At 41.4% G+C, this 263,102-nt stretch overlaps 14 protein-coding genes across 39 annotated transcripts; 8 read left to right on the forward strand and 6 right to left on the reverse strand.

Annotated features, from left to right (window-relative positions):
• Positions 1 to 3,700: 3,700 nt before the first annotated feature.
• On the reverse strand, positions 3,701 to 12,144 carry STRADB (STE20 related adaptor beta). Of its 5 annotated transcripts, none has more exons than XM_074911278.1 (12): positions 12,026 to 12,144; positions 9,943 to 9,991; positions 9,537 to 9,617; positions 9,043 to 9,142; positions 8,271 to 8,392; positions 7,701 to 7,809; positions 7,080 to 7,203; positions 6,358 to 6,529; positions 5,840 to 5,944; positions 5,403 to 5,632; positions 4,800 to 4,842; positions 3,701 to 4,332 (listed from the first exon to the last, which is right to left on the reverse strand). In XM_074911278.1, exons 2-12 carry the CDS (start codon positions 9,952 to 9,954, stop codon positions 4,180 to 4,182), a joined length of 1,251 nt encoding a protein of 416 aa, XP_074767379.1. In that variant the 5' UTR covers positions 9,955 to 9,991; positions 12,026 to 12,144; the 3' UTR covers positions 3,701 to 4,179. The 5 variants fall into 5 exon arrangements, with proteins under 5 accessions (XP_074767379.1, XP_074767378.1, XP_074767382.1 ...); XM_074911277.1 differs by lacking the exon at positions 12,026 to 12,144 and adding an exon at positions 11,084 to 11,983; XM_074911281.1 differs by lacking the exon at positions 12,026 to 12,144 and having other exon boundaries at positions 3,701 to 4,270; positions 9,943 to 11,988.
• Positions 12,145 to 12,236: 92 nt separating this feature from the next.
• On the forward strand, positions 12,237 to 40,287 carry TRAK2 (trafficking kinesin protein 2). Of its 4 annotated transcripts, none has more exons than XM_074911273.1 (17): positions 12,237 to 12,361; positions 19,226 to 19,547; positions 20,507 to 20,701; positions 24,389 to 24,442; positions 25,216 to 25,286; positions 25,941 to 26,057; positions 27,277 to 27,486; positions 29,296 to 29,374; positions 31,115 to 31,245; positions 31,446 to 31,520; positions 32,163 to 32,300; positions 33,247 to 33,326; positions 34,047 to 34,250; positions 34,381 to 34,679; positions 35,026 to 35,304; positions 35,516 to 35,615; positions 36,194 to 40,287. In XM_074911273.1, exons 2-17 carry the CDS (start codon positions 19,511 to 19,513, stop codon positions 36,870 to 36,872), a joined length of 2,748 nt encoding a protein of 915 aa, XP_074767374.1. In that variant the 5' UTR covers positions 12,237 to 12,361; positions 19,226 to 19,510; the 3' UTR covers positions 36,873 to 40,287. The 4 variants fall into 4 exon arrangements, with proteins under 4 accessions (XP_074767374.1, XP_074767376.1, XP_074767375.1 ...); XM_074911274.1 differs by lacking the exon at positions 12,237 to 12,361 and adding an exon at positions 12,534 to 12,648; XM_074911275.1 differs by lacking the exon at positions 24,389 to 24,442.
• A 4,527-nt stretch (positions 40,288 to 44,814) lies between these two features.
• Positions 44,815 to 66,683, reverse strand: CASP8 (caspase 8). 4 transcript variants are annotated; one of them, XM_074911285.1, is made up of 8 exons: positions 50,308 to 50,624; positions 49,627 to 49,732; positions 48,308 to 48,446; positions 48,157 to 48,213; positions 47,791 to 47,858; positions 47,111 to 47,246; positions 45,601 to 46,102; positions 44,815 to 45,304 (listed from the first exon to the last, which is right to left on the reverse strand). In XM_074911285.1, the coding sequence occupies exons 1-8, from the start codon at positions 50,613 to 50,615 to the stop codon at positions 45,169 to 45,171; spliced, it is 1,452 nt and encodes a 483-aa protein (XP_074767386.1). In that variant the 5' UTR covers positions 50,616 to 50,624; the 3' UTR covers positions 44,815 to 45,168. The 4 variants fall into 4 exon arrangements, with proteins under 4 accessions (XP_074767386.1, XP_074767389.1, XP_074767388.1 ...); XM_074911286.1 differs by lacking the exons at positions 44,815 to 45,304; positions 45,601 to 46,102; positions 47,111 to 47,246; ... (3 more) ...; positions 49,627 to 49,732; positions 50,308 to 50,624 and adding exons at positions 54,990 to 55,980; positions 56,755 to 57,244; positions 58,293 to 58,404; ... (3 more) ...; positions 62,134 to 62,463; positions 65,214 to 66,683; XM_074911288.1 differs by lacking the exons at positions 48,308 to 48,446; positions 50,308 to 50,624 and having other exon boundaries at positions 49,627 to 49,726.
• Positions 66,684 to 66,724: 41 nt separating this feature from the next.
• LOC141962763 (caspase-10-like) lies at positions 66,725 to 85,150 on the reverse strand. 2 transcript variants are annotated; one of them, XM_074911284.1, is made up of 11 exons: positions 84,940 to 85,149; positions 83,966 to 84,070; positions 81,607 to 81,946; positions 81,401 to 81,500; positions 80,719 to 80,854; positions 79,849 to 79,937; positions 78,508 to 78,544; positions 77,415 to 77,503; positions 72,957 to 73,068; positions 68,909 to 69,413; positions 66,725 to 68,399 (listed from the first exon to the last, which is right to left on the reverse strand). In XM_074911284.1, exons 3-11 carry the CDS (start codon positions 81,918 to 81,920, stop codon positions 68,228 to 68,230), a joined length of 1,554 nt encoding a protein of 517 aa, XP_074767385.1. In that variant the 5' UTR covers positions 81,921 to 81,946; positions 83,966 to 84,070; positions 84,940 to 85,149; the 3' UTR covers positions 66,725 to 68,227. The 2 variants fall into 2 exon arrangements, with proteins under 2 accessions (XP_074767385.1, XP_074767384.1); XM_074911283.1 differs by lacking the exon at positions 83,966 to 84,070 and having other exon boundaries at positions 84,940 to 85,150.
• Positions 85,151 to 86,010: 860 nt separating this feature from the next.
• On the reverse strand, positions 86,011 to 110,789 carry CFLAR (CASP8 and FADD like apoptosis regulator). Of its 7 annotated transcripts, XR_012633977.1 has the most exons (14): positions 110,494 to 110,789; positions 107,353 to 107,498; positions 105,134 to 105,227; positions 103,966 to 104,397; positions 103,065 to 103,170; positions 102,018 to 102,153; positions 101,755 to 101,852; positions 100,688 to 100,739; positions 97,779 to 97,828; positions 96,558 to 96,636; positions 91,898 to 92,411; positions 90,579 to 90,969; positions 87,644 to 87,877; positions 86,011 to 86,475 (listed from the first exon to the last, which is right to left on the reverse strand). XR_012633977.1 is itself a non-coding variant. In XM_074911292.1 (12 exons), exons 4-12 carry the CDS (start codon positions 104,259 to 104,261, stop codon positions 90,831 to 90,833), a joined length of 1,470 nt encoding a protein of 489 aa, XP_074767393.1. In that variant the 5' UTR covers positions 104,262 to 104,296; positions 105,134 to 105,227; positions 107,353 to 107,498; positions 110,494 to 110,789; the 3' UTR covers positions 87,898 to 90,830. The 7 variants fall into 7 exon arrangements, 6 of the variants coding, with proteins under 6 accessions (XP_074767393.1, XP_074767391.1, XP_074767396.1 ...); XM_074911292.1 differs by lacking the exons at positions 86,011 to 86,475; positions 87,644 to 87,877 and having other exon boundaries at positions 87,898 to 90,969; positions 103,966 to 104,296; XM_074911290.1 differs by lacking the exons at positions 86,011 to 86,475; positions 87,644 to 87,877 and having other exon boundaries at positions 87,898 to 90,969.
• Positions 110,790 to 115,434: 4,645 nt separating this feature from the next.
• NDUFB3 (NADH:ubiquinone oxidoreductase subunit B3) lies at positions 115,435 to 120,040 on the reverse strand. Of its 3 annotated transcripts, none has more exons than XM_074911302.1 (3): positions 119,863 to 120,040; positions 118,251 to 118,392; positions 115,435 to 115,704 (listed from the first exon to the last, which is right to left on the reverse strand). In XM_074911302.1, the coding sequence occupies exons 2-3, from the start codon at positions 118,388 to 118,390 to the stop codon at positions 115,548 to 115,550; spliced, it is 297 nt and encodes a 98-aa protein (XP_074767403.1). In that variant the 5' UTR covers positions 118,391 to 118,392; positions 119,863 to 120,040; the 3' UTR covers positions 115,435 to 115,547. The 3 variants fall into 3 exon arrangements, with proteins under 3 accessions (XP_074767403.1, XP_074767401.1, XP_074767402.1); XM_074911300.1 differs by having other exon boundaries at positions 119,859 to 120,014; XM_074911301.1 differs by lacking the exon at positions 119,863 to 120,040 and adding an exon at positions 119,451 to 119,845.
• Positions 120,041 to 120,178: 138 nt separating this feature from the next.
• On the forward strand, positions 120,179 to 179,531 carry HYCC2 (hyccin PI4KA lipid kinase complex subunit 2). 4 transcript variants are annotated; one of them, XM_074911297.1, is made up of 14 exons: positions 120,179 to 120,247; positions 120,830 to 120,873; positions 144,474 to 144,576; positions 146,653 to 146,729; positions 147,800 to 147,901; positions 153,526 to 153,705; positions 155,683 to 155,763; positions 156,395 to 156,510; positions 157,158 to 157,253; positions 159,022 to 159,138; positions 159,827 to 159,914; positions 165,358 to 165,517; positions 171,561 to 172,159; positions 172,455 to 179,531. In XM_074911297.1, the coding sequence occupies exons 4-14, from the start codon at positions 146,679 to 146,681 to the stop codon at positions 172,527 to 172,529; spliced, it is 1,665 nt and encodes a 554-aa protein (XP_074767398.1). In that variant the 5' UTR covers positions 120,179 to 120,247; positions 120,830 to 120,873; positions 144,474 to 144,576; positions 146,653 to 146,678; the 3' UTR covers positions 172,530 to 179,531. The 4 variants fall into 4 exon arrangements, with proteins under 4 accessions (XP_074767398.1, XP_074767400.1, XP_074767399.1 ...); XM_074911299.1 differs by having other exon boundaries at positions 120,180 to 120,247; positions 171,561 to 172,079; positions 172,455 to 172,532; XM_074911296.1 differs by adding an exon at positions 166,688 to 166,855 and having other exon boundaries at positions 120,182 to 120,247; positions 144,456 to 144,576; positions 171,561 to 179,531.
• A 518-nt stretch (positions 179,532 to 180,049) lies between these two features.
• ORC2 (origin recognition complex subunit 2) lies at positions 180,050 to 201,928 on the forward strand. Of its 4 annotated transcripts, XR_012633978.1 has the most exons (18): positions 180,050 to 180,380; positions 181,340 to 181,483; positions 181,769 to 181,855; positions 183,176 to 183,265; positions 184,040 to 184,071; positions 185,344 to 185,401; positions 186,297 to 186,475; positions 187,066 to 187,164; positions 188,785 to 188,894; positions 190,319 to 190,451; positions 190,864 to 190,960; positions 192,494 to 192,640; positions 193,237 to 193,408; positions 193,713 to 193,774; positions 195,091 to 195,209; positions 195,845 to 196,834; positions 200,467 to 200,609; positions 201,814 to 201,928. XR_012633978.1 is itself a non-coding variant. In XM_074911306.1 (16 exons), the coding sequence occupies exons 1-16, from the start codon at positions 180,290 to 180,292 to the stop codon at positions 195,929 to 195,931; spliced, it is 1,707 nt and encodes a 568-aa protein (XP_074767407.1). In that variant the 5' UTR covers positions 180,050 to 180,289; the 3' UTR covers positions 195,932 to 196,977. The 4 variants fall into 4 exon arrangements, 2 of the variants coding, with proteins under 2 accessions (XP_074767407.1, XP_074767408.1); XR_012633979.1 differs by lacking the exon at positions 195,845 to 196,834; XM_074911306.1 differs by lacking the exons at positions 200,467 to 200,609; positions 201,814 to 201,928 and having other exon boundaries at positions 195,845 to 196,977.
• Positions 199,160 to 204,426, reverse strand: NIF3L1 (NGG1 interacting factor 3 like 1). The gene is made up of 6 exons (XM_074911308.1): positions 203,721 to 204,426; positions 203,033 to 203,198; positions 202,466 to 202,592; positions 201,943 to 202,081; positions 200,512 to 200,595; positions 199,160 to 199,539 (listed from the first exon to the last, which is right to left on the reverse strand). Exons 1-6 carry the CDS (start codon positions 204,154 to 204,156, stop codon positions 199,355 to 199,357), a joined length of 1,137 nt encoding a protein of 378 aa, XP_074767409.1. The 5' UTR covers positions 204,157 to 204,426; the 3' UTR covers positions 199,160 to 199,354.
• Positions 204,427 to 206,329: 1,903 nt separating this feature from the next.
• LOC141962666 (peptidyl-prolyl cis-trans isomerase-like 3) lies at positions 206,330 to 211,290 on the forward strand. The gene is made up of 6 exons (XM_074911026.1): positions 206,330 to 206,431; positions 207,094 to 207,168; positions 207,948 to 208,041; positions 208,692 to 208,759; positions 209,213 to 209,331; positions 210,966 to 211,290. Exons 1-6 carry the CDS (start codon positions 206,330 to 206,332, stop codon positions 211,090 to 211,092), a joined length of 585 nt encoding a protein of 194 aa, XP_074767127.1. The 3' UTR covers positions 211,093 to 211,290.
• A 10,398-nt stretch (positions 211,291 to 221,688) lies between these two features.
• LOC141962423 (dual specificity protein kinase CLK4-like) lies at positions 221,689 to 224,005 on the forward strand. The gene is made up of 7 exons (XM_074910558.1): positions 221,689 to 221,842; positions 221,922 to 222,016; positions 222,103 to 222,232; positions 222,381 to 222,463; positions 223,019 to 223,098; positions 223,321 to 223,411; positions 223,507 to 224,005. Exons 1-7 carry the CDS (start codon positions 221,689 to 221,691, stop codon positions 223,714 to 223,716), a joined length of 843 nt encoding a protein of 280 aa, XP_074766659.1. The 3' UTR covers positions 223,717 to 224,005.
• A 3,233-nt stretch (positions 224,006 to 227,238) lies between these two features.
• Positions 227,239 to 233,190, forward strand: LOC141962667 (peptidyl-prolyl cis-trans isomerase-like 3). Its single transcript, XM_074911027.1, has 6 exons — positions 227,239 to 227,271; positions 227,934 to 228,008; positions 228,785 to 228,878; positions 229,529 to 229,596; positions 230,050 to 230,168; positions 231,817 to 233,190. The coding sequence occupies exons 1-6, from the start codon at positions 227,239 to 227,241 to the stop codon at positions 231,941 to 231,943; spliced, it is 516 nt and encodes a 171-aa protein (XP_074767128.1). The 3' UTR covers positions 231,944 to 233,190.
• A 9,577-nt stretch (positions 233,191 to 242,767) lies between these two features.
• Positions 242,768 to 245,236, forward strand: LOC141962368 (dual specificity protein kinase CLK4-like). The gene is made up of 7 exons (XM_074910450.1): positions 242,768 to 242,921; positions 243,001 to 243,095; positions 243,182 to 243,311; positions 243,460 to 243,542; positions 244,098 to 244,177; positions 244,400 to 244,490; positions 244,586 to 245,236. Exons 1-7 carry the CDS (start codon positions 242,768 to 242,770, stop codon positions 244,793 to 244,795), a joined length of 843 nt encoding a protein of 280 aa, XP_074766551.1. The 3' UTR covers positions 244,796 to 245,236.
• Positions 245,237 to 248,317: 3,081 nt separating this feature from the next.
• On the forward strand, positions 248,318 to 253,297 carry LOC141962668 (peptidyl-prolyl cis-trans isomerase-like 3). The gene is made up of 6 exons (XM_074911028.1): positions 248,318 to 248,350; positions 249,013 to 249,087; positions 249,867 to 249,960; positions 250,611 to 250,678; positions 251,132 to 251,250; positions 252,881 to 253,297. Exons 1-6 carry the CDS (start codon positions 248,318 to 248,320, stop codon positions 253,005 to 253,007), a joined length of 516 nt encoding a protein of 171 aa, XP_074767129.1. The 3' UTR covers positions 253,008 to 253,297.
• Positions 253,298 to 263,102: the final 9,805 nt, after the last annotated feature.

Consider the following 263,102-nt stretch of genomic DNA (forward strand, 5'->3'; position numbering starts at 1 on the left):
AGTCAGAAGACAAGTGATGTAGTAAGGCTCCTAAGAAATGTGCCTTGCCATGCCACCAACATCTGTGTCAAATATTAACAAGTACACAACTTAAGAAGGAAAAACAAACTGAGGAAATCTAGTGATGATGTACAGAAAAAACATGAGAACTATGCTGAACCAGCTTTTTCAACATCACATGCTGTGAGGTCCAAGGATTCAAAATCATCTGTTCTCCCATAATAAGGAAAACTTGAAGCAGAAAGCGGAGCAGGAAAATAACATGACAGCCAGCCAAATAAATCATTCAACAAGTCTGGCTCCATTGGCTACTGCAGAACAACAGCTAGCTCAAACCACAAAAGCATTTAAATAAGGGGCTTTCCAGATTTCACATGGGCAAAAGGCAATCTGCCCGTAAGAATATTTTTCTTTTAATTGACCACATCAAACATGTGAGAACTAGAAAGATAACTGATATCAGAATGTAGAATAACCAAACTGCTGAAATAAACTGTAGTAGATAAAACTCAGCATTTATATTCTTGTCATGTAAATTTTGAAAAAATGGAGGAAAACCTATGCATCCTGCCATCAAACCCCCTCTGTTTCTTGCTTTCTCATTACATTATTACATGTATCATGAAATTCCACTAGTAAAGATGAACTTGTCTGAAACCATGCCTGTTTTTTGGACTATACCATGTTACTTTAATTTTAAGTGCTTCTTCCAGTATCTTTGTTTCATTGACTGTTACTGCTGCTTAGGTGCTGCTGCTAACTATTGTTTGCAATTTTTCCTTGATTCAAATAAATACTGGTTCCCCATGGCTGGTGCAATTAGCCTTTTTTTCCCCCTTATCACTGTAAACACCATAGATTACACTTTTGAAGGGATATCAGTCTATTCAGGACAAGTTATTTAATTGATGCTCCTGTGGATTTTCTCTATAATTTTCATCCAATATGACACTGTTTCCTTTTGGCTTTAAACTATTGTGTTAAAATTTTTCTCTTCCCTCTACATTCCAGGGGTAGGTTGAATTGGATGGAAGAGTTGCTAAAATCGTGGGCAGTGATGACAGAGATCCTTGAATAAAATGTGCTAAATTATTCCTTTTCTTGGGAGCATGTAGCCATTGTAAATATTCTGAGGGCTTCATGGGAATTCTGTAAAATCTGTTAGTAATATATTTCCTATCCATATTGAGTGCTAGTACATTACATTTTATTACTACTACTACTGCAACAATAAACCTGATTAATAAATTATGAGATATGTCAAGAGGCGGACAGATAGAGGGCAATAAGTTCTAGATAAAGTATTTTAGAGTTGATACATTTGGCCATACATACATTGTCACTGAATGTGAAATCTGATTATTCTTTTTGATTGATAAAATTTAAGAAAAAAATACATGATTTAAGAGGCTCTCCAGGAGAACATGAGTTGGCCACTGTGTTCTGCAAGACCCTACACTGGTTCCCTGTATCTGCAGGACATCTAAAGAGACCTCCAGAGTACAGTCTGTACATTCTTAAACCGCATCACTGGATTCCTCTAATAGTGAAGTTACAGGAAATACTATCAGCTTTAAGTTTGAGAATCAAAGCATTCAAGCAGAGCGAATCCTAAGAAAAGGGTGAATTCTGTGAAATACTCCAAGATTTGTTACTGCAAACTGTGACACCCCAAAATAACAGAATGCCCTTCCAAAGGAAGGTGAGAGGGCAAGGAAAATCATCCTTGGAATCTCATGTGGGAAGATAATGTTCCCAAGGGTGTGATGAAAAAAAACTATAATGAAGTAGTAGTGATGATGGTGGCAATAATAATAAATGTTCTTGCAATATCTTTATTGCATCTTTCACTTTAATGTGTTAACTGATGTTAAATGTTTTTTCACATTTCAGTGGATCCTTGGATGGGTAACAGGTGTTATATAGCTTTTCTGGCATTGGTTATTTACAAAATAAGGTGTTGGACACTGTGCAACCTTAATCAGAATTGTACCTTATGGATGTGATAGGCTAGTGAACTAGGCAGAGACCAGGTCATTGTGTTCCACTAGACCAGGTCGCACATTGCTGGTTCACAGTCAGTTTTCCATCCATAATACCCCCAAGCCCCTCTCCGCAGGGCTGCTCTCAATCCACTCCTTGTCCAGCCTGTATTTGTGCTGGGGATTGCCCCGACCCATGTGCAGGACCTTGCCCTTGGCCTTGTTGAACTCCATGAGGTTTGCACGGTCCCACCTCTCCGGCCTGTCCAGGTCCCTCTGGGGACCACTCCCTTCCCCCCAGAGTGTCGACTGCACCACACAGCTTGGTGCTGTCAGCAAACTGCTGAGAGTTTAACTCAATCCCACTGTCCATGTCATCAACAAAGATGTTAAATAGCACCAGTCCCAGCACCGATTCCTGAGGCATGCCACTCATCACTGCTCTTCACTTGGACATTGAGCCATTGACCACAACTCGGAGTGTGACCATCCAGCCAATTCCTTATCCACAGAGTGGTCCATCCATCAAACCTATGTCTCTCCCATTCAGAGACAAAGATGTCATTCAGGACTAACATAAATATGAAACACCTTTCCTGCAGTAACAAGAAGCTGTTAGCATAACTGGACAACTGGACTGTGGTAAAAATAGAAGGGCAAGAATTACAGAAATTAAATAGAGACAGATAGGGTAAGTTTATTGAAAGGCTTTTAATCTTAAATTTCATGTGTTATTTTGAAATATAGAGCTCTCTTCACAGCATAATGTGTAGAATCAACTTTTTTATTAATATTTTAATGTGGTCATTTAGAATTTTATGTCTGTCTCAGGCTTGCATTTTAGTCATTTGGTCTTCAAGGCTTTGTAGTGAAGCTGCTGGCAAAAGAGTAGTATTCTCAAGGTTGACTGCAGATTGGCTCAGCTATGGAAGACTGAAGACAATGTGGAATGTTTTTTTATGTTGAAAATTTAAAATATATCAATTTGATACCTACTTATACATTTTTACTGCAGTCAGAACTTAGTGAAGTACTAGTGGCTTTGGGATACAACTTTTGTTAAAACACTACGAGAATATGCAGCTTTTTTAAAAAGAAACTGCTTTTGTTCAGTTTGCATTGCTTGATAGAGTATGAGAGATAAAGACTTACTGAATTGTAGGGAGTATAGAAAGGCAGTTTTTCATCTGACTTAAAACAGATAAATTCACTAAGATCCGAAGGGGTTTATCAGGTTCTTGTTATGGCTGAATCTATCCATGGGAATTCAACTGCGGCTTGCAGAAGAGGCTTGTTTGCCAGCAGCAGTGCCAGTGAAGCTTAATGCATGTTGACTATTCTTAAAAGAAAACAGTATTAGCTTCTGATACGTTCTGGTGGTGAATAGGAATACAGTATAAATAAAAATATGTACAGTAACTTTAGATTATTTAATATGATTCTTCAAAAGTAACCCGTACCTGTTATAACTTGAGACTTATTTTGCATAGTAAGAGGTCCTCAGATTAATTGCTAAAATGACACAACAATAAATGGAGATGCAAAAGCACAAATTTGTACTAAGAATGTAGAAAAATGCAAGAGCATGAGTCACATTTTCAAGTAGCTTAACATCTTTGGGAAACACCCAGTATTAAAACTGCATGAAAAATGAGGCATAGCTAACTTTTGGCAAGCATGACAGCATGCCAAGTGAGAAAAATCCCTTTTGGGATGCGTAAAGAGAGAAACGTTTATTTGCATAAGCAACTAATTTGTGCAGTTGCAAACTTGGAAGTGGAGGATTTCTCCTTACTAAAATGATCTGTGTGGTAACAAAAAGACAAACAGATTGCTTAAGTAAGGTCACAGACAAAACCCAAGTCTGAATTCAGAAAGGCACAGGGACTGCAGCGGTATGAGCTGAAAATACAGTACAGAGTAAGATGACAGCAGGAACTCTCTTGTTAAGAAATATTTTGAAAGAGGGAGATAAGCATTCAGCCATTTTCTATATACAATTTTCCTTATCGGTCAGAAAGTGAGGCACACTGCACAATGCCAGCAGAGGAAGTAGTTAATGAAATATGGCCACTTCAACGGCATTTTCAAGTACACCTTGTCTAATTGTATTTTAACCATACAAACTAGAGCAGCAAATACAAATCACATTTTCCTTCTTTGAAGCACAGGAGAGGTACAATTGTTTGGTATTTATTTAGAATTCCCAGTCTGTATCATCTTGATTTGCAGTAAGATTTCCAAGTTCAGTCCCAACTGCTGTTGAGGGTAGTGCCAAGAACTCTGATCTGTTATTTTGAATAGGAGGTGGTAATAGAGACAGTAGTGAATTCTGTGTTTGTTCTTTTATCTAGAAAGAAGAAAAGTTAAAACAGGGCTCCACATAAAAGTCTACATAACCTTGCATCTGACTACATTAAAAGCATGTGAAATCAGAGCCATCTTCTTGCATGTTTCAATATTGAAAATAACAGGATGAGGCGTTTAGCTTTCCTCAGAGTAAGTTAAATAGGTCTTTCAAGACTAATTACATTAGCTATGCAGTTCTGCTTTAAATTAAGAATATTAACAGCTATTCTTATTAGTTAGGCTGACTTTAGTTTAGTTAAACCAACTTTATCAAAGGGGAAATGGATTACTCTTATGCTTCCTATAGTCTACCAATACCATTTTGTTTTAAAAAAAAAAGTCTGAAGCAGATATGCTGTTACAGGATGGTTTTTGGCTCCTGCTACCTTAATTATTTTGCAATCCAACTAATATTTTGTGGCTTATTAGGTTATAGGTGTGTCATTTAACAAAATATAGGAAACTCACCTGTCTGAAGAACGTATGCGAAAGCAAACTGCTGGCGGATGGCCTGGATCATAAAATGAACAATATAATTATGTTCTGGAAAGTAAAATACTGCTTTTGGAAAATGGGCCAGACTGACAAATCAATTGAAGCCCTATGTTTTTTCATCCACAGGACAAATGTGAAGCATGAGAAAAGTAGCACAAAATTCCTACATTCTGTGCCTCAATTTGTAGTGAAGGTGCTACTAAAGAAATCTATTTTTAAAGGCTTTTTCGCTTTTCTGTTTAACAAGGAATTTAATGCCTCGTTCAGAAGAGACCTAGTACTGAAAAACATGTGTATCTGGTTTTTTTCTTGGACAAAGTGCATGTTTAAAAATTAATTTTACTTGTTACAAAGTACATTCATATTACAAGAAATTCAGGGGTCAAACGACTTTAAAAGCATGGTTCCTTTAGCAGGCAAGATAATTCTTAAATTACAAACCCAAAAGGTTAAGTGTAGTGTTTGCACAGTACTTCTGACTTTAACAGAATTCAGCTAATTACTGTATCCTACATTGTGGGCTATACTTGGTCTTAGATTGAAGTGACAGGAAATCAGTTTTCACTAAAAGGTTACCTTTTCTCAGGGTCCTGTTGCAAGCAAAGCTCTACCAAGTTGTGGAAAGCAGGTGAAAATGTTTTGGAAAAGGGAATTTGTAGTCTTTCACTGGTCATTGTGCGTGTCATGCTCTCACCAATTCCAGAATCAACACCTGATCGGGAATTCTTCATCCTGGATTCCCCACGGGGAAAGGTATTTATGTCCCAAGGACAATATGTGGGACCTTTCAGCTTTTGCAGAAGCATCTAGTAGAAAGGAATAGCAGTATGAGAGTTCAACAACTATGCAGACCTATTCAGGCTAAGCTGTAAAACTCCAGGAATGGAAGGATTATTTGATCTAAGAAAGAAGCATGCGTATTTGAAATAACAAAAAACAGCCACCATTTCAGCAGTAATAGCATTGGTTTCTCCGAGTAAAACAAAAAAAGCTTGGAGTGTTTTGAAGTATACCTGAGTGCGAGGCATATCTTGAAAAGGAACATGTCCATTGGCTAATTCACAGGCTGTAATTCCCACACTGTAAATGTCAGACTTCACGTTATACCCAGACAAATCCTGTGAGAGAAAGAAAACTCTACTGATCGCTGATGCCATTGAGCAGTGCCGACAAAAATACAAGTGTCTGTTTCAAGACAAGATTTTAATACCCTGTAATGTACATGGGATTGAGGTAATGAAGTTGTGAAACCTGAGGCTTTCTTCAGAACTCTGATGGTTGTACTGAAGACAAATTTTAGGATCTACAGTAGTTTCCAGGAAGGTCAGCTAAAGAGACTTAGTACAGCAGCACCTTACTGACAGCTTTAAAATCGGTTCTCTTTAGAATTACAAATTCAGTACATCTATGACTTTTATTTAAAAGTTGCAGTTCAGCAGCTTCCATTGCACTTCTACAAGCAGACTTTAGTTAGAAGTTGAGTACTTCTAGTAGCTTTGAATAGGAAAAATGAAGTGTAATTTATACTAACCTGTCTCAGTAGTTCAGGACTCAGCCAAGGAAGCACAGATGTACTAAACTGGGGGAAATCATATACCACCTTTGACTTTTGTCCATTGTTAACTAAACTGTAGAGGTTGTTTAAGCCAGAGAGAGAAACCAGCCCATCCCCTGAAATCAGAATGTGGCTAGCTTTAATATTCCTGTAACATAAAGTGGTAGATTTTAGTAATAAGAATTACTCAAAGTACTACTCGAGTAGAAAGGCTTTCATATTTAATTAACTGATAGTGCGATGTTAGTGTGCAGTTCTGTTTAGCAGATTATTTTCATGAAGTTGTTCACTCAATATGAGTTGTCTTGTTAATACAGCCCCAAGAGAGAGGAGAGATGATCAGCAAGAAAAAACTTCCAGAAATTGCATGATGGCCCTCCTTCCCTGCAAAGAGTGTAAAGTAAGGAAGCCCTTTCAGCAACTGTGATTCTTTTCTGCTTCAAGGAGACAAAACCAGACAGATGTATAATCCCTGTAACAAATGGCTTTAAATAATATATGAATACTGTTCTTGTTAAGCTTCTACAAACTTGTTTCTGCTGGATTACTGAAAAAAATTGCTTCTGCACTGTCTGACATAAGAAGGTATATAGAAAAAGAAAGGAGAAAACACTTAAACTGAAAATTAGTTTTGAAGCAAAACTGAATTATTAAACTGGATGCTGTAACCTGATTCTTACCTATTGACATTCTCCTACCTGTGAATGTAGCCATTCTGGTGCATGTAATTTAATCCTCTGATTGCACCAAACAGAATGTTCCCTATCAAAGCTTCACTCATTCCTTCAGGAAAGTAAGTCTTCAGCAGGTGTCTAGCCGAACCTGGTTGTGAAAAAAACCTAGCTAAGCCTAACAAGTCTTGTTAAATTACTTGTCTATGCTTGCTTCATTGTATACGTTCATCAGGAGCAGTATTCTCATCTTTATATTGACTATGGTACGTCAAGAACAGTTACATGAATGCAACTGATACATTCATCAGGCAAAGATCACACTCAAGTCATGCTTCTGTTAACTGAAAGTCTATGTCAAAACTTTATTCAACCTAGACAAGTTTTCTGTTGGCAAAAATCAAAGTTGTATAAAGTCAAATACATCTCCAAATTTCCATGCCTCACATAGCGGGTGTTAGGACTAAGTGCCATTTAAATACCAGTCTTCACTGGGGAGGAAGATTACGTACAGAAGACTTCTCTAAACAACTGGTTTGGGAAATTTGTTTTTCTACAAGATAGGAGATGCTTAAAGAAAAACCTCTCATGGACCACCAGATTGTGTCAACTCTGTCCTGTTCCAAAATTGCAGTTAACAGTTCTTACCATAGGCCATGAATGGGGAGATGACCCAAAGCCAACTACCAGCTGTAAACACTGTCCAAAGCGTCATTACATTGGGATGCTGGAAAAAGTGGGATAAAACCACCTCATTCTACAGATTTAAATAAAAGTGGATGTGTTAACCACAGGACAACAGTCTTACTAAGAGCATTAACTACATCAGTAATCAGTAGAAAGAACTGTTCTCTGTGTGCATTTATACAACGTTGCAGCCCTCAATAAAAATGTAAATAACTTGCCTATAATTGCATTTGTCTGAAGTAAATTTAATTTGCTCATAGTCCAAAGTTTTGGTGTTAAATACAGAGTACAGAACATGTTTAAAAGAAAAAGTTGTACAATTACAGAAGTATTTCCAAAACACTTGTCAACTGTTTTCTTCAGAAAGCAACTCTCAAATTTACACATGCCTTCTGTTTATATTCTGTTCCTTTGGAAGCAAAACTTGACTGAAATGACTCAGTACAAACACAAAGGCTAACTCTGTTTAATAACCTCATATGTATTCATCACCACCTTCATCAGACTTGTGTAGAAATGCTGTTGTTTTACCTGTAAGGCTTTCAAATGCTCTTCAGAGCAATTTTCTAGGTCTGTGATCCTTACAGCAACTTGCATGCCTGTAGGCGTATGCCGTGCAAGGTAGACTGAAGTTAAATCGTTGAACCTCCTTCCTGAAACCAAAGTGGCTACCTTAACATTGGAAAATACAATAATCCACCACGTAATTTCCTTTGTATTTAGAAATAATTTTACAGTTCTAAAATTGCAATTGATAGCAGCATGACATTTTCTTTAAGATTGTCAAGAACTTACGTAGTTGCAACAAAATATATCCAGCAATACTTAAAGCATGGCTCTGCTATTTTTAGAACTAAAAGTGTTGAAACATTGGTCAGTATCAATTATACATCTAAATAAACAACACTTTTAGCATGCATATTTACATAAACATATGGATGCACAATAGGATTCAGGGCAGTCATCCTTAGAACAATCAACTTGGATAGCCAAGTGACAAGACATGATGTTACTTAATGCGGTATTTATTGTCCACATACCACAGATTTAGAAAACTGACATGTACATGCACAAATATCAGGAGAAAAATTCAGGTAATTGTTGACTTGTCTTATATCTTAAAGTAAGTGATTACTGGAACATGAGCAATATTCTGCTCTCCTCTGAACTAAGGAGACAGAAGAATAGTTCTAGTCAGCTGATAATACATTATCCAAACTTAATATTTACTGCTGTTAGCAATAACCTATTGAGAGCACATATCTGCAGGAACAATAAATATTTTACGGTACACTTATGTTACCTATTTCCAGCTGGAGTTCATAGTGAGAGACATTAGAAGAGCAAAATACCATTTCATTCCTTCCTGTAGATGGGGGAATCCAGGCTAGATCAGAATCAGCCTAACAGTCAGGAAAAAACAGTTCTCAAAATGACTATGTGATTCTTAAGCATTTACATGTTTAAAATTAATGCAGAAATATCATTAATTACAATGCTAAGATCAGGTACTCCAGTCACAATATTCAAGCTGGTGCTTTTACCATTACACTGATAGTTTTATAAGCTACTGGGGTTTTGTGTGTGTGTGTGTGTGTTTGTGTGTGTTTTGTTTTTAAACTGGTACAAGACTAACAGTAATGCTTAGTTACCTATAGTCTTCTTCCAAAGTGGAAGCCCTCAGCGTACTCTGGTTATTTTTGCTGTTAATATGAAGTACCCCCTAATGAGATTATTTTTATTATGTACCAGCTTTGTATTTGACATTGCCAGTTAATGTTTCTATTTTCTTCTTACCAGGCATTCATGGACACTGCTCTGAGATAGCTCTTCTGGTCTGATTGATTCAACTGGTGTACGTAGAATACAGGAACAGTCCTCAAGAACAGAAACAAGTGAATGTTAACAGAGTTGCTGTAATTTATTAAACGTGGCAGTGGGAAAACATCAAAAGTAGCCCCTATAAGCCCGAGTTCAGAAAGTTTTCTGCTACAAGTTAGTCAAGTAAGAGGTTAAGAAACAGCACAGAGGTCATGCATGGCAGACCTATGATGAAGAGATACTAAACAGTTTCCTTCACCAAAAGTTGATACAACAAAGTTTAAACATCTCAGTGCTGTGGAAATCCCCTCAAGCAAGACATTTCACCAGAACTTTTTCACATTAACATATGACTGCCAAAGATTTTTAAATACAGACTTACCAAACAAGACATGGAACTGCTTTAGATCAGGGGAAAATTCATATTTATCCTAGAAAAATTAAAGTAGCAATGTAAGATCATACATAAACCTGTGATAAATGGAATTATCTTTAATCACAACTGTGAGGCATTCATCTCAGTTAACACACACAAAACTACATCCCTGGGAAAGCCTGCTTCTATTGAGCCGTTAAGCAGCATATGGATTTCAAACTCCATACTGAGGATAAACAACATGTATTCCAACTCAAATTTTCCTTTTTGATTCATGGGTTTAACAATCTTATTACCACTTTTGAATAAACAATTTAATTGCAAGTTAAAGACATAAGTAAAAAGGAACAGATTCATAAATCCCTGGCAGTTTGTAGGAAAAGAAATAATTGTCTGTTGTTTTAAAGGAGCACAGCTGTGCTAGTCAGATCTCGGCTCAGCTGTGTGCAGCTGAACTAGCTCACAAAAAAAAGAGCAATTGCACTTTATATTTCACAAGTGAGAGGGGAAATACTAGTATAAGGGATTTAAGTAAAAAAACCAAAGGTAACCAACTCCGATAATTTTTGCTTTACTTAGGCTGCAGAATCAGCATTCAGACTCCCTCACTAATCAGAGTAAGACACTCTGAAAGTCCTCCAGTAGATTTACTTTATGTCTGATTCTTTGAAAGTTTAGGCAGTGAGGAGAAAAAGATGACTATGTCTAATCAGCATATCAAATCTTCTGAAGCGTAGAGCTGGACCAGCTAATTCATTTTAGCTACAAACAAGTTTTCTACCATGATGAATCCTACTTGGTGGCTGACAAAGTCAGCTACAGGAGGTAGTTCCATGTTAGTATGGAATCACTGCTTGAAAGTTAATTAAAAAAAGGTAAAAAGAAGTACTATATCGGAAATTCATCGTTTTGTGTATCAAGGAGCTAAATTCGATTATATCCCACATTTAAATTATGTATGCTATTTAATCAAAGCAGCACTCCTGAAAAACTAACAAGCTCCTGCCACCCCATCCACTGCCAAATAGCCAAGCCACAACTAACCCTTAATACTTTTACCCTGAAAATAGGGGTAATAGAAATAAAGAAATAATGTAATTCCTTATTAAAGATGAAAAATTGACACAAAAGGAGAGGTATTGGGCACCTTCAGAGGATTAGGGCTGGACTTATCCAACTTCACTGAGGAAGTCTGTGACAGAGTAGGAAAAAAAAAATGCAGGTGCTTCAAGACACGCTGGCCGGCACTGTAATAGCTACAGCATTCTTCTCCTACCTGGAAAGACACCTCGTTCCATTATACAAGATAATTTATTCTGTTGCTTGGAATATAAAACCACAAAAGCTAAGCTGAAGATTATGATACACAGAAGTCAAATCGTAGAATTTGTTCAAAGGTAGGTGTACAGCCAGCCTACAAAAACGTCCACAATCCACAATTGTTCAGGTAACATTACAAATGCAAAATTTTAATTTTTGTTTTACTTATGTAGTTTAACATTGCTTCCATCTGCAGTATGGCTTTGGATCATGTCCCTACATAAACCTTTTCCCTGTTTCCACAGTTTTCTGTATCGCACACCTTTTTTTTTTGTACTGCGGGCAGTGACACTAAACCGAAACACTGGTCCTAGCCCGGCCGAAGCTTCGGACGCAGCGAGCAACGCGGGGCAGAAAGAAAAACGGGAAAACCTGCCAGTGCGCTGGGGAGCGCAGAGGCTCCGGAGCCCCGGTACCGCGCGTCGCTCCGGGCTGCAGCTCCTACCGCAGCGTTCGGAGCGCCCGAGGCCCCTCTCGGTGGCGCATCCCGAGTTAGACGATCCGTCCGCGACAAAAGTAACGGGACGCGAAGACGCGACGCGCCGCAGGCTCTGCCCAGCGGGCTCCTCGCCGGCGCCGTTAAACGCGTCCCCCGCCTTCCCCGCGGCGGCCGGGACACGGCTGCGGCCCTGCCAGCGCGGCGGCCCCCGCGCCGCTCCCCACAGCCGCCTCCCGCGCTCGGCCCGCCCGGCTCCCCCCGCAGCGGGGCTGAGGGCGCGGCAGGCCCCGAGCCCCGGAAGCCCCGCCGGGAGGCAGCGCCCGCTCCTACCCGCCGCCGCCGCCCGAGGTCAGGGCCAGGGCCAGGGGCCGGCGCGACCGCCGAGCCGAGCCGCCAGCCCGGAACCCCGCCCCGCTCCCAGCCCCTGCGGAGCGGCGGGGGGCGGCGGGGCCGCCCGCCCCAGGCGGCCCGGCGCATTGTGGGCCTCGTCGTGCGCCCGGCAGCCCCTCCGCGCCGCGCGGCCAGCCGGGGGCTGTAGTCCTGGGCGGGAGCCGGGCGGAAGCCATCGGGGTCCTTCCTCAGTCGCCGCCTCACGACACGCGGGGCTGTCCCCGTCGGCCTCGGGCGGCGGCGGGGAGGGGGGGCGCCGCAGGAAGCGCGGGGCGGGTAAGCGGCGCTGGGCGCTGATTCGGGGTGGCTCTGCCGCCTCAGGGGTGGCTTAGCGAGCTGCTCCCCCCGGAGGGCCGCGCCCTCCCTCCCCTCCCGCGGGGGGGCCGTGCCCCGCCGAGCCGCGGCGCCCCGCCGAGCCGGGTCCCCGCAGGCTGTCCTGGGGCACCGGCTGCGCCCGGCGCAGGCCGCGGGGGTCCGGCGGGCTGCGGCGGGCGCAGGAGCGCGGGGCCTGGGCGGGCGGGCGGCGCCGGCCCGTGTGGCGAACCGTCCCAGGAGCGGGGCAGGTAAGGGGTCCCCCTTCCTTTCTGGTGTTGCAGGTGGCAGAACTCTTTTCGCCGTGGTAATGTAGACGGCAGTTGTGTTCGATACCGGGCTTAGGGTGCAGCCAGGTGCTGGGCTCTGGCTGGGAGCGGTGCCGGCGGCTGCAGGCGCGGGGGCTGCCGTGACCTTCAGCGCGCTCGGGAGCTCCTGCCCGCCTCGAGTACCGCAACTGTGTGGGCTCTCCGTGGGCGTTTGTGTCACTGCTCCGGGGAGGCGAAGCGTGGTGACATTTCAGTAGTTGTCCAGCTTACGTATGGGTTTGAGGGCAAGGAGACTTTGGCTTCTGTCTTTTTAATCACATTGTTACGTCCCGATCAGCTGATTACACTGTAGTGTGAGTATCTGTCAGTAGATGTCTTTTCTTCTGTCAGCCATCCTAGTGAAAAAGGGCTATGTGGAGTTGCATCCTTGTGTTACTATTTTTTTAATGTAATCTTCGACTGTAGGCTGTTGCATACATGCTTAGTTTTTGGTTAGGTTTCAGAGCTGTTGACTGATTCTGAGAGGCTGATGCAAATAATTACTATACTAGTAAATAACTTCACACATTGCAAGGCAACAGTCAATTTTAGGTTTGCTTTCAGATACTCGTTACCTTTCAAAAGATGTATTTCTGAGTAAGGATAGGTAGACTTTTTAAATTACACTTGTAACACTGAAGATAAATTGAAAAAAAATTAATTTCCAATACTTGAAATTTGTCAACCCTCTGATGCGATGGTGTCGTCTGTTAGAACTGTATCAGTTTATCAAATTTCTGTTATCAGTGTCTGAAAATATGACTTAAAAAATAGATTGGTGGCAAATGACAGACCTTTCTGATGGTGGTTTGCCTCTATTAGAGGCCTTGCTGGGGTGAATACTCTGCAGTAGGAGGGCTGTCTTTCAGGAGTGATAAATGCGATTAATTGATTAGTTTTCCAAGAAGACACAAAAATAGCGTTTTCATGGAGATGGTTACAAAAGAGATGACGGATACTTCTATCTAGTTAGGTTGCTGGTGATACTCAGGTGACTGAGTCATAGATCTGGTCTGGTCTATAGATCTATAGGTCTGGTTTATTCTAATAAATACAGAATTATAACTGTTAAGATGCTGAGTACTGGCTGGGGTTCATATTAAGAAACTTAAACCACTTTTGGGGTTTAATTCAGCCACGCATGAACTGTAAGTATTAGTGATTTCAGTTAATTTAAATGTTATTTAAGTTCGCTTCAGGTATACTTTATAGAGAACAAGCTTCAATTTTAAAAGAAGCCTGTAACAACTTTTATAATGAAATATTAGCACAGTGCCTGCCTCAAGAACATATATCACATTTTTGTAGTCTCTAACCAACAGAAACTGGATTTCGTGACAGTTCTTTTTTTTTTCTCTGAAAAAAGAGATTGGTTCCCCTGTGATCATGACATTACTATGTGTATCCATTATTTCTTGCAGGTAGAAGTTTTTCTTCCGAAAGAAGAAAACCTGCGAGAAATAGTGGATACATGTAGCATAAAGCTACGATTGTGCATTTATGGAAAAGAATTGAGAATTAATAAAACTTGGTATGGGTATTTCTTGTAGGTAGCATTCATACTTTGAGATGAAGTTAGACTTCGGTTAAGTGTATGCTATTTTTAGACTGTGTCCTGAGGGTGATACAGACAACCTCCAAGCATGTAGGACTTAAAAAACCTTACTATCAAACTGTGGTATTTAATACTATACATAAAGCATATATACATGTACCTAACAAGTAGTTTTGGAGCTACTTATGGAGAATACGGATTATTACAAATGAGAAAAAGTGAGTCTGGCTTGGCATAGCTATGGATAAAAAGGATGAGGGGACCATTGTGGCCACCTTCATGACCCCGTTGATATTCATCATCTTCTAAGAGGCATTCTCCAGCTTCTGCTGTGAGCACTTATCCCCACCCCAAATTACATACAACCCAGAAGGTGAGGGGGAGTGTTTGTTTTTATTTGGTTTCCTTACAGTTCCTTTCTTATACCATACTATTTATGGTTGAAGGTCTGTTGCAGGTTTACTTATGATTATTATACTTGTTATTAGGATTGTGTTGGCATCCTCTTGTAAGTTTTTTTTCCCTTATATGAGAGAAACACAAGCACTAAGTAGGTTTCTGTAGGGTTAGTAATGATAATAATGATAATAATGGGTGGTAGGCACACAGTAAGTGTTAATTGTGATAGTCAAAGTTCATGTTCACATATATTTGTTTTTCAGTATATAGTCTTTGTCCTCCGTCTCATACTGTATAGTTGAAGGATTTGGCCTCTGACTCTGAGCGCTAGTCCCAGAAATGTTTTGGCAGCAGTTCAGTGTGTTCATGTTTGCTATAAGAATAGAACTATTTATTTAACCTTGAAATGCAAAATATGTTTATTGTTATTAGCTGGCTTGACACCATTCCAAATTTAGTAATGAAAAAAGGACTGTGTTAATGACAGTGCTTTTTTTTTTTTTTTTTAATTGCATATTTACATAGCAGTAAAATTTGTCATCTCGAAATAATTAACTTGTTCAGTTGGATTCCTTTTGGAAAATGGATGTTGCCTTCTCTCTTAACCAAGTGAGAATTTTCTTTGTTGTTGAAATTTTGTTTGTTTTAGTTGTGGCCAGAGGTCTTGCATCCTGGAATTGTGGAGGAGCAGACCTAGTTTAGTTTTTCCAAGTGCTTGTGAGGAGTCAACTGCTGTCAACAAATGGAACACAGCAGGAATTAACAGGATGTTTACATTTGAGTTTCAGTGTTGTCAAAATACACACCCATATTTTGGATATATTTTTAACTTTATGCACAAAGAAATTAACACATATGTTTGTCTATGGTCTCCAGTTGTAAAAGCCACTTCTCTTACCTTTCTGATAATTCAAATTTGAATTAGAGCTCTCTAGTGGTAGAATGTCTTCAGAATTACATTCTGAAATAAGATTGCACAACTGTCTTTTTGCATTTATCTTGAATTGTTCAAAGCAGTAGTTACAAAAAGAAGACAAGTTTTAATATTTTATAGCTATTTCAACTTCTCTATTGCTTTACTCAGTGTTGGTTTTGCAAGTTAATCTTGGCAGAGATCTTCTGACTCATTAAAGGAAAAATTAATAAAATCTGTCATGTGGTCAGGAGCACTCATTTTTGTCTCTTTGCTGCTAAGATCAAATCATGCACTGAAATATCAGTGTTTTAATGGAATATGTGGTTCCTATTCTTTTAGGTTTTCTTTTTTAACCTATACACTATGACATCTTACCATTTAGTAGACAACTGATGTGTATTTCTTGTCATGCTTTTAACATATTTTTCCAGCCTTTCTTATTTTTTTGTTGGTTATGCTTTAATTTTTGTCTAGCTTTCATTGGGCATTTTGTCAGGTCTTATAACATTGGTGAATAAGACGACTGTTACTTGTGTCATAAGTGATAAGCCCTCCATGCTGTTTAAAATACTTCTTGGTATGAATGGGCTCCAGCACTGCCTTTCTTTTGAAGTTTCTTTTCCATTTCCCATGCCAGATGATTTCACAAACCTCAGAGCAACTCGGATTCTCTGGGGCGGATGCAAAAGGCCTAGGACTAGTTCTCACTTCTACAAGATGTCTTTTTCTTAAGCATGCTGTGGGTACTCCTCGTTTTAGCTTACTGTTTCAAGCTGCATGATAACTGTAATGTGAAACACATATCATGGAGTAAAATTTAATTTAGAGAGCACAGAAATACACAGATTGTGATAGATATGTATGTATGTATGTATGTATGTATATAAAATGTTGTCTGGTATTTCCATTTCTCTTGAGTCTTCCTTGAAGAAAGCCTCCTGAGAGCACCACTCCTGCATATAGGCCGTTCTCCAGTACTTGAATTCTCCTTATTTTTTTCTGTGTTCAATTAACCTATTTGTAAAAGACTCAAACATCAATGGGAAATTGGCCTGTGAGGGAGTAGGGGGACAAAACTGATAAGAGGTACATCTGTGTGGAATGAATATAGTAAATTGACAGTGGAAATAATCTTTATAAATAAAGATTAAAAATAATACCTGAGAAAGTTTTCTGGCTTCTGTTTAGGACATGTCTTTCTGCATGATTTAACAATTTTAATTTCTAGATCATCTTTTATAGCACGGTCATGTATTTCAAAGCCATGTTGTATATTTTAAGGGTTTTATTCGAATTATTAAATTGCAATTATAACTTGCAGAAACCTACACTTAGGGAATAGTTTTATAGCTGCAGAATAAAAGGCTCATGGAGTCACTTTCGGGGTGGGGTGGTACTACACAGTGCGTTAGCTGGTTGAATTTCCAGAGAAGTTGCCCCGTGTTACACTAAACGAAAGCTATGAGAAGCATTGTAAATGTGAGCATTAACTTTTATGGTGTTTGCTTATCTAGCAGACTCTCATAGGTTTACAGTTGAGGTTGCCCTTTCAGTTCAATAGCTTGATGTTGGCCTGATGGTCTAGAAAACTTTGAGCCAAATGATTGTTTTCCTTTTCTTTTTTTGTCCCCCTCTGGTTGACTGACATTGACCCACAACAAGTAGTGTTTCTGCTTTGCACTGTTTAGAGATTAAATTCACTCTTAAGAGGAAGTAGCATTCATTTTTACATTATTAAAACTCAAAAGAGATTCAGAGCTGTGAAGAAACTGTCCTGTGCCACTGACTTTTGTCTTGCTCTACTGTGACTCTTTATTACAAGGTATAATCATCTTGGCTGTGTGGATCTACAGAGGTCTCAAGTGCCGCCTTCTGCTATATTGAGTTGTTTTATAGGGGGGAATCTCTGTGTGTGTGTGTGTAGTTAATGCTTTTCAGCAGTCCATTTAATAAACAGCCTCTTGAAAAAAATCACAAACTAGTGTTAGAAGCAGTGATACATTCAGACAGTCAATGTTTCTGAAATCTCAGTCTTACTGTTTTTAATAGGTGTCTAATATGTATAATAATTAAAACTGATAAAAAAAGTACCTGTATAAAGAAATCAATGACAAAGCAAGAAGATACTGCTCACAAATATGACCTGACTTTAATGGAAGAAAGTTTTTTGTTGGTCTCCTGCCAAGTCTACAAGCAGATGAACTGGCAGGCTCTAGGCTTTCTTTAAAAAGCTCCTGCACTGTCCATTTTGATCTTGTCAGATGAGAGATTGCTACAGACAGTGAGACAAACCTGATTGGTGATGGGAAATCTTAGGGAAGAGAAATTTGAAATTAATGTAAGATTTCAAGAGAATCTTGTGCTTACTGAATGTAGAAGGAGGGAAAATGAGACTTTTATTCTCTTTCATTTTGTATTTTTCTGTCATCTAGAACTACTCTTGTATTTTACATGGAAGATGATTGATCAGCCTTGGCAAGGGAACAGCAGAATTTTTACTTTATTAAACTGTTCTGATAGGTTATGTCATTTCAGAATCACAGAATCATCTAGGTTGGAAAAGACCTTGAAGATCATCTAGTCCAACCATTAATCTAACAATAACCATTCTCAACTACACCAGATCCCTCAGCGCTATGTCAACCTGACTCTTAAACACCTCGGGGATGGGGACTCCACCACTGCCCTGGGCAGCCCATTCCAACACCCAACAACCCCTTCTGGAAAGAAATGATTCCTAATATCCAGTCTAAACCTTCCCTGGCACAACTTGAGGCCATTCCCTCTTGTCCTATTGCTTACTACTTGGTTAAAGAGACTCATCCCCAACTCTCTGCACCCTCCTGTCAGGCAGCTGTAGAGGGCGATGAGGTCTCCCCTCAGCCTCCTCTTCTCCAGACTAAACCCCCCCAGTTCCCTCAGCCTCTCCTCGAATGACCTGTGCTCCAGACCCTGCACCAGCTCCGTTGCCCTTCTCTGGACACGCTCGAGTAACTCAATGTCCTTTTTGTAGTGAGGGGCCCAAAACTGATCACAGTAATTGAGGTGCAGCCTCACCAGTGCCAAGTACAGGGTGATTCTGTGATTCTGTTCTGATGGGTCATCTCATTTAGCCATGGTAGTTTCATTTCTCATTTAAATGAGTCCAGTAGTATTTTTAATTAACAGACTTCTAAAGAGGAAGAGATTAAAGCAAACAGTCCTATAAAACTTTTTTGTAGCAATCAAAATGTGAAGTGATGTTCCTGCCTTTAGAATCCATCGCTTTTAATGAGCGTAGTAGCCTGAAGAAAATTTCTGTTTAGTTGGAGCTGCTGATCTTTAGAGCAAAAGAGAAATGCCTCATTTTGGTGAATGAACCTGTCATACACTGAATATAGTATATGGAAGAGGAAGAATGTTATAGAGAAATTGACAAAGTCAGTACTGAAGGCGAGGTGTTATGTCTGCAGGGAAAAGACATTTTTAATGCTGCGTTTTACATGTAATGTGTAAGCTGGGGATTAAAATGTTAACTTTTTTTTTATTAGTTAAATGATAGTACAGTGAGGAAATTCAGACTGAAAGAGACAAAGTCATATTATTTTATCTGTCTCGTTTGAAAGAGTGACATCTGTTAAACTTTGACATTCTCTTTGTTTTATTTCTAGATGATGGCTGAGCTGAGAAGCTCATGAAGCTTCCATGAAATATCCTATAGATACTTCTACTGATCAGTAATAGCCCAGGTGAAATAAGCATGTCCTAAAATAGCAATAGATCTCAAGTATGAACCAGTCTACAGAAGTGAGTTGATGCCAAATTTATAGGTGTCTTGATGGCTCTCACTCTGTCTCTAAACCAAAGCCATCTTTCTACCAAAGCAATAAAGGGAGGATGCACCCTCTGACTACAGAACACTATTTCCAAAGAAGTGAACTGTGAAGAAGGGACTCATGAATTTTGATCACAGGGGCTTGGAGAGCATCTCTGGTAAGTTGAAGAATTAAGTTACAAATCCTGAATGTATCTAACATGTTACAGAACACTATCCTAGAGACAACTTTGTTTCACATTCATTGTATTGCTTATATGATATTGCAAATGAACAAAAATGGTGAGTCCTCTTCAGCAGCTTGTAAAATCAGCTTCCATTGTAAAATATTGTTTGTAAAATTCTGTGTCAACAATCAACATTGGGTTTTTTTCTACTGAAAGGTATTGAAAATAGTCTTAATCTTTAGTGAAAATGTTGCAAAGATAATCATTGTATACCTTTGATATGCACTATTTTAGCAACTTAGAATTAATGCTTCTTTTTTTTTGCAATAAATTGTGAAGATGCTGGGGGGGTGACACAACACAGGAAGAGCTAAACTTCCTTTCCAGGATTTTGAGTATCCTGTCTCAGAGCATGATTCCGTATGGATGATAATGGAACTTTATATTTGTTCCCTGATTTCAAGGCAGTATTCAGTTGATTTTTATAGTTACTTTAAGATTATTTAAATCTATATTCATTACCAAATAAAAGGATAAACAGAAGAACAAAGAAAAAGTGAATTTCCTTCAGAAAAGGGAAGTGTAAGTATGCTAAAGCCGGTGAAACCTTACAAAATCAATAGCTGCTATGTCTGTGTTTTAGTTCAGTGAACAGGAAAAGCCAGAAATTGAAACTCATGACTTACACTGTATTCAAGAAGTTGGAGGGAATCATGGCTAGACCAGCTTTCCAGGAAGTTGAGAAGTCAGCTGGGGATGAGAAACTTAGAAATATTACAACATAAATGAAGTGTTGATTCAAGAAGTATTCTAGTAGTAGAATAATTATTTTCAAATCTGCTGAAGCTTTATAAAGTATTTTATAGTATATAGAAGTATACTACTGTAGCAATATTAAGCATGTCGAATTTAGTAGTAACATATAGTTATTGGCATTTACTCACTCTCAGATGTCTGCTCCAGTGAGGACCTTCCTGAGGTAGAGTTGGTGAGCATGCTAGAAGAACAGTTGCCAGATTACAAGTTACGAGTTGACTCTCTGTATCTGTATGAAAATCAAGACTGGATTCAGTCCCCTGCCTGCCATAGCCATCTTCCTGAAATCAATTCTCCAGTTCATGATGAGGAGCCCTTCCATTACATGAGTGAGTATATCTGGGCCTAGGGTATTTTTTTTTCCTTTCTTGAAGAGAAAACTGTAAATATAAAATAAATAATATTATAAAGTGTTCAAATCTGAAAAACTTTGGACACGTGGAAGAAAAAGCTGAGTTCAGGGGAAGCTCTTGGTAGTCCAGCAAGGACTAAGGGCTGTCCTAGCACATCCTGTGGCTGATTTCACATAGAAATAAGAGTGGGATCATGTGACAGTGAAAAAGAGGCAGGAAACTAGAACTGCACTAGGTTTGATAAAAAAGGAAAGGTATGGCCTATGGAGCAGCTGTGTTTTCAGGAATGTTAATGATGCTGTGGTTCTTTTGATGATGTTTGCTCTGATGTTTTGTCAGTGTTGCTTTTGAAATGCTGTTAATGGTTTCTTTTGGAGATAGAAATGGTGCAAATGCCAGATAGGTGGGTACTAGATCAGTGTTGATCAATGCCTTCCAGTTTTGAAAATACTAAGTAACTTATCCTTAAACCTGTCAGATCATAAGAAAGAAAATAGACAGCTTCTGATCACATGAAGAAACCTTTAATATGTTAAAAATAAAATGTATAGAAGGTTGCCAAAAGAACTGAACAATTACTTGACTATAGTTTCAGGTGTTTTCATGTGGAAAGAGGAGAATGTGTTGTAATCACTTTAGAGAAATGAGAAAGTCCTGTTTCCTCCATATATTGGAACTATTGGAAGAAACTACTTGGAGAGTGAGCTTGGTATTTATTTACAACCTTGGTACTTATATACAATCTGTAATGTTTACCTCTTCCTTGTACATGCCGCCTCTGAAAGGCTTTTTCGTTGTTCATGCTTTAAGCCTCCACCCAGGGTGTATAGCAAATGGGTAAGTAAAAGTAACATATTACCTCCTAAGAATGCAGTACTTGACAATTTAAAGCAATCTTGTTATCAGTTAATTGCAGGCTTGGAACTCTTTAACTGTGGAAAGTATTTATAAAGCCGCTTAATGTTTATTGCTCGGTCTGTTTCTGATAATAATACTGCAAGCATAAATGATTTTTTTAGTTGAGTGAATACATTTGTAGTTCACTTGAGGTAGTTGTGTAGTCAGTGGGGTGTGTACTTGGCTTTAATTTTGAAGAGGTAGGATCAGAGTCTGTCAGTGCTGGAAGGAACTTTACATCAAATGTGGCGTGCTGAAGCTCTCCAGTCAACACCTGCGATTTCAGGGTGATGAAGCACAGAGCTGTGAGAGGAACTTCAGTCAGTGTGAGCCTGCATTTCCAAACTGCAGTGAGAGGGAGGAGTTTTTATCAACAATGTTTTAATGAAGTAATGTATTATTTGGCTGTCAAGGTACTACAGAAAGTGGTGTCTTCCTCTTTCATCCAGTGAGTTCTTTTTAACTGTGGACAGTGTCCTGTGAAAATAGTAAGTTGCTTGTGAGAGTTTTTGCACAGTTGGCATAGATGTTTTCTTGACATTCTCAAAAATTAGCTGTAACAATGTCTGACATGGTTAACAGATAACTGTTAGGCATAACATATAAAACTAATTTTATCATCTAAGAATGCTGTGGAAACTGCTGAGTCATATAAACTCAAGATAAACACGGTTTATGTTTCTCCTAGAAACTGTCCAAGGAGATTGAATGTAGTAATCATATTAGCTTTTTTGAGCCTAGTAACTTGCAGGGAGATACTGGGAAGATCCCAGACAAATACAGGTAAAAGTCAAGATCTACTTGTAATCATTGCTGAATAGCTTGTTGGGTGAAACTTGTATCTTTCTTTCTGTTCACTGAAATTGGGAATAAATGTAACAATCGCACTCTTGAAGCATAACTTGGGTTCTTTATGTGTTTATCTCCCCCTGCCTATATATGTATGGAAATATTTCTATCACTTTTTCCTAAAGAGAATGCTAAACTCATGGTTTGAGTGAATTTGTAGTTGACATCCAAGGTAAAAAACCATAATATTAACACAACAGTTATTGCACTTGAGCTCCTCCTCTTTTTATGGCTGCTGCTGCCTATTAGAGGGTTTATCCAATGACCAGTTGAGTTCCACCAGTTAGGCTCCCACTAGCAGTGTTTTCAGTGAGGTGGAAGAATATTTTCTGCTTCAACTATGGTAGCATAAGAAGCACTGAATTACAAAACATCTGTCTTTAGAACTACTCTGTATGTGTGAGTAAAGGGACATGGCACAATATAACAAGAATATTAGCCAAAATGAAGAGGTGCTTGCAGCTTTCACTTGGCAAGGTGAGTGAGGAGAGATTGCACATATGCGTCTTCGCAAGAGAGAATTATAACAAACTGTATAATTCTGATCCTGTACTGTGAGAAAAATGAAAAAATTTGTATAGACCTAAGTTTCAAAGCTGTTAGTTCTGTGATTTCATTTATCAGAGTAAACACATTTGCTTTTGATTTTAGGAATCTATCTACCTGAGTAACCTTGTATGTAGTCCGTGTAAATCTTTATTAATGTGACTTAGTACTGGATAGAAACCTTTAACTTGAAATCACGGGGTGGGAACAATTGCCACAGGAGATCTGGCTATAATATTCTGCCTGTAATGGCTGAAATTTACTTATGTATGTACAGTGAATTTGCTAAATACGAGTAAGCCAGACAAGTTTGGACTCCCCTCTCAGCAACAAATATCAGCAACCAAGCGGTAAATTGACCTCCCAAATGCATGTTATGGTCCTTTAAACATTCTCAAGAGTCTGGTTTTGCCCTATTTAGAAATACAATTAATAAATGGCACTGCTGTAAGTTCAGAGTTTCTAAATACTCGAACAGCATGCGTTGGATTTTTATACCTACTGATCTACTTGTTAAAAAGTGTTTGATTTGTTAGTTTGATTTATTTTTCTGTTAAGCTCTTAGAGAAACAGTTCAGTAAACCTTTTTCTTCTGTGTTGTTCTTTCTGATCTCCTGTCTTTCAAGAGTGCAAGAAAGTTTCTTTCTATACTAAAATGCAATTAACATAGCCTTAGTGTTATGTTTCAAACAGTTAATTGTGGACATTACGTATGTAAAGGACATATATAGTTTATATAACATGTGTAAATAAAGTTAGTGTGCGCTTCAGCTTGGCATTTCACTGTCCCATAGCTGAGTGTGTAGTCCTCAGCAAGAACAAACAAAGAAAAAAGCTGAGAGTCAACACCACTGTGTATTCAGAGTATGAATCAGATTTAAACAAGGTAGAAGAGTCAGGGAAATCTTCAGGAATAGATTTAGACCAAATCCATAGTAATCTCATTTTGCCGTGCAGTGATGATGGAATTGGTTTCAAAGCAGGTTAGCTTAGACCATCATTTGAAGCACATATTTCTATATTTACTAAATTTATATTGCTGCCTTCTTTACTTCCATGATCCTGATTCCATAAAGCAAAAATAGCAAATTTCTGTTGAACTTGAATAAGCAGAAGCATCCATCACCAGCAAGTGAAATGTATAATTCTGTCCCTGAAGGGAATCATATTTAAATGGTTCTTTAAAAGTTCCAAGAAGATTTTAATAGTGTAAATATTATGTTTACACATGCAGTTGTTTTTTTGGTGGTAATGGATCCATGCAAATAAATTGCCTATCTCCTTACATTTTAATTCTTTCTCCTCTTTGTTTTTTATGTTTTTTTGTTTTGTTTTGTTCCCCCCCCCATCTTTCATTTTCTGTCACTCTAGCTCTTATTGAACTTCCCTCCTCCTCCTTGGCTGGATCTCACAAATTTGCTCAAGGTAATGAAGATTTCTTCTTTCCTAGCATCTTCTGTTTCTCAGGACAAGAACTAGAGCAGACCAGTGCTTTGTGTTTTAGCACTGTGTTTTATTCAGAGTTGTCACAGATTCTTCATGCTTTGTTTATTCTTGACTCAGTCCTGTTTTTCAAATCCTACTCATTCTCAGTTCTTTAATAGTTTTACAAACACTTCAAACTTCACGTAATCAGTAAGAAGGATTTACCGCTACATCTAAATTGCAGGCATACATTATCCCATTTAACTGTTTCTAAGATCATCAAGCATTTAATAAATACATTTTCATGACTAGTCCCAGGTGTCCATACTTCCTGGGTATAGCTGTCACACACACTAATGGGAATTTTGTTTCAAAGGTAAAGTCTGCAGGTGTGTTCAGCAATCTTTGGATGTGCTCCAATATACTCTTCCCTCTCTCCCCAGCAGGCTGGATGATTTAATAGCTTAGCTGTATTCAAAAGTTTATCTTAAGAGATTTTTCTCCTTTTTCTAAATTTGAGGATGTGTGAGCACCTCAAGTTTTGGCTGATAGTGCTGAAAGCTGTAAATGTTAAATACCTCATTGTATCCCTCTCCCAAATGAGTATTGTTCGGTATTTCTGAAGTTAAGATGCATTTTCACAGCCTCCACTAGTTTTATCAGCTAAGTATTGTATTATATATAAACAACATCCTCTGAGTTTTAGCTCTCTCCCTTCCCAGCAGTCATCTTGTATGTAGGCTACTTCAGCAAGTATGTTTTTCTCTTCTCAGTTCTTGGCACAGATAATGTGGAACAGAAAACCTGCAGTGATGCTGACATGGTGAAACATCTGTTAGCTGAGGTATGTTCGTCTCCATAATGCTGTGTTAATGTATTTGAGAAAAGGTTTTATTCAGCTGCTGGAAATTTTGGTTCAGTTATCTTCAGGAGACGCTTATCCAACACGTAGGTAGTGAGAACTTGCCCATTGGGTTGCACCATCTCGGAAACAAAATTTAGCAAAACTGGGGGCACCCAAGGACACACTGAGGTGTAAAAAAGAAACAGTTTTCTTCTGCTCTCCTGTTGCTCCTTTTTTTCTATCTTCTCATCACTATTCAAGTTAAGAAGTCTGTTCTGGAGAAAGTGTCACTTGAAAGACCAGAGGCCTAAGTATATGTGGCTTCTTTATATGGTTCAACAAAGCCCATATAACCTCTCCAGTACTAAGCCCAAAACCCAAAACTGCCCCCAGGTCTGGTGCTTTCCCTCCCCCTGGTACTGCGGATAACTGTGGAAGAGAATGTGCTGTGTCAAGAAACACAGTTTTGGATACGTTCTGGGCCCAAATGATGAAGCATTAATGATTGTTCTAACAATGTTGATCCATTTGAGAGTGAAGGGGGATCTCAGAGTGGTGATGCATTAAAAAATAGCTACGAAAATCTGAAGAAATTACTCTGAATTTAAACCTTATCTGGTCAAAAGTAGACATTTGTTCTCATTTTGTGAGCAGAAAGATCGGGACCTGGAACTGGCAGCTCGAATTGGACAAGCCCTCCTTAAGCGAAACCACTTGTTGACAGAACAGAATGAAGCACTAGAAGAACAGTTAGGACAGACTCTAGATCGAGTGAGTGATCTTTTTTTTCCTTTTTTCCTTTTTTTTTTTCTTTTTATGATGGTGGGAAGAGGAATAATACAAATACATTCTTTCATTGTGAAAGCAGATGATGGCTGTTCTCAAACTACAGAAGTCATTCTCCTAATTGTCATAGTTCAGTCAGCTTTCTTGGTCCAAGAATTGACTATGAAGGCTGCATATTGTAATTACGGAGAAATTACAAGAACATTAGGTATTATTATGTTATATCTACAGCAGGATTGCATTTTCAAAGTGTTTATTTTGACCATCAGTTTGATATCCTACCATTAAACTAAGAATCTAATAATCTAAGTCAAAATAGTATTTGGTATCTGGTATGATTTACTACATAGCAACTTCACAGGTGAGGAAACAGCTAGAAAATGAGCTGTCTTAATGAGGTGCTTACACTAGCAGAAAAAAAATTAAAAGAAAAAGTAATGAAAACTGAATTCTGGTCAAGATCTTCATCTCTTCCTTTAATTACAGATTCTTGATCCAATATTTTCTTTGTTGTTCTTTCTTTAAAAAGAATTAAAAAGTTGACAACCTATAAAGTATTCCAAGTTTTTTAACCCTAAGGTCAACTGATGTAGTCTAAGTTATGATGAAATGGATTGAGCTGCTTATATAAATAGTACGCTGGTAATAAATACATACTCATAATTAACTGTAGGACAGCATAAACATATGTATTCATATAAAAGTGAAGATACGCAAAATAGAATTTATCTGAATGACATCTGTCTCTTCTCTCGTTTTTATTTGTCCTGTAATTCATTTAATGTATAGACTGGGGGGAGCAGTCTACAGACATGAGTGGATGTCTGTCAGTCCTTTTCTCCAGGAAGTAACAGTTTAGAAAAATGGTCATAACCCAAATGATAGTTAGCATGTTAAAATGTAAACATGTATCAAAGCAGCTGGAAAATTATTTTGAAGTAAACTATTCAAAGAGTAGTCCATTCTTATGTTATCTTGAATTTTCAGTCTCCCTTGCAGTGTTAAAATTATGATTTTGTGAACTTTCTATAAAATAAATAGAACCTGAATTTTATGTGCAAATATAAATTGATTGTGACCTGTGAGCTATTTTTCAATCTCATTTTAGACTGGATCAGTGATGTTCCAAGAGGCTACATAAGTAGTACACTGTAATATTGTATAGTTAAAGTGAAATTCACAAGCTGATCTTCTTTTGTCTTAGGTTAATCAGCTGCAGCACGAACTGTCAAAGAAAGATGACTTGCTTCGTATTGTTTCGATTGCTTCTGAGGAGAGTGAAACAGATTCCAGCTGTTCCACACCACTTCGTTTCAATGAGTCTTTCAATGTATCCCATGATCTGTTGCAGCTGGATGTCTTGCAAGATAAACTCAGGGAGCTGGAAGAAGAGAACCTTGCCCTCCGATCAAAGGTATATCCGACTTACAGTGTATAGCGCATATGCTGGATATGAAATACATCAGGATGGTTAAAAAAATCCAGCATTTGGGTTTCTCTTGAATCATATGACTCTTTTGTATCACTGTGTTCAAATCATACCCAAACACTTTCCCTTCACCCCTCACATCCTTCTGTTTCCTTCACTACTACTCATTATATTCAGAGCCCTCTAGTAGTCCTTCCTTAGTGCCTTTATGGCATGTGAAAGAATATGGGAACATATGTAAGCAACCAGCAAAAGTACTTGGACCCATCAGGCCCTCACATTTGTGCAACCTGTTTTGGTATAAATCTGACTGTGATTAGTAGTAGTATCCTGGGAATTCAGCTGCTTTGACATTACATTTTTGTCAGCCTATATTCAATATTAAGGGTTGATAAGCTTATACTCAAATTCTTTTAAAGACACACTCAATTTTGACTATGTGATTAGTCTCTGTATTTTAATTGGTCTGTCTTTAATGCATATAAAACAAGAATATGGGCACTGCACCATTACAAGGATAAAAACTAAATGACCACACAAAATAAATGGCTTTAAAAGCCATGGATCCAACAAAAAAGGTTACAAGGAATCTAAAGATGCAGTGTCTCTTCTTCAGAGGTGGAGAGTAGAACTTTTAAGGAAAATTCTTTAAGGAAAGAGGAGTGTTGTTTGCAAGAAAGGTGTTGGGGTTTTTATTTGGTGTGTGTGGTTTTCTTGGTTTTGTTGTTTTTTTTTTTTTTTTGTGAACCTTTCCCAATATAAGCTTGTTACAACAGAGACTTAGATTCCTTTGATGTGAACAAAACATACTTTTCCCCATATTGTCTCCAAGATATTCAGCCTGAGATGCACATCCTTCCTAAAACTCCCTAAGACCAAATGGATAGTTTACTAGTGCTGGAGGAGAAGATCAGACTGCTTTTATTATGCTCCTAACCTTGTATGTGATTACAGAACTTTATAGGCCAGGGATTAATTTAGTCCACCTCAAGGCGACAAAATGGAGTTGAAAGGAGACTGCTATCATTCTGTGATACAACATAGCCTTCACCGACTTGAAATAGCCTCAATCATATTTAGCCTATATTTGCTTTTTTAAAAATTTTCACGTGACAGCATTATGTAAAGACATGTGTTTGTCTGAACTTGTGTAGCTGTACTTCTGCTTGCTTGGATAATCTTTAAACACATTTACAAAGTATTATGATGAGTCTTTTACTGGCAAAGTGTCCTGAATATAGAAAACTTACATGTGTAATGTTTAATAGCCTCACCATTGAAGTAGAAGTGGGAATCTGGTATGCTTGATGTTTAAACCACTTGTGATACTTTGTCTCTGGCCCAGAAAATTTACAGTCTAAATAGACTAGTTGGGGAATATGGATAAAAGCTGTTATGCTGAGAGCTTTTCAGTGGCATAAAAGATTTGGTTATCATTCAGTTTTCAAGATATTTTTTGCCTTAAGGAGTTTTGAAGCAAATTCAATTGCTTACTTGTGATTACTGTGTTGGTTTACTTTCCCTACCAAATCACATGTTTTTGCAACAATTTTTTATTAGAGTCATGAGAGAGATCACGTTTTGTTCATGTGTCCGTGGTCTTTCACTCAAAAGACCTATACAGTTCAGGGACACAGGTTATGGTGGAAAAAATGGTTAAGAGGTTTTGGTCAGATGCATAGAAATTATAAAGATAGGAGATTCTTCAGTTGAAAGAATTTCAGAAATAAAAATTTATAACGTTAATTTATGTATAGATAAACTGAAATTGGAATACCAATAATTTTCTTGAAGGCTTGCCATCTGAAGACAGAAACCATTACATATGAAGAGAAGGAACAGCAGCTGGTCAATGACTGTGTCAAAGAGCTCCGTGAGTATTCAGGCTGTATCTTGCAGTGGCAAAATGGTATTGGAAATAGTGCCTACACCTTCTTAGTTATCCCTGAATCCAAAATGAGCTTCAGTAATTCATGCTGATTTTTCAAGTCTTGCTCTTTACTCAAGTGCAAAATTGTTTCTGTATTTTGTCAGGTTTCACTCTGGCATTCAATTTCAGGTATGTGTACTGTGCTGAGAGAGGGAAAATTGACAAAAGCTGATGTTCATAATCCTTCTAAACAAAAGCCTACAGACACTGGAAAATCAATAAAATACACTTCTTGTATATTCAGCACACATGACATTGAAACGTATCAGTGCCTAGAGTCTCAAATGCTCATTCTAAATTACAATATATTTTTTGAGCTCATTAGTTTTGTTTTTAAAATATGTATTATAAACCAAAGCATTTAAATTGGCAAGTGTTTTAATTTGTCTAGAACAGTTATCCGTATTTCCTTTGGGGACAACTTATTTGCAAAGAATTGCAGCTACTGTTACACAAATGCATGTAAATATTCTGAAACAGTAAGAGACAATCCTTGGTTTTGTGCAGTGACTCTGTAACCCAGTGGTACAATTTTTTATCTGGAGTCATTTAGTATGTGCTGCTTCCTTTGTGGATAATAACCTTAAACTTATGTTTTAAGACTACTAGGTTGCTGCTTGGTTTTTCTTGTTCCAGATGACTGTAAAATACTATGAATTGATACTTAGTTGGTTGTTAATTTACTCTGTTCCCTCTGAGAACATATATATCCTTTGCAAATAGAAGTTATTTCATATAAGCTCTCCTGTTTTCCTTCAGTGAGAATGTCTGTGAATTCTGTTTTGTCCAATTCTATAGCACAGGTAGGCATGCTAGGTAATTTAGACTCACAGAAAGAATCTTCTCCCAAAGGATGTCTAGTCTACAGCTTTAAAATTTGTGTCTTCAGGAAAAAGGTATCTGATTGTGAGCTTAAATATCTACAGGCCCATGGGCAGAACCTTGTTCTGCATTAAATCTGTGAGGTACAATAACTGCTAAATTTGTAGTGTAGCCTTTATGCAAGATTGATCAGACTTTATTATGACTTTGCAATGCTTTCAGGGCAAGCCTACAAGCAGTACTAACTGCATAAAAATATTTCTGCTTTTTGAGTTGTTTTGTCATTTCACTTGAAGTACTTGCTCAGAGAAAAAAAGAAACTGGAAATTGTATGCAGTGGGTCTTTGGGGAATAGATAGTGACCAGAATCAAGAGCTGAGTAAGTGGCCACTGTTCTCTCAGGCAAGGTCTGACAAAATACCTTTACTTACAGAGAATGGTAGTTAAAACCAAGATCAGTTCAGAGCATTTCTTCAGCATATTTCAAGTCTGGCCTTGGTCATGAGCCATTATGTCATTTGAAGTAATTTATAGCAGCTTACCTTGGACTTTGCTATGGTCCTTTCACATACCTGTGATAGGTATTTCAGGTTCTGCGTACTTAGCTCTTAGTATGTTGCGCCTACATTTGAAGTTAACTTTCTCCTCCTCCTCCCCACCGTTTCTCATTATCTTTTCCTTATGGATGTTATAAAGCACCTACTCTTATGTACTATGAAATGATTTCCTAAGAATATTAGTCATTTTGCAGATTGTTGTTGACTTTCACTGATCTTTTCTAGGTTTTGGGTTTGGTTTGTGTTTTTATCACGTGTTGGGAAAAGCTCTCCTCTGTACTAAAGTTCCTTTTATGTTTTGTAGGGCAAACAAATGCTCAAATTTCCAGAATAACGGAGGAGTTGTCGGAGAAGAGTGAGGAGCTGGTTCGCTACCAGGAAGAAATCTCATCCCTCTTGTCTCAGATTGTTGATCTTCAACAAAAACTCAAAGAAGTAAGGGAATTCTGATGTAGAGTGTACACATGTGTGCATGTGTGTGTGTACGTGTGTGCAGACCCGTGCCTACAGCAGGCAAAAATTGACTTGCAAGGGATTACACTGCAAGAGAGTGGCTGTTCCAGGAAAGTATGGCAGAGGATCAACTCTCAGGAGAATTGGCTGAGAAAATGATGAGCACCTTTTTGTGTTTTCAGCATGTGATTGAAAAGGAAGAGCTGAAACTTCACTTACAAGCTTCCAAAGATGCTCAGAGACAACTGACAGCAGAGGTACTTAAGGCTTCTACGTATATACATTTAGATAAATATTTGGAACAGAATACAAAAGAAATAAAACTAAGAGAGAATGGAAACTACTGTTTTTTAAATTTTGTAGGGCTTTTCATTTTTCATTGTGGTTAAAGTCATACAATTGAAGGAAAAGAATAATTATTTTTATTTAAGTCTGCACAAATAATTTTGTAGTTCACAGGAGTATGAAAGGCAAGGAAGGTGTTGTATGTAGGGAGGTCCTACTATTAGTAGTTACAAGAAAGAGTGTTTTAGTGTGAATATTACTGATTATGTCAAGAATACTGTAGCTCATCAGATTTTAAGGAAGTTCTGGTTTTTGCTTCTTTTGCATCAGCAGTTACTGTATTTGCAGAGTGCTTTGATGTATTTTTCCTTTGGATTTCATCATACTTTTTCCTTTTTCAAGTCTTAATTTGGACTTTACACTTCACACTAATATCATCATGGGTGCTATGCTGAGCATTGTCCGTTCCAGATATTGGCGTGTGCTGTGCAGTTGGAAAAACATTACAGTGTTGAATCAGTTGATACAGGTTTCTGTAGGAGTTAAATCAGTTTCGTTCTCTCTTTTCTTTGAAGCTTCCTGGTTATCACATGATGACCTTTTTTCTCTTTCAGCTACATGAATTGCAAGATCGGAATGCAGAGTGTCTAGGGATGTTGCACGAATCACAAGAAGAAGTGAAGTTGCTGCGCAGCAGGGCCAGCTCTGTTGCTTGTCTCTGCCACCACCAGTCATGTGGAGCATTTCCTGTGGTAATAAATACTGCTAGTGTGGGATACACCTACATCCTGTAGTAGCATACAACTATGAGTAAAACAGCCATTACAGGAGCTGCAGCAGGAACTAACTTGTAGTAGGCAAAGGAGCTGATCTAACAGTTTTTCAGATCTTTAATGTGTATACTTTTGCGAATATTATGTACTAGAAAACTAACCATTCACTTGACACATCTTGATATTAAAATTATTTTTCATTTTTATACACCTTTTCTGTTAAATAAGGGAATTGGAATGTTGCACAGCTAGTGCTCAGTGGTGCTAGTGTATTGTTCAACGCTGATGTGAATTTTATAACTTGACAATGTTTCTTTAAGAAACAAAGCATCTTTTTAAAGAGTTCAAAGAGTATATTTTTTCCTCTGTGTAGCATGTGATGTAATTTTAGGTCCTTATCTTGTGAGATTAAATGTTAAGCATCATCAGAAATGCACGACCTTAGACTAGTTGCCAGAGATTACTAAACCAGTGGAAAAGGGTTAAAGGCATTTATTTTCCTCCTCTTATTAATGTCAGGTAGGTTCTGATTACTGTACTCTCAAAAATTTCTGGGCTGTGCTAGGAATTTATCAGGTTTTGGTCAGTCGTTCTGTGTATACAGAATCTCTCACGTACGTGTTTGGTCTTGTAAGAAGTGCTCTTACAATTGTAGCTTAATTTAAGAAACCAGCACAAAACATACCAAGAAAAGGCAGATATTGCTAATGAAAACTGAACCCATGCTGGTTAGACATAGGAGTAGTTATGGTGGAAAACTTCCCCCCATGCCCTTCCTTCAGAGACCAAAGGGTTTGTCCAAAACATAGATACTGGGGAAACAAATGGAGATTTTTTGGAGTATTTTTAAAGAAACGTTTTCTGCTAAACTTGTTAAGAGGAAGACTTCAATCTGTCAACTCTTCTGGTTTCCATTTTTCTCTAGGATTCCCTTGCAGCAGAAATTGAAGGGACAATGCGGAAGGAATTGAGTCAGGGTGATGAATCTCTTCTCTCCAAGCAAAAGTATGTTTTCAGATTTCTATGTGCTATTTTGATATTTTTCCATATGCTTATATTAATTAATGTGAAACTGATCTCTGGAAATCTATAAATGTAAATGTTCCATCTATACTAAGTTTTCTACATAACCTAATAAAAAATGCTTTGTAGTATTTGGTAATCTTTTCAACTTTGAAACCTACTATTCTTATTTGATTCTATGAGGAAGTTGGGAATTTGCTAAAAGGGTGTTATTTCATTCTTTAATTTGTGAGATTTTTGATGCAAATTCTCGGATGCACAGCTCTAGTTTTATCCCTTTTAGTGCTTATGGAAGAATTCTCAGGTAAATGAAATTATAGCTGAAAGACTGCTAACAGTTTTCAAAGCCCTGAAGACCTGTTCTTGGATCTCTTACTTTTGAGCAAGAAGTAATAAATTAAATGTATCCTTCTGAAACCATATATAAATTAAATTAAAAAAATACATGCTCCTGAATATTCTCAAGTGGTTATCAGTAGAGATTCAGGTCTTTCAGGTCAAAGTAAGTGGCAATTCTGATATTTAATAGAAGAGTACTCCTGCAAACATGAGTGTCTTAGGCAATTCTGTTTTTCTGGCCTTAAATATTTTTATTCAGGTCTCTGCAGAGTTTTAAAAGTCTCTTGTTCAGAGCTTTTTCTTTATTATATCTTTTCCAAAATGCTTCTGGAAACCACATTTGTTTGCTTGTCTTTTCTGCAGGAGTCAACAAAAGCGAGTATTTGACACTGTCAAGGTTGCTAACGTCACTCGTGGCCGCTCTTCTTCCTTTCCTGCCCCATTGCCAATCCCTGGATCTAATCGGTCAAGTGTTGTTATGACAGCAAAGCCCTTCCAGTCTGGCATACACCAGTTGGAGAGCCATACACAGATGACCCAGAGGAGCAGCTCTGAGAAGAATTTGAAGTAGGAAACACAGCCTGTTATCTTTTTAAACCAACATTCAAAACAAAATCTGGACTGGACCTCTGCTGTGTAAGAGAGAAATAGTTAATTTAATGGCCTTAATATCTATTATTACTTGATGTTTCTACAGAGACATTCATAATCCTGGCCAGCTGGTAACCCCTGGAGACAGTGACTTGGTCACAGCTCTGCACAGGCTCTCCCTTCGTCGTCAGAACTACCTGAGTGAGAAGCAGTTCTTTGAGGAGGAATGGGAGCGAAAAATGCATTTGCTGGCTGACCAGAAAGAAAGGGCTAGTGGCTGTAGTACACCGACAGAAAGCTGTTTTTCCCTGGGTACAAACTCAGAATTCACTGACCTCTCTGCCAGCTCTAGTAATCTTCGTGTCCTCCTACCAGAAAAATTGCAAATTGTCAAACCCATTGAAGGTAAGAGGATGATCGTCCTTCTCTCATCAGCAGGAAAGGATTTTACATTAATTTGCCAACTAAATCATTGCTGGTCTGTGTTATAGCTAGGTACAATATGCCATAAGAGGAAGTAGTAGTATTTGGTAGGCTGTGTGCCCAACTAGCTCATCAGTATCCCTCTTTCTGCCTGGCTTTCTGATATGGTGCTGAGTGTTAGGCTTTTTCTTGGCATTGCCATCCAAGTACGTCATGTGTATCACAGTGTCAGTACCAGTTGGCTGGAGTTGTTTTGATCATGAATTCATCTAACTCAAGACAATAGTAGGTAATGGCTCTCTGAGACTCTTCTCTTTTGTCACACCAGGATCTCAGACCCTTTTTCACTGGCAGCAGCTTGCTCGACCCAACCTAGGCACCATTCTTGACCCAAGACCGGGTGTTGTTACAAAGGGGTTTACTCCTCTGTCTGATGATACTGTGTACCACATCTCTGACTTGGAGGAGGATGTTGAGGAAGAAGGTGAAGGAGGTATAACATTTCAAGTTCAGCAGTCCTTCCTGGAGGAAAAGAAATACGCTGTGGCAAAGCCAGTGGCAGGGATTTTCCTGCCACCTATTACTTCAGCAGCAGTGCCACTCACTGGTAAGATGCATGGCTTTTTCCCTTCTTTTTTTTCCACAGTGTCTTTTTCTCAATTTAAGGTATTTGACCTTGCAACAATGCTCTTTACTGTCTTTGTCCTTTACTTAAAAAAAAATAGCAGTGATAATAACATTATGTTAAACTTTTCTTTGATTAGTCTTTACCTGTCTTTATTTTTACCCTCAATGAATGTAAATTCTCCATATTGCAGCCTCAAATCCAGGGAAGTGTCTTTCTTCCACAAATTCCACATTTACCTTTACTACCTGTAGGATCCTTCACCCATCTGATGTCACTCAAGTTACTCCCAGGTATGATGACTGCTCACATCCTAAATGTTGCTGCATAGGAGTTGCTTTCTGGCTTCTGATATATGGATCAGTTTTTAAAAATACCAAGGCAGCTAGGCAACACATAGGATGTTATTCATACAAATAGTTGTAATTACAAAGAGGGGAAACTTGAGGTTCTCTAGAGTGAGAGTTAAAACAGGTTAGTGTAACTTAAAGGAAGTAAATATATACCCTTAAATAGCAGATGTCTTGTATACCTAATTGTAAAAAAAAATTATACTACTGCAATTTTTTTCCTATTGTGTTATAATTTTTTTAAACTGAGTTATTACTGGACATCTATGTTGATATTCTATCTAATATAGGTGTGGGTGACCACAGAAGGGAAATTCATTGGTACTTACACGAAAACCTCTCTGTCAACCCAGTATCTTCTAAATATTTCTCAGAACAGTAATTCTGAATCTACTAAAGCTGAAACTGTTACAGCTAATAGCAATAGTTTACTTTCTCTGGGGTGTTCTGTATACTAAAAGGCAAATGCAGAGCAGGTATAAATACGTCTAATTGTGCACATGTTCTCTCTTTTATTTCAGCTCCATGAGTGCCCCATTTTCACTTGGAAATACTGGCAGCAGTATGGGAAACCCAGTAGTGAGCACTCCAGCTGTGTCTTACAGGCTTAGTATTGGAGAATTTCTCACCAACAGAAGAGATTCAACTACTACCTTCAGCAGCACAAGCAGTCTAGCTAAACTTTTGCAGGAAAGAGGCATCTCTGCCAAGGTTTACGATAGCCCTGTATTAGAAAAACTGCCTTTGCTACAGCCCCCTCGAACTCTCCCCGTTCCTTCTACTCCCCCAAATTCTCCCTCGCGTTCACCTTGTCCTTCCCCTCCACCGTTCGAGCCTCGAGTGCATCACTCAGAAAATTTCCTGGCTTCTCGACCAGCAGAAACATTCTTGCAAGAAATGTATGGCCTAAAGCCCTCCCGTAACGCTCCAGATGTAGGCCAGCTGAAGATGAACCTGGTGGACAGACTGAAGAGGCTGGGTATTGCCAGGGTGATCAAGCCCCCTGAGACGCAGGACCACAGGAAGAGCCAGGGGCCAGAGGTCAGCTTGCGGAGGCAGGACTCTGCTCTGTTTTTAAATGCAGGTAGCAACTTAATGGCAGGACTGAGAAGAAACCAGAGTCTTCCAGCCATGATTGGAGCATTGGGAGCTCCAGTTTGCACACAGTCATCAAAAATGGATATCTTAAAGGAGGACTGACAGCTTTGAAAAATGATTGACTTCTAGCATAGTAAATAATACCTGAGGGATAAACATCCAGTACAGGCATTGTTAGATGTGTTACAGAAGAGTTGGAGAAGGCATGTGCATGTTAAAGATGTGGGAGAGAGAAGCGTTGGGATCAAGGAGAAAAGAACATTGCTTGGACTTGAGGAAGAGGGCTTTTGTGGAAGATAAGAAAGAAGAAACCAAAGCTTAGTTTTGAGATCTCCTTCAGCATCTGTCTTAACATAAGCAAAAATAAAATATTATTGTACACATTCTCAGTATTTTAACCTTTTACACTGTATGGGTAGAACTTGCAGGTGCTGTTCTATTTTTTCCACCATATGACCGTAGTATTTTAGTAGTTGTTAGCAGTCAGGCTGTATCATTTAAATACAACATTAAAATAACAGTCTGACCAGCATTATTGGTCCAAGTTCCTCTCTGTAGCAAGCAAATAGAAAACTGATATTATTTTTTTTTATTCTTGTATTTTCCATTTCAGAAACTACTCTTTTGAACTCCTCCCCACTTTGAGAAGCAGGGGAGAGAACCTTTAAATCTACATAAGAGAACGATACTTCTTGTTAGTGAACACAGAAACTAGTGGTCAGGATTTATATTTTGAAAGAGTGCAGTTGTGCTAGTGAGGTATTAACAAAGTAATTTCTTTCCAGAGTTTCTGAAGCACACAGAGGAAGGTGCAATGAATAGGAATTAAGAAGCAGGAAAGTATGTATTAGGATAAAAACTTCAAACTAAGAAATCTTTCTAAAGTGTGCTGTGCATCTTTTTTACATGATGGTATTTTTGCACATACAAAAGAACTCAGGCACATTTCAGTGTTGCAAAAGAAGATAAAACCTAGGTGCTTGATTCAGGGTTTCTTTTTATTTGGCATAAACAGAGAGCGTTTACTTTAAGACAAGTGTCAGAAATTAACTAAGCTGACTCTTCTCTTGACAGGTGGGCATTCTGTATATTTGAGATTTCTGCAGTAAACTTCATGCTTTTCATTCACTTATTTCTGCTTTTAGGGAGGATTTTGTTTAAAACGTTTCATTAAGAGCAAAGTTTACCAGTCTATATCCAGAAACAAGAAAATGAAAAGCTAGTGTTCTTTGTAGCATTTTAATGAACATAAATCAGTTTTGTCTACACTGAAATCCTGTGTTTTGCTAATGGAGAGTGGTTCTTACCCTGATTCTGAACAAAGCTGAGACTTTCTGTCTCAGAAGAGAAGTCAGTTTTAGTCATCTAAGTGGCGATTGGTGAAATATTACTGCCTATACTGCTTTTTGGATTTCTTCCTGTCCAGGGTTCTAGTCATAACTGAATAATCTACAGTAGATTTATAGGGTAACTTAAAGAAAAAAAATAATGTGCCAAAATTCCTTGGAGGAATGGGTCTTCATTAGTGACCTGAATGGAAACAGGTTCTTTATGTAATTTTTCACTGTACCTGTCAACATTTTAAAATTATTTTAAAGCTTAGTTTCCATACAATTGGATAAAACAGTCAAAGCTTACCTTGCTTGTTACAGTGTATGTGGGAGGTAGCTGGTGTCTGCCTGGGTGTGTGGTGTGAAGCATCAGTATAATTACACTGATTTGCAATTGCTGTAAGGCGCATCCACAATAATTGGCGCCCTTGTTGCTGCAGGGTTGAGTGAAGTAGGGTAGAAAAAGAAAGCCTTTTAGCCTGGTTTATAGGAAACTTGTAATGTGGCCTTTCTGCTTTTATCACCTATAGATGATAATTCTATAGAACTTGTGATGACTCTTTGATATAAGTCTTTTTTTGTAAAAGGAAAAGGAGTAACCACTTCAAACCTGCACAGGGGTTCTTAGCAGAAGCTTGTCTGTCAGCAGCGCACAGAAATACTTAGGAACTCCTGGAGTTGCCTTTTGCTCTCTAAGCAAAACCTTACACTTATAAATGGTGAGTTTTATTAAAATACTATATACGGGTTTTGGTTTTTTAATGAAAAATATTTAATTTCTTCATGTAAGTATTTATGTTTGTACGTACTTGGCTGTGCATAGGGTCTTGCCTAGCTAAATAAAGGAAGAGTGAAAGGAGTCGGGGAGGCAATTTTGGTCTACATTAAACAATAATGGTTATGTCTGCTGTGTTAACTTCTAGGGAAACAACAGGAATGAGTTAAGAAAAGATTAGGCAGTTTGGTATCATTAGAGAAGTGTATAGTCTGTCAAAAGTATGTCCATTTTATATGTGTTTGTTATAGAAATACGTGTAAGTTACAGATACACTTTTGAAGGTATTACACTGTGTTTCTAACTAGCTTTATTAGATAACTCCAGCCATTGGATCGTCCTGTGTGTTAGCAGCAGAAGCAATAAATGAATTAAATCAGAATTCCTTTGGCAGACCAGGTTTCAGTTAAAATTAATCTAAATGCACATTAAATGCATATTTATTTTTGGGATGCTTCCATATTCAATATAACAATATAAGCTGCTTCAGTTCAAACAATACTATGGATATGTCAAGAGGTTTTGTTTGTTTTCTGTAGGATAATGTAATCAGATACTTTACACAAGGCTGAAACCTGTACACCGTTGTGTGTTTATCCAGTTGGTTGATGCTGTGGTGTAGCATTGTGGAGAATCTGTCATGCGTTTATACCTTTGGATGGTCACACGCATTTTGTATATATGTGCCTAGCTTGAAGCAACAGGGAAAATTGGTACTTCTTCCAAGTTTACTGTTTTGTGCCAAAACCTAGAAGATAAACTTTTTTGAACAACGTACGTGTTTTGGAGAACATACTAAAAGTTGCCATTAATCTAGGAACTGATTTGGCTTCTGTTGCTTCCAGTAAGAGAGGAGAGAATTATATATATAAAAAAATATCTTACATGACTAAGATAGCTGAGATCCTGCACAAGATCTTTTGATCCTGCGTGGTGTGTTTTGGTTGAACAGGAGGTGGAACCAGAAGGAATGGAGAATTGCATTTTGGAAAGGTTCTGTTATCTTGCAGGTTTGAGACAAACACAGGTGCTAGAAAGAAAGGACTTAGCCATGCTTGTGAAAGTTTCAAGAGACAGAAGGAAATTCTTCAGTGTTTGCTTTTATTCAGGTTGGCTTAAACCAAGTACAAATTTATAGCTTTCTAGTTTCACTGGTTTTGATAAACTCAGTGATACCTGCATGCTCAAAATACCTGTGGTCAGTTAAAACTCTACTGGAGTTAAACAGCAGCAGAGAAGGAAGGAGAATACTGGTTTTGGGCCTCATTTGGCTGTTAGATGAGGGGATTACACACAAAGTTTCAGCACTCTGGGAACTTCATGGTATATTTTTCATCTGCTTTTTGCACTTTTGTTTCATAGTGGAATGTAAATTTGATAATAAACATGTATAACATGCCATTTTTCAGTATATTGGTGTATCTTGTGTGATTTGTTCCAGATGTTATCTTCTATACCACAGTGTTCTATAATAAACCTAAAATAGGCCTTTTTTGGCTAAAATTTACCCGTTATACTGTAGACAAGCTTGTTGAGTTGGTATCTGCACAAGTGGTGGCTGTGAAAGCTGAGAAATTGATTTAAAAACTTAATCAGGCTGAGCTGGGCTGTTTGCTGTTATGTTTATACTATGCGGTTAGAGGTGGGAGATGTGCAGTACAAGCTGCGATCTGACCGCACAGTAAATGTGCCATGCTTAAATCTAGAACGCCACGCTTACAGAGGACCTTCTTCAAAAGCCTTTTACTTGAGAAGAAAAAACTACACAAATGAAGAATAGCTCATCAACCTCTAAACAGAGTATTTGAATGTGAGCCTCACTTTAAATGTTTTCTGGTACTTTGGGGTTGTTTTGGGTTGTATTTGTGGTTAAATGAGAGTAGAGATTGAAACCAAGCTACTTACTCTTGAAGACAACTCCCTTTGTGTCGGTCTCACTGAAGTTCTCTTGGCCCAGAGGTGCCAAATTCTTGCCAGTCATGTCAGCCTGGGGCTGTGCATACCCCCTTCAGCCCAAGCCCCTGCACTCACATTGCAGGCTGAAGGTTCTGATCATTTTCTGATCACTTTCTTCACTGGTACAGAATGGGAACAATATTGATTTGCAGTTAACAGTTTCTTACTTGAATTAGTCAAACAATTACTGGCAGTGGTTCCTCTAGTAGTCTGTCTGCACATCTCAAAGAACCAGGAACCACCGTTATCCTACAGTAAGTATTCTGTATTTGGTTTTCTTATTTTTTCTGCCATGAGAAGGGGTTGCACTTTTGTCAGACTGAAGTTGACTTTTCAGCTCAACTTTTCATACGCTGAAGTTTGAGTTGCATGTTTTGAGGAGACATTTTCTTCCCGCCCGTTATCTGTAACTGTCACACCTATAAATGCTTAGGCAGGATGGAGCCATAAAGCTGGAACACCAGTATCTGGGTTTCAAGAGACACTGACCAAGTTCCCTTCACTAGTAAGTAGGTAACTTACACTGTTCCCTATTATTGATTGTATTTATGTGCACAAGTACTTAACATGTTTGTATGTCCTCAGAACAAAGGCCTGTGTTACCGACTTAATTAACTAATGACGTTACAGAGGATGTCCCACAGTGGAGAAGCATTACAGCCACAGGCAGCTAAACAGCACCAGAGGAACGTTGGCTACTGGTAGAGCTGGGATTTCCAGCTATGTGCTCTCTCCGCATCAAAGCTGTTCATGATGCGTATGAAAAGAAAATTAATGCAGTGTACAAGTTCCTGTTGAACTGAAGAGATTTCAGCTTTCCTGAAATGCCTGAGCTGGAGGTGTACAGCTGGCTGCTGCTTTCTAAGGATGTACATGCTATGTAAAAGTGTAAGAGTTTGGGGAGGTGGTTTTTTTTTCCACTTGTTCTCTAGCACTTTGGACGTAATAAGGGAAGAGAGTTGTAATGCCTTTAAAGCTGCAGAAAAAGCGCTAGAATTAAGCACAGACGCTCAGGCATGCCTGAGTAAGGTGAAAGGAAAAACTTCCTGGAGAAAATAGGGTTTTAAATCAATGGGACTTGGGCAATTCTGAGAATAAATTCTGGAGTGGTTCTGCATAGATGAGACTTGGAAGTGCCTTGAGCTCATTTTCCTTTTTGTTGGTCACACTGCTAAAAGAAAGACTTTTGACGCTCTCCCAAGAGCAAGAGCCTTTAAATAGCATTTTATACAATGGACAAGTGAATACAAATAAAGCCTTTTTTGTGGGTTGGAGTCTCCACTTTAAAGTACCTTTAACTCGGGCAGTTGAGTTCTTGGTGCGTACATTTGGATAGATAACCCAAGAGAAGCTTTTAGCAGAAATTTCCAAATGAATGGGAAAGGCGGAAAACCTGTGAACTGGTTTTGGCTGGGGTACAGTTCACTTTATAGCACCGTATCAGCTACTGTGTTTTGGGTTTGTGCTGAAAACAGTAACACAGGGATTTATTGCTGAGCAGTGCTTACACAGTCAAGGACTTTTCTGCGAGCAGGCTGGGGGTGCACAAGGCTTCTCGAGGGGACAGCCAACCCCAACTGACCAAAGAGATATCCCAGCCCGTGTGACATCATGCTCAGCAATAGAACTGGGGGAGAAAGAGGGAAGAAGATAGGGGGATATTTGGTGTGATGGTGTTTGTCTTCCCAAGCAACCGTTCTGTGATGGAGCCCTGCTTTCCTGGAGATGGCTGAACACCTGCCTACCGATGGGAAGTGGTGAGTGAGTTCCTTGCTTGTGCATGTGGCTTTTGCTTTACCTATTAGACTATCTCAACCCATTCATTTTCTCATTTATCCTTCCTACTCTCTCCCCCATCCAACTGGTGGGCAGGGTGGGGCTGAGCTATCTACCAGGGTTAAAGTACAACCTGTTTCCATTTCATTTTTCTGGTGGCTCAACTTACCCCACAAGTTCTCGTGCACTTGAAGCTAGCAAAGAAAACTCCTTCCTAGTTAAAGGATGGCTAAATGCTGTTCCTCCCATCTGAGTCATGAGGAACTGACAGAAAGGGAACACCGCCAGACTGACGAGAATTCCCTTCATGGCACTGTGTCATCAGAGCCATTAGTAGTGCTGTGAAGTGACATATGTACATGTGGTTTCCTTACATACTGCTTTCACAGTTTGCTTCAAGAAGCTCACATCAGAAATCACTGGTGTGCAAGAACATTTCCAGAAATTACTGAAGAGAGCAGCTGCTGAAGAAAGCTGGATACTGGCAAAACTTTGTGTAAAATTCCGTACAATTGTGTTTATAGTTAAGATTTTAGGCTGTCAGATTACCTGAGGATCTGTCCCTACAATCTTAACTCTGAACTGAGAACAAGACAGCACCAAAGGGAGGGACACAGTGATGGTACCCCAAGTCAGTGTGAGCCAGAATTGCCTGCCTCCTTTCTATGAACAAGTGATTGTGGAGCTGCCAGACTCTGAACTGGCTAGATGTCAGCTGCTTTGTAGGAGGAGACTAATGGTGGAGATTGATAACTGACAGATTTGATTCCTAACTGATGAATTCCTTATCAGATTCATAACTCATTATATGAGGATATTCTTGGTAAGACCTTGTTTATGGTATGTGTTCAATCTTGCTGGAACCCTAAATTATTTTACCATGAATGCCTGAGACAACTAGTTCCTTGAACGTAGCTAACTGTATTGGGTGTATCCTCTTCCCTTTGCTTGCTAAGGAAAAAGTCTGTGTGAGCATGCTGTCAGTCAGACATCTCTGACTTCAGAATCTCTTGGCTCACTTAGATTTTGTCAGCAATGCCGACCAAAGAAGATCCAGCTTTCCCCTCTAACGGAAAGGGAACTGTGAAAGTCCAGTACCTCTGATCTGCCTGATCCCTGGCTGGAGCCAGTGTGACAGGCAGGGAGCCCACGAGGTACGCACAGAACTGGAAGTTGCTGAAGAACAGAGGTGACTTGTAAGAGGTAAAGTGCTGAGCAGTAGGCGTGGGGAGAGAGAGGATCTAGGTTAGAAAATCCCCCATAAAACAGGTTGCAGTAATTATTTTGCCCATGAAGTAATATGCTTGTTTGCTGCAGTTTCTATTCAATATTTTAAAAAATAAATATGGGTTTCTTTCTCTTGGATTGCACATTTCTTGCCATGCCCAAGTAACAGACAAACTTCTGTATATAAGCTGTCCTTGCTTCAGCACAACTCTTAATGGTTTCGTGATGAATCCCTAAACAAGCATCAACAACTATCTTGGAAAATTATTCCTAAAATCTGGAAGCACAGATTTGCCTGTTTCTGTAACTGCTTGCTGCATGTGCCGCTTGTTAAGGTTCTAATTGTTCTCAGTCTATTAATCTCTTTGCTGTTATCTTCACAGACACAAACTGGTACCAAAGAGAGAAAAAATATTTAGCACAGGAGTCCAGGGAAGGATTTACTCTTAAAATAACTCCAGTGAGGATCTACCGGTGTAGTTAAATAATCACCTGCACTGATATCATTAATGCTGAAAGCTGAAACAAGGGTGTAACAGAATTAACATTTCAAAACAAAACAGAGAGACTAACGAAGCTTTAGCTTCTACTCAGAGCTTGTCAAACTCCCTGTCCTATGTGCACACTAATGACAGAAGGCAATACAAAAATGTTTCTAAGGAGCTGGGTACTTATCTACCGATTTCTTCTTTTGCTGTGCTTAGAACTGAGAGACTCAAAGATCAGAAACATAAGTGAACACAGGGTCACTGGACATCTTCAAACATGAAGCTCTACGTCAGCACCTGCTATTCACTATTAAGAGCACTCTGAAATGCAGGTCACAGCCACATCCTGCTGAGGATGCTGAAGGATAAGTGCTTGACTTTTCCTTGAGGTGTACCAAGACACTAGGAATGAATGATTTTAAGTGGTGGGGAGAAGTAACAAACCACAGTGATGTGAGCTGATTATATCCTATAAAATTCGCAGCACTCCCACCTTTATTTTGCAGAAGTTAGGCATAAAACACACAAGGCCTCATAGGAGTTATCTTTCCAATGCAAATTTTAAAAGAAAATTGCAACAGCAATGTGGTACAGCTGATAGAGGACACTAAGCATATTTTAGCTAGCAAACTACAAATTGGAGACCAGCTCAGAAATGCTCTCAGGTATGAAACGTCACACATACTAACACAAGTTTCTTAAGGCATTTGCTCCCCAGCTGTTTCTTCAATAAAAACATTTGCTCTTGTGGTAAGAGCAGACACTGAGAAGTCTGTTATGTTTTTAGCTGATACCAGCCGATTCCAGGGTGCTGCAGCTCCCTCTACCATGCAGTTCCCTCCCATTTAGTTGACAGGAAAGATGAGCTTTTTCCTCAGTGTGAAACTGGGCTGTGGCATCTGCTTCTCTGCATTCGGCTCGCAACTCTTTCTGCTCACCTCTTGATTCACTGCTGTCAGGATGGTAAGAATATCTTCTCCTCTGCAAAAACACAAGTACGTTTTGTATTAGGGAGGTAGTTAATATCAGAAAAATTACCACGTTCTTATATACCTTGAGCTATACCAGTGCTAACGGCTCCTGTTTTAAACAGGCTTCAAAACAGTTTTAGCTAAGCTGCTTTGAAAAGTCTGCATGGTGTTGCTCTGTCCTACGTTGCTGTTTTCACTCTGAGCAAGCACTCCCACTGCATATCCTCTACCTCTGCATCCAAACGCCTGTTATTCAAAAGGAAAATACAGGTGTTGCCAAAACCAAGCTTATGGAAACATAATTACCGAGGACAGCTGTACTCCAAGTGCTGGCACAATGCCTGTATATACCAGGTCCCCTGCCGTGGGCTTCTGTAGGAAACATAATCTTGAAGTGTAGCCATGCCCAAGAGGAAGTCTGCCTCTGCAGGGATGCAGTCGAGCTGAAATCCTGCATCTGTTTCTACAGAAGAATCTTGCTCTCCAGAATCTGTTTCAATGGTCACACCTTTCTGGCAAGCATCACCTTGGCAGGCCTGAACAAAAAAGACTTTTGGTTTTCCAGCAAGTGAGTGGCAATTCTGTCCAGTGAAAGAAGTGGTCAGTTCTTGGATAGGTACTTCCTGCCCATCAACACCATATACAATGCCTTTTTTCCCATGAGACAGAATACAGCAAACAAAACAGTCTTTGTCCTTGTGGTCTTCGCACCGGTAGATGTTCACAATCTTACGGATTTCCTCTGCAGTGAGGTCTTTATATTCTGCTATTGTAAAATGAAGTTTGCTAAAAACTCTTCTCAGAGCCGCTGGAAAGAGAAGGAGAATTGGAGCCGTTTCATTATATGATTGTTGGACTCTGCGATTGCAAATTGCATTTCTAGAGATAAACAATCTTTTTTTAAAAATCCTGCTACACTACCATCCTGGTAGTTACATTCCTGCTCTGAAAATAATCTAGTAGTCTAATGTCTAATCACATCTCTACTGAGTTCCCTAACTCTCATTAAAAGGCTTCCTTGAAGTCTTGCTGTTTACTATCACTCTGTCTGGAAAGCACGCAGAACTATTAAGAAAGCTGTATCTCCTTCACCCACCCACTTTACAGCTCGTCCCTTGATCTCTCGAAAGGTGCTGAACAGTGCAGTTGCTTTACCCAAGAGGAGAGGGCACTACCCATCTGGGTAGTATCTGTGTCACAGGAGGAGAAACCTTGCACTCTGACTCATGAATTAAGTTGGAGTTCAATTCAATCTGGGAAAGCCCATTGATGGATCTTCTCTCTTGGTACAGATAGTGCAAATACAGCCGTCTCACAGACCCTAGGGCCTGTAATGAGCTATGCTGCTGCAGGACAGCCTGCTAAAATCAGGAGCCCTGAATAGCAAGGTAATCAAGTCCCTAACTCCAACATCCTCCCTCTTTTTTTTTTTTTTTTTTTTAAATGTTGGATGTTAAACAACTAACACCCAGTTCTGGTTCAGCAGTTTCTGATTCTGCATATATTAGAAATAGTATGCATAAGGCTGATACAAAGCTAGCCTAGCTTGTAAAGTCCAGGCTGAGATGGTTGCTTAAGATTGCAGTAAACTCGGTGCAACATCAAAATGCTAGCGAATTGCTCTGAGTCAGCCAGTAAACACTTGATGAATTGATTAGGGTTTGTCAGCATAGGAAACTGAGCTGACTCAGCCCACTTTCTCGGATAAAAAAGTATCTGAGAAAGGGAAGACTGAAATTCAGACCTTTAGTACAGAAAAAGAAATGAGGTTTCTATTTTTGAAGATACGCAATCTCATCTTTAATGTTCGCTGTACCTGCATCTACAGCTGTCCCATTCCGATCCTTCAATTTTTTTGGTTCTGGCACTGCTTCCCTGGCTTTTGCAAAATTGTGATTATTCAGGATCAGGCACACTCCACGGGGTCTGCTAGTCATTTTGTAAGCTTCAAGCTGTTGAAAAGAAAGACTATTGGTGAAACTACTGTACTCTCCTCCAGGTGCTTCTCAGCCCTCACTAGTAGCACAGCAGGGTAAAGAGCCGGCCAGCTTTCTCTCCAGGCAGCTCTCCCTATACAGCTTTGCTCCCAGGGCCTGGCAGTACACTGCCCCACCGCCTCTGGGAGTCTGTGCACCGCACAACAGCACCCCCCTCCCCCAGACCCACACCATCATGCTCAACCCACACGGGGTGAACCCACACAGGGTGCTGCATTCACCCACTTCTCCATGCCCAGCCATCTGTCAGCTGCGTATTTCCCAGTATAATAAACTCGGCCTAACTTCCCACCCTTGCAAATGTTTCTGAAGTTTTAATGCTAAAAGAGCTGCTGCCTGTGATTTAGCTTCAGAATAAAGGCTGCTACAGAGTGGTGCATTTTTGTTTTTCTAGACAGTGCTTTTAACAGTTCAGCATAAACAGCTGTTCAACACCTCATGGAGGGATGATCGCTTCTAAGACAAAATTATGACATTTCTAAGAAACAATCTGACTTACCTGGGAAGATTCATTCCAACTGCCAGGAGAATCAGGCGCCACAGATGACGCCAGCCATCTGGCATGACCTGAATACAATCAAAAAAGTTTAAGTACAGAATGTAGCACTAGAGAAAGAAAAGAAGCTCTGTGCCTATTCTCATTCTCCACAAGTACCTCCTGGGGTAAAACTGTTCTCTGAAAACACTGAATTGTGGTTGAATGGCTGTTCCTGTTAGCTATAAACCACCAGATAGCCAATTAAAGGGGAGTAAAATGTATTGTGATCGGTAAGTAAGTAACTGGATACTTGATCACTTTTTCAAGTCCAAAAGCTGAAGAAGAGTAAAAAAATCTAAACATCAATTTTTCGAGAGTTTCAATTACCTTCAGGGCCTCTTGTGCTGCCCCTCTGTTCCTCTGGAATGAGCATCTCTTCTTCACCTGAAAAGCATTCAGTGTTAGTCCTGTATGACACCAATAAGTCACTTTAAGAATGACTATGGGAGAGAGGCCTTTTTGGTTTGTTTTGTTTTACCAAATAGGTTTAATTCATACTCTTCAATTCTCTTCAACAGGATGATGTTAATTTCTGCACAGAGACTCTTCAGCGTACTTAGGTTGTCTTCTCCCAAAATCCCCTTCTTCTCCATCTCAATGAAAACGTCGAGCATTGTCTGGGTAATCAGAAAGGTAGTCTGCTCTTAGCACACATCCATGCTGTCACTGGAAGGGAAGCTGCAGCATGTGCATGCGCACCCAAGCTTAAATGTACTGTACTGACAGCACATGCAACCCACAAAGTCAGTTCAGCTGACTGGTAGCTCAGTTGAGACCTCAGCTGAGCCAGTTAAACCTACTTCAACAAAACCTGTAAGTACAAACATCTTCTCAAAACATACTAATTTCCCTTCTGCAGTTCAGAGATGCTGAGATCTAACAAGATCTAATCCAGGAGATCTAATGGTGATCATGAAGGAATACCTAAAGTCATTTTTAATGACTGCTTTCATTCATTTGACTTCCAGTGGTTATCTTGTGCACTTAACTGAAACACAACAATCACTGTAGTGACCATCTCGAGCAATGGTGAAAATGGGTATAACCACAGAGTATGGTGTTGAGATTGCTCAGAAGCAAAAGGGGACCCAAGCAACAGGAGCTCCTGCCAAACAGTGAGTGTCAGAGCACAGTGGTCACGATGGTCTCTCCTCTCAGAAAAGAGGGAAAATGCTAAAAGTTTTCATTAGACAGAACCAAGTAACCAGCAGTCAGAAGTGCAGGCTGAGATAGCATAAGAGCAGCTGGAGCTCCCACAAGGTTATTTGTAAGCGCCTGGACCTTAGCCTTGGTAAGGATCTATTGCTTAGATCCATATTTTCTGAGTTTGGAAATAAAAAGAACAAAAGCATAAAGTAATAGCCACAGAGAGTGCTTTTCTGTGTTTGAAAATGGCTTAGAAAGCAGCTAAAAGAAAATCGGTTGGACAAGATGAATGAACGTGCTCATCAGCCTTCCACTGATCAAATCCACCGAGTCCCCTAAGTCCCGTACGGTGCATGGACATGAAGGACTGTGCCCCGCGCAGGGCTGGCCCGTGCTCTCTGGGCTGTGACGCTGTTGCCAAAGCTACGCATAACACTTGCACAGACAAGTCCCATATGCACTGGAAGGCCTATAATCCCAAGTGCACTCTTTTTCTTACGGTTTTCACCATAAAAAGGGTGACACCATCAAAAGAGTACCACCACAAAAAGAGTAACACCATAAAGAGAATGACACATATTCTCCTCATGGCAACCCAGCTGCCTCTGTAGATTATAATAAGCATAAAAAAAAAATAAAATAATTTCTTACAGTCTTAGGGTTTAGTCTGCATTTTGGTAATTCTTTCCCCAAAAGAAACTTGAAAGACTTCAGTTCATATTCGGTGATGTCTTCTGACAGCTGAAAGAGTAGGTATCTAGAAAAAGAAGTGGAGGACACATTTCATCGTGTTGCCAAGCACATCCCTTAGCACAATTTACCACTGTACTGTTGAACTGTTCCCTTCAGCTCCACCCCCAAGCACATGCCCCCTTTTTTTCCTTTTTAAATGGGGGGATGTCAGTCTCAGGACAGCCTGAAGTCAAACCATTTTCAGCTGCAATTAAAAAGATCTCAGCTTTTCCTAAAATCAAAACCACGCTGAAACTTTCTGGAGTTGGAAACAGACTCACACCAGTCACTTAATCACACTACGCAGCACACGGGCAGGGAGGCCGGAGGGGGGGCGCTGGTTAAGTATTTCGGAAAGGCGCAGCTTGAGTTTTCTCCCTTTTCCCGGACAGAAATTTCAACTTTCCGTACGGCTTGCGCCTGCCTTCTCTTGGAAGGCGCTTGTGTGCTCCCAGCCCTTAGCCTGGTGTTCAAATGCCGGTGAAAGCTTACACCGACCCCTCGAGAAGGGCAGCCGGTCCCAGAGAGCGAGCTGCTCCCGGCTGAGGCTCGGCTCGGCAGGGTCCGGCCGCCCCGCGCCCCGGGCCGCCGGCCGCTCACCTGTAGGGCGACACCTTCGCCCTGCCCGGGATCTGAAGCTCTCTCTCCATCTCCTCCCGGCTGGAGCCCAGCTGCGCTTCCAGGAGGTCGATCCGCCCGACCCGGTAGAGCAGCTCCTTCAGGAAGGCCAGGCTCCCCGCCTCAATCATATCTTTCTCCTGCAGCACTTCGAAGAAGGCCTTGGGCTCCTGGATGGCTTCCAGCCTCCTCATGGGGACGTGCTCCAGGCTGAGGAACTTGAGAGCCGCCAGCTCGGCCTCGTCCAGCTCCTCGCTGACCACCAGCAGCCGGCGCCTGGGGAGCTCCATGGCGGGGAAGCTGAGGGCGCCGCCCCGCCGCCCGCCGCGCTTCCGCCTGCCGCCGGGCCGGGGCGGGCAGGAGGCGGCGCCCGGGGCCCTGGGAGCTGCAGCTCCTCTGGGTTTCTGGCTTAAACCAAAAACCACCACAACTTAAAAACCGCGCGTCTGCCAGAGAGGACTCGTCTCAGACACATTTTAGGCCGCCTCCGTCCACAGTTATGAAGCGCTGACTATTCTCAAGTCCATTCCTGAGAAAACTGAACCTACTAGTGCAGGTCTAAGGCCTCCCTCCCTCTGCCCGGGCTTTTCCTGCAATCACCTCTCTCTAGTTTAAAGGCACTCACAATTCATTGCCATCTTAATATAAACAGAAAGAACTCATAACGCTCGATTTCCTCCTTGCCAGCCTTTTGGTGCTGCCGGCAGGCGATGCAGCACACTCTACTCAGGTGTTCGGCCCGGTACCCTTACAGCCGTGAAGCAGCTCCCTTCCCACCCCTCCCAGAGCTGCTGAAGACCCTTCTAGCAACAGGAGCAGGCTTGCAGGAGCACTGTGCGATGGTGCAAGACCCTGGGATGATGTACCGCCTCTGATACGCCTTCTGGTGCAGCACCCTCAATAGATGGCATTTCACAACCACGGGAGGAAGAAGAGATTTTACCAGCTGGCATTTCATCCTTCTGAAAATGAGTATTAACACCTTCATGCTCATCTTGAGCAGAACAACCCTCAGAGCACCCATACTCTCCGGATAAAGTGTTCTCACTAAGCACTGCTTTAAAACCAGAGTCCCTTCCCGCCCCCCCCCCCCCAAAAACAGGAAAAAACGGTTTGACAATATATTAAGCAGAAACTTTGACATTGTCATCCTGGAAGTGGCTTATCAATACTCAAAACCCTATGTAAGATATGCCCTTAAGTCATGTTAAAACAAGCTCTTCCTAGTAAATAGACTGAAGGAGGTACAGATCCTTCTCTTTTCGCTGGTAAATCTGGACAGATCAGGCCTAAGCACAAAGTGGTTATACAAATATAAAACTAACGCAAAAGACCCAGGCCCAGAAGACATGTCCAGAATAATGTTCCACCTAGCTAGAAATGTATTACAGTTGGCACCCACAAAAGCCAGTCATGTTTGAGGACTGGGGAATTCCTGTAGCTGTCAATAACAGAACATGTATGGTGACAAGCAAAGGACACAACACACAGATATTAGTATCTGGGAAATCCCACAGATCTGAACTGTATTTTTTAGTGCATAGAAGTAATTGCAGACTAAACATGCCATTCTCTGTTCATAATTTGACATATCTCTAGTTGAAAAGAGGCAGATCTGAGTAATTTCAGAAAGAATGCGCATGTTAGTTAAGGATCAGAATAAAAAGGGTAAACAGCAACAGCTGAACACCCAACATGTCCCGAGAAAAACCCAGCTCTGGAGGCCCTGTTCATAGCTTAATCTCCTAAATGATGTGTATTTTGTTTCCACTGCTCTCTGAGCTTCACAGATTCCTGCAGGAGATATTAGAGATCACAGACATAGTCAACAGCTTAACTAATCAAAACTCAACAGTACCTGAATTTTGCAGCACTTTGAGAACTAATAGTGAACCATTATATAGGTGGTGGGAAAACACATACGTACAGCAGCTTGTGCAATGGGAGAAGCTGGCAGCAATTTGAACATGGGCAGGCTCCTTACACGTACCACAAACCCATCCCAAGAACAGCACATGAGCAAGTCACCCTGAAACCATTACAGAGGAGAGGATGACAAACTTCCCACAGAAGGCAGGTGTAAACACTGCTCTGGGAAACTGGTGTTAAACTGAACAAATAAGTAAAAAGGTGCAAATGACTGGGCGGGGATTCATGCCACTGAATAACATTATTTCAGCCTCTGCAGCGAACAGTCCTCCCCAACTCTTCTAAGCATTTCCCTTTTCAAACAGCATCAGGACTTCAACTCACCAACTTCACTTTCCTACCAACCTTGTGACTCCACTTCATGGTGGCAGTGCTTCCGCTTGCTGAAAACAAAGCACAGAACTGAGAGCCAGGATTGTTTTGCTATAGCATTTGGCCTCCCAGCCAGGAGTTGAAAAAAAAGGGAGGACAGGCAAAGTAACTATAGCTGAGGGCCTTCAGAAAAGAAAGGTGATTGCCCCTCACCATTCTCTAAGTTGTGCTACAGAGGAAAACCAGAAAATTGCAGACCCGACTTCCTTCTTACCTCTCAGTTCTGTGGGAGGGCCACAAATAAATGCAAGAACATATCGGCCATCCTGCCGCAGGCCTGTGTGAGCATACTTTACTCAGAACCGTAAAACTGAAAGTGTTTTCTCTTTCCTTGATCACTGCAGGAGTCACGCATAAATTCACAGTATGGCTACTTCCTGCAGTACTTCCAGAGGATTTCTCTCCCTTTTAGCAGGTCTTCATCAGCAAGCAATAACGTTAGCTATGGAGGTGGCCTGATTTTAAAAGGTGGAACAAAGTATCATGCCAATTTAATGGCAGGGTGTGAGTGACCAGCACAACTTCCCCCCCACCCAGTGGAGGACTGCTCAGAGAAGGGAGAAAAACCCAATGATCTCAGGGAAGAATGTATCTTAAAGAAAGCTCAAATTACCTCAACATCAGAGAAACCGGACGGTAACTTTAGTACCCTCATCAGGTACTTCAAGACAGTTAATAAAGAATAATGTCTTCCTGAGCTAGTCAGAGCAGCATGGGGGATGTCAATACATGGCTCAGCCCAACATAAAAGTATAAAACCTTTACAACTGATAAAACATTTAAACTTTGAAAGAGCAATGGGCTTCAGATGGCTTCAACCCATGTTCCATCATGACTGTGGATGCTCAGTGTCATGATGGTGAGCATACAGAGAGAGTAATGAGAATCACGTCTGTATTGTGATTCAACTTTATCTTGTGATTGATAAATTATGCTTGTGTTGTGATTTCAGTATGTGGCTGTATCACTCCACTACATCAAAATCCCATGTAGCACCAAATACACTAAATAAGTGAATCTGATATCAAATTCCTCCTCATGTAGAATATCTGAAAGAACTTGGTCTGTGAGTATTGAACTCTGACACAGAAATATGAAAAAACAAATGCTGTAGATTCACAACTTCTCTACTGGAGCAGCTGCCACCTTCCAGCAAGTTTCTCCCAGAAGATGCAGTTATTTCACTTAATCATAGACTGGTTTGTGTTGGAAGGGACCTTAAATCGAGTTCCACATCCCCTGCAGTGGGCAGGGACCCCTTCCACTAGCCCAGGTTGCCCAAAGCCCCGTCCAGCCTGGCCTTGAACCCTGCCAGGGAGGGGGCAGCCACAGCTGCTCTGGGCAACCTGTGCCAGTGTCTCACCCCCCTCACAGGGAAGAATTTCTTCCTTACATTTAATCTAAATCTACCTTTTCAGTTTAAAACCGTTACCCCTCATCCTATCGCTACACCCCCTGATGCAGAGTCCCTCCCCAGCTTTCCTGTAGCCCTCTTTAAGTACCAGAAGACCACTATAAGGTCTCCCTGGAGCCTTTTCTCCTCCAGGCTGAACAACCCCAACTCTCTCAGCCTAAGCTGTATTTCCTTATCATAAAACAACATTCACAAATCTAATTACTCACTTCATATCAGGGTCTCATTTATGAAAAAGTATAAAAATGTAAATAAATTGTTGCCACATTGCCTAAATGGTTAACCAAATGTCAGCCACAGAGCAGTATACCTCGTTAACACCTTCTGGTAAATTTTGCCACAAACAGCACTCTCATTTGCATAGTGCTTGTAATGTCTGTTTATTATTTATGAAACCTGTGTGAAGAGAGCTGTGACTCTAAGAATGGGCACTCTCCCTTTTACTTGGAAAGTGAAAAAGGGTAAGGGGAGCAAAATGCAACTGCCAACACATTGTGTGGAATTAGAAAAAAAAAGTTTCACTTCACAAGCAGGATTGAATAAAGGCTTTATGGCTAGACATGGATTTCCAAAAAAACGCAAACTGAAACAAATAAAAGTTACAAAGTATCTCAAATTTGTTCTTTATCTGGTTATAAACTCAAAAGGAATGTAGCCGTTAGAACAGCAGACAGCTCCCACATACCACCTACACATTGCTGAGGATGCAAGGTAAGAACAGCCTCACTGTCACCAGCTGCCATTATCGTGAAAGTCCTGAACTTAAATTTACTCTTTCCTACCATCTCTCCAGCTGCTAATGAAGGGATATCAATATGCTACCCCTCAGGCTGACAGACACTGAATACTTCAACAAGAGGAAAATAACTTCTGCTGAAGTGAAAGCATTTGTCATGCTAACTGTCCCTTGGTCAGTTCATCCAAAAGAGGAACACACCAAAACCAATGGTGATGTGAAAACAAAGAGTATTTATTACAACAGAAACAAGAGTCCACAGGAGCTAGAGTCAGCTGCCAGGAGGAGAAGGCATCTCAGAACAGTTGATCTAATGGCATGAAACCCTCCTTCCAGCAGTTGATAATCATCCAAAACAGACTGTTTTCAATGTCCCCTAAGAGCTCAGAGAAAAAAACACAGCTAGAACCCTTACTATTAAAAAACCTAAACAGCAATGCTGTAAACATAACATAACATTTACTTTGCCAAGTAAATTAGTAACATAAAGCAAACCAAGTATTTGGAGGAAAAGAACCAAGCTTGTATTATCATAATCATCTTTTTTTGGTCCTTCTGGATAGGGATGTTATTTTCCGTGAAAAATTACAGAGTTTCCAGACACAGCCAGTGATTCACCTCTGGATAAATAAGTTACAAACTTACACATGCTCCCTGGGAAGGGATCTAGCATTCTCAATCTATCTGTTCTTTTCTTCAGATTTCAGGGACTTACAACAACTTGGACAGAAATAGAATTTTCATTAGCATTTCCAATAACTTAAAAATCATACTACTTGGCAGTGCTTCCTTACTTGAAACTCGGACTGAACAGACTCCAGTGCTTCTGCAGGACAGAAAGCCACATCTGCACTCCCCCATGGCCTTACCAGACTGCTACAGATCCAGGTGCCAGGAGACTGATTAAACATAGGAATTAGAAAATGTAGGTCCCATGGCCTCTTGAAGAACTGGGGCTAAACTACACAGATCCAGATAATTTATCCTGCAAAATCTCTTCCCTGTGGAAGCCCATTTCAGATGTGATTCCTAATTGAGTGTATTCTTATTTTCCTACTTTTCAATTGACTGACATTATGGAATTTGGAAGATCAATTGCTTCCGTAGGGTTGATGTTATCTTTGGCATCTGCTTCCATCCGTTTAATACTCTTCTTCCCACTTCCTTGTTCACTTCTGTCAGGATGGTTATGAGATCCTTGCGGCTTGAACAAAAATGAAGAAAAGTTACATTGAAATACATGGTACTTGCAGCTAGGCCAAGAAGTTGATCTATGTTTGCTCCAATAAAGTGGTATCTCCGGGAAGGCTATTATCTTCCCCTCACCTTGACTGTCACTGAAATTGCACACTCCATTGTGTAACCACAGAATCCAGTGTGTTTGGGAAATAAAAGCAACCTCTGTGTAGCATCACTTTACCAGCAGATGCAGTGCCTTGCTTTGGTTATAGTCAGAAGAGCACACTAATGTGAAACAGAAACAAACATATGGATTCTCCATGCCCTCTTCTATAGACCATGAGAAAGTGATGTCTGAAGAGAAATTCTATTTTCTAAATCAAGTTTATGATGGGGATTGGAGGGAGACAAAATGAAAATTATGACTAAAGAACCCTGATTTTTTAATGTGTAGTCACACAACAAATTCACCTCTCATCAGGTGTCACTGAAAGAAAAATAATTTAACAGTCAAAGAATGTTAAAAAACATGCACACACACTTGTTTATGTGTAATGTTCCAGCATTACAACCCTGGTTCTGTCACAGGCAAACTAGGGGAAGTCACTTGTGCTTTGTTTGATCTGTACAAGGAAAAAAATGCCCAATTCCAGAATAATTACTGTTCTGCACTGTCCTGCAAGTGAAAAGTACTATATAGCACAAATGCAAAACACTGATGTTTCAGCACAGCATGCTTAGGTTATTATATGTATGTCTGCAATACTCCAAATGTACATGGATTAAAAATAGTACTTACAGTGGGCAAAGTGACTCCATCTTGTCACAGAGGCATTGAATGTAAACACTGCCCATCTCTGTACAGCGGTAGCACTCATAGTCTTCCACTGTAGCCATGCCAACCAGGATATCAGCCTGATCAGGAATGGAAGTCAGAGGGGTAGCATCTGTCTCAAGATGTCCAGAAAAGTCTTCTTTTACTGTGACAGCTGGATGACCTACAGAGCCTTGGCAAGCCTGGATGAAAAACAGCTTGGGTTTGCCAGCAAGAGAAGGACAATTAGATCCACTGAAGCAGGAGAGTAAATCTTTAATATTTACAAACTCATGATCAACGCCTTTTATTTTGTCTTTTTCACCATGGGAAAAAATGAAGCAAACAAAACAGTCCATGTTACTATGATCTTTTTTGCTGTATTCTTCAACTTTTGCATGCATTTGCTTTGCTTCTAGATCCATGTGCTCAACTGTCTCAAACTGAAGCCACTTAAAGACCCTCTTCACAGCCTCTGGGGAAAAAAAGTCAGAAGGCACTTGTCAGAAAAGTCAGAAGGCACTTTTGTTAAACATAGTGACAAGGAAGATGCTGAAACATCAGTATCTGTGCAGTAGATCAGATATAAGCAGAAGTGTTCAGATTCCACCAATAAACTCACCTGACTGACTCTTAAGCCTGCCAAATCTAATTAGAAAACCAAATCTAATTAGAATTTTAAAACACAACTGGGTTAAGCATCACATTATCTAAACCAAAACCAGATTTCATTATCTGATTAATCAGTACAAATCAGTGAAGTTTACTGTATTAAAGCAAGCTTAACTGTTCATTGCACAGTAATCTCAGATGCTTAAGAACAACATTTAGCAAGTTAAAGAAGAGGTACCTCTTTAGAATGACAAATTCTGCCACTCTTAAATGAAGTAGGTCCCTCATTCTGTAAGAATGATCAGTACAGCAAGAAAGAAGACAGGGTAACAAATGCTATGCTGACTTCTCAGCAAATGTTGACTTAATTGGTGTGTGGGCAGTGAGAAAGTAGCTGGGAAGCAAGCAGTCTGCAGACAGCCTGAATGGAGTTAGTGCAGTGATGTGTGCTTTCATGAAACTGATTTTACTTTTTTTAAGATAAACTCTTGTTTATCTTAAAAGGGACTCTTGCAGGAAGACAGGCTTTAAGGAAAATTACAAAGCAGTAGCATTTATCTGAGCATTAAAGAGAATGTAAAGACTTAAAAATATTACTCCATGATGGCTAAGAATTAAAAACAATCAAAAAGTGAAAAGGTGGAATAGTAATCCCTCCTTCACTATTTGGTACATATGACCAGTTAAGATGATGCTTTTTACCTAGAACAGAAAGTGGTTCCTTCTTTAAGTCATCATATAAACTGCTGAAGTGGCATATTTCCAATTTTTACTGTGACTGTCATTCCAGTTACTCTGGAGACAAAGGAGCTCAGTGGACATGATTCTTCTTCACAGGAAAGATTAGATGATTCTTTCAGAGAATTATCAGAGGAAAAAAAAAAAGATTAGTTGGATTAAAAGAGTTTTACCTCCATCTTTCACTGTTCCTTCTCTGGCTTCATATGGATTTTTAAAAATGTAGTTGTTAAGAATCACACAGTAACCATGGGGGTTATTTTTCATCTTATATGATTCCACAACCTGTAGAAACAAAGAAAGCAGGTAAAAAAGCAGTGCCAAGCATACAAAAGAGAAATACGTTACACACAGACTGTTGGTCCTTCATGTCCAAGCGCAAAAAAATCATGAGGCCAAGACAGAAGAAAGGAAAAGCCTACGAATACAAGCTAGCTACAAGGGAGAGGAATCTTCTTGGTCTCCCTGAATGCTCCTCCTCTCTCTCTGTGGTTAGGATGTAATTTCAGCATGGGAGAAAATGAGTATCCAGAAACACAAATTTGCACGTGCAGAGGAAAAGTTCCCGCACCCTACCACTCCCTCTGAGAGTCCTTGTGGGTTTCTAGTGAGGTAGCAGATTCTGTTGTTCCCTCCCCATCTGTCCAGAAGTATCCTGGCCAGGACTTTAATGTCCCAGTCTCCATTACTGTTAAGATTGGTTTTCTTCATACAACATCTACTCCTTCATTTCTTACCTAAAAGGTTGCTGACATCCAGTTCCTTACAAAGGAACAAGGTTCAGTCTTGCTTTGAAATAGAATTTGTTCCAAGGCCAACATATAAAGCCAGAACCCCTCCCTTTTAGCTCTTCCACCTGCTTAGTCTTAAGAATTCATGCTCCCCCCTCCCAGGAGTTGGATAAATAAAGGTGATCTTGAGGTACTTCTCACCAGGTGTGGTGTCACCCCCTCTGCTCCTTGTCCTGCTGAATGCACAGACTCAGACACTAGACAGTGGAGTTTTTCCTTAGAATCATTTTCTAAGAGGGAGAAAATAAACAGAACATTTTAGGACCAAAAAGATAAATCTTCCACTGTGTATATTTCAACACTCAAAAAAAACCAGTACAAGGAGTGAGGTGGAGGATGGGTTCCACATCACTGAGACACCATCATTTTGTAGAGCTGGGCCAAGCAGGGTTCCATTCTCACAGACTGCTGGTTATTGAAGCTGTGCAGAGCTGTGCTCCATTTCTTCTCTGCTCTTTTACTGGTAGCAAGATCCAGATAATAAAAGGCTGAATGTGAGCAATCACCTCAGGTAAGCCACTCACTAGCATCTCTACTATTGGATACATAAGTTAAAGAGAAGACACGTTTTCATACAGTGGTACACTACAGCTAGTTCATTTACTGCTGAGGCTATTGTCTTCCCCAGAAAAATCTACTGTTTGGGTGGACACACCAAGGATGCAGAATACCAGCATAATGGAAGATCTCCTCAAAGCAACAAAACGCTTCTTCGGATATAACTGTCTGAAACTAGTGAAGAAATCATCAAACTCATGACTCTACCCAAGGAAAGAAATCACAGTATCCCTTTTACAAGTTACACAGATGTGTTTAAATGGAATTTAATTGTCAGGGCAACAAGATCTAACAGACACTCTCTTTTTCTACTTATCAAGGGGGACAAAATAATAACAATACTACTAAAAAGCCAGTCCCCTGATACAGGGCTTGCTTACACCAGCCACCCTTGTTAATTTTCTTGTGAGACACCCTTGGCAATTTTCTTTTAGAGACACAAGCATAGGTCAGCAGCACAAAGACATGCTGGGGAAACTAGCTGGTACCTCTGCAGGGAACTGCATGGGCTGTATAGATGTGTCTAAGGAAACACGTCCTGAGTCATCCAAAAGGATGTTCTGGGGAAAAATTTAATGGGTCTCAGCTGTTGGTTGACACATCCTGTTTCCCAAAGAGTAAGGCCTAGCTGTGTGGTGTAAGAAGTCACCACCTCAGCTCCAACAGCCCAGATGTATCAAAGTCCTTGAAATTTCACATCTGGTAAAGAAAACTAATGGTTACACTTTAGCCAAGTACCTGGTCTGCAGGGATTTTGACTAAGACCAAACAGCCTGTCTAACAGAAAATGTTGACAATCTCCCAATACAAGTTTGCCCAAAACAACTGCCACTTCCAGTCTCTTTCAGTGACTGAAAAGCTATGCTGGTCCCAAACCAGCACTACACTGTTTCCTGAAGAAAAAAGTTGCATTTAAGGCAAAGAGAAGGGAGAAGAAGACAGACAAGGCACAGAAGATCTCTCTTTCAAGGAGAGCTACAAGAAGGTATGATGGGATAATGATGTAGCAGAAAACTTCAGAAACCACAGGTACCACAAGACCCGCTCTGCCTATCCTAGGATACTGTAAGGTCTCTCTCTTATCTCTGGACTCCTAAGATGACAAGGATGGAGACACAAAAAAAAACCAAACCAACAAGCCAGGTCTACTCTTAAGCAGCAGATTAAATAATTTACCTTTCTTTTTTTCTTCATAGATATCGATTTTTTTCTTTATGTCAGCCCTAAATCCCTTTAATATATTTTTCAGCATTGCCAGGTCATCTTCTTTAATGATCCCATTTCTTTCCATTTCCAGTAAGACCTTCAACATTGACTGGTAAAACAAAAACATATAACCCAAACTCATAGAGTGACCTTCAATAACTGCAGTATCAGGCAGTTCTGGACAGAGCAGAAGACAACACCCTCATTCCCAAAGACTGACCAGTTAAAGACCAATTTCTTTTTCCTCCAAACCTCATTAAAACAAGGGTCAGGATGCAATACAACCGAAGAAACATATCACTAAGGTTAAGACAGGATCATTAGAAACTGCCTACGGCTAGGTTGTCCTGCATGTTTCAGAAGTGCAAAGCACTGATGTGGATAACAACATGGCATCCGTGTTCAGATGAAGTGCTGTTACATCATTTAGCTGTGCCATTTTACATTTTCTAATACAGAAAAGGTGTTCAAGGCTAATTTTGGTTTTTAAAGCTCAATAGTCCACCAAACTGAAGGTAAATCTGCTAATTTTCCTATAGATGCTACAATACAAATAAGACTTTTAAGGAAGCTTCTTAATAATACCAAGCATTTTTATAACTCTGTTCATTATTTGCAAGTATTAAACTAGCTCATCAAACCTCTTAATACTTTTGTGTGTGAGTTAACAAAATGCTGTTACCCCAAACGAAAATAAAGAAAAAAATGTACCCAATGACACACAAAAATTTGTGGTTGAACTCACATTAGAACTCGATTTGCTGTCTCCAAAACATTATTTTTCCTCCAGCAAAAAATCACTCTTCCTAGATACAGCATATGTGCAAATGCCTTATAAATGCCAAACAAAGATGAAAGGAAGAGCATGATGGGTTTTGCAAGAAGAAAAGATTAGGAAGACAGGTGGTGGAGAGAAAATAGGAAGAGGAGAGCAAAAAAGGACAGGGAAAAGATACAATGAGAAAAAAAGGTTCCATTCTTTCACACAGCAGCTATCAGATAGTATCACAATTCTTTCCATGACAGATTTTAGTGACAGCAGACTGCTTTCCCTTTCCTTCCTTTTAGAACTAGCAGACTCTGAACGAGCCTTGCAAGAAACTTATCAAGATCACTTTGCATACGGCATTATCCTGGAGCTTGTTCTTTGGTATTAGTTTTTGGAGCAGGAACTTCACACTCTTGACATCTTCTGGAGTCAAGTCCTCTGCAATTCCATATAGCAGCTGCCTGGCAATAAAGAACAGAGGTAACTGAGTAAGAAATCTATGAGAAGTAGACACCACAGTTGCACATTTGAACTGCAAAATGTAAAACACACAATGGCAGGTAGTCATGCTGTAATAAATACAGTTTTGCTGGGATATTCATAAGACAACAATGCAGACAGAAAACAAGACAGTACACAACAGAACTGTTGTACGTTTTGCATGCAAAGGTTTACTACTTCTGTGTATACCTGTAGGCTGACACCTTTGCCCTGCCTGGGATCTGAAGCTCTCTCTCCATCTCCTCCCGGCTGGAGCCCAGGTGGGCAGCCAGGAGGTCGATCCGATTGATCCGGTAGAGCAGCTCCTTCAGGAAGGCCAGGCTCCCTGCCTCAATCATATCTTTCTCCTGCAGCACTTCGAAGAAGGCCTTGGGCTCCTGGATGGCTTCCAGCCTCCTCATGGGGACATGCTCCAGGCTGAGGAACTTCAGAGCTGCCAGTTCATCTGTGATCAAAGCCTCAGAAATGTCAAAAAGGAGTTTGCGGAAGTCTGTACTCATTTCACATCAGGATTTGGATCTAAACACAAACAAAAGTTGATTTGTCAGTAACAGTAGTGCAACAACATGATTATAAAAGGTATCACATCATGTAGTAGAGCCCAAAATAAATACATGCAATCAAGAGTACTTCAGCAGAGAGAAGTTGTCTTGCTATCATAGCTTTGATGCTTAACTCTTTCAGTTCTCTCAACTTAACAAGGAATATAAAAAACTCTGTACTAAGTAAAACTGAGAGAAAGTCATGGCTTCTTATGGTGTGTCTAGACAGTGGGAAGTACCCATGCACAGGAGGTACAATCCTGGCAGGCTGCTGCTGGTTTGGTTTTGTTTTGTTGTTTTGGGTTTTACTGAGGTTTGATCCCATTTGGGAGCAAGACCCACTTGCCAGTCTGAAAAATGAGACTGCCAGGTTTTACACCGTAACAAAGACCATCATAACAAAGAGTCCACGTGAGTATAACTTGTCTAAGCTATCTGGCTTTTCCTTTCTTTATACACTGCTTCTGACCCTGGTCAGTCTAGCCAAAGCACCTCTTCCTGTTTTGGATTATCTGCATCAAGTAAAATTCAGATCCCAGCTCTCAATCAATTTGTAATATTCAAATCAAATACAGATCATATCAACCCTTTTAAAAAGGCCAGGAGAATTCTTGTCAAACTAATTCTGTTTCACTAAGCATCAAATACCACGTCCCTTCTCCACCACTTCCTCCAGCAGCTTCAGAAATACTGAATTTGGCTTATGGTTCCAACTTTTGAGCACAAGAGAAAGTTAGAAAATATCAAGTACAAGCCATCCAACTATCTTACCCCGACACTTAAAAGACCCACCTCCACTGCTTCACTGGTGGGAAAACCATTTGCCACTTAATTCTTTCTGCCTTAGATCTAAGACACCTAGGAATCTCTGAAGAGAAACTATAGAAGCACATTCAGTAGAGGCCTCTTGTCCCACTGAACTCACTGGGAGACAGAAAAGTTGACAACAGCAAATCAAAACTTCCTACTCCAACACTACCGGAATATTAGGCAATCCATTTTTATGTTACTGCTACTGTAAATGTTTCGATGCCATGGCTAATAACTACATGGTAGCCCAGCTGACTAACTGAACCAGTACTACTGTAAATTCTTTAAAAAAAAAAAAATCAGCAGACAATTTTACTCCCCTCTCTTCCAAGGACCACTCTACAGCAAAGCAGTTTTTTGTGGCATGTCCTTGGTCAGCATTCTGTTAGTTGGCAAGAGCAAATACACAACATCTGCCTATCAAAAAACCTGATAAAACAGCAAAACATGTGTTGTGATGCAGCATACACAATTCATGCTCTGCCCCCTAATACTGTTTTCTTTAAATACATTCAAATGAAACTTTTAAACAGACTAGAATCCATTCCATTCAGCCCCTATCACCACAAAGCCACTAGTATCTGAATGAATCATATGTGCTTAACCTCATGATTCAATGATCTCAGATCTGACCATATATTTTTCTATCCCCACAGGAAAGAGAATAATACTTTCTTGGTAGCTAGTTATGAAGTTTCTTTCTTGCATAAATCATGCCTCTTTTAAGATACAAGGCATGTGCTTATAAATCTTTCTGGTAAAGGGAATTTTCATTCTTATTTCTCAAATGCTGTAAGTTTCAAAGCCACAAAATTACTGCAATTACCACAGATGTGCCACCTACACACTGCATTTAAGCCTGTCTATAAATACAGGGAGCGCACTAAACAATGTTTAATGGCTTCTTTTTTTCCCACTTTACTAAATTAAAGACACAACTGATACAACCATTTAATAATAAACAATACTATTACTACTATTATTATTATTACTATTATTTTTACATCACTTACATGGGAGGACAGGCTGGAGAACTGCTGGAACAACTCTGAAAAAAGTGAGACAGCCATAGTGTCCAGGAGAAGTACTGCTTTTTGTACTATGGTCTATATAGCCACATGACTTACAGAAAGTAGTAAGGTGTGGCCACAATGCAGCAGTTCCCTACTCCAGCTATCACAGTTCCGGTTTCAGGAAATTATTTATTACAGTGCTTGTGAGAAGACCTGGCAAATGAGCCACAAAAGTAACCAGGTTTTGCTTTTGTTTTAAAGGGACAGACTAAGCAACATAGCCAGGACTTTCTAGCATACAGCACAGCTTGGTACATCTTCTCCCATATATGAATCCTAATTAAAAGACAGTGAGGGAATGTGAATCAATTATATCTCTTCCCATTTAAAAATATCTCAGTCCCACTGTCCTGCTGTGTCACCAGATCCTCCACGACTTACCTCCTTTCTCTGAAATCCCTCTCCAACTCACACTAGCCTATTTTTGACATGCACTTTCATGGAAGATTATTTCCTAAATTAAAAAAAAGTCAACTATCAGCACCACATTCAGTAGCAGTACTCAGTGAATACAGGGAACTGCAAAGCTAAACATTAATTTGAAATTATTACTTCCCCACTTACAAGAGAATTTAAGCAATAACTTTTAGCATTTTCACTCTCTTTGAAGTACAGAACTCTGCCTTCAATAGTAAGGTTCTCAGTATGATCTACTGGTTACCGGCATCTTCCCTGCAGCAGGAAATACATGGTCAGTAATCAGTACAGCTACCAGGCTCTCTGGAGTTTGTGAAGTCAGGATTATGAGGAGAGACAGTTAAGAGAGCCACAATCTGCTGAAATTTTGCAATGAAATCACTGATTTCAAGCTATCTACCTTTATAAACTCAAAATTATAACATACCCTTTGATAGAATGAGGCATACAAAGTCCTTCCAAAAGACATACGCTAGCAACAGTTCAGAAAACGTGTCTGACTTATTTCACTGGCACAAGTCGTTGTTTTATCCAAAGGCTTGGAGCAGCACAGGACACCACAAGTGCTATCTGATCTTCAGGTCCAAAATGGTTCTGTCTTCATGTCATCCCAATGCCTCAGCGTCTCTCTTCCTGCATCAGATCCTCTGCGCCTTAACTGAATAAAGACTCCAGTTGCAGTTTGAAAGAGGAAGCATGCCCTGATCAGCACTGTGTGAAAAGTATTTCCAGACAAGACCAAGCCCAGGTTGGCTCTTTCCAGACAGAGGCTTCTCCCATCATGCAGCGGTCTCAAGGACCAGCCCTCCTGGCACTGTTCTTCCTCTTTGTCTTTACTGTTTCACTTCTTATTTCTTCCTCTCTCGCCCTTCCCCAAAATGTTCCTATCCTTTTGCTAACTTTCAGTCCTTCCAATTTCCCTCAGCTCCTCTGCACCTTGGTTTTGTCCCTTCAGCTTTCCCTAGAACTCTCAGTGACCCAATCTATTCCTTGTACAGCAGCCTGTCAAAAATTCATCTCTTCCAGAAAGGCTGGTCTTGAGGAAGCAAAAACGCTGAGGCTACTTGACTACTCAGCAACTGTAGTGACTGTGGCCTCTACTGGCACAAGGCAGGATACACAGCTCCTGCAGGATAGACAGCTCCTGCACAAAAACTGACGGTTAGGAGGGATGACATACCAGAGACTTACGGATGTTACAAATCCCACTTTAAGATCATGATCTTCCCAAGATACCAACTTCCCAACAGAAAGACCCTTTTCACACTAGTTCCACTTAAATGTCTAAACAGACTCTGTAGGTGGAGAGCATGCACATGTGCATATGCTTCTGTATGCCATCAGTAAGCCTTAACAGAAACTTGTTTGTTTGTTTGTTCTAGGCTGATTTCTTTCCGGCACATGTCTGTATTGCTAGAGTTACACTGAAGGTGTACAGTGTGGAGAGCAAAGAGCAATGAATATCTAAGTTTTATAAAAACCACTCACTCTCCCCCAAGACTTTCAAACTACTATTGTACAATACACCGCAGGAGATCACGTAGAAATGTCAACCAACCTTGCTGACTGGCAGGTGTGGTCACAGTGCTAAACCTTTGGGCTTCTGCTGACAGAGCACCACTGCATGCACCCAAGTATTACAGTGTGCAGCCATATAAACACAACCCTCAACACATACAAGCAAAATACACTGAAGAGTACAAATGGTAGTGTAAAATGTGTCTGAACAAACCTTATTATGAATGAGGGAGACTTTACCAGACTTTTACACTTCACAGGGAACTCAAGGCAGAACTCAGCTTAGACTCTTCTGACTGCCTTTACCTACCTACGATTTAACTGGAGATGACCCAGGCAGAAGTCTCTACAGAGAAAGCAACAAAACACGATGATGTTCTCTGTCTACGAAACTTAAAAATGAAAACAAGATCCGGCAAACAAAGTCAAAATTGTTGTGTTTACTCTGTACTGCTAAAAATTTGACTGTTACCAAAACATACAAAAAGAGAATGCACCAAGTCTGAACAGTAATGGCGAGCCAGAAACTTCATGATTCTATTACAATATGTCATATATTCTACTAACAGACAAAACATTTTCTATCTGTGGCAAAAAAGAGACTTCAAGTGTGGTAGCCATACTAACTGAGAAGACTCAAAATGTGACGGGTCACACAACTATCAATTCATCATGATCAAAAGTGACCACTATGTTTTGGCAAACTGGATGCATTTCAATACTCCGTATAATGCAAAATTCCCCTCCTGAAAATCCTGGATAGTGCAAGCTAAAAATTGCATTCAACAGCACTGGACGGTACTCTTTCAAATCTTCACCCTAACTTATGGCTAGTAATCCCATACAGCAATCAGCGTTTTGCTGAAAAAAACTGTGTTTCACTTCAGCTTAAACCCTGAGGTAGTTAAAACCCCACTGATCCATGCAGCCCAACAAAATGAAGGGGTCAGTAAGAAACAAGGCTAAGCCTTACCACATTACATATTTTTTATCTCACCGAGCTCTTAAAAAGAAGTATGAATTTAACGCAGTAACAAACAGGAAGGACACAGCCATACGTAGTAATCACAACAAAACAACATGACATTATTTCAGTTAACTCAAAAAATTCTCTGTGAGAAGCTTCATCAACAAGAAGCCTTGTTTCTTGTATGGCTGCATTTTGGATCTTAAAACAAGAAACAATAATCAGAAAATGTACTGCTTAACAAAGTTAATCAATCTGAATAAACCTATACAGATACACTGCTGAATGCTGTATTTCACAGTGTGCAAACCTTCTACCCTAAACTGTCTTCCCAGAAATGATGGGGAAATGACAGTTTACAAGGTTTCACAGACAGAATACTACAGAGTATTTTGGCTTTACTCAGTTTTGGAAAGATCTCATTATACACGAGGTTTATGTTAGCCATTAGATGGTATCAGTATGCACTGTGGAACAAATTTCAAGAGTTAACAGGATCTCCATTAAGTTAAACATAGTTTAGAGATGGAAGAAACCCTTTTACACTTCCAATTTAAGCTTTCTCCTCTTCATTTCCACCTTTGTCTTTCTCGATGAACATAGCTAATGGATTTAGAGGCAGGATTTAAAATTGTTAGTCTGCAAAATAAAACACAAGGAGCCTAAATCAGATGATTAACAGTCCTGGTTTAGATATGTAAGGCTACATGCAACCCTTATGCTGTCCGAAAAACACTTATCTCTGCAGTTTATGCAGGTACAAAAACATTTAACATGACAGAAGCATGCCTCTCCCACATGGATTGTGTCTCCTCCAGTTTCACAGTTTGTTTGGCAAAAAATTTCTGAGGCCTTGTCTTGAACCTAACAATTCTTCAGGATTCTGGGTAACTGCCTTGAAATAGTTAGTGTGATGAATTGCATTTAAATGAGTTGTGCTGATAAAAGGATGTATTTTAAAAGCCTCGATGTTGCTGTGAAGGAGGAGGGTCTGTAGGTATTGGGAATATAAATTTTCTTCTTAAGGTATATGCTGGTTGGGGCATCTGCTTCTTTGTCCCTAAGCGGTCAACACGTCTTCCCACATCTTCATTAACTTCTGTAAGAATCGACAAAATATCTTCACCCCTATATGGCCAGGAGAGCAAAAATTAAAACATGACTTATTAATAAGCAGATGGCACTCCATTTAACACCTCCCAGATCATCCAGAAGATACAAACATTTAAAACACAAACCCCACATCCTTTTTTCCAGATTTATCCTCTTTTGTTCTCATTTAAGTCACACTAAAAACAAAAGACCTTTTCTTACTCTGTCTTGCTTGATTCAACCAGTAAATAAAAGTTACAGAATATTTTTATCTAAATCCACTAAAGAAAAAGATGGCTCTGCCTTAAAGAATATAGATGGGAGGTTTTCAGTTTTTTTACAATAAACTTCACGTTCTCCAGATTATCTCTATGGTACTATCAGTGTTAATGTAAATTTATCAGTGGCAAACAGATCATCAGGTTAACAAATATTGTTCACCTCAGAACGTGGGTCAGTTGTTCCTATGTGAAGCTGTCTTTGGAAAATTAAAAAAGGGGAAGATCCTCCTATTTCTTCATGGAAGAGCTAAGCAAAGTATTTACCTTGGTACCAACAACTGTAACTTGCTGCACAGGGCCTGAATATACCAAGCACCCTGTTGAACGTGCCGGAAAGAGACATATCCGTCAATTGTGGCCATGCCTAGGAGGAAATCAGCCTCTTCAGGAATACTTTCAGAAGCAGAAATGCTCTGCTGCATGGAAGGCAAGTCAGGAATTCGTGCATCAGCTTCAACATAGACTGGACACTGTATCTCTTTACCCTGGCATGCTTGGATAAAGAAGAGTTTGGGTTTTTCAGCCAGCTGTGGACATTGTTTGGCAGTGAAGTGGGACATGATCCTGCGAATTGATACAAGTTCCTCATCTTTCCCATAGATCGCTCCTGACTCTCCGTGAGATAGAATACAACATATAAAACAGTCCCTGTCTTTGTGATCTTGCAAACACTGCCAAGTTTTCATGAGTTCTATAATCTGATGAGATGTCAGATCTCTGTAAGTCCTCACATCCAGACCAAGCCATGTGAATACTCGCTCCAGTTCCCCTGTAATTAAAAGAAGAACAAAAGGAAAAATTGAGGCAGTAGAAAACCATTTTATGAAGTCATCATGCAAACTAATCTGAATGAGGAAAGACCTTAAACCCTGACACTTCTGTAGATTCATCCTTATGAATGCTCCACCTGGGGCCCAACTTAAATACCTCTATGCAAATGCACGTGGCATGGGTAATAAACAAGACAGGCTAGAGACATGCACACGCCTGCAGGGCTGCAATCTTACTGCCATCATGGCGATGTGATGGGATGGCTCCTACGAGTGGAGTGTGGGAATGGAAGGAGACAGGCTCTTTAGGAAGGACAAGCAGGGGAGATGAGGAGAGGGGGTCATCCACATGTCAGTGACCAGCTGGAGTGCACAGAGACATGCCTGGGGATGGATGAGGAGCTGACCGAGAGCTTATGGGTCAGGATTAAAGGGGGGACAGGGACAACAGATTCTATATTGGGGTCTGTTACAGGCCACCTGACCAGAAAGACTGAGTGGGTGAGGCCCTCTACAGACAGGTAGGAGCAGCCTCACGTTCACAAGCCCTAGTCCTCATGGGAGACTTCAACCACCTCAATATCTGTTTGAAGGACAACACTGCAGCATATAAGCAATCCAGGAGGTTCCTGGAACACATTGATGGTAACTTCCTTCTCCAAGTGATAGAGGAGCCAACAAGGAGAGGTGCTGTGCTGGACCCTGTTCTCACCAACAAGGAGGGGCTGGCAGGGAGTGTGAAGCTCAGGGGCAACCTGTGACCATGAAATAGTGGCATTCAAGATCCTTAGGGCAGTGAGGAGGGTGCTCAGCCAGCTCACTACTCTGGACTACAGAAGAGCAGACTCTGGCCTCTTCAGGGATCTGCTTGGCAGAGTAACATGGGATAAAGGCCTGGAGGGAAGAGGGGCCCAAGAACACTGGTTAATATTCAACAATCACCTTCTCCAAGCTCAGGAGCGATGCATCCCAACAAAGGGGAAGTCAGGAGACCTGCAGGGATGAACAAGGGGCTCCCGGACAAGCTCACACATAAAAAGGAAGCCTACAGAGGGTGGAAGCATGGACAGATAGCCTGGGAGGAATACAGAGAAGCTGTCTCGGTAGCCAGGGATCAGGTTAGGAAGGGCAAAGCCCTCATAGAATTAAATCTGGCAAGGGACATCAAGGTCAGCAAAAAAAGCTTTTACAGGTAATGTCAGTGATAAAAGGAAGACTAGGGAAAAACGTGGGCCCTGTCCAGAAGGAAATGAGAGACCTGGTCACCTGGGATATGGAGAAGACTGAAGTACTCGACTTTTTTGCCTCAGTCTTCGGTGGCAAGAGCTCCAGCCACACCACCCAAGACGCAGAAGACAAAGGTGGGGACTGGGAGAAGAACCACTCACTGTAAGAGAAGATCAGGTTCAAGACCATCTCAGGAACCTAAAGGTGCTCAGGTCCATGGGACCTAATGAGATGCATCTGTGGGTCCTGGGGACCCTGGCAGATGAAGTGGTTAAGCCACTATCCATCATATCTGAGAAGTTGTGGGAGTCCAGTGAAGTTCCCACTGACTGGAAAAGGGGAAACATAACCCATTTTTAAAAAGGGAAAAAAGGAAGACCCGGAGAACTGCAGGCCAGTCAGTCTCACCTCTGATCTGGAAACTGTGCCTAGGGTACGTGGAAAATAAGGAGGTGACTGGAGACAGCCAACTAACAGTAAATCATGCCTGACAAATCTGGTGGCCTTCTACAATGGGGTTACAGCACTGGTAGATAAGGGAAGAGAAACTGACATAGTCTATCTGGATTTCTGCAAAGCATTTGACACTGCCCTGCACGACATCCTTGTCTCTAAACTGGAGAGACATTGGTATGGATGGGTAAGGAATTGGCTGGATGGTCACACTCAAAAGAGTTGTGGTCAACGACTCAATGTCTAAGTGAAGAGCAGTGATGAGTGATGTTCCTCCGGAGTCAGTGCTGGGACCAGTGCTGTTTAACATCTCTGTTGGCGACATGGACAGTGGGATTGAGTGCACCCTCAGCAAGTTTGCCAACGACACCAAGCTGTGTGGTGCAGTTGACATGCTGGAGGGAAGGGCTGTGCCATCCAGAGGGACCTGGACAGGCTGGAAAGGTGGGACCGTGCAAACCTCATGGAGTTCAACAAGGCCAAGGGCAAGGTCCTGCACATGGGTCGGGGCAATCCCAAGCACAAATACAGGCTGGACAAGGAGTGGACTGAGAGAAGCCCTGCAGAGAAGGACTTGGGGGTCCTAGTGGATGGAAAACTGACTGTGAGCCAGCTCACAGTCTAGAAAGCCAACTGTGTCCTGGGCTGCATCAAGAGCAGTGTGGCCAGCAGGGAGAGGGAGGGGATTCTCCCCCTCTACTCGTCTCATGAGACCCCACCTGCAGTGCTGTGTCCAGCTCTGGGACCCCCAACATCAGAAGGACATGGACCTGCTTGAGCAGGTCCAGAGGAGGCCATGAAGATGATCAGGGGCTGGAGCACCTCCCCTGTGAGGACAGACTGAGAGAGTTGGGATTGTTCAGCCTGAAGAAGAGAAGGCTCCAGGGAGACCCTACAGCGGCCTTCCAGTACTGAAAGGGGCTGCAGGAAAGATGGGGAGGGACACTTTTTATCAGGAAGTGCAGGGATAGGACGAGGTGTAATGGTTTTAATCTGACAGAGGGTAGATTTAGATTAGATAGAAGGAAGAAATTCTTCCCTCTGAGGGTGGTGAGGCCCTGGCACAGGTTGCCCAGGGCAGCTGTGGCTGCCCCCTCCCTGGAAGGGTTCAAGGCCAGGCTGGACGGGGCTTTGGGCAACCTGGGCTAGTGGAAGGTGTCCCTGCCCATGGCAGGGGGGTTGGAACTAGATGATCTTTAAGATCCCTTCCAACCCAAACCATTCTATCATTTTATGATTATACTAGTATCAATTACAGGTTAACTGGAATAAAAAAACCCATGTCATCAGCTCAAACAGAGTTCCTGGATTTTTCTCAACAAGTTTCAGAAAATACAATGACAATTTACACTGTATATTGACACACTGAGCTCACAAATGACACCTGAAAATATGAGAAATCCTGTCCCCCTGCCAATTTTCTGCTTAGATCTTTCAAAACCTTCCTCACGTAACCGTCAAAACTGCAACTGGAAAACAATGAAGTGTTTCATACACGAGATAAACTGAACAAAGTAAAATAAGAAGTATGCACAGAGTTGGTTGATTACAGAATTTTGCATCGTATTATGTACAACGGTGTTTTACTTCAGTTTTAGTTCTTTGTTATAGCTATAGATAAAGGCTAAGTAAAAAGTGATTCTTAAAATGATTCAAGAATGATCCAGCTGCATCAGAAACTCAATGGTTACGCATCCTTTAACCCTCCCTCCCCTAAGATACACAAAGGACATAATTCAACATGTATCAAAAATTTTACACTTTAACAATATTAACTAACTAGAATACAGACAATAAGCAATACTAGATAATTAACTCACAGAGGGAAACAGAGACTAATAAATCTCACTTCAGTAACTTACCAGCATCTTTACAAGAACCTTTTCTCTCCTGAAGAGACCTATCAAAGTTAACATTATTAATAACAAGACAAAATCCTCTGTGTGGTCCATCCATTTTGTAGCTTGTCATCTTCTGTAGAAAGGAGAGGAAAAAAGCTTAGAGCCTCAAAGAATTTATTCAACTTACTCATATTTCCTTAACATGTCTCAAAATTGGCATCCAAAAATTAAGAGACACCTAAGACTGGGGGTTACTTTTGGAAAGCTGGAATTCATTGTGCTTACTTGTGTGAAAAGTCATGGCTGAAGCCTCAAGCACACTCTGTCACCATACTATCAAACTGTAGAGGAAAGTTTTAGCAGCTGAGCTGGTCATCTCTATGCGAAAGAGAATTCAGCAGCCAAACTCTGCAATCTGAATTGGGATACAAGTCCCCAACTGTTTCCATTGTCACGACAATATTTTAACTTCAGATTGCAGAAGGTTCACAGTGAAACAGAATCACAGAATCGTCTAGGTTGGAAAAGACCTTGAAGATCATCCAATCCAACCATCAACCTAACACTGACAGTTCCCAACTACACCAGATCCCTCAGCGCTATGTCAACCCGACTCTTGAACCTCTCCAGGGATGGGGACTCCAGCACCTCCCTGGGCAGCCCGTTCCAACGCCCAACAAACCCTTCTGGAAAGAAATGATTCCTAATAACCAGTCTAAACCTTCCCTGGCGCAACTTGAGGCCATTCCCTCTTGTCCTATCACTTACAACTTGGTTAAAGAGACTCATCCCCAGCTCTCTACACCCTCCTGTCAGGGAGCTGTAGAGGGCGATGAGGTCTCCCCTCAGCCTCCTCTTCTCCAGACTAAACCACCCCAGTTCCCTCAGCTGCTCCTCGTACAACCTGTGCTCCAGACCCTGCACCAGCTCCGTTGCCCTTCTCTGGACATGCTCGAGTAACTCAATGTCCTTTTTGTAGTGAGGGGCCCAAAACTGAACACAGTTCCAGGTGAGGCCTCACCAGTGCTGAGTATAGGAGTAAGATCCTTCCCTGTCCCTGCTGGCCACGCTATTGCTGACACAAGCCAGGATGCCATTGGCCTTCCTGGCCCCCTGGGCACACTGCTGGCTCCTGTTCAGTTGGCTGTCAATCAGCACCCCCAGGTCCCTCTCTGACTGGCAGCTCTCCAGCCACTCCTCCCCAAGCCTGTAACGCTGCTGGGGGTTGTTGTGGCCCAAGGGCAGCCCCCGGAATTTGGCCTTATTGAAACTCCCCCAGTTGGGCTCAGCCCATGGCTCCAGCCTGGCCAGGTCTCTCTGCAGAGCCTCCCTACCCTCGAGCAGATCAACACTCCCACCCAGCTGGGTGTCATCTGCAAACTGACTGAGGGTGCACTCGATCCCTCGTCTAGATCATCAATAAAGATGTTAAACAGGAGTGGCCCCAACACCGAGCCCTGGGGGACACCACTCGTGACCGGCCGCCAACTGGATTTAACTCCCTTCACCACCACTCTTTGGGCCCGGCCAGCCAGCCAGTTTTTTACCCAGCAAAGCGTGTGCCCATCCAAGCTGCAAGCATTCAGTTTCGCCAGGAGAATACTGTGGGAAACGGTGTCAAAGGCCTTGCTAAAGTCAAGGTAAACCTTATCTAATAAGCAGGTCGCCCTGTTGTAGAAGGAGATCAGGTTTGTCAGGCAGGACCTGCCTCTTATAAACCCCTGCTGACTGGGCCTGATCCCCTGGTTGTCCATTATATGACGTTTAATGGCACCCGAGATGACCTGCTCCATGACCTTCCCTGGCACCAAGGTCACACTGACAGGTCTGTAGTCTCCGAGATCCTTCTTTCTGCCTCTCTTGTAGATGGGTGTCACATTTGCCACCCTCCAGTCCAATGGGACCTCCCCAGCTAGCCATAAGTTCAGGTAAATCATGGACAGCAGCTCGGCAAGCACATCTGCCGACTCCCTCAGCACCCTTGGGTGTAACCCACCCGCTCCCACAGCCTTGTGTGCATCCAAGTGGTGCAGCAGGTCTCTGACCAGCTCCTCTTCAACTGTGCTGACCTCAGTCTGCTTCCCCTCCCCATCTCCCAGCTCCTGGGGCTGGGTGTCCAGGGAACAGCCAGTTCCACTGCTAAACACTGAGACAAAGTAGGCATTGAGCACCTCAGCCTTTTCCTCATCCTTAGTTACCGTGTTTCCCTCTGCATCCAGTAAAGGAGGGAGATTTTCCCTAATACTCATTTTGCTGTTAATGAATTTATAGAAACGTTTTTTGTTATCCATAACAGCTGCAGCCAGCTTGAGCTCTAGCTGTGCTTTGGTTCTCCTAATGTTCTCCCTGCATAACTTCACTACATCTTTATAGTCTTCATGAGAGACCTGGCCCCTCTTCCAAAGGCAATAGATTCTCCTTTTGTTCTTGAGATCTGGGCAAAGGTTCCTGTTTAGCCAGGCCTGTCTCCTTCTCCCTTGAAGTATGTCCAGTCTTCCTGGACTCCCATTTCCTTCAGGGCAGCCTCCCAAGGGATTTTGTTAATCAGCCTTTTGAACAGGTCAGAGTTAGCCCTGCCGAAGTCTAAGGTGGCAGTTTTACTAACCCCTCTCTTTGTTTCTTGGAGGATCGAAAGCTCAGTCATCTCATGATCGCTGCACCCTAGACAGCCTCCAACCTTTACCTCCCCCCAAGCTCTTCCCTGTTCACAAGCAGCAGGTCCAGGAGGCACCTTCCCTGCCGGCCCACTCACCAGCTGGGTGAGGAAGTTATCCTCCACACGTTCCAGAAACCTCCTGGATTGTTCCTTCTCTGCTGTGCTGTGATCCCAGCAGATACCCAGGAGGTTAAAGTCCCCCACAAGAACAATGGCAAGTGACTGCGAGATTTCTCCCAACTGTTTATAGAAAGCTTCATCTACCTCACCACTTTGACTGGGGGGTCTGTAGCAGACTCCCACAGCAAGATCTGCTTTATTGGCCCTTAACCTAACCCACACACTGTCAACCCTGTTATCACTGTACTTGATTTCTGAGCTGTCATAGCATTCTCTAACATACAGGGCCACTCCACCACCTCTCCTTTCCTGTCTGTCTCTCCTGAAGAGCTTGCAGCCATCGATTGAAGCACTCCAGCTGTGTGAGGCATCCCACCACGTTTCTGTGATAGCTACTGTGTCATAGTTCTCGTGCTGCATCATGGCCTCAAGCTCTCCCTGTTTGTTGCTGCGTGCATTGGTATAGATGCACTTGAGATGAGCTCATGAATCCAACACCTTTCTGTGAGCGTGGGCCCCACTCCCTACCAGACCCTTCTCAGGTGCTTCCACGGTTCCCAAACATCTTTCCTTTCTCTCAAATGAAACGATATGATGTTAGACCTCTGACTTGTTTTTCCTGAGAGTAGTGATGAATACTTGGAGCAGCTGGTTCATACTGATCCAACAGAAAGGGATGCAGGCAGAGTGATCTCAGAAGTGCATAAAGCTGCCACACTACCAGTTTTGCTAAGAGTTAAAAGTTACCTCCCACTCTTAAGAAAGAACGTTTTAAAAACTGAAAAGACACCAAAACTTCAAGTACCATCTCTTCAAGTCCGACCTCAGGTTGAAGTCAAAAACTCCCAGCACTCCAGTTCCTTTCTGCTCACTAAAGAGAGCAACACCTGCTTTTGTGTGTTTTACTAGAACAAAATGAAGGCAGTGCTCCAAGCTCCTTCAACAGCAGCAAGAAGTGCTTTTGCTACAGCACTTTGAACATCAGGTGATGAAAATGTTATAACACAGATATAACACAGAACTCCAAGAAATTAAATATCTATAAATAAATGCAGCAACTTGCTCCCTCAATATCCATGCTCATCAGAAGGAAAAAGCCAAGGGAGAACTCAGTGGTTACACTGCTGTACAAGGTTAAAGAGTGCACATAAGGCTTCTAAGAAGGGATCTCACAAAATGGATCTTCTACCTGGTACCAAAACCTCTGGTTTATTGAGGAAGATTGTTACAGGCCTGCAATAGCTTACTAAAAACTCTTGTCTTCTTTCAGCCTTCTCACAAGGTCACTGTATACTACCCCTTATTGTTTTTAATTTCAAGATGCCCTGAAACTTCTTCTAAGCCAGATCCAGAAAGACAACTATGTTTGTCTCCATGTCTTGAACATTCTGCTGCCATCTCCAAAACACACAGCTTAAGAAAATGCCAAACATTTTGCCTGTATCAGGAAGATAAGCAGATGCACTGATGTGTGGATATCATCAAAGGTATTATGTTTGTTTTGCCTCTACCACACATTTCAATACTGTTAATGTTCTGGCCTCCAAGGTTAAAATAGTCTCTGAAATGTTGCAGTTGATCAGACAACTCAAAAAAACTTCATGAAACACACGTGAAGTCCTTGAACGACCAATGTCATTACAGGGATGAAGACCTCACACCCCAGGTATTGAAAAGGAAGGATTTAAGAGATTGTCTCAAACCTTGGATTCGTTTTCTACATTGTTGAATTCTCCAGGCAGCTCCATGTTCATTTCTGAGAAGCCTTGTGTAAGATTAGCTGCTTTGTTATCTAGGAAAAAAACCCAGCATAGATATTTATGAAAAGAAATCCAGTACTGGTGGATGTAGCAGAAAGGAGTTTAGCTACAACACAGGTACAAGGATCGATTCTCCCTGAGACATTCAAATGAATTTTTAATTTGGAAATAATCTTAGAAATAATCTGTATTGTAAGAAGGATCTGCAGTGTTCCTACTGAAGCTCCCATTACAGATTTTAATTTTGTTTGTTCCTGAATCACTGTAATAACTCTCAGACTGACTTTCAGAGTAAGGCTTCATTGACAGAACTTGAAGGTGGAAAACAGCTGACAGATGTTGTACTGCTATACTTTGCAACTGATCTATCTGATGTTGAGTCACAAAGATGGATGCAAACTACCCACTGTAATTTGTACAGAATCTTTTCAGAGATCTGATCCAAAATGTAACTTGATTTATTGCTGCTTTGCTTACTTCTTCTGAATGCCCTAAACCGCTTCTCTCCTGTTGCACAAATCGCGCACTATTTAATGCATTCAAAACATCCATCTCTACCACGCAATACTCCCAGGCTCTTCAACATAATGATCTATACAGCAAAAGACATCAGAACTAAAATCCTGCACCCAAAACCCTAACATCTCAGTTTTACGAACAGTCATAGTGTGCCATTCTCTTGTTCTCCCAGGGATATTTAAACAGAAAACCTGTTTTTTTTGTTTTCAGGAAAGAAATAATCTTTTTGCTTCTAATCAGACCAGCCTTTATTTCACTTCCCAGAAAGCACATTAGTTAGTTTCTAGTAAATGACTGACAAAGTACACAGGATTCGCCAATTTTCTCTTGCCTCTTTTATATAAGAGCAGAAATCCTTCAAATCTGTATGTGCAGAAAGCAAAGGACCCTTCCAAGAATACAGCAAGGTAAGCGTGCTGCATTAAACCAAATGCTAGAAATTTCCCAGAGAAAGTAAAGGAATGCAACATTAAACATAAAGGTACTAAAAGCCAAACATATTTTCAGAAATTCTTACCATTGATGTTAGAAACGACAGATTTGATTGAGGTCTCCTATTTTTTGAGTGGGGGGAATACCATGTTAAAAATTGTTATTACATATAATAAATTTTCATCATGATTTCTGAAGAATAGGCTTAATATAAAGCTCTTTAAGTCATGAGCAGGAAAACTACTGAATTCGTAAGAGTAGCAAAGCATTTAATAATGAAATTACAAAAGACTTCCCCACTTACAGCAAATCTCACAGAGCTGGAAACATATATATTTTCTTTTAAGGACAAAGGGAAACAACAAAGAATTTTCTTTCACTTCCAAATGATCCTCTCACTATAGGGGTAAGCAGTCATAATAAACAAAATAAAGGTCCCAACATAGTCCTAATCAATTCTCTTTGATAGTCAATTATTTGAATATAAACCATTGTAACTAGTGATTCTAGTCCTTCCTAAAAGACATCTTCCAGCATTAAGTTTAAATGGTTTATTATACAGCATGGAGAAAGTGTACAACCTCTCATCATTTTAAAGAAAAATCAAACATGACCATCAGGATTATGGAAACAATCTTTTAGTCTTTTTTAAAAAATCTTTTATATCTATGTTTTCTTACTAGAACTACATTTATTTTCTGACTGTGCTAAGTGCAATGGATGAAGGCTTCCCCAAACCCTCTGCAAGTGTAGAGCAAATATAGCTCAAAGCAGGGGTAATGCAAACCCTTCTGATATTAAATAGCTCATTTTCCTCAGCTCTTGTCTACAACTTCACTCCTGGGAAGTATCCTTAGAGAGATCTCTGTTCTCCTCAATCAGAACTGGGTTAAAACTCCCTCCCTTCCTCTCACCCCAGAAAAAGATCAGTTATAGCCCTGAGAAGTTTCCCAGTCTGATTCATCATGCAGCTGCAGGAGGGGTTTAACTGATCAAGGACTGGTACATTGAGAAAACGGGACCACTCCCTTCAGCAGCAGTTTGAACTGATCATCAAAGTACGGTGTTAGCCTTTAAAGATAGTTTAGTGTTGACCAGCTGAAACTTTAAAAATCAGCACCAAGTGATTGACCTGTTCTCTAGAAGGCACCTGTCTCGTTTTTTCACTCATTCATCTCTCTTTCTAACATTAATTTTTCCCCCCAATTGCACGTGACCAATACTAGTATTTTTGACTTCCACTATTTGATACTATATCCAGCTGTATTTCTTACATGCTGAACAAAGATGCTTGTTCCCCTCCTAAGCCAAGTAAGAAAACTAACCAAAAAATCTCACAGTCAGTACAGTTTAAAAATACAGGCAAGAAAAAAACTCAAGCCCCCAACCACTAAACCCCAAACTGGCAGTATGTACTCCAGCGTACCTGTGAGGAAGTGAATACTCTGATGGCTCCAGTGTGAGACAGTGAAGATTCCTTGACTGGCAGAGTGTTCTCCTGGTGAGGCAGAGACACTAGGAGCAGAAAGAGATAAAATGAGAGAAGCCAAGTGCCTTTTAGTTAAATCGGTATGAATCTGCACCTTAGGCAAATGCAGATCTATACTTACTGGAAGATATATTTAAAATGAAAGCAACTTTGAAACACTCAGAAAGCATGGGGGAATGGAACTCATGAAACACTGAGTGCCCTTCCACCTACTGGGGAAACGTAGCTTTGTACTTCCCAGATTTGTTTCCCAGTGCTTAAATAGATGGAAATAGAACTTTTTCCCCCAGTAGTCACTCCACAGGACATTAAATGAAGGAATATTACAAACTACAGTATAACCTCTGATAACATGAATCACACATTTAATAATAAAGCCTACCACATATCAGACACACATGCACGCATGGTTTGCCTTGCCAGCTTATTAGCAGACAACTGCCTTGTTGTAGTGTACCTTCATATATCACATATATCCTTTTACAGGACACCCATCATCATCTCCATACTACTCATGGGGAAATGGAGAAATGTGACATAACTATAAATGGATTTTCAGTTTCCCAGCTTGTTCTGTATGTGCTCAGCTTCTCTGTGTGGCCTCAGATATTCCATCATGTCCCTACTGAAATTCATCTAGGAAGTAATGCAAGCTAGGGACTGTTATGCCAAATTTGTGTGTGAAGATGAGCCACTCTAGCTCCTGTTCTGACAATGCACACGTAAGACCTTGAGATTCAGTTGCCCAGACCCTTCTAGTGCTTCCTGCATTTTAGCAAACCTACTCCCTGACTGTGAATTTCTCACCTTTTGCCCTTTTGTAGCAGTTTACTGTTTCCAGGAGATCAGGTGAAACATTCATACAGACTTCCTCCAGCATCTGTACATTGTTTTCAGTTAAAAGGCCCTGTTTTTCCAATAAAATCAGCAATTCCAGAGCAGACTGGCAGCCAAAAGGAGAGAGCAAAATATAGTTATCATTCCTTAGAACTCAAAACCTGCCTCAGCCCTGTCTGCCTCAAACAATCAGATTATTATCTGCTTTGCTTCCTATCGACAAGGTCCAGTCAATTTTACATCACCGTGGGAGGTAGAAACGTTGCTTCATGGAAGGCTACTGGTTGCATTATTACTTGTTTGAACAGAGTCACCCAAAGCACGTAATGGCTCTTGTCTTCGAGAAGGCTTTATTGCTGTGAAATGGTACCAATGACATATGGACATGAATCTTCTTTGCACACAGCTCAAGCAGGGTGAAGATTTGATTTGTCACTGTTTTATGATCTAATGCAAGACTGTGGACTGTCAGTGGTTGACCTTGGCACACTTACCTGACAACAGCTTCCTCCTTGCTAACCCTAAAAATACAGACCAGCCTAGTTGCAGATTATGCCCTATTCTGCCAAATACTTTTAATGCTTTTTCTCCTATTTCCCCCACTCCTTCTTCCCTTCCCACCATACACACAGTTGGCTCTCTCCTCACATACAAGAGTTATCCGTCGCTTTGGAAGATAGTTTTGCAGGAGGAATATGATATCCTTCAGCATCTCATTGCTAATGTTCTCTGACAATTCATACAGCATCTGCCTGTAACAGAACAGAAGACAGTGTAGAAACTAAAAGTAATCTGGGAATTTAAAAATAGAAAGGGAAACAGTACGGCATAGATGACAGAATCCCACAGCAAGCTTACCTGTACAGAGACACTCTTCCCTTCTCATGCAGACATTCTTGCACTTTCTCCTTGGTATAACCAAGTTTCTTAAGCAAGGAGTGACATTTAATTCTGTATAAGAGTTCAGCTAGTAGGAAAGTATCTTCCTCATTCAGATATTCTTCAGCCATGAGAAGCTGAAAGATGTCCACTGCTGACTCCACACTTTCTAGTTTTTTGAAGGGGAGCAAGTCAGTACAGAGAAATTTTAAAGCTGCTACATCTTCAGTCACCAGGTTTTCATCAATGAGCAGGAGCTGCTGACGGAACTTCAAGCTGACATCATCCTCCATGTTGCTGGAATCAACAGTCTCTCTGCCTGAAAGTAGAAAGCAAACGGTAATAATGCTTGAATCTTCAATACAACAATCCTTGTATTAAGAATTCATCCAACAGCTGTTTGGAAGCCCTGAATTCTCTGCAGAAGAGGAGTTTTCTTTTAAATAAATGTGAAACTTCCTTCTCCAAACACAAGACTACAACAAAGCCCAGATTTAGCAGAAGCTCTCAACAGCCCAATCTAAATTTGAAGTTAGCCCCGCTCTGAGAAGAAAACTGATCTAGATGACCTCAAGAGGTCCCTAAATTACTCCATTTCTTTCAAGTATCTTCCATGTTCAGATCTTTGCTTCTCTCCATTCTAGGTGGGAAGAGTCACTGCAGTAACTTATTAGAATTCTCAGTGGAGGGAACACAGTGGTTCACACATATTCCTTGATCAGCAGTCCAAGGGCTCATTTTTCTCTGGCTGTAACAGGAAGGTGTTCCTCTGTTACAAGCCTGACACCCAAGCTGAAGCTGTGGAATATCCATTCACTCCCAGTCACATCTTGCTGGTGGACTGTGTTTCACCTCCCATGAAAAACCCTAAAGTCTCCCTTATAAGTATACGTCAAGTAAAATGTAATAGCACTCAGTCTAAATAGGCTCTACACAGGCAACTCACTGAAGTTTAATAATCACCCTTTCACCACACCCAACTTCTTCCACACAGCCTAGGCAATTCTGTTCTGCCTGTGGAAGGTTATATACCTAAAAATGGGCAGGTAGGTCTTCAGTCTTTTGTTTAGAGCAGCTGGAAGCAGCAAAGCTTTCTACATGAGGGAGCACGAGAAAAAAAATCAGAGAAGCAGAGCAGGAACAGAACCTCTGAATCCAAAGCCTTTGAAGCACCTGGGGGGACAGCTCAGCAGATAAACCACAGAGAATATCATAGCACAAGGGGTCACAGAGAAGAGACTGTTACATTTTTGTGTTCAGAGGCAGATAGAAAATACAATCCCCAAGTCCAGATGCCCAGTTAGGAAACGAGGTTTGACAGAACCCAGGAATCCTGAATTGTGTCCTGTCCCCGAGTCAGAAGTCAGAGTCTGTGCAAAAATAAAGGTCGGATTGCTTTTTCCTGTATTCAGACTTACTTTCCCATAGCTCAATAATTGTTCTTCACATTCCTTTCCTCCTCGTATGAAATCTCATATGTTGGGACACAGCTCAAGCCAAGTGTTATCAAAAAGGTTCAGATCTCAGCCTGTTATCTACACACAGAAATTTTATCACTTCACAATAAATCAGACTTTAATTTTGCTAAAAGCTACTTTGAAACCTTATCTAGATGCTTCATCCATTCAATTTAGCAGAATAACTTGTTAAACTGATTTCTGCCTAAACTAACAAGCCTATATAATCCAGGTTCAAAGTGAGTTATGAAAATTCAGAATTTAGACCCAATTATTTCAATTAAATGAGTTAAAAAATCATCGTTTTAGGAGAATGGGGGCAAGTTGTGTGTACACCAGGTATATGTAAGTCATTTCCTCAGCAAATCAAACCGAAGCATGATCCAGCACAAATTCCTGTTTTCAAGTTTCAAGTTTTCAAGTCTGTGTTACTGCCATTCTTGGAAAGCTTTGTTCACTCCGAACATTTCCTGATTGAGCTTGGAATATCCTCCAATATATCAATATCTATCAATATCAGTATAAAATATCTCAACACGTGCTGCATTTACTAGCTGTCTGTAACCTCTTTTCCCCCCACTCTGTACTGAGGGCAGGCCGGGCTGGCCCTTTCTCCCAGCTCTGCATTGAAAAGAAATACTGCGGGCTCACTGACTGCTCAACCACTGCTTGGCTTAGTGCCACGTGTTTTTAGAACTCTCTACCACTTCATGCATTTTAGAGGCCATTTATAAAACATCACGGTAAAAGACAGAGTCCTAAAGCAAAGATGGAAAACGAGCAAACAATCCCTACTCCAGGAGAACAAGATGATAGTAAACAACACCCAACACTAGTACAGCCGGGACCCAGGTTTGCCACGGCTGACTCTTAACACTTACAGCTAGAGCTAGCAGGACATTAGCAGGCAGATCATCGACACACAATAAAGTGATGGATCAGCGTCTCTATGCTTTGCAATAAACCCTTGGAGGAGGAAGATTGATCTGAGGAAGGCAACAAAAAAAGCAAAGAAATATCGACAAAGCATTAAACAATGCTAGATAACATTCTTACAGAAAACAGGATAGGTAGTAAACAAATCCCTGTTTTTGAGATAAAGGGGGAGCTGTGCCAGCTAAAGGATGACCAATTCCTGATAACACCGAGGATTTACTTCCTGGAACATCTTGATAGACACAAAAGTTCCAATTAACAAAACAAACGGGTAAAACTGACTCTACAACCTGGAGAGGAGCCAAAGGTCCAGAGAGCATGCGCAGGAAGCAAAGGTAAAAAGTTAATGAAGAGGAAGGAGTCTTACTTCATCCTGGAGACCCTTGAAGACCCCGGCCCACCCTCACCAGGAGGCACTGCGCAGGCGCGAAGGACGGGGGGGGGGCAAGAGGGGAATTTCTCGGAACTAATTGTAATATTCCCTCCTCATCTTCGGAATCCTAATGCATATGTAACTTTTCAAACAATAAATGGAGCTGGGTTTTTTCGCTCCCGAAGCGCACGTTTGTGGCGGAGCGATCCGCCGTGTGCCCGACGTCGTAATAAACATACCACGTTATAACTCTTAGTGAGTTATAAAGTGAGCGCCTCAGATCACATAAAATAAACAGTGAGGATTATCAAATTACTGGTTTTTTTCCGTGTTTTATTGACTGGGGAACTGCCAGACTACAAGATTTGGGAATAATGCAAAGCCACGGAGCACAGGCGAATGCGGAGCTCAGCCCACAGCCCACACGCAAGGGGAACGTTCGGCCGCGGCCCCGCAGGCAGCCGCACCACAGCGGAAGGAAGGCGCGGGACTGAGGAGCTGAAGCCTTCCTTCGTTCCCTCTCCACTTCAGTCCCCCCTTTCTTACCTCGTACGTGAATTCCGACCCCGTCCCCTCTCCCGGCAGCTGCTCTGGGGGCGGCGCCGAGCGGTGCCCGCGCCGTTTCCCGGCGCTGAGTCACGGCCGGGCCCTCCCCGCGGCGCGGCGCCGAGCGCTGCGCCTGCCGGAGGCCGCGCAGGAGGGAGGCGGCGTCCCCCGTAGCGGGGCGGCGACCGGGATACGGTCGATCTTGGGCAAGGAGCTGGGAGGCGCGTCGGCACGGCGCGACCCCGCTGGCGGCCGGGGGGGCTCCCCAGAAGCGCGGCGGCGCCCCGCGGGCATGGGCCGAGCGCCGTGTGAAGGGAAGCGGCTACAAGTGTGCTTGAAAGTGCTAATGTACACGGACTTGTAAAATAAGACGTTTAGTTTTAACGTTAGACATCACTTGTGTTTTACTAGCTTTTATTGTTTCTTGTATTTTTCCTGCATTTTAATGTAATGTATGTAATTTCATTTATACTTTTTCTTAACTACCCTCTGTAGTCGTTACCCAGTTACCCAATTGTAAGATGTTTTGAAACCTTTTAACTCCTTGCCTAGTAAAGAGACTGAAAAAACTCCTGAGTACATCTCTAATAGCAGGAACCTGAAGAAAACAAGTGCTTAAGACGCCAGTACCAAGATAAGTGACTGAAAGCTGGAACAAAGGAGCTGAAGGATTGATGAAGTAACTCTACTACCATGCATGGACACTAGAAACCTAAAGTTCACTAACGGACAGTGTGAGAAAGGCTGTGTGGACCCCTAAGGAAGTGAGAAGACCCTCACTCTATTTTTACCACACGCTCTGACTGTGTAAATGAATTCTAAGAAACCCTTAGCATAAGACCGCCTTTTCTAGAAATCTAATGCATATGTATGCTTTTTGTGTATATTAGTCAGAGAGTTTTGTTAGTAAGCGTGGCACTTGTAGTGGAGCCATCCCCAGTGCTGCCAATAAAGAATATGTGCTTAACAGTTATACTCAATCCAGACTGCTGAGCGAATCTTTGTTTCAGGGAAGCGGCCGCCCTTCCCCTGTGGCCGAGCCTGGGACGGGTTTGACAAAACACAATACACTCTCAGAGTAACACAAATTTTTAAATATGGCATGTACAGAAAGTCACAATCCACAAAACCAGAATTCCTAAGACTTGCAATGTCTTACTGATTCTAACATAGAAGCTGAAAAAAAGACATTCTCCAGAAGAGCCACAAAAAAGCTGTTGAATTATTTGGTACAGGAGATACAGCTTAAATGGAACACAGTCAGATACCCAGCAGATCATCCACACAGATGGCAGCTTCTTCTCAGCAACTTCTTCCTGCATGTCAGAAATGGTGAAACTCTGGGTATCAGAAAAAAATTCTCAGAAACCGTCATAAAAAGCTTCTCTGACCCAGGTATCTGTTACAGGAGTCAATGGTACTTCTTACGCAGAGTTGAAAGGGGAAATCAGACAGACAGCGTACTCCATCTACAACTGTTAGCGCCGTTACGTCCTCTTGAACTAAATCCTTTTCTGGATAATGAGTTGGCAACCACTGTAAGACACAAGTATGTAACAGTACAGAGTAAACTAGATTTATGACTTGGTCATACCCATGTAGGCGGCTGAGGAAAATCATGCAACTTAAGTCTGGTACAACACACCACAGAATCTCCTGCCTCATAGGGTACACCTTCTGAGCCACTGGAAGGCATCATCTGTATTCTGCCAATCCTCTTTTCCTTCTTCCATATATAAAGAACATACAAAAGTACAAGAAATTTTTATTTTGATTATCAGAAAGCAAAAACAAAGTTCAGTGCCATGGAGCAGTGAGTCCGATAGCCTTGTTCCAAGCACTGATCATGCAGGAGCAGAGGAGGAGTGGCTTGTTTTATCTTGTTCAACAGCAGGTTCTGAAAACTAGACATTTTGGCAGCCTGTGACCAAATTTCACCAGCATGTCACTTTTTATGTTCCTGTGCTAACACCCTAAACTCATGATAGATCCAGAATTCTTTTCCCCTTTTGGCTATTTAATGGGAAGTTTGATATCATTCAACCACTCTATCTACAATACCTGTACAACTTGATGCAACCCTGCCCAGCATCCAGTCACTTCCCAGACTCAAATTTTAAGTGCATAGTACGTCAAGAACAGACCGTAACTATCATGTGTACCGACTTCAGTGCTACTTTTGACCACGCAGCAAGTACATGCCACTCTTGAAAGAGGTATCAAGACAATAATACTGCTTAGATGAATTACAGCATGAGTACTGCTATGGTTTAAGAAGCTACTGGGGGTCAAGAAATCAGTGTAGAAAATCAGTATCTGACATCCATGAATGCTACATGACACATGCCATGTGCCAACATTTTGGTTATCAGAAGGCTGGTTTAGCAACTTCTGACCCAAGCAGCCAGACCTAAAAGACTCCCTTCTTTTTTCACTGCAAGGGCTATTTACAGGAGTGTCTACAGTTTTCCAAATAGTGTTGCTTCATCACTTATTAAGGAAGGGGACATGGATTTTATTTACTGTGTCATGCACTGAGGTGAAGAACATGCACACTTCATAACCCCCAAACCAAACCTACATTGTCACAAACCTATCAGAAACAGAATAGATTCTATTGCTAATATTTTAAGTAAGTATTGTATTTGGTATCACCCAACCCCAAAACAACCAACCCACAAAACCCCACCACTATTATTCTTACTTTCTTACTCCCTTTTCTCCTGTTTTCTTCTTTCTCATTCCAGTATCGATGCTGTATTTCTCCTCCAAATCTTCTTCTCCCTATTTGTTCTTCTCTTGGTTCTCCCTATCATTCCCCTTCTTGTTTCTGCTTGAAATTTCTGTATTACTTTCCCTCATCTCTCTGCCTCCTCTTTCTTCCATTCTCCCTGCTTTTGGTCTGTAAGGCAGCAGAAGTGCTCATCACATGCAAAAGCTAGTAAGGAAAATGGGAAAAAGTGAAGCTAATTTGTGAAACCACATTTATTAACATCACAAAGATATATATGATAAATAGGAATCACATCTTATTTCTGCCATCACAGAAAACATACTTGTTTCAACATTTGCTTCATTTACCAGCCACTATAGGAAGTAACTTATAATATTCCAAATCTGTCATTTTATAATCCTTCTCTTACCCCATGAAACATCAACAAGGTAGAGTTTCAAAATTACACTTGTGCTTTGCTTTACTTTATTGGAAGACAGTCAGTTATTAAATATTTAGGGTTAAAATGAATGCTATTTTTATTACCTATCACATATAGTACAGACCCTTCTGCTGATACAATGCAGTAAGCTCTCTACTTGAGTGTGTGGAATACATATGAACATAATTAAGACATAAAGTATTTTAAATTTTGTATTTAGTATTTTAAAGCCAGAAGCATTATGGCCCTAGTTTAAAGAAAAGGACCAGTTCAGTAAACCCTTTCTTAGAGAACACTAAACTGAAAGGAAGACCTGCCCCCTCTCCCTGCCCCACTATGATGCATTTATTTCCACACCTATAGGATCATGAAACTGGATTTAGTATTTTTATTTTAATGCTTATAGAAAATAAGCTTTTAGAGTATTTCTGAGTTTTGAAAAAAATTATATTTGATTTTTCCCTTTATGCCTGTGCCTACGTCAAATTACAGTAACACAAATAACACATGTACCCATAGTTAAACATAAAATTTTGGGTTATATTTCCCAATTCAAAGCTACTAAAAAGTTTCCATATACTTTATTAAAGAGGACACTATAGCTTCTGAAGTGGAAAGAGAAAAATACGGAATGCATAGGCTTGCAATACAGGTGAATTATATTACTGAATTGTGCAAAAATTTCTTCACATCACAGCCGTGTACGGAACTTTCCAGAGTTAACATGCAAATAAAACTGAATACAAAATTTTAAAAAAGGTAATGAGTGAAGATTTAATCACAATGATATAAAACATACTTTATATATTATATAAAATAGTACATTAATATAAATAAATACATATTTCAATCTTAACATTTCGCACGTATAGTGAAAGACTATAGGATAAAACTTGTTCAGTGGGTTTCTCCTCTTTGTATACTCCTAACAATCCTCATCAATCAGCAGTTTAGGAACTTCTTAAGCCAGCAAGAGACTGGGTCTACATCACATAACAAGGAAAGACTCCTGAGCACTTTTTAGACTTCAATATCTATTTTTTGACAAATAAAAGTGCATTTTACTTTCAATTACAGAAGCTACTTGAAAACTATTTTTTTTTTTCCAAATGAAACCTAAGAAGCCTGTTTTTAAAAAAAAGTTAATAAAAATGTCAAGCCAACACCTAAGATGTACAACACAGTATCAAGGAATAAAAAAAGGCACTGCTACCAGAGTAAGTTTACTGGCCAAGCCCTCCTAATTATCAGTAATATACTAATGTATACTGATAGTATACCATGTATAGTATCAATAGGCTAGCTGCCTGTTACATTTGGTCTACAATGAAAAGCATTGTAGGTGAATTATATATATGTAAGCACATCTGCTTTTTACTCAAATCAAATGCAGCTACACTAGTAAAAGTCTTTTTGCAGTGTATTTGCTCAAGGAACTTGCATATCCTGTATTAGCAAAAATTCCTTTCCTTTCTGCTCACATGAAACACATGCCAGAAGGATGTATGGTATAATGACACCAGAAACCCAGCAAGGCACACCAAGGCCTTGAATTCTTTCCTGAACAGGAGACTGTATTACAAGTATTAGAAGTACACCAGTGGCCTACTTTAGGAGGGAAGAGAATGCCATAAATTCAGTGACAATAAATTTCAATACAACTCATCCAGGTTACACTGTTATACAATAAGCAGCTTAACTCAACTCTTTAGGTTAGGCATTTGCTCCACTTATTTAGGATGATTTTAACTCATGTCTTTTTCAGAAGAGTAAGGGCAACTTGGAAAAAAACCCCACAATTGATAAAGACGCATCCTTTTTCTTAAGCAAAAGAAATGAGGGTGCAGTGTTTAATTTAAACCCATCTTAAGAGCCAGTGGCTGCTACAGGACATTTAAGTTCAAATACGATAAAAGTGTACTTTTACAACTATGCATGGTGCAGCAAGTGTGAATCATGTTTCACCTTCCACAAAACATCTGCCAAAATTCCACATTTTTTAACTGTCTGGTAGATTACTGTAAAGCCCTGCCACAGTTAGCCCAAAACATGGCAGAATATCTCATTTATTAACATATAACCATTGTGTGCTGTGGATAGTACTGACAACACAGGGTTCTGGGTGAATCACAACCTGTAATGCAGCAGGCAGATGGAATCCAAATTATTTAAAAGATCATCTTTCTCCTCCTTCTGTTTTGCTAGTCTGTGGAGGCACACAAGTCAGAACTTGCTAATGAAGAACTGGCATTGCTGTGTAGACATACTGTCATGACACATTTTCCATTATTAGGTGCTGAGGAGAGTACCCAGTGAATTTCAGTGGTTTGCACTGGCTTATACTTGTTCTAAGCATCAACAGAAGAACCTAGATAGGTGCACTGCTAATAGGTATGCTAAAAAACCACCAATGAAACAATAAAAACACAAAGCCCTGGAAAACCCACGAGCTATACAGTTTAGAGCTCCTTCCACCCTGTTTACCTGTTGTACTTGGTTGTAGGTCTGTTGCAGTGCTATATAGGACAGCTGCCATTCTCATCCAAGCTTTCAGATACATTATCAATAAGGAATTGGCCTCAACACACAAAAATGCTTCTAAATCCCTGGGTTTGGAAGCAACAGGCACTTTAGATACACGTGCAACAACACTGCATAAACTAAAAGTATGTGTGAAACTGTCTGCATCGTAGTGTTTCTTGTTAGCCACTTCAGACATGTCTTTTCCAACATCAGTTAAGTGGGAGAAAGAAAAAGTTTCTTCCTCAGTGTGTGCTGGAGCAGAAGTGAGTATTGTTGGCTTGGGTCAGTGGTCTTATTCCATTCATAGACTTTTCTGTTCAGTTCTGTGTGGATATCTAATATAGAGAGTTTCCTGCAGCAAGAAAAATAAAAGCTTTCTATTAGAGAATGAAGAAAGACACCATTTAAGAATCCACAAGAGATAAGATACCTTCAGACTCAGCAAGGAGAAAGTTTCAAATTTCTGTCTTTATTGCAGAGGTTACACCTCTAAAACCCAAGGCTGAATATGCATTTTGGAGACAACCTGTTATAACCCAAATCACTGTTGTGATATTGGCTATGCTGACATGATGATCTCTGATTTCATCACAAGGTTTTAGGGTTAATGTTAACCCCACAACTACCTTGAAAAACAGTTGCTAGCTCCCTGGTAGATCAGTTGTACAAAGAAACCTTTATTGTTAAGTTATATACCCAACATACCTGATTTTAGCACAGATTACTTTTGATACTCTCTTTGGACAGACTAAAGTTTTCTGGTAGTTTAAATTCAAGATTACAAATTGACAAACTAGTGGCTCTCTGAGCAGAGGGTTAATTAGATCTAAAGAAAAGACAAAATCCTTCCCTCTTAACTCCCTTTTCCCTGAACCTAGGCACTAACATTTTATATTTACAAGTAGAGCCCTTCTTAATGATAAAAGGCAATCCTCAATTGGACAGAAGCCTGGCGTGTGCCCTGTTATGTTGGAGAAGGAAAATCTCCAATCCTGTGTAAAGCACTGACATACGTTACCCAGGACAGGTCCTTCCCTTCTCATCCTGCAAGCCCCAGTGCCATAACACACTTTAATTTTACCCTCCAGAATCAGCAACTTCACTTTACCCTGCCTTCCTGTGCCATCACTCCAGGATCAGGTATACCTGTCTTGTAACCTACGACACAGCATGAAGATACTTTACAGGACCAGATGGCATGAAACTTAAGGTTTCTCTATCTCTATGACAGCAGGCTGTCATAGAAAAAGGGTTATTTTTATGTCTTTTTTAAAATTTACCTTTTATGAGGATTGCGGAGTAGCTCAGCCAGACAACGCAGATAATATGAGGATGAACTTGGAGATTTTTCTAGTGTAGACACATCTACCTTGCACTGACTCCAAAAGATGTCTGCTACTTGGGGGATAGTGACTTTCCAAGGGATTTTTGTGTTAGCAATGATTTTCTCATCATTCCCATCTATTTCCAACAGACTAGTATATTCTTGCTCATTTTCTGGCACAATGTAGCTCTGAATAAAAAAAAGCTTTGGTTTTCCTACGAGTTCAGGACATGAGTCTGCTGTAAAGTATTTCTTTATCTGTTCCAAAGGGAATCCAGAAAAGGTATGGTCTGTACAGAAGATGCTCTGAGGACTTCCACGGCTGACCAATATACAAACGAAGCTGTCACAATTTCTGTGCTTCTGCAACCTTGCAACTTCAAGCAATGTTTGATTCATGGTGTTCATATTTAAGTATCTGTGACAATGAACGTCATAGCCTAAGCCTCTGAAGGTCTCTTCCAACATATCTGAAAAAAGTAAGAGGTAATTAAATCACAGCATACCAAGGCTCAATCTCAACTACCTTGAATTACAGTATTTACAGTATTTCGCTACTGGAAATTAGACATTTATTTAATCACAATTAAAAAATGGGAGTACTTGATGTTGATCACAGTACATTACATACTTGTACTGCTATATGCATGTTGTCTTTAAAAGTCTGTTTCACCTTCTAATTTGTCAGAATTACTCTGAATGGTTATTACAGATATACAGAACTGCACAGGAAATGCAGAGTCTGCCTTTCATCAGTCAAAAAGCAACCTGCTGCAGTCATTTATGCTTCCCATTATATGAAATGGACTGTAAGTGATGAGTTCCAGGTGGAGAATGCACACTGGAGTTTTAACTGTGACAAAATGGCATTTTCAGAGAAAAAAAACCCCCATGAACAATGAACCCTTTCAAATGTGTTAGAAATTAAAACTGCAGGTAGCCAAAAATCAAGATCTAAGTCTACTGTATTTGTATTAACCTGTGCTGCAGGAATAAGTGTTATGCTCTGAGTAACTACTTTGAATGTTTATTAATATGGGAATGAAACCAGATACATGGTGGTTAAAACCACAGGTATTTTTTAAGTGTTCAGAGAACCACAAGCTACTACTATGATTCATACCTGTAGCATCAAATCTTTACCATAAACCACATATACATTGCCCATGCACAGTTTCTGATATGACAAGAAATCTCAAGTGCTATGTTTATGTAAAGTGCCTTACAGACACAGAGAGCTAGACTGTTCCTTTACTTCAAAAGTTTAACAATCCCTATTTAGCAGAGGCTAATTCAGAGGTAACTGTCAGCAAAGCAGGAGTTGTACTAGCACACTGAGCTCCTCAAAAAGCCCACACGCAGAACAATGAACAGAACTTGTAACTTTTCTCAGCAAAATACAGGGTAGATATAAACTCTATACTACAGTGAGGTGATAAACAGGAACTATAGAGTTTCATTCAATTTCTCTTGGTTTGTCTGAATTTTGTAAAATAATAAAAAACTTGTCAGGCATATTTTTATTTGGAAACAGAAGGGAAAATCCCCTCTATTTTAGGCAATAAAACGTGCTCTCAAAATTCAGGCAGAAGATTCAGTAGTAATACGGTTTGGAAGTTTTATACTCGATGAAGTCATTAGAGGGCAGAAGTACCTACGCAAATCAACAGAGCAACGAGAGTGCTTTTCCTGTAATTGTCTCACTACCATGTACATATACTCACACACAGATACAAAAATTGGTGTCACCGTAGGCCATACACACACTCTGGGTGTCACAGTTAAAAAAAATAATTAAACCAAAAAAATTCAGAGCCAATACCTTTGTCTAACAATGAATCAGAAATGATGCATGGTAAACTCTGGATACAGTTATTTAACTTTAAGGCAAGACAAAACACATCATTACATGATGCAACCTGAGATCAGAAAACGTGTTTCTTCAACAGTAATCACCTCCCGACGAACCACCACTGAATTTTCAGCATTTGCACTCTACATAAAAAATTACCCTTTTCTCCCCTTGTTTACAACATAAGGATAAAAACTGGCTTCCTAACGGCAAAGTCAAAAGCAGCTATTTACAAAACAGCAAGGTGCATTTCAGTTTGCATTTTATAAGCACTTGATGAATTCACATTGTTTATACTGGGCATTTTCAACTGTTGTAAATCCTTGAACCTACTGCATCTGTTATTGGTTCAGTTGCCTCAGACTACATCTTGGGATAGCTACCGACCCTAACGCACACCACAGATAGAATTCCTAACATGCTCCCTGCACTCTTTCTTTGGTATTTTCAGACTTCGGATGTAGTGTTGCCCACCAACTCTACAGAGCAGTGACTGCCTTTCTAACAAACTTTTTAAAGCAATGCCGTATGTCCTGCTTCTCTTGAATCTCACTATAGTATCTCACTTTCCTGAATCCCGATACAGTAATGTATTTCAGTGAAAGTCTTGCTTTCTATTATGTTAAAATGATGATGATGTACTGGTGACATTAAACATATGAGACACACACATGGTTTAATTGCTTCTGCATCCAATGCAGACAAGCACGGAGACTGAGGCACACTAAGACTTGCTTTGGGTGGTTCTGGCACAACAGCAACGGAACCATGATTTGCAGGTGTATCTGATATGCCAGATGCTAAACATGTAACCCATTTTTGTCCTTTCCAGTCAGCAGACTTCCTCTGTCACATTTACACTTTCAGTTCTTGTACAAGTACTGAAATGACCATGTGAGCTCATGAAGAGCATGCACACTGATTTTTAAAATTTCTTTTGTGCACATCTTTGTATTTAGTAGCAATTACTATGACTAAGGTGTCTGCACAGTGTATTGTCTGTGCAAAAGACCTGTGCCTTCTAAGGAAGAGTAGAACTAAATTTATGTATGTGACTATGAACTATGTGATGTAGCAGTTTCTTCTTTACTTCATTTTTTTCTCCAGTGTATGTGCATTACCTGCTTTTACACTTACTATTTCATTTAAAAAACTCAAACCCGGCATAGTGAAACACTCTTGTTCAATCAGTCAGGTCAGCACATGCTCATATCCCATTAGAAAAATGAAATTTTATTAAAGAGGGTTTTTTTGTAAACAAGGCTATTTTCACACCTCATTTTTTTTTTGGTTCTCCACACTGAAATTCCTCTAGCAATCCTTTTTGCATTTGCTTTTAAGAAACAGAACTCCAAGTAGTAAATAACTGTTTTGGTACTGGAGCAGATTATCATGCTACCTTCCAGATTAAGGCTGACTAATAAGTTTTTTGCATCAAAAGGGTTGTTTGCTCTCTAAAGCTACCATGAGAGAAAAACAGGAAAGTAAAGAAGCAGCCAACAGGACTGAGCAGAACGTTTGATCCTAAGAGACGCCCCCACCCCAGTCGTTCAGTTCTTGGCAGTCTCTCTTAGCTTTATTTTCCTCTTGAGGCAAAGTCAGCTTTTTCTTTTTTTTGGAGTAGAAATGAAGAAGTGCTTTAGAGTGAACAATTTAATTTCTACATTCAAGCAATTGCATTCCCCCCCACCCCCCGCTCCTCTGGCCAGAGGTCACTGATGAACTTGGTAGGACAGACCAAAATCAGATCCCATAGCAGGATTGTAAATCAGTTCTAGTTCCCATTACCCTAGTGGCAAACTAAGTGTCTTGTTTTGTATAATTTACTTAAAATACTATTGTCAAGCAGACATTACAATTTTACTTTCTGTGTCTGTGCTCTGCATCCACTGCTCTTCAATGACTACATCAGTCATTCTAAGTTGGTGCATCTGCTGGACCATTAGTTGTGAGAAAGAGAAAAGATATGCTCACAAACCCAACTCTTCTCCTACATCTCCTAGCTTATTACAGAACTGACTGCAAGTATGCTCTTCATTTTTATTTTTAGCCCCATGTGTTAGAATGATGAGAGTGGGGGCTTTTTTGCTTATGCAAGAATCTAATTTTTGGATTCTACAAAGGCAATCAGGGAAAACCCACACCTTAACCATGGCACTGACTACCTTGAATTCTACATGCAAATTGGTTTGGTTTGGTTTTTTTTAACTAAACCAAGAGGGAAGGAAGAAAATTCCTTTCCCTATAAAGCCATGGTGACAGTTTCAATTAAACTGTGCAAGAAAGCCTAGATGCATTACTAATAAAGGACCACATGCCTTCAGCTCTGTGCCTTCAAAATCTGTGGTGTCCAATATGATTATGCTTCAAATCTGCAACAGCTTTGCTTTTGGTTTTAAGTGGTGGGAAACACTATCTTTCCCACCTCTGCCAATAACCTGCTGTATGGCTGTAGCTTAACTATTCTGTTGGTCTCTGAACACTCTCCCTCTCAAAATTCAGTCTATATCCTTCCAAATTCTTTCATTCAGAGATTTTGCCCCAAAACCCAAACAAACATTGTTTGCAATAGTGAGGACAGTTGTCTTTAACCTCAGGTTGGGCCTTCCAACTCTCTGCTTTAGAAGATTTACTACAATTGATAGACTAGCTGACTAGGACAACATTACCCTAGTCTGGCTGGTAAACGTACATCATATTCTTTATGCTAAATTGTTCTTATCAGAGATTAACAAGATAAGGGACTTCAAATTCAGAGACTTACCCGTGTCATTGCCGATACAGTCTATTATCAGGCATATTCCTAAAGGTTGACTTTGCATTCTGTACTGATCATCAAACACCTGAGGAACGTAAAGGACAAATACTAAGTTAACATGTCAAACGCTCAACTCACGGACTTGATTCTTTTCTCATATTTAACCACCTCAAATCTTTTCAATTATATGTTGTTTTTCCATAGAGTAGCTAGCAGAAGTCTATCTACTGGGATGTAGTATGTCTTATCTACACAACAAAACCAAAAAAATCAGGAGACATGGACTAATGATTTTTTTCCTTATTTCTTGTATAAGCTTAATTTTTGCATCCTTGTGTTATGCAAGCTTAGTACCGTAATAATCCTTAAGGATTATTAAAGGCTAAGACTGTACCAAAAATGAGAGAAGAGAGTTTGAGACTGAACCTTAACTCTGGACAGATCTTCAATAGTTTAAAAAAAAAAAAAAAAAAGCAGCTGTATGGGGTGGAGAGGCTTTTTAAAGACCTAGACTATGACAGCAATGATCCTTCTATAGTACTTCAGAATTCATTTCCTTAAGTGTAACTTTTATTGACATATTGGGAGCTATAAACTTCACAATGCCAACACAATAAATGTAGAGAACTTCTGTGTTCTTCAGGTGTGCAAGCAAGCACAGCTCATCAGAACAACATTTCTTTCCTTATTTAGTGGAACAACCTCCTAAATAATCTGTAATAACTCTTACCACAACTCCCTTCCCCTTTAAAAATATTACAATCAATTTGCTATAGGTAACTACCTGATTCCTGACCTATAGAAAAGTTAGTGAAAATAGCAGTAGTCCATTCTTATCATTAATACCCAAAGCATGTCTCTTCTACCTGGAGAGCAAGGAACAGAAAGAGAATAAAGAACGAAATTTACTGCATGCAGAGAAGCCCTGCAATTTCTAATGTAGATGGCAAGAGGTCTGACTTCCAACAGGTCTTCACTTAGCCTCTACTAATAACATGTATGTGTGTTTTGCACACTGCTGCTCTCAGAATATCAGCAAGTATTTCACATTACAAATATATTGTGCAAAGGCAGAACAAAACCTGTTTATGGCTGAGGAACATATGGAAGTACATGTTGTTCTGTCTGCATGCAATTAAAGGAAATCTCAAAACGAAACACAAAGAAAACTAAGGTAAATACCTGCAGAGGTTTTTATCCTATTTACATGCATATATATGCACATACCTTATGTGACACTGGTCCTGATTCCTGAATGGACATGTGGATTGGTTCTGCTGTAGTTAAAACATACAGAAGTAACCTCAGTATGTGAGTACCAGTGACAGTTCTTTGACAAAAAATCAGTTAAAGAACCTATCTAGTTCAGCCAAGTTCCTACTCATCTGCACCTCTTAGTTTCTATGTACATTACTGAAGTTAAAAAAACCCCAAAATTTTCACCTCTAAAATGTTATTTGGATTGCTTTCTACATCTTGTGACTAGAATAAACAAAGAAACAATCAGTGTCTCTCATACTGAGAGATTTCAGCCAACTACTCTTTTAAAAATAACCATATTTGAGAGGTATTTTGGGTTTCCAGAAAGAATACAACACACATGTTAAGAACCTGGTACTCACCAGACATCTTCCTGGCTGGCCTGTTGGAGAGTTCAGCACTAAACTGGCACAAAAACTTCCTACTCAAGACTTAATGGGCACAGCTGCACTACACAGGTCTCCAGAGTTGGCTAGCCAACATTTTCCATGGTTTTATTAATAAACTATTTTTTCTGTTAAAACATTGTGACAGTGGAAGCCCACAACAATTTCAATACAGTTCTAAGATCTAAGAAACAAAGCAAATAAAGAGCAAATAATGAAGCAAGGCTCCGTTTTCAGAGCTACTAAATACTTTCTGCTCCTGCTGTTATCAACTGGATCAGCCATAAACACAACTATCATAAACAAGAGGAGAATAAACAAGATGGGCTAGAGAAATGCACACACCTACAGGGCTGTGATCTTACTGGCATCATGGCGATGTGATGGGATGGCTCCTACAAGTGGAGTGTGGGAATGGAAGGAGACAGGCTCTTTAGGAAGGACAGGCAGGGGAGACGAGGAGAGGGGCTCATTTGCTATGTCAGTGACCAGCTGGAGTGCACAGAGACATGCCTGGGGATGGATGAGGACCTGACTGAGGCTTATGGGTCAGGATTAAAGAGAAGGCAGGGACAAGAGATGCTAGAGTGGGCTATGAATGCCCCCATTTTGTGGTCACTGCAGCCCAGGCTGTCCCTGAGCTTCACACTCCATGCTAGTGCCTTCTTGTTGGTGAGAACAAGGTCCAGCACAGCACCTCTCCTTGTTGGCTCCTCTATCACTTGGAGAAGGAAGTTACCATCAACAGGAACCTCCTGGATTGCTTATGCACTCTAGACCACCCAACCAGGAAGACCGAGGGGGTTAAGCCCTCTACAGACAGGTAGGAGCAGCCTCACGCTCACAAGCCCTGGTCCTCCTGGGAGACTTCAACCACTGATACCTTCTAGAGTGCATAAGAAGGAAGAACCAGCCACTGTAGAAGATCAGATTCAAGACCATCTAAGGACTCTGAAGGTGCCCAAGTCCATGGGACCTGATGACACACATCTGCGGGTCCTGAGGGAACTGGCAGATGAAGTGGCTAAGCCACTATCCATCGCATGTGAGAAGTGGTGGTGGTCCAGTGAAGTTCCCGCTGACTGGAAAAGGGGAAACATAACCCCATTTTTAAAAAGGAAAAAAAGGAAGACCCAGGGAACTACAGGCTGGTCAGTCTCACTTCTGTGCCCAGCAAGATCATGAAGCAGATTCTCCTGGAAACTGTGCTTGGGCATGTGGAAAATACGGAGGTGATTGGTGACACCCAACAAGGCTTCACCGGGGGCAAATCATGCCAGACAAAGTTGGTGGCCTTCTAGGACACAGTTACAGCACTGGTGGATAAGGGAAGAGCAACTGATGTCATCCACCTGGATTGTGCAAAGCTTCCGACACTGCCCCACATGATATATTTGTCTTGAAAGTGGAGAGACACAGGTTTGAAGGATGGACACTCAGTGGATAAGGAACTGGCTGGATGGTCACACTCAAAGAGATGGGGTCAACAGCTCGATGTCCAAAAGGAGAGCAGTTACGAGTGGGATTCCCTCAGCATTCTGTGCTGGGACCGGTGCTGTTTAACATCTCTGTTGGCGACATGGACAGTGGGATTCAGTGGAGGGAAGGGCTGTGCCATCCAGAGGGACCTGGACAGGATGGAGAGGTGGGACCGTGCAAATCTCATGAAGTTCAACAAGGCCAAGTGCAAGGTCCTGCACATGGGTCGGGGCAATCCCAAGCACAAATACAGGCTGGGCAAGGAGTGGACTGAGAGAAGCCCTGCAGAGAAGGACTTGGGGGTATTAGTGGATGAAAAACTGACTGTGAGCCAGCAATGTGCGCTCACAGCCTAGAAATCCAACCGTGTCCTGGGCTGCATCAAGAGCAGTGTGACCAGCAGGGCGAGGGAGGGGATTCTCCCCCTCTACTCCAGTCTCATGAGACCCCACCTGCAGTGCTGTGTCCAGCTCTGGGGCACCCAACATAAGGAGGACATGGACCTGCTTGAGCAGGTCCAGAGGAGGCCTTGAAGATGATCAGGGGCTGGAGCACCTGCCCTGTGCGGACAGGCTGAGAGTTGGGGGTGTTCAGCCCAGAGAAGAGAAGGCTCCAGGGAGACCCTATAGCAGCCTTCCAGTACTTAAAGGGGCTACAGAAAAGACGGGGGGGGACTCTGCATCAGGGAGTATAGGGATAGGACAAGGGGTAACGGTTTTAAACAGAAAGAGGGCAGATTTAGATTCGATGTAAGGAAGAAACTCTTCCTGTGAGGGTGGTGACACATTGGCACAGGTTGCCCAGAGCAGCTGTGGCTGCCCCCTCCCTGACAGTGTTCAAGGCCAGGTTGGATGGGGCTTTGGGCAACCTGGGCTAGTGGAAGGTGTCCCTGCCCATGGCAGGGGGGATGGAACTAGACCTTAAGGAACCTTCCAACCCAAAACATTCCATGATTCTATCAAACAATGAAATTTATCATGTGGCTCTTTCAAATTATCAAACGGCTCTTACCCAGAATAAGACTTTGTCCAGTCTGTGATTCTTCTTTGTTCACATTCTGGATCTAAAAATGAAAAAAAAAGTTCTATTTTCCCTTCTCTCCTTCAAGAATTAATAATCATGTGCTGCACAATATAACACAACAGCATTTTTCTTCCTCAATAAAAGGATTATATATTTTAGATTCACATCTATCAGCTAATCAGTATTACAAAATAACAAGTAAGACCTCCCTACCAAAAATCATAAACAACCCCCTCACAACCATTCCCTTTCAGAAAAAAGTTACCAGCTTGCCATGAACAGCAATGAAAGGCTTATTCCATAATGTAGTAAAACAAAAAAACCCTCTGAAGATGTGAATTTTGTTTCCTATAGAGCAGCACGGAGGAACAGTCACTGAATTAGAAAGTAAATTATAACAATATTATAACAATATGACAAGTCAGTGAAAACTCTTTCCCATTAGTAGTGTGGAAAATAAAGCTGTTGTGGCTTTGTTAGTAAAGACAAATTGCATCACTGGTGTCTTATATGTAAGCTTTATACATACGTATTTACTGAACACATGACAGAAATAATCTCATCAAATACATTTAGCAAGGCCAAAGGCTTTATTAAGCTCATACTACTCCAATATCAGACCTAACCCAAACATAAAGACAAAACCCACCAAAAAACTTACGAAAAGCTCTTCTTAAAAAGCCATAACTTCTGCTTCCAAAGTTAAAAAGCTACTTTCCCTGCAAAGTCCCGAAGTACGAAGAACAGTATGTAAAGAACAGTAAAACCAAAACTTTTCACTCCCCAGAGCAGTAAAAAAAATTTCAAGATACAGTTTTTGTAGATATTTCCAACTAACAGGAAAAAATGCACAGAAGTTCTTTAAAGGGGATCTTTCTCAGCCATAAGATTTAAATCAGACCCTAAACCCAGCAAATAGGAATATGAGAAATAAACCAAGAAATATTTTAGTTACTAGCAATCTCTCATTGCTTAGGCTCTGCAAAGATGAATCCCCTTTCAATGTCTGGCAATATTTAGAAAGAAAGAATCTGTCTAATTTATTGTATACTTACCCCTGAATTATAAGGAGGATCAATCAGACTGAGATTAGGGAGAGATGCCTGCAGTGCATTTACATATACTGGCTGAGAATGACCGGAGGACATTAAAGCTGAAAATTTAACAGAAACACACAGAAAAATACACGCATGATACATCAGCTGTTTTAAAAGCCTAAATCCATGAAGCATACAAATACTCTGACTTGTAACTTATGATTTTATTTTCAGTAAGATCCTTGCTATCAAGAGTAACCAGTGTAAAAACAGCATCTTACCTTCGTGTCTGTATTTCTGAATCTTCCTAATCAGGTCCACCCTGTGAATATTTCGAAAACAATTTTCTAGCAAATCCAGTTGATTAGGAGCCACCAAATTTAGTTTCTCCAGGTCAATCACAAGAGCTAGAAAACTCTAGAATAGCAACAGAAAAGCAAACTGTCATATCAGTAATTTGTTCTCTATCAGTAACAAAGCAAACCAGAAAATAATGTGGGGAGGTCATAAAGGTTGCATATTCAAGAACTAGGGTCATGAGATTCTAAAACACTAAGAAAATTATCTGGAAGATAAAAGAATTCTTGGTATTATCATAGGAGTAATGGAAACTAGAAAGAGATATTCTTAAAAGCAAAAATTTTGAGGAAACAGTTTTTCACTTCCTTCCCGCTACAAAGCCAGCCACTTGGAATGTCACCTCACATGTGCAAAGTAAGAGGTAAGAAAAGCTTTGGGGAATTTGCAGGGCCTCTCTCCCCCTTTGGTTAAAGAGAAAAAGAAAAAACCTCAAAGGAAGAATACAGAAATCTTCAGCCTTCTATGCACAGTGGTGAAGTTTTCTGAACCCTCTCTACTCAATCTCTGCTTTCTCAGAGCTTTAAACAAATATTCAGAGTGCAGATGTACAGAGAAAGACATAATTAAAATAAACCTGTTCTTTTTTAAGTGAAGCAGAGCACAAACACAAAATATGACCTTGCAATTCAAGATACATTTCATATGAGTATGGGTTTGAGATCCTTCATATATGAACTTTCAGATCAGTAATACTGAAAACAGGTATTTTTTTTTTAAATGCCTGTGAGGTTCATTCTAACACCATTCACTACAGCAAGCCTTCACTGTTTCCTCTTACTGTTTCTCAATGCTTCTTTCCTTGAATTAAAAAACAAAATATGAAACAGAAGCCACTACTCCTTCCTGACTTCTGTATACTCCTGCCTCACTACCCCTTGCAGTACTGTTTCCCCTCCTTTGCTGTCTAGCTACTTTTCTTTTTACTTCAATCTCCCATTGCTCCAGAGAAGACCAGTAGAAAAACATACCTTATCTTTCGCCATTTTCATACGAGGTGCATAATCTCTGAGTAGAAAAACAAGAGAACTCACTTCTTCTTTTTCCAGATTCTCATTAATCTCTACCATTAGTACCCTGAAATAAAAGTTGAGACATTTCTAACAGACTAGCTTTCAGCAAGATTCTACCCTTGTCCAACTACCCAACTTCTCCCATCTTCCAGTCTTAATGTGCCATTCCCAATTAAACAACAGAAAAAAAGCTTACTCTACTCAAAGATCCAATTACAAACTCTTGCTTACCAGCACCTGTGTTTAGACTGACTGTGTAATAGCCACTGCTAGGAAAACAGAAGTCTCCTTAATATCTCAAGAGACGGAGAGAATGAGACAACAAAACACATCTTTAACTTTTTTACCTAGTAGTTACAGGGTTTTTATTTCAGTGAGAAGGTAACACAGGAAAATCTTCCTTACGAGTACATATTTCTTTCTTAAGTCTCTCAAAGAAGGTAACTGGAGCTTCTTAGTTTAAGACTCTTAAAGCTACAGAATAAAAAGTAGTAAGAGAGAGTTCCCCTGAGAAAAGCTGTACCACAAGGCTATGTGCCCAAAGCAAACTAGAAAGGAAAATATCTCTAACTGATGATGTTCATCCTTTCCGTCTGCTAATCTAGAACATCACTGGTTTTATTAACACACACAAACTCCTTAAAGACAGACGCTTCTAATGCCATGACTTGTTAGAAGCTACTAAGGCTTATTTTAGGGACTAAACTTGACATATTCTTCTCACTATAACTCTAGATAAAATGCCCTTTTCTGCTTTTCTTTTACCTTCCAGACCCATTTAAAAAAACCAAAAAACAACACCCCCACCCCCACCATTTTGAAAACAGAGTAGCCTTGAAATCTGAAATAAATATATTACCTGTAATCAGAGACAAGTCTGAGACTCCTGGCAAGGTTAGCTTCCACTGTGGCTTTCTCAGTCTTCAAGATTCTCCTCAGCAAGTCAAACCTCTTAACTCTGTACAACAGCTCAGACAAGCCAAGAAAAGACAATTTCTCCCTCTCATTCAAAGCCACCAAGAGCTCTCTAAGGTCAGCAGTGGCCAAGTCAGGAGCAAGGTCTCGGCACAGGAAAACCATCATCTCTTCTTCGTCTTTATCCAATTCTTGTTCAATCTGGTGAATAAGGACAGCTGGCACTTGGCACCTGGTCATCACTTTCTTGCTGTCCCTTTAAAATTGACAGCCTCCTGTTTTTTAAACAGGAAGCCAACATGAAATGAAGCCCATGTCTACCACAGCACTTCTCTGGTGTTCATTCTTAACTAGATGCCTTTTTACATAAGCAGTTCTATGGGAGAGAATTAAAAGTTACTAGATCAGTGATATGCTGTACAAGTTAGCAGTTAACGCTTCCATTTGATGTATTTCACTTGCAACTAAAACACCAATGTAGTCTACGCAGACCTCCTGTTCTCAAGGGGTTCTCCCAGCTGTTCATTACAGAACGAAAAATACTTGGTAGGTCATACTAATCAGAAAAAATTGAAGTTCTTTTAAAAGTAAAATTACCTTAACACAAGTCTGTAAATTCCATAGGAAGTGAAACAAAAGTCATCAGCTTGCTGATGAGTGATATTTCAAGTGATTCTGAAAATAGGAGTTAAGTTCCACAGCAACTTAGTTCTAAAGCTCTGACCTTTTACCAGCAACCCTCCCACCTCCCAGCTCACCACCACCTTTTCTTCCCTAAAAGTCTCAAGGCATTTTCAACAAGATCTTTGGGAGCTAAGAGGTAGTATAATCACACACTGTAGACAAAAGAGTTAAAAAACCCCACATATAAACCCACTACTATCAGGCACACACTTTCCCTTAAATGAAATGAGAATAAAGGGAATATTCACAATATAACATGTAATATTTAAAAATATTATCTATAAATTCAGGAATGTGTGGACTTTCTTCCTTATTAGCATCATTTAAAGGGACCCCAATCTAAGTGACTTGGGTTTTAAGGATTACACACACACACCACCCTCCATGCTCAGAAAGATGAAAGAATCACACAAAGAAAACATTCCAACCTTAAGTATGCAAACTGGTTAATTCTGCAGGTATAAGATAAGCCATAGGTCGCCTTTTTCTTCATGTGACATTCATGTTTCACCATACTGAAAACTGAAATAAAAATTAAAACCTAGAAAAAACCCCACTCTTGTGATGAACAAAATAAGTAGAGTGCTCTGCTCAACTTCTGCTGTCACCAGCTATGGCAATTCTATTTAATTTTCTCTGATCCCCATTACATGGAGAAGGGTGAAATGAGCAACCTGAAAACAAATCTTAGCCCTTACAAGGAGTTCAGTCACTATACTGCATAGTTTTGTTTAAACCATTCTGAAAAGAAAAAGCCAATTTGACTTCAAAGCCTAATACAGGGAAACATTCTAGCATCTGGATAATATCTTTTAAAGCAGTTTCAGCATTTTGTTACCATCAAAAAGGTCAGGTATTTTGTCCATGCATTAAGGAGATGAGAGATACTCATATACAAGCTTTTTTCTCCCCATCCCAATACTGTTTAAATGCAAAATAACTCTATACATCCACCCGACTTTCCTCAGAAGGGGAGTAAGAGTTGGATTTGATTAAACCCACGGATTGGGTTCCACTGCCCACTAAAAGAGCATATCAAATTCAAGTTCCTAGGGAAAAGTCTCCTTTATCTTCATCTATCCCAGTGAGACGTATTTTCTAAGAAGTCAAAGATTGCAGTGGCTTTCTCCTCCAGCACTGTTGCTGACAGTCAGAATAAAAAGTCATCAGTATTTTGAAAATAAAAAGTCACTGTTAATCTTGCTGATAGCATGTCTGAATCACTAGAGGATTACAACACAAGTAACTGCTATGACCACAAGGTCCCACCTTCAGAAGCAAAACAGAAAGGGGAGGTAAGGAAGGGCAGTACAGGCAAGCTGTAAAATATCTTAAATCCACCACACCAGGAGATCCAAGTATTACTTAGCTTAAGTACTCCTGCACTTCCAGATCACAGTGTAAATGAGACCAAAGAGAGTCCTCAAAATGGCACTGAGGCCACTTGGGCTCATTTTCAGAAGTGCATTCAACCGCAGCTGACAGTAACACCGCTGCAGATACCCTGCTTAGCCCATCACAGCCTCCTATGTGCATTCTACGTAGACTCTGCTAAACACCTAGTGAAAACGTACGATTATACTACTCCTGCTACAGCACACAACCAGAAAAAAGCAACACCCGTCCTCTCTGATACAGTTCTGTTCTTCAGGACCCAAAAGGGACAGGCACAAACACAGTGTCTTCCCTTATCACATCACACCATTTAGGAACTTCAGAGAATTAAATGCACTGTTTGCTCTAAGAAGTGCAACAACATTTAACCCAAATGTAAACATTGCAAACAGCAAAAAACCTCTCAAACAGAAAAGAAACACCAGTAGAAGCTGCCCTTCTCAAATACCCAGGTCCACAGTATTTTTAATATAACAAGATGAAAAGTTTTGTTTCCAACAAAACCAAACTGGGCAGACAAAATATTTGTACTTTTGAACCTGTTCTATTTTACACAGGGACCTGCAATGCTATCACTTGTATAGCTGGCGTGGAAGGGCAGGCGGGGGGAAATTTTCAGGCCTCTGATAAGCAGAGGAAACCCTCATGTACTGGCTTGTGTTTTATACAGTTTTCTATCAGAGGAAAACCATATTTATTGTACTTCTTAAGTACTTCTTATTTTCAATCTAGCATCAAATATTAGTGAGAATTCTATGGAAGGACAAAGACAGTTTTCATGACATAATGCAGTCAAGAAGGGGGAGGCACAAAACACACTCATATGAAATCATCTCCCACAGAGCACTCTCATATGAAAGCATCTCCCAGCTACATACAGCCGGGACTTTCAAAAGAGCTTGAGGAAGTCATATTTATGACTCACTCTAAAGGGAGATGGGAATTTAACAACTTTTGACCATTTTCAGAAATCTCAGATAAACTTTTTAAAAAAACCACTCCAGTTGATTTTTATCTAATCCTTTAAAACTAGTTTAAAAAAAGAGGGAGTGTGTGGTAGGAAGCAATTTCCTACAGAGTTAGCATTTCAGACATGCAAAATTACTACTTATATGTTATCTTAAAAATAATCTGCCTTTAAAAAAGCACATATGAATTATTTATTTTTGTGAACTTCCTTTATATAAAATAAATCACATACTCATTATAAAAAAAATACCGATCAATACTTCTAGTGTTGAAACTCTCTTACCTGCATGCAAGTCTGTCCACAAGTACATTGGAATACTGGTATTTGACCATTGCCAAATCACTGATCCAGATCCAGCACACATTAGTTTCCATCCAGTATTTTCCAATGATCGTCCATAGACAAAGTTGATTACATCAACTCATTTTCTGTTGGACAAAAATCAACATCACAAATTACTGCTGGGGGCTACTTCCCAGTTTCATTGGGAGAAAAAACAAGGAAAAATGACCTAGGATCATGCATTCTTCCGTATGATTCCACTGGTCCAATGAACCAGAAACGATGCTCCCAATAAAAGGAAAAACAACTGCGCACATACAGTGATGCGTCAGTAACGTTCATTTCCCCAGGGTTCTGAGTGGGGAACGAGTAAGAGCCGTGTGAAGAGTTCTGTAGAAACTAAAAAAGTTTATAACTTGTATCCAAAAACCATGTCCCATATTTTGACAGCAGAAATGTCACACTACTGGGACAAGCCCAATACATTCCACCTGAGCCAGACCCACTTCACAATGAAAGGTGAAAGGCATCATGCTTCACCCTTCCTTCTGATACCATCACCACTTTTGCAAATGTCACAGATACAGTTATCATAGCTAAAACAATTAAAGAGAAAAGCCAAGACAATGTAAACCCCAGCATTATAGTTTTCAATTTAATTACCTGGGGTCTGCAACGAGAAGAGTTATTGAATGGAAATTCTTTACAAAGAGAGGAAAAGCAGCTTATCTCAAGAGGAAAAAAAAGTTCATACTCTTCAGAGATAAAGCTGCCCCAATAATTTATGTGTTCATTTGCATGTGTAATTTGCCAATATTGCTTCAAGAAAACACTCAAGATTTTCCTCATCAGTTCAATGTTTCATGTATTGAGTAAAGATTTCAATGCAAAGCTTATGGAGCAGGAAGATGGTTGAAAAAATAAACTTTTTTAGTTTCTTCTCATTCATATTCCTGATTTGTAAGAAACCCAGAATAATTCCAAATAGCTGAAGTCTAATACAACCACCACCACCACCAGATAAAAGAATACTGCAAGATCATGTCAGTAACATTAGGAGCAGTGAGAGAAAGGGGCAGGCCTACACACAGAACAAGATCTGTTTTCCTCCTGTACTCAAAACCCCAGGAAAACCCCTGGCACGGTGAAGGAAAGTGACTGATGGAGTTTTCTAGAAGTCTGGCTATTTGAGGTCACTATTACCCCAAATTTTCACAGATGAAGGGCTCTTCTGGGAAATAGTATTAGTCCAGTAAGAAAATCATCAATTCTAGGCTGACTCATCTGTCCTCTTGTCCCCAAAATAAGTCCGAGAGATCAAAGAGGTTATACTAAAGTGCACTTAAAGTTTCTGGGTTTAGTTAATTTTCAGACTTTCCTGAACAAAGTGTACAATTTTAAAGCTGATTAATTTCTCACATAGTGCACAGGAAACTACATTTGTCACTGGCATATTTGTCTAAGTCTGTACTGACTTCTGACCCTGGGTATTATACTGTAAACAATGTTCATAAGAAAAAAGTTAAGGTAAAACACCTGAGGATATTAGCAAGAATATTTACTCCTCAGACCACAAATAATTTCCATTCCACACTAGAACAGGCAAAAAACCATCCCTAAGTTCATTAGCTTCTATGAAGCTAATAAAAGTTAATTATACTCCTATTTTTGAACTATTGCACGCTGCTCCCAGTCCATACTGAATATAATCAAAATCAGGAATAGCTACTTCCCCCCTCTACCGGGGAGCAGGAAGTAACAACATACTAGAACTTCCCACATAAAGACACACAAGGCTCCAAGTAACACCCTGTTGGCATTCACAAGTGGAGGCTGATAGGCATGGATAATGTTCAAGCAGTTTTACTCCTTACTGTTTAATACCATGAATGAAGCCCTTGTTCCCGTGATTGCAACACAAATCCTGCACAATATACAAATACCAATGTGATTATCAAGGCAAAGATAAGAGTCCTGTATTAACGATGATAAGTGAACATATCTGGCCTCATATTAAGAGGGAAGGTTTTTCAAGAGAAGCAGGGAAAAATTTCACACTCTAAACATGGCCTACAATCGGAGTCTGTCATTTCTGACAGCATTTATTTCTTCAACATTTCACAACCATCTCTGCAGCAGCTAAAACAGGATATAACATGAGTGGGTGTAGTTCCGATTTGGAAAATTATCTTTGTTTCACAAGATGAGCTCATGTGGAAGCCCCTACGCTAGAGGAGAGTAGGAAGTTAGTTTGCTACTGGGAGGACTAGTGCTTACTCTGCTCTGCTTTATTTGAAGAGATACAAATAGTGAAACCACACAAAGGTTTCATTTTGCATTTTGAATCTGTGTCATCTGACATTTTTCAAAGTGTTGAATCGTTTGGAGCCTGCTCCACAACTTTCACATTTCCCTATAAAAGCAAGATTTAGTACAAGACACTTAGAGAAAACAGGGAAATCTTGCAATGATTGTCACATTTCTAATTCTCATTACAGTATTACGCTTAGTTTGTTCTCGGTGCAAACTAGCAGTGACCGCGCTGATTTCCATTTAGGTATCTACTAGTTTAACACCCCAGTCCTCCTCATCAAAAACACAAACTAAAACTGGTTTTAGCGTAGGGAGTTTACACAGGTTTCCCCACAACTTTCTAACTACATCATTTTAAATCACACCCGGAAAACAAAGCGAGAGGAAACTCCGCTCTGCAAGATAAAAAAAGTTTCAGGCGAATGGCCCGTGTCGGGTTTTGTTTTTCCTCACGAGCAAGGTCGGGCTCAGGGCCCACTTGCACCAGACGCTCCTGCTCTCCGCACTCCAGCTCAGCCCGCCCCCGCGGTGAGGACCGGGCCTATACAGGGAAAAGGACCCGGTCACGGAGCACAGTGTGTTAGGGCGCCTATACTGGAGATGCAGAGTGAGAGGAGATGCAAAGTAAAGGAAAAAGGTAAAGGTGTAACGCACCCAACCGCGCCGGGAAAGTCTCATCTACAGCAGCGGGGCCACGTCCAGCACTGGGAGCAGGGAGGAGAAGGGGGTGGTACCGGCCTAGCAACAGGCTCCCTAGCACCAGGCGTGGTTTCGAGTATCACTTCTCTTTCGCATCAGTAAGACACGCAGAGCGCTTTTCGCTCGTACCTCTTACGGCTGCTGGAGATACCTGAGCCGCCTCTACGCACAGATACCAACGCTGTTCAAGGCAGAGATCTCCCCTCGCTGAGGGACTCGGGAACTGACTTTATCCGCCTTCCCATCATTATACATCCGCCGAACCACATTCGCTAAACCCTTACGATTTTATCGTGAGTCGTGCCGTTAGGTGTTCTGAGGCGAAGTGAGGGAAGAATTGTGCTTTTCGTTTCGCTTTATAGTCTACCTCAAGAGATGAAATTCGAAGCTGCGCAAATAAGCCTGTCCCGGCCTCACAAGATGGCGGCGGCGCTGTGGCGGGAGGGGCGTCTCCCGCGCGCAACCTTCCGCCGGGGCTTGTGAGTGTCGGTCACGCACAAAATGGCTTCCGACCCGCTGGGGTGCTGGGAGCGCTGTGAGGGGGGCGGGCGGGTTGGCAGTAGCGCGCTTTTGAGTTCAGTATGTTTATAGACGTTTATGGGGCTATGTTTTTATACTATTCCCAGTAGCCCTTGACTATTAAGTGGCCGTTTTTCAGCGAGCAATTACAGACTCGCGGTAAGCGTGGGCATGTGTTTTGGCAGGTGTTTATGCGTAAGTAAGCCCTTACACGGTTCACGTCTTACTCTACCACTCTTGAGTTTGTTCATAGGATAACATATGTTTCTCACTGTATGATCTTCAGAAAATTTTAAGTCATGCCTTGTCCCAGTAAAATGGGTGTCGTTTTCTGTTAGTATAAACCAGCAGCTTCTGTGAGATGACTTACTCAGATGCTGGTGGTGTAGCTGGAGCTTCTCTCTTAAAGGCCTAAAATCTAAGAATCAGGGCAATTTGAAAGCTGAAATAGACAAAACCCACTTCCGTCTGTGGTGAAATTAGACACAGCTCAGTGGATTTCAGAGCATTTATGAAACAGTCATTTATTTATGCTGCTAAAAATAAAGCAGTGGAAGCACAGTACTCTGGGATAGCACGCTGTTGTTCAGAGTCACACTGACTTTTGGCAGTGCAGGGAAAATGGAGGCAGAGAAAGTAATCGCCCACACTAGAATTTGGTCAGGGACCAAGTAACTTCTCTGTGTTCTGGAAAAAATATCTGGATTCTTTCTGAAATTGTAGGTCAGGCACTCAATACCAATCATTCAAGAGTATCGCAAACTAAGATGTAGCATTGGATCAGTGCTGGTTCAGAAGGAAACCAGCTACCTGCTGTGAATTAATATGCAGGCTTTCTCCTTCGATTTATTCCATACAAACGTGAAGACTTCTACAGGCTAATAGAAAAGGTTTAAGGAAATAGTATGGCTGCAGGCTTGTGAATTTTTCTTTTCAAAAATGCATGAATGAATGATTTACTGATTTAACACAGCTACTACTTAAGTGCCCAGTATACTGTTTTGTTTACTTAGTTCACTTTTTCCTTAATTTACCTAATTTTTATAGGTTTATTAAACAGTTTTCACATATTTATAGGCAGCATTTATGGGTTATATTCTTCCCCTCCATTTCTAACTTGAAATACTACGTTGTCTTCATTGATAGGTTTTCATGTAAACTGGAACTGTAAATCAGTATAACTGTAGAACATAGAGTATACCAGTAAGATTAGATGTGATTGAGAAGAGATGGTCTTGTATGTTAATTTAGAGGGTTTTGGATATAAATCTTTGGCTTGGACATCTTTATCTTGATATGCTTTCATAACAGATTTGATCTATTTAATTTTGTAGATTCTCCTAGTTACGTAAAACAGAACAAAACTTTAAGAATTTATGCCTCCTAAAATACGATGAGCTTGTCTTTTATGCTAAATTTAAAAATCAGACTTGGTATGATCAGGGTGAGTGCATTCCATCTGTACATAGAAACGGTGTCATTAGTTTCATTTGTTATGTGTGGGCATTGCTTTTATCATTATTAAAAAAAAGGCTAAGACACTAAGGGAAGAGACTATTTTCAAGGGTTTTTCTTCTCTATTGGAGCAATGATAAAATGATTATCCAGCTTTCAGATTTTGAGAATTCTGTTTGGTCTACAACTGAGGATAGAGAACATGTAGAGCATCTGTAAAATCCCTGTCATACATATAAAATAGTTTGGATGAATCCCTGAATGTTCTGATACTTATGATGAAATCAGTAAACATAATTGGAAGGCAAGCGTAGGTCCTGAGTACGTTCCTGGTAAAACTCCTTGAAGCAAAACCACTCCTAACTTCAATTAGCTGACTTTTCAATTAGACCCTAAATTTTCAATTAGGAAATATACTTGCATTGATGTAAAAAGCCTATTTGATATATCCTGATCTGGCAAAGATCTAACTGCAGGATAGAAGCTTGTAGTTTGAGAGCTCAACACAGAATATTTTTGTAGGAAGGTTTTCGGGAGAGGTTTCAAGGCAGGTTAACAACACAAACACAGTCTGCTATTTAAACTGCAACTGCCTCACATAATGAGAACGGTTAGTCTATTACGCTCTGAAACAGGAATTTCAGAGACATCAAATTTATACTACAATGTAGTCACTGTTGTATTGGAATCATTTAGCTGCTTTAACTTCTCTGTAACATACAAATTTGGAAGATTATGCTAATGATGTAAATACTACAGGTAGCATTAGTAAAAACAACAGATGAATCACAAATATCTTTCCAGGTGAGCAGAAATAGCTCTTTGACTACTGATGGGGATGGGTTTTCTAACTTCATGTCAGAAAACGGAGCATCATCAGTTCTATTTTTCCAAACTTAAGATACAGACAGAGCTTCCTGACTCTGGTATTACAATTATGTGTGTTCCTCACCTGCAGGTGCCACTGTTGTTTGTGACCCTGTTCTTTTGCACTGTAAAATACCTGTGCTGGTAGAAAGGCTGTTTTAATGTAAGGACAGCCATTACTATGGTTACAGTGAAGACAGATTTGATACTATTATTTTAATACACAGAAAATACTCCATCCCCAGGCAGGATTAGTATGATAATACCTGTGAAATAAAAATCTTTGTATTGTATGTATAATAATGATGAGTCATTTTCATATTCCACAATATTGGCACATATGTTCATCATAAATTAAGGTGGTTGTTTAGGGAAGTGGCTGCCATCTGGCTATTAAACCACTGAATGATACCACCTTAATTCACAAATTAATGGATTTTACCTAAACTAGTCTAGTCTAACATTGAATATACCCAATATATTTGCTTATGTAGAATGTTGGCAAGGCTGATTCTTATGATCTTCCCTATACAAGACAGCACTTATGCATGAATTTAAATTTTAAATCTGTAGAACATCTAGGATATAAATTAAATTGAGATTACTTCCTTGCATATAAGTTTTCTGGAAACTATGGCTGAAATGAGAAGACATAAGATTTTGGCTTAACTTTATTCACAGGCAATAAAATCTTGACAAACAAAATGATCTGTTTTAAAAAAATTGTGTGTGTTAGTTTATCTAACAGCCAACCTACATTTGTATGTACTTTACATCTTTTGGTCTAAATAAACTAAGCAATGTAACAAGGTTACATATGCGAAAATATTACAGTAACTTTTAAACCTGTGTTCACCTGCTAGTGCTTGGAAATAATGTATTAGTATCTCTTCAGCTAGTGTAAATAAAGCTCTTGATTTTTGACAGAACTGTCTCCTGTATCAGTGAAGAGGCAGGCTTGTAACATTTAAAAACACCGATTGTGCAGGAAGTTGTAGCAACTTCACTTTGCTGTGAAGCATTTGATGTGGAACAAAAAAGAAAAAAGCATGCATACATACGGAAGAACCCAAAACCAAACCTTCCTAACAGGAAACTAAATGGGACAGCAACTACTGCTTTTTTTTTTTTTCTTTAAGCAGCATGTATCTTAAGTGCAAGATTCATCAGTACTGTATGAAATGCTAGCTCTGTTAATTGTTTTTCTGAACAACCATCTAAAATTCAGTTATCTTAAGAACTTAGTGAATACCAGCCTTTGAAAATGTGTATTCTGGATGGAACCACCTAAGGGACAGCATAGAATTATTTTGTGCAACAGACCTTATAGAGTATGTTCTTTTCAGGGAATGATGCAACTGGATAGGGATGCTTGAGAAGGTATTAGGGAAGAAAATTTTAGTAAAACAAATGTTTGCCTTATGAACATTGCCTTGAGCAATGTCATGCCAGAGATGACAAACCCCACCGAAGAGTACAGCTGCGAACCCCACAGTAAGAGATGTTTATTTGCTGTATAAAATAAAGCTCTTGCAACTGTCACTTCTGTCACTCAGAAAGGTTTTTTGTGGAGACATATATTAAAACTCCCAGATTTTAGCCACGTTTTGGGACAACCTTGAAGTTTTCTGTAAATCCGCAATTTGTGATATGATTAGTATAGTGGAAGTTCATATTAGGATAAGGTACAGTTATTGCTGAGTGAAACATTCTTAGTAAACATGGCAGTAATGTAATTGTTAATTTCTTTATGTTACACAGATTATTTTGGTGCATAGTGTCTGTCAAATTAAGTAACTCTTCAATAGGATTAAGTGTAAGATTGGGTATTTTCATATACTTTGAAGCAGTTTTGGGTACTTTTTAAGACTTTAAGGTACTAGCTATTTTTATTTAGAAACGTAAGATTGACAAGTAACAAATTATATTTTCAAGAAATGACAAGTCATTCATTACCCCTTACTAGCAAATAATTGTTATTAAACCTGTAATTAATACAGTACAACTTTTCTCTTAAAAGTGACACACTTTCTCAATTTCATTTAACAGAATGTTGGCAGGGCTTGGAAGAGTAGTGCTGATAGTTTTCCCTGTTCTTTAAAGGATGGTACAGTAAACCCAAGAGCATATGTATGTCATGTTTTTTTTCCTCTGAGATTGAAGTCGGGTAGATCACTCTGGCTGTGTTTTTTGATCCTTTCACAAAAGCATAATAAAATCAAAGAAATATGGTTTTGCCTGTGATAGACTTTAATATGCATATTATAAGTACAGAGTGAACAGCAGGCTTATGTATGTTTCAGCTTAGTAATTAATAAGTAATTAATTGTCATATTTGATCTTCAGTGATGGCCTCCATTCTTCTTTGGAGGAAACAGTGTATATTCAATGCCAAGAGCTATGACGAAAGCTGCAAATCCCCACTTGAGTCCCCTAGTAAAGACTTCTGTTAAGGTGGTAGGTTTTGCAAAGCCACCCATGTATCTCCAGGCTTCATTACTAGAAGAAAAATTAAACCAAAAGAATAAAACAAGATCAGTGGAACCACTGTAATAAACATTAACAGGAATATCTTTGTTCACAAAAAATATTATTTCAAGTAGATATACACTGAGATGGTAACATTTCTATAATTTAAGTAAAGGAGCTACCACAAGTAAAGTTCATGATACCAACTCTACCCTTTAATGCATATTAATTGAGATACAACTAACAGCAGCAAACAACATAATTCTAGTAACAGAATCACCTCCCCAAACTTATGTATTTATTGTCTTCTATAGTTTGAAACAAAATCAGAACCCACTAGCACATGCACGGGATGGAGTACCTGCAAAGGCTAGTCACTGTGCTAGACAGTATATAGCTGTTAAATCTTGAAAGGAAAAGTTTTTCCAGCCATAGAAAACGCATCCTAGTGCAAAGGCACTTTGTGTTTTACAATATGACACAACTATATTAGGCTCAGAAAAGCCTACTGAAAGTGATTAAAAAAAAAAAAGCTGAAAAGATTGTGTTTAGCTAAAAAGCTACAGAGTATTTACAAACCTCATGTTGTTTTGCCTCACCCTTTTCAACCTACATTGTTATTGAAACATTAGTCACTGCTATAACTGAGTACCAGTATCTATGTGTAGCACGAGTGTAATCTATAGAGATGGACACAGTTTGTCTCTTCTAAGGACTCAAAGTCCTTAAGAAAAAACATCTGCACAGAAAAAAGCAATAAAATCAGAACCATAATTTCAGGAGAAGATACAGGTTTTTTAAACAAGGGGGTCAAGTACTTATGTTCGTAATCCCCTTGTGCAGGTGGTTTCTGTGACTCAGGATGAAGGCATATTGGAATGGAAGAGTGTCTTCTAGGTGCTGGTAGAGGGTACTAACTGACCAAGACTTAGGCTTCGAAATATAATGTCTTTCACACAGCTTATTCTGTACTGAATAATTATGTACATTAATGTGCATTTGCTACAAAGGTGGAAAGCTGATCCCCTCTTAAAAGAAACTTAATATACCAAAGAGGGGAGCCTTAGAGCGAGTTACTTTTTCAAGACTTCTAATGCAAGATATTAATAAAGCAATCTTCTCCAGGTTACTAAAGCAAATAACTTGATACTTTAATTTCTCCTTTATTAAGGAAGCTGGCATGATACTTACACTTGTCCTACGGAACTGAAATATTATCTTACATAAAATTTGAAAAGTTTGGGAGGAATCATCTCATGCTTTAAAGAGCTTGACTTTGTTCCTTATTTCAGCTTCTGACATCATTGTCTCAATCCCCTTCTCTTACCAGACAAACATTATTATTATTTTTTTAATCTAGGAGGGACAACAAATATTACACAAGCTCTTTTCCAGCTTGCTGTTTTGCAGCACTTCCTGAACTTGAAAGTGTATGCACTGAAAGTCAGGTTAATTTACACCAAATTTATGATGTTAAACTGTGTCCATTTTTTTAACGGGAATAAGCTTATTGCTTGCTGAAAACAAAATTATCTGAAGCAAAGAAAAAAAAAAAAAAAGAAAAGGCAAACACTGCTTGCTACTCCACAGAAATAGAGGCAACATGAATGTGACACAGGCCTGGAAAGTTCATTGGTAACCAATACTCCTAAGGACTCATATCTCAAATTATTTTTATCACTGAAACTGTTTTACTCTATGCTTACAGCCTTAAACTGTTCCAAAGGAAAAGTGTTATCAATCCCAAACCCCTCCAGAGGTTATAGCATGTAACAACTTCTTAACAGATACCTGTTTGTTCTTACATTTTTCTTGTACTGAATTAAAGCCTTTTCTATGAAGGCTCCTGGAATAGTTTGCTCATGCAGCATTTCCCTTACAACAAAAAGGCATTTAGCATTTTTATTCCCCAAGATTAAAGAGTACTTGAGCAAAGTATTACCTAATTCATGATGTGGAAGAAGTATTTTAAGCCCTGTTTTAACAGCTGCCTAAATGATCCAGAATTGCTCTAGCTAAAAAAAGAGCAGGTATTCATTGTAGAGAGGAACAACTTCAGAGATGAAAATCTGCCATTTTGTCATTCACTTCTTATAAAACAAAATATACAGTTGAATCAAATTCCACGTTGTATACTAGCATATTTCTTCTTTTCAAATAAAGGCCCCCTATTGTATATGAGGAATGCTATTCCTGCTTGGAACATCAATGTAAATTCCATCAACTTCAGCAAGATCTGAGCACACAATCTCTTTGCTGAGAAGGGATGGGCTTACTCACAGGTACAAGACCTAATACTACTTATATGTTTTGGTGGATGAGGCATCGGTCATTGTGCCTAATCTGTATCATCATGAAACATCACAAAGTGCAAGGGTGCCTTGCAAAATGTGAAGACGGGTCAAGGTGATGCAAGATGTGACCTCCATGCAAAAAATCTTAACTGAAATTGTGACTAATATATTCTAGATGCATTTTCACTAATTTTACTAAGGAAAGAATAATATGTAATGACAAGGTCCAGTTGATGCTACAAGATGACACATCAAGATTATTTTTAAGGCTCTTGCACTTACCGAGCCCACGGATCCCTAAGACCGCGTTTAGCTAGCCTTTCCTGGACCTTCTCCAGTGGAGTACCTTCTATCTTCCACAGCCTGTAGTCGGGGAGTTCCATTTTGCTATGGCCATGGCCATGTTCATTTCCGTGCCCCATACCTACAAGAAAAGATATGAGCTTTTATTTTTCAGAGTTTATCAGCTTATTTACACACACTTGCAAAGAACAATGCCCTGTACAAAAAAAACGGGGAGGTTAAAAGAAGTATTCCAAAACACCCAGCACTACACATGAAGCATTGTACACAGTACACTGTAGAACAAAGAGCTAAGAGATTTTATGCTGCATTTTAGAAGGTGGTGATTAAACACAATAAGGCAAACTGTAGACTGAAGTGTTACTGTGTTCTAAGTCACCACCACCATTACATTCCTGAAGCGACTATGTAAATTTTCTGTGCCATAAAGTAGCATCAGAAAAACAACTGTTTCCAGTGCACTTTAGCAACACCAACGTGCAGGCTTTCCAGAGTACATCAAAAAGCTCAAACTTCAGTTTAGAAGTTTCTAATTTTAAGTATGCAGAACTACGATCACCAAGCTCTGAAGAAAAACATGAGAAAAACAAAGACTTTGTTCCCCATCTCCTCTTAAGTTGACTCCAATTCAGTCAAACATAACTGTGGCAATGAACAGGTACAGGATAGGTGAATGGACAAGGATTTGCACCTTACTAGTTATTTCAAAAGGCTGGAAAATCCATGCTTTATTTAGATACACCTTTGAGAGAACTACGAAGATCTTATGGTTCTCATTAAAAACAATGATCAAGGCAGATGGGAAGGTGAATGTTTTCAGCGAGATCATGAAGGACTGGAAGAAAATAATGATGGCTTTGAAATCTCTTATTTTCACAAAGCATCTGAAATTTCTCTGAGCCAGGATTTCCCCTTTTAACACTTATCTGGTAGCAAAGAACAGATTTTATCCTTAATTTTTAGGAGAACTGACTGGAATGCGATAGTGCCAAGAATACAGTTCAGCCTGTAACTTTTGAAGACCCCAAGCCGTGGAGGCAAGCAAGGAAGATTCTCTTGCAGAGGGAAATCTGAAGAAGAGCTCTAATGCTGTTATTACCTGAAAGGCTCCGCCAAAATGAAACCCCAGTCTACACCCTTACCATAATATCCCAAGACCTCTCTCCTACCAATGCTTACCTTTCCACAGTGGTGTTTATGCGCACACGCACATAAGCGCCCACACGCCAGCGGGCTGCACTGCAGCACCAGCCGGGCACTCTCCGCCAGCAAAACCGGCAAAAGCAGGGCCGAAGGGGCGCCCCGAGAGACGAGGGAGGGAGTACGGGCTGGCACCGCGCCAGCGCCGAGGCCCGCTAGCCCGGGGGGGCGGCTGTCTCTCTAACGACCCGCGGAAAAAGGCCACGGCGGCTGCGCCAGGGCGCTCCGGCTCGGGGGCACAACCTGGCGCAGCGGACATGGCCGCTACCCCCTCCCCATCCCACGCACAGAGACTCCCGGGGAAGGGGGGGCGGGCAACGGCACAGGCAAGTCCCAAATAGCGCCCGGGCCCGCCCCCCGCGCCTCCCGCCGACGGGCCCTCGGTACCTGCCCGCTCCGTGACCCTCCTCAGGCCGCAGCCGCCACCCGGAAGAGGAAGCCGGCGCCAGCACCGTTCGCTACAGGAAGCGCAGCCGGCCGCGAGGGTTCCGGGCAGCTCCGTTCCGGACCCGCCCGCTGTGTTGGCGGAGGCCGCTGCCCAGCCCTCTGCTGCTCGAGGCACTCCCGTCGCCGTTTAACGAAGCCGGTCCCGCACACGGCGCGGCGCCACCGACTCCGGCGGAGGAGCTGAGGGGTAGGCGGGGCGAAGGGAGACACAGATGAGAAAGCGGCCAATCGATGCGGGGCTTGTTGGGGGCGGGAGCGGTCCAATGGGCGGGCGCGTTGTTGAGCTGCGGGGTTGGCAGTGGCTGGAGGTGGCAGTGGAGGAGACGAGGGTGAGGGGGCGGCGGCGGCAATGGTAGCCGGTACCGGCGCCGGTGGGGGGGCGGGGGGGCGGCTGCGGGGCCTGGGCCGGCGGTAGGGCCAGAACCGGGACGGCAGCAGGGGCCCCCCCGCCTTCCCCTCTCTTCGCTGGTTGGCCGTTGCCCACCGGTCGTCGCCGGGTGCGCGGGCAGGGACGGAAGCCCGCGGGGTCTGCGCGTGTGGGGGCGCGAGCCGTCGTCTCCCGCCGTCGGCAGCGCTGCTCGCGGGGGTGCGGGGCGCCGCGCTCGGCCTCCCCTTCCCCCTCCCCGCAGACGGCGGCTCCCCAGACACCGCAGAGGACGGGCGGCGGGGAGCATCCCCCCATCCAGCGGTTATGTAAGCCCCGGGCCCGCGCGCCCCCGGCCCTGAGGGCTGAAGAGCGGCCGCGGGGCCCGGGGCAGAGCCCTCTCGCTGCCTGCCCTCCGGCTTCGCCGCGTCAGGGGGAGAAGTTGTGGGGGAAGTCGGAGGTGCTCGCCAGCCCGACTGGCACCAGAAGCAGAGTTTCGGTTTTCAGTGGATGTATTTTGAAAGAGCGTCGCTGTTTCTTTCCATAGGAGAAGCGGGGAGACATTCTGAAATCCTGGAACTGCACTGAAAGGTAAAGGAAAGTTCAGAATTCTCTTGGCAGCTGCTTCTTGAGTGAGATGATTGCTTGGTTCCACTGAGTACCTGTCTCTGGGGAGCTCAGCGTTTTGCATGCCGTGGCTATGTAATTGTGAAGTGCTGATTGCGTTAGTATTTGGATAATTAAATTATTTTTTATGTTCCTCAACGTTGAGTACATAGTCCCCTTCAACCAGAAAGAAACTGATAAAAGTTAATTACTCAGTGATTTATAAAGGTTTAAACTAGTCCTCAATTGTAGATGATATAATCTCGGTTTTTATAGAAGAATGCAAACTGTGTTACATGAATTTCTGATGTTTTTGTAAGATTGAGAATAAGCACTGGTATACAGCATGATGCTGACAGAATTATAGGACATACTGTAGTGCTTTTTTATTTTGAATATCCTCTTGTAAAGCTGCTTCTGGGTTTTAGGGCGCTTTTTTTATAGGGATATTGGGAGTGCATGAGAAGAGTTCCAGGAGGAATGCCATTATCATGTTATTAACAGTGAAACTGTTCTAAATAGAGTGCCATCTGTTTAATCCAGACTGCCTCTGTCTGGTTTCAGCATTGAATGTTTTTCACTGTGAGGTAAAGTCTGCAGGATTCAGAGCAGTCGCTTCTCTGCAGATGCAGTGTCAGGGTGAGAGGATACACATTTGTTTTTCTGTAACGTGTGTGGGGTGGAATTGCAGGAGGACTCATTATTTGTGAGGTGCCTAAATCTCTGTCTTGTAGAGAATGAAGTTCTGTCAGATACCTGTGAAGTATTTCTTGTTTCTTACTGTGGCTGACAGTTAATGGTATGTGTTCAAAGTCCAGCATTGCTGAGGAATGTTTCCTCAGAAAAAAATTTTCAGTGGCCCATAGACGTGTTAGATACCATACACCTTAGTTTTATTTTTTGAAAGAAAAACACAAAGTCCTGGTTGAATTTATGGGATTTTTTTGTTTTGTTTTCTTCACGGTGCTTGGAAGCATGACTTGATTATTTATATGTGAAGCCATACTTCACTGGTATTGCTGAATCTGTTAACAAGAATGTTCAGTTCTGATCACAGGATATTGACTGTGTGACCTATTGCAGTCAAATGGAAGTGTAGCAGAGGAGTGCACTCAGGAAGATTTGTCTTCAAATACATTATCACTTTTAAGGTTTAACAGGGTTTCGGGTAGCTGTTGCCCCCCACCCAAGTACATAAAAACTCTCAATAAGAAAAACTGTGCGCAGTTGATAGATTTGCTCTACCATGAGGTTGCTTAATGTTTTGTTCTCTAAATTTCCTTTTCCTTCAGCATGGACCATACTCTTTCTTTTAAAAATAAGACTGCAAATAGAATGGATGTGATGCCTTAGGAATACAGAAAGCTTTTTGAAGCTGTATCTTCACCAAATAAGTGAGTCTGCATAACTTCAAGGGGGCTTACAGTCTTGCTACAACCTGGTTTTGAGAAGGAAACTTCACTATAATTACAGTGTCAGTCTGAAGAAATGAATAGTATGCACAAGGAACTAACATAAAGACATTTTCTTCTTGTGTAAAAATTGCTGGATGTCCTTTAGGAAGGGAAGGTCGTTGGGACTCCACATACAAATAATCAGTACTTTCTGTGGTTTATTCAGTTGGGGGTTTTTTGTCCTACTCCTGGTAGTTATAATTACAGAAAAGGTTAAGTGTTCTAAGGTACAGTTACATTAGCATGTATCCAGACATGCTAGATATGATTTGCTGAGATTCCTGCTTGTATTGCTAGGTTAGAGGAAGGTGGCAGGGTGTCATGGTTTAACCCCAACTGACAACTAAGCACCACATAGCCACTTGCTTGCACCCCCCTGGTGGGATGGGGAAGGGTGAAAGTGAGAAAACTTATGGGTTGAGATAAAGACAGTTTAAGAGGTAAAGCAAAAGCTGCGTGCTCAAGCAAAACAAAATAAGGAATTCACCAGTTCCCATTGGTAGGCAGTTTTCCTTTAGTCTGTGGACCACCCCTGTAAAATGCTCATAAAATGTCCACAGAATGTCCACTGAGTTCATTTACTCACGACTTTGAGCTCCATCTGGTATGGTGGTCACTCAGGGCAGGAGCAGTGGTGTGTTGCATGGAGTTATTGGATGCCAAAGCCCAGGCTAGGTTGCTGCTGCACTTGCGCTGCTTCTTGTAAGGCTTGCCCTCCACTGGTTTGGGTGGTTCCTGCTACAGTAGTTCCTGTAACATGCAACTCAAATCCTGGGTTACAACAGTTTAGAGGTATTTCTATTACAATCTCCACCCCTGGTCCCTTTGGGCCAGGTTATAGGTTTAACATTGCAATGAACTCCTCCCCTTGCTCCTAGCAAGACTAGCAACAAAGGGGTTCCTGCTACAGTAATGCATGTAACATGCAACTTCAATCCCAGGTTACAACAATTTAAAAGTATATCCATTACAGTCTCCACCTCTGGTCCCTTTGGACCAGACCATAGGATTTAACATTGTCATGAGCTTCTCCCTTTGCCTGTGCTCTGGCTTGGACTTATCCACAGACTGTGGTCCCTTAGGGGTGTACCTGCTACAGCATGGATTTACCCACAGACACAGATGCTTCGAGATGTACTTTCTCCAGTGTGGACTTATTCTTGGGCCACAGTCCCTGCAGAGGTGTACCTGCTGTGGCATGGACATAGCCACAGCCACAGATGCTTCAAGATACACCTGCTCTGGTGTGAACTCATCCACAGCCACAGATGCTTTGGGGTATCCTGCTCCTGCGTGGACTCATCCACAGGTCACAGTCCCTTTGACTCAAGTTCATGCTTGAGTTCTAGCCTGTCCAGTACAGCAGTGCAAAACCAGCAGCGATGCCCTGGCCATCTGCCAGCCCAGGCGCATCGCCATTGCTATTATCAAAATGTTCCCAGGCACAGCAGAGTTAAGATGATCGGTAGTACAGCAAGCAGCAAAAGCAAAAAGCAGCCACTAACAAGCACTAGACTCTAATATGCAGTAAGGCAAGCAAGTCCCATGGCAAGTACAGGAGCCTGCCAATTAATAGCTAAACAGCAATAACAGCGATGAATTCAGTCTAGTACATTCCAGTCAAATCTGGCGTTATCTCAAACCCTTTGAGCCCTGTGTTGGGCTCCAAAAAGGACTGTCATGGTTTAACCCCAGCTGACAACTATGTACCATACAGCTTCTTACTCCTCCCCACAGTGGGATGGGGAAGAGAATCAGAAGGGTAAAAGAGAGAAAACTCATGGGTTGAGATAAAGACAGTTTAAGAGGTAAAGCAAAAGCTGCACATGCAAACAAAGTAAAATAAGGCTTCACCACTTCCCAGCAGCAGACAGGCATTCAACCATCTCCAGGAAAGCAGGGCTCCATCACGTGTAACGGTTACTTGGGAAGACAAACACCATCGCTCTGAATGTCCCCCCTTCTTTCTTCTTCCCCCAGCTGTATATGCTGAGCATGATGCCATACGGTCTGGGCTAGCCCTTGGGTCAGTTGTGGTCAGCTGTCCCAGCTGTGTCTCCTCACAACTCCTTGTGCACCCCCAGCCTGCTTGCTGGTGGGGTGGGGTGAGAGGGAGAAGAGGCCTTGACTGTGTAAGCACTGCTCAGCAGTAACTAAAACATCCCTGTGTTATCAACACGGTTTTCAGCCCAAATCCAAAACACAGCCCCATACTAGCTACTGTGAAGAAAATGAGCCTAGCTAAAACCAGCACACAAGCTTTTCTTGAATAGCTTTCAAAAGCCCATATTTCCAGAAATCTGTGTTGATACACGTTCTGGATTAAGATTGTGAGAAATTATGGGTACTGCTCTTCTCTGCATGTGCATATAATATTTTCTCTAGCATTGAACTGTGTCTAGTGGTATGGCCTTCATGACTGTTTTCTGGAGTAGAGCTGTGTGACTGACAGTGACTTGAAGAATTTTCAGTTTTGATGTGACAAAAAAGGGTTGTGTTGTGTCTTAATACATATCTGAACTACTTCAACACTGCATCTTTTTTCCTGAAACTACATGTTACTTTCTCTGGCCTTGTATTAGTAGTAATTTATAAGTCATTGGAAGCTTTCCGTTATTTCAATAAAATTGTCAGTCTTGTTTTATTACTTGAATGATGGAAAAGATCTTTTAGTCCGCCTTGGGTTCTTTGGATGTTTTTAACAAAAGGGTATAAAAGGTGGGGAAGCAAATTACCTTCTTAGGCAGTATTAGAGAGCTGAATATTTTACGGATACAATCGTAATCTCAAACCACTTTTTCACCTCTTTTTTGGAGAAGTGATGTGCTGGAGCAATAGTCTTAGGTGGTTTTTGTTGTTGTGGTTTTTTTGTGTGTGTGTTTGTTTTTGGTAAAGACCATTATTCACAGGAACAGTCATGTTGGGCTAATGTGCTATTCTCTCTTGAAGTATAAAGCTCTGGGGTCCTGGTATGGGACAGGACCATTGTTTCAAGTCCTGCTTGTCTCCCACAGCTAAGCAGTATTTGACGCCAGATGCTTTATTCTTACACTCTTTTTCTAAGCAGGCGTATAGGGTTACTCCTTCCGTCAGCTCTCCCAGTTTCTCAGTGGGTCTAATGTTTTGTATGGATTTTGTTCTGTGGGTATAGTTAATTTAAAAACTTTTGAGCCTGCATATGGTTTTTGCATCTACCATGTTTTATGGCAGTAAGCACCGTGCCTCATATCTTGTATAAGTCATTCCTCTGTTCAGTTTTGAGCCTGTTACCTGAGAACTTAATACAGAAAACAGGGAGTATCACATGAGGAGGGGCAGAACTGTTTGGCTCTTTCCCAAGCGGTTTGGTATGAGTTTCAGATCTTTAAAGATCAGTGTAATGTATTCACTCAAAACACTTGTCTGAGCAGGAAAATAATTTTAGATTCTATTATTTTTTGTTACGCTTGGCCCTTATATTAAGATACAAACTAGTAGCAGGAAGTGGAGCTGGAGGCTTCCCCAGCTGAGTCCTGGTGAAGGACATCTGTGCCATAGGAATGATCATTTAAGAAGTCTTGTGACATTTTTCAGGGGAAATTAATCTCAGCAGATGCAGTCATCAATAGTACAGTATGACTTGCTACTTCAGTCAGTTTTCATTTCCAGATAGAATAGTTGTGAGAAGTAATTCTTGATTTATTTAACGCTGTTTTCCACAGTGTTTCCTTTGCAGCTATTTGCTTGTAGTAGATAAAATTTCATGCAGAGTTGTGCTCAAGGAAACACTAATTCCTGATTTGTGTAAATTGTTCACACATTTCATGTAGGCTGTAAAGGTAACTATGAAATAAAGATGATGACTTTAATAATGATTTGTAGGTGTCAGGTATTATCTGAACGATGTGTTGTTTTTTCCCTGAACCTTTTTTTTGTTTTCTTTTTAGGCAAAAGTAGAGATTTTTTAAAAATGGAATTGCAGGATGGTTGAGGTTGAGAGGACCTCTGGTGATCATGTAGTTCAACCCCTTTGCTCAAAGCAGGACCAAGTAGGGCAGGTTTCTCAGAATGTTGTCCAGTTGGATTTTGAGTATCTTCAAAGACAGATACTCCATGATGTCTCTGGGGAACTTGTTCCAGTGTTTAAACACCCTCACTCTAAAGAAGTTTTTCCCTGTGTTTAAGTGGAATTCAGTAGGTTTCAATATGTGTCCAAATAGGTGCAAAGTTTCTTTGGGAGTAAGAAAGTATTCTGAGTTTATGCTTGTATGACTAACTGTAGATAAAATAGCAAGCTGGTTGAATTTTTCTCTCTGCACCTTTGCTTGGATAATTCATGCTTCTAATAAGACAAATAATTTAAAATGTGCTTTTTTTTAACTTCAGTCACAAGACAGATTTATGGAGTGACTCAGTTGGTCTCCTTTTTTGTATAGCATTCTGACTTAAGTTTCTGAACTTGAAATACAAGGTCAAGAGGTAGAGGGGGACTCCTGATGAAAACAATTACTATTTATCTAGTTCTAGTATTTATCTAGTAAAACCCTACTGTAAAACAAAATTCTCTATTGTCAGCAATACCACAGAGAAGAGAGCGTATAAACCTTGATCAGGGGCTGGGTAAAATAATATACAACTTGCAAACAGTTCCAACACATGCTGCAGGTTATCAATAATAGTAAAGGGTTTGTATTGTAAGGAAAATTGCTGCGTGACCATTAGTCATTCTTCTGTTAGTTTTACATTTTTCTGTCAAATATAATGAATTTGGGCATAGGCTTTTTTATAGTCTGCTTTCCTTAAAGCTGAAGAAAATAGAAATGGTGTGTTAAAGATGATTATTTTATGACATTTATGTTCATATATAGCATTTTAAGAATAAATTACGTGGTCATGGACCATATTTGTCTAACAAACCATGTACCTACTTTTAAACTAATCTGCATCTTTTAATGCCACTGTAGAATAATTTGGATCTTGTACCCTGATGGAGAATTGGGCTGAACTCAACAGCGGTATTATTCTGTCACCACGAGACAGCCTCTTCTGAAATCCTGTTTCCCATGCTACAGATTCTATTTGAAAATGTTCACGAGAATAAAAATCAGTTATGGTTATCTACTTCAATAGATATTTTATCAGTAAGCACGATGCAGACAGTTTGTAAAAGACAGAACTGTCATTGGCAAGTCACCTTTTCAGTCTTCCCTTTGTTTTCTGTTCTTCTGCAGGCAGTCCAGCTTTTCCCTGCTGCCCACTGCCTATGTCAGATCTGCCACCTTGACCTTCAGGTGTGGTTCAGTAGAGTAATACAGATTTTATGGTTCAAATTTATTAACTTCCTTTTGTGTGAACAGAGAGATCCAGAGACATTTTGAAGGAGATCCTAGTAGGTGGTGAAATAAAATGTTAGGTGAATAACTGTTGCAAAGTGGTAAAGTATTTAATTATTTATTTATTTATGCATGTATTTATTTTTCTCTCAGTACTGAATATCATTACTTGGAAAATGCCAAGTTCCCTGGCTGCATAATACTGTTCAGAACAGGACCTGATAGAGATGGTTGGAGCAGTTCAAACCCGGTGAAACACTCTTCCCAGAATTCCCTCCTCCTGCATAATCTGCTTTTTTTTTTTTTTTCCTACAGGACAGAGCAGTTAATGACATCTCATTTTATATTGTATAAGTTATACAGGTTTTTGACTGACAGTGAATTTTGCAGTCTGGAAATGCTAAGTGTTCTTGTGTATAATCTCAATAATTTAGCTAATCTTACTATACTTTTATTTTACTACTGTAATTCTTCAGAAAACTGAAGCGGTTAGATCATCTGTATTGGCGTCTGCATTATGTATGCTTCAGGAGTTCTTTAAATAGTTATGCATTAGTGTTCCTCTGAATTATATTTAAATGAAATGTATGACACGGACATTTGTGCAGGCTGCATGACTGTAGTTTGCTGATACAGGGCAATGTTGATACTTCTGTGGTTTGTTGTGGTTTTTTTGTTTGTTTGTTTGTTTGTTTTTTTTTTGTTTTGTTTTTAAATTTCTATTTCCATTCCATGTGTTCTGTAGTTTATGAACTTTAAAATGTAACTGTATTTAGTCTTCCTCCTCTCTTCTGCCTTGACCCATATTTGGCCTGGGGGGATTACTCTGCATCTACTTGTAATATCAATGAGAAAGTTTAAAAGAATGATCTTATTTTTCATGGTCATTCATCTGAGAAGATATTGGCTTGAAAGATAAATAGGTGAAATATGTGTAAAATTTTCTTTTTTTTTTTTCCCTTCCTGCTTCATTTATTTCCTTTTTATTTGAATAGGCTGGTTACTTCTGAGAGCTCTGGTGTCAGTTTGTTCTTTCAATTTCCTTATTTTCTGTTTTGTCCTTTCCTGTCTTCTTTAGGTTTGAGAGTATCTTGAGCTTTAGGAGAGACTGGAGACCAGACCCTCTGTATGCCTGTCTCTGTTGTGATTTGGAATAGGGCCACAAGGTAGAAAACTTGCTTTAGAAAAAATTCTGAAGAAACTCATAGTAGTTATTCAGGCAACCTTCCTAAATATCCTAAGCACAGGATTTTGGAGACATGTGGGCATAAGTGTAACAGATTTTATTTTAGAGATAGATTAAGTTAGCTTGTCTCTGTAAATTTAAATATTTCCTGCATGTTAAAACAAATTAGCTAGATTTTTTTTTTTAATTTTAGAATTTTTTTCTAAAACACGAATTTTGTGAAGATCTGATATCTTATGACCAGTATGCCCCATGTGTAAACTACGCTGCTAATTCCACTATCTGCTTTAGACATTGAGGTAGCAACACCATGGTGGCTGAACATAGGAGAGTGAGTAACTTTCAGAAAGTAGGAGACTTTATGTAAACCTAGTTATGGAGGGGGTGGAGTGAGCAATTTATCAAGCATCCTTGTGCATGCCATCTGAGTAGGGTAAAGAAGAAAAATCTAGATGTTCAACTTGAGTTTTGGTATATCTTTACTACTCTGGGTAAGAGGTATACTTTTTAAAAAAAAAAATCTGCATATGAATCTTGTCCCTCATGCTTTATGGTTGAAAACACACATGCAGTTAAAAATAGTAATTAAAAATAGCTCCCTAATTAGAACAGTTGTACTGGTCTTTAGTATCTGCATGTAACTTAATGAAAGATATCATCACTTGACAAGTGTGGTTACCCACTATCCAAATTTTGCAGATGAAAATTCTTCATGCTTCTGGCACAGTTGAAGTCAATGCTAAGATTTTTACTTCTGCAGAATTAAGTTTAGAGCGTGAATTTTCAGACTTCTGCTGTAACCATGTTACTTTGCTAAAATACGTAAACCTGAACTTTAGTAGACAAAACTAACGCATGTGTTTTGTAGCTAGAATCCAGTCTTGACAGTACAAGTCTTTCTTTGTACAATGATACTACAACAGTATGGGAGGGTGTTAATATCTTTTCAAACTCTTAATATTTTAATAACAGCAGCAAGATAGATAATTGATTAATGTCCATTTACTGTAGTGAAATCACACAAGAAGTGATTGAGGAGTTAATAATAATGTGTCCTTTTACATAGAAATGTAAGTAATGCTAGTGAAGGATTTATCCTAGCAAAAGCTCATATCTCTCTGTGTGTAACATGGAGGACTTTCCATTGCCTTTTTTTTTTTTTTTTTTTTTTAAGATACTCAGTTGAGCCGGAACAGCATAGAGACATGAGCTAAATATGGATTCAGAGGAGACTGAGGCGGGGTTTATATGTGGATTGGAAAAATGACTAGTTCCTTATGTGCATGGATTTTTTTTTTTTAAGTTGCTTGTTTCTTGCTCTTAGCGTAGAACAAGCCTTAGATAAAATTGCTGAGCTTCTGAAGCTGCTTGCAGGTTGTTGTGTGTCCATTGCTTTTCACAGTTATGTAACAGACAAGCCATGATACCTGATGGTCTCTTTTCAATGTTGCGTCTGTGCAATAGTTTCAAATAGTAACGTCCTTAAGTTTCTGGAAGTTATTAAACCCTATCTGTGGCAATTTCTTGGGAAGATGGCAGAATGAGGTGCTGTTTTTGTAAGACTTCATGTGAGCCATTCTAATAGCTTAACTCATGTTAATGAACTGCAGCAGACTGCAGCGCAAATCTTGCCATGTCAGAGTCGCAAGAGCTTCATGAAAATCTCTTAAACCATTAAGTGTTACCTATAGAAATACAAACCGAGATGGGAATCCTGGGCTGGAGGCTAAGTTGAATGAAAGTAGAAAATACCTAAAATACTCAATTTTAAGTTAAAAATTCGTAAGTTGTATGTCTGTGCTGTTCATTTTCATAGACATTCTGTGACAGCAAGCCTTCCTTTAATCATAACTGTTATATGCATTTCTCCAGTGAACAGGATGGCTAGTAGCAGGCCACTATCTTTTCTGTTTGCTCAGATCTGTGCACCTGTCAAGTCTTGTTTCATGTGCTGTGACTTCAACTTTGCCTTCACCCAGGTTACTGTAGCCTCTGTTTATCTGTGGAATAAGAGAACTTTCTAGCTTTCTTTCTGTTTGGTTGGGGAATAAGGAGAGAACAAGATATTCTTTCTCCTCACCGTAACCAGTATTAGAACTTGAGACAGCAAATAAAAATTTTAAAATAATTTGCCCAGTCTGTCCAGCTGATTGCTGGAATGTGAACAGTTTAGACACAACTTGTCTGTGACTCTCCAAAAGACCAATTACAGAAGTAACTGAGATGCCCTTTTGCTTGTGCAGGTGTTGAGTAGACTTGGAATATGCATTGTATTCCTTTAAGATGTAGTCCTAGTGAGAATAACTGCTACCATCACAGATTCTGTACCTTTTCTGCATTAATCGTGAAAATACATATGCAAGTCATTCTTGTACATACAAAAATGAAACTTTGTTGGATTCTTACAGTCACTTCAGCCACAGAAAAATGTGGCTGAAGTGACTGTAAGAATCCAATGAAGTTTGGAGGCATCTGTGTGTTTAAATCATTCAAATGTCATCTGCGTTATAAACACATACCTCGTGTTCCAGGAATCACTGCACTAAACACTTTGAGTGTGTGCTTTGCTTTTTCCCTCTCTATAGATTAAATCCTTCAAGTTAGCTACAGGTCTACTATGGTTTTTAGTGGTTGATTTTTACAATGTACATGGCAAAACTAAAATTATTGCACTAATTTCCCTTTTTAATTGAAATTGAAATGTTAGCATTTTATGTCTAGTTTTTAACTTGACAGGTTATCCCAAACTTAAACTCTGGAATTTTTATGAAAATGGTTGCAGATGCTTTAATAAATTCCATAGTAATGTTTATACATTAACTTTGTTTGTAGTTTTACCTTTTTTTGTTCCAGCTACTTCAGTTTTTAAACTGAGTAAAACTCACAGTGCTAAGGCAGAAAACTAAATGCGTAACAGTGGTATTTTGCATTTGTTGTGCACAAAGTCCTAGTCGGGCTAAGGTCTGCGGATGGATTCCAGACTGAGTTAGGGATCAGTGGCCAATACTAATTGGCATTGATGCTGTTGAAATTGTGTAATCAAGTATTGTGCTGACTGTCACAGGTTTTGTGCCCCCCCTCCTTCCCCTTATTTGGCGATGGATAATTAACCAAATGTTCAAAGGTTGTTTATTTCCTCTGTGCCCTTTTTCTCAGACTTGCAGGTATTGGTCTGTGCTAAAGACAGAATACTGGGCTCAATATAAGAAACGTAGAAGGAAGTTCAAGGAAACAAGTAAAGAGCAGGGTGCCTCTAGATAATATTTTCATCTAATAAATTAAGATTTAATGTATGCTGCAGAAAGCTTTAAAATTATCTGTTGTTCAGGGAGGGTGCTGTAGGGAGGTTTTGTTGGGATTTTTTTTGCCAGCTGCTAGGAAAGAGCTTCTTTAGCACCGCTGCTTGTCATTATACTGAAACGTTTTGTAGGAACTTTACCACGTTTTGCTGGTGGAGACGTGCATGTGTGTGACAGTCAACTGCTCTTCTCTACTGATGATACTCCCATGATTGTAACCTACCAAAGACTGTATTTGATAGCTTATTTTGATGATAAATTTTTGGTCTTGTGAGGGAGAGGAGAGAACAGATCCTAAATGGACGTTACTGTGCTAATTAGGAAACCTAAATTGCCATTTAAAGAGTTTTCAGTTTTATCAAGTTTGAGATGTATCCAATTCATATTCCAATGGGTAGCTTTTAACAGAATAGTTTTCCTGCATCTACTGTCTTTATGCAGAATTCCAATCATTTTATTGCTATTTCTGTGAACTCTCCAGGCGTTCTGCTTTAGTAATGTGTGTTGACTTTGAATAGATTGTGATGGTTATCTCTTTGTCTCTGTGAATGCAGACTTTAGCTTTCTGAAATGCATGATGGTGCTATAAGTAAATTCTACACGTTTATCCATATATATCACATCTATGGCAAATGAGAAAGGTTTTTATTAGCATTTACTTTTTTATTGCAAGAGAATGTTTGGAGTTACAATCTTATTTTGTGCTTTTAATTATTCGAATGAAATAAGTGATTCGGAAACAATCATTAAAATATGTCTACAGAAGTCTTTTCAATGTGCCAATTGGTTAGCTGGCAGATAAGGCAAAAAGCATGAGGATTTCCCTACAAGTATGAAACTCCTGCTGCTCACTGATAAGACATAATTATTGTATAATCATCTTAACTTGCAAATCTGTATATAATTGCAAGTACCAGGGTGTTAGGTCTCGATTTGTATTTTGTTTAGAACAGTTTTCTCATGTACTGAAGTAGTCACATGTGGACTGTGTGGGTTGGTTTGGGTTTGTTGTTTTCTTGTTGTTGTGTGGTTTTGGTTTGTTGTTTTGTTTGGTTTGGCTTTATACCTGATGAACCCTACTTTTCAAGAAGTTACGCGTTGTTCTCTCTGCAGGTCTGCTGTCTGTATTCCAATAACCTCAGTATTTCTAAACCTTCTGTCTACGTTGCCCTTGAAAGACTGCATGTGTTCTGTGAAGCATGCTGTATGAAGGGTGTTTGATGAGTGTATTCCTTATACCAAAAATGTATAATCTTAATTTCAGGTGCCTGCTGTTTAAACTTTGGTAAATGCTGCTGATTCCTATCAGCACAATTTCATAGGGAAACAGAAGAGTGACACTTTTAACAGGCTGTTTAATTAAACTCAGGCTTTGATTAAAAAATTTTGATGATGTGTTTGAAGACAATGAACTGAATTTGCTGTATTGCCAAAATAATAATAAAAAAAAAAATCATAAATGTTACCTGGATGGGTAGTGTGACCTACCTGTAAAAGAATAAGGAAACTATGTTTAGTTTAGCTCATGTGGATGTATTTCTATTTCAAGTAAATGTAATAATGTATAGAATTTTCTAAAGAAAATTTATGTTGTGAAAAACAGTAGTATAACTCTTGGATATTTTTGCATATAAGGCTATCTCTGGTCTTTCTCTGAAGGTAAATTTACTTGGGAGAGTTGTGGGAATGAAAAACACTGTTCTGCCGACTGCTTTTAAAGTTTGTTTTTAGCAGGAAAACTATTTAATATTACAAACAAAACCCCAGAGTTTCTCTGTGTATGGATGAGGTTATGTAAAAATCGCTGACATCTAGGACATTGAGTCCTTGGTGAGAATTTCTGCTGTTGCTTTTTTTAAGTGCAAGAAAATATGTTTGAAAACCTAGAGCATTGTAAAATTGACCATGTATAAATAAATTCCATTCCTTCACCAAACAAACTGGAGAAAGGGTACTCATGAAGCTAGCTGTCTGGATTTTTAACGCTGGCTGTTAAATCTATAATTTTTTGTAATCTTGGAAGACTCCTGTTTTCTGAATAAACATTAGGGCAGTATTTGACCAAAAACCTTTTAATTTTGTTCAGGCTGTGGGTAGAAAATATGTGTGAAAAGTAGGCATTTAATATTTTGCTCTTGCTCTTATTTCCACAGTGTCAGGGTTGGAGGGAATAGGACTGTGCATTTCAGTTGAGGTCATCAAGGCTATACCTGTGGAAGGCTGACTGTTTTTTTGTTTGTTTGTGTGGTTTTTTTTTTTTTTTTTTTAAATATACTGATCTATAGTTTAGATAAATGAAAAATATTATGGAAAGTCTTGCCTAACACAGTGCATAAAAGATCTGGTTGATTTAAGTTATTTGTGCTGGGTTTACATTGCATTCCTAAAGAGATTGTATGCAAAGTTTTGCCCCATTAAAAAAAAACCCTTTAAATTTCAGGTTAAAAAATTTGCAAAACACAACCAAACACCCCCACATATATTACTAACTTAGCACTCCTCACTATTTTAAAAAATATAAAAAATTAACCACTTCACACTAAAATATTAACTAGTCCTTCCTTACAACTGGTCAGTGTCTATTCTGTTCTAATATTGATTTAACAGTAGAAGAATAATGACTGTAAACAATATGCATTGTGTTTAACTATTCAACATGAAGATTAATAATTAAACTCATACCAAGACAAAAGGGGAAACTGGTGTAGTTGTTGCACTAGTTTACCTTTACTAATGTTTTAATTCTCATACAGTTATTTCACATAAGTAGCATATACTTTCATGTGATAGGCCACAGAATGCCAATTATAGTAAGCTGAGTTTCAGAATTTCATGAGAGCTTCTAATCAGGTGTATAAAAAGAGCTTTCTTTAGAGGCATTGCTTCTTATTTTCTGTGAAGGAGAGAGTACAACAAAGGCCATGTACTTTCTTGCTCTGGAGGAATCCCAGTGAAGGAAGTTAGGGCTGGTCATGAGCATCAATTTTTATAGCAGTCACCTTAATCAACTGGGTCGGCTGTGTGGATAGTTGATGTTAAGGTAACTCTTAATGGATTGTGTTGTACGGAATTAAGATGGTTAGGATCATGTAATACTTACATGTGGAAATTCTAGCTTATACAGACTGTCTAATCTCAATCTAAGATAACTGTTTTTCTTCTCATTTTGTGAGATTGTTCTTTGCCGTTCTTAAAACCCCTTTCTAACTTGCAGAAAACAAGTGTGAGACTGAAAATGATTGACATTGAAGTAATATTATGATGCATGACATGGAAGAAGACAAGTTATTTCCTGTAAAGTAACAATTAGAAGTAGGCAGTTGTGGTCTGAGCAGTTTTGACTGTAAGTTGAAGCAGATACTACGTTTCTGGATTCTTGACGCTACTCTGCTTTAGTTGTGAATAGCAAGCAGCCTCTGTGTGTGACTTAAGTCCTCTTCATGTTTTGTGGGCAGGGTTTAACTGCCTCGTATATTCCATTAGGTCAAGCAGAAGAGATCTGTGCTGTTCTGAAGTCGTGTTGTCTTGATGAGTAGTGGTGAGATGGGTGATGTTTCACATAACAATATTTGTTGTTCAGTTTGCTTTTTAAAGTCTTGGAACTTGTATTGGAAAAGCAAGAACAGAATATCAATCAGAATTAATTTTATCCTTGAAGACCATACATATTAAATGTGAATGATGCATCTGAGTCACATGTATGAAATTTATGGCATCTTGTAAAAAAATCCTAATGCTTATGGACCTTTAACTCTGGCATTTTGAGTTTATGCTGGAACTTTGTAATCTTACTGTATCATTTTAAAACAGCAATATGACATAATTTTAACTATAACTTACGTAAATTCAGATAAATTTGAAGATTCCACTCGTTTAGGAGTTTGTAGATGTGTAAGAAAGTGTATGGGTGGTGGGGGGAAATCTGTCACCTCAGCTGCGTATACTTTACTTCCTGGAGCTGAAGGCTTTACCATCTGGAAGTTGGAAAGATTAGAATGAGGGATTTCGTTACTTTCAGCAGGGGATCCTTTAGGTTAGATTTCTTTGGTGATATTTAGGGTAGAAGAAAGGAGATTAAGTAAATTAATGAATGAATATGTAACCTAAATTACAGTGTATGTGAATTACAGTTGGTAGCAGATACTGCAGGGAGAAATACGTATTTCTTGGTCTGGATTTGATAGAGGACTTCCTTTTTAATATTTATTTTCAAAATATAACAGACATTTATTTCTATTGTGTCAATTTTACAGCTCAAAAATGGGAAGCTGTTTAGAATCTACAGTTTGTATTTCTAGAACTATTTCTGCATGTATTTCTTTCCTTTGTAGGCAATACTGTGATCTTTCTCAGCATAACATTTGCAGTCCCATTCCAAAGTATGTGTTGAGGGTTTTTTGGTGGCGTGGTTTTTTTGTTGTGGGTTTTTGTTTTTTTTTTTAAAAAAATTTGTCTTGGTTTTGTTCCCATAGAATTCTGTTTCAGGATTTCTCCTAGCTCGTGCCTGTGCATTTTTCATACTTAACAGTGAGTGTCCCTCAAGTGTGGTTTTACAAGGGTTAGTTTGCTGTTAGTTTTTTTGTCTTTTCTTTTTAGGCTCCATTTTTACTATGCATTTTCTATCTTTAGTTAAGTCTTTCTAGATTTAATTTACTTCATGAACGAAAACTGTGAACCAAGAAGGTGCTTGGGAGAGGTAGGGTTACATGGAAAGTAATTTGCATGGGAGTGTTTTTGTAAGTAAAGAAATGAATGAGTTGCACACAAACTAGCATAGGAAGGGTTATTGCATATGAACTGATGCAAAGGGAGGACGAGCCTGTATTGTTTAGCGTAGGATGGGTTATCACACAGGATCCTGACAAGAGAATGTTTTAGGTTTAGTGTAGGATGACTACATGAAGTTGTTTCTAAGGAAACTGGTGCTGAGAGAATAAGGTAACATTTATATGGCTAACCTATGTGTGCGTGTGTATATATATTTTAAAGTGCGTCGAGTCTTTATAATAGAATAGTATGTGTTTTGCTGTATTTAAGGCTACAGGATAATGTCTTTATTATATTATTGTTTCCCAAATCCTGTAATTAGAGGAGTACCTTTTTCATATACAGAAGACAAATGTCTCCTTCCGCATTCTTGATGATCTTAATTCTTCTCTTTTCTGCTTCATTCACTGCATGAACTCCTAAGAGAGGGATTTAGCCACAAGTGTATGACTGTGTTTTATTCAGGTTCTTAGACTCTGTGAGGCAAACAAGACTTAAATTTCTCTCTAGTCACCTGACTTCTGTGGCTTTCTACAACTACTCTGTGCAATACAATGAAAACATCAGCTTTAAAATAATTCTTTTAAGCTCTGTTAAACAGTGTCTATTTTCAGTGTTGTATTTTCATTCACATTGCCCTAATTGTCTTCACCAAGTTTGTATATGCAAAGCATAGTTTCACTGTAGTAATTGTAGAAAGATAGGTTTGGCAGCTGAGCTTTCTGGTGCTTGAAAAGGCACATAAGACAATTTAGGGCTTAGGAGGCTTTTTGGAACAGATGGGCTGTGTTCTTTCTTTACCATTTATTTGGGCTGAAATTGGTGCAACCTTTTTGATAAGAAACAGAGCTCACTGTGCAAGTGTGGTACCATGAAAATTTTCAGGAGTATTGTCAATCATCTTTGACTTAAATGTGGTAAGGCTTTCTCCCATCATTTTCACATAACTTTCTTTGTTCTGGTATCCAAAAGGAAGTTTTTTAGCCTGGTTATTACTAGTGAGTCAGAGTGGGCAGGGAAGAAATGTCTTATCCAAGTTATTTTGCATGACTAAGGCTTATTTAATAAGGCTGGCAGCCTAAATCCCACATATAGAATACGTCAGCATTTATATTTTAAAGTTGGAATGCATGTCTGTCTGCATAAGCTTGCAATTAAATTACTGAAGAACTGGAGTTGGAAGAGGGCTCTATTTCTGTTAAAGAGAATGCTTGATCTGATGATTTAAATTAAAAAATGTCCAGATAATATTTTGTTTCTCCCTGCCTTTGTCAGTTTTGTACTTTGTGGTAGTTTCTGTTTCTCTGTGCTGTGGAGCTGTATGGCCAAGAGAGTTTTGACAGAATGCTTTTGCTTCCTTCTAATGCCATGTTGCAGTTATAGTTCTGATTTGTTGAGGACAACAGTTTTTTAATTTATTTTTTGTGTTCTTACCAAAATGGCAGCTTATATATTATGATAGAATAATATATTACATAGATGTATAGAAAGGAATCACAATGATATTTGTGATACGTTCATTATAAGAAATGTTTATTATATTACATGTACTTTTAAATAAGTACAAGTAATCTACCAAAACTGGACATTCCTGAGGCTGGTCTTACTCTCTCTTGGGATCAGATTAGTCTAAGAGTCAACCCCTTTTCCAGTGTGGAAATCAGATCGTACCATGGCTGTTTAATATAGTCTAGCATGTAACTTGACAGTGACTGAATGTATATACCTATACGCTGAGCAATTAAGGAATGAGATGCTCCTAGAAGTTTTTTGTAAAGCACATTAATTGCTATCTTACACCATTAAGTTTTCTCCTCTACTCTTCTTGTTCTACAAAAGAAGTAATTATGTAAAACAGGTGCTATAATGTTTATCTAAAACCTCTTATTGCCCTCATGATATTTTATGAGCCTTACTCTTACAGTATGAGAAACAGTATACTGTTAACAGTCTAACATTTCTACCTTGTTACATTTTAATGTTTCATTTTCTTTTACTGTGTTACAAAAATCCATTCTATCTTCTCTACCACTTAATTTCATGTGATTCTAAGACATTGAGTTCTTTTATCTTTGAATTTTCAAAATTATTCCCATATCCAGGTTAGAACTTATTTTTCATTATCTCTGTCATTAACTGCCCCTTAACCACTTTTCTGCCTTACACATACTTCTTTTTAGATTGCTTGAATCAAGTGTAGGCCAATATTTCCAATAAGAGCATATTATCAATTTTGTATGCTTTGCTTACATGTTTTCTGATTTACTTTGTACCATTCCCGTGTGGTCAAACATCTTGATTTCTTTTCTGGCTGCTGATACATTGCTGAGCAGATGCTTTCCTTAAGTTGTTGAATGTATTACCTGGTCTTTTTTTCATTTGGTATTTTAAACCTCTGCATTGAGGAATAACTAACTCATCGTGAGAAGTTCAGATTGTTTTTTTTATCTGTATTTGTCAGCATGTTGCCCAGTTTCCTTTCTCCAGTTTACCAGTATTGTTAAAATGTGTGTGTGTGTGTGTAGTGGGGAAGCATGTTTCCTATGCAGTTCTGATCACCTTATCTCATGTTGTCTTTTATCTGTTCTGCTCCCCAGAGTGTTAATTATATTAAATGAAGGTGCTCTTGTTACACAGCTATGAACATTCTGGATCAAAGAGTTGAATGTAGATTTAGTTCAGAGTATGGGTGCATTTTTTTATGCTTTTCCATGCTACTTTTTTACAGAAGTAGCATGGAAAAATCTTTCTTTAAATACACTTCTTTCCGTGGTCAGTAATGAATTATAGATATGAGAGGATGTAGCTTGGAAGAGCAAGCTATATTGATACCTGAGTTTTCTGTTCTTTTAGACCTACTTTCCGCCAGTAATGTTCTCTTGCATGGGTGGCACTGGAAAGAGATCATACAGCCTGAAGCTTTGTTTTTTTTGTTGAGACAGTCCAGGTTTTAACTGGAAAATATTCTTGCCATAACCTTTGAGGTAAAAATATGTAATATTGTTATTCATCATGCATCTAGGACTCAAATTACATTATATACATTGTGACATCTAGTATATAATGGCCCCAAAAAATTTGACTCATTCTTGTCATTCAGCTAGGACTCAATTACATTGTATACATTGTGACATCTAGTATATAATGGCCAAAAAAATATTTGACTCATTCTAGAAGTGCATGTCCCATTCATGTGACCTCCCCCATGCATTTTGAAGCTAGTATAAAATCCTGGCTTCTTTAAAAAAAACCAAACAAAAATCCCAAATAAAATGCAAACCAACAACAAAAACCTTTGCATACTTGAATAGTCATATCTTCTTGCTGATGTTTGTCAACAACTATGCATATCTAGTTGATCACACTTTTTTTCTTTTTAATCCTCTAATTGTGGTTATAGTTGTATGGCAAGTGCTGTTGGTTCCGATTATTTACAAAATCATTTTGCTGTTGCAGTTTGATTTTAGCTAGTGGTTTAAATGCGTAGTGACTAAACACATTATTATTTTACCAGTCTGTTTTTACTCTAAAGTTGAGTGAAAAATGTGTTCTCTGATGAGAGAAGTTGGTTAAACCCTTTTTCATGTCTATTACTGTAGTGTAGAAGGCAAAAGTTCTTGGGCAGTTGTCCAAGTTTTAGGTTTCATTATTTTGTTAGTATATTACTGTAGTGTTTTATTTCAGACTTTGATATTTTCAAAGACAATAATACAGAGAATGGTGCATTATATGAAAGGTCTTTAAAGTGGGAATCTATTTCTAGGTAAGCAAATGAAGGGATTGTAATTAAACATAATTTCATGGTATTTCAGTCTGTTGGTAACTTCATTTTCATTGTCTCTGGGTTTATATGTATTTTATAACTAGTCTAATCCTCCCAAAACTGTCATCTTAAGTGCACCTGAAAAGTCAAAGTTGTGAAGTGCTATCTGATGTAACCCAATGAAAGTTAAGTTCTTAAATGTCTAGGCAGCTCACATTTTAGCATCAGGAGTTAACCCATGGTTTTGTACTTTTTTATTTCTGTGCATAGCATGAGCTAGGAGAGTGCTTTTGCTTGGTAAAATTCTGTTTAGAACTTAAACTGTAATTGGCAGATGCACAATGCAAGACTGTGACTTCCTTTGAGAACGGAGTATTGTAGCTGACACTTTATGCCAAATAAATAAGTTTAGGAGAAACTTTTCTGCTATTGTTTTAAGTGCATTTTGGGGAAGCTTTTCAGTAATTGATCTTTATATTTGATTTTAATGTTGAGTGACTATGTTCACAACTATTCTGTTCCATGTTTTAGTGTGAATTTAAATTTGCTTGCTTGTTTAGTATTTAAGGAATCTTAACAATCAGTCTATATGTAAAAATAGTATACTTAATTATTACTGTTACGAATAACTAAATTCCTGCTTGGTTATTATGATTCCTACATATTATAAGAATCTTTGAGCCATAGCAGAAAAAAAAAAATCTAGTCTGTTTAAAATAACATGAGAAGTCTCTTATATTCCCTGTATTTTGTTTGCTTTGGGAGAGACATGAACACTCTGGAAATGAAACAATACTCTTAGATCAGGCCACTTCAACTTTGAATAAATATGCACATGATTTAATGCAGTTGAACCAGTTTATTTTAGAGACACACCCACATAGTGCTTAATATATTATTTTTTTCTGCAAAGGTACAGCAGACTAGGGAGTGAATGTAAGCGGGAGGTGTGCTTTACAGATGTTCATGTGAAAGTCCTGGAGTTTGGTCTGCGTATCAGGCTGAGACAGTCACACAGCTGTTGTGCTCATGTTCCTTTCTTGTAAAACTGGCAAAATGCATCAGGTGCAGCCTGGCAGGTGCAGTGCAGAATGGGGCAGTGCTCCCCACTCCAAGATGCTCCTAGGGTGCCTTGAAGGGTGGGCACAGCTGGGAGGCACAGCCACTAGATACTGCGCTAAGATGTTCACTGTGCACTTGTGAAGTGTTCATGTAGGGAGTCAGTGCACAGTTACCATGCTGTAAATCCATGACCTGGCTATCTTGCCTGTTTGTACAAGTCTTCAGAAATGTTTTTTATATCTAGGCAGAATAATTTCAAAGGGAGAGATAATGTGTCCTAAAACTGAACTAGTAGAGTAATCCTAGCTGAAATAGCTGTGGGCTACTTCTGTATTGATACAGCAGAGCTATATGTCTACATCCTTTTTAAGCTACATGAGCAAAGCAGGCTTTAACATTTGTAAAAGTCTTCCAGGAATTATGCAAATGTATCATTGGAGAAATGAATAGTTTGTGTTTATGTTTTTCTAGAAATGTAGTGCAAGATTGACATATAGATAAGATGCTTTTCCTTCTGGGATACAGTTCATATTATTGATCTTTAACGTACACCCCATCAAAAACATTCTGAAAGCATCAGAACAACTATCTATATAAGCAGCCACACAAAGCTGCATGTGGTATTTTCATAGAGTGAAAATGTATAGATTGTACAGTAGAGGTGGCCCCAGAAGATCTACAGTGTAAAGCTCTCTTTTCCCCCATTTTCCTAACAAATACACAAAAGTGTATACTTCAGGGATGAATAAACAGAGGATTCCTGTGGCAGATGTCCCGTATTCTAATCCTTTGCGTACTTTGGAAATTATCACATACAACGTTAACAAAAATTCTTCTGCTTTATCAGTGTAGAGCTGTTAAAATCTTACTGTACCACATGTAAGAAAACACTGTGTGCTGGATTTTGTTTCTGGAAGAGTTCTTAAAGGGCATAGCATAAGGTCTGTGCTTCAGCACTTCTCAAGATGGCTGCTTTCCTAGGCAGCAGGTATGGCTTTGGTTCTGAAGCTGACTTACTCTGGGAGAAGTCCCCAAAAAGGGCTTGCTTGAAGGTCGATGCATGGCACAAACATTGGGGAGAAGTATGTGGGATACTGGAGGGGAAGGTTGACTTTTCTCATGGTAGCTAGCCTCTAGATAGGCTTAACTACAATATCAAGCTGAACCCAAATTTTGACACCAGCACAGGTTCAGTTATTAACTTTATATGAGTTGACTTGTTTGACAAAGAGCCATATGTGGACTTTATCTAAGGTTCAATAGATTTCTGTAAGAGGAGTTAATTTCTTAATAAGGTTAGGTGTCATGCCTTCATGATACTTGACATTTTTTGACTGAATGTAGTAGGAACGCTGGGATCTTGATAGTGTTCACAGTATCATTCTTGCAACTCTTGCTGGTTTTGTAATTTCTTGTAGATATGTCATGATAAATCCTGACTCAGGAGAATTGCTGATTCTTCAATTAATTGATTTTGCTTATTTGTAGTATTCTTTTCTTACTCCAGACATTTTTACTGCATGTGGTACTTGACAGACTTGTGCGTTTTGTTACTTCTGCAAGTTAGCTTGTTTAGCATTCTCCTTTCTTGCTCTGAATTGTAGTGCTATAGGGCAAAGAACACTTGTTGCTACTTTAAAATACACAGTAGTATTTGTTGCTCACTGTAGCTTTATCATATACACGTTTTGTTTTCCTGGTGGAGCTGTATTGTAGTCTCATACAGATTGCTGTTCACTGGAATAAAGAGAAGGGGGAATTTGTTTTGGCATGAGGGTTTTTTTGTTTGGTTTTGGGTTGTGTTGTTTTGGGTTTTGTTAGTTTGTTTTTAAGCATGATCTTCATTGCCCCTTTGAACATTTCTCCAAGGAAATGGTCAACTTTATACAGAGTTCATGTAATCTCTCAAGTTCATACAGTGCTGGAGGAGAACAGTTACTTGCCTCCAGATTTCAACAGGATCTCCCAAGCTGAAGTAATCATTTTGGGGGAGAGGGGAATTTCTGGCCATGAGTTATAGCTGAAGTTTGCCTTTGATTTAAGGACAGTTATTTACTGTTTTCTATGTGTAAAACAATTGGACACCTCCCCCACCCCCCCCACCCCCCGATTTGTAATGTTATACTTTTTTTTTTAATTTGTCTTAAATTTGTTGTAGAAAACCTGCAGATTTGGTTTTAAGCAAACTGGCAATTGAAACTGACAAGTGAAAGGTGAACTTCAGTGTATTACATGATTTTGCAATGACATTGAAATTTTGGCTCTGTAAGCCATATGTATTAATAACAGTGATAGTAAGGAAGAGTCTTTAATGTATTCCATTTAAGAGGTGTATATCCTCCAAAGTCAAGGTTTTGATTCAGCTCACATTTTAGAAAAGTATTAGTCTTTTCTTTCAACTTGCATCTTTCTTGCACCGTTCTTCCTAAGAAATAGTGCTTCAGCTTTCCTTTCTAGTGTGCTTGTAGTACTGTGCACCGTGAATATGTAAGGATTTTGCACATAGGTGACAAAGCCCTTTTTTGGATGAAGGCAATTCCTCCCTCTTCCCCTGCTAAAATGCTGAGCAGTTTTTTGTTTTATTTTGGTTTTTTTTAATGGCAAATTGCTTTGTTACAGAAGGACCCAGATACACTTTAGTGGATTTGATAAACTTTGATTTATAAAGTCAAAAAATATATACATTACTTTTTTATATTTCTCCTCATTTTGTGATCATTGCAGTTTCTTTTCACCTTTCAGAAAACGGGGCAGTACTTGAAGGCTTGACAAATGCATCCCAGGTTGAAAAACTGCTGCATTCCTCCTCCTCTTCCTCCATTAGAAAATTGACTTTGTTAAAGAGGTAAAGTTGAATGTTGCACTTCCTGTAGAAACTTTTTTCCAGGCAAAGTGAACTAAACCTCAACTTTTTTTGTAGCGTGTCTTGTGGTGTTTTAAATTAACTTACATACATGTCTGACTCATACCTCTCTTCCTATTTGTTGAAAAGGATGTCTTTGGAAACCTTTGTTTGCAGAGAACTATTTAGTTCTGTTGTGTTATTTGATAGAATTATTGTTAGCACTTCTGCTGAAGTAAGTCACCCAAGTGTTACTTGAATTTAAATTAATCTAATGTCGTTTCTGAATCTGCTATCATTTGGGATATTTAAACACGCTTTAGAAATCTCAGAATCACAGAATCATCTAGGTTGGAAAAGACTTTGAAGATCATCTAGTCCAACCATTAGGCAGTTCTCAGGCAGTTCATATCTGAATGACTTGTTGCCAAGGGCCATGCAAAATGCTAGAGGTAGCCCTCTTCACAGTTGCCAACATTGAACTTAAAGCTTCCTATCACAATTTTTATATCTTATTTCACCATTTTCCATTTAACAAATACTAATCTGTTCTTAAATACAATCTTGCTCAAAGCCCCATCTGATGTGGCCTTGAACACTTCCAGGGAAGGGGCAGCCACAGTTTCCTTGGGCAACCTGTGCCAGTGTCTCACCACCCTCACAGTAAAGAATTTCTTCCTCACATCTAATTTAAATCTACTGTCTTTCAGTTTAAAACTGTTACTCCTTGTCCTGTCACTACAGCCCCTGATGCAGAGTCCCCTCCCTCTTTCCTGTAGCCCCTGTAAGTACTGGAAGGCTACTATAAGATCTTTCCAGAGCCTTCATTCCTCTGGGCTGAACACCCCCAACTCTCTCAGCCTGTCCGCACAGGGGAGGTGCTCCAGCCCCTGATCATCTTCATGGCCTCTTCTGGACCTGCTCAAGCAAGTTGGTGCCCCCAGAGCTGGACACAGCACTGCAGGTGGGGTCTCACTAGAGTGGAGTAGAGGGGGAGAATCCCCTCCCTCTCCCTGCTGGCCACACTGCTCTTGATGCAGCCCAGGACATGGTTGGCTTTCTAGACTGTGAGCTGGTTCACAGTCAGTTTTCCATCCACTAGTACCCCCAAGTCCTTCTCTGCAGGGGTACTCTCAACCCACTCCTTGTCCAGCCTGTATTTGTATTTGGGATTGCCCTGAGCGGTGTGCAGTACCTTGCACTTGGCCTTGCTGAACTCCATGAGGTTTGCACAATTCCAGCTCTCCAGCCTGTCCAGGTCCCTCTGGATGGCACAGCCCTTCCCTCCAGCGTGTCAACTGCACCACACAGCTTGGGGTTATCGACAAACTTGCAATTTTGTGACTTGTGAGATCATGCAGAAAGACAAAATAACCCATGTTGCTTAGACCTATTGAAACATCAGGCAAAGGTGTCTAATGATGCCTTGTGTTTTAAACATTCTTGCTGTTGCATTGAGAATTAAATTTATGAGAATTCAAAAGATGTTAGGATATGACTGTAGCATATTAAATGGAAAATAAGAACCACAGTTGTCCTTGCAAATTTACTTTTTTTATGAGAATTCCAACATACTTTTAGAAGAGCTAAATCTTGTCGTTTGAACAAGAAGCCTCAAAATTCTTAAAGTTTAAGGAGCAAAGTTCTGCTATTAGGATTTCTAATAACTGGTTTTATGAAACTGCTTTACTTTGAACTGTTATTACAGTCTCTCTCATAATTTGTTCCATGATGCTCTTCGCTTTGTTCCACTTGTCTTTTCTTTGTACTATATTTGGTAAGGGAGCAAGAATGGGATGATGTGTTTGTCTTAAATAATGTACATTTTGGCCTGAAGCACTGAATCCTTCTTTTTCTTCCTCCCCCATTTATGTGCAGTATTTATGACTGAAAGTCTGAAGAGAACAATTTAATCATTGTTAGAAAATGGGACCAGTTGTCTAAAATTCAACTTTTCATATTGTTTGATGTTATATAATTCTATTGGAAATATGTTAACAGCTTTTTATTGGGGTAGGATTTTACAAAACTAAGTATTGCTGCCAGAACTCTTACTTAATTTATTTTTTCCTTCTGAAGGTGAGAGAAGCAAAAGTAGTAAGAAAATGCTGGGATCAGAACGAGGTGTCGTGGAAGAATGGCTGTCAGAATTCAAGGTAAGCTGAGAGGATGAATGATAGCTATACCATTGGCTTTGTGCCACAGAGCATTGATTATTTATTTTTTTTTAATTTTTAAAAACCTATAGTTAACATAGATCTTACTTGATCTTTCAACTACTACTAATGCATAAAGCATGCAAAGGTCCATGTAAATGAGTCAGCCAGTACGTAATATGCAATCTTCTAATAGTAGCTTATTTTTATTGTTTATTACTGTAGAGCAGAACACCGCTATAGCAATGGGTTTTTTTAAAGCATATGTTTCTGTGTGAATCAAACTGATAGAATTTAATAGCCCAATAACTACCCAAATTTCTAATCAAGCAAATTCTTTATTTTTAAAGTGTTAGTAAAAATTTTTGGAGTTTAAGAAGTGTTAACAGTATTTGGCTGTTTTTTTTTTCCTATGGTCTGCATAAAATTGTTTTGTCATGAAGAATCTGAAGTATTTTTAAGATTTTTGCATATTGATAATTATGCTGAGTGAAATACATGATAACGCATAAACAAAAAACCTGGATTTCATGACTGATACAAAATGAATCTGTTAGTTAAATTAAGAATTAGTAATTCCTCACATCATTGATGATACACAATAAGTCGTTACAGGCTGTTGCTGGAAATTTGTTGAGGAGCCAAGGATAGAAAATCCACAGATGTCGTTTCTTAGGGGGACTTGAGGCTGTCCCTTCTTATTCTAATTATCCACACTTATTAAATAATTTGAGCTGATCTGATAAAGACTTTGAAAAGTGCCTGTAAATACAGAATATCAAGAAAGAGTCCTCATATCAAGCTGGAGCAAATGATTTTATGAAAGATAAATCTGAAACTGCTTTTGGATTTAACCTTAAAAGTTGGTATGTGCACCCCAATGCTATTCGTATGGAGAAGAACTTGTACAGAATGAACTAGGTTACAAGTCTGAAAATTTCCTGAACTTAAGGAATTTTTCTTGATGTTGGGATGAGACTGAATCCTTTTGTGAAGATCTTTAATACTTGGAAGCATTGATTTGTCAGGGTAACACTGTTTTTTGTTTTGTTTTGGTTTTTTTTCTTTAGGCATTACCTGAAACACAAATTTCCAGCTATGCAGCTACATTGCACCGAAAAAAGCCACTGGTACCAGCTCTTTATAAGGTCATTCAAGACCCAAATAATGAGGTAGGAAACTTTAAAAAAGATTTTTGTTCATTTTGTTGTATCTTCCACCTCTACAACTAAAGCTAGAGAAGTTGAGAAGTGTAGATGAAGATTGATTCTTCTTTCTGATGTAATCTAACATGTGTATCGTCTCTCTTCTTACTCTCCTGTTTTTTGACAGTTACTTTAACACCTTTCTGGTAAGACACAACCTCATCTGCTCCCAAAAATACAGTTTAGGCTGTCTGCTAGCTTTTACTTGCCACAACTGACTGTTATACTTGATTTGGCATGAGTTTGTTTGTGTGGTTTTCTTTTCCCCAGGAATTACCTTTCAGGTGTAACAGAGACAAAGTAGGCCTTACAGTGAAACTCAGTAAGACCAATGTGCTTCTCACCTGATGGCTTATTACAGTGAACGATGGAATCAATTTATTAAATCCTATTAAACGAACCAGATCATCTTTTGCTTATAGTAGTATCATTTTTGTGTAATTTGATTTACACTGCTGTAAACAAGAGCAGAACCAGGGCCTCAAAATATGAATATACACAAAGAAAACTTAGCTTACCCTTGTACATAATTCATTTTGCAAATTATGTTAAACTGAGCTTTCTACCCCATTGGCTTCTGCTATAAGCATTTCTGGGAAAGTGTGTGAAATATAACTTCGGAATAAATTGTGCAAGCATACCGTTCTCTGTTGTGTAAACTAGTTAAAATGCTTCAAAAAATTTGTTTTATCATCTGTAATTTCCTGTATATTTATAAATTAAATGGCAAGTGTACACAGCAGAGTTGTTCTTTATTTTCCTAAGCACAGCTCAGCTGCTTTTGGAAGTTGAATGCTTGATTGAACTTAAAGAAGATTGCATAATGGTCATGCAATTAAAAAAAAAAGCTTCATAGCTGTCAACTTCATTTCAGTGTAACAAATAACTTGCATAGTGACCTTTTTCTTTTGTCCTGAAACTACCCTTACTCTCCAACCTGAAGCCATCATTGTTGTTGTCTTTTAATATATATGTATTTGTGTGTGTGCATACATCTGAAAATGTAAAAAGCTTTCCTTTGCTTTAAGAATAAGCATTTGATTTTTTTTTTTTTTAAATGATCCAAAGAACCAGATTTGCAAAAGAGTATCTTCTTAAGGGTGTGACAGTAATCTGATTGCAAACTGATGCAATAAAAATTGTCAAATATTACTCTTTGGAACTACTCTTGCTGTTTGGGCACGATTTTCTGGTATCGGGTATAACAGAAGCAATCCCAGACTCAAAGATGACTAACTTCAGGTTCTGCTTGTTAAGGCAGTATGTGTTTCCTTGTTGCACTTCTTCCAGACTTATTTGTGTGAGAGGAGTATAACCATAGTAAATTAATTACTTTGCATAATTCTGTGGTAATATTTGGCTTTAAGTGAGGCGTTTTTAAAATATGCCTTGTAGGTCATTATTTGTTAGAAGGATTACTGCTTATGAAGGTAAAGCTTATGTGGTAGACTATTATAAAAATGTACTTGCTGGATTCTTAAACTTGCGGGACAAGTAATTTTTTTAGTACAACTTAATCATAAAGCTGTCCTATTTTTAAAACTTCCTGCAAGGAGCAAACTCTTTAGGGCAAAAATGAATTTTTCTAGAATCACATAATTCTATCTTGGTAAGACCAGGATTATTAATTTAATATGGAACCAGCATGTTTAGGAACCAAAACAACCAATCAAGGTATTTCTCCTTTTTTTGACATCTGTCTATCAATTTGAGAGCTATCAAATGAAGACAAGCATACTGTCAAGTTCAATACAATTGTTACTTTTTACCTTTTAAGAAATTCCCTGATTTTTTTTTTTTTTTTTAAATTTTTTAAATATGGAGATGATGATGAATGGAACAGAAAGTTCCAATGTGGGCTATTTAGGTTTAACTTGGAAAGCTCAGCCTTGGAATAAAATGAGATCACTTTTGCAATGGCAAGTACCTCCCAGACCCAGTACTCTCCAAATAATAACTAATTTTACCCATTATGTTATAGTTAAGCCTAAGATGAGCACATTATTTTTCTACCACGACTGAATTCTTCAAAAAGGCAAGCATTTCCAATCTGTCATGCATTTTATATTATATTCTATTTAACTTCAAGGTATGGCTCTTAAGATTTGACAAACTTGTAAAATAAGCCAAAGTGAAGCTATTCATCAGCTTCCTTAAAGCATGACTGGTCTGCATCTCTGTGAGGTGTAAAAATGAAGTCAGTAAATCATGTCATTGTCACCTACTGTATATTTAAGACATTAAAAATTAGGTTTGTAATTGTTATGCTAGTTACTGTTTATGTTAATAGGAAAGCTCTTTTAATATAATTTTTGGGTTTGTCAGAAGAGAGAGATGGATATAAGAGGGTTTTTTACTTTGGATTTTTTAGCTGACTCTTGTGCTACTCAGTTTCCTTTGGCTTTGGACTGAAAGATCTTCAGAATTAAGAAAGTGTGTGCCAGTTCATGTATACAGAAACTACTGGTGGCAAAAGCACCATTTCCTCTGTTTAACCGGTGTCTTTCTTCTCAATATTTATATGCAGAGAATTAATTGGAAGAGGCTGGTTTCTCTGACAAGCCAGATAATTAGGATGCAAGGAAGACATCTGTTCTTTCTTACAGTGTCAAGTTTTGTGTTTCCAGGTGGAGACAATCGTACTGTATTTGATAGAAAACATGGATGTTCATGGCTTTGAAAATATGTGTTGTAGTGTCTTTGTGATGGCAGCTTTTTTCTTGTGGCCTTAAAGCTCTGAACACACCAAAAGTGCTATAGTAGTTGCTACAAACAACATTCAGGTTTTCGCCTAAGTAATCTGCAGTTGTTAAACCTTTAGAACATATGACATCTACTAGAAATGAGGAGTATTTACAGGCTTGCAGCACTAGCACCATATTGCTGGTATCTTTCTAGGGAGCATGATTTCAGTTAAAAGACTAATTTTATAGAACTTGCATTTGAAAGGGAGTAGAATAAACTCAGTAACTGCTCTGGTTGAGTCTTATCTAACATTAGCTAAAGGAAATTACTCTTTTCTACTTTTAATGGGACTTGGGTTAGACTGGTTAATTTCAAATAGGAAACAGCTTTGGGCTGCTGTCCTCTCTAATCTAATAGAAGTACTGTTTATAGCAATGCTGCTGTATATATCTGGTTTCTGATAATATTTGTTTAGCTTTTCTTGCACCTGTTATCTCCTTGCAGATATGCTTGTATTTACTGTTTCCAGAGATTTATTGTTCTTTATGCTACCTGTTTGTGTATATTTTCTTTTAAAGGAAACCTGCAAAATTTTTTTCAGTGATCTCTGAATTACTTATTAACAACTTTTTATTTATTTATTTGAACCTATGAAATGTGCTAGGCCTTTCATAAAACAAGGATATGGTTCTGTCTCTGAGGATTTGAATGTTTACTGTAACATATGGTTTTAATAATTAGTGTCACTTTTGGGTACGAGTTTCTACTAAGTAAATATTAAGAAAGAACATGTATCTTTTGAACATAAAGTATTATATATGTATGAAATACTGGAATAAATGTACTAGATATAATATACTCAACTTGACAGAGGAAGCCCTAGCATTGTTTTATTAAAATGGTTGCAATGGAAGCATTATGGGGTTCTAATTTCATTTAGATCCCAAACCAAAACTTAAATGGTGAGGTATTTTATGCATGGCTTGTAAAAATCTCTGTGCTCCAAATGACTGGACTTAATCTCATTTTGTATCAACACTGTCAGTGTCAGCTTTCTTCTCTCCCTCTGTCTCTCTTTGCTCCTGTTGTAAAAACAGGATTTTAGCTTAGAGTAACTGGGCTGTTAGTCAGAAGCCTTGTTACGCAAGGTGCTTATATCAGAGACTTGTATAAAAAGAGATTTGTCCAATAGTAAAGTTTTATTTGGTGTAGATGTCATGTTATGACTTATGTAATCAGTGGTTTAAAAATTGTATGCTTTATTGACCAGAATACTGTGTGTTAGAAATGAAACTAATGTGTTCGCCCTTTCTTGGGTGATTCTCAATTAAGGCAGCTATCATGATAGAAAATTGTAAAATTTGTGTTTCATGTTTGTGATATACTAGAGTAAAATATCTTAAGTCTAAATATGTGTATGTGAAGTCATACAGTCTTACAGATTTATGGCATTGCACATTCAATGTGCAATTGCTTGTTGCAAACATTCAAACTAATCACTTGTAGAAGTGTCTGTCTCTCTGCTGATAGCAAGGGATTTTTTTCAAAGTTTTCTAAGAGGATGGATGGTTCAGAACAAACCACAGAAGTGCATCTTCATACAGCACAGCAAAAGAGTGACAGTGTTGTTATACAGGAAATTCTGGGTACTAGGATTTTTTTGAATAGACAAATTGATGAAAGAAGAACGTATCAAAGTCTGTGAAATATACTGCTGATGCTCTGAAAGTCCGAAGATGCATACCCTTGGGAGTGAGAGTGTGTACTGGAAGAGGAGTTGTATATTCCTTATCTGATCTTTTGTTCTGCACTGGGTATTTCCTGCTTAAGCCTTTTTGTCTCACCGGTACAGCTGCTATTGTGCCCAAATGTAGGGGTTTTATTCCTCAAAAAAATTGATATGTATAATTTAATGTTTGATATTATTGTATATGTATGTGTGAGAGCTACATAAAGCATATTTGTTTAGAAGGAAGACTTTTTTGAGATTCTGACCTCTGTTTTCTGCCTCTGTAGCTCCTCTATATGGACAATTTAGGTTACAAGGCTACATGGATGCCTCTGTCTTTTTGAACGTTGAATCCCATGAGTCTTTTCCTTAGATCAGATTATCCCATTTTTTAGAATGTAATACTAGATATTGGTCACAGACCTTCTCAAAACTCCTCTTGAAATATTTTTTGGGGTGTAGTTTTTGACTGTGGTATTAAAAAACTGATTAGTCACAGGAAAGGAGGAGACAGTTTTGTGGGTGCATCTTAACTATTTGTTTGCCATTGTAGACTTCTACAATGGCAGGGTTTTTCTTGTACTTATCACACTGACTTGATAAGGGCCTTTTTTGATTTTTTGTACTGAAATCAGGACAGCTCAAGATGGAGAAATCAGTTTGCATTATAATGAACAAATGTACGCTTGTTGGGTTTGAAACTAAAAAGCTGTAGGTAAGAAATTAGTTCATATTTCTGTCAATAGACTTCTCATTAGCTGCTGTCATTAGAAGCTAATCTTTAACCTCTGTGCTTTTATAAATCTTAAAACTACACCATTAAAGTTTTATGGTGCACATTGTTCAAGCCATGTGTCTGTCACATGCCTTAAATTAGTACCTCTCATTAGTAAATCTCATGCTGACAGCCCTAGAGAATAATGTTCTTGAAACACAAGATGGTAGTGGCTGTAAGGCCACATTTTCCAGTACTGCATACCAGTGCTCCTCAGATCTCTCCTTATAAATTTCCTTAAAAGGAATGCAGATACATTTTGGTTCATTCACTTACTTGCCATCAAGGAGTGTCCTTTTACTGGTTGCAGTGATTATGTGATATAGCCCTATATTTGCTATTTCTTTCACCCTTATTAGAGAAACCTAACAGTAATGCATTAGCCTTTTTGCCTTTCCACAGCTCCTGGAGCCTGTTTGCCACCAGCTCTTTGAACTTTATCGTAGCTCTGAAGTTCGGCTCAAGAGATTCACACTGCAATTTTTGCCAGAGTTGATCTGGGTATATCTGCGTCTTACTGCCAGCAGGGATAGGCAGAGTAATGGTTGCATTGAAGCACTGCTGCTTGGCATTTACAACTTGGTAAGTAAGATAAGTGGGAATGGCTGAGGAAAGCTTTGATCAGAGGTTTTGTGTCACTGACCACTACAAATAAAGTAAATGATTGGAACAACATATTTAAAATTATAATACTTACATGAAAACATATTTAATCTGGAGAAAAGCATAATGTAATGAAGGTTTAATAAGAATGTGTCTGCAAAAATACATTTTTTTTTTTTTATAGTAATCTTTTTTGGACAAACATTTTAACTAAAAAGGATCATCTCATCTCATGGACTGTCGAACTGTTGCATACTTTTGTAAGGAAATTAAGTAGCCCTCCTTAATGTTGAAAAATATGGCTTTGTATGGAAATAATTGTCAGGCCAATAGACTTGGTCAATCTTCATGTGTCACTTCCCTCCACCCTTCTGCTTACTTTGAGTATGTCTTTTTAAGGGTAATCTGAAGCTAAAACCACTCTGCATGCTAGCACTTAGATGCATGTATATGTTTGAGGCAGATGGTTGTCTTGAGCAGAACTGTGATTTTTAAGACTAAGTAAAATTAACTAAAGATGATCGAGTTTGGCTATTGGGTGTAAAAGTAGCTTTTTTATATCCTTACCTTAGTCTGGAAATGTTTACTCTTGTAATTTTGTGAGGCTGTTTGATAAATTTAGCAGTACTGCCAAGATAGGCATTCCCTAATGGGAATTTGTGTGTTACAGGACTTTGAAACATTATACTGAAACATTGTGCTTCTCTCTACTGTCATAGTCGATCCCTCCTTTAAATTGTGTATTATGTTTCTACACATGATAAGACACAGAACAGTCAAACTGTGATTCTTTAAAAAAAAAGTCTTGTTATGTGTCTCTAGATGAGCTCTAAAAACTGGAAGATCCAGTCATGTTAGATTTATTCTAATAGAAAAAACATTCAAAACTGCTTGCTGAGTTTTGGTACTGTTTGCTGGCTTGAAGTAGCATGTTTATCTTTGTCGACCATTTTCTTATAAAGGTCCTTTTGCAGTTCCTTTTAAAGTCATGTTGGTGATTCATGTTTTTTAAGGACAGTAAGTTCTTCATTCTTCAGGAAGAAACAGGCTTCACAATGAAGAGTGGCTCCCACTTTTTTTTTTCTTTAAGTTGTTAATATTTTCATGCACATACAATGAGACTGAAGGAGCAAAGTTAATTTTTCGATACTTAGAAAGTGAAAGACAAGGATAAATCTTTTGCATTCTGCTATTCTATCAACTGTCCTCCCATTGTGATCCTTAAAGCTTACTACAAGTACTGTGCTGCCTTGGACTAAGTTTTCACGTAAACTTGAATGACTAGAGCTCACTGTTTAGAAACTTTCTGTAAAAAGTGAAAAGGGAGGATTTCAGACTCCTTCATGATATAGTCTTATGTAATTGCTTTTGGTGTATTTGCTTCAAAAACTTCTGGGTTTGCTTATGTAGTAGCCTAGCAACTATAAAATCTGACCAGTTTGAAAACCTTTTGAGAAAACATTCTGTGTATTGCTTACTGATTGAATGCCTGAAGAAACTTTGCCAGTCCCCTTGATTTCACCTTTTCTTTGTTAGGAAGTACTGCAATTGTCAGCACGTGACTCATCAGCCCTCATGTGTCTGTATCTTTGGGGTTTACAGTTTAGCCTTGCTCCACTATGCAATTCTATTCTAAGTGTTATAATGTAAATTTGGGTGAAATAAAGCTTTTTGGGTTTTTTTGCTTTTGATGAAGTCACACTGATCAAGGAGCCAGTGCTGGTTTAAGTGCTGCAGACTGATTCTGCAAAGCAGTCTGTGATAGAAGTCTTCCCCTTTTTAAATATGTATGTAAATTTGCTGATGGTCTGCAAACGCATAGAAACTTTGGGTGTTAATAGTTTTATCAGATCCAAGGCATCTCACTTCTTATTTGTTAAATACCTTCTCAGAGTTGACAATTATTGCAAGTCCTATGTCCTTCTGTTTAGGTTTTGATTTTATTTTTTAATGCAGGAAATTGCTGACAAGGATGGAAACAATAAAGTTTTATCTTTCACCATCCCTTCGTTATCTAAACCCTCAATATATCATGAGGTAAGAGACCTGCTGTGGTAAACCAGAATTGGATCTGTTAGAGGAATGAAAACTGGATCCAGTTGATACAACAGGCCATTTTAGATGCATCTTGTTGCAGGAAGTTTTCAGTGTCAGTAACTTGCAATTTAATGTAATCGAATTCAGTAGCATTAGTAGAAGACAAGGAATATAAATGTTGAAAAATCTTTGACCCGTTTTGATGTTAGTTTTGTTGTAGTTGCAACTGTGGTTTTTGCCTCTTATGTGTTAGTGTAAAAGGAGTTTTCCTTCTTTTAACTCCTCCTTAATACAGTTTAACTTGGAATTGTGTTTTATTTTCCCTGCTGTAACTGTACAAAAGGTCTATGCAATTACAAAAAAAATTACTATAAATGGATATGTAAGAATCAAAGATGAAAAGTGCTTTCACCTGCTCTGTTGTTTGTAAGTGTGGAAGCTGTTTATAATATGAAACTAGGTAATGTTTTTGGATCTACTGTATTCTGGAATAATCTTCATTTTTACAGATCACAAGGCAAATGTGTCTTTCGGCTTGGGTGATTAAGAGTTTTAATGCTTTTGGGCACTTTTTACTTATGACTTGATTTCTCCCCTCTCCTTCCTTTCTTCTCCTACCACCTACTTCTAGCCCTCTACTATTGGATCCATGGCTTTAACTGAAGGAGCCCTGTGTCAGCATGATCTCATCAGGGTAGTTTACAGTGATCTTCATCCTCAAAGAGAAACCTTCACAGCACAGAACCGGTATGTGAATATATAGGTGCTTTGCTAGGCAAACGAGTAGTCCTTAAACATTAAGACTAAATATATGTACACTAGTTAATTTAGAAGAGAGTAACTTCTCTGTCATTTCTGTGTCTGTCAGGAATATCCTTGGGTTTATGTCTGTCCACTTTTTCTGGAAGTGTAACAAAATCCAGCTTTGGTTCTGAGGCTGTGACTGCTTTTTCCAGAGGAAAAGCGGAATGGAGCTGAATGCATTGAAAGAAGTTAGGATGAGAGAAATTGCCCTGCTGTTCTAGCAACTGCCAGCTTTACATGTGTCTGAAGCCAGCTCTAGGAAAACTGATAAAATAATTTTGAATGCATTGCAAACTTGTCAGGTTCTATAACTTTGTTCAAGTATTATGCCATGTGCCATTTTCTCTGTAGCTCCTGCATATGTTAGTGGCTTTCAGTAATAATAATTTAAAGTGTTTAATACTGAGCCTTTAATAGCCTGTTTCAAGTTAGTGAATGATAATAAAAAGATTTTAGGATTTGTGTGTTTACTTCTGACACTTTTTCCTGTGGGGTGTTTTTTGAAATTGAGTTGTAGAATATTTGTGTTAAATTCTGATGAAATATTAAGAACTTAAACCATACAAGGTTTTGCTCTTGTCTCTTTTCAGGTTTGAGGTGCTGAGCTTTCTTATGCTGTGCTACAATTCTGCTATTGTCTATATGCCTGCCTCTTCTTATCAATCACTTTGTAGGATGGGTTCCAGGTGAGACACTTGCCTTTGAAATAGTCTTGCGGTGTGCATCTAGACTTCTAAATATTCATCCAGAAAAAAACCCCAACACTATTAATTTACTTGTTGTGTTTAATAACTTAATATATTAAACTCCTGGTCAGTCTTGCGGCTTAATTGGAAATTTGAAGCTGTGCTTGCATACAGAACAAAACACATGGATAACCTTACTACTGCATGGGCTTTCATTCTAGTTATGTAATGTTGTTATTTGGAAAGGAAAAAAAGGAAATTTGGGGGGAAAAGTAGTTGAAGCTACACAAACTGATTTGCATTTATTTGATTTACATATCTTTCAGACATTTTTCAGTATGGTCAGCTTAAAAATCCTGTGAGGAATACCACCTGTTTCCTCTGCTTCCAAATATTAATGTCTTTCTTTTGAGGATGATTTATATGAAGCGCTTACCCAATTTTTTGAGTTTTTGCTTCGGTTTGGGGTTTGTTTCTCCACCCCCCCCCCACCCATCCCCCCCCTTTTTTTTTTTTTCCTTCCTTTCTGTTTTTTCCCTGACAAAATCTTCTTACTTTCTGGAGAATTCAGTACTGGGATTTCTCTAACTCTTATACATGCCCTCTGTATAACCTTCTACTTGAATAGTCTTTGACATATCTCGTTGGCAAAGATCCCTGCTCTTTGTTATGCAAAATCTCAAATATATATGGTATTCCCTGTTTATATATTTATACGATATGCCTGTTTTTACCAGCATTCTTGTCTAAAATGGGATGAAGTCTCTCTCCTGCTACCTCCAAACAGATGAAACTCTTTAAATTTTTTGATTTAGCATGTTTGCTTCAGCATGGTACTGCCATGAAAGAAAAGCATTACATGGAATCCAGTTATGTAGCAAGGAAGAAATCAGACTAGCTTCTACCAACATATATTCTGTAGTAACGCACACATACAGTTAAGATTATAGCCTGTTTTTTTTCCTGTGGTTTCTGATGGGAATGGGTTAATTCTTGGTATGCTGCCATCATCTTCACTTGAGTTCTGGCTATGCTAAATTTGCCAAATATGTTGAATTTTCCTGCAGCTGAAAATTAGATCCATTCTTTGGGTAGAGAAGAGAGACAGCATTTTATAGGCTAGGAATTTTTTTGTTGTTTTTGAAACAGTGCATCAGTTATGTATTAGCGGCCATGTGTTACTTCCATGATGAAGATTCAGATATTAAAGTTACAAATAAATTATTCTGTTTTTTACAGAGACTTAGTGCTATGCAGTATATGGGAAGGCAGGCCCTTTTTCAAGGGTCAGAAGTAATTTTTTTAGAAGGCAGCTGAGAGCAATTCTGAAGAATATAGTATCTGTGTTATCCAACTTTAGGTAAAATCTGATTGCATGCTGTTGTCATGCATTAGGTGGGAGATGACACATTTCTATACCACTGAAATGTTTCCTTTAAAGCAAGTTGGTTTTGGTTACTGAATTTTGGGGAGAGTCTCCTGCTTGGTGGCTGGCAGTAGAACATCTTTCCACCCTCACTCTTTAGAAGCTGGTTATGATTGGAAGAAAACAGATGGGAGTTAATGGCTATATGGGAATAGCACTGGATTATCAGCATGTCACATCTCACGCACGATTATAAAACTACTTTAATGGTTGAGAGCGCAACATAATGATGTTCTATGTTGTATACTTATATTTTGAAAATTAACTGAAATCTCTGTGAATCAATTACATTTGTAGTCTTTGTGGGTTTAACATTTTGTTACAGTGGTGTGTTTTTTTCAGGCTGTGTGTGAGTGGATTTCCACGGCAGCATGAGAAACGCTGGAAAGAACATTGTGGTAGAGTGGTGTTAGACCCTGACTTCATGGTGCAGTTGCTGACAGGTGTCTATTACGCCATGTAAGTGGATGGGGTTTTTGTATAAAGAGAAATGTCTGGGTTTACATGAATTAGAGTATAAATGTTAGTTGTTTTATGACTGAAAAAAAGTTGAACTCGTAACACAAGTTTATAACTTGATTAGTATATTTCCCATTAATTGCTCGCTCAGCCAGCTGAAAATGTGAAAATATCTTTGTCAGCATTGAATTAAGTGGTGAAGGGCCAGCAGTAGGTACTGAGGAGAGTTAGGCTTCTGGCTTCATCTTTTCCCAAGTTCCCGCTACCATCAGATACCTTCTGTTCACAAGCGTAACGAGCTTGGATGCCAAGATAACCTGATAAAGTGCAGACCTCTTGAATGTCATTAGCTTCTGAGGTAGAAAAAATATATTTCTGATGGAAATTGAGTTCTGCTAAGTAGTATTAACCTTTACATTTTGACCTAATTTTTTAGTTCTTTAAGTTTGTCCTGATTATGGCATCAATTTTGTCTTGCTTGGAGGTGACAGCAGCTTTTTTGTTACACCAATAAGATTAATAAAAAAATGCTTTGTCTATACTTTTAAAAGAAGTGAAGGGACTATGTGTACATACAGTTGATGAACTTCCTACATAAGCAAAGAACTGAAGAGCTGGATTTGGGCAGAAAAAAGGCAAGTCGGAGTTCATAAGATATGCAAGATAAATACCTTTATTTACTTTTTAGATATAATGGTCAGTGGGATCTTGGCCAGGAGGTATTGGAGGACATAATTTACAGAGCACAGCTTGAACTCTACTCACAGCCTCTGCTGGTAAGGAACAATCCATTGCAATTTATGGGCTTGGCTAACAGGAGTATGGATGTGTTTCTGAAGTGGACTGGTAATGAAAGCATTTGTGGCTATGTACTGCACTCCCAAATGCAAGTGGTTTTCAACATAACTATTTATACCATACTTTTTCTGCTTGAGTATTAAGCTAGGGTGTTGGGATCTCCTAGGACTCATTGATGCTGAAAGCTAGGATTTTCTGATGTATTACAGTTGGATTAAAATGTTTATGTTGTTTTGGCATAAGCTACTGATGAGTGATTCAAACAAGCTTAATTGAATGATTATATGTCATAGGACATGGGTTGCAAAAAAGGTGTTTTCTTTGCTTCTAGATCTTCATCAGGGCTCAGAATATTCTGTGTGGTTTAACTGGTAACACAGTAGAAAATGCAACAACGGGATAGAGCTGAAAGTGAAAAGGAAGCATCATCTCCAGAGTCAGTGTCAGATTTCGATTGATCAAAGTCACACATCTTAATCTTTACTTTCTTTGGATGAGCAGCAATAGAATGGAGTTCTTCAGATTGTTGGGGTTTTTTTTCAGTTCCCACTATACTTGCTGTTCTAATCAGGAAAAGAGAGAAAGGAAATGCCAAAAGTCATGAAACTGGGCTCGATGCAGGTGGATGTGATTGGAAAGGACAAGAAGGAATGGAGGGATTTTATTTTTTGTCAGATGTAGGAATAAAAATCAAAATAAGAGGGAAAATTAAGGAAAATAAAGTAAAATGGACTATTGTCTCAGTTTCTGCATCCGAATTGTGGCTAGAAGCCTTTAGGGCTCTGAACTAAGAGCAGTAAAATTTCACTGCTTTTTACATAATTGAGAAAGGAGTGGATTGGGAAAAATCTTTATGTGGCAATCTGAGATCCTCTCTTCTGCAATAAATTACATAGAATTATTGTCTTGATGAATTAATACTGGCTGTAAAATTTATCTACAGGCTTTCTGACAATGCTGCATTTTAAACACTTGGTATCCATTGAATTATTATAATAGTTGGTTCCTTTTGGAACTGACTCATTGCTCCATCAGATTGAAAGTTTTAAATTAAATATTGAACCTGCTGAATTTGGCCACCGTATCAAACTACTACATTTAAAAAGTGTGTAGGAGGATCTGAAATTTAATGACATGACAATTTTCAGTTCTTATTGTTCATTTTTAATCTGTTTGTCCTTAGAGATTACTTCTAATTGTAAGAATATTCTAGAATGTCTTTTTTTTTCCCCAGAGCTACTATTGCTTCATCCCACTGTCTGCTGTTGGTGACATCATGCCATTATCAGTTTTTTTCTCCCTTCCCTAGTTGTCAGGTTCTTCATGCATATGTGTGCAGGCACATCTGTGGGGTTTTCTCCATAATATTCTGATCATTATCTTGCTTCCTGTCTTGTTTTACTGCAATTTTTAAAAAGCAGCTTTAAGAAATAGTCGGTTTTGTAAAAAAAAAAAAAAAAAAAAAAAAAAAAAAAAAGACCTGCATATCCTTGGCCTCATGCTATATATTCAAGCAATTTGACTTTTTCAAAGGCTGGAGTCCTTTCACCTCAATGCACTTTCCAGGTGGTGTGTATAATTTAGCAGCATTATAAAATTGTGTACTTTAATCTAAAAATAACTTTAAAACCAAATAAAACATTGCCTGTGCAACACGCCAGGTAAGGTTCAAGTTCAGCTTCTGCCTAGAATTTCCTAACAGCAGCAAATTCTTTGAAGTCCATTTAATATTCAGGCAAATCCCCACATTAGGGTTATTAGTGGAAAACCATTAGTCCTCATGACAATGAGAAACATCACGGTCCCTGTGTTTGGGTGTGTCTCTTGGAGAAATATTTTTGACAGTATAGGAGATCTATGTTCTTACTTAAACAGGTTTATATTGCCTGTGGACTTTAAAAACAAACAAACAAACAACAAACAAAACCCCAACCAAAATAGCAGAATTAGCAAGCTATGAAATACCTGTAATGTAGAAGCGGTCGTCTTTCTCTGTTACCCAGAGACTGCACTAGAAAGGACAGGAAGTAATGCCAGGGATAGACTTTTCTGGGAAAAGTATCTCTGTTAACAAACACTGGGTATTGGTTTCCTAGTCATGAAAACTGGGAGTTTCTACAGAGGGAAACTAATCACCAAAACTTAGTTATTACTACAGAGCTAGCCTGGACATGGGGAGTGGCTCAGTTCTGGTCAGTCAGTCTTTTCGTCTGAACACAAAGAGTTCTGCACGCAGTTCAGATGGAAATCCCTGTATCCAGTGCAGAGGCGCACAGGCTTTCTTAGCCCAGTACACAAGAAGCATGGATCAGCAAGTCCCTGTTGTGACAGCACCTTGATCCAGTGTATTTTACTGATGTACTTAGTGCTTTTTTTGGATGTTCTTTTCATTAGAGCTCCTTTCTGGTAGGCGAGAGTGGATGTCTGGCCTGAAACCAGCCCTCCTTTATCATCAATAGTTGCAAACTTGGCTTGCCAAGTCTGAATTGTGTTGTTTGTGTTCCTGCCTTTCAGTGCTGGATTAGACATAGTGAGCAAGATTCTTTCCTATCCTGAAGGATCACAGTTTTGGTTTTTTTCTGTCAGAGAAGGGCTGTGACTCAGACTGGTTGTTTAGATCATTTCAAAGTTTTACGCTTGCATTGGCTGTTATCTCCTTATGGTTCTCCTCAGTCCACAGAAGTACAATTTGTGCTTTTAGAAAGGGCCAGCTGTTAAAAGGTTCAACAAGCAGAAGTGCTCTGTCATTTTCTGGTCCTGCTGCTACTAATTTTTAGATTTTAATCCGGTATGCTGAGAAAGGTACCTATTTCAAAGAGGGTGCAACTCTAGTGAGTAGATGGGAATGCAAACCATTATATACTGTTGTACGTTATCTGCCTTGGTTCAGTACAGCAGAAATGAATTTCTGAAGTCTTTAATGTGATCAAGGATGGGGTGAATGCAGTTTGTACCATTTCAAGAAGACTGCATAGAAAAAGACCTATGTGTAAACAGGAGAGCAGTTCACAAACAAGTGTTGAGGCTGAGAGAATTGACTAGCAAAGGGCAAATCAGTGTTGGACAAGTGGAAGGCAGAATGGTAATAAGCATTTCTGTGATGGTGCCAGTAATCATTTGTGCTGGTTAGAAGTCAGACAAGAAGGCAGGGGAGTTACAGGATCGCTAGAGATGAGGATCAGCTGTATGGCAGTCATACCTGCCCTCCAGGAAGTGAAAAGTCTTTGATTTAGTTAATATCCTGTAATCTGTGGCTTTATTGCTTGAAACAGTTTCATTTCTTCTCATGGTTGCTGGATGGTTTGCATATTGTAATTTATAGGAAAATCACTTTTACTTTATTATAATGCAAATAAGCACCTTCAATTCATGGAGCTTCTATGGCATGACATATGGGTTGATATGTCTCTTTTTCAAACGTTATCTGAGATCTTCACAGGACAAATAATGCAAAGTTTTGCCAATAGGGTGTGTTCCAGTGGTTTAGTAGATTTTTCATAGTTTGTGTTTTCACAAATGCAAACAAAAGAAACTTAATTAGTGAAGCAGATTTGAAATATATATATGGGCTTTAGGAGTTGAAGGGAATTTGCTGAATGTCCCTTACGTTTGCAAGGCCTCTGGCAACATCAGAATATCAAGACATTATTGATGAGGTTTAAAAGTGCATTAATTCTGTCTCTAGGTTGAGGGGAACCTATGAAAATTTTGCTTACACCATAAAACTAGGAAATGCTTGATTGTAGTGATGTGCTAAACAGTTGATACTACTCCATCAGCTAACCACAAGTCTTTATACAATAAACAAAACGCCTGTTCTTAGAAAAAGAACATGGTCTAAAAGGAAGAAAAATGTATGTATGCATTGCCAGAAAAGTGGGAGTATCATGCAAAGATGCATATTCTAGAACAGATGGGTATTTCATTTGAGTGGACAGAATTAGTCGACCTTATGGTTTTATCTGTGTCTTAATGTAGGGTTTACATGCTTTTGCCTTAAACTAACAAGTAGACTACATGGATTTAAGACATACAGACCACATGTATTTAAATAAATGTGTTTCTCTTGCCATATAGTGAACTCTGTTCTCTCCAGTTTCAATTTTTTTTTTTTTTTTTTGTGATACAAGGGAAAGTGCATTGGGAGGCAATATAAAGTTGCTTTGCATGATGCTTCTTGTAAACTGTAGTGGAGAGAATAGCCTGCCTGAATTATGGTGGCAACTGTTGCTAGGTAGGATTTAGAGAGATTAGCAAGTTGTATTTTCTGTAGTCATTTTAAGTCTAGATGTCTCTGACCCTTTTATCTACTGTCTTCATTAGAGGGGGGGAGTAAAGAGCATGTAGGAAATCAGATGTCTGTGAAACATGAGATTTATGAGTGAAGTTGTGATGTTAAAGTTTAAAACGTGTCTTTATACAACCAACCAGCAATAAAAATATTAAGTCAGTAAGATTTCGAAAAATCAAGGTGTTGTCACTTTTTTATTTTTTAAAGTTTTAAATCATATCTTGTGTGTAGCAACTTTGTTATTGTTGAATACTGCACATGTCGTAGAGACGCAGCTTGATTTTCAAGAGCTGATACACAAGTTCACTTCTTGAACAATTTACTTGTAAACTAGGAAACAATAAAAAAATAATAAAAAAGCAACTTTCAGTTAAAGTAAACCTCTAATCCCACAGAGGCATTTTATGAGAAATTTAAAGAAGTGGTTAAAACATCAACACCAAAAGAGATCACTTGTTCTCCTCAAAGCTGCAAAACAAAACTTCTGACTTTATAATAGGCTATTACAAGAAGAAATTAGAGTAGAGATTAATGCATTTTAATGATTTGATGCTCACTGCTTAGATTGCAATTTTTTTTTTTTTTTTTTTTTAAATCTTGCAAGTACCTGTGGTCTAATCAGCCTAATTCCCTTTGTTAGGGTTTTTTTGAGGGTTGGGGGTTTATTTTTGTTGTTGTTTGGAGGAGTGGGGGGGTGGTATGTGGTAAGGTGGGGTGGGGTGCGAACTGGCCCTGTTTCCCCCATGTACAAGGCCATATGCTGTTTTCTTTGGCTTTGCCTGTGACTTAGTTTTATGACATTCTTGTATGGTATTTCCCTTGTCATTTTGCAGTCTCTTTTGGATGGAGACCTTGCTGTGTAGGCTGTTATCTCTGTCAGTACAGGTGGCAAACATGGAAGGAAATAATTACCTCAAAAAAAAAATTGAGAAAGTTCAGGTATATTTTTGGGGTTAGGTTTGTGATGAGCTTTTCAACATCTTGGGATGGGGCCACCCATCTGGATGGGATCTAGCATAATTAACAATTGTGGTTGTTTCCCTCTCTGTATCCAGCAAGAGATCTAATATTGCTGCTAGTGCAATCAAGGAGAGTAGTAGTAGTAGTACAGCATTTTACTTTTATTTTAGGTTGCAAATGCCATGAAGAACTCACTGCCCTTTGATGCTCCTGATGCATCGCAAGAAGGCCAGAAAGTACTGAAAGTAGAAGTTACTCCAACAGTGCCGAGGATTTCTCGGACTGCTATTACAACAGCTTCTATCCGTCGTCATCGCTGGAGGAGAGAAGGTGAGCTTTCTCTGCCAAGAGCAAATGCTCTAGTGTACTGTATTCATCATCATCACTGTAATCTGGCTTCTGAGTTTGAATGTTCGCAGAACAGTTGGTTGGGTTTTTTTTTTGTTTCTTTGTTTTTCAAAAGTGATACTCCATAACAATGTATAGTATTTTACATCTTCAGAGCACTGCATGAACATGAACATTTGGGGTGTTTGTTTTGGTTTTGATTTGGTGATAACCCATGAAGTAGGTGAGAAAATAGAGAAGCTAGAAAATGCTCAATAACATTTCTTTTTTTATCTCCATGGAGCATAAAATTGCAGGGTTAGAGTTTGGCTTAGAATTTGAGTTCTTTCTTTCATCCACACTAAAACTCAGCTGCCTCCCATCACAAATATCTCGGGGAATGAATGGTATTATCCGGACCTTGATAGGGTTCCAGCTACCTAAAGCTACAGAAGGCAGTGGGAAAAGCTGAACACCACACTCCTACCATCATATGGCTTAATTCAGAGAGGGGCCATGTCATAAAATAGGATAGCTTAGAATTAGTCCTTATTTTTCCTCATGTTATATGGAAGTGTGCTTGACTGTATAATTTTTTTTTTTTTTAAATGTAGTAATATTTACCTAGATATGATGACATATTCAGTGTAGGTGTAGCAAAAAGCTTGCTTTGAAATCACTTTGTTGTACTTACAAAGCTTTGTTGCTGCATGTATAAAACATTAATTTAAAAAAGTTGTATAAATGGCTAAAGGTAAAAAGCAGAATAACCTAAAATTAAACTGAGGGTCTGAAAACAAGGATGATGTTTTCCTGTGGTACGCTTTTTTTTTTTTCTTTCTCTTCTTCCCTGTATCATGTGCAAAAGGATTGGATGACCTCTGGTCTTCAGCTGAATCAGGATGTCCAGGACAACAAGTAGCTGTCTTCTTTTTTCAGGACTCTGGGTCATGTTTGTCTTCACTGTAGTTGCCATTATATTCATTTGCTAGTCTCTGGTCTACAGTATAGCCTACCTGTCCCTTTCTGTGGATGTTCTCACAAGTTTTAACAAAGCATGGGTAGTGTTTTGTGTTTGTTCCATGTCCAAATAAATCTTCTATTTTCCCTGCCTGGGTTGGAATGCCAAGAAAGGAATAGAAAAGCACTAAAATGTTATATGTTGAATCCCAGATGGCTTTGACTTCTCAAACGAGGCTGACTCAAGCATACCTGGCTCACCGATCCAACACGGCTCCACAGACCTAGGGATCAAACGTGAGCAAGAGGGGGAGGTGCTGATGCGCAGGACCCCTGAGCATGGCTTCCCGGAGCCCACCTTGGCAGCAGCCACAACAGAGGGTAGGACAGAGATGAGGAGGCAGAAGTCAGTGAGGCAGTTGCTGGAGGAGGATCCTGGCTCCCTATCCCCAAGCAGAACTTCTTTCCATTCTAGTGTGTGTTTCCGCTATCCCAGGGTGTATTAGCTTCTCTTTGCAATACACACATCCCCTATATACCTAACATCAGGTCAGGTACTACCTTTTGTTATCACGTGGGCTGGCCTGGGGCTTGCATATGTGTGGTGAAAGACTGCTTGGCATGGCAAAAAAACCAACCAACCAACCAACCAAAAAAACACAAACCAAAAAAAGACAGGGTAATAGCCAAGAGCTTTGGGATTGCTTGGAAACTTTCTATTACTGAGCATGTTTAATCTGAATATTACAGAAGGAAAAAATGCACCAGATGAACATGAAGAATCCTGAGAAGCAGACAGTATAGAGTATAAATGGATTTGGCTACAACTTAGTTACAATAGTGTCTTGTTAGTCTGCAGTTTTTAAATTTCCAAGAATGAAGTTTCCTGTTAAAAGTCAAGCCTAGGACAGATAAGCAACTGCTGATGCTTTTATTTGCCAGTCATCCTTTTAACAGAGAATTCGTATCCATACAACTCATTTACATGAATGAGCTGGCTCTTCTAAAGACAATTGCCAAAAAAGCACATGTCAAGAAGAAATCAGGTTGTCATGTTTCTAAAAACTTTAGAAACAATTGTTGCTTGCTTTCTCAATCATGCTGTCCCCACAAATGCTGTAGAACTTCATATGTCTGCTCTGCAGCCAAGAACAGCAGATGGAGTAGCTGGTAGAAATTTCTTTTGCTTAAGTTCACCTATTACTTTTCTTATCTTTACTCTATAAAAGATGTGGTTTTGAGTACTGAATTTGAATCATGATTTCTCCTCAAGAGATGAGAATTAATTTCTTGTAAATTTAGCTAAACATATTTTCCAGTGTTCTCCTAGCTTAAGTCTTCTACCTGAACATTACCTTGGTATTTCCAGCCTCTATAAACATAACAGATGACCATAAACAAAATTTATTTGCATATTTGGATATGAGCTACATAGGTTTCAGATTTATTGTTTCCAGAATAACATTCTGGAGAATTTGGGAAGATTTAATGTAGTGTTATCACAGAATCCTTACCCTTAGAGTTGCAAGCAAACGGTAATTAAGATGTCATGCTTCTGTAGAAGATAGTTGCATAAAAATGTTCAGTATAGGTTTATAATCTACTCCTTGGTGCATAGTGAATTTGAGCATGCTCAGTAAATGAGTCCTGTCTTCTCCTAAATTCACTTGTTCTTACTCCATTTTACTAAACTTTGCATGTGCATGACCTGAAGGATATGGAGAAGTCCTCAGCAGCAGAGAACCTTCTGGGGAGACAGGAAGTGGGAAAGAAGTTGATAAAGATGTGACCTTCTAGTTTTAATTTCCTTTAAGACATCTTTATAATTTGACATGATCTTGGTTAAGGCATCATTCCACATGCTTTACTTAAGTGAGTTGAATACCCTTCTGTAATATTAGCAAGGTATAATTACATGTTTGGATGAACTGAATTGTGCCAGTTGATAGCACCTGGGAGAAGGCCAAGAAATGGAGTTGGGCTTGGTTATCAGTATAGAATTGTGTGTGTGTGTATATATATATATATATATATATTGGTCTGTTATTTTACTGATGCTAATTTCACAGAAAGTTTCAGCTAGCAGATTCCCTCTCATAAATACCATTTTGATATCAAACAATATAATGAGACTAATAGTTTCAAGTGACTTTTCAACCTTCAGATATGGGAAGGATAACGAGAATAAAAGTAACCTTAAAAAGCTGTATAAAATCCCTTCTTCAGATCAGTGTTTTGACCCAATATGTAGAAAAAGGCAGAAAATTTCAAGAATGACTCAGTAATGCCTTACAAGGTGCTCTGCTTCCAGGTGATAGCAGCTGCGGTTATGTGCACTATTTTGGGTCAGTGGAGAATGCTGTATCTACATCTACTGGTTTAATTATGTACAGACATAATAATGAATTCTCTGGGGACAGACTTACTCTGATAAGGAACGGTGAGAGTCCTGAGTACATACTGTAGTGCGATCAGTATGATTTCTGTCAGGTTGCACTGTCTTTTTCTCTTCTGGCCTTACAGAAGAAGAGTGCTTGGGAGGAGTAGGTTTTTAGTTTTTGTTTTCTTTTTTAATTGTCTTATTGGTCTATTGGGGGGGAAAAAAAAGAAAGCTTTATGACTTTATCCTGGTTTTCCCCCCAAACAGAGCATGTAATGACTCAAACATTTTTGATTGTTTCTGAGAGAGGTTTTTAGAGGAAAAATAATATGTATTGGGAAAAAAGAATATGTGTTTACTGAATGACTTCAATCCCACTGAGAATTTTGATAGGTATATGAATCTGACTAGACAGAAATTCTCTTGCATGTTGTCTTCTCTATCTTCTTCATTTTTAAGCACTGCTGAGCTGCTTGGGCCTCTGTATAGCTGCAGCAACCAAAAGCTTCCAACAACCCCTCTCAGTCTTGTCTTTAAATTCTGTAGCTAAAATGCCACTTTTTCATGTGACTCTTCAGCTTCACTTTCCCTGAATAGGAATGTCTGGTTTAAATCCTGTTACTCAGCAATGTTTTAACATAAACTTTGAAGACAACTAATGTCCTTGCAATAATAAAAAGCTTGGCAGTATTGTCTGGAGATACCTTCTTTTCATTTGAGTAAGAAGGGCTTGAGAGGGGACTTCAGCTGCTGCTATTGCTGCTTATAACCTAACATGCTTTAATCCAGCTTTGCATGATTATATAAGAAACATAAATGTTTGTTTACTGAAAAAGTGCTCTTGCTTTCAGTATGTTCCAGTTACATTGTATTTTTATTAGAATCTTTGATTATACGTGGGAAGGTTGGGGAGTGGGAGGGAATGGAGATGTGGTGGGTTGTGAATAAAATATGTCACTGTGTAACATAAGAAAATACACTTACGTCTTAATGAGAAGATGAAGGCCTTGTTTGACCAAACGGGGTGGGCAGGACGAGGGGGAAAGTATATGTGTTTTAAATATGGTTACAGGGAGTTAAAGCAAGTAATGCACCCTTAATTTTAATAATAGCCCTTGAAACCTAAGAAGCTTCTTTTTCTAAGGCTAAAGGCTTTACTGAGGAAGGAAGACTGCAGTAACATGAAGTGTATTACCCTTCTGCTTCTGGGAGGCTAATGAGTCAGATAGAACTAGATAAAACTACAGACTAATCTCACACTGCATTGTTCTGAGAGAGGCCTGAGAATGGTCTGATTTGGAGATGGCTAAACACCTTTTGTAAGCTCATACACAGTAATGGTAATTCCAAGGTAAAGTTTCCTGAAACAAAGAAATAAATTTAAAATGGAATAATAAAACCTCCTTGTAAAGCTTTCCTCTTGCTTTACAATCTAGAAATGTGAAGTTGGATCTGACTATATTCCTTCTATACAGAGGTGGCAACAACACTGTTGCCATAGGCTTTGCAAAATTTCTCACAAATGTTCGGGCTCCATGGCTTTTATAAAGAAAAGCAAAACTTTTGTAGCCTGAATATCTCCTTTTTTGCTAATACAGTTAAACTTTATGGCTTTTACTCATTGAAGTGAGATATATAGAACCAAAACTCAAGCTTCATTTTCAGTTTTGAAATTTGAATGCTGTTCAGTTTTCTACTGAAATAATAACTTTTCTTTTGAGTACTTAGAGCTTAGAAAAAGGACTGGAATAAGATTGAAAAAAAACCAACCCCAACAAACAAACCAAATCTTTGTGTGCAGCCCTAATCATATTACAGGCCTTAAAACAAAGATTTAAGAAATAAGTTTATCTGCCTTTTTTTTCCTCTTTGAGATTCCAGTCAAAAGCTCAGTGCCTCTTCTTCAACATCAAGTGTTACACAGGTTAAATTTCTCTTAATACAGTGGTTGGGGTTTTTTTGCTGAAAAAATCTAGGTGCTGAGATAAAAGCAAATGTGGTGGAAGTACCTAGCTAGGATTGCTGGAAATGCAAGGATGATTGAGTTCTGGAGGAGACAGAACTAGGAATTAGGTTAATCTCCAACAGAAAGTATAGTCACATTATTTGAAGTGCCAGCTACACACAACAGAAGCCTTCTACCTCTGTTGGAGCATTATGATTGCTTGCCTAGGAAGCAGTCTCATTCTGAAGCTTACCAAGCACTTGCCAGAACTTACACTGACTGGAAGAGATCCTGAATGTGCTTAGATCTTGCCTCAAAAAAGGATAAAAATAGTCTGAAAGGCTTTTTTTTTTTTTTTTTTAAACCACATGTAGGAGGAGAATGGGTACCAGTATTTGCAGACAGAACTAAAGCAAATTAACCAAATGGGTCCAAATTATCCTTGTTTATAGACAAGGTTTGGGAGATATTCTGATTGATGAAAGTGGTGTAGAGAAAAGGCATATCAAACTCAGGGAGTACTTACTGTTCGATATATTTAGCCGAATAATGGAATTGTTAGATTCTGTTATTCTGCTCAATGTAACAGGAAGATTACTGGCTGAGATTCAGAAATTTTTAAGCAAGTGGAAGCCAGGTGGACTAGCAAATGAGGTTTGTTTTGGCATTCTGTGTGCATCTTTGTCTTCACATAACTTTGAATGCTTATTGTGTGTTCTGATTGGTTTGGGGTTTTTTGGTTGTTTCTTTTTTCTTAATAGATGCTGAAGGTGTAAATGGAAGAGAAGAATCTATGAACCTTAATGATGCTGATGAAGGATTTTCATCAGGAGCTTCACTCAGCAGCCAGCCAGTTGGGACCAAACCTCTATCATCTGTATCCCAGAAGGGCAGCTTTAGGAAAACAGCAAGTGGGCGTTCTGCTAAGGATAAAGAAACCTCTTCTACAGCAAAATCCAATGAGAGCCCTCGAGATTCGGTAGCTCGGAAGCAGTACATGCACCAATCTACTGACCTTGGTGCAGATATAATTGAGATGACACCTACTAAGAAACACCTCAGCCTGCCTGCTGGGCAGGTGGTGCCAAAAGCCAACAGTTTGAGCCTGATCAGGACCGCCAGTGCTTCCTCCAGTAAATCATTTGACTATGTGAATGGCAGTCAAGCAGGCTCCAGTGTTGGAGCTGGTACAGAGGGTGTTACCAATCTAGCAGCTGGCAACACAAATCGGTTTTCAACTATCAGCCTACAGGAGGACCGACTAGGTCAAGCTGGGGAAGGTAAAGATCTCCTTCCCCCAGGAGCTCCCCTAACCAAGCAGTCTCGATCTCCAAGTTTCAATATGCAGCTGATATCCCAGGTGTAACCCTGACTCCCTTCCTTAGCACTCCCTCTTTCCCCTTAATCCCCAGGCAAGTTCATCCTTAGGCAAAACATGAACCATCACCCTGCAGTGTGAAAATACTGACTGTTGTGATCTTGTTTGATTTGGTTTAGCTATCATACTGTATTACTGAAACAGCAATAATTCTTCCCTTACATTCATCCTCCCCTCCCCTTCTCCTTGTAAACATGGTTGTGAAGCAGTATATAATGTACTGTATGCCTTTTTCCATGCCTTCCTTTCTCCTTGGGTGATGTGCAATCCATCGTAGGCTGATCAGTCCCATTTCAACACTGTGAGACTGGAGACACCGGCGGAAATGGTGAATGTGATCCCTATGAGATGATGCTTTGGCTTTGTTAAGAAACAGAAACGGGTTTGTTATCTCGGTCTACAGTACTGCAAAGACTACTGGATCATGACTCTTCTTTCTCAGAACCAGGAGTGCCTCAGAGATTCTAGTGTGACTTTGGACCTCTCTGAGTCTGTGCAATCAATTCTGGGGAGGGGATTGTCATTGCTGCTCCTGGCTGCCTACAGCACTTTTTTCATTAAAATGAGGGTAGTTTTTTCTTGCCTGCCCCCAGTCTCTCATCCCAGAAGCTTTTGATGTTCAGCAACTGCGACATGCATATTAACAAATTGTTTTCCCTCAGAGAGAGGATTCTAAGTAGATAATGTAGGTTACAATGCACTTCTAATGGCGTTGTAGCCATATGTAATGTTACATGTCTTCCCCTCCAGGACACAGGGTCATTCTGCATATAGAATAAAATTTAGACAACACCATGCTGTTAAAGCAATTTGGTTTGTAAGTGGGAGGGAAACACTAGTTTCCCGGGAACTAATGTCTAGTTCTGCTCCGTTTTTCTTGTTGTTCTTGTGAGCTGCTGATCACTGAATTGAAAGGTGTATTCGGGTAAAGAGTATTTCTCAGGCTGCTTTCTATGGTATCATAGGCTGTTGGACATCCCCACCCCTCTCAGCTGCTTTTTCAGTGTCCCTGAATTCAATCATGGAGTCATTTGAAGAATCCTGCAGTCCAGACAGACCATACTCTTAAGGGGCTGTCTCAGGGACAGAGACAGTAGTTTGCTAGAAACACTGAATCTTCAATGTGAAATGCTTTTCTAGAAACACCATTTGCGCAAAGGGGTACTGACAGTCCTTTTTTTCCCAGAAGGATCACACTTCATTGCCTTGGTATATATATTGTGTTGAGTTTTTTTAACTCTTCTTTTAGTGGATTGGCCCTACTCCAGAAACTTCAGAACTCATGCCATTGAGCCAAGCCTTGAATGTATATGACTGATGTATGGGCACTGGCTGGTACTTAGGCTAGAGAGCATTGCTTAGAAGCACATTTCTGCTTACACAGGAGAATGTTTGTCATTCTCTCTCCATTCTCTCTATCTCTTTAGGATTGCTAGAGAGAAAAGGGGAAAGCTCATCTTCTATGCTTAAGTCATGTATGATATTCTCGAAGTTTACAAATGGTAAACCCACAGGAAAAAGTTACAATCTGTGTGGGCACATCGGTTTCGCTGTCACTGTGAAGGATAAACATAAGCGGTTATAAATACCAGGCTATCTTTGAAGGATAGTCTTAAGAAATTCAGGACAATGACATGGTATTGCATTACTGGTAGTTGGTCTGGGTTTTGTTTGGTTTTTTGTTTTTTGTTTTTTTTTTTTTCTTTTGAATCTCTATTTCAAATAGAACTTTTTTTTTTCAAATTTACATTAAAATTCATTTAAATATTTGAAGGGTTTTTTTGTGGTTTAATGAATCACTTTGGCAGTTTAGTCTTCATCTTACATTCATAAAATGAATTAAATGGCATCTGGACTGATGCATAAATTCAGTTAAAGAATAAATAGAATCATCAGAAAGAAAGAAAACCTTACAGTTTCTAAACTGAAGTTAATCTTTAAGGACCACCAGTCACACACAGATGGAAATAAGGCAAAGCTGAGATGAAGCTATGAGAGATTTTCTGTAAAAATGTCAAAAGCTGTATATGGTTAAACTGTTACTTTATAAGTTGAGACAACTAGTAAGTTGTGGCTGAAAGTACAAAGTTTATATTTTGTAGAGACCATCATGAAATACTATCGCAGACCCATCACTGAAAAGGACCACATAATTTGCTTAAATCTGTGGGAAAGAAAAGGTTAGGAGTGTCAGCTCACTTTTTAAGAATTACTTTATTTTAGTGATTTTAAAAAGCAGAGTTCTGCATTAGCAAGGTTCTTTACTTTCTACAGTTGCCATTATAAGCATTCCTCCAGAAGTTTTAGGACACTTAAACTGGCATCAGGCCAAATTTTACACATCATCTGTGTCCTGTCGCACCACCTCCCCCACCCCCCACCCCTTTTATTTTTTTATTACTAAATGTTCTTATGTGTGAGATCCCACACTATTAAACTATTTCAGGAAAGTGAGACAGCTCAGTGATTTCAGATAGGGAAGTCAAATCTATGTGCATAAATTCAAATTGGTTAAAACTTTAGACAACTACCTTTTAAAATATTATAGTTCTCATTTTGATGAGGTGCCTTTTGTTATCGTTTCATCCATTGTATTTTGCTTTGTTATTGTGTATATATACCTACCCTGTATAAGGCTTTTTAAAGAGTTCAAATTTATCCCTGTAAAAAAAAAAATTTTTTTTTTTTTTTTTTGCTATGTGCTGATGTGGTACTTTTATAACTTCTCAAAATTACCCTTTTAGTGCAATGTTTCAGTTGTGGGAGCTTGTTTTGTCATTTTTCAGTCAAGTAGTGTTCAACATCTGTCTTACAAAATGAGTCATTGCTAGTATCTACAAACGAGCTGTGATAACAGGCTTTGCCAGTGCTGTGTATCATGTTTATCATTAATGCTTCTAGAAGTGTCTCAAAATATGCCAAGGTGTGTTAAGATCATAGCGAGACTTTATACACTGAGTTTTAGTACACTTGAAAGTACTGTGGCAGAAATAAAATTAGAAGTGTCTGGGATATGGGTTAAAGGAATAATCTCCTGGCTTTCTGACTGTATATGCTAATGTAAACAAAGTACAAAACATACTTAAATTTTCTCACACCTGTGACAAATACTTAGATTTAAATCTCTTTATCCTGAATTCACTCTGCTTTGTCTTGTTTTACAACATTTGGTACTTGACACGAGGCACTTAAATTTCTGCAGTATTTCGGTGCAACTGCAGCATTGTAAAAGAAGGTCAAAAGCAGAACACTACAATTTTTCCCTGTGTATGTGCACATGCATGCACATACATGTGATTCTTAGGTGAGGAAGTGTGGGTACTATATTTTGATGTATATATATACATTTTAGGGGTAAATGAATTATTCCTTAATACAGTTTTTACCACATCACAATATGCTGCCATTTTGCAACTCATTTTTGTTGGGCTTTATAATTTTAAGAAAGTACAAAATGTTGGGATTGCTAGCTCCAGCTTGATTATCCTTTTCAGGGATTTATTGTGAGCAGCTTTTTGGTTGAATGAGCCATTTTTTCATCCTGCAGGCAGCAGTGATGTAGTAAAAATACATAATAAAATGAGTGTTGCAAGATGACAGTTTAAATTGCTGTATTATCCTTTTAGTTTTCATTTGGAGACTTTGTATGTCACTGTCCATTTAAAATGCAGATTTCTTTGAACACCCTTATTGATGTGAATTTGGAAAAGATTTTTAACAGCATACTTCATTCTGTAATGCTGAACATCATGTTGCAGCCAGTAAGCATTAGATCTAGTATTTGTAGTTTACAAGTGTCTCTTAAATACATTTCCACATACTCCTGCTAGCTTTAACATAATTAAAATTATCTGGTTTAACATCAAAATAGTAAGAAAAAAATTTGTTTTCTGACAAAGTATTTATTTGCACTACTTACAAATACTGGAGTTTACTGGGACAGGGTTTTTTCTCACCATGTGAGGTTTACTTGTGTGTGGGTAGGTACATACGTTTGTCACGTGTTGACAATCAATTGCCTCAACTGTGTGTATACTGTATGTAAATATGAACATATTTTTCAAGATTAAGGGGAAAACCTGCATCTTAATGGTGGTAAAGCTACTCCGTAGTAAGGTGACCCCAATTCTAACCCCTTTTTGTCTCCAGATACTATGTGGCTTGTTTTACTTCTTTAAAGAATATTATTAGCGTTCTTGGAAAATTTTAGCTCCAGGGAAATTTTCCTCAATATTTAATGTATAACGTGTTCAGAGAATTATATTTTGGAAAATTAATTTTGGAATAGATAATTCTATGCTATGGCTGTATTTTAACCTAAGAGTTTAAACTTGTCCTATTTTATCATGAACCAATGGCACTCTCTTTTAAGTGTTCAGCATTTTAACTTTGGTCACAAACCAGAAATTTTTTTTTATCTTGGCTTACAAATTCCAATTAATTTGAAGACTAGATGAGAACCAGGAATCACTTTTTGAGTAAAGTCATAAAAATCAAGCAGTACAGACTAGGTACTGTACTCATAATCCTGGAGGAGGTGTGGAAAATGTAATGGAACATGCTTGAATGAAATGTATGTACTGTGCACAAAACAAAACGATGTTTCTGATATTAGTAAATCAATCTCATCCTTAAATTCTGCAGTTCTCTTATTGCCTTTCTCATTCTCAGTACTGCTACCTTGGCATGTTTAACATAGCGTTAGAGCCATTAGCTGGGTCTCATTTGCAACAACCATTTACATCATAGGAATACTTTGCATCAGAAGAGTAAACATGTCCTTTTATTTAAATTCCTTGTTTAGGATAATTGCAGGGCTGAAGTTGCAAAATATCATTCCTTTCGTGGTAAGCAAAGAAGCCAGATCCTCTGTACTTGCATTGCATTCTTGGTTTAGATTAAATTGTTCAATATTTTATATTTTCTTCAGTATTTTAAATGCCGTTTGTTTGTAGCATTTGGGCCTTAATATCTCTTGTTTGTTTGTTTTCCCAGTGGCACTCAGATAAACTTTGCTGTAGAAAGATTTTATCTAAGTGATTCAAGGTAGCAGATCATGACATGGGTGTTGTGTTAGTGAATACATGTATCAGTCTGTTAAAATTTGCATGTTATGACCAGCTGCAGAGCCAAAATACTCACCTGCCTTCTACACGGTGGTGGAAGACAGTCGAGATCTGTGAGCGGCTTGGTCTGTCAGTAGTTCTTGAAAACAATCAGTAGGTGGATTTTGCAAGACTGATATATAAGAGGATTTCCACATAGTCATTATGAAATTTTATTTAAAATAAATCTTGGAGCAAGATTTCAAAACATAACAGCTAGCCATTTTGGATGAACTTGGGCAAGTGTCAAGGCCTGTGACATTAAAAGTTCAGAAGCAAGCTGTAGAAGTCTAAGGGTACCTTAGAGCTTCCAGAAATGGATCTACTAAAAATCTGTCCCATGTTATTTATCTGTATTTAGGAATACCATTTTTGTTTCCATTTTTAAATTTCTCTTCCTCTAGGCTACCCGCCTCCCCTGAAATTTTTTTTTTACTGTGTTCATCAGATTTTACCAAAGGTAGTATCTGAGGACCAAATGAATTTAAAATGGGTCCATAAATTATCCCTCCTATCATAAAGGATTACTTAGCTGTTCCTGAGAGGAGCTGTTGATGGGAACAGATGTATAGTAAAACTGCATCTGTACAGTAAATCCTTGCCCTACATTTTAGCTTGTACATGGTGAGCAAAGTGATGAGATCAACTTCTATTAACCAATTACTACTTGGTTGTGACCTCCAGTGTTTTACAGTTGGTGAGATGTAAGCAGTTCACAGCATGAGTACCTTTGCATTCTGATAGAACTCTTTAAAGCAATTTAAATTTTAGCTCTTGAAAAGATGGTTGGTTAGTCACTCGTTAAAATGTGGTGTAGAATTCACACAGGTTTTTGGTTTGAGAGGGTAAAGTGGTCTGGGGAGATTTCTGTTTAGGAGTATCTCCTAGTAATCTGACTGCGGTGCTTTGTCACGGGTACTTCCTTACAAATCGGTAGTTGATCCTGTGTGTTTGCGTCCTCATCCTCCCCAGAACTGATCACAAAACAGAAAAAATAGTATGAACGAAGCAACCTTTTACCTTTTGTTCTAAAATGAGGACTTGGGAGTGACAGAAATACTGGCTATTGGCACTGTTCTTTCTGTTCAGGCAGTTGTTATTGTTGTGCTAGACTTTCATGTTATTAGTTTATGAAAAATGCAAGTAGTAAAAACTTTGTGGCTTCAAGTATACAGTAGATGTGAGTTAACAATCACTCAGGATAAACCAACTTGTCAAAGTATTAATAGATTCCTAGTACTGGGGTATGTCTGTGTTTTGTGTGCCAGTGTTCAGTGATTATTTTGAAATGAGATTTTACTGTTTTCTTGCAGATAGTGAATACTTTTGGGATGGATATTACTAGCTGGTTATTTATGGAAAAATACCGTATGATTAAATAAAATTGAGACATTTTTTCCATATCAAAGATTCCAGGAAAAAGCTAATAAAGATTTTTAATAATTAAATCAGATACTCTTAATACATTTTAGATTTACTACGGTAGCTTTTATTTGCTATATATAAAAAAACCCCAACTACTAAATTGAGGTACCCCATGCTGCATTTTTTAAATTTGTAATTCCTGTACTTTACAATGAATCTTTTGATCTGTTTTCATCCTGGTAAGAATACAGGATATACTGTCGATTTTACTAGCAAAAAGAAACATTCTGCAAAAGTTAAAAGATTATTTTCTTACTTTTTTCTGTCATACCAGGTTTGTTTCTCTGAACTAGGGTTTCTGAGGATTTTTACTACTTTAGCATTATGTAATCTTATATCTATGTCATAGAAGGAGCATAAGCAGCCCACTTCTTGTGGACAGGCAGGCTGGGTGAAAGGACGCGGATTGGTGGTGTGAGCCCCTCTTCACCAGGATAGCCCTACGTGCTGGTGTGAACCCCAGACGTTCCAGATTCGGTACTGGTGAAGGACTAAACCAAACGGGTTTTTAATAACTGCGACCTCTGCTGTACGATGTCCTTTAACCTGGGACCAGGGAAAATCTTCATTCTTAGACCTGAAGATGACACGTATTGAAGATCATTTTATTGGTGCATGTAAGCCATTATCTTAACTGTCTTACTGAGCTGGTTAATGCTGTTGACTGTTGTTGAAATGTGAAATGTAGTTACTATTGACTTTGTAAATAACTGCCAGAGATGAAATATAATTATTTTAAATCATTGTAAATAGAGATGTATAAAACTCGACACAATCTGCAATGCAGAAAAAAAATTATATATATATAAATATATAAAGATGTTAAATAAATATTGTGCTGTTTCTGAACAGGAATGGATACTTTGTGAGTTGCTTTCTTTAAAAAAAACCTTTGATTTAGGTTGACGTACGCCTGCAGGGTTTCATAGCTCGGACACGGGAGTGTGTGGGGCGGGAGGCGGGAAGCAGCCGCCGGGGGCTGCGTGTGAGGTAACTGCCTCCGCGCGTTCATCTCGGCGGTTGGCGCCTGTTTCTCCGGAGGGGCGCCGGCAGAGGGGGGCCGGGCCGGGCCGGGCCGGGCCGGGAGGAGCGCCGGCAGAGGGGGGCCGGGCCGGGCCGGGCCGGGCGGCTCCAGCGCGGCGCTCGCGGCGGCTTCGCGTCGCTACGGCAACCCCAGGCGCCTGCCCGGCGGCTGCGCGCGGCGCCGGCAGCGGAAGTCCCGCCCTCCCGCCGCGTCTGCCAGCGGGAGGCGTGGCGGAAAAGGCGGTCGCGGATTGGCGGAGGCGCAGGTCAGTCAAGGCGCGGTGGCGGCGTTCAGTGCCCGCCCCGCTCTCCCGCAGGGCCGTGAAGCACGTGAACCCGCTTCCGCCTCCTGCTGCCGCTGCAAGGGGAGACCGGGAGCCGGCGGCGGAGCTGGAAGGAGCCCGAGGCTCGAGGGGGGCGGCGCGGTGAGGCGGCAGCAGTTCTGACGGTGTCTGCCCCTGCTGCCGTGCGCGCCTCGCGGCAGCGCCTCCCCCCGCCCCAGCCGCGGGCTGGGCGGAGCCCACGTGACTGAGCCGGGGGCGCTCGCAGGGGGCCCGCCATGAGCCGGCCGGGGGGCCAGGGCCGCGACGCGCTGGAGGTGAAGTTCGTGCCCGACGAGGAGGTCCTGAAGCACATTGCTGAGTACACAGGTACGGCCGGCCCGGGGCAGCGCCCGCCCCTGCGCCGGGGCGCTGGGAGAGGGGTCCGAGCAGCCGCGGCGGCCCCCGGGAAGGGAGCCCTTCTCCCACACCCGGGCGGCGGAGCGCCTTGGCCAAGCTGCAGGCAGGACGAGGCCTTCAGCGTCATTCCCTCCGACTGTCTCTTCCGTGGTTTATTTCGGTCACTACCTCGGCGGCGTGGCAGGTGCCCTCTGCTGCAGGTGGTGTGGATGCTAGCTCTCCGTCCTAGCTTCCCGAGCAGCAGCGTGTGGGTAACAGCCTGGGAGGGGAGGCACAAGTAGCCTGGCTAACTTCCCAACCCCTGGCCTGTTTAAGCGTCTACAGAATCAGATCGGAAAGAGTTTCGAGGTGGTTGCTACAGGAGTCGTCTTCTGCAGTTTTGACTGCTTTTAAGGTTTGGAACCTCTGTGGAGATGCTTAAAACATGCCTGCACAGAGCACCCTGATCAGACTTTGCTGTTGGTCCTGCTTTGAGCAGAAGGTCAGACAAGATGGTCTCCAGAGGTCTCTCAGCCTAAATTCTCCGATGAGTGCACTGACGGCCTATAGGCCAGGTCTTTTCCACTTGCTCCCCTTTCCTAAAGGTAGATAGGGGATGCCAAATACTATCCCTTTGCATGCAGTTTGATGCTTTTCTATGCGAGTCACTGCCATTCCTCCCAAACTGTGGAAGCTGGCGTGTGCTGAAATTAGGATCTTTTCCTCATGGACTCCAGGGGCCGGCTTTTGTGGTAAAGGAGGAACTAATGGCTGTAAGGTCAGCTGGCCGCCAGGGCACAGACCAGCTCTTTTAGTGGGGCATCTTTTCGGTGTGGTATTTGTTTAGTGGTTTGCACAACACGAGCTTGGTCTCTGAATGGGGTAGCTGCATACTACTGCAATAGAAATAATGAAATAGCAGGACATTAAAGCTTTTATTACAATCTTAGGCATGAAAGTACAGAAGAACAAGACTCAGTTGGTGGGCAGTGTGAAGAGATTTGTGAAGAAGCTTGAGAATATTTCAGATGACGAAGCTCAGGAGATCCTGGAAGAGAAGAACTATGTTGCTGCTCTTGGACTATGTACCCAAGGTATTAGCAGGGTAAAACCTAACACAGCTGTGACTTCAGGAGATTCTTGCGATGTCAAGGTTGTACAATGTTCATGAAATTGTGTTTGAGGGCTGACCAGCTTTGGCTGTGCTTGTAGGTAGAGGAGAAGATAATGATTCTAGGATTTTATTATGATACTTATTTCGTAACACGGAGTATAAAGAGTCCTTTGAGCCAAATAGTAAAATGTTGCATTCCATCTTCCCTGGGTTGGGAATATACCAGTGCTTTTTAAATAGCTAAAAGTAACATTTCTTTTCACAGATCCAATAGGAAATGGCTCAACTGTAAGTGGTGGTGAAGTTTACTCATTCCAGACTCCCAAACGCTCCAGCAAAATGGCAGAGCTGGGTATGTTTTCGTCTCTCTTTCTTCTTTCATTCTTAGTCGGACTATAGGTTTTTTTTGACTACTCTGCTAACGTGGTTTTGAATAAACACTTCTGTTTATTCAAAAGGTATGTTTGCAGTATTTCAGTAGCTTTTATCTGGCTCTGAATCAGTCTTCCTCAGAAACAAAAGCACAGGGCTAGGACAAAGCAAAGGCATGGTGGGGATAAAAAATAGAGATATTAAACATGTAAGAAAAAGTAAAAGTTTCTTAATGCTGGGAGAACATCTGTGTATAAGTGCCAAAGGATGGCAGATGTTTTATTTGTGTAACTTAAAAGAATATGAGAATAACTTAATATGTAGCAAAGAGTCAAAGAAAGGTAGTATTAGCTTTCTGTGTCAGGGAATTTCTCCTACTCAGTGTCTGAGTGTGCTTACTAGGCTAACTGTGGACTTCGGAGAAGCAAGCAGAAAGTGGCAGTTCTGGAGAGCGTGGGCTGTTCCTGTTGAAATAAGGTGCTTGAGCCCTGTTGCCACTGTGTTTCTTCTTACTTGAAGAGTCTTTGTGTACCTAGCACCACTTTAACTTCCTTAGGGTTTAGCTGTCACAGCTACTGACATATCCTACAAAGGATGCTCCAAGGGAGAGGGGGTCATCCTTCTGTATCACTATACAGAAACTGATTTCCATGCCTATGTACTTCTCCTCTGGGCTTCTCCTGTGTCCTAGGAAGTTGTGTGTTTCTTACACCTCCTGCAGCAGGGTAAGTTTCACTGGTGCTCCCTCCTGGAGCCATGACTCAGCTGAAAACTGAGGCAAGTCATACAATGGAAGGCTGGTTTTCTTGAGGGACTGTTAGCAGGATATGGGGGCCTTCCATATTCAGATCAGTGCTTCAACTTCAGCTTGTGCTGATAAGTAGTAGAAAGAGGTAAACAGAATACAGGAACCCACCTCCTGGGGAACTGATGTGTTTGCTATATCTGATGCTCTGCTATGTCCAGTTAAGCAGTTTTAAAGGACTAAGTGAGCATGAGCAAGCATTGCTCTGATTCGAAGACATGTGGTCTCCTAGGGAGTGAAATGTGCTCTGCCATTGCCTCAGCTATACTTGTGAAATGAATTAACTGAAGAGTTCAGACTTTGAAAAATCTTTCTTAGGGATTACGTTCACCATTAGGGTTAGAAAAAAAAATGGAGGTATCTGGTGCACTTCCTGAAATAGCTAGGAAATTAATACTTAGTGTTTCTGGTGTATGGGTTCATGGCTGACTATCCAGAGCTAGGAGTTTTGTACCTGACACATGAAACTTCTTCCCTTCCCCCTGTTTCCTACAGCATCGGAATTAGCCCAGACACCAGGACAGAGTGTTGCAGCTGATCACTCCGAGTGCCCAGAGAAGACAGCCAAAGCCCCTCAAAGCAGCAGTAAGTCCTGTGATGCTATGGTGAACTGAAGCTGAGTTAATGAGGGTTATGTTTCTATTTGCATGGTGGAGTGGATGCTTGAGTGCCACTTCTGTCATGCTTGAGTATTCTAGTCAGCTTAATGTTGTAGATGAACTGCTTTGGTATGCATGGCCTCTGGTTCACCTAGGTGTCACATCTTTATTCTGCCCTGCTGGTGTAGAGAAAACAGGAACTTCTCTCTCATCTGTTGCTGTGACAGTTAATGATTTGCTCTGTGTTCAACAGAAGTGCTTGCACTTTGAGAGAGTTATGACCTGGGCTGATGTGTTGAGCACCAAATGGGTTGGATTGTGTGGGTGTTCATGTGCAAATTCACACTTTATTATATAAATCCAAGCACCCAGTGCTGTAGGGAGAAATACAGATGGGAGAAGTCACTGCAAGGTCAACGCTGGCAAGAGCGTGTTACTTTGTGCTCAGAAGTGGAGTCCGATGTGCTCAGGGAGAGAACATTAGCTCATTTTTCAGTCTCTTCCCTCTTGCTGATGGCCTCCCAAAGCTGTGACCACAATTCAAAGCTGCCTTCTGTGGTAATAGCATTGACTGTCTTTATTCTCTCCTTGCCTACCTGTGAGGAACTAGAGGTTTCCCTCATAGGATTAACCACCTGGAGAGCTGATATTCCGGTGCAGTGCACCTTTGAATAGTGAATGCCTGTTTTTCTAATGGACCATCTTGTGCCACTGTTGAAAATATGCAGTAGCTTGAACAATGATGTTTCTTGCTTTGCAGAACGTACAAGTTCAGACAAAGTGCAGCAGAGGGTGAGTGATGACTCTACCTTGCTTGGGTTTTTTTGTGTGTGGGTTTTTTGTGTTTTTTTTTTTTTTTTTTCTTGGCTTTTAAAGCTTGTACTGGCCAATTACTACGGTTCTGGAAAGGAAGGACCTTGGAAAGCCTCATCCACAGTATAGATGTCTCTCCTAGTCCAACTGGACAGGAGTAACTCAAATGAGAACCAGAGCTACCATTAATCAGGACTGTGGGATTTAGAGTCAGTGGGAAAATAGTGGGTTTGTTAGCTTAATTAGCATGGATGAACGCTACTTCCTTCCATCACACAAATAAGGATGTTAGTCCCTTAATATGCAATTAAACTCATAGCTTTCCAGTTTCTCACCAAAGTAAGAAACAGCCTTAATTGTAAGGAGTGCTGTTAGAACAGGAATTGGAGCTGAGGTGCTATTCCGTTTCTTACTTTAGCACTGTTATAAAAAATAAATTGCGATAATGGAGGGGATGTAAGTTGATGTTATTTTTTGTGATGTTATGGAGAGGTACAGTCCAGAGCTGCCAGTTGTGATGGTTATAAAGAGAGTGCTATGAAACAGTTGGCTTTCTGAAATGGTGTAGCATCATACTAGAAACGTGTGTGCAGCTTTTCCAGTATAAGGTTCCAGAATGGGATATGCCTGTTTTGGGATGCCATGTTCACTCCTTAGTGATTTCATATCCACTTTGACAGGGTTAACAAAAGTGTTTCCTAGTTGTTGCAGACTTGATCTGGTGTCCAAGTCAGGCGTGTGCTCTACACATGTGTAAGGAAGATGTGTCACTGCAACTTGATGAGCCCAGGAGGCTTGGGTTCCCTTTGCTGTACTTCTTCTGGGCTGAGTATTCTGGGTGGTCTTCTGTCATTCTGGTAGTTGTTTTCATAGTGAACATCCAAATGACTGAGTAGACAGTGTGATGTGGAAGATGACTGCTTTAGGGAGCTGAAACATTTCCAATTTGTCACTGCTTCGGTTTGACTCTTCCTGAGGGCCCAAGATTGGCATCTTGGTTGGAGATTTCATGGTCTTCTACCCTCCATTTTGGGACATGAGTTGAAAGAATTAAGACCCTTTTTGGAACCTGATCCTGTCCCCCTCTAGCTCTGAATAGCTCTCCATACTTACTGCCTCTGCTTTGCCAGTTTCTTGTGGGCTGAAATAGCTTGGAAATGTAACCTGATTCTACTCCTTGCTTGGCAGAGGGCTGTTTTGAGGAGGTATATGTTTCTTCTTCTAATGAATGTTTTTTCTTTGCTGTTACAGAATAAAAAGAAAGAAATTGTTTCTACCACACCTTACAGACTCAGAAAGAGGCTAACAGGTAAAGATCAACCTTTGCAGTCAGCTCCCACAGTCAGTGAGGGACTGTGTTCAGAGCTGAGTGTTTCTTCTGGTGGGCTTCTGCCTGTAGTAGCAGTCTGACTGAAGCAATCTGATTCATCCTGCGGACTGTAGAAATGTCCTTAAGGAAGTTGGTGTAGACCTTTTCCCTGCAACATATTACTACTTAGTAGGGAGTGGAAAAGTTAGACACACCAAGTTGCTGAACTTAAGTAATATGATCAAAAGAGACAAAACTCTCAGTAATCTGACGTATGTTGACACTCAAGTCTGGCACAATTGCTTGAACCAAGTCGTAATACTTTTTGATGATGGCTGGGATATTTATGGTAAAGTATTTCCAATAACTGGTTGGCTATACGTGCTCAGAATGAATGCATAGGAGTTTAGTGTGTGGTGTTTCATGTTTTATTTCTTCTCCTATGTTGAGAGACCAAGACTGAGCCAGATGCTGTTTGTGCTCTTCAGTCAACATTGCTAACAGAGGTCTTTTACAAAACCTTTCTAGCAGAGTGTGACCCAGAAGATACTCAGGTTTCATGACTGGCATTTGGAAAAACTGACATAGACATGCTAAGAGAAATAGGGAATTCCTTTGTCCGTTTTTAGTCACCTTTTATGGTAGGATTATGTTTCTTATTTGGTATCACGGGGCAAGCTTTACTAAGCAATAACTGGTGAGCCTAGAACTGACAAAGAAATGGCTATGTGTGTTTGCAGTCCTCTTAATCACTGATTGTACTTTTCTGTGAAATATATTAGGAATCGTATGCTTGAAAAACATCTAGAGAATGTATGTGAGAGAGCGAGATGTTGCAAAACGTGTTATGTGTAAGAAGTTGTTGCTAGCTTTTAACCTTAAATTTATGCTGTAGCTCCAGATCCCTATTTAGAAAGTGAGAGTGAATATTCTGCTTCCTGCTCAGAGGAGGATGAAGAAGACCAGAAGGAAGTTAGCACTGTTTTATCAGGTCAAGAGACCCCAGCAAAAACTAAAGCTGCGTCTACACCTCCTCCCAGAAACACCCTAGCCAAAAAAAAAAAGAACAAGATGGTGAGTATGCAGAAGATATACCCCTGAGCTAGCAAGTGTGAAGGGATGTTTAGTGGCAATAAGCTGTCAGTGACCACACCTAACCTGCTAGACTCATTTCAAATCAAACCAGCTGGGTTGGATTTTGCTGTACTTCTGAGCAATCCCTGTTGGACAGACATCATGTGAGCAGCTCCAGAAGGAGAAGTTCTAAGATGTCCATGAAGTAGAAGACCTTGTACTGAGAAAGGATGAAGAAATTGACTCCTGTAGCACCAAAAGAAGCACGTGTTATGTTCTGGCTTGGTGTTCAGTTTTGTTGTCTGATTTCCTTCCAGCACCAGGGCTCCCCACACCCCTTTAGAATTATTGCTGTGTTCTGCTCTCTCAGAATCTCTTTTCTGTCTCTGTGTTAATGAAGGAACCACCTGACTAGGTTAGCTTTGGCAGAACACTACTGTAGAAACCATTTTTGCAAGTATCTTCTGGATTTCTATTCATCCTTGCTCTATGTCTTATATTGGCTATCTTCAGACATGGTTGTGGATCCAAAGGGAGAGGGGTAACATGATAGCAGGAGAACTGTGGCTGATCTTTCTGTCCCTTTTTAGGGCAACCTGGTGGAGGAATACTTTGAAGCTCACAGTAGTTCCAAAGTGCTCACTTCAGACCGAACGCTGCAGAAGTTGCGGAAGAGAAGATTGAATCAGGTATGCTTCCCAGTGAATCACACAACCCTCAGAGCTTTTGATTTCTTTGATGAAGATTTTCCTCATCAGAATTTCCTGATGTTGCTATTTTCACTTTATTTCTGCTGATTACATTCTCAGTGGTAGCGCTGATTTAGGTAGCATTTTATGCATTATGCCTCCTACTGCTGCTCTGAGCAGGGACAGTGCCCAGATGTTTGAACCTGAGACAGCAGGGAAAATGCAGGGAGAAGGCACTATCAGGTGACCAGAACAGGTTAAAGTTTGTTTTGGGGGAAGGAGAAGAGAGAAAAGCATAGCTGTATAGACCTGTCTTAAATATGATCACCAAACCAGCATTTTTGTCAGTGAAATGCTACAGGGAATTACAAGCCATCTTGTTTATTTATGTAGAAGAAATGGAGAGAGCCCTTTTCATCTGAGCATTACTGGGTCAAGCCACATGCAGAACTGGGACACTTCTAAATGTTGTCACCTAGTTTGTGAAATGCAGTTTGTCCCCTTCCAGTTCCTAGGAGACTGGAATGGTCTAATTATGACTGAATTATTGTAGATTTTTTTCCATATGCCATTTCTACAAGACAGTTCAAATTGCGCAGTTACACCTTACAGAGACTGGTACGCAGACAGGTGCCAGGGAAGCATGTAAAATACTTCAGGCTCTTGTGCCTATGACTGTTTTTTGCACTTATCTGTGTTTTAAAAGATGGCATGTATGCTGATTGCCTGATGCCTGCTGTTGTCTGGAATTTCTACCCAGAGCAACATCTGGATTCTTAACAAGTTCTTTCATAATAGCTCTGGAAGGAAATCAAGGCTTTCAGTATTAAACCTACTGCTGGCTCCAAAGAAACTGAAGGCTTAGCAGTTCTGTCTCACAGTGTTTTATGTTTGTCTGATACATTGCAGATGTCTTTGTGTTCTTTCCAGAGTAAACTGTCTTCTGTTGCAAGGGAGTGGAAAGTAAAGCTGTTAAAATTGAAGAGAAATCTTGGCCAGTGTAGAATTGATGCCACTTGTCATGCTACTGTACTGTTTAAACATCAACATCCTAGCATACCTTTAAAGCTGAATTAATCCTTTAATTTTTGATGCTTTTGAAATAATACTTTCTACATACCGCTGTCAGCTGCATATGATTCCTTTCTTCTGTATTTCTTTTTTAAGATCATGTCTGTAAGCATTCTCTTGTAGTAACGAACACCTAAACCATTGCTAAGAATGTTGATTGAAGCCTTTGTTCCTGTGAGCAGGGTTGAGATGTTGGTATCTTCCTGGTACAGTGCTTGGTGCTGTGTAAGCTCTGAGTCTGTCTGTTATTTCACTAGTGCTTTTCCCATACTCAGCAGGAAGAGAGAAAACAGTGAGATACTGATTCTAGTCCTAGTCTGGCTGGCATTTCCCATGATAAGGTTACTTAAGCTCAGCTTTGTTTCTCCAGTAGCAAAAGTGTGCTTAGAGGGGTCTTCATGGAAAAAAACACGAATTGAGTGCACTGCCAGGGAAAACAATTTTCCCTAGCTAGAAAGCATACTAGAGGGCTATTTGTAAGGACTCCAGAATATGTCTTGTTTTCTCTCGTCTCTGAATGACTGTTATCTTACCTCTTTCTCAACATAGCAAACACTGCATGACCTTTTGAAAAAAGCTCCCCTTGCCTATGCTGCTGAAATTAAAGAGCTAAACCAGCAACATGAACGTCTGTTCTCCAAGTGGATGCTGCAATTACAGTTAAGTATCTAATGAGAATCACTGAAGAAGTCTAGTAAACTGGCACTGCCACTAAACTTACCCTTGTGTCAACAACATCCTGTGGATGACTTAAGGAGTGCCTCTTTTTCTTTGATTGATCACTTAAATTAGGTGATATTAATTTAGTACAATATTTCCTGTAGACCAAATCATATCTATCAAGACTAACTCCTTGAACTGAATGCGTGAAGTGAAATGAGGTTGCATCCTGCCTGGCTAGTTTGTCTGTGACTCTGTAAACCAAGCTAGAGGGCATTTACAAACAGGGAACATGAATGATGACAGGTATTCTTTGTGAACAATCAGCTTTGCCTTACAGCAGCGTAGTTGGTAGTGAGTAGCCCACCACCAATTTCTTCAGTATGTGGCTATCCTCAGTGATGTAGCAGTTAATTTTGAGTCCCTATGGTACCTAATGATCTAGGCACAAAGAAACCTTAATGCTGTTGGAAACGTTAGCAATATAAATTTTATCTGGGTTTGTGTGTATCTTCATGGAAGGGAGAAAAGAGTAAGCATCCAGGAAAGCAAATGGGGAACTATAGAGAGCTGTGAGATTGTGAAGTACCTTAGAGAAGGCAGGCCACCAGCTCTGAAGTTAAGTGCTAAGCCAGGAGCGGATATTAGTGAGGAGAAAGCTCCTTGGAAGCTTTGCAAAGGAATGGAATATAAAGAAATTTGTGGTCCATAGGGAGTGACAGAGCATATTAAAAAGTCATTAGCTTTGAAAGTTGGAGAGTTGCAAGAGTTCTCTGCCTCAGTGATCTGAGCGGAGTTATTGAACACCTTACCTTTGCCCAATACTATTTAAGTGACCTGGTCACTGTTTGGACAAGATAGTCCTTTTCCTGCTTCTCAAAACCAGACAGAGCTTTGTGATTTCCTGTCATGTTCTCTTTATGCTTTCCTGCCTCTTTCTCTGTGGAACAATTAAGATAAAAAAGAGATACAAGAATAGTTTCATTTTGCTTTGAAATTGTGCCTGTGGAGCAGAGTAGAAAACCACTATGAAGGCTTGCTTTTTTTCTTGTAATTGCTGTGACCCATGGTAAACAGTTTGATACAGTCACTGGTGAGGGGGCGAATGTGAATACTGGTTACTTTTAATTATCTGAAGTGGCAGACCTAGTCTCATATTCTTGGACAATACCATTTTTTTCCTGTAGATGTTTTGCTATATGTGTGGGCCTCCAGGCTTTTACTAGGATGCATGTGCCACTTCTCAGATTCCTTGCAGCTAACCTTGTTTGTCAGCTGTGAGCTGAAGGTAAGCCTGGAGTTGAAACATGAAACTTTTTTAGAGGCAAGATTGCAATGGATCATTTTGCTTCATGAATGTATGTGAACCCAAAAAGGGACTTGTATTTTTTTTGATTCAGTGTATTTGCTCACTTTTCTGCAGCTTGGGTTTCAATATTGTGCTTTATGGACTGGGCTCAAAGCGTGATTTGTTAGAGAAGTTTCGTACCTCTGTGCTCCAGGAATCTGTTCACCTTGTGGTTAATGGATATTTCCCCAGCATCACTCTGAGATCTGTAAGTGTGGGAAAAGCTTATGGGTTTATCTAATCATCCTGTGTTACAGATACCTCTAAAGTCTTTCAGTGTAAAGTGTTAAGGAAACTTGTTGCATCCTATAGCAGCAGACTCTTCAATGAAGAGCAGTTCCTATCTCTCTATTAAGAGTTTAAAGAAATTAGTCCATGTGTTTTCCAAGAAATTGCAGTAATTCCTGACATTAACTGATACTCATCAGTCCAAAGCCTTATTTTATGCCACTGTTTTAAAAAGGGTTAGAAATTTTTGGTTTATGTTCACTGTTTTGGGGATTTGATGGTAAAAACCAGATTACCTCCCTCATGACAGTCAAGAGCTCGGTTTCAGGTTTTCTGCACTAGGTCCTTTGGTGCTAGAGCCCTTCAAAAGGGACTCCTGTTTTCTTTTTCAGATTCTCAACTCCATCACAGAGGATGTACTGAACCATATAGGGACCTTCCGCAGCCCCCCTGACCAACTTGAATTCATCATAAAAAGGTTTAAAGAAGGTAAAATGACTAACTTCATTCATAGAAATGTTAATCCATTTACTGTTAGGAGAGTCTGGACATTTTCTTTCCTCATAGTTTTCAATATGTGCAGTTACAGTTTCTTAGTTTATTGTAGCTAGTGTGCTTTCTTGCTTGTAATTTATGCCACATATATGAAGACATATATGCATCAGGAGTATGTATTTACATGATCCCAAGCTGTTACCTCAGTCAGTGTTTCACACACTAAGTTCTCTAGAAAGGGAAGGAGGAAGGCACGACAGTTCTAACAAGACAGAGGCTCCTTAACCCTTCGACAAACTGAAATGCTCGTCTCTTTTGCATTTAGCACAGTGCCTTTGTGAACACACAATGTTTCTGTAGCCATGTATTTCCTTGTGGAAGACAGTATAGGTAATCTCCAGCTACATGATGGAAGATGGTTCTTAGTGGCCGCTTGAGAATCTGATACAAACCTCACTGAAAACAGAACAAAGAACTTGCAAACAATTTGGAGTGACAATTTCTGACAGATATCAAGTCCTTTGAGCTCCTCTGGAAAATCATGGCCTGTGGATCTTTCCATAAATTTCAGTATAAGATGGATTAAGGCTTAAATTTACATGGTTTAGTGCAACGGACGTTTAAATATAATATAGGCAAATACTGACATTAAGATGAAATAAAGGACAGTGGTGTCAACCACGTTAAAATTGGCTTCAAAAGCAAAATTAAACAGGTATTGCCACACAGAATGCTTGCTGAATCCTTTTTGAGTGTGCATTTTACTGCTTGTGTATACAAATTGCCATGGAATCTTAATTGTACCTGGCATTGGCATTGAAGTGTTTACATTCTGGTTTCCATCATCACCTTATGAGTATTTCTGGTAGACTAAGTGAAAAAGACTGATTAACGGTGGTACCCACCTGAATATACATAAATCAGTCTTGTGTAGTACACTATGGCTGATCTGACTGGGAGTCTGAGGAATCTTTGGTTTCCATTGGCAGCTAAGTATGTATTTTTGCACAAAAAATGGCTCCTGTTCCAGAATTGTTTCTGGACTCAGGAAACGGCTGCTCCCAGGGGTAAGTACAACAGCAACAAGCTAGCCAGAAATTGCAACATCTACTATTTGCATTATCCAAGCTAAGTCTTTGCAGCTTCCTTTGAGGACTCCGTGTGAAAGATTTCAGATGAAGTTAGTATGCTTTGGATCCAACTCTAAACAGAAAATGCATTTTCATTGTGTGAGGAGGAGCTTAAGGATCCTGGTCATGTAACTCAAAAGCAGCTGAACAAACAAAGGAACTGTAGCTGTGATGAGAACTGCAATTCAATGAATTGAGAAAAAGCCTTTTAGGTGCTCAGAAACACCAAGTGTGGGTTAGAGATCAAAGTAAGCTGTGCAAGGAAAGTGATTTGGTATTGGAGTGATGAATATGGACCTTGATGGAATAGACTTGTCTTAGGCTGCACTGGGAATGGGAAACCATTTTGTGTGCAGTGTCTTTGATTGGTTCTCTGCTGTTTTTTCTGACCTTGCAGATTCATCTTTAGAGCTCTATGTCCTCATTCATAACCTGGACAGCCAGATGTTGAGAGGAGAAAGAAGTCAGCAGATCCTTGCACAGTTATCCTCTGTGCCTAGCATTTACCTCATTGCCTCTATCGATCACATCAATGCTCCTCTCTGTGAGTCCCCTTGGGCCTGATGTCGCAAAGAGAGAAGAATCTGCATTCTACTTTGGGGCTGCTGAGCATGTTTCATAAACTCATGTATTACTCTTGATGTGCAAAATAAATCTGGTATTGTATGTATGGTGTTAGCAGCTAGAAGCCCCAAGTGGGACTGTGGCTGTGTTGAACCAAAACTGTATAAAGACACTGATAACTACCAGTCACTGATCATAAGATACAAATAGACTCCAAGCTTCTGGCACTTCGATTTAGAGACTTACTGAAATGGAGATTGGATGTTATGTCTGTCACTGCATCTAAACAATTTTGTTTATCAGCCAGAAATTCTTTGCACACTGCTGACTCTGAAAGGATTTACAGTATATCTGTGAAACCGGTATGAAAAAGGGATGCGTGCAAATGTTTTGTTGCAGAGAATTTGTCTTGCTTGAACTGCAAGTATCTGGGTGTATGTTTTGTGAATTTCACAAGCCTACATTGTTTTCTCAAATCCTACAGTAGAACCAAGTACATTTTAATATTGCTTGTTTAACACCTTAGAAAAGCTACATCTCCCAATTCTGTCTGCTCTTTCTTTTCTCTCTGTCTAGTGTGGGATCAGGCAAAGCTAAGCCTCTACAACTGGCTTTGGTATGAAACAACCACATTTAGTCCTTATGTGGAAGAAACATCTTATGAGAACTCACTTCTAGTACAACAGTCTGGATCTTTGGCTTTGAGCTCCCTAACGCATGTCCTGCGCAGTCTCACTCTCAATGCCAGGTAGGACACTGTTATACTTGATAGCAGCACTTGCTGAGGATCCAGTCCTTACTCTGGCCTACACCTAGCAGGAGGCAGGCCCTGTTTTCTGAACAACAGTGTTCAAGATGAAGATGTTGGGTCTTTGGTTCCAACTGATTGGTTACTTTAAATGAACAGCGTTTGGATAGCAAGCTCTGTCCAGCGACAAGATTCATGCACAAAGTCCTGGTTGTGAGGGAAAAATCAGTTTATATTTTCAAGTGATGGGGTGTTTTGTGTTGTTTTTTTTTCCCTTTTGATTTTCCCCTCTCCTTTCACTTAGGGGGATATTCAGACTGCTTGCTCAGTACCAGCTGGAGAACAAGGACAACCCATCTTACCCAGGTACGTACCCACCTTTTCTCATCTGTTTGGAGTGTTGCCATTGCCAGCTCAGTCACAGCAGCAACTGGATTTTGTTATGCAGGTTACATCACTGGCAACAGCAGTGCTGTAACGGTTGGCTCAGTGAGATTCAGTGGCACGGCCTGTCTTTCTGGTCAGTAGACTGGCTGGTCTGAAGGACCTCCTGTCGTGATTTAACCCCAGCTGGCAACTAAGCACCACCCAGCTGCTTGCTCAGAGAGAATTGGAAGGGTAAAAGAGAGAAGACTTATGGGTTGAGATAGACAGTTTAAGAGGTAAAGCAAAAGCTGCACATGCAAGCAAAGCAAAACAAGGAATTCATCCACCACTTCCCAGCAGCAGGTGGGTGTTCAGCCATCTCCAGGAAAGCAGGGCTCCATCACGTGTAACGGTTACTTGGGAAGACAGACACCATCACTCTGAACATCCCTGTGTTCCTCCTTCTTCCCCCAGCTGTATATGCTGAGCATGATGCCATACGGTCTGGGCTAGCCCTTGGGTCAGTTGTGGTCAGCTGTCCCAGCTGTGTCTCCTCACAACTCCTTGTGCACCCCCAGCCTGCTTGCTGGGGGGGTGGGGTGAGAGGGAGAAGAGGCCTTGACTGTGTAAGCACTGCTCAGCAGTAACTAAAACATCCCTGTGTTATCAACACTGTTTTCAGCCCAAATCCAAAACATAGCCCCATACTAGCTACTGTGAAGAAAATTAACTGTATCCCAGCACACCTCCTCTTACTGTTGTCTGCTTTGATGTTTAGACATGCCTGAGACCATCCATAGGGGACTGTGGAGTTAAAAAATTAATATAAAGGAAGAATATGAACTTGCCTAACCAACACTTAAAAGGCCCAGGGAAAGACATGAGATTGTGTTCCCATGCTGCTCCTTTCTAAGTGACTTCTGATGTGTCCCTGCTTTCTAAGATACATGTGGAATGTTCTGTCACTGTCTAACAGGTGCTGCAGGGGATACGAGTAACATGTTAATGGTAAAGAAAGTTGGAAGATAATGGAGTTGGAAATTAAGAGAGATTAACCATGTTGGGAAGTGCATTTAAAGTGCTATTAAAATTCCATTAAGCAAACAGGGTGACTGGAATGTTAATTCAGCTGTTTTCCATTAATTACTGAAATATTAGCTCGGCTGTATACTTGAAAGAAGCGGTGATGTTACTGTAGAACTGTGGTCTGAGACAAAGCACAGTTTGTAGTTGGAGAGAGTATGTGTTGTTAGACCTGGAAAAATGTGACAGTCTTACCACTTTGATTTCTTGGTTTTGCCTTTTTCTGTCTGCAGGCCTGTCCTTCCAAGACTTCTACCAGCAGTGTCGGGAGGCTTTCCTTGTGAACAGTGACCTGACGCTCAGGGCACAGCTGACAGAATTCAGGGACCACAAGCTCATCCGGACCAAGCGGGTGAGTTGGGGGAAGAAGATAATTCTGGGTATTCAGCCACCTTAAACAAAAAACATGCTTTCTTGCTACTAAGTATTCCTAAGACACCACTCTAAAGCTCACAGTGAGTCTGTATTGTTTGAAGCACTTAGGAACTAGCAAAGGGCTAAACTTCTGTAATTGCAGCTCTTTCCATACCTCCAGTTTGTCAACACCCTCTACATGAATAGGGGCCTGTAAAAATGCAGTGTGCTTTTGTTACTCAGCAATCTACAGGTCTCCTTCCTGAAGACCATGAGAAGTAACTGGAGCCTGCCAGTCTCCTTCCAATAGTTCCCTGTATTTGCACAAGAGAAGAATGCAGGCTAGTCCTAATAATGAGGAGTGCTAGATGTGAGAACACAGAATTGAGGAGCTGTGTAGTGTCCAACTAGCGTAACCCACCAGAAGATTTTCCATATACTGACTTATCTCGGTATTTGTGCATTTCCAGTGTTGCTCTAGTGAAATCTTCCTGGGTTTTAGCAACGTAGGTCTGAATGCTGGCCAGCTCTCACCCAGACTGCAAATCAATGTTAGCATTGCAGTGCTGTCTAGTGGCTTGCATTGCACTGTGCACTGGTGTTAACAGAATGTGTATGCATGTCTGTTCTCAGGGAGCTGATGGTGTGGAATACTTATTAATTCCTGTAGATGACAGTACCCTGGCCGACTTCTTAGAGAAAGAGGATGAAGATATATAACGTCTCTCTGTTCTCAAAGCATCTATGGCAATTGCTCTCAAGGGCTGCTGGAGAGGGGCTGCTAGAGGGATCTCTCTCCCTCCAACTCCAAGGCTGCTGGACTACTTAATGAAATGTAATAATTGTAACGAACGATGCTTGTTGTTCAACTACTTCAGGTAGTTTGGAATGATGACTTCTGTAAGCAAGGCATCTCTTGCTCTGTAGTTAGATTTGTCTGCTTTGTCTTTTAGCTCAGATGATGTTGCCTTCTTATCTATGCAGCCAACCTTAAGTAAAGCCAGAAAAACTTGGTAAGATTGTGCCTTCTGCTCTCTACCTCACCAGACGTGAGGGTTTGATTGGAGCAGTTTACTTGGGAAGTGCAAATCCCTAAATGGTCAGAGCTTTAGTTTGTACTAGTGCAGCTTTTCTCAACTGAGTGCTTTCAAGTACTCTGTTACCAGTTAAACAAGCTTCCAGTGTATGAAGAAGCCAAGATTTAGAATGCTAAGAGACCTGCCTTGACTGCATGAGGAGAGGAGGAACTAGTGGCTGTGGGACACCGTGCGTAACTTATTAAATTCTGGCAATAGAACTGAAGGACTTGCCCCAAACTCAGATCCTTTTATAAGATTTAGATAATCAAAATTGTGATGGACTCAAGTCATTGCCTGTTGGTGAGGGTGAGAGGATCCAGCTTCTTTCGTCTACGTTCCGAGTTGCAATCCAGGAATATGAAGAGGCCGTGAAGTTTTTATTTTTTAAAAGCTTGATTGTATGTATGTATTTTTTATATCAGGAGTGTCCACTGATCCCGGAGGAGGCCTTAAATGCCACTTACAAGCTCTCCCTTTTTTTAAGCCCTTAAGAGATTGGGAGACTGCTGAAGTTTGACAGCTTTTCTTCACTTTTTTTTCTCAGGTATGTGGGAGTAAGCCCTATAGTTCCATCAACTGTAGTCTGCCAGCCAGACTTCAGGGACTCTGTATGTCTAATATTTGGTAGCTGTGTTACAGCTCAATGTTGTAATAGTTCAGTCAAATAAAATACTTCATTAATTTTCATTAGCTTGTCTTCCACCATCTTTTTATGTTACAGGAAGATAGAGATCCTTCTGGCAGTTGTGTGAAAGCCTAATTTTCATTATTACATCAAATGTCTGTGCAAATCCTGATGCAATGCGCAGAAGATTTCAAACTAAGCAGTAAAAATACTTTATATTGTTTCTTATAAGGTAGCAAAATTAAAAATAGTTTGCCTGCCTTTTAATATCAGTATATAGCTTTTGAAGGGAATCAAAACATCACATGGAATAATATTGTTACCTGCTCTACCCCTCACTGACAGAAGCAACAGAGGTTTACAGTCTGACTTTTGTTTGTATTGAAAAGGTGGGGTTATCTACTTAACCCACTGACAATTTGATTCTTCAAATATAGGACTTAATTAACTTTGCTGGAGAGTCTGATGGGGAAAACGGTACATGCCAGCAGTACTCTCCAGCTTCCCCACCCCAAGAACATTTTCCAACTGACATTCACTTTTGGTAGCACCTGCATCTGCATTTTACAGGCTGCAATTCCAAAACTTTGCAAAATGCCTCAGACCCTGCCCAAGACTACTTGGGCTACCATCAGATTCACTAAAACTAGGGTCAAGGCATTGTGTTTTACCCAAGTTCTGTAAGTTAGGTGTAGAGTTCAAGAACAAGAACTCTGCCACTTGCAGTGATGCATTTTTGGAAAAACTTATAATTATTGTAGCTAACCAGCAACCACATCCTAATTTGCAGCCCTTTGACTCTCTTCACACTTCATATGAAACTCAAGATTTAATTTATATTCTGAGTCCATATGGAAGACACTACCTAATGTTCACAGATAGTGATACCGTGGTGCATTTTCAGTGCGATTACATCTAGTTTTCTAGATGTGAAATTTGTTTTAATAAAGTGCTATAATCATCCTGAGTTCAGAGTTACCCGTTAAGAATTTTGGTAGACTACCAGATGCCCATACAGGCCAAGAGGAGGGCTGCAGGAGACAACACACCATCTGCTAAGAGAAGGTTAAGTTTGAATCAGTTTTTGGCTGCTGCTGATTCTGTGATAAAAGCATGCAAGCTAAAGAAAATTACTGTGAATTAATTTTTTTGTGTTAAAAGTGTTTTACCCTGATTTCATGCTATTTCTGGACAATTACCCCATCTATGCATTAATTCTCTTATGTCTTGAATTCTGTGTATGTACTAAGGTAGTAGTATTTTCATGTCTTCTATAGCAATACGGACCTGCTGGATTTGAAGGAATCACTCCTACAATCCTTTCCTTTCCTTGGGAAAGAAGAAATTCTTCCAACTTGCTGTTCCTTAGCTTACTGAGAGGTCTTTGTGGTACTGATAAGAACGATGGCCTTTATGTAGCCTCAATAGCTTCAGATAATACTGGAGTCATCTCCTTCCACTTACAGTTAAGTGGAACAAGACAGATGCAGTTATGTGGTAAAGACAGTGCTTGATGAGCCAGTTATGTTAACTTAAAAGGATGGTGCCAAGATCTTTACAAATTTGCAATGGCAATATTTTCATTTTGTTTAAATATTCTTCTGGTGCGCACACAATCCAGAGATGGTAAGGTACGCAACTGGGAGATATTTTGCTTTCAAACAAACCACAACAGAAAATAACTTAAAAAATAAAACCCAAGCATTATCAGTGGTGAAAATGCTACTTGTTCAGTTTTAGTGATCCTGTAATTAAGAGCAATAGTTATAGAAACCGCTTTTAAAAGAAAGTAACGAAGGCACATTAAATTCATTTACAGCTTTGTTAAGGAGTTGAGTTTTAACCTTCCAAAGCTTTTTTAATTGAGAGTCCTTCTATTAAAAAGCCTTCAAGCTGCATTAATGGTAGATTGTGCAATTGAATGCTAGTACCAAATACCCGCACTGTGTTCCATATTTGCATATGATTGGTGTCTTAATAAAACTGTTAATGCAAATGGGCGATCCATACCCTTTCATTAACTACTATGAAGAAATTTATTGGCTAAAATATCATGACTTGCTCTGACATGATCTGACTGCAGTAGGGTAGAATAGCTTGTGTAAGCTTAAAACTGGAGATGAGTCAGGTTTTTGTCTTGCCCAAACCAGTCCTTGAGTATGACGGGTACCAAATGTATCTAATAAATGTATGCAGTAACAGCAAATATATTCAAGTGCAGCCCAGTAATTGAGTACATCAGTCTTCTGTAGCCCAAACCAAGCATTTATTTTGTCTTGCAGATGACAAAATATATCCCAAATTTTGAGGGAACACAGAATACAATCATTCTGTACTGAACCAATTCAGAGCACTGTCATTAAGCTTGCAGTTGGATAGGTCTGTGCAAGATACCATGAAACTCTTGACTGAATTCTCTCACTCCTGTGGTTTTTTTTCCTATGCCACCTGGAGGGGATCTCTATCTTTCTCAGACACAATTATGTTGATTTTGTTCTGTAGATGGATAGCTAGCATGTCACGCAGCTCTGGCAAGAAGCCTCGCTCAGTGTTACTGTGCTCACACAGAATAACACTTATCCCATTGGCAACTGCATCCAGAACGTCATGGTGGGACATCTCTCCTGCCATTTTGAGGAAAAAATGCCATGTAGATCACCAACAGTACAGTTTAGACAACCAGTTCTTTGCAATGCGTACAGAATCTTAACTAGAAGCTTGGAAGACATTACAGGGGATAGAGCCCCTCAGGGGGAATGCAACACCCTCTGCTCAGTGTAAGAACACGGAACACTCCTACTCTAGTGCCCCTTGAAGGACTTTGAGCTGATACCCCCCCGTTATCAAGTGAGATAAAACCACAGAAATTCCTCGCCCTCTCCGAGTCGTGGTAGATTCTGCCACATCGGGCAGTAACTAAGAGCGCGCAGAGTGGTTTGGAAGTGGGCTGTCTGGCTGTCACGTCGGCTGCTGTAATGGGGGATGGCCACTGGGAAGCCTTGGCAGGGGTTGTCTAGGGTCAGCTCTGCAGGGCTGCCTGGAAGGGGGAGACAGGACATGCCTCACCAAAGAACTTGCTCGAATGAAGTCCTAGAGAACGCAAGGCCAGCTGCGCCTGTTGAGCAACCTGTAGGGAGCAGCTGTCGCGCTGTCGGGAAAGAGGATAACGCACTAAGTGTCCCTTTGGTCAGATATGCCATGGGGCTCCTTTGGAAGATTCTGTAGACTACGTTATATTCCATTTTCCATTGGGGAATCCTGTAGGAAACTGAGGAAATACCGTGGGTCTTGCCAAAGGAGAAACACACAGCAGGTTGCAACAGGCTGCCATCAACACTGATTTTGTGTTGAAATAATGCACGTATAGCAATGTTTTAATTCCAGTAACCTGTGTGGCTGTGCCACACAGCCCTCTGATCCACGTGATCTCTAATGCTGTTATTCTGTCATTCCAATAAATAACTGTTCCTCAGTTATAACGGGTAATTCCTTCTGGCCAAATCTTTCAACAGCCAGTCAACTCTCTTCTTTTTTCCTGTTTTCTTTTCTAGTGACTATTTTTATAAAGATCATGAAACAGCAACATAGTCTTTTACCTGTGAGATAGAGGTCAGCTTCCACTCCCTTCAGGATGCTGCTCCCAGACCCAGCACAGAGAGCAGCTTTCTTCACTGGCGATTCTGCAGGACACAAGGTGCCACAGTTAAAGTCCTTTTCCTCTGTTCAGGCCTCACGTCAGTATTGCTATCGTTTCACAGTAACTACCACCTCCATTTTAGGGTCAAAGTAAATTTGTTGGAGGAAGACACACATCTGTCAGCCTGAAAGTCATGGGCCTATAACATCTCTGATAGTACAGCAGAATTCTCTGTGTACTAAAGATATGTAGATTTTCTTCTTCAAGGGGTAGGAAAGTTTGCAGAAAACTACTGCACAGAGGCTGGCTCCTGGCTAGCTCTCTCCTAGTGAGGTGTTCTTGTTTTCTGAACCTTTAATAGGATGTTACTCTTTCCAGGACTCTCATGTTCCACCATCATTAGTCTTCCAACTAATCATGCTGCTAAGGCAGCATTTTGCCTCTTGAGATATACTGGTTCCTAACTTTGAACTCTCAGAAGACCAACATGATACAAGCTGAGAGCTGCTCCATGCCATTAAAAATTTGACCGTTTGCTGTGATTGCCAATTCCAAGCTATTACATATGTGATAGTGACAGGAAATGTAATTCTCCATATATATTACATTCACTAAAGAGAGGGGACACATGACAGTTTTCAAATTCTACTAAGGTTTTACAGTATGTTGCCATGTAATTACTGTTGATGTAAGTGGAGTTGCACCATTGCAATCCCACACCGTGAGAGGCTTCAAAATAGTTTGGGGGTTTTTAGTGCAATTGATAGTATAAGAGGCTTCTAGTGACTTCTGTCTCTTTAGTTAGACAGTTCTCAACAGATTTACTCTCACAAATTCTAATCGCTATGCTCCTTGGAGATTATGGTAGGTAACTGGGATAAGAGGATGCTTGCTCCACATTTACTAGTGACCTACTGTTTCAGCTAGGATAGTTCACCTTCTCTGCCACTATTTCTCTTTGTTAAAACCTGGATGCTTACATGTTCATAAGGATACCATGTCTTAAATGCTTTGAAATTTAACATTCAGTCACAAAAGGGAGTGTACAATGAAGTGGTACACATTTGTGTCTGAAATCCTAGGGGAAAAAAGTCTTAGTCCTTATACAAATTATGAAGAAGGATGTCTCGAACTCAACTTGTGCTGTCCCTTCTTCACAGTGACAGCTTAATATAGAAGTTTCAATCAGAAATACAGATGAGATGCTTTTTGCATGATTGTATCCTGTAAATTCTAAAACCCTGTTTCTTGTCCTTAACAGTGCTTCATACTACTTGGAAGTAAACCTGTCCAGGGCAGCAGTATTTCACACACTCATGCACACACTCACACTCGTCATCTTCCTGGAATACTAGTTCTTACAGACAGTCTTACTTGCAGGGCTGTTTACCTAGTGTCCTGCCCATTCCCACAGCTAAGCGGATGTGGGGTAATTTTAGGTGGCTTTTGATACGCTCAATTATGTCTGACAAGGAGACCGGCTCGCTCAGTGTGCACAGACGTCCCATTCCGGTATGGGGAAGAAGAGGCTGAAAATAAATTAAAATTGTCGTGAGAAAGCTGACTCCGTAAGTTTGCATTGCACTGCTTTCCATACTGTACAATGATGAGTATACTGGGCATTCAGGAGTGCCTCTGAACATTACAAAAAAATATCTATGTGACGTTCTTAAATGTAATGTACTAACTACACTAGCTACTGGAACTGATTTAAGAATTAGTCCAGGCCACAGAGCTGTTTTCATTGTTTTGGAAAATGTGCATGGCTTGAAATCCCCACAGGCCAGGATTTCAGAGCACTGATGGAGTAGCATAGGAAACCTGTGATGCTACTGACTACTGGATTTCAGTGTTCAGGGCACTCGACTCAAAAAAGTAATACATTAACTGGAAGTAATACATTACTTTGTTACCTTCTGTAGTAAGATGATCTCAGTCTTGTGATAAAGAAGGCTGTTCTGCGATAGTAATGCCACCACCTCCACCAGTGCTGTCTGAGAGCAGTTCAAACTCACTCGTGTTTGCTCTTCACCTTCAACCCTGAGGAAAGATATGCTTGGTGCTTGCTAAGAAACTAGATAAAATTTCAGAATCATATTAATATAAAACGAAGCTTTTCTATCCCAGTGGCTATTCTACTACAGAGAAAGGAAAAAATAAGTGATTATAATAGCCTAGCCTAGTCTACTCTCTCAGAAGAAACAGATACAGGAATTTCTCAACTGTCCTCATCAAATTTCCTCTTAATACTCTTTGCTACCTCTAACCTATGTGATGCTACACTGAGCTGCTGTTACCTATTAGTATAACATAGATTGATCAGAAAGGGATGATTATTCCTTAAGTTTCTACATCTGCTGCTGAAAAGAATAGCAGCAGTGCACAGAGAAACAAAGTGATTACAACTGTAAAATGCAAGTCCAGCAACTAACTGTTTCAAATAACAGAAAGAACACAACCTTAGAGAATGAAGCAGATACCTGGCAGGGAGAGTAGTTAGACAGGAGATCTCTGGGATGTCTTTGATTTTGGACAGCACTGTGTCCAGATGCTCGGTGTTCTCTGCACAGAATTCTACCCGGTGAGTGCCCTCTGCTGGATAGCTCGGCGCAGTTGATGGATGCAGTGGGACGGAAGTACAGGGACCTGAGAAAACAGTACAAGATTGCTGTTTTATAAGGCTGGATAAGTATTCTAACACTGATTTAGCGCATATCCTAAAGAGGTGCAACACAAAGATGCAAATATTGCACTTGAATCCATTCTCCCTGACCAGAAGTGATGACTGTTGTCTCTATTAGGCACAATACAGGATAAAAGTCCTTTGCAAACAGTGAGACTTGCACTTTATAAATTAAGGGTGGCGATTTAGAGTCAGTGGTCTAAACTTTGCAATCAATGCTGCACCCGTTCCAACTACATCCAGTACCACAGTCATGCATCTGAAAATGTCCCCTAGTGTTCGTACCTGGTGTTCCTCACCAAGACAAATTCCCTAAAATACATTTAGGGTACTTAGAAGAATCATACTGGGGGGAAAAAAAGGGAAAAAAAAAAAGTCCTCAAATCATACTTGTAAAAGCTGGAAGAAAGGAAAATGAGGGAAGGTCCCCGCATAAAATGGCATATAACAACGAACCATTTAACGTTTTTTAAACGGAATCTCACCAAGTCCCTTTGTGAGCCAGTTATTGACTCCATGAGGTATGGCATCATACGCCGTATGCGGAGAGTAAATTCCAATCCTGTGCTCCAGGGCTCGGACCACCAGCCGTTCCTTCCAGGTCTTCCACGTTACTCGCTTGAGCGGTGTGAATACGGGAGGGTGGTAAGAAAGAATAAGGTCTGCCGCCTTGTGCACCGCCTCTTCCATCACCTCCTCGGTGAGATCGTTAGTGAGGAGGAGAGTGTTCACAGCGTGGGGAGGGCTTGGTTCCACCAGCAGCCCCACATTGTCCCAGCTTTCAGCCAGAGAGGGGGATGCAAAGTCACCGAGGGCAGAAACGAGCTCCCCGAGGTTCATGAGGGAGCGCGAGGGCAGGAGGCCCAAAGCGCGGAGGCAGCGGAGAGGCCGGCGAACCAGCTGAGTGCCGGGCAGCAGCATGCAGCTATCTGTAGAGGGGGCGAAACCACGCAGGAATAAGCCCTGGGAATTCGCTGGCTGGCAGAGCAGAGGGAAGAGTATTGCAGCGGCGAATGCCGCCCCGCTGACAGAGGGCAGCGCGGCCCGGCCTCCCCCCAGCAGGCGCTGCCGTCGGAGGCGCGCCGGCCGCGGGCTCTCCCTCCTGCCTCCGGGGCGCTCCCGGCGAAGCACCGAAACCGGCCCTTTAGAATCGTGCCAGAAACGTACGGAACTTGCCCCTCACCCATCCGCGCACGCTGCAACCGACCCGCGGGATCTAACCGGAGAAGCGTTTGCCTCTCGCGGGGGGGGAGGCGGGGGCCGGGGAAGCAAGCAGGACCGGGGCAGGCAGCCTCGAAGCGCCGCCGCGGGACCCCACGCTTACCTCACGCCGGATCGCAGCCGGAGCTGCAGAGCGGAACCTGCGCTCGGCCCGGCCCCGCCGCTTCCGCCGCGCTAGGGGGGCGGCCGCGGCCTCTTCGCCGCGCCGGGCCGGGCCGGCTCTGAGCCGCGGCGTGGGCAGCCCGGCCCCTTCCTGCCCGCCCGAGGGGAGCCGGAGAGCCGTTTCCCGGCGGCCGGCGCCGGGCCCGCGTCCAGCCTCGGCAGGTTTGTGCGAGGCCTCCGTGGGGCCAGGCGAGGGGGAGGGCGCCGGGGCGGCGCGGGAAGGCCGAGCTGGCGGCCGCGGGGATGGCGGGCGTCCTGGGTGGGTCGCTCGCCGGTGGAGGAGCCGGGCCGCGCCCTGCAGCAGCGGGGCGAGCGAGCGGAGCCGGCGTGCCGTGCGCGTAGGCCGTCGGAGCAAGTACCTCGCATCGGCAGGAAAGGAGCGGTAGCTCCGAGCCATCGCTGGTCAGGTGGGAGCCGAGGGCCGCTGGGTTGCGGGGAGCGCGCTCGTCCCTTGGGAGGCTTAACCGGCGGGTGCACAGCGCCGCGGTGCTCGTCCTGGCGGCCCGGTGCTCGTCCTGTCGGCCCGGTGCTCGTCCTGGCGGCCCGGTGCTCGTCCTGGCGGCCCGGTGCTCGTCCTGGCGGCCCGCCACCCTGGCAGGCAGTAGCCGGGGTGAGGGGCCGGGCCGCGGCGGGCGGGTCCGCCGGCGCCTGCCTGAGGCCTCGCCGAACCTGGGGGCTGCCCAGGGAGGGCAGCACACGCCGAACAGAGTGGCCTCTAAAGCTCTTGATTTCCACAGAACTGCGGTTTATCGTCATCCTTCCAAAGGCTGTTATTTGAAACTACTACTACGATAAAGGCAGTCTGATCCGGTGCTCGAACGCAGGTAGCTGTCTGTTGCAGATACTGGCAGCTGTCAGAAGGTGGCTCCGAATCACACCTCCCTTTAGGAACTGGCATGTGGCTTTTCTCTGTTAATTTCGGTCATTTATAAAAAAATACTCTTTGGAAAAGCTGAGATTGCTTCGTATAGACCTTCATCCTAGGAAAGGGTTTTTTGCCCCCACCCCTCTTTCTACGTTATTTTGTTCTGCTCCTTTCTAGTTCTTTACATGCTGCATAGTTACAAGTAAATTGCAATAAAATGTTTATCCACAGAGTCGCTTGAATGGCACTGTAAAACTGTGTGCTTTAAAGGCATAGGACCACACAGATATTTCAGAATCAAAAAGAACTGTGGACTGTTAGGAAAAAGCCCAACGGGTTTCATATGTTCATATGTTTTCTTTGCAGAAAATTGCTGTAGACGATCTACCTCAGCTTTTGAATAAGCAGACATGGTGAGAACAATAGCCCTTTCTATATATTTTAATTCTTCCTGAAATGGTCATCTAGTGGAAACTGAATATCTGCTCTGCATCTCAAAGGAATACGCATTTTATTCTGCTGTGAAGAACTGGTAATGAAAAGTTTAGGTTTTCATTTCAGACTTCTAACGAGATATTGTAGAAAGGAAAATAGGACAGGTTACATTGGTCTAAAATATAATTAGACCTTCAGTTCTCAGAGCCTAAATTTTAATCCTACTTTGGCCAATATTTGGTAATCCAGTTTGGTTTCTTTTACCATGGAAGCATTGTTCAGGTCGCAAACACACAGTCCTGCTTGAGTGTATGTAACCTACACTTGCAGGCATTTACAGTTTTTGCAAATCAGGAAACGAAGGTAAGACCGTGTGTCTTAAACTGTCCATACACCTCTTAGAGCATCTTCATGGACATTGTAGACTACTATCTTCACTTCTTTACTCGTATACTTCTGGGAAAGTATGCCAGTATCGGCATGATGCTGATTTTTCTTGTACGCTTCTCCCGAGTATAAACCCACAGTATCTTTTTTTTTTTTTGCATAGTTTAGCACTTTCCATAGGAGTACTGTGATATATTTGGCCTATAGAGATATATTTGCTTAGGTGGATGGGTAGCTGCCATTTTAAATTTTGTGAAGGTTATTTATAAATTCTTAAGAAAAGTGTGTCATTGTGTAGATTTGCTTGTTTGTGAAGGCAGATTTTATGTGGTGCCATTCAGAACTAGCCTTATCACTCAAAAGGCTTCTGGCAACTAACACACATCAGTTGTTCCTCTGACTGTAAAGCAGTGAGGTGTGTGTGCCACACTATCACCTGAAATGGAGAAAACCTCGATTCGTCAACTTTGCAATGCAGTGACTGTGCAGGTGCAGTTTGCAAATGATTAATGTATCTCTGGAGTGTAACCGCGTGAAACAGAGCTGCTGCATTCCTGTGCTGGACTTGATGTGTCCTGAAACTAAATGAGACCAAGTGCTTTCTGGTCATTTCACTGGAAACGAGGAAGAGGAAGGTTTCTGACAGTAGCCTTGCCTGTGGCCAAATAGCGGAACAGTGTTTATATGCATGTAACGTTTGCGTATGTTCTTGGTGGTGCTAGGACATAAAACTGAGTCTGTTAGTATTTCGTTGCTGATTTCATTATTATTTTCTGCCTCTTGCCCAGGCTGTCACGCTGCATACTGACGTAGGCGATATTAAAATTGAACTGTTCTGTGAGCGGACACCAAAGACTTGCGAAGTAAGTCAAGTAACAGAAGCGGGATTGCCTAGTGTCAGAACAAAGCAGTAGAAATAGTGAAGACTGTAGAGGAGGTGAAGTGGCTTTTGCAATTCATCTTTTCACGTAACAGAATACTAATATTTTAAGCCGGTACAGTGCCTATGCCACTTGTGGAAATCGTGCACTGTGTCATACTGCCTAGAGCTTTGCTGCCCGTTTCTCACCAGATGAAGTTTAGCCAAGGGCCACTTCTCTTCAAGTTCCAGCATCTCCCAAAGTGCCCTTTGCCCTTATGGGGAAATACGGCCCATGGCCTGGGATTCCCCAATTTCCCTGGGTTTGCTCACACTTGCAGAGATTTGGTTTTAAGAGAGTGACAATCACTCCCAGTTTGTCAGAGGCCCCAGGTTTTCCTTTCTGCAATAAACTTAAGCTTAAATTCAAATAATTGACCTTTTAACTAATAAAACTGAGGCATCAAGTTGTTGATTACAAAATTGACATTTACAAAATGTTGAATGAGAGTGATGCTTCTGAGCATGTCTTAGGCTTCTTGTTTGTTCCTCAAGTCAGACAGCCTTGTGCTGTAAGCTTTATTTAAAATCCTTTGTGACACTGTCAAAGGGGCACATTAACTATAATTTGCTTATGACTGTTCTGTGGCAATTGGAATTCAGGTGGTCACCACGCAAAGCAGAGGCAAAAGGGTTAGACTTGGTCTTGCCAGTGCTGTCATTTTAGTGAGAGGATATTTGCTTCTGAATTGTTTGTTAATGTGGTTTGTTTCACTTCCTTAGAATTTCCTGGCTCTTTGTGCTAGTAACTACTACAATGGATGCATATTTCACCGGAATATAAAGGGCTTCATGGTTCAGACAGGAGATCCATTAGGTAAATTCTTCTGTTCGGGTCTCTCTATAGGAAAATAAAATATAAATAAAAGGAAATGATAAGTATGAAAGTTTAAAACCAAAATGTAAACAAAGTAAAAGTAAAATATAAGAATTATTGTTTTGTTGACAGAGGGTTTTATGGGGAGATTAGCTTTCTGTGATGAGTTTACAGAGGAGCAGCCATTACCCTAGTTCTAAATAAACATGCAGTAGTAAAGCATTCTACAGACTTTTCCAGCTGTTTCCACTAAATATGATGGTTCTGCTGGCTCACCAGAGGTGGAACGGGTAGCAGTTGCTATTGTGGTTTCTCTGATTTCTGCCTGAAAGGCTACACTGCCTTTAAAGCATTTGGGGGAAATGTCCCAGACAGCGTCAACTGTTTGGGGGAAAATCCGATTCAACTTCGGGTTTGTACTCATACTGAATTTAATTTGAGGATATGTCAGTGCCTTGTTCTGCTACTTAATAGATGTCCCTTATTTAGAGTTATGTCTCTGCTGAGTAACAAGACACGAGCACCTGATCCCTGCCTCAAATGAATTACAGGCTATCTGTGGTCTTTGTTGTAAAATGTTATAACAGTACATTATTTCTAGAATTTTCAGTCTGAAAATCCAGTAGTGTATTGTGGTGCTTCTTTGTCAGGCACTGGGAAAGGAGGTAACAGCATCTGGGGCAAGAAGTTTGAAGACGAATTCAGCGAATACCTGAAGGTATTTCTGTGCTCGCAATATGCGGTTATTTTCATACGGATTTTCCTTACGGATTGGAGAACACTCAGCATTGTGTTGTACTGTATTAAATACCTTTCTATTAACTGTGAAGCAAAGTCTAATCCTGCAATAAAGGGATAGAAAGCTTCTTGTTAGAAGGGGAACAGGCATTTCTGTACTTGGCAAGTTAAGTTTGAGGGTTTTCGTCACCAAGAACAGAAGTAGAAAGAATTTGTAAGTGCTTTTCATGTTCTGAAGGGAAAGAAGTAATTTTTCATTGTAAGGGCAATTTTGAGGAGCTAATTATGGACTGTGTTGGAATATATTTGCAGTCGAGATTTTTTTCCTGATAATGGTATTGAAGCAGAGTACTAGGTCACAGAGCACTTCATGCAGGCTAAAGCCCTGCTTCTACACATGTGTATCCATGTTGAGGTTTTTCCCTTCTTTCAGCACAGTGTCCGTGGGGTAGTTTCAATGGCAAACAATGGCCCAAATACCAATGGATCACAGTTCTTCATCACTTACGGCAAGCAACCGCACCTAGACATGAAGTACACTGTGTTTGGAAAGTAAGTGATCCGACTGCAAGCCACCGTACCATAGCGTGTGGAGGATCTGAATATTTCAGGGCACATGCAATGCAAATTTAGAAGCTTCTGGTTCTAAACCTGTTTAAAATATTGGCTGTATATATGTAAATGTATGCTCTTGCACTGTCACCAGAATTAGTTGCTCGAAAATGCCACTCCCTTCTTCACTGCAGGGAATAAGGATATTAAAAATTACCTCAATAATGGACCATTCTTTTTCTTCTCTGCCTATACACACCCCCCCCCCCCCCCCCCTCAGTTATTCCAGCTTGCCTTTTCATCCATGGCCAAAGGGCTGCAGCCTGATTTTCAGCAAACTCCAGAACAACTGGATACATGGTTGTAGGGTTTACTGAGAAACAAGAATCTGATCTGGGACTGAATCTGGCAATGGGTGTGGTACTGATGATTGTACTTCTGTTTAGGTGGAACTGTCTGTTGGTCAGATAAAAACCACAGAGCTTGTTTAAGATGCATCATTATTTAAAACATTCTTAATAGACACTACTGATAATGGATCCTTAAAGCAAATGTTCGATTTTTGAGTCTTTCAGATTCTGCTTTTTCTATCTCAAAATCATGGTAGTCTTTTCTTTTGCTTGTTAAAAAGTCTCTACTGTACAAGTGAATCTGCTGAGAAAAAGTTGCCTTTATTAAATGGAGTAAAATATTCAAAGGAAACTATTGAACTGTGAAAATACAATTTTCTATCAAATGTATTGTTTATAGGCATCTAAATACAGGTGTTCCCTTCATTTCTGAGTTGTTTAGAAGTGTGATTGACAGTAGGTGTTTTAGACTTGTTAGAAAAGAGTAGAGGCTCTGACAGGGGAACTTTGCCAGGTTTTCTGTGGCAGTTTTAAGATACTCCAGCTGCAGTTGCAGAATCAGCAGGACAGCACATGCAGCCCCTGCTGGCCTGCAGTCCCGGCGTCCTAGATTCAAAGCGTTGATGAATGTGACTGAACTGAACTGTGAACAGCACAAGGTGTTTTCTGCCAAGTCCGTTACTGGGAAATAAACTATCAAGGTTTACCAGGGCTAGTTACTTAAACAAAAAAAATAAGAGGTTTATTACAACAATCTCTCTTGCCACTTCTTCAGCCTGACAGGAGATCCGAAAGCTTAAGCATGTTTGTACCACTAGATTTACACAGTTATTTATGATTCGGTCCAATCTTGTCTTTGAGTCAGAAGGTTAGAAATGATAGTTTCACATTTGGAAATGGATTTTCCGGCCAGCGGATTTCCGTCATTCACAGTGAAGTTTTGGTATGGAGAGCAGCTTGCTGCTACTGAAACCTACGGTATGATTGGTCGGTCCTGCCTGCCAGGAAGTGCAGCCAGGGTCTTTATACAGCTACGGCTGGTGTAAACTATGATACTGTCAGGTCAGTGGGAATTGTTTGTGCTTTTCAGCAGAATCTGTCACGGGTGCTTAATATTTCCTTTCAAAATATATGCCATATATAATGTTTTGGCAGTCTTACTTGTACCATTTGCTTGCAAAGTCTTTGCCCTGTGATACTTCACTGTAAACTGCTTTGAGATATCTCAGCTGTGAAATCTAAATCATTATTAGGAGATTCCCAGCATTTCTGCTTTTCTTCCAGAGTTATTGATGGCTTGGAGACCCTGGATGAGCTGGAGAAGCTGCCTGTGAATGAGAAAACCTACCGACCTCTCAATGAGGTTCGCATTAAAGATGTGTCGGTTCATGCCAACCCTTTTGCTCTGTAGCCACAGAGTGCCTCGACGCATTCTTTAGAGACTGGTCAGATGGACTGCTGGATTATGGAGTTTGAAGTGCCATTAAAGAGGGTTACTTGAGCTGGATCGTACCTTTGTTCCTTTTGAATCCTTTGAATGCAGGATTTTCAGGAGTTGTGACATTGTTTGGGAGTTGTCACAGAAAAGTCTTGTGCTTTAGGAGTCAGTTTTTCCAGAGTATCTTCTAGTATTTTGATTTTTAAACATTGCTTTTAATACTTGTAAAACAAGACTTTTAAAAATACATTTTTTCCGCCCCCAATCTTTTGTTTTCTGCCTTATCTTTCTTAGCGATACTATGTTGAAACAATGTCCTTTTCTACGATTTCATACTCCCGGTTTTCTGAAACTTTCTCGTGTAAATTCTAACTTTACTGGTTTTTAGAAAACTGACTAAGATGTGCAGTGTTTTCCCTTAGGCGAGAGCAGTGTCGTAGACGAAACCTTTCTCTCCTAGAGGATTAAAGACCGTGTTTAGAGGAGTGCTTGCTCTTGCGCTGCTGTGTGGGAATGGTAACCTCTTCAGCCTCCCCAGCAGGTAGATCGGAAACAATCGCTTCTGCCTCTGGCACAGCACTTCTGGTATGAAAGAGTGTTGGTGTCTTTACATAGCTGTTGACCAAAACTAGGTAGCGTTTGGTCTTACTTGACACCAAATGTTGTTGGACTCAAGAAAATCTGCAAGAAAGTAGAGAGGTATCTGAATATTGACTTGTCAAGAGGAAGCATAAAATACATGCATACTTATGCGTGTGTTTGGGTGCATGTATGTATATTGCTGATCCTATGCTCAAGTCACTTGGTATAGTAAGCATAAAATAACCTGACTCCAGCAGGGAAAAAAGAGTGATTTGTATGCATCAGAAAAGCAGTTCTCCACCTTGAGTATACTGGGAAAAGCAGAATGTTCTACTCTTCCGTGTTGTAGATTTCAAACATGTATTTTTGCATCAGTTTGTTTTCATAAAGCAGGAAAAAGTCAACTCATTTCCACGGAGACTCTATAATATGTAGAGGCGAGAGGGTATATTTCCAGTTCCAGCTGTGCATGAAAGACCTGGACAGGAGAGTACCCACAGTTCCTGCATCCAACTCCCACCATTCCCGCAGTCCTCTTGGGACTCAGCATCACTTCGCAAAGTTCGTTCTCATATATGTGCCTTGTAATCCTTGGGAGGTCCGGGTCCATCTGACCTGCAGTCTGTTTCAGACCAGTATTTCCTGTTCTGAGACTTCCCTCTCAAAATAAAGAGGAGAACTTACTGAAGAGGAAGGCAAAGGTATGCGGGATACAGATAACTGAGGCATTAATGAGTCAAGTTAATCAGTACCCTCTCTGGGACAAAGTTGCTATATTCTGTAGGAAGTGTTACTTAAAGCTCCTAGCCCATGCTGCAGACTTAATACATTTTACCCTAATAACTCAGTCAGGTAAAGGATTTAATTATTTTAGCTCTGTGCTCTTTGCCATATGACTGGTGGTAAGAGAAAGTAGACAGAAGCATGCAACTGCACGTTTGACTGCCACGCTGACACTACCGCCACGCAGAAGGAAGGACAAACGGTAAACTTTCCGACAGTGCAAAGGAATCGGTAATTTAAAATGCTGACACCTAGCGCTCAACTGGAAACAATTTCTGGTCCATTTTTTCCCTATGCAAAAAGAAGTCTGTTATATGAAATGTGTGAAACACAGGGATGTTGGAGAACGGCTTGCCGAGAGCAAGGCCGTGGTTCTCTGCAGGAGCTGGTCACAGCCACCTGAGGGAAACAGAGGAAAAAACCCCGGGTACAGTTATGCCTAACAAAGGACTGTTATGTTAACAAAGAGAGAAACTGAGGTACACAATGGCCTTGATGGTAAAAACCACCTTGAGAAAAAAAGGCAGGCCAGAAGAGGGACGATGCTGTGACAGATCTGAAATGCCACAAGGGGCCGGGACATTATAATGTAGCCTGTTACATGTGTCCAATAGATCTGTGAGGAGTAGGCATGGTTATTGCAGAGCGCTTATATAAGGGGTGATTTCTTTCAATAAAGCTGAAGCTTGCTCAGTCCTTCACATTGAATCGGCTGCTTGCTTCCTCCGCCCGCCGCAAGTGGCGCGCCGAACAGGGTTACCCGAACCCTGCTTTTCCACCGAACGGAACCCGGGAAGCGGCGGAACGGATTTTCGGAGCAGGAAGGCGATAAGGTCGCTGCCTGGTGCAGTAGACGTGTGCCGTCCCCTGAAGCGCCGGGATTTGTAAGTCTGACATTGGAGCAGCGGATCCACAATATTGCTTCAGGCGGTACTGCGAACCGAGGGGGCTACTGAGGAATCGGCCGCAGCCGTATAACCGGGAAAGGCCATAAGGAATTATATAATGAAGGCTGAATTTGGGGAAACCTAGGAAAAGCCAGCACTGGTCGTTAGCTACTGATCGGATATTCCTGAAGGTCGTCAAGCTGCGATACAGGAAAGGAATTAAAAGAAGTCTGCCCGGGCAGGAACAAGGAACAAGAGGTAGCCCTAAGACTTTTTGCTTTTTAGAAAAGCGGGGAGTAAGTCCGATAAAAAACTTAGCCACGCTGATTGGTCTGGGCAAGGCTAAGGGACACTTTAAAGAGCCAAATTTATTGTTTGAAGAAGCAGAATGGTGTGATAATCTTTTAGACCCTGATGCTGTAAATCCTGAAAAAGAATCTGAACTGTCTGGTCTGTGTCCTCCCTTAACTGAGAATGATCCGTAGGTAAAAGTGAGGCGAAAAAAAATCTTGGCGCAAGGGAATATGGACATGGCAAGAAAAATTCTTACTCCTGTAAGCTATGAGCCGAATCGCCAGCCACGGTGGGAAAAACGGCATTTTTCTGTTATTCAAGATTTAGAGAGAAGCATTAATAAGGACGGGCTGCAAAAACTCAGACTACACCAGCTGTACTGGAGGCGATGGCTCAGGGATATCGACTGGCCCCATAAAAATTGGCTAACACTTTTAAGAAAAACCGGCATTCACGCCGGCACGGCACTCTACCTGGAAAACCGAGCGTGTAGATCTCGATGTTTAACATTCGGAGCTGGCGGCGGCGGCCCGGGGCCTCCCCGACCCCCCCGCGGAGCGGCCGCCTGCGGCTGAGCCCGGCACCGCGCTCTCGGCACCCCCCGCCAAAAGCGGCAGGGGGATGCGGCACAGGCTTTGGTGTTCTTAACGGAGTCCTCGTATGTGTAATAGTTGTCACTCTCCGATGTGAGTGCTGAGTGTCAGGAGCTCCTCTGTGTGCCCGTGTGTGTGTGTGTGTGTGTGTGTGTGTGTGTGTGCCCGTGTGTGTTTCTCCGGCCAGGGAAGCGGCCGGCCAGGAACTGCAGGGTCCTAGTGCCCGCCCGCTGGGGCATCGGTGCGGCGGTTGGTTCGGGCTCAGTGTTCTCAGTGTTCCAGGTGAAATACCTCCTCCAGCAGGAGGCAGTCATTCTGTGTTGATTGTTGTTTTGAATTTAGGTGCATACTCTGCGGGGAGAGTGCACCTCTGAACCATCTGCCTAATGAAAATACTGTTAAAAAATCATCTGCAACCTTACAGGGGTTGTTTGTTTTACCAGGGGTTGTAGATGCTGATTAGGAAGAGAAAAATCAAAATTATGGTCTGTACCCCTGTGTTCTGTAACAAAAAAGTAAAAAATTGTTCAGGTTGTTAAAGAAGCTGCAATTACTCAGGATTTGGATCAGCAGGTACCCTTTAAATATTTTTGGACTGAAACAGTAACACAAGGTTAACTTCTGGTATAATTGTACTCTCGTTAAAGCTAAAAAATCTGTCGAGCTGACAGGCATTTTAGATACCGGTGCAGATGTGACCATAATATCTGTGAGCAGATTGGCTGTTAGCCCTGGTACCTCAAATGCTTTTCAGGGTTGGTGTCATGCTGTAGCAATTTAAAGCAAGGATCTCCTTCATATAAGAGGCCCAGAAAATTGGGTAACAAGTATTCATCCATTTATATTGGAAACCCCTATTGCATTTTGGGGTCATGACTGTATGACTCAATGAGGAACTCACATTGGAGCAAATTTGTCTTAATCACCACTGTAGCACAACCCACCCTGAAACCCCCCCTGACACTAACCTTGTAAACCGAATCGCCTGTGTGTATTGTCCTGCAACAACTTAAAACTGTTATTAAGTCTTTAAAAGATTTACAGACACTGTTACGAGCCATACGTTGGATACAGCCGTCGTGGGCCTATCAACCATTTGCTCTGCTGTAAAACGCATGCATTTTTTCCACCAGAATGCCAGAGCAACACAAAAATGGTTTTTTTATCAAGCTAAAAACATCACTGCAACTTGCCCTGAATACCAGACAGACTCCATCTCTTCAAACCTTTTAAACATCTCCCCTGTGTTACAGGTGCCACCAGTATTGTGTCGTTTTTTCATCACAGATACCAGATCGACAAGAAGTCCAGAGCAAAGCTCAAGTGTTAACAAAACCCTAGAAAGGGGTAACTGGGAAGGACCAGTTCCTTTAGTAACCTGGGGAAGAGGTGATGCTGGTGTCTCCTCAGGTCTCATCTCCAATGGTCACCGACAGGGTGTGTGCAACCCCACCTGAGGGTGAGAGGCAGCCAGCACTCAGGATCCAGCTGTGGGTGCTGTGGGTGCCCCTGTGCCGACAGTTTGCGGTCTCTTCGACTGATCTTTTAAGCAGAATGTCTGAGTAATGTTTGCTACTGCAATGGAACAAACTACACTACAGTTGCCAATTCTTTTAAGAGAAAATGCTAACAGTAATTGCAACTCCTTAATGAAATATATAGGCTTACTGGTCAGTTGTGCCAAATGTAGTTTAGATAAAATATAGTTATTAATAAGGATAAGATGCTGTAAGAATGTGTGTATTCCACTTTCTTTGTTTAGTAATATTAAGAATTAAGAGCTCAAGTCTTTAACCTTATTTAGAAACTCCCTTGGTTTTCCCCCTGGAGTACTGGCCAGGCTCCAGGTGGAACCCAACAGGAGGATGAAATCAGATGTTTCCGCTCAGAGAAAGTTGCCCGTTATTTTGGCCTGTTGCTTTAAAGGCTGGACCTGCTTGCAGCGACGCTGGATGCCTCACCTACGGATGGACGCATCACGTAGGGTTTCCAGTTTGTGAGGAAGGGCACTCTGAATTCTCGCTGCATCCAGGGTTCCCCAGCGATTGCGGATCTGAATGTTAGTACCGTATTTTCCTTACTGTTTATTTTTGTACTATTTAGTCATATCCCTTAAATATGGATAGTGAAATTAGTCTACTCCTTTTAATTAGAACTATTCTAAGTATGCTGCGTTTTGAAGTTTGTCTAACCCTTAACTGATACAGCTCTCAAACAAGTCTTGCAGGTGCCGCAGCAAAACAGAGAAAGGGGAGGGCTGGAAGGCATCGGCCTCACACAGCTCCTGACAAACAGCTAGGCTTTGATGAAGAACAGGCCTCGTAAGAGAGATAAGAAACTGCAGAGTTGTGCCAAGGTGGCAGGGAAAAATCAATCAGGACAGTAGGCATTTTGCCTGGGCTTAGCAACTGCTGCCGACCCATCCCAGCCCTGTTTGGTATGGCATTTGTACTGGTCATTATGGTTGGTATAATCAGACAATCTGGCTGAGATGGCAAGATGTGACTCCTTCAGCAGTACCGGTGAATAGCACTAGGTTTTGTAGTGATGTTTATACAATGAATTTACATCTTGAAGAAGGAAGAGGGTTTAATAATGATTTGACTAAAAGGTTACCAATTATTAGATGTTTTTTTGTATTTACATGGAATACCAGTTTAAATTGTTATTGTAATCCTTTTAATGGTGTTAAGTTGTGTGTGGAAGTGTTTTATGAGAACGATGGACTGAACAATAAAAGGGGTCTGGATCACTCAAAAACAAAAAGGGGGGATCTGTGGAATGCCTGGGAAACAGCGGACATGTTATGAGTGATCCAGACTGAGGGCATCACTGTAATCAGGCTGTAGCTGTTGGGAAGAACAGCGGCAAGGCCGAGAGGATGAGAAACTGCGTGAGTAGCAAAGAGATAAGGATGCTGGGCTGTGGGAAATAAGATGTTTGCCTAACAGAAGAACTGCGTGTGAACACCGTAACGGGACCAACCGTAGAGGGCGTGAAGGCTTGTGGACAGTAGTATAGAACAATCCTAGTTTGTTTGCTTTCATGTGATTGCTCTTCGACAGTATGTGGGGTGCTTTGTACTCGATAAGGTGCCTTCGACAGTTTAAGGCGCGCTGTGTTACAGAGTCGAGCTGCCATAGACTTTCTTTTACTTGCCCAGGGGCATGGATGTAAAGATTTTGATGGGATGTGTTGTTTTAATCTATCCGACCACAGTCGATTAATTCAAACCAATTACCATGGATGAAGCAACGTTTACAAAAAACACCAGTGGTTGTCAGTCCTTGAGACAAATGGTTACAATCTGTGTTTGGTCTGTCCCTATGGCTGCAAGGTCTGTTACAAGAAGGATTGCGGTGCTTAGGAATAGCACTATTGATTGTAGTAATTATTAAAATAGCATATAGTTGTATGATGACAAATATTAGTGAATTTATGCTTGTGCAGCCTGCACAAAAAGAAAAAAGGGGCAATTGTTGGAGAACGGCTTGCCGAGAGCAAGGCCATGGGTCTCTGCAGGAGCTGGTCACAGCCGCCTGAGGTAAACAGAGGAAAAAACCCCGGGTACAGTTATGCCTAGCAAAGGACTGTTATGTTAACAAAGAGAGAAACTGAGGTACACAATGGCCTTGATGGTAAAAACCACCTGGGGAAAAAAAGGCGGGCCAGAAGAGGGACGATGCTGTGACAGATCTGAAATGCCACAAGGGGCCGGGACATTATAATGTAGCCTGTTACATGTGTCCAATAGATCTGTGAGGAGTAGGCATGGTTATTGCAGAGGCTTGTATAAGGGGTGATTTCTTTCAATAAAGCTGAAGCTTGCTCAGTCCTTCACGTTGAATCGGCTGCTTGCTTCCTCCGCCCGCCGCACAGGGACACCACGCAATTTGCTCTTTGGAGGATACATTAACTTTAGCCCCTTTTTTACCCCAAGCTGTACATTGAGGGCGATCCTATGGGACAGGATTGCGTCCTAGCGTTTAAAACACATCTGTTTTCCCTCTCGGAAAGGCTGACGGCCTTAGGGGCCCCCTCGCCGCCGGGCACCCCCCGCAGAGGTTCCGACGCGGCAGCGGCTCGGCCCAGCAGCTCGCCGGGGCCTGCGGGGCGTCGCGAGGCCTTCGCCCGCGTCGCGACGCCCGGGCGTGCCTCTGTGACGCGTCGCCGCGCTCCGGGCGGGCTCCTAGCAACGCCTTTTGGCGGCGGGCCGCGGGCCGCCACTCGCGGCGCCGAGCCCGGCCGCGGCAGCAGCGATGGAGCGCCGGAGCGAGCGCCGGGTGCCGGAGAGCGCGGCGGGGCCCTCCCGAGCCGCGGAGGTGGGGCGGCAGGAGGGGCGGCGCGTGCTCACTGCGGCCCCGGCGGCCGGCAGCGGAGGGGCGGCGCCGGGGGCGGGCGGGCGGGGCGGGGCCGGGAGGCCGGCTGCTGCTGTCGGCGGGGCGAGGGCGGCCGGCCGGCGGCCCGGCCCTCGTCCCTTGCCGGGCCGTGCCCACGGGCGCGGGCAGGTCGGGTGGCCGGGGCGCCCCTGCGCGCCCCGCTCCGTGCAGCCGGCGCGTTCTGTGCCCGAGCCTTGTTCCGTGGGCGGCTTAGTTTGGCCACACGGCTGGGTTTTTTTGTTTGCTTGGGGGTTTTTAGAGAGATTAGATAGGGAAGTATTAAATCGTTCACTTCCAAAAACAATACGGTCACTGAAATCCTCAAGTAAGATTCAGTGAACCCATCTTTTAAAAGAAAAACAACTGTGTTGTAATTTTTTGCTGCCTTGCCGCTCTGCGTATCTCACCTGAAAACCTGTTCCTTGCCACGTTTTCCTCCTGCAACATAAAGCCTGTGCCCTGTGAATTTCCAGGGACTGAATTTGAAATTGCGCCTGCCAACTGACTGTGGCCTGGCGTGTATCTGAATGCCTGAATATCTCCCCGCTGAATGAATTTTGTTTTCGCACCTGAATTCACTCGGGTTTATTGATCGGCTGGACAATCTTGTTGCCGTTCCAGAAGAGTCCTCGAAGGAAAAGATCAAGGAGTGTAGAGGAGGATGAGGAGGGTCACCTGATCTGTCGGAGCGGAGACGTACTAAGCGGAAGATGTATAGAACATTCTTCAAAATTTATTAACTTTTCAGATAGATAAGTTCTTTTAGCGTAAGATGTGAGGGCCTTTGCAAGGCTTTTCTTTCTGTGTCTGGGGGTGGGAATTGTTTTTCTTTTCTGTAGAAATCAAATATATTTATTTTTTCTTTTTCCCTTTCCCTCCCCCCCCACCCGCCCCATAGTAAATGAAGTTAATGAACGTAGTAGAATGGGATCCCTGTAAGTGTGCCTCGAGAGCTGTCCAATAACAGCTCTCAAACTAGGTATTTACAATTTAAAGCAGCACGGTCTAGAATAGCTTCGGGGATAGTACTTAGTGTTTTTGTGGGTTTTATTTTTGTTTGCTTGTGTTTTTTTAATAGCCGAGTAACTTGCAACTTTTGTGACTGAGGTTTTTTTCTTTATAGATGAGGTTATGGCTAGTTTGGGTGAAGGTACTTTTGGAAGAGTAGTGGAATGCATTGATCGCAGAGCGTAAGTCTTGACTTAAATACGTGTAATTTTTCTTACTGATGCTGTCACCGAGCGGGTCCTGAAGTGGGCGCCTTCTGATTGTGTCAGGTTTTACCTTTACTTCCTCATCTGCTGCTCTGTGTGTTTCTGAAAGGCTGCCGCGGTTCCCAAACCGGGGTTGCTGCTCGTACAGCACCGGGAGGTGAGGGGTGTGCAGGACTGTGGTGGGCGAGGCGATGGGTGTGTCCTCTGCAGGTGCCCCCTGTTACCAAAAACTCGGAATAAAGAATTTATCGACACCAACAGCAGATAAGCAGACACTTCTTTATTGACGGCCGAGTGCGCAGGGGAGTCGTCTCACCGAGAGCGCACACCAAGCATCAAAACGATGCATCTTACGTAGAACTTACTCATACACATTCGTTAAGTATTTACGCATAAACATATAATTTCTTGGAAACCATCCACATATTCTTCTCCTGTTTCTGATTATGTGCAGTGAAAGCTAGAAATGTCTAGAAATGGGTCTGGGGTGTAATACAGGTGGGTGGCCGCGATCTCCCCCCGCCGGAATTAGCTTCTGCTTAAGTTCACGGTTTCTTGGCCGGTACTCGCAAGCTGTTACAGTTGGTTTTCCTCGGTTCCCATCAATCCTAGACCCTGACAGCTACATGCATTCTTCTAGTTCTATGTATGCATTATAAATCAGGTTATAAATCAACCTGTGTTTGTTACCCAGGTTCCAAACGCTCCTACTGGTTAATTTTGACCAGTCACTCTGGCCTTGGTGCGGGGCCGCACAGGGATTTTAGAGTAGCGTTCGGTTGCTGGTACAAAGTGCAATAAATGTGAACAAATAATTTCTACTAAAATACCCCTTAATTCTATGTTCATATTAAATTAAACATAATTTAATTTCAGTTGATAGCAAAATCAGTAACACCCCCAGCCTGGTAGAGGTCGGGGGCTGTGGTGGGGAGGGGCCTAGAGAATGTGGGGCGAAGCTGCACCCCCCCAGGCGGCACGCCTGGGGCCTGGACCACCCCAGGCCTGTATAATGAGTAAGCTCTCGGACGTCATGTTGCTCACCTTCAGGGATCATCTGTGACGATGCAGGGCCATTGGGTTCCAGCAGTGAGCACCTTACAGGTCACAGATGGATTTTGTGCTCGATGGCGGTTTTGCTCTGTGCAAGATAGCATGAAACTGGATTGTCTCTCTCGTCGCTCTAGAAGGCATCTGACACCTCAGTTACATTTGCACTACTGAAATGACTGAAGGTGGCCTGTCATTTTTGACTGATGGTCAGGTTAGGCCATGGGATGTGGAAGCTCCTCCAGGATTAGCCCGGCGTACATAAACACAAAGGGGAGGTGAACGGGGCCTTTAAGAATAGTACTGATATATAAGGTATGGAGTGTGTTTTCAAAATTTAAAGATTTAGTCGGTTTTGTGCAGTGATGAACCTTGATTCTATTCAGTCTGTATGTACTTAAAAAAACCCCTTTTCTGATGAGGTTGCCATTCTCATCAACAATGTATATGGTGACAATTACTGAATAGTCTTGGTTAAAACCGCTCCTCGTTCTAATCGCTGTTAAAACCTTGTCTTTTCAGGGCAGACAGACATGTAGCTGTGAAAATAGTAAAAAATGCTCCTGGGTACTCCGAAGCAGCTTATGGAGAAGTGCACGTGCTACAACACTTAAAAACGCTGGATCCCAACAATACACAGTGAGTAGACAAGGGCGGCTGTACTTTGTTTTGGCTTTTAAGATTTCTGTGACATCGCTTTCTGGGCCGTATGCCGTACGTATCTCAGCGTTCTACCACTTCTGTTGCAATTGATGGATTTTCCTGCTCTTGCAGCCACTGCGTCCAGATGTTGGAATGGTTTGAGCACCATGGGCATGTCTGCATGGTTTTTGAGCTGCTGGGGCTCAGCACCTTTGACTTCATTAGAGGGAATTGCTTCTTGCCATTTTCGCTGGAGCACATCAGACAGATGGCTTATCAGATCTGCAGATCTGTGAACTGTAAGTATGTTTCTTTTTTTTTGCTTTATTTGTTAGATTTTCTTTACAGAATTTGCTAACTGTGTGTGTTACCTTGCAGTTTTGCACCTGAACAAGCTGACACATACAGATCTGAAGCCAGGAAATATTTTACTTGTGAATTCAGACTACACAGAAGAATATAACCCCGAACTGGTAAGTTGCTGTCCTCTTCCCTACCTCCCCCTCGGCTCCGGTCTGGGTTTACTTGGTCACTTGCACCCCCTTGTGTGTCATTTCAGGAATGCGAAGAACGGAGACTAAAAAATACGGACGTCAAAGTTGCGGACTTCGGGAACGCAACGTATGATTTCGATTATCACAGCCCTTTGGTGTCTACAAGACCTTACAGAGCTCCTGAAGTGATCCTAGGTCAGTAGACATCTGTTCGGCTGCTCTTGAGCGTAGGACTTTCTGCCTGCTACGGAACTGCCACAGCTGTGTCGCCTGTCTCGAGCGCTCGAGCTGTGGAAGTGTTTGCAGTCTGATACACACGTGAACCTTCTGCATCTTTTCACAGCGCTGGGGTGGTCACAGCCATGCGATGTTTGGAGCATAGGATGTATCCTCATAGGATACTACCTTGGATACGCGGTATTTCAGGTAGGTAGCTGTGAAACTCCAAAGGATGCAGCGTGTATAATGCTCCTCAGCTTGGTGAAAATATGCTCCAGGGAGGTGGGGACTAAGGGGAAAGGTCTGTGCCAGAAATGAAGCTGCATTTCTCTGGAATGCCAACTTGAAGAGAACAGAAGCTGCAGGCACAAAGGAACGAACTTCCTCAGCAGAAGAGTGCTCCAAGTTGCTTCCAGTAAACACTGTGGCAGCAGCTTGATGGGAAGGATCACCCTGTGAACATTGGTAACACACAAGCCACACCAGTAACAGATGAGCTTCCTCTATCACCAAATATGCAGCAAATACCTGCATTCTGTCATCTTGACAGTATTGCTGAAACTTATCAACAAAGAAGAGAAAGGATAAGGCAGGGAAAAGAAACTTCAGTGCACTGTAACTTCCTTCAGGGAACAGATGACTAGAGCCTCTCTTTTTTCCTTAATCTGAAATGAGTTGCAGGGTACAGTCAAGAATGAAGTGTGGTTCTTGATAACTTCCTCTTAAGGACACACAAAAATGTCTCTCTCGCCTTCCTTCCAGACCAATGACGACAGAGAACACCTGGCCATGATGGAGCGAGTACTGGGGCCTTTGCCAAGGCACATGATAGAGAAAAGCAGGTAATTACATTTTCTGTGCCTGGACCGCTATAGTTTAAATATTTTCAGATTTGGCTTAACAGCACGTTTTTTAAGAAGTTTAATAAACTCGGATGCACCTTTGGCTGTACTTAACAAGCTGGCCACCTTTGTGGAACAGTCCCAGATCAGTTCCCAAGAACAAACGTGCTGATAAACTTCTAGCGAATCTTTGAATAACGAGCCCTGGTCTGTTTGTTTAAGGAAACACGAATATTTCCATCATGGCCGGCTGGACTGGGATGAACACAGTTCTGCTGGAAGATATGTCTCCAGTTGGTGTAATCCCCTAAAGGTAAGATGGCAGAGGGAAAAGGCGCTTGCGGAGAGCAGCTTTAAGTACAATTCCAATATTAAAACCCCCCATGTCGTGTTGTTGTCTTCCTGAAGGAATTCATGACCTGCCACAATTCGGACCACAGGAACCTCTTCGACCTCATTGAGAAGATGCTGGAGTACGACCCAGCCGAGCGCATTACTCTGGAGGAAGCACTGAAACATCCTTTCTTCTCGCCCTTGAAGCGGCAGAAAAGGAAGCTGCCTCCTGTAGCTGAGAAGGCTGATGCAGATGTTACACCAAAGAGACAAAAAAAATATTAATTCATAAACGTACAGGTTATTCATAAACGTACAGTTTTCCTGTTTTCTAGTGACTATTTTTATAAAGATCATGAAACAGCAACATAGTCTTTTACCTGTGAGATAGAGGTCAGCTTCCACTCCCTTCAGGATGCTGCTCCCAGACCCAGCACAGAGAGCAGCTTCGTCACTGGGGATGCTGCAGGACACAAGGGGCCACAGTTAAAGTCCTTTTCCTCTGTTCAGGCCTCACGTCAGTATTGCTATCGTTTCACAGTAACTACCACCTCCATTTTAGGGCCAATGAAAATTTGTTGGAGGAAGACACACATCTGTCAGCCTGAAAGAGTCATTGGGTTTATAAGGGTTTTTAACAAGGTTTTATAAGATTGCTGTTTTATAAGGCTGGATAACACTGATTTAGCGCATATCCTAAAGAGGTGCAACACAAAGATGCAAATATTGCACTTGAATCCATTCTCCCTGACCAGAAGTGATGACTGTTGTCTCTATTAGGCACAATACGGGATAAAAGTCCTTTGCAAACAGTGAGACTTGCACTTTATAAATTAAGGGTGGTGATTTAGAGTCAGTGGTCTAAACTTTGTAACCAGTGCTGCACCGGTTCCGACTACATCCAGTACCACAGTCATGCATCTGAAAATGTCCCCTAGTGTTCGTACCTGGTGTTCCTCACCAAGACAAATTCCCTAAAATACATTTAGGGTACTTAGAAGAATCATACTGGGGGGAAAAAAAGGGAAAAAAAAAAAAAGTCCTCAAATCATACTTGTAAAAGCTGGAAGAAAGGAAAATGAGGGAAGGTCCCCGCATAAAATGGCATATAACAACGAACCATTTAACGTTTTTTAAACGGAATCTCACCAAGTCCCTTTGTGAGCCAGTTATTGACTCCATGAGGTATGGCATCATACGCCGTATGCGGAGAGTAAATTCCAATCCTGTGCTCCAGGGCTCGGACCACCAGCCGTTCCTTCCAGGTCTTCCACGTTACTCGCTTGAGCGGTGTGAATACGGGAGGGTGGTAAGAAAGAATAAGGTCTGCCGCCTTGTGCACCGCCTCTTCCATCACCTCCTCGGTGAGATCGTCAGTGAGGAGGAGAGTGTTCACAGCGTGGGGAGGGCTTGGTTCCACCAGCAGCCCCACATTGTCCCAGCTTTCAGCCAGAGAGGGGGATGCAAAGTCACCGAGGGCAGAAACGAGCTCCCCGAGGTTCATGAGGGAGCGCGAGGGCAGGAGGCCCAAAGCGCGGAGGCAGCGGAGAGGCCGGCGAACCAGCTGAGTGCCGGGCAGCAGCATGCAGCTATCTGTAGAGGGGGCGAAACCACGCAGGAATAAGCCCTGGGAATTCGCTGGCTGGCAGAGCAGAGGGAAGAGTATTGCAGCGGCGAATGCCGCCCCGCTGACAGAGGGCAGCGCGGCCCGGCCTCCCCCCAGCAGGCGCTGCCGTCGGAGGCGCGCCGGCCGCGGGCTCTCCCTCCTGCCTCCGGGGCGCTCCCGGCGAAGCACCGAAACCGGCCCTTTAGAATCGTGCCAGAAACGTACGGAACTTGCCCCTCACCCATCCGCGCACGCTGCAACCGACCCGCGGGATCTAACCGGAGAAGCGTTTGCCTCTCGCGGGGGGGGAGGCGGGGGCCGGGGAAGCAAGCAGGACCGGGGCAGGCAGCCTCGAAGCGCCGCCGCGGGACCCCACGCTTACCTCACGCCGGATCGCAGCCGGAGCTGCAGAGCGGAACCTGCGCTCGGCCCGGCCCCGCCGCTTCCGCCGCGCTAGGGGGGCGGCCGCGGCCTCTTCGCCGCGCCGGGCCGGGCCGGCTCTGAGCCGCGGCGTGGGCAGCCCGGCCCCTTCCTGCCCGCCCGAGGGGAGCCGGAGAGCCGTTTCCCGGCGGCCGGCGCCGGGCCCGCGTCCAGCCTCGGCAGGTTTGTGCGAGGCCTCCGTGGGGCCAGGCGAGGGGGAGGGCGCCGGGGCGGCGCGGGAAGGCCGAGCTGGCGGCCGCGGGGATGGCGGGCGTCCTGGGTGGGTCGCTCGCCGGTGGAGGAGCCGGGCCGCGCCCTGCAGCAGCGGGGCGAGCGAGCGGAGCCGGCGTGCCGTGCGCGTAGGCCGTCGGAGCAAGTACCTCGCATCGGCAGGAAAGGAGCGGTAGCTCCGAGCCATCGCTGGTCAGGTGGGAGCCGAGGGCCGCTGGGTTGCGGGGAGCGCGCTCGTCCCTTGGGAGGCTTAACCGGCGGGTGCACAGCGCCGCGGTGCTCGTCCTGTCGGCCCGGTGCTCGTCCTGGCGGCCCGGTGCTCGTCCTGGCGGCCCGGTGCTCGTCCTGGCGGCCCGCCACCCTGGCAGGCAGTAGCCGGGGTGAGGGGCCGGGCCGCGGCGGGCGGGTCCGCCGGCGCCTGCCTGAGGCCTCGCCGAACCTGGGGGCTGCCCAGGGAGGGCAGCACACTTAGAACAGAGTGGCCTCTAAAGCTCTTGATTTCCACAGAACTGCGGTTTATCGTCATCCTTCCAAAGGCTGTTATTTGAAACTACTACTACGATAAAGGCAGTCTGATCCGGTGCTCGAACGCAGGTAGCTGTCTGTTGCAGATACTGGCAGCTGTCAGAAGGTGGCTCCGAATCACACCTCCCTTTAGGAACTGGCATGTGGCTTTTCTCTGTTAATTTCGGTCATTTATAAAAAAATACTCTTTGGAAAAGCTGAGATTGCTTCGTATAGACCTTCATCCTAGGAAAGGGTTTTTTGCCCCCACCCCTCTTTCTACGTTATTTTGTTCTGCTCCTTTCTAGTTCTTTACATGCTGCATAGTTACAAGTAAATTGCAATAAAATGTTTATCCACAGAGTCGCTTGAATGGCACTGTAAAACTGTGTGCTTTAAAAGCATAGGACCACACAGATATTTCAGAATCAAAAAGAACTGTGGACTGTTAGGAAAAAGCCCAACGGGTTTCATATGTTCATATGTTTTCTTTGCAGAAAATTGCTGTAGACAATCTACCTCAGCTTTTGAATAAGCAGACATGGTGAGAACAATAGCCCTTTCTATATATTTTAATTCTTCCTGAAATGGTCATCTAGTGGAAACTGAATATCTGCTCTGCATCTCAAAGGAATACGCATTTTATTCTGCTGTGAAGAACTGGTAATGAAAAGTTTAGGTTTTCATTTCAGACTTCTAACGAGATATTGTAGAAAGGAAAATAGGACAGGTTACATTGGTCTAAAATATAATTAGACCTTCAGTTCTCAGAGCCTAAATTTTAATCCTACTTTGGCCAATATTTGGTAATCCAGTTTGGTTTCTTTTACCATGGAAGCATTGTTCAGGTCGCAAACACACAGTCCTGCTTGAGTGTATGTAACCTACACTTGCAGGCATTTACAGTTTTTGCAAATCAGGAAACGAAGGTAAGACCGTGTGTCTTAAACTGTCCATACACCTCTTAGAGCATCTTCATGGACATTGTAGACTACTATCTTCACTTCTTTACTCGTATACTTCTGGGAAAGTATGCCAGTATCGGCATGATGCTGATTTTTCTTGTACGCTTCTCCCGAGTATAAACCCACAGTATCTTTTTTTTTTTTTGCATAGTTTAGCACTTTCCATAGGAGTACTGTGATATATTTGGCCTATAGAGATATATTTGCTTAGGTGGATGGGTAGCTGCCATTTTAAATTTTGTGAAGGTTATTTATAAATTCTTAAGAAAAGTGTGTCATTGTGTAGATTTGCTTGTTTGTGAAGGCAGATTTTATGTGGTGCCATTCAGAACTAGCCTTATCACTCAAAAGGCTTCTGGCAACTAACACACATCAGTTGTTCCTCTGACTGTAAAGCAGTGAGGTGTGTGTGCCACACTATCACCTGAAATGGAGAAAACCTCGATTCTTCAACTTTGCAATGCAGTGACTGTGCAGGTGCAGTTTGCAAATGATTAATGTATCTCTGGAGTGTAACAGCGTGAAACAGAGCTGCTGCATTCCTGTGCTGAACTTGATGTGTCCTGAAACTAAATGAGACCAAGTGCTTTCTGGTCATTTCACTGGAAACGAGGAAGAGGAAGGTTTCTGACAGTAGCCTTGCCTGTGGCCAAATAGCGGAACAGTGTTTATATGCATGTAACGTTTGCGTATGTTCTTGGTGGTGCTAGGACATAAAACTGAGTCTGTTAGTATTTCGTTGCTGATTTCATTATTATTTTCTGCCTCTTGCCCAGGCTGTCACGCTGCATACTGACGTAGGCGATATTAAAATTGAACTGTTCTGTGAGCGGACACCAAAGACCTGCGAAGTAAGTCAAGTAACAGAAGCGGGATTGCCTAGTGTCAGAACAAAGCAGTAGAAATAGTGAAGACTGTAGAGGAGGTGAAGTGGCTTTTGCAATTCATCTTTTCACGTAACAGAATACTAATATTTTAAGCCGGTACAGTGCCTATGCCACTTGTGGAAATCGTGCACTGTGTCATACTGCCTGGAGCTTTGCTGCCCGTTTCTCACCAGATGAAGTTTAGCCAAGGGCCACTTCTCTTCAAGTTCCAGCATCTCCCAAAGTGCCCTTTGCCCTTATGGGGAAATACGGCCCATGGCCTGGGATTCCCCAATTTCCCTGGGTTTGCTCACACTTGCAGAGATTTGGTTTTAAGAGAGTGACAATCACTCCCAGTTTGTCAGAGGCCCCAGGTTTTCCTTTCTGCAATAAACTTAAGCTTAAATTCAAATAATTGACCTTTTAACTAATAAAACTGAGGCATGAAGTTGTTGATTACAAAATTGACATTTACAAAATGTTGAATGAGAGTGATGCTTCTGAGCATGTCTTAGGCTTCTTGTTTGTTCCTCAAGTCAGACAGCCTTGTGCTGTAAGCTTTATTTAAAATCCTTTGTATCTGTGACACTGTCAAAGGGGCACATTAACTATAATTTGCTTATGACTGTTCTGTGGCAATTGGAATTCAGGTGGTCACCACGCAAAGCAGAGGCAAAAGGGTTAGACTTGGTCTTGCCATTTTAGTGAGAGGATATTTGTTTCTGAATTGTTTGTTAATGTGGTTTGTTTCACTTCCTTAGAATTTCCTGGCTCTTTGTGCTAGTAACTACTACAGTGGATGCATATTTCACCGGAATATAAAGGGCTTCATGGTTCAGACAGGAGATCCATTAGGTAAATTCTTCTGTTCGGGTCTCTCTATAGGAAAATAAAATATAAATAAAAGGAAATGATAAGTATGAAAGTTTAAAACCAAAATGTAAACAAAGTAAAAGTAAAATATAAGAATTCTTGTTTTGTTGACAGAGGGTTTTATGGGGAGATTAGCTTTCTGTGATGAGTTTACAGAGGAGCAGCCATTACCCTAGTTCTAAATAAACATGCAGTAGTAAAGCATTCTACAGACTTTTCCAGCTGTTTCCACTAAATATGATGGTTCTGCTGGCTCACCAGAGGTGGAACGGGTAGCAGTTGCTATTGTGGTTTCTCTGATTTCTGCCTGAAAGGCTACACTGCCTTTAAAGCATTTGGGGGAAATGTCCCAGACAGCGTCAACTGTTTGGGGGAAAATCCGATTCAACTTCGGGTTTGTACTCATACTGAATTTAATTTGAGGATATGTCAGTGCCTTGTTCTGCTACTTAATAGATGTCCCTTATTTAGAGTTATGTCTCTGCTGAGTAACAAGACACGAGCACCTGATCCCTGCCTCAAATGAATTACAGGCTATCTGTGGTCTTTGTTGTAAAATGTTATAACAGTACATTATTTCTAGAATTTTCAGTCTGAAAATCCAGTAGTGTATTGTGGTGCTTCTTTGTCAGGCACTGGGAAAGGAGGTAACAGCATCTGGGGCAAGAAGTTTGAAGACGAATTCAGCGAATACCTGAAGGTATTTCTGTGCTCGCAATATGCGGTTATTTTCATACGGATTTTCCTTACGGATTGGAGAACACTCAGCATTGTGTTGTACTGTATTAAATACCTTTCTATTAACTGTGAAGCAAAGTCTAATCCTGCAATAAAGGGATAGAAAGCTTCTTGTTAGAAGGGGAACAGGCGTTTCTGTACTTGGCAAGTTAAGTTTGAGGGTTTTCGTCACCAAGAACAGAAGTAGAAAGAATTTGTAAGTGCTTTTCATGTTCTGAAGGGAAAGAAGTAATTTTTCATTGTAAGGGCAATTTTGAGGAGCTAATTATGGACTGTGTTGGAATATATTTGCAGTCGAGATTTTTTTCCTAATAATGGTATTGAAGCAGAGTACTAGGTCACAGAGCACTTCGTGCAGGCTAAAGCCCTGCTTCTACACATGTGTATCCATGTTGAGGTTTTTCCCTTCTTTCAGCACAGTGTCCGTGGGGTAGTTTCAATGGCAAACAATGGCCCAAATACCAATGGATCACAGTTCTTCATCACTTACGGCAAGCAACCGCACCTAGACATGAAGTACACTGTGTTTGGAAAGTAAGTGATCCGACTGCAAGCCACCATACCATAGCGTGTGGAGGATCTGAATATTTCAGGGCACATGCAATGCAAATTTAGAAGCTTCTGGTTCTAAACCTGTTTAAAATATTGGCTGTATATATGTAAATGTATGCTCTTGCACTGTCACCAGAATTAGTTGCTTGAAAATGCCACTCCCTTCTTCACTGCAGGGAATAAGGATATTAAAAATTACCTCAATAATGGACCATTCTTTTTCTTCTTCTCTGCCTCCACACCCCCAGCCCCCCCCCCCGCCCCCCCCCCCCCCAGTTATTCCAGCTTGCCTTTTCATCCATGGCCAAAGGGCTGCAGCCTGATTTTCAGCAAACTCCAGAACAACTGGATACATGGTTGTAGGGTTTACTGAGAAACAAGAATCTGATCTGGGACTGAATCTGGCAATGGGTGTGGTACTGATGATTGTACTTCTGTTTAGGTGGAACTGTCTGTTGGTCAGATAAAAACCACAGAGCTTGTTTAAGATGCATCATTATTTAAAACATTCTTAATAGACACTACTGATAATGGATCCTTAAAGCAAATGTTCGATTTTTGAGTCTTTCAGATTCTGCTTTTTCTATCTCAAAATCATGGTAGTCTTTTCTTTTGCTTGTTAAAAAGTCTCTACTGTACAAGTGAATCTGCTGAGAAAAAGTTGCCTTTATTAAATGGAGTAAAATATTCAAAGGAAACTATTGAAATGTGAAAATACAATTTTCTATCAAATGTATTGTTTATAGGCATCTAAATACAGGTGTTCCCTTCATTTCTGAGTTGTTTAGAAGTGTGATTGACAGTAGGTGTTTTAGACTTGTTAGAAAAGAGTAGAGGCTCTGACAGGGGAACTTTGCCAGGTTTTCTGTGGCAGTTTTAAGATACTCCAGCTGCAGTTGCAGAATCAGCAGGACAGCACATGCAGCCCCTGCTGGCCTGCAGTCCCGGCGTCCTAGATTCAAAGCGTTGATGAATGTGACTGAACTGAACTGTGAACAGCACAAGGTGTTTTCTGCCAAGTCCGTTACTGGGAAATAAACTATCAAGGTTTACCAGGGCTAGTTACTTAAACAAAAAAAATAAGAGGTTTATTACAACAATCTCTCTTGCCACTTCTTCAGCCTGACAGGAGATCCGAAAGCTTAAGCATGTTTGTACCACTAGATTTACACAGTTATTTATGATTCGGTCCAATCTTGTCTTTGAGTCAGAAGGTTAGAAATGATAGTTTCACATTTGGAAATGGATTTTCCGGCCATCGGATTTCCGTCATTCACAGTGAAGTTTTGGTATGGAGAGCAGCTTGCTGCTACTGAAACCTACGGTATGATTGGTCGGTCCTGCCTGCCAGGAAGTGCAGCCAGGGTCTTTATACAGCTACGGCTGGTGTAAACTATGATACTGTCAGGTCAGTGGGAATTGTTTGTGCTTTTCAGCAGAATCTGTCACGGGTGCTTAATATTTCCTTTCAAAATATATGCCATATATAATGTTTTGGCAGTCTTACTTGTACCATTTGCTTGCAAAGTCTTTGCCCTGTGATACTTCACTGTAAACTGCTTTGAGATATCTCAGCTGTGAAATCTAAATCATTATTAGGAGATTCCCAGCATTTCTGCTTTTCTTCCAGAGTTATTGATGGCTTGGAGACCCTGGATGAGCTGGAGAAGCTGCCTGTGAATGAGAAAACCTACCGACCTCTCAATGAGGTTCGCATTAAAGATGTGTCGGTTCATGCCAACCCTTTTGCTCTGTAGCCACAGAGTGCCTCGACGCATTCTTTAGAGACTGGTCAGATGGACTGCTGGATTATGGAGTTTGAAGTGCCATTAAAGAGGGTTACTTGAGCTGGATCGTACCTTTGTTCCTTTTGAATCCTTTGAATGCGGGATTTTCAGGAGTTGTGACATTGTTTGGGAGTTGTCACAGAAAAGTCTTGTGCTTTAGGAGTCAGTTTTTCCAGAGTATCTTCTAGTATTTTGATTTTTAAACATTGCTTTTAATACTTGTAAAACAAGACTTTTAAAAATACATTTTTTCCGCCCCCAATCTTTTGTTTTCTGCCTTATCTTTCTTAGCGATACTATGTTGAAACAATGTCCTTTTCTACGATTTCATACTCCCGGTTTTCTGAAACTTTCTCGTGTAAATTCTAACTTTACTGGTTTTTAGAAAACTGACTAAGATGTGCAGTGTTTTCCCTTAGGCGAGAGCAGTGTCGTAGACGAAACCTTTCTCTCCTAGAGGATTAAAGACCGTGTTTAGAGGAGTGCTTGCTCTTGCGCTGCTGTGTGGGAATGGTAACCTCTTCAGCCTCCCCAGCAGGTAGATCGGAAACAATCGCTTCTGCCTCTGGCACAGCACTTCTGGTATGAAAGAGTGTTGGTGTCTTTACATAGCTGTTGACCAAAACTAGGTAGCGTTTGGTCTTACTTGACACCAAATGTTGTTGGACTCAAGAAAATCTGCAAGAAAGTAGAGAGGTATCTGAATATTGACTTGTCAAGAGGAAGCATAAAATACATGCATACTTATGCGTGTGTTTGGGTGCATGTATGTATATTGCTGATCCTATGCTCAAGTCACTTGGTATAGTAAGCATAAAATAACCTGACTCCAGCAGGGAAAAAAGAGTGATTTGTATGCATCAGAAAAGCAGTTCTCCACCTTGAGTATACTGGGAAAAGCAGAATGTTCTACTCTTCCGTGTTGTAGATTTCAAACATGTATTTTTGCATCAGTTTGTTTTCATAAAGCAGGAAAAAGTCAACTCATTTCCACGGAGACTCTATAATATGTAGAGGCGAGAGGGTATATTTCCAGTTCCAGCTGTGCATGAAAGACCTGGACAGGAGAGTACCCACAGTTCCTGCATCCAACTCCCACCATTCCCGCAGTCCTCTTGGGACTCAGCATCACTTCGCAAAGTTCGTTCTCATATATGTGCCTTGTAATCCTTGGGAGGTCCGGGTCCATCTGACCTGCAGTCTGTTTCAGACCAGTATTTCCTGTTCTGAGACTTCCCTCTCAAAATAAAGAGGAGAACTTACTGAAGAGGAAGGCAAAGGTATGCGGGATACAGATAGCTGAGGCATTAATGAGTCAAGTTAATCAGTACCCTCTCTGGGACAAAGTTGCTATATTCTGTAGGAAGTGTTACTTAAAGCTCCTAGCCCATGCTGCAGACTTAATACATTTTACCCTAATAACTCAGTCAGGTAAAGGATTTAATTATTTTAGCTCTGTGCTCTTTGCCATATGACTGGTGGTAAGAGAAAGTAGACAGAAGCATGCAGCTGCACGTTTGACTGCCACGCTGACACTACCGCCACGCAGAAGGAAGGACAAACGGTAAACTTTCCGACAGTGCAAAGGAATCGGTAATTTAAAATGCTGACACCTAGCGCTCAACTGGAAACAATTTCTGGTCCATTTTTTCCCTATGCAAAAAGAAGTCTGTTATATGAAATGTGTGAAACACAGGGATGTTGGAGAACGGCTTGCCGAGAGCAAGGCCGTGGTTCTCTGCAGGAGCTGGTCACAGCCGCCTGAGGGAAACAGAGGAAAAAACCCCGGGTACAGTTATGCCTAACAAAGGACTGTTATGTTAACAAAGAGAGAAACTGAGGTACACAATGGCCTTGATGGTAAAAACCACCTTGAGAAAAAAAGGCAGGCCAGAAGAGGGACGATGCTGTGACAGATCTGAAATGCCACAAGGGGCCGGGACATTATAATGTAGCCTGTTACATGTGTCCAATAGATCTGTGAGGAGTAGGCATGGTTATTGTAGAGCGCTTATATAAGGGGTGATTTCTTTCAATAAAGCTGAAGCTTGCTCTGTCCTTCACATTGAATCGGCTGCTTGCTTCCTCCGCCCGCCGCAAGTGGCGCGCCGAACAGGGTTACCCGAACCCTGCTTTTCCACCGAACGGAACCCGGGAAGCGGCGGAACGGATTTTCGGAGCAGGAAGGCGATAAGGTCGCTGCCTGGTGCAGTAGACGTGTGCCGTCCCCTGAAGCGCCGGGATTTGTAAGTCTGACATTGGCGCAGCGGATCCACAATATTGCTTCAGGCGGTACTGCGAACCGAGGGGGCTACTGAGGAATCGGCCGCAGCCGTATAACTGGGAAAGGCCATAAGGAATTATATAATGAAGGCTGAATTTGGGGAAACCTAGGAAAAGCCAGCACTGGTCGTTAGCTACTGATCGGATATTCCTGAAGGTCGTCAAGCTGCGATACAGGAAAGGAATTAAAAGAAGTCTGCCCGGGCAGGAACAAGGAACAAGAGGTAGCCCTAAGACTTTTTGCTTTTTAGAAAAGCGGGGAGTAAGTCCGATAAAAAACTTACCCGCGCTGATTGGTCTGGGCAAGGCTAAGGGACACTTTAAAGAGCCAAATTTATTGTTTGAAGAAGCAGAATGGTGTGATAATCTTTTAGACCCTGATGCTGTAAATCCTGAAAAAGAATCTGAACTGTCTGGTCTGTGTCCTCCCTTAACTGAGAGTGATCCGTAGGTAAAAGTGAGGCGAAAAAAAACCTTGGCGCAAGGGAATATGGACATGGCAAGAAAAATTCTTACTCCTGTAAGCTATGAGGAGAGTCATCAGCCACATTGGGAAAAACGGCATTTTTCTGTTATTCAAGATTTAGAGAGAAGCATTAATAAGGACGGGCTGCAAAAACTCAGACTACACCAGCTGTACTGGAGGCGATGGCTCAGGGATATCGACTGGCCCCATAAAAATTGGCTAACACTTTTAAGAAAAACCGGCATTCACGCCGGCACGGCACTCTACCTGGAAAACCGAGCGTGTAGATCTCGATGTTTAACATTCGGAGCTGGCGGCGGCGGCCCGGGGCCTCCCCGACCCCCCCGCGGAGCGGCCGCCTGCGGCTGAGCCCGGCACCGCGCTCTCGGCACCCCCCGCCAAAAGCGGCAGGGGGATGCGGCACAGGCTTTGGTGTTCTTAACGGAGTCCTCGTATGTGTAATAGTTGTCACTCTCCGATGTGAGTGCTGAGTGTCAGGAGCTCCTCTGTGTGCCCGTGTGTGTGTGTGTGTGTGTGTGTGAGTGTGTGTGTGTGCCCGTGTGTGTTTCTCCGGCCAGGGAAGCGGCCGGCCAGGAACTGCAGGGTCCTAGTGCCCGCCCGCTGGGGCATCGGTGCGGCGGTTGGTTCGGGCTCAGTGTTCTCAGTGTTCCAGGTGAAATACCTCCTCTAGCAGGAGGCAGTCATTCTGTGTTGATTGTTGTTTTGAATTTAGGTGCATACTCTGCGGGGAGAGTGCACCTCTGAACCATCTGCCTAATGAAAATACTGTTAAAAAATCATCTGCAACCTTACAGGGGTTGTTTGTTTTACCAGGGGTTGTAGATGCTGATTAGGAAGAGAAAAATCAAAATTATGGTCTGTACCCCTGTGTTCTGTAACAAAAAAGTAAAAAATTGTTCAGGTTGTTAAAGAAGCTGCAATTACTCAGGATTTGGATCAGCAGGTACCCTTTAAATATTTTTGGACTGAAACAGTAACACAAGGTTAACTTCTGGTATAATTGTACTCTCGTTAAAGCTAAAAAATCTGTCGAGCTGACAGGCATTTTAGATACCGGTGCAGATGTGACCATAATATCTGTGAGCAGATTGGCTGTTAGCCCTGGTACCTCAAATGCTTTTCAGGGTTGGTGTCATGCTGTAGCAATTTAAAGCAAGGATCTCCTTCATATAAGAGGCCCAGAAAATTGGGTAACAAGTATTCATCCATTTATATTGGAAACCCCTATTGCATTTTGGGGTCATGACTGTATGACTCAATGAGGAACTCACATTGGAGCAAATTTGTCTTAATCACCACTGTAGCACAACCCACCCTGAAACCCACCCTGACACTAACCTTGTAAACCGAATCGCCTGTGTGTATTGTCCTGCAACAACTTAAAACTGTTATTAAGTCTTTAAAAGATTTACAGACACTGTTAGGAGCCATACGTTGGATACAGCCGTCGTGGGCCTAACTCATGATGATCTGCATAGCTTATGTGATATTTTGTGAAAAGATCCTTCACTGACATCACCCAAAGTACTTACAGAGAAACCAAACCAAGATCTTCACCGTACAGCTAACAAGCATCGCAAGTACACTGCATTCCCCCAGGGGACAAGCCATCGTAGAAAGAACACGCTAAACCTTGAAAGTGCTTTTGCAAAAACAAAAGGGGGGAGAGATCTTGGCTCCAGGTCAACCATTTGCTCTGCTGTAAAACGCATGCATTTTTTCCACCAGAATGCCAGAGCAACACAAAAACGGTTTTTTTATCAAGCTAAAAACATCACTGCAACTTGCCCTGAATACCAGACAGACTCCATCTCTTCAAACCTTTTAAACATCTCCCCTGTGTTACAGGTGCCACCAGTATTGTGTCATTTTTTCATCACAGATACCAGATCGACAAGAAGTCCAGAGCAAAGCTCAAGTGTTAACAAAACCCTAGAAAGGGGTAACTGGGAAGGACCAGTTCCTTTAGTAACCTGGGGAAGAGGTGATGCTGGTGTCTGCACAGGTCTCATCTCCAATGGTCACCGACAGGGTGTGTGCAACCCCAGCTGAGGGTGAGAGGCAGCCAGCACTCAGGATCCAGCTGTGGGTGCTGTGGGTGCCCCTGTGCCGACAGTTTGCGGTCTCTTCGACTGATCTTTTAAGCAGAATGTCTGAGTAATGTTTGCTACTGCAACAGGACAAACTACACTACAGTTGCCAATTCTTTTAAGAGAAAATGCTAACAGTAATTGTAACTCCTTAGTGAGATATATAGGTTTACTAGTCACTTGTGCCAAATGTAGTTTAGATAAAATATAGTTATTAATAAGGATAAGATGCTGTAAGAATGTGTGTATTCCACTTTCTTTGTTTAGTAATATTAAGAATTAAGAGCTCAAGTGTTTAACCTTATTTAGAAACTCCCTTGGTTTCCCCCTGGAGTACTGGCCAGGCTCCAGGTGGAACCCAACAGGAGGATGAAATCAGATGTTTCTGCTCAGAGAAAGTTGCCCGTTATTTTGGCCCGTTGCTTTAAAGGCTGGACCTGCTTGCAGCGACGCTGGATGCCTCACCTACGGATGGACGCATCACGTAGGGTTTCCAGTTTGTGAGGAAGGGCACTCTGAATTCTCGCTGCATCCAGGGTTCCCCAGCAATTGCGGATCTGAATGTTAGTACCGTATTTTCCTTACTGTTTATTTTTGTACTATTTAGTCATATCCCTTAAATATGGATAGTGAAATTAGTCTACTCTTTTTAATTAGAACTATTCTAAGTATGCTGCGTTTTGAAGTTTGTCTAACCCTTAACTGATACAGCTCTCAAACAAGTCTTGCAGGTGCCGCAGCAAAACAGAGAAAGGGGAGGGCTGGAAGGCGTCGGCCTCACACAGCTCCTGATAAACAGCTAGGCTTTGATGAAGAACAGGCCTCGTAAGAGAGATAAGAAACTGCAGAGTTGTGCCAAGGTGGCAGGGAAAAATCAATCAGGACAGTAGGCATTTTGCCTGGGCTTAGCAACTGCTGCCGACCCATCCCAGACCTGTTTGGTATGGCATTTGTACTGGTCATTATGGTTGGTATAATCAGACAATCTGGCTGAGATGGCAAGATGTGACTCCTTCAGCAGTACCGGTGAATAGCACTAGGTTTTGTAGTGATGTTTATACAATGAATTTACATCTTGAAGAAGGAAGAGGTTTTAATAATGATTTGACTAAAAGGTTACCGATTATTAGATGTTTTTTTGTGTTTACATGGAATACCAGTTTAAATTGTTATTGTAATCCTTTTAATGGTGTTAAGTTGTGTGTGGAAGTGTTTTATGAGAACGATGGACTGAACAATAAAAGGGGTCTGGATCACTCAAAAACAAAAAGGGGGGATCTGTGGAATGCCTGGGAAACAGCGGACATGTTATGAGTGATCCAGACTGAGGGCATCACTGTAATCAGGCTGTAGCTGTTGGGAAGAACAGCGGCAAGGCCGAGAGGATGAGAAACTGCGTGAGTAGCAAAGAGATAAGGATGCTGGGCTGTGGGAAATAAGATGTTTGCCTAACAGAAGAACTGCGTGTGAACACCGTAACGGGACCAACCGTAGAGGGCGTGAAGGCTTGTGGACAGTAGTATAGAACAATCCTAGTTTGTTTGCTTTCATGCGATTGCTCTTCGACAGTATGTGGGGTGCTTTGTACTCGATAAGGTGCCTTCGACAGTTTAAGGCGCGCTGTGTTACAGAGTCGAGCTGCCATAGACTTTCTTTTACTTGCCCAGGGGCATGGATGTAAAGATTTTGATGGGATGTGTTGTTTTAATCTATCCGACCACAGTCGATTAATTCAAACCAATTACCATGGATGAAGCAACGTTTACAAAAAACACCAGTGGTTGTCAGTCCTTGAGACAAATGGTTACAATCTGTGTTTGGTCTGTCCCTATGGCTGCAAGGTCTGTTACAAGAAGGATTGCGGTGCTTAGGAATAGCACTATTGATTGTAGTAATTATTAAAATAGCATATAGTTGTATGATGACAAATATTAGTGAATTTATGCTTGTGCAGCCTGCACAAAAAGAAAAAAGGGGCAATTGTTGGAGAACGGCTTGCAGAGAGCAAGGCCATGGGTCTCTGCAGGAGCTGGTCACAGCCGCCTGAGGGAAACAGAGGAAAAAACCCCGGGTACAGTTATGCCTAGCAAAGGACTGTTATGTTAACAAAGAGAGAAACTGAGGTACACAATGGCCTTGATGGTAAAAACCACCTGGGGAAAAAAAGGCGGGCCAGAAGAGGGACGATGCTGTGACAGATCTGAAATGCCACAAGGGGCCGGGACATTATAATGTAGCCTGTTACATGTGTCCAATAGATCTGTGAGGAGTAGGCATGGTTATTGCAGAGGCTTGTATAAGGGGTGATTTCTTTCAATAAAGCTGAAGCTTGCTCAGTCCTTCACGTTGAATCGGCTGCTTGCTTCCTCCGCCCGCCGCACAGGGACACCACGCAATTTGCTCTTTGGAGGATACATTAACTTTAGCCCCTTTTTTACCCCAAGCTGTACATTGAGGGCGATCCTATGGGACAGGATTGCGTCCTAGCGTTTAAAACACATCTGTTTTCCCTCTCGGAAAGGCTGACGGCCTTAGGGGCCCCCTCGCCGCCGGGCACCCCCCGCAGAGGTTCCGACGCGGCAGCGGCTCGGCCCAGCAGCTCGCCGGGGCCTGCGGGGCGTCGCGAGGCCTTCGCCCGCGTCGCGACGCCCGGGCGTGCCTCTGTGACGCGTCGCCGCGCTCCGGGCGGGCTCCTAGCAACGCCTTTTGGCGGCGGGCCGCGGGCCGCCACTCGCGGCGCCGAGCCCGGCCGCGGCAGCAGCGATGGAGCGCCGGAGCGAGCGCCGGGTGCCGGAGAGCGCGGCGGGGCCCTCCCGAGCCGCGGAGGTGGGGCGGCAGGAGGGGCGGCGCGTGCTCACTGCGGCCCCGGCGGCCGGCAGCGGAGGGGCGGCGCCGGGGGCGGGCGGGCGGGGCGGGGCCGGGAGGCCGGCTGCTGCTGTCGGCGGGGCGAGGGCGGCCGGCCGGCGGCCCGGCCCTCGTCCCTTGCCGGGCCGTGCCCACGGGCGCGGGCAGGTCGGGTGGCCGGGGCGCCCCTGCGCGCCCCGCTCCGTGCAGCCGGCGCGTTCTGTGCCCGAGCCTTGTTCCGTGGGCGGCTTAGTTTGGCCACACGGCTGGGTTTTTTTGTTTGCTTGGGGGTTTTTAGAGAGATTAGATAGGGAAGTATTAAATCGTTCACTTCCAAAAACAATACGGTCACTGAAATCCTCAAGTAAGATTCAGTGAACCCATCTTTTAAAAGAAAAACAACTGTGTTGTAATTTTTTGCTGCCTTGCCGCTCTGCGTATCTCACCTGAAAACCTGTTCCTTGCCACGTTTTCCTCCTGCAACATAAAGCCTGTGCCCTGTGAATTTCCAGGGACTGAATTTGAAATTGCGCCTGCCAACTGACTGTGGCCTGGCGTGTATCTGAATGCCTGAATATCTCCCCGCTGAATGAATTTTGTTTTCGCACCTGAATTCACTCGGGTTTATTGATCGGCTGGACAATCTTGTTGCCGTTCCAGAAGAGTCCTCGAAGGAAAAGATCAAGGAGTGTAGAGGAGGATGAGGAGGGTCACCTGATCTGTCGGAGCGGAGACGTACTAAGCGGAAGATGTATAGAACATTCTTCAAAATTTATTAACTTTTCAGATAGATAAGTTCTTTTAGCGTAAGATGTGAGGGCCTTTGCAAGGCTTTTCTTTCTGTGTCTGGGGGTGGGAATTGTTTTTCTTTTCTGTAGAAATCAAATATATTTATTTTTTCTTTTTCCCTTTCCCTCCCCCCCCACCCGCCCCATAGTAAATGAAGTTAATGAACGTAGTAGAATGGGATCCCTGTAAGTGTGCCTCGAGAGCTGTCCAATAACAGCTCTCAAACTAGGTATTTACAATTTAAAGCAGCACGGTCTAGAATAGCTTCGGGGATAGTACTTAGTGTTTTTGTGGGTTTTATTTTTGTTTGCTTGTGTTTTTTTAATAGCCGAGTAACTTGCAACTTTTGTGACTGAGGTTTTTTTCTTTATAGATGAGGTTATGGCTAGTTTGGGTGAAGGTACTTTTGGAAGAGTAGTGGAATGCATTGATCGCAGAGCGTAAGTCTTGACTTAAATACGTGTAATTTTTCTTACTGATGCTGTCACCGAGCGGGTCCTGAAGTGGGCGCCTTCTGATTGTGTCAGGTTTTACCTTTACTTCCTCATCTGCTGCTCTGTGTGTTTCTGAAAGGCTGCCGCGGTTCCCAAACCGGGGTTGCTGCTCGTACAGCACCGGGAGGTGAGGGGTGTGCAGGACTGTGGTGGGCGAGGCGATGGGTGTGTCCTCTGCAGGTGCCCCCTGTTACCAAAAACTCGGAATAAAGAATTTATCGACACCAACAGCAGATAAGCAGACACTTCTTTATTGACGGCCGAGTGCGCAGGGGAGTCGTCTCACCGAGAGCGCACACCAAGCATCAAAACGATGCATCTTACGTAGAACTTACTCATACACATTCGTTAAGTATTTACGCATAAACATATAATTTCTTGGAAACCATCCACATATTCTTCTCCTGTTTCTGATTATGTGCAGTGAAAGCTAGAAATGTCTAGAAATGGGTCTGGGGTGTAATACAGGTGGGTGGCCGCGATCTCCCCCCGCCGGAATTAGCTTCTGCTTAAGTTCACGGTTTCTTGGCCGGTACTCACAAGCTGTTACAGTTGGTTTTCCTCGGTTCCCATCAATCCTAGACCCTGACAGCTACATGCATTCTTCTAGTTCTATGTATGCATTATAAATCAGGTTATAAATCAACCTGTGTTTGTTACCCAGGTTCCAAACGCTCCTACTGGTTAATTTTGACCAGTCACTCTGGCCTTGGTGCGGGGCCGCACAGGGATTTTAGAGTAGCGTTCGGTTGCTGGTACAAAGTGCAATAAATGTGAACAAATAATTTCTACTAAAATACCCCTTAATTCTATGTTCATATTAAATTAAACATAATTTAATTTCAGTTGATAGCAAATTCAGTAACACCCCCAGCCTGGTAGAGGTCGGGGGCTGTGGTGGGGAGGGGCCTAGAGAATGTGGGGCGAAGCTGCACCCCCCCAGGCGGCACGCCTGGGGCCTGGACCACCCCAGGCCTGTATAATGAGTAAGCTCTCGGACGTCATGTTGCTCACCTTCAGGGATCATCTGTGACGATGCAGGGCCATTGGGTTCCAGCAGTGAGCACCTTACAGGTCACAGATGGATTTTGTGCTCGATGGCGGTTTTGCTCTGTGCAAGATAGCATGAAACTGGATTGTCTCTCTCGTCGCTCTAGAAGGCATCTGACACCTCAGTTACATTTGCACTACTGAAATGACTGAAGGTGGCCTGTCATTTTTGACTGATGGTCAGGTTAGGCCATGGGATGTGGAAGCTCCTCCAGGATTAGCCCGGCGTACATAAACACAAAGGGGAGGTGAACGGGGCCTTTAAGAATAGTACTGATATATAAGGTATGGAGTGTGTTTTCAAAATTTAAAGATTTAGTCGGTTTTGTGCAGTGATGAACCTTGATTCTATTCAGTCTGTATGTACTTAAAAAAACCCCTTTTCTGATGAGGTTGCCATTCTCATCAACAATGTATATGGTGACAATTACTGAATAGTCTTGGTTAAAACCGCTCCTCGTTCTAATCGCTGTTAAAACCTTGTCTTTTCAGGGCAGACAGACATGTAGCTGTGAAAATAGTAAAAAATGCTCCTGGGTACTCCGAAGCAGCTTATGGAGAAGTGCACGTGCTACAACACTTAAAAACGCTGGATCCCAACAATACACAGTGAGTAGACAAGGGCGGCTGTACTTTGTTTTGGCTTTTAAGATTTCTGTGACATCGCTTTCTGGGCCGTATGCCGTATGTATCTCAGCGTTCTACCACTTCTGTTGCAATTGATGGATTTTCCTGCTCTTGCAGCCACTGCGTCCAGATGTTGGAATGGTTTGAGCACCATGGGCATGTCTGCATGGTTTTTGAGCTGCTGGGGCTCAGTACCTTTGACTTCATTAGAGGGAATTGCTTCTTGCCATTTTCGCTGGAGCACATCAGACAGATGGCTTATCAGATCTGCAGATCTGTGAACTGTAAGTATGTTTCTTTTTTTTTGCTTTATTTGTTAGATTTTCTTTACAGAATTTGCTAACTGTGTGTGTTACCTTGCAGTTTTGCACCTGAACAAGCTGACACATACAGATCTGAAGCCAGGAAATATTTTACTTGTGAATTCAGACTACACAGAAGAATATAACCCCGAACTGGTAAGTTGCTGTCCTCTTCCCTACCTCCCCCTCGGCTCCGGTCTGGGTTTACTTGGTCACTTGCACCCCCTTGTGTGTCATTTCAGGAATGCGAAGAACGGAGACTAAAAAATACGGACGTCAAAGTTGCGGACTTCGGGAACGCAACGTATGATTTCGATTATCACAGCCCTTTGGTGTCTACAAGACCTTACAGAGCTCCTGAAGTGATCCTAGGTCAGTAGACATCTGTTCGGCTGCTCTTGAGCGTAGGACTTTCTGCCTGCTACGGAACTGCCACAGCTGTGTCGCCTGTCTCGAGCGCTCGAGCTGTGGAAGTGTTTGCAGTCTGATACACACGTGAACCTTCTGCATCTTTTCACAGCGCTGGGGTGGTCACAGCCATGCGATGTTTGGAGCATAGGATGTATCCTCATAGGATACTACCTTGGATACGCGGTATTTCAGGTAGGTAGCTGTGAAACTCCAAAGGATGCAGCGTGTATAATGCTCCTCAGCTTGGTGAAAATATGCTCCAGGGAGGTGGGGACTAAGGGGGAAGGTCTGTGCCAGAAATGAAGCTGCATTTCTCTGGAATGCCAACTTGAAGAGAACAGAAGCTGCAGGCACAAAGGAACGAACTTCCTCAGCAGAAGAGTGCTCCAAGTTGCTTCCAGTAAACACTGTGGCAGCAGCTTGATGGGAAGGATCACCCTGTGAACATTGGTAACACACAAGCCACACCAGTAACAGATGAGCTTCCTCTATCACCAAATATGCAGCAAATACCTGCATTCTGTCATCTTGACAGTATTGCTGAAACTTATCAACAAAGAAGAGAAAGGATAAGGCAGGGAAAAGAAACTTCAGTGCACTGTAACTTCCTTCAGGGAACAGATGACTAGAGCCTCTCTTTTTTCCTTAATCTGAAATGAGTTGCAGGGTACAGTCAAGAATGAAGTGTGGTTCTTGATAACTTCCTCTTAAGGACACACAAAAATGTCTCTCTCGCCTTCCTTCCAGACCAATGACGACAGAGAACACCTGGCCATGATGGAGCGAGTACTGGGGCCTTTGCCAAGGCACATGATAGAGAAAAGCAGGTAATTACATTTTCTGTGCCTGGACCGCTATAGTTTAAATATTTTCAGATTTGGCTTAACAGCACGTTTTTTAAGAAGTTTAATAAACTCGGATGCACCTTTGGCTGTACTTAACAAGCTGGCCACCTTTGTGGAACAGTCCCAGATCAGTTCCCAAGAACAAACGTGCTGATAAACTTCTAGCGAATCTTTGAATAACGAGCCCTGGTCTGTTTGTTTAAGGAAACACGAATATTTCCATCATGGCCGGCTGGACTGGGATGAACACAGTTCTGCTGGAAGATATGTCTCCAGTTGGTGTAATCCCCTAAAGGTAAGATGGCAGAGGGAAAAGGCGCTTGCGGAGAGCAGCTTTAAGTACAATTCCAATATTAAAACCCCCCATGTCGTGTTGTTGTCTTCCTGAAGGAATTCATGACCTGCCACAATTCGGACCACAGGAACCTCTTTGACCTCATTGAGAAGATGTTGGAGTACGACCCAGCCGAGCGCATTACTCTGGAGGAAGCACTGAAACATCCTTTCTTCTCGCCCTTGAAGCGGCAGAAAAGGAAGCTGCCTCCTGTAGCTGAGAAGGCTGATGCAGATGTTACACCAAAGAGACAAAAAAAATATTAATTCATAAACGTACAGGTTATTCATAAACGTACAGTTTTCCTGTTTTCTAGTGACTATTTTTATAAAGATCATGAAACAGCAACATAGTCTTTTACCTGTGAGATAGAGGTCAGCTTCCACTCCCTTCAGGATGCTGCTCCCAGACCCAGCACAGAGAGCAGCTTCGTCACTGGGGATGCTGCAGGACACAAGGGGCCACAGTTAAAGTCCTTTTCCTCTGTTCAGGCCTCACGTCAGTATTGCTATCGTTTCACAGTAACTACCACCTCCATTTTAGGGCCAATGAAAATTTGTTGGAGGAAGACACACATCTGTCAGCCTGAAAGAGTCATTGGGTTGATAAGGGTTTTTAACAAGGTTTTATAAGATTGCTGTTTTATAAGGCTGGATAACACTGATTTAGCGCATATCCTAAAGAGGTGCAACACAAAGATGCAAATATTGCACTTGAATCCATTCTCCCTGACCAGAAGTGATGACTGTTGTCTCTATTAGGCACAATACAGGATAAAAGTCCTTTGCAAACAGTGAGACTTGCACTTTATAAATTAAGGGTGGCGATTTAGAGTCAGTGGTCTAAACTTTGTAACCAGTGCTGCACCGGTTCCGACTACATCCAGTACCACAGTCATGCATCTGAAAATGTCCCCTAGTGTTCGTACCTGGTGTTCCTCACCAAGACAAATTCCCTAAAATACATTTAGGGTACTTAGAAGAATCATACTGGGGGGAAAAAAAGGGAAAAAAAAAAAAAGTCCTCAAATCATACTTGTAAAAGCTGGAAGAAAGGAAAATGAGGGAAGGTCCCCGCATAAAATGGCATATAACAACGAACCATTTAACGTTTTTTAAACGGAATCTCACCAAGTCCCTTTGTGAGCCAGTTATTGACTCCATGAGGTATGGCATCATACGCCGTATGCGGAGAGTAAATTCCAATCCTGTGCTCCAGGGCTCGGACCACCAGCCGTTCCTTCCAGGTCTTCCACGTTACTCGCTTGAGCGGTGTGAATACGGGAGGGTGGTAAGAAAGAATAAGGTCTGCCGCCTTGTGCACCGCCTCTTCCATCACCTCCTCGGTGAGATCGTTAGTGAGGAGGAGAGTGTTCACAGCGTGGGGAGGGCTTGGTTCCACCAGCAGCCCCACATTGTCCCAGCTTTCAGCCAGAGAGGGGGATGCAAAGTCACCGAGGGCAGAAACGAGCTCCCCGAGGTTCATGAGGGAGCGCGAGGGCAGGAGGCCCAAAGCGCGGAGGCAGCGGAGAGGCCGGCGAACCAGCTGAGTGCCGGGCAGCAGCATGCAGCTATCTGTAGAGGGGGCGAAACCACGCAGGAATAAGCCCTGGGAATTCGCTGGCTGGCAGAGCAGAGGGAAGAGTATTGCAGCGGCGAATGCCGCCCCGCTGACAGAGGGCAGCGCGGCCCGGCCTCCCCCCAGCAGGCGCTGCCGTCGGAGGCGCGCCGGCCGCGGGCTCTCCCTCCTGCCTCCGGGGCGCTCCCGGCGAAGCACCGAAACCGGCCCTTTAGAATCGTGCCAGAAACGTACGGAACTTGCCCCTCACCCATCCGCGCACGCTGCAACCGACCCGCGGGATCTAACCGGAGAAGCGTTTGCCTCTCGCGGGGGGGGAGGCGGGGGCCGGGGAAGCAAGCAGGACCGGGGCAGGCAGCCTCGAAGCGCCGCCGCGGGACCCCACGCTTACCTCACGCCGGATCGCAGCCGGAGCTGCAGAGCGGAACCTGCGCTCGGCCCGGCCCCGCCGCTTCCGCCGCGCTAGGGGGGCGGCCGCGGCCTCTTCGCCGCGCCGGGCCGGGCCGGCTCTGAGCCGCGGCGTGGGCAGCCCGGCCCCTTCCTGCCCGCCCGAGGGGAGCCGGAGAGCCGTTTCCCGGCGGCCGGCGCCGGGCCCGCGTCCAGCCTCGGCAGGTTTGTGCGAGGCCTCCGTGGGGCCAGGCGAGGGGGAGGGCGCCGGGGCGGCGCGGGAAGGCCGAGCTGGCGGCCGCGGGGATGGCGGGCGTCCTGGGTGGGTCGCTCGCCGGTGGAGGAGCCGGGCCGCGCCCTGCAGCAGCGGGGCGAGCGAGCGGAGCCGGCGTGCCGTGCGCGTAGGCCGTCGGAGCAAGTACCTCGCATCGGCAGGAAAGGAGCGGTAGCTCCGAGCCATCGCTGGTCAGGTGGGAGCCGAGGGCCGCTGGGTTGCGGGGAGCGCGCTCGTCCCTTGGGAGGCTTAACCGGCGGGTGCACAGCGCCGCGGTGCTCGTCCTGTCGGCCCGGTGCTCGTCCTGGCGGCCCGGTGCTCGTCCTGGCGGCCCGGTGCTCGTCCTGGCGGCCCGCCACCCTGGCAGGCAGTAGCCGGGGTGAGGGGCCGGGCCGCGGCGGGCGGGTCCGCCGGCGCCTGCCTGAGGCCTCGCCGAACCTGGGGGCTGCCCAGGGAGGGCAGCACACGCCGAACAGAGTGGCCTCTAAAGCTCTTGATTTCCACAGAACTGCGGTTTATCGTCATCCTTCCAAAGGCTGTTATTTGAAACTACTACTACGATAAAGGCAGTCTGATCCGGTGCTCGAACGCAGGTAGCTGTCTGTTGCAGATACTGGCAGCTGTCAGAAGGTGGCTCCGAATCACACCTCCCTTTAGGAACTGGCATGTGGCTTTTCTCTGTTAATTTCGGTCATTTATAAAAAAATACTCTTTGGAAAAGCTGAGATTGCTTCGTATAGACCTTCATCCTAGGAAAGGGTTTTTTGCCCCCACCCCTCTTTCTACGTTATTTTGTTCTGCTCCTTTCTAGTTCTTTACATGCTGCATAGTTACAAGTAAATTGCAATAAAATGTTTATCCACAGAGTCGCTTGAATGGCACTGTAAAACTGTGTGCTTTAAAGGCATAGGACCACACAGATATTTCAGAATCAAAAAGAACTGTGGACTGTTAGGAAAAAGCCCAACGGGTTTCATATGTTCATATGTTTTCTTTGCAGAAAATTGCTGTAGACGATCTACCTCAGCTTTTGAATAAGCAGACATGGTGAGAACAATAGCCCTTTCTATATATTTTAATTCTTCCTGAAATGGTCATCTAGTGGAAACTGAATATCTGCTCTGCATCTCAAAGGAATACGCATTTTATTCTGCTGTGAAGAACTGGTAATGAAAAGTTTAGGTTTTCATTTCAGACTTCTAACGAGATATTGTAGAAAGGAAAATAGGACAGGTTACATTGGTCTAAAATATAATTAGACCTTCAGTTCTCAGAGCCTAAATTTTAATCCTACTTTGGCCAATATTTGGTAATCCAGTTTGGTTTCTTTTACCATGGAAGCATTGTTCAGGTCGCAAACACACAGTCCTGCTTGAGTGTATGTAACCTACACTTGCAGGCATTTACAGTTTTTGCAAATCAGGAAACGAAGGTAAGACCGTGTGTCTTAAACTGTCCATACACCTCTTAGAGCATCTTCATGGACATTGTAGACTACTATCTTCACTTCTTTACTCGTATACTTCTGGGAAAGTATGCCAGTATCGGCATGATGCTGATTTTTCTTGTACGCTTCTCCCGAGTATAAACCCACAGTATCTTTTTTTTTTTTTGCATAGTTTAGCACTTTCCATAGGAGTACTGTGATATATTTGGCCTATAGAGATATATTTGCTTAGGTGGATGGGTAGCTGCCATTTTAAATTTTGTGAAGGTTATTTATAAATTCTTAAGAAAAGTGTGTCATTGTGCAGATTTGCTTGTTTGTGAAGGCAGATTTTATGTGGTGCCATTCAGAACTAGCCTTATCACTCAAAAGGCTTCTGGCAACTAACACACATCAGTTGTTCCTCTGACTGTAAAGCAGTGAGGTGTGTGTGCCACACTATCACCTGAAATGGAGAAAACCTCGATTCGTCAACTTTGCAATGCAGTGACTGTGCAGGTGCAGTTTGCAAATGATTAATGTATCTCTGGAGTGTAACAGCGTGAAACAGAGCTGCTGCATTCCTGTGCTGGACTTGATGTGTCCTGAAACTAAATGAGACCAAGTGCTTTCTGGTCATTTCACTGGAAACGAGGAAGAGGAAGGTTTCTGACAGTAGCCTTGCCTGTGGCCAAATAGCGGAACAGTGTTTATATGCATGTAACGTTTGCGTATGTTCTTGGTGGTGCTAGGACATAAAACTGAGTCTGTTAGTATTTCGTTGCTGATTTCATTATTATTTTCTGCCTCTTGCCCAGGCTGTCACGCTGCATACTGACGTAGGCGATATTAAAATTGAACTGTTCTGTGAGCGGACACCAAAGACCTGCGAAGTAAGTCAAGTAACAGAAGCGGGATTGCCTAGTGTCAGAACAAAGCAGTAGAAATAGTGAAGACTGTAGAGGAGGTGAAGTGGCTTTTGCAATTCATCTTTTCACGTAACAGAATACTAATATTTTAAGCCGGTACAGTGCCTATGCCACTTGTGGAAATCGTGCACTGTGTCATACTGCCTAGAGCTTTGCTGCCCGTTTCTCACCAGATGAAGTTTAGCCAAGGGCCACTTCTCTTCAAGTTCCAGCATCTCCCAAAGTGCCCTTTGCCCTTATGGGGAAATACGGCACATGGCCTGGGATTCCCCAATTTCCCTGGGTTTGCTCACACTTGCAGAGATTTGGTTTTAAGAGAGTGACAATCACTCCCAGTTTGTCAGAGGCCCCAGGTTTTCCTTTCTGCAATAAACTTAAGCTTAAATTCAAATAATTGACCTTTTAACTAATAAAACTGAGGCATCAAGTTGTTGATTACAAAATTGACATTTACAAAATGTTGAATGAGAGTGATGCTTCTGAGCATGTCTTAGGCTTCTTGTTTGTTCCTCAAGTCAGACAGCCTTGTGCTGTAAGCTTTATTTAAAATCCTTTGTGACACTGTCAAAGGGGCACATTAACTATAATTTGCTTATGACTGTTCTGTGGCAATTGGAATTCAGGTGGTCACCACGCAAAGCAGAGGCAAAAGGGTTAGACTTGGTCTTGCCAGTGCTGTCATTTTAGTGAGAGGATATTTGCTTCTGAATTGTTTGTTAATGTGGTTTGTTTCACTTCCTTAGAATTTCCTGGCTCTTTGTGCCAGTAACTACTACAATGGATGCATATTTCACCGGAATATAAAGGGCTTCATGGTTCAGACAGGAGATCCATTAGGTAAATTCTTCTGTTCGGGTCTCTCTATAGGAAAATAAAATATAAATAAAAGGAAATGATAAGTATGAAAGTTTAAAACCAAAATGTAAACAAAGTAAAAGTAAAATATAAGAATTATTGTTTTGTTGACAGAGGGTTTTATGGGGAGATTAGCTTTCTGTGATGAGTTTACAGAGGAGCAGCCATTACCCTAGTTCTAAATAAACATGCAGTAGTAAAGCATTCTACAGACTTTTCCAGCTGTTTCCACTAAATATGATGGTTCTGCTGGCTCACCAGAGGTGGAACGGGTAGCAGTTGCTATTGTGGTTTCTCTGATTTCTGCCTGAAAGGCTACACTGCCTTTAAAGCATTTGGGGGAAATGTCCCAGACAGCGTCAACTGTTTGGGGGAAAATCCGATTCAACTTCGGGTTTGTACTCATACTGAATTTAATTTGAGGATATGTCAGTGCCTTGTTCTGCTACTTAATAGATGTCCCTTATTTAGAGTTATGTCTCTGCTGAGTAACAAGACACGAGCACCTGATCCCTGCCTCAAATGAATTACAGGCTATCTGTGGTCTTTGTTGTAAAATGTTATAACAGTACATTATTTCTAGAATTTTCAGTCTGAAAATCCAGTAGTGTATTGTGGTGCTTCTTTGTCAGGCACTGGGAAAGGAGGTAACAGCATCTGGGGCAAGAAGTTTGAAGACGAATTCAGCGAATACCTGAAGGTATTTCTGTGCTCGCAATATGCGGTTATTTTCATACGGATTTTCCTTACGGATTGGAGAGCACTCAGCATTGTGTTGTACTGTATTAAATACCTTTCTATTAACTGTGAAGCAAAGTCTAATCCTGCAATAAAGGGATAGAAAGCTTCTTGTTAGAAGGGGAACAGGCATTTCTGTACTTGGCAAGTTAAGTTTGAGGGTTTTCGTCACCAAGAACAGAAGTAGAAAGAATTTGTAAGTGCTTTTCATGTTCTGAAGGGAAAGAAGTAATTTTTCATTGTAAGGGCAATTTTGAGGAGCTAATTATGGACTGTGTTGGAATATATTTGCAGTCGAGATTTTTTTCCTAATAATGGTATTGAAGCAGAGTAGTCAGTCACAGAGCACTTCGTGCAGGCTAAAGCCCTGCTTCTACACATGTGTATCCATGTTGAGGTTTTTCCCTTCTTTCAGCACAGTGTCCGTGGGGTAGTTTCAATGGCAAACAATGGCCCAAATACCAATGGATCACAGTTCTTCATCACTTACGGCAAGCAACCGCACCTAGACATGAAGTACACTGTGTTTGGAAAGTAAGTGATCCGACTGCAAGCCACCGTACCATAGCGTGTGGAGGATCTGAATATTTCAGGGCACATGCAATGCAAATTTAGAAGCTTCTGGTTCTAAACCTGTTTAAAATATTGGCTGTATATATGTAAATGTATGCTCTTGCACTGTCACCAGAATTAGTTGCTTGAAAATGCCACTCCCTTCTTCACTGCAGGGAATAAGGATATTAAAAATTACCTCAATAATGGACCATTCTTTTTCTTCTTCTCTGCCTCCACACACACCCCCCCCCCCCCCCCAGTTATTCCAGCTTGCCTTTTCATCCATGGCCAAAGGGCTGCAGCCTGATTTTCAGCAAACTCCAGAACAACTGGATACATGGTTGTAGGGTTTACTGAGAAACAAGAATCTGATCTGGGACTGAATCTGGCAATGGGTGTGGTACTGATGATTGTACTTCTGTTTAGGTGGAACTGTCTGTTGGTCAGATAAAAACCACAGAGCTTGTTTAAGATGCATCATTATTTAAAACATTCTTAATAGACACTACTGATAATGGATCCTTAAAGCAAATGTTCGATTTTTGAGTCTTTCAGATTCTGCTTTTTCTATCTCAAAATCATGGTAGTCTTTTGCTTGTTAAAAAGTCTCTACTGTACAAGTGAATCTGCTGAGAAAAAGTTGCCTTTATTAAATGGAGTAAAATATTCAAAGGAAACTATTGAAATGTGAAAATACAATTTTCTATCAAATGTATTGTTTATAGGCATCTAAATACAGGTGTTCCCTTCATTTCTGAGTTGTTTAGAAGTGTGATTGACAGTAGGTGTTTTAGACTTGTTAGAAAAGAGTAGAGGCTCTGACAGGGGAACTTTGCCAGGTTTTCTGTGGCAGTTTTAAGATACTCCAGCTGCAGTTGCAGAATCAGCAGGACAGCACATGCAGCCCCTGCTGGCCTGCAGTCCCGGCGTCCTAGATTCAAAGCGTTGATGAATGTGACTGAACTGAACTGTGAACAGCACAAGGTGTTTTCTGCCAAGTCCGTTACTGGGAAATAAACTATCAAGGTTTACCAGAGCTAGTTACTTAAACAAAAAAAATAAGAGGTTTATTACAACAATCTCTCTTGCCACTTCTTCAGCCTGACAGGAGATCCGAAAGCTTAAGCATGTTTGTACCACTAGGTTTACACAGTTATTTATGATTCGGTCCAATCTTGTCTTTGAGTCAGAAGGTTAGAAATGATAGTTTCACGTTTGGAAATGGATTTTCCAGCCATCGGATTTCCGTCATTCACAGTGAAGTTTTGGTATGGAGAGCAGCTTGCTGCTACTGAAACCTACGGTATGATTGGTCGGTCCTGCCTGCCAGGAAGTGCAGCCAGGGTCTTTATACAGCTACGGCTGGTGTAAACTATGATACTGTCAGGTCAGTGGGAATTGTTTGTGCTTTTCAGCAGAATCTGTCACGGGTGCTTAATATTTCCTTTCAAAATGTATGCCATATATAATGTTTTGGCAGTCTTACTTGTACCATTTGCTTGCAAAGTCTTTGCCCTGTGATACTTCACTGTAAACTGCTTTGAGATATCTCAGCTGTGAAATCTAAATCATTATTAGGAGATTCCCAGCATTTCTGCTTTTCTTCCAGAGTTATTGATGGCTTGGAGACCCTGGATGAGCTGGAGAAGCTGCCTGTGAATGAGAAAACCTACCGACCTCTCAATGAGGTTCGCATTAAAGATGTGTCGGTTCATGCCAACCCTTTTGCTCTGTAGCCACAGAGTGCCTCGACGCATTCTTTAGAGACTGGTCAGATGGACTGCTGGATTATGGAGTTTGAAGTGCCATTAAAGAGGGTTACTTGAGCTGGATCGTACCTTTGTTCCTTTTGAATCCTTTGAATGCAGGATTTTCAGGAGTTGTGACATTGTTTGGGAGTTGTCACAGAAAAGTCTTGTGCTTTAGAAGTCAGTTTTTCCAGAGTATCTTCTAGTATTTTGATTTTTAAACATTGCTTTTAATACTTGTAAAACAAGACTTTTAAAAATACATTTTTTCCGCCCCCAATCTTTTGTTTTCTGCCTTATCTTTCTTAGCGATACTATGTTGAAACAATGTCCTTTTCTATGATTTCATACTCCCGGTTTTCTGAAACTTTCTCGTGTAAATTCTAACTTTACTGGTTTTTAGAAAACTGACTAAGATGTGCAGTGTTTTCCCTTAGGCGAGAGCAGTGTCGTAGACGAAACCTTTCTCTCCTAGAGGATTAAAGACCGTGTTTAGAGGAGTGCTTGCTCTTGCGCTGCTGTGTGGGAATGGTAACCTCTTCAGCCTCCCCAGCAGGTAGATCGGAAACAATCGCTTCTGCCTCTGGCACAGCACTTCTGGTATGAAAGAGTGTTGGTGTCTTTACATAGCTGTTGACCAAAACTAGGTAGCGTTTGGTCTTACTTGACACCAAATGTTGTTGGACTCAAGAAAATCTGCAAGAAAGTAGAGAGGTATCTGAATATTGACTTGTCAAGAGGAAGCATAAAATACATGCATACTTATGCGTGTGTTTGGGTGCATGTATGTATATTGCTGATCCTATGCTCAAGTCACTTGGTATAGTAAGCATAAAATAACCTGACTCCAGCAGGGAAAAAAGAGTGATTTGTATGCATCAGAAAAGCAGTTCTCCACCTTGAGTATACTGGGAAAAGCAGAATGTTCTACTCTTCCGTGTTGTAGATTTCAAACATGTATTTTTGCATCAGTTTGTTTTCATAAAGCAGGAAAAAGTCAACTCATTTCCACGGAGACTCTATAATATGTAGAGGCGAGAGGGTATATTTCCAGTTCCAGCTGTGCATGAAAGACCTGGACAGGAGAGTACCCACAGTTCCTGCATCCAACTCCCACCATTCCCGCAGTCCTCTTGGGACTCAGCATCACTTCGCAAAGTTCGTTCTCATATATGTGCCTTGTAATCCTTGGGAGGTCCGGGTCCATCTGACCTGCAGTCTGTTTCAGACCAGTATTTCCTGTTCTGAGACTTCCCTCTCAAAATAAAGAGGAGAACTTACTGAAGAGGAAGGCAAAGGTATGCGGGATACAGATAACTGAGGCATTAATGAGTCAAGTTAATCAGTACCCTCTCTGGGACAAAGTTGCTATATTCTGTAGGAAGTGTTACTTAAAGCTCCTAGCCCATGCTGCAGACTTAATACATTTTACCCTAATAACTCAGTCAGGTAAAGGATTTAATTATTTTAGCTCTGTGCTCTTTGCCATATGACTGGTGGTAAGAGAAAGTAGACAGAAGCATGCAACTGCACGTTTGACTGCCACGCTGACACTACCGCCACGCAGAAGGAAGGACAAACGGTAAACTTTCCGACAGTGCAAAGGAATCGGTAATTTAAAATGCTGACACCTAGCGCTCAACTGGAAACAATTTCTGGCCCATTTTTTCCCTATGCAAAAAGAAGTCTGTTATATGAAATGTGTGAAACACAGGGATGTTGGAGAACGGCTTGCCGAGAGCAAGGCCGTGGTTCTCTGCAGGAGCTGGTCACAGCCGCCTGAGGGAAACAGAGGAAAAAACCCCGGGTACAGTTATGCCTAACAAAGGACTGTTATGTTAACAAAGAGAGAAACTGAGGTACACAATGGCCTTGATGGTAAAAACCACCTTGAGAAAAAAAGGCAGGCCAGAAGAGGGACGATGCTGTGACAGATCTGAAATGCCACAAGGGGCCGGGACATTATAATGTAGCCTGTTACATGTGTCCAATAGATCTGTGAGGAGTAGGCATGGTTATTGTAGAGCGCTTATATAAGGGGTGATTTCTTTCAATAAAGCTGAAGCTTGCTCTGTCCTTCACATTGAATCGGCTGCTTGCTTCCTCCGCCCGCCGCAAGTGGCGCGCCGAACAGGGTTACCCGAACCCTGCTTTTCCACCGAACGGAACCCGGGAAGCGGCGGAACGGATTTTCGGAGCAGGAAGGCGATAAGGTCGCTGCCTGGTGCAGTAGACGTGTGCCGTCCCCTGAAGCGCCGGGATTTGTAAGTCTGACATTGGCGCAGCGGATCCACAATATTGCTTCAGGCGGTACTGCGAACCGAGGGGGCTACTGAGGAATCGGCCGCAGCCGTATAACTGGGAAAGGCCATAAGGAATTATATAATGAAGGCTGAATTTGGGGAAACCTAGGAAAAGCCAGCACTGGTCGTTAGCTACTGATCGGATATTCCTGAAGGTCGTCAAGCTGCGATACAGGAAAGGAATTAAAAGAAGTCTGCCCGGGCAGGAACAAGGAACAAGAGGTAGCCCTAAGACTTTTTGCTTTTTAGAAAAGCGGGGAGTAAGTCCGATAAAAAACTTACCCGCGCTGATTGGTCTGGGCAAGGCTAAGGGACACTTTAAAGAGCCAAATTTATTGTTTGAAGAAGCAGAATGGTGTGATAATCTTTTAGACCCTGATGCTGTAAATCCTGAAAAAGAATCTGAACTGTCTGGTCTGTGTCCTCCCTTAACTGAGAATGATCCGTAGGTAAAAGTGAGGCGAAAAAAAACCTTGGCGCAAGGGAATATGGACATGGCAAGAAAAATTCTTACTCCTGTAAGCTATGAGGAGAGTCATCAGCCACATTGGGAAAAACGGCATTTTTCTGTTATTCAAGATTTAGAGAGAAGCATTAATAAGGACGGGCTGCAAAAACTCAGACTACACCAGCTGTACTGGAGGCGATGGCTCAGGGATATCGACTGGCCCCATAAAAATTGGCTAACACTTTTAAGAAAAACCGTCATTCACGCCGGCACGGCACTCTACCTGGAAAACCGAGCGTGTAGATCTCGATGTTTAACATTCGGAGCTGGCGGCGGCGGCCCGGGGCCTCCCCGACCCCCCCGCGGAGCGGCCGCCTGCGGCTGAGCCCGGCACCGCGCTCTCGGCACCCCCCGCCAAAAGCGGCAGGGGGATGCGGCACAGGCTTTGGTGTTCTTAACGGAGTCCTCGTATGTGTAATAGTTGTCACTCTCCGATGTGAGTGCTGAGTGTCAGGAGCTCCTCTGTGTGCCCGTGTGTGTGTGTGTGTGTGTGTGTGTGTGTGTGTGCCCGTGTGTGTGTGTGCCCGTGTGTGTTTCTCCGGCCAGGGAAGCGGCCGGCCAGGAACTGCAGGGTCCTAGTGCCCGCCCGCTGGGGCATCGGTGCGGCGGTTGGTTCGGGCTCAGTGTTCTCAGTGTTCCAGGTGAAATACCTCCTCCAGCAGGAGGCAGTCATTCTGTGTTGATTGTTGTTTTGAATTTAGGTGCATACTCTGCGGGGAGAGTGCACCTCTGAACCATCTGCCTAATGAAAATACTGTTAAAAAATCATCTGCAACCTTACAGGGGTTGTTTGTTTTACCAGGGGTTGTAGATGCTGATTAGGAAGAGAAAAATCAAAATTATGGTCTGTACCCCTGTGTTCTGTAACAAAAAAGTAAAAAATTGTTCAGGTTGTTAAAGAAGCTGCAATTACTCAGGATTTGGATCAGCAGGTACCCTTTAAATATTTTTGGACTGAAACAGTAACACAAGGTTAACTTCTGGTATAATTGTACTCTCGTTAAAGCTAAAAAATCTGTCGAGCTGACAGGCATTTTAGATACCGGTGCAGATGTGACCATAATATCTGTGAGCAGATTGGCTGTTAGCCCTGGTACCTCAAATGCTTTTCAGGGTTGGTGTCATGCTGTAGCAATTTAAAGCAAGGATCTCCTTCATATAAGAGGCCCAGAAAACTGGGTAACAAGTATTCATCCATTTATATTGGAAACCCCTATTGCATTTTGGGGTCATGACTGTATGACTCAATGAGGAACTGACATTGGAGCAAATTTGTCTTAATCACCACTGTAGCACAACCCACCCTGAAACCCCCCCTGACACTAACACTCACCTTGTAAACCGAATCGCCTGTGTGTATTGTCCTGCAACAACTTAAAACTGTTATTAAGTCTTTAAAAGAGTTACAGACACTGTTAGGAGCCATACGTTGGATACAGCCGTCGTGGGCCTAACTCATGATGATCTGCATAGCTTATGTGGTATTTTGTGAAAAGATCCTTCACTGACATCACCCAAAGTACTTACAGAGAAACCAAACCAAGATCTTCACCGTACAGCTAACAAGCATCGCAAGTACACTGCATTCCCCCAGGGGACAAGCCATCGTAGAAAGAACACGCTAAACCTTGAAAGTGCTTTTGCAAAAACAAAAGGGGGGAGAGATCTTGGCTCCAGGTCAACCATTTGCTCTGCTGTAAAACGCATGCATTTTTTCCACCAGAATGCCAGAGCAACACAAAAACGGTTTTTTTATCAAGCTAAAAACATCACTGCAACTTGCCCTGAATACCAGACAGACTCCATCTCTTCAAACCTTTTAAACATCTCCCCTGTGTTACAGGTGCCACCAGTATTGTGTCGTTTTTTCATCACAGATACCAGATCGACAAGAAGTCCAGAGCAAAGCTCAAGTGTTAACAAAAACCTAGAAAGGGGTAACTGGGAAGGACCAGTTCCTTTAGTAACCTGGGGAAGAGGTGATGCTGGTGTCTGCACAGGTCTCATCTCCAATGGTCACCGACAGGGTGTGTGCAACCCCAGCTGAGGGTGAGAGGCAGCCAGCACTCAGGATCCAGCTGTGGGTGCTGTGGGTGCCCCTGTGCCGACAGTTTGCGGTCTCTTCGACTGATCTTTTAAGCAGAATGTCTGAGTAATGTTTGCTACTGCAGTGGAACAAACTACACTACAGTTGCCAATTCTTTTAAGAGAAAATGCTAACAGTAATTGCAACTCCTTAATGAAATATATAGGCTTACTGGTCAGTTGTGCCAAATGTAGTTTAGATAAAATATAGTTATTAATAAGGATAAGATGCTGTAAGAATGTGTGTATTCCACTTTCTTTGTTTAGTAATATTAAGAATTAAGAGCTCAAGTATTTAACCTTATTTAGAAACTCCCTTGGTTTTCCCCCTGGAGTACTGGCCAGGCTCCAGGTGGAACCCAACAGGAGGATGAAATCAGATGTTTCCGCTCAGAGAAAGTTGCCCGTTATTTTGGCCCGTTGCTTTAAAGGCTGGACCTGCTTGCAGCGACGCTGGATGCCTCACCTACGGATGGACGCATCACGTAGGGTTTCCAGTTTGTGAGGAAGGGCACTCTGAATTCTCGCTGCATCCAGGGTTCCCCAGCAGTTGCGGATCTGAATGTTAGTACCGTATTTTCCTTACTGTTTATTTTTGTACTATTTAGTCATATCCCTTAAATATGGATAGTGAAATTAGTCTACTCCTTTTAATTAGAACTATTCTAAGTATGCTGCGTTTTGAAGTTTGTCTAACCCTTAACTGATACAGCTCTCAAACAAGTCTTGCAGGTGCCGCAGCAAAACAGAGAAAGGGGAGGGCTGGAAGGCATCGGCCTCACACAGCTCCTGACAAACAGCTAGGCTTTGATGAAGAACAGGCCTCGTAAGATAGATAAGAAACTGCAGAGTTGTGCCAAGGTGGCAGGGAAAAATCAATCAGGACAGCAGGCATTTTGCCTGGGCTTAGCAACTGCTGCCGACCCATCCCAGACCTGTTTGGTATGGCATTTGTACTGGTCATTATGGTTGGTATAATCAGACAATCTGGCTGAGATGGCAAGATGTGACTCCTTCAGCAGTACCGGTGAATAGCACTAGGTTTTGTAGTGATGTTTATACAATGAATTTACATCTTGAAGAAGGAAGAGGGTTTAATAATGATTTGACTAAAAGGTTACCAATTATTAGATGTTTTTTTGTATTTACATGGAATACCAGTTTAAATTGTTATTGTAATCCTTTTAATGGTGTTAAGTTGTGTGTGGAAGTGTTTTATGAGAACGATGGACTGAACAATAAAAGGGGTCTGGATCACTCAAAAACAAAAAGGGGGGATCTGTGGAATGCCTGGGAAACAGCGGACATGTTATGAGTGATCCAGACTGAGGGCATCACTGTAATCAGGCTGTAGCTGTTGGGAAGAACAGCGGCAAGGCCGAGAGGATGAGAAACTGCGTGAGTAGCAAAGAGATAAGGATGCTGGGCTGTGGGAAATAAGATGTTTGCCTAACAGAAGAACTGCGTGTGAACACCGTAACGGGACCAACCGTAGAGGGCGTGAAGGCTTGTGGACAGTAGTATAGAACAATCCTAGTTTGTTTGCTTTCATGTGATTGCTCTTCGACAGTATGTGGGGTGCTTTGTACTCGATAAGGTGCCTTCGACAGTTTAAGGCGCGCTGTGTTACAGAGTCGAGCTGCCATAGACTTTCTTTTACTTGCCCAGGGGCATGGATGTAAAGATTTTGATGGGATGTGTTGTTTTAATCTATCCGACCACAGTCGATTAATTCAAACCAATTACCATGGATGAAGCAACGTTTACAAAAAACACCAGTGGTTGTCAGTCCTTGAGACAAATGGTTACAATCTGTGTTTGGTCTGTCCCTATGGCTGCAAGGTCTGTTACAAGAAGGATTGCGGTGCTTAGGAATAGCACTATTGATTGTAGTAATTATTAAAATAGCATATAGTTGTATGATGACAAATATTAGTGAATTTATGCTTGTGCAGCCTGCACAAAAAGAAAAAAGGGGCAATTGTTGGAGAACGGCTTGCCGAGAGCAAGGCCGTGGGTCTCTGCAGGAGCTGGTCACAGCCGCCTGAGGTAAACAGAGGAAAAAACCCCGGGTACAGTTATGCCTAGCAAAGGACTGTTATGTTAACAAAGAGAGAAACTGAGGTACACAATGGCCTTGATGGTAAAAACCACCTGGGGAAAAAAAGGCGGGCCAGAAGAGGGACGATGCTGTGACAGATCTGAAATGCCACAAGGGGCCGGGACATTATAATGTAGCCTGTTACATGTGTCCAATAGATCTGTGAGGAGTAGGCATGGTTATTGCAGAGGCTTGTATAAGGGGTGATTTCTTTCAATAAAGCTGAAGCTTGCTCAGTCCTTCACGTTGAATCGGCTGCTTGCTTCCTCCGCCCGCCGCACAGGGACACCACGCAATTTGCTCTTTGGAGGATACATTAACTTTAGCCCCTTTTTTACCCCAAGCTGTACATTGAGGGCGATCCTATGGGACAGGATTGCGTCCTAGCGTTTAAAACACATCTGTTTTCCCTCTCGGAAAGGCTGACGGCCTTAGGGGCCCCCTCGCCGCCGGGCACCCCCCGCAGAGGTTCCGACGCGGCAGCGGCTCGGCCCAGCAGCTCGCCGGGGCCTGCGGGGCGTCGCGAGGCCTTCGCCCGCGTCGCGACGCCCGGGCGTGCCTCTGTGACGCGTCGCCGCGCTCCGGGCGGGCTCCTAGCAACGCCTTTTGGCGGCGGGCCGCGGGCCGCCACTCGCGGCGCCGAGCCCGGCCGCGGCAGCAGCGATGGAGCGCCGGAGCGAGCGCCGGGTGCCGGAGAGCGCGGCGGGGCCCTCCCGAGCCGCGGAGGTGGGGCGGCAGGAGGGGCGGCGCGTGCTCACTGCGGCCCCGGCGGCCGGCAGCGGAGGGGCGGCGCCGGGGGCGGGCGGGCGGGGCGGGGCCGGGAGGCCGGCTGCTGCTGTCGGCGGGGCGAGGGCGGCCGGCCGGCGGCCCGGCCCTCGTCCCTTGCCGGGCCGTGCCCACGGGCGCGGGCAGGTCGGGTGGCCGGGGCGCCCCTGCGCGCCCCGCTCCGTGCAGCCGGCGCGTTCTGTGCCCGAGCCTTGTTCCGTGGGCGGCTTAGTTTGGCCACACGGCTGGGTTTTTTTGTTTGCTTGGGGGTTTTTAGAGAGATTAGATAGGGAAGTATTAAATCGTTCACTTCCAAAAACAATACGGTCACTGAAATCCTCAAGTAAGATTCAGTGAACCCATCTTTTAAAAGAAAAACAACTGTGTTGTAATTTTTTGCTGCCTTGCCGCTCTGCGTATCTCACCTGAAAACCTGTTCCTTGCCACGTTTTCCTCCTGCAACATAAAGCCTGTGCCCTGTGAATTTCCAGGGACTGAATTTGAAATTGCGCCTGCCAACTGACTGTGGCCTGGCGTGTATCTGAATGCCTGAATATCTCCCCGCTGAATGAATTTTGTTTTCGGACCTGAATTCACTCGGGTTTATTGATCGGCTGGACAATCTTGTTGCCGTTCCAGAAGAGTCCTCGAAGGAAAAGATCAAGGAGTGTAGAGGAGGATGAGGAGGGTCACCTGATCTGTCGGAGCGGAGACGTACTAAGCGGAAGATGTATAGAACATTCTTCAAAATTTATTAACTTTTCAGATAGATAAGTTCTTTTAGCGTAAGATGTGAGGGCCTTTGCAAGGCTTTTCTTTCTGTGTCTGGGGGTGGGAATTGTTTTTCTTTTCTGTAGAAATCAAATATATTTATTTTTTCTTTTTCCCTTTCCCTCCCCCCCCACCCGCCCCATAGTAAATGAAGTTAATGAACGTAGTAGAATGGGATCCCTGTAAGTGTGCCTCGAGAGCTGTCCAATAACAGCTCTCAAACTAGGTATTTACAATTTAAAGCAGCACGGTCTAGAATAGCTTCGGGGATAGTACTTAGTGTTTTTGTGGGTTTTATTTTTGTTTGCTTGTGTTTTTTTAATAGCCGAGTAACTTGCAACTTTTGTGACTGAGGTTTTTTTCTTTATAGATGAGGTTATGGCTAGTTTGGGTGAAGGTACTTTTGGAAGAGTAGTGGAATGCATTGATCGCAGAGCGTAAGTCTTGACTTAAATACGTGTAATTTTTCTTACTGATGCTGTCACCGAGCGGGTCCTGAAGTGGGCGCCTTCTGATTGTGTCAGGTTTTACCTTTACTTCCTCATCTGCTGCTCTGTGTGTTTCTGAAAGGCTGCCGCGGTTCCCAAACCGGGGTTGCTGCTCGTACAGCACCGGGAGGTGAGGGGTGTGCAGGACTGTGGTGGGCGAGGCGATGGGTGTGTCCTCTGCAGGTGCCCCCTGTTACCAAAAACTCGGAATAAAGAATTTATCGACACCAACAGCAGATAAGCAGACACTTCTTTATTGACGGCCGAGTGCGCAGGGGAGTCGTCTCACCGAGAGCGCACACCAAGCATCAAAACGATGCATCTTACGTAGAACTTACTCATACACATTCGTTAAGTATTTACGCATAAACATATAATTTCTTGGAAACCATCCACATATTCTTCTCCTGTTTCTGATTATGTGCAGTGAAAGCTAGAAATGTCTAGAAATGGGTCTGGGGTGTAATACAGGTGGGTGGCCGCGATCTCCCCCCGCCGGAATTAGCTTCTGCTTAAGTTCACGGTTTCTTGGCCGGTACTCGCAAGCTGTTACAGTTGGTTTTCCTCGGTTCCCATCAATCCTAGACCCTGACAGCTACATGCATTCTTCTAGTTCTATGTATGCATTATAAATCAGGTTATAAATCAACCTGTGTTTGTTACCCAGGTTCCAAACGCTCCTACTGGTTAATTTTGACCAGTCACTCTGGCCTTGGTGCGGGGCCGCACAGGGATTTTAGAGTAGCGTTCGGTTGCTGGTACAAAGTGCAATAAATGTGAACAAATAATTTCTACTAAAATACCCCTTAATTCTATGTTCATATTAAATTAAACATAATTTAATTTCAGTTGATAGCAAAATCAGTAACACCCCCAGCCTGGTAGAGGTCGGGGGCTGTGGTGGGGAGGGGCCTAGAGAATGTGGGGCGAAGCTGCACCCCCCCAGGCGGCACGCCTGGGGCCTGGACCACCCCAGGCCTGTATAATGAGTAAGCTCTCGGACGTCATGTTGCTCACCTTCAGGGATCATCTGTGACGATGCAGGGCCATTGGGTTCCAGCA

Source organism: Athene noctua, chromosome 7 (genome assembly GCF_965140245.1).
Source record: "Athene noctua chromosome 7, bAthNoc1.hap1.1, whole genome shotgun sequence".
NCBI lineage: Eukaryota > Metazoa > Chordata > Aves > Strigiformes > Strigidae > Athene > Athene noctua.

Bases quoted from the DNA above. Each gene is read 5' to 3' on its own strand.
- STRADB (XM_074911278.1), bottom strand. The intron at 5,945-6,357 runs GTTAGTATAAAT...TTTCTCTCACAG, and splicing joins GTCCTGAACTACTGAGACAG to GATTTGTCTGGGTATAACGT. The intron at 5,633-5,839 runs GTATACTTCAAA...CCTTTCTACTAG, and splicing joins AAGATATGCCTCGCACTCAG to ATGCTTCTGCAAAAGCTGAA.
- TRAK2 (XM_074911273.1), top strand. From the start codon at position 19,511: ATGAATTTTGATCACAGGGGCTTGGAGAGCATCTCTG. The intron at 33,327-34,046 runs GTATGTTTTCAG...TCTTTTCTGCAG, and splicing joins TCTCTTCTCTCCAAGCAAAA to GAGTCAACAAAAGCGAGTAT. The intron at 34,680-35,025 runs GTAAGAGGATGA...TTGTCACACCAG, and splicing joins AATTGTCAAACCCATTGAAG to GATCTCAGACCCTTTTTCAC.
- CASP8 (XM_074911285.1), bottom strand. From the start codon at position 50,615: ATGGAGCTCCCCAGGCGCCGGCTGCTGGTGGTCAGCGAGGAGCTGGAC. The intron at 49,733-50,307 runs GTGAGCGGCCGG...TTCTTTTTCTAG, and splicing joins GCGAAGGTGTCGCCCTACAG to ATACCTACTCTTTCAGCTGT. The intron at 46,103-47,110 runs GTACAGCGAACA...TTCTCTTTCCAG, and splicing joins TGGGACAGCTGTAGATGCAG to CGGCTCTGAGAAGAGTTTTT.
- LOC141962763 (XM_074911283.1), bottom strand. From the start codon at position 81,920: ATGGAGGATGATGTCAGCTTGAAGTTCCGTCAGCAGCTCCTGCTCATT. The intron at 73,069-77,414 runs GTTTGAGACAAT...TCCTTTCTACAG, and splicing joins ATGTAGAAAACGAATCCAAG to AAGATGACAAGCTACAAAAT. The intron at 69,414-72,956 runs GTAAGTTACTGA...TTTTAATTACAG, and splicing joins AGGTTCTTGTAAAGATGCTG to GGGAACTGGAGCGAGTATTC.
- CFLAR (XM_074911294.1), bottom strand. From the start codon at position 104,261: ATGACCAGGTGCCAAGTGCCAGCTGTCCTTATTCACCAGATTGAACAA. The intron at 102,154-103,064 runs GTATGTTTTTCT...TTGCTATTCTAG, and splicing joins TGAAAATGGCGAAAGATAAG to AGTTTTCTAGCTCTTGTGAT. The intron at 100,740-101,754 runs GTAAGTATACAA...TTTCATTTTTAG, and splicing joins ATCCTCCTTATAATTCAGGG to ATCCAGAATGTGAACAAAGA.
- NDUFB3 (XM_074911302.1), bottom strand. From the start codon at position 118,390: ATGGGGCACGGAAATGAACATGGCCATGGCCATAGCAAAATGGAACTC. The intron at 115,705-118,250 runs GTAAGTGCAAGA...TTTTTCTTCTAG, and splicing joins CTTAGGGATCCGTGGGCTCG to TAATGAAGCCTGGAGATACA.
- HYCC2 (XM_074911296.1), top strand. From the start codon at position 146,679: ATGCTGGGATCAGAACGAGGTGTCGTGGAAGAATGGCTGTCAGAATTC. The intron at 146,730-147,799 runs GTAAGCTGAGAG...TTTTTTCTTTAG, and splicing joins AATGGCTGTCAGAATTCAAG to GCATTACCTGAAACACAAAT. The intron at 147,902-153,525 runs GTAGGAAACTTT...GCCTTTCCACAG, and splicing joins TTCAAGACCCAAATAATGAG to CTCCTGGAGCCTGTTTGCCA.
- ORC2 (XM_074911306.1), top strand. From the start codon at position 180,290: ATGAGCCGGCCGGGGGGCCAGGGCCGCGACGCGCTGGAGGTGAAGTTC. The intron at 187,165-188,784 runs GTATGCTTCCCA...TTCTCAACATAG, and splicing joins GGAAGAGAAGATTGAATCAG to CAAACACTGCATGACCTTTT. The intron at 190,452-190,863 runs GTAAGTGTGGGA...TTTCTTTTTCAG, and splicing joins CCAGCATCACTCTGAGATCT to ATTCTCAACTCCATCACAGA.
- NIF3L1 (XM_074911308.1), bottom strand. From the start codon at position 204,156: ATGCTGCTGCCCGGCACTCAGCTGGTTCGCCGGCCTCTCCGCTGCCTC. The intron at 203,199-203,720 runs GTGAGATTCCGT...CTGTTTTCTCAG, and splicing joins CTGGCTCACAAAGGGACTTG to GTCCCTGTACTTCCGTCCCA. The intron at 202,593-203,032 runs GTATCTGCTTCA...ATCTTTCCTCAG, and splicing joins CTAACTACTCTCCCTGCCAG to GGTTGAAGGTGAAGAGCAAA.
- LOC141962666 (XM_074911026.1), top strand. From the start codon at position 206,330: ATGGACATTGTAGACTACTATCTTCACTTCTTTACTCGTATACTTCTG. The intron at 208,760-209,212 runs GTATTTCTGTGC...CCCTTCTTTCAG, and splicing joins AATTCAGCGAATACCTGAAG to CACAGTGTCCGTGGGGTAGT. The intron at 209,332-210,965 runs GTAAGTGATCCG...CTTTTCTTCCAG, and splicing joins AAGTACACTGTGTTTGGAAA to AGTTATTGATGGCTTGGAGA.
- LOC141962423 (XM_074910558.1), top strand. From the start codon at position 221,689: ATGTTGGAATGGTTTGAGCACCATGGGCATGTCTGCATGGTTTTTGAG. The intron at 221,843-221,921 runs GTAAGTATGTTT...GTTACCTTGCAG, and splicing joins GATCTGCAGATCTGTGAACT to TTTTGCACCTGAACAAGCTG. The intron at 223,412-223,506 runs GTAAGATGGCAG...GTCTTCCTGAAG, and splicing joins GTTGGTGTAATCCCCTAAAG to GAATTCATGACCTGCCACAA.
- LOC141962667 (XM_074911027.1), top strand. From the start codon at position 227,239: ATGATGCTGATTTTTCTTGTACGCTTCTCCCGA. The intron at 227,272-227,933 runs GTATAAACCCAC...CCTCTTGCCCAG, and splicing joins TTCTTGTACGCTTCTCCCGA to GCTGTCACGCTGCATACTGA. The intron at 230,169-231,816 runs GTAAGTGATCCG...CTTTTCTTCCAG, and splicing joins AAGTACACTGTGTTTGGAAA to AGTTATTGATGGCTTGGAGA.
- LOC141962368 (XM_074910450.1), top strand. From the start codon at position 242,768: ATGTTGGAATGGTTTGAGCACCATGGGCATGTCTGCATGGTTTTTGAG. The intron at 244,178-244,399 runs GTAATTACATTT...TGTTTGTTTAAG, and splicing joins CACATGATAGAGAAAAGCAG to GAAACACGAATATTTCCATC. The intron at 244,491-244,585 runs GTAAGATGGCAG...GTCTTCCTGAAG, and splicing joins GTTGGTGTAATCCCCTAAAG to GAATTCATGACCTGCCACAA.
- LOC141962668 (XM_074911028.1), top strand. From the start codon at position 248,318: ATGATGCTGATTTTTCTTGTACGCTTCTCCCGA. The intron at 249,088-249,866 runs GTAAGTCAAGTA...TCACTTCCTTAG, and splicing joins GGACACCAAAGACCTGCGAA to AATTTCCTGGCTCTTTGTGC. The intron at 251,251-252,880 runs GTAAGTGATCCG...CTTTTCTTCCAG, and splicing joins AAGTACACTGTGTTTGGAAA to AGTTATTGATGGCTTGGAGA.